The 254,531-nt window shown below is 42.9% G+C and overlaps 1 protein-coding gene across 7 annotated transcripts; it reads right to left on the reverse strand.

Annotated features, from left to right (window-relative positions):
• Window positions 1-18,382: 18,382 nt before the first annotated feature.
• sh3d19 (SH3 domain containing 19) lies at window positions 18,383-220,497 on the reverse strand. Of its 7 annotated transcripts, none has more exons than XM_041190047.1 (21): window positions 220,233-220,495; window positions 165,404-165,449; window positions 129,267-129,307; window positions 128,263-128,308; window positions 127,096-127,243; window positions 126,811-126,997; window positions 121,983-123,005; window positions 116,338-116,445; window positions 115,894-115,994; window positions 86,502-86,542; window positions 83,877-84,135; window positions 78,062-78,130; window positions 77,353-77,493; window positions 68,080-68,152; window positions 65,444-65,574; window positions 57,212-57,285; window positions 52,468-52,691; window positions 45,746-45,798; window positions 44,803-44,989; window positions 35,088-35,191; window positions 18,383-19,203 (listed from the first exon to the last, which is right to left on the reverse strand). In XM_041190047.1, exons 1-21 carry the CDS (start codon window positions 220,354-220,356, stop codon window positions 19,084-19,086), a joined length of 3,300 nt encoding a protein of 1,099 aa, XP_041045981.1. In that variant the 5' UTR covers window positions 220,357-220,495; the 3' UTR covers window positions 18,383-19,083. The 7 variants fall into 7 exon arrangements, with proteins under 7 accessions (XP_041045981.1, XP_041045999.1, XP_041045991.1 ...); XM_041190065.1 differs by having other exon boundaries at window positions 18,383-19,169; window positions 220,233-220,493; XM_041190057.1 differs by lacking the exon at window positions 220,233-220,495 and adding an exon at window positions 219,608-219,811.
• Window positions 220,498-254,531: the final 34,034 nt, after the last annotated feature.

A 254,531-nucleotide genomic window follows, 5' to 3' on the forward strand; every position in this document is an offset into this window, starting at 1 on the left:
GGAATTACAGGTTGATAATCAACCTGTTTGGTCAAGTTATGAAGCACCTTCCATGGCCATCAAGCCATGGGTTGGGACTTGAACCTGGAGCTTCTGGCTCAGAGATAGTGACGATATCCACTTGTGCCTCAAGACCTCCTGTCTGAGCATATTATGATTGCTGTTAAATGTTCATATACTGTTAGTTTGTTAAATAAATCTGGCTCATTACTAAATCTAATATGGTGTGCCTCCTTTTGATTCTAGGACATATTGTTGCAGAAACACAAGAAATTCTGACATCTGCTAGTCTTCTTATCCTAATCTATATGAAAGCTAAAGTCCATGATTAAAATCTGCCTTTGCTACATGCTTGTCTAATCTCTGGATTTTTACAATCTACAGCTGCTATGGGGTAGCCTATACTGTACACAACTACCAATACAATTTTAAATCCTTTTCTATTTCTTAATTATATGAATAAAGTCTCCCTGCCTTTCCTGTAGACCTTTTAATCTGGTATATTTAGTTCCCAGTCCTGACCACCTCTCAGCCATGTTTCAATAATAAAACAGGAGCATATTATTTAAATGGTGAGAGATTGCAGAGCTTTAAGATGCAGAGGGATCTGGGTGTCCTAGTGCATGAATTGCAAAAGGTTAGTATGCAGGTACAGCAAGTAATTAAGAAAGCTAATAGAATGTTATCATTTATTGTGAGGGGAAGTGATTACAAAAGTAGGGAGGTTATGCTTAATTCATACAGGGCATTGGTGAGTCCACATCTGGAGTACTTTTGTCATTATTCATTCATGGGATGTGCATCACTGCCTAGGTCAGCATTTATTGCCCTTCCCTAATTGCCCTTGAGAAGGTGGCGGCAAAATGCCTTCTTGAACCACTGCAGTCCATGTGGTGTAGATGCACATAGGGAGAATTTTGACCCAGTGACAGTGAAAGAATTCTGTAGAGTATTGGTCTCCTTATTTAAGGAAGGATGTAAATGCATTGGAAGCAGTTCAGAGCCTTACCAGATTAATACCTGGAATGGGTGGATTGTCTTATGAGGAAAGATTGGATAGGCCAGTGTTGTATCTGCTGGAATTTAGAAGAGTAAGAGGCAACTTGATTGAAACATATAAGATTCTGAGCGGTCTTGATGAGGCAGATGTGGAAAGGATGTTTCCCTTTGTGGGAGAATCTAGAACTAGGGGTCACTATTTAAAAGTAAGGGGTCATCCATTTAAGACAGAGATGAGAAGAAATTCTTTCTCTCAGAGGACCATAAGGCGTAGGAGCAGTAGGCCATTCAGCCCATTGAGTCTGTTCCGCCATTCAATGAGATCATGGCTGATCTGATAATCCTCAACTCCACTTTCCTGCCTTTTCCCCATAACCCTTGATTCCCTTAATGAGTTAAAATCTGTCTATCTCAAATTTGAATATACTTAACGACCCAACCTCTACAGCCCCCTGCGGTAAAGAATTCCATAGAAAGGTTCACATGTCTTTGGAACTCATTCTCAAAAGGCAACGGAAGCAGGGTCTTTAAATATTTTTTAAGGCAGAGCTAGATAGGTTCTTGATAAGCAAGGAAATGAAAGGTTGTCAAGGGTCGGTGTGAATTTGGAATTGAGGTTACAATCAGATCAGCCACGATCTTATTAAATGGTGGAGCAGGCTTGAAAGGTCAAGTGGCCTACTCCTGCTCTTTATTTGTATGTAATAATGGCTAGCATGTCAAAACCTCCAAGTTGCATTTGCAACTTGCAATTCATTCAATTTGTTCCTTATACTCCATGCGTTTGTATAAGAAATGCTTGTTTGGGCCATACACCCTAACCTGTCCTGTTTTAACAGTTTACTCATGTTATTTATTTCTCTAGTTTTTGCTTTGCCTGTTGTGCTTAAAGCACAATTTCTGACAGTTACTCTATTTTCTTCCCTTTCATTTGTTTTGGAACTATTACTTATATTATCTTATGTACCTGAGCTGTCACCCCCATTTATTGGTGTCATGAAGCTATTAATGTATATAATACTTGGGAAAATATTTTTCATTTAAAATAGAGTTTAGTCTGCGGGTATGTCTTAATTGGATTAACGCCAGCTGTTCTGGGTGCTTTGATATGTACTAGTTTTGATATGTAAGAGAAATAGCGTGCATTTGAATTTTTCAATTTTTTGAATAGAGCATTCAAGAAGTGGGGTGATGATTGACACCTTTCTAGCAGCTACCAAGCAATATGTTTATATTACTAATACAATTTGGTACAATGAATGGGGTTTCATTGTTAAAAGGTAAAGTTCAAAGAGGCTGGTAAGACAATGAGAATTTGAATTCAATCAGTGGTGGTAGGTATAACTTCAGTAGTTTTGAGGTGTGCAGGCAGAGGTAATGTAGGATCAAAAGGCAGCTGCAAGCCTCCAACTGGCTCCACAGTGCCAGACCTGCTGAGTTTTTCCAGGTATTTTTGTTTTTGTTTTGGATTTCCAGCATCCGCAGATTTTTGCTTTTACCACAGTGAAAAGAGCTTCATTTTGAATTCGTGAGGTGAAAATGCTTTGCCTGGTGTTTGGTTAAGTCTATGGGTTGCTGTTGCCTTAATGGAGATTAGTTTGGGAATTTGTTAAAAGTTATGATAGGAGTAATTTGTAGCCATGTGTATGTGTATATATATATATATATATATATATATGTTATAACCTGTGTAAATTAATAAAAAGTTTCAATTAATTTAATGTAAAACCTCAGCATGGTTTTGTTAAGGGGAGGTCGTGTCTAACCAATTTGATTGAATTTTTTGAAGAGGTGACCAGGTGTGTAGATGAGGGCAATGCATTTGACATAGTCTATTTGGGCTTCAACAAGGCTTTTGATAAGTTCCTGCATGGGAGACTGATAACGAAGGTAAGAGCCCATGGGATCCAAGGCAATTTGGCAAATTGGATCCAGAATTGGCTGAGTGGCAGGAAGCAGAGGGTGATGGTCAAGGGGTGTTTTTGGGACTGGATGCCTGTCCATTGGGGTTCCACAGGAATTGGTGTTGGGTCCCTTGCTGTTCATGGTATATATAAACGATTTAGACTTGAATGTAGGAGGGTTGATCAATAAGTTCGCGGTTGACACAAAAGTTGGTGGAGTGGTAAATATTAAGGAGGATAGCCTTAGATTACAGGAGGATATGGACGGGCTGGTCAGATGGGCTGATCAGTGGCAAATGGAATTTAATCTGGGTAAGTGTGAGGTGATGCACTTGGGCAGAACAAACAAGGCACGGGAATACACGATGAATGGTAGGGCCCTGGGAAGTACCGAGGCTCAGAGGCTCCTTGGTGTGCATGTCCACCAGTACCTTAAGGGAGTGGGACAGGTAGATAAGGTGGTTAAGAAGGTGTATGAGATACTTGTCTTTATTAGCTGAGGCATAGCATATAAAAGCAGGGAGGTTATGCTGGAACTGTATAAAACACTGGTTAGGCCACAGCTCGAGTATTGTGTGCAGTTCTGGAATCCGCATTATAGGAAGGATGTGATTGTACTAGAGAGAGTGCAGAGGAGATTTACCAGGATGTTGCCAGGGCTGGAGAGTTTTAGTTATGAGGAGAGATTGGATAGAGTGAGGTTATTTTCCCTGGAGCAGAGGAGATTGAGGGGGGACATGATAGAGTATATAAAATTATAGGGGCATAGATAGGATAGACAGGAAGGAACTTTTCCCCTTGGTGGAGGGATCATAACCAGGAGGCATAGATTTAAGGTAAGGGGCAGGAGGCTTAGAGGGGATGTGCGGAAGAATTTTTTCATCCAGCGGGTGGGGGGGAATTTGGGACTATGTCTGAAAGGGTGGTAGAGGCAGCAATCCTTGTAACATTTAAGAAGCATTTCGGTATGCACTTGCAATGCCATGGCATACAAGGCGGGCCTAGTGCTGGAAAATGGGATTAGAATTGTTAGGTTATTGTTTGACTGGCGTAGACTCAATGGGCTGAAGGGCCTTTTTCTGTGCTGTAGACCTCTGTGACTCTATGGCTCAAGAACTGATGGCCTGGCAATTGCTAAGACTTGTCTGGGAGTAGAAGAGATAACACTGAGTGGGTTGGAGAAAATAGCGAAAAGCAAGTTAACAGAGTTGCCGAATAAGTTACAGTTGGGGCTACCTGCAGGAGCTAGGAAATGTGATATAGTTAAATGTATAGCACAGCATTTACAGTTGGAAGTGTAACCTGACACTAGTGAGTCACAGCTGGAGGTAGTGAAGCTTCAGTTGCAAATGAAAAAGCTTGAATTTGAAGCAAAGGACAGAGAAATGGCTTTTAAAAGGAAATTAGAAATTGCAAAGATGGAGAAAGAGGAAAGAGAAAGAGAACTCCAACTGAAAGTGTTGGCAGTTAGAAAAGAAATGTCAGTAGGTGATGAAGGATTTATCTCTGGAGTAGAATCCGGTGGGAATATGTTTAAATTTGTACAAGCTCTTCCAAAGTTTGAGGAAACAGATATTGAAGCATTCTTTATTTCATTTGAGAAGTTAGCTAAACAGATGAAAAAGAGGAAAACTATACATTATTATTACAATATAAGTTATTAGGAAGGGGGCTTGAGGTATATGCTTCACTTTCAGAAGAAATGTCAGTGAATTATGATGTGGTGAAAAAAGCATTTTTGAGTGCATATGAGTTGGCAGAAATTTAGGAATATGAGAAAACAGCCTGGGCAAACTTATATTGAGTTTGAAAGAATAAAACAAAGTAATTTTGACCGGTGGATATGGGTGTTAAAAATAGAGACAACCTATGCAGCTCTTAGGGAAGTCATTATTTTGGAAGAATTTAAAGATTCAATCCCTTCAGTAGTGAGAACTCATGTGGAGGAACAGAGGGTTGATTCTGTAAGACAAACAGCAGAGATAGCTGATGATTATGAGTTAGTTCATAGAGCTAAACCTTTTTTCCCAGTCACCCTTTCAAATTGGAAAAGGATGAAAAGTGGGAAGGTGAAAGGAAGGCAGGTAGTTAGGAAACAGAAGGAATAGCTGGAAGTTCCCAGGAAGTTTTTTCTCAGATTAACAAGGAAGGTGCTGAACGTAGAAATGATATTCAAAAATTGTAATAAAGTGGGGCACACGAAGTCAGCGCAGGAAAAATCTGTAGGAATTATTGGGTTACAGAAAAGTTCTAGAAGCAAAAGTACTGTGGGTTCTGAGGTTCAGCCACAGGAGACACCAGTGGTTTGTGTACAGGTGAACCAGGAAGAATCAGTGAAAGGTAAAGAAGTGGGAATGTATTCATAGTTTACTCAAGAGAATTCTGGAGAGCAGGTCGAAGAAATGTTTAAGGACTTTGTATGTGAAGGGAAAGTCTTTCCATGTGTACAGGGTGGATTAGTCAAAAATGTTAAAATTTTAAGAGACACAGGGGCTAGTCAATCCTTAATGTTGTGGGATAGTGATATTTGTTGTTCAGAGGGAGTGTTGCAGGAGAAGGTAATAAGAAGTGGGATTAATGGAGATACTAAATCTATTCAGTTTTGGAAGGTAAATTTAGAGAGCAGTTGGAAGACAGGTGAAGTTATATTTGGAGTGGTGGAAAAATTGCCCACTGCAGGGGTTCAATTTATTCTGGGTAATGATATAGCTGGATCGTAAATGTAGGTGATGCCTGTGGTAGTTGAGCAGCTTGTAGAAGTGTTTCTAACAGAAGTGTTACAGAAGGAACATCCTGGATTGTTTTCTGATTGTGTTATAACAAGATCAAAAGCCCATAGGGAAGAATAAAATAAACAAGATAAGCAGGCATAAAAACAAAAAAACTGCGGATGCTGGAAATCCAAAACAAAAACAAAAACAAAAACAGAATTACCTGGAAAAACTCAGCAGGTCTGGCAGCATCGGCGGAGAAGAAAAGAGTTGACGTTTCGAGTCCTCATGACCCTTCGACAGAACTTGAGTTCGAGTCCAGGAAAGAGCTGAAATATAAGCTGGTTTAAGGTGTGTGTGTGGGGGGCGGAGAGATAGAGAGACAGAGAGGTGGAGGGGGTTGGTGTGGTTGTAGCGACAAACAAGCAGTGATAGAAGCAGATCATCAAAAGATGTCAACAACAATAGTACAATAGAACACATAGGTGTTAAAGTTAAAGTTGGTGATATTATCTAAACGAATGTGCTAATTAAGAATGGATGGTAGGGCACTCAAGGTATAGCTCTAGTGGGTTTTTTTTTATTTTATATAATGGAAATAGGTGGGAAAAGGAAAATCTTTATAATTTATTGGGAAAAAAAAAGAAGGGGGAAACAGAAAGGGGGTGGGGATGGGGGAGGGGACTCACGACCTAAAGTTGTTGAATTCAATATTCAGTCCGGAAGGCTGTAAAGTCCCTAGTCGGAAGATGAGGTGTTGTTCCTCCAGTTTGCGTTGGGCTTCACTGGAACAATGCAGCAAGCCAAGGACAGACATGTGGGCAAGAGAGCAGGGTGGAGTGTTAAAATGGCAAGCGATAGGGAGGTTTGGGTCATTCTTGCGGACAGACCGCAGGTGTTCTGCAAAGCGGTCGCCCAGTTTACGTTTGGTCTCTCCAATGTAGAGGAGACCACATTGGGAGCAACGAATGCAGTAGACTAAGTTGGGGGAAATGCAAGTGAAATGCTGCTTCACTTGAAAGGAGTGTTTGGGTCCTTGGACGATGAGGAGAGAGGAAGTGAAGGGGCAGGTGTTGCATCTTTTGCGTGGGCAAGGGGTTGTGCCATAGGAGGGGGTTGAGGAGTAGGGGGTGATGGAGGAGTGGACCAGGGTGTCCCGGAGGGAGCGATCCCTACGGAATGCCGATAAGGGGGGTGAAGGGAAGATGTGTTTGGTAGTGGCATCATGCTGGAGTTGGCGGAAATGGCGGAGGATGATCCTTTGAATGCGGAGGCTGGTGGGGTGATAAGTGAGGACAAGGGGGACCCTATCATGTTTCTGGGAGGGAGGAGAAGGAGTGAGGGCGGATGCGCGGGAGATGGGCCGGACACGGTTGAGGGCCCTGTCAACGACCGTGGGTGGAAAACCTCGGTTAAGGAAGAAGGAGGACATGTCAGAGGAACTGTTTTTGAATGTAGCATCATCGGAACAGATGCGACGGAGGCGAAGGAACTGAGAGAATGGGATGGAGTCCTTACAGGAAGTGGGGTGTGAGGAGCTGTAGTCGAGATAGCTGTGGGTGTCGGTGGGTTTGTAATGGATATTGGTGGACAGTCTATCACTAGAGATTGAGACAGAGAGGTCAAGGAAGGGAAGGGAAGTGTCAGAGATGGACCACGTGAAAATGATGGAGGGGTGGAGATTGGAAGCAAAATTAATAAATTTTTCCAAGTCCTGACGAGAGCATGAAGCAGCACCGAAATAATCATCGATGTACCGGAGAAAGAGTTCCACAACTCTTTCTCCGGTACATCGATGATTATTTCGGTGCTGCTTCATGCTCTCGTCAGGACTTGGAAAAAAAAAAAAATTTATTAATTTTGCTTCCAATCTCCACCCCTCCATCATTTTCACGTGGTCCATCTCTGACACTTCCCTTCCCTTCCTTGACCTCTCTGTCTCAATCTCTGGTGATAGACTGTCCACCAATATCCATTACAAACCCACCGACACCCACAGCTATCTCGACTACAGCTCCTCACACCCCACTTCCTGTAAGGACTCCATCCCATTCTCTCAGTTCCTTCGCCTCCGTCGCATCTGTTCCGATGATGCTACATTCAAAAACAGTTCCTCTGACATGTCCTCCTTCTTCCTTAACCGAGGTTTTCCACCCACGGTCGTTGACAGGGCCCTCAACCGTGTCCGGCCCATCTCCCGCGCATCCGCCCTCACTCCTTCTCCTCCCTCCCAGAAACATGATAGGGTCCCCCTTGTCCTCACTTATCACCCCACCAGCCTCCGCATTCAAAGGATCATCCTCCGCCATTTCCGCCAACTCCAGCATGATGCCACTACCAAACACATCTTCCCTTCACCCCCCTTATCGGCATTCCGTAGGGATCGCTCCCTCCGGGACACCCTGGTCCACTCCTCCATCACCCCCTACTCCTCAACCCCCTCCTATGGCACAACCCCTTGCCCATGCAAAAGATGCAACACCTGCCCCTTCACTTCCTCTCTCCTCACCGTCCAAGGACCCAAACACTCCTTTCAAGTGAAGCAGCATTTCACTTGCATTTCCCCCAACTTAGTCTACTGCATTCGTTGCTCCCAATGTGGTCTCCTCTACATTGGAGAGACCAAACGTAAACTGGGCGACCGCTTTGCAGAACACCTGCGGTCTGTCCGCAAGAATGACCCAAACCTCCCTGTCGCTTGCCATTTTAACACTCCACCCTGCTCTCTTGCCCACATGTCTGTCCTTGGCTTGCTGCATTGTTCCAGTGAAGCCCAACGCAAACTGGAGGAACAACACCTCATCTTCCGACTAGGGACTTTACAGCCTTCCGGACTGAATATTGAATTCAACAACTTTAGGTCGTGAGTCCCCTCCCCCATCCCCACCCCCTTTCTGTTTCCCCCTTCTTTTTTTTTTCCCAATAAATTATAAAGATTTTCCTTTTCCCACCTATTTCCATTATATAAAATAAAAAAAAAACCCACTAGAGCTATACCTTGAGTGCCCTACCATCCATTCTTAATTAGCACATTCGTTTAGATAATATCACCAACTTTAACTTTAACACCTATGTGTTCTATTGTACTATTGTTGTTGACATCTTTTGATGATCTGCTTCTATCACTGCTTGTTTGTCGCTACAACCACACCAACCCCCTCCACCTCTCTGTCTCTCTATCTCTCCGCCCCCCACACACACACCTTAAACCAGCTTATATTTCAGCTCTTTCCTGGACTCGAACTCAAGTTCTGTCGAAGGGTCATGAGGACTCGAAAAGATAAGCAGGCAGTTCAAAGGCAAGAAGATGTCAAAACCCAATTAGCTGGCAAAGTGTTTGATAACATTGTTCAGGAGGAAGGAATACAGAACAGTTCAGCTGAAGTGTTTAACTCAAAGAGGTTAGTGGAGTTACATAAAAATGATTTGCAATTAAAACATTTATATCAGAAAGCTTATTCAGAAACAGAAGCAAAATGTATTCCAGTATGTTATTATCTTCCAGGGACTATATTAATGAGAAAATGGCGGTCGGATCATGTCTCAGCAAATGAAAACTGGAGGGAGGTGCATCAGATTCTTATCCCATTCGGTTATAGAAATGAGATTCTGAGGATTACTCATGAAATTCCAATGGAGGGGATATTTAGGAATTAGGAAAACACAGGAAAAGATTTAGACTTTTAATATATCTGTTAGTAGATGGTGATAAAATGTTTCCCCTACAATTATTTCTTAATTTTTGGCCAGGATTGCATAGGGATGTAGTCAAATTTTGTAGAACCTGTCATATATGTCAAGTAACAGAAAAATCATAATCAGTTATTAAGCTGGCACATTTAATCCCAATACCAGCATTTGAAGAACCTTTTACCAGGGTCATGATTGATTGTGTAGGAACCCTCCCTAAAACTAAAAGTGGAAATCAGCATTTATTGACAATAATAGATGTGTCTACTTGGTTTCCTGCAGCGATACCTTTAAGAAATATTACAACTAAAAAGATTGTGTGGGGAGTTAATTAAACTGTTTACAAGATATGGTTGAGCTAAGTAAATACAATCAGATCAGGGGTCAAATTTCATGTCTCAGCTGTTTAAGGAAGTAATGAACAGTTTGGGGATAAAGCAGTTTAAGTTAACAGCTTATCATCCGGAGACACAAGGAGCTTTGGAAAGATGGCATCAAACTTTAAAAACTATGATGAAAACATACTGTTAGGATTATGCACAGGATTGGGATACAGGGATTCCATTTTTATTTGCTATTAGAGACAGTCCTAATGTATCGACTGGTTTTAGCCCTTTTGAATTAATTTATGGTCATGAGGTAATAGGACCACTGAAAGTGATTCATGAGAAATTGGTGGGTCAAAGTTCAGAAACTATTCTCCTGGATGATGTATCAAATTTCAGGGAAAGATTGAACAGAGCATGTGAGTTTGCTTGGGAACATTTAAAGACCTCACAGCAAGTGATGAAAGTGAAAACAGATAAGGTGGCTAAAATTCGCAGTTTTGTTTATGCAGAGAAAGTATTAATTTTGTTACCAGTACTAGGCGATTCATTAAATGCAAGATTTAGTGGGCCTTACAGGATTGAAAAGAAATCAAGTAAATTATTTAATAAATACTCCAGATAGAAAAAAGAGGGTGTGTCATGTAAATCTGCTTAAAAAGTACTTTGACAGGGGAGGAGGACAAAAAGTGTTAGTGATGGTGCATGATGAGAAAGAGGTGGAAGTGCAGGACTCTGAAATTGATTTTCCTCTATAATCAAATTGGATAATGAGGGGGCACTTGAAAATTTAAATTAAATATTTAGTTACCTTCCAAGCAAGTGTCAAAGTGATTTGGAAAAGCTATTGCAGTCACACAAATCTATTTGTGGAAATAAGTTGGGAAAGACACATTTAGCTTCACATGATGTATGTATAGAAATATCATCTTCAGTGAGGCAGCAACCTTATTGCTTAAGTCCGGCAATATTATCAAAAGTACAAAAAGAAATTGATTTCATGTTTCAAAATGATATTGAGTCTAGTTGCAGTACCTGGAGTTCACCTATTGTACTGGTACCGAAACTGGATGGAACACAAAACCTGTGTGTGGACTAGCAAAATGTGAATGCAGTGACAAAAATGGATTCATATCCCATACTGCGGTCGGAGGATTGCATTGAGAAAGTGGGTCAATCAAAATTTATCACAAAGATTGACTTGTAAAAAAGGATATTGACAGGTACCATTGTCGGAGAGAGCAAAGGAGATATCAGCTTTCGTAAGGTCAAGTGGGCTATATCAGTTTAAAGTCATGTCATTTGATATGAAGAATGACCTATGACATTTCAAAGACTGACAAACAAAGTAATTGTGAGTCTAAGCAATTGTACGGTTTATATTGATGATCTAGTTGTTTTCAGTCAAATGTGGGAGGAGCGTTTACAGCACCCGGAAGAATTATTTACTCAACTACAAGAAGCTAATTTGGTGATGAACTTGGCTAAAAGTGAGTTTGCAAAAGCACAAGTTACATATCTAGGCCATACCAGTGGACATGGTAAGGTGGCTCCAAGAGATGCGAAAGTCAAGGCTATCGTGGATTTCCCAGTGCCTACAACAAAATGAGAAGTTTTGAGATTTCTGGGTATGAGTGAGTTTTACTGGAAATTTGTGCCAAATGGTTGCTCCACTGACTGAACTATTAAAAAATAACAAGAAGTTTCAATGGGCACTAGGGTGTCAGAAGTCATTCGATTGTTTGAAAACTATTAACTATGACACCTGTGTTGGCAGTACCCAATTATGCCAAGCAATTCAAGTTGGCCATTGACGCAAGCGATATAGGCATTGGGGCTGTAATGTTACAAGATGATGACACTGGAAGTGAAAAACCGATAGGGTATTTTTCACGAAAACTGAACGTACAACAGAGAAGATATTCAATGATCGGAAAAGAGTCTTTGAGTTTGGTTTTAGCGTTGCAGCATTTTGAAATTTATGTTGCAAACAATTCATCAGAAACAATTGTTTATACAGACAATAATCCTTTGAAGTTTTTGGACAAATTTTGTGACAAAAGTGCAAAGCTTTTCAGATGGAGTCTGTTATTACAACCATTTAATGGTTGTATTATACATATTGCTGAAAGAGAAAATCTGTTTGCAGATGCATTATCAAGAGTTTGAAGTTTAAAGGAAAATAGGACATTTAAAAAAAAATCTGGACACTGAACTAGAGTGATTTCTGTTGATACCAAGGACTTGTGTATATATATTATGTTAATGCATGCACCTGGTAATGTAATAGAGTAATAAGTATAGGAGATAGTGTGAGATGGGTTACTAAAAATGAAGCAATCATGTAGAATTATGACGGTTTAGTTTTCAATAAGGGGATGTCACGAAGCTATTAATGTCCATATTTTGGAAAATACTTTTCTTTTAAAATAGAGGTTGAGTCTGCGGGTATGTCTCAATTGGATTAAAGCCAGCAAGTCTGGGTGCTTTGATATGTACTAGTTTTAATAAGTAGTAGAGATAGTGTGCATTTGCATTTTTTGAATAGAGCATTCAAGAAGCGGGGTGAAAATTGACACCTTTCTAGCAGCTATCAAGCAATATGTTTATATTATTAATAAAATTTGGTACAATGAATGGTGCTTCATTGTTAAAAAGTAAAGTTTAAAGAGACTGGTGAGACAATGAGAATTTAAATTCAATCAGTTGTGGTAGGTATAACTTCAGTAGTTTTTGGGTGTGCAGGCAGAGGCAATGTACGATCAAAAGGCAGCTGCAAGTGTCCAACAGGCTCCTCAGTGAAAAGAACCTCATTTTGAATTCGTAAGGTGAAAATGCTTTGCCTGGTATTTGGTTAAGTTTATAGGTTGCTATTGCCTTAATGGAGATTAGTTTGGGAATTGTTAAAAGTTATGATAGGAGTAATTTGTAGTCATGTGTATATATATCTTAACCTGTGTAACTTATAAAATGTTTCAATTAGTTTAATGTAAAACCCCAAGAACTGATGGTCTGATTCCTGAATTTAGAGTCACATCTCAACCATAACACTTAAAATTATAGGCTATGACAGTTGTTTAAAGTTTCCCTCTGGGATTTTTAAACAACTCCACCTTACCAACTGTATCTGTCATATCAATTGGTTTAAAGTCTTTGTGACTGCCCTATCTAACCTTTCCATGAGGATACTGGTCCCAGCCTGGTTCAGGTACAGCACAGAACTACCATAGAGTTCCTTTCTACCCTAATACTAATTCCATATCCTTTAGTCACATGTTCATTTCCAAAATGTGCTTATTTATATGCCAATTTGCACATGGTGTATTTAATAATCCAGAGATTACAACCCGAGGTCTTTTTTTTTTTGTGTCAGTTTACCTCCTAGTTCTTGGTACTCTCCAAACAGGACCTCTTGCCTGCTCTTCCCTACGTTGTTGGGTTCTGACATGGGCTACAGCAAATGAATCCCCTCCCTCTCCAATATCCTTTTAAATTGGCTCAAGGTGCCCCTCACCCTCTTCCAGGTCAGCACTATATCAAGTGAGACTCTTGATTCTGCTTACGAAGGATGCTATTGCTCCCCTATATTATTGAATCTTCTACAACTACCACATTTTGCTTCCCCTCCTCCTCTAAGGTATTATAATTCTTCTGATTGTCCTTCCAACAGCCTTTATTCCCTTCTCCTCACAGGTAGCAAGTATATTGCACTTGTTGGATAATGGTATACAGTCAGGAGGAAACCTCCTCCTCATTATCACCTACCTTACTCACTCAGCTAATGACATAGTACACATTTCCATGATGAACACTACTTGGAAGAAGCAGTGAAGATAAACAAAGGCACAGGATGTTCTTAAATTTGGGAAATGCTGTGGAGTTTTAAAAAATTCATTTATTGGATGTGGGCATCTCTGGGTAGGCCAGCATTTATTACCCATCCCTAATTGCCCTCGAGAAGGTGGTGATGAGCTACCTTCCTGAATTGCTGCCATCCATGTGGTGTAGGTACACCCACTGTGCTGTTAGGAGGGAGTTCCAGGATTTTGACCCATTGGCAGTGGAATAATGGCAATTTATTTCCAAGTCAGGATGGTGAGTGGCTTGGAGGGGTGGGTGGGGGGAGGAGCTTTCAGGTGGTGGTGTTCCCATGTATCTGCTACCTTGAAGTTTTGCTTTAATTGTATAAAGCTTGGTTAGACAGCACATGGAGTAGTGTATGCAGTTTTGGTCCCCTTAGGAAGGACATTATTGCCATAGAGGGAATGCAACTTGTTCCTGGGATGGCGGCACAGTCTTATGAAGAGAGATTGGGGAAACTGGGCTTGTATGCTCTAGAGTTTCGTACAATGAGAGGTGATCTCATTGAAACCTAAAAAATATTTAAGGAATAGGGTAAGACAGGGTAAGATGTAGTCCCTGGTGAGGGAGTCTAGAACCAGGGGACATAATTTCAAATTAAGGGGGAGGCCACTTAGGACAGAGATGAGGAGAAATTTCTTTATTCAAAGGGTTGTGAATCTTTGGAATTCTCTACCCCAGAGGGCCGTGGAAGCTCATTGAGTATATTTAAGGTAGAGATTGATATATTTCTGATTAACAATAGCATAAAGGGTTATGGGGATAGTGTGGGTAAAAGGCATTGAAGTGTTGGATCAGCCATGATCATATTGAATGGTGGAGCAGGCTCGATGGGCTGAATGGCCTTCTCTTGTTCATGTGTTCTTGAGTGTTGCACTCATCCAGGCAAGTGGGGAGTATTTCATCACACTCCTGACTTGTGCCTTGCAGATGGCGGACAGGCAAATTACTCGTCACATCATTCCTAGCCTCGGACCTGCTCTTGTTGCCATAGTATTTATATGGCTAGTTTAGTTCAGTTTCTGGTCAATGGTAACCCCCAGGATGTCAGGGATTCAGCCATGTTAATGCCATTGAATGTCAAAGGGTGATGGTAAACTAACATATTTTTGACAGCATAAAAACAAGATTTTTGGTTCAACATGTCCATGGTGGTGCATATGTCCCATTGGGGCCTTTGCCCACACTTCTTCATCCAACTCCATTATCATATCCATCCATTCATTTCTTCCTAGCATTTATTTAGCTTCCTCTTAAAATGCATCTATGCTAACTACCACAACTATTCCTTGGAGTAGTAAGTTGTACATTTGAATTACTCTTCCTTTATATTTATGCCCACCCCATACCCCTCTCCCCCCACAACTGGGTTCTGGTCTCCCCACGAGTGGATACATCTCCTCCATGTCTATCCAATCAAAACCTTTCACAATTTGAAGATCTCTATCAGGTCACTTCTTAAGATTTCTCTTTTCTCGAGAAAAGAGCCTAGCTAGTTTAATCTTTTCTGATGCATATGACCTTGCAGTTCTGGTATTATTCCGCACAGTCGTCGCAGAGATGAAGTCTCACCTTCACACTGAGGATACCCTCCATCGTGTTGTGTGGCACTGCCACTGTTCTAAATGGGATAGATTTTGAACAGATCTAGCAACTCAAGACTGGGCATCCATGAGGCACTGTGGGCCATCAACAGCAGCAGAATTGTACTCGAACACAATCTGTAACCTCATGACCCAGCATATCCCCCACACTGCCATTATCATCAAGCCATTACCATCAACGAAGAGTGCAGGAGGGTATGTCAGAAGCAGCACCAGGCATACCTAAAAATAAGTTGTAAACCTGGTGAAGCTATAACATGGGACAACTTGTGTGCCAAACAGCATAAGCAACAAGTGAAAGACAGAGCTAAGTAGTCCCACAACCAATGGATCAGAGCTAAGCTCTGCAGTCCTGTCACATCCAGTCGTGAATGGTGATGGGACAATTAAACAACTCACTGGAGGAGGAGGCTTCACAAATATCCCCATCTTCAATGATGGAGGAGCCCAGCACATCAGTGCAAAATATAAGGCTGAAGCATTTGCTACAATCTTCAGCCAGAAGTGCCGAGTGGCTGACCGATCTCGGCCTCCCCAAGAGGTCCCCAGCATCACAAATGCCAGTCTTCAGCCGACTCAATTCACTCCATGTGATATCAAGAAATGGCTGAAGGCACTGGATAGTGCAAAGGCTAAGGGCCCTGACAATATTCCAGCAATAGTACTGAAGACTTGTGCTCCAGAACTTGCCGCACCCCTAGCCAAGCTGTTCCAGTGCAATTGCAACACTGGCATCTACCCAGCTATGTGGAAAACTGCCCAGGTATGTCCTGTACACAAAAAGCAGGACAAATCCAACCCAGCCAATTACCGCCCTATCAGTCTACTCTCCATCATCAGTAATGGAAGGGGTCAACAATAGTGCTATCAAATGGCACTTGCTTAGCAATAACCTGCTCACTGACGCCCAGTTTGGGTTTCACCAGGGTCACTCAGCTCCTAAACTCATTACAGCCTTGGTTCAAACATGGACAAAAGAGCTGAGCTCCCGAGGTGAGGTGAGAGTGGCTGCCCTTGACACCAAGGCAGCATTTGACCAACTATGGCATCAAGAAGCCCGAGCAAAACTGGAGTCAATGGGAATCAGGGGGAAAACTCTCCACTGGTTGAACTCATACCTAGCACAAGGGAAGATGGTTGTGGTTGTTAGAGGTCAATCATCTCAGTTCCAGGACATCACTATAGGAGTTCCTCAGGGTAGTGTCCTAGGCCCAACCATCTTCAGCTGCTTCATCAATGACCTTCCTTCCATCATAAGGTCAGAAGTGGGATGTTCACTGATGATTGCACAATGTTCAGCACCATTCGTGACTCCTCAGATACTGAAGCAGTCCATGTCTGAATGCAGCAAGACCTGGACAATATCCAGGCTTGGGCTAACAAGTAGCAAATAGCATTCACACCACACAAGCGTCAGGCAATGATCATCTCCAACAGGAGAGAATCTAACCATCACTCCTTAATGTTCAATGGCATTACCATCACCGAATCCCTCACTTTCAACATCCCGGGGATTACCATTGACCAGAAACTGAACTGGACTAGCCATATAAATACTGTGGCTACAAGAGCAGGTCAGAGGCTAGGAATCCAGCATTGACTAACTTATCTTCTGACTCCCCAAAGCCTGTCCACCATCTACAAAGCACAAGTCAGGAGTGTGATGGAATACTCCCCATTTGCCTGGATGAGTGCAGCTCCCACAACACTCAAGAAGCTTGACACCATCCAGGACAAAGCAGTCCGCTTGATTGGCACCACATTCAAACATTCACTCCCTCCACCACCGACAGTAGCAGCAGTGTGTACCATCTACAAGATGCAATGCAGGAATTCACCATGGCTCCCTCAACAGCACCTTCCAAACCCACAACCAGTACCATCTAGAAGGACATGGGCAGCAGGTGGTTTGGGAACACCACCAACTGAAAGTTGCCCTTCAATTCACTCACCATCCTGACTTGGAAATATGTCACTGTTCCTTCACTGTCACTGGGTCAAAATCCTGAAACTCCCTTCCTAACAGCACTGTGGGTGTACCTACACTACATGGACTGCAGCGGTTTAAGAAGGCAGCTCACCACCGCCTTCTCAAGGGCGACCAGGGATGGGCAATAAATGCTGGCCCAGCCAGCGAAGCCCACATCCCATGAATGAATCAAAAAAAAATATAAAACCTTCTTGCACCTTATCCAGTGCCACTTTATCTTTTTTATAAATGAAAACCAGACCTGTCCGCAATAATCCAAGTGTGGTCTAACCAAGGTTCTATACAATTTTAAAATGACTTCTCTGCATTTCAATGCTATTGCTCTGGAAATGAACCCTAGTGCTTTGTTTGCTTTTTTTAATGACCTTATTAACCTTTTTCACTAGTTTTAGTGTTTTGTGTATTTGTACTACCAGTTTCCTCTGTTCCTCCACTCCACTTGGACATATTTTCCAAGGAATACGTGGCCCCCCTTATTATTCCTACTAATATGTACCACCTCACAATTATCTATGTTGAAGTTAATTTGTCAATTACATACCCATTCTTCAATGTATTGTCTTCCTGTACTTTGTTGCAGTCCTCCTCTGTATTTCCTGCACCTCAATTTGGAGTCACCTGCAAATTTTGTGAAATTTTACTTCTGATTCAGAGTCCAAACTGTTTGTGTTAAATGGTTAACACCAGTGGTTCCAGCCCTGATCTTTATGGAGCTCCATTAATCACATTTTACCTGTCTGAGCAACTAGCTTTAGCCCCTACTTTCTTTTCTTTTTCAGCCAGTATGTTATCCATTTTATTACTTGCCTCTGTACTCCACGTGTGCTGACTTCAATCATTAGTCCACTGTCAAAGAGCTTTTTAAAAATACTTTGGAGTAAGTATTTCTAGTGCATTCCACACACAACTGGGATGGAGTAAGTATTTCTAGTGCATTCCACACACAACTGGAATGGATAGGATTTCAAGCACATTTCTGTTATATTTCAGTGGCAGTTGCATTAGATAGAAATCAATTTTGCTTTTATCTTGGTAATCAAGGGTCTTGACCACCAGGTGGCAATATTTGCTGCTAAAGTCAACATTCACTGTGTTGCCAGAAAGTTGCATTTTGGTTATGCATTGAGCTAAAATACTGTATTGGATTAGTGTAATACACAATAATGCTGCATTTTATAAATTGATTTGCTAAGTTAAATATATAAATTGATTTGCTAAGTTAAATCATGCTAAGCAGTTGCCCAAAAATATTGAGCGCTAAATCGATTCTTTACAAACAAAAAAAGTTCTACATAAATTGAAATAAATACTTTTTATTGAAAAGTTTATCACAAAGCTCTGATACTTAAGAAATATTACCAGTGAGGAATCCACATCAGAATAATCTGTCACTGCCAATGCCCAGTTATTGCTAAAAAATACCACAGCAGTATTATGAAGCTCTGATGTTAAAAAAAAGTTTATTGTTTTTAAAACCATGTTGCCTTCAAAAAACAATGCAATCAAAAGATATGATATGTAACTATGCATTATTTATTGAGATTACATTAAAATTTATTTTGCAATTTGTACGCAAGTTAAAAGATGACAGCAAGAATGGGAAAACCAGCCCTTCTGATGTCAGTACCAGCTCATGCAGGCATTGATGGATTTAAAAAAAAATTATAATGTCTTGACTTTGTTCCTGATTCAATACTGGAATCTGTATTTTAACACTAACATATAAATGTCTTAAAGTAAAATTATAATCTGTAGGTTATTTAGTCAAAGTATGAACCCTGACCACTGACTCACCTACTGCTCCCAGGTGACTGCAGTGAGTCTTAGTTCACAGGTAATGGAACTCATTGATTAATTAGTTCTCCAAAAGCAATTAAATCTGTTTCAGTCTGTCATGATCTGCATAGTCCACATGTGCCTTGGTACATATTAATGATTGACAAAGTTCAAATTCTGCTCCATACTCCACACTGTTCCTCAGCCAAAGTATCAGGAATTTCACAATGGGTCTTGAAGAATCTGGACGAAGTTCCTGGGAAATATTCCCTCTTTCCCCTGCAGTTCTCCTTTCAGCCAGTCAGCATCTATGGATTCAAAGATGGTTATCATATCTCCAACCTTGGGGGAGGGGGAGGAGGGTCGGGGGGAGGGAGGGGGGAAAAAGTTGCAGATTTCTGTTAATATTTATACATATAGGAATGTTGCCGCAAGTTAATTATGCCCAAGCTTGCATTGCTACAATAGTATGGTTAGTCAATCTTGAAAAACAAGTTATTTTTGGCAACATTTTTATTTACTTAATTTTGCTTCTTAATCTGGAACGATGTATTTATTCATTCATGCGGTGCAGGCATTGGCGGCAGGGCCAGCATTTTTTAACCATCCCTAATTGACTCTTTGTTTGGAAAGAAGCAAGTTTTACATAAATTGGAATACTACTTCTTTAAAGTAATCCAGCAACACAGAACAGCAATACTTTTCCAAGTCAGTATGGTCTGTGACTTGAAGGGAAACTTGCAGGTGATGTTCCCATGTGCTTGCTGCACTTGTTCTTCTAGGTGGTAGAAGTTAGAGTTGATCGAAGCAGCTTTGGCAAGCTGATGCACTGCATCTTGTAGATGGTACACACTGCTGCTACAGTGCACCCATAGTTGAGGGCTTAAATATAAGGTGGGGGATGGTGTATTAATTAAGTGGGTGCCTTGTCCTGGATGTCATCAAGCTTCCTCAGCGTTGTTGGAGCTGCACTCACCCAGGCAAGAGGAGAGTATTCCATCAAGACTTGTGTCATGAAGATGGCAGACATACTTTGGGGAGTCAGGGAGGAGATACTTGCTGCAGAATTCCCAGCCTCTGACCTGCTCTTGTAGCCACATTATTTATATGGCTGGTCCACTTAAGTTTCTGGTCAATGATGACCCTGGGATGACGTTGGGAGTTTCAGTGATGGTAATGCCATTGAATGTCAAGGGGAGATGGTTAAGTTCTCTCCTGCTGGAGAATGTTATTGCCTGGCCATTTTGTGGCATAAATGTTACTTGCCACCTATCAGCCCATGCCTGAATGCTGCCCAGATTTTGCTGCATGTAGGCATGGACTGCTTCATTATCTGTTGTGAATGGAACTGAACACTGTGTACCAATCAGGCAGCTTCCCCACTTCTGACCTTACATTGGATGGAAAGTCATTGATGAAGCAGCTGGGCCGAGGACACTACCCTGAAGAACTCCTGCAGTGATGTCCTGGGGCGGAGATGATCAAACTCCACCAAACACACCCATCTTCCTTTGTGCTAGCTGTGACTTCAGCCAATGGAGAGTTTATGTCTCGATTCTCATTGACTTCAATTTTACTGAGGCTCCTTAATGCTACTCTTAGTCAAATACTGCCTTGATGTCAAGGGCAGTCACTAGTCACCTCACCTCTGGAATTCAACTCTTTTCTCCATGCTGAGGCCTAGGCAGTAATGAGGTCTGGAGCTGAGTGTTCCTGGCAGAACCCAAACTGAGCATCAGTGAACAAGTTATTGGTGAATGAATACCAACTGATAGCACCTGATAGTCCTACCAGTGTTGTAGCTGTACTGGAATAGATTGACTATAGGTGCGACTAGTTCTAGAGCATAAGTCTTCAGCATTACAGCCGAGGTGCTGTTGAGGCCCTTTGATGTATCCAGTGCCTTCAGTCTTTTCCTGATATCGTAAGAAAGTGAATCAAATTGGTTGAAGACTGCCATCAGTGATTGTAGAGACCTCAGAGATGAGTCACCCACTTGGCACTTCGGGCTGAAAATGGTTACAAATACTTCAGCCTCACCCTTTGCACACATGCTCATTGAGGATGGAGTGTTTGCCGAACTGCTTCCTCCCATTAGTTGTTTAATTGCCCACCATCATTCATGGCGGCATGTGGCAGAACTGCAGAGCTTTGATCTGTTGGCTGCGGGATTGTTAAACTCTTAATCGCATGCTGCTTCCACTGTTTGGCATGCAAGTAATCCTGTGTTGTAGCTTCACCAGGTTGACACCTCATTTATGCCTGGTGCTACTCCTGGCATGTTATCCGACACTCCTCATTGAACCAGGGTTGATCCCCTGGCTTGATGGTAATGGTAAAGTGAAGGATATGCCAGACCATGAAGTTACAGATTGTGGTAGAATTCAATTATACCTCCGCTCGTGGCCCATAGCACCTCAGATGTTTAGTTTTGGGTTGTGAGATCTGTTTGAAATCTATCCCATTTAGCATAGTGTTAGTGCCACACAACACGATAGAATATGTCCTCAAAGTGAAGATGGGAGTTCGTCTCCACAAGGATTGTGAGACAATCAGTCCTATGAACACTATCGCGAATAAATATATCTGCAACAGGTAAATTAGAGAGGATGAGTTCTGGTAGGTTTTAGTCTTGTATTGGTTCTATCAGCAGCTACTGAATGCCCAGTTTGGCATCTATGCCCTTCAGGACTCAGCCAGCTTGATCAGTAGCGGTACTACCAAACCATTCTTGGTAATGGACATTGAAGTATCCCAATAAGAGTACATTCTGTGATCTTGCTACTCTCAATGCTTCTTCCAAGTGGTGTTCAACATGGAGGAATATTGATTCAACAGTTGTAGGAATGTGGTAGGTGATAATCAGCAGCGGTTTCTTTGTCCATGCTTGGCTTTATGGCATAAGATTTCATGGGGCCTGCAGTCAATATTGAGGACTCCCTGGGTCACTTCTTCCCTACTGTATACCAATGTGCTCCCACCCCTGGTGGGTCAGGTTATATCTAAAAATGGTGATGGATGAGTCTGGAACATTGGCTGTGAGGTATCATTTGGTGAGAATAACAATGGCTGACTAGTCTGTGGGACAGATCTCTAGCAATGAGGACTTTGCGGAGGGTCTACTGGACTAGATGTGCCTTTGTTGCATCCAGTGACTGGAGTGGTCCATTTAATTAGACTTTTCTGTAGCACTTTGATGCAACTGAATGGCTTGCTAGGCTCTTTCAAAGGGCAGTTAAGAATCAACCACATTGCTGTGAGCCTGAAGGTCAGGGGTAAGGACAACAATAGAAACAGAAAATGCTGGGAAAACTCAGTAAGTCTGACAACATCTCTAGAGACAGAAACTGAGTTAATGTTTTGAGTCCATATGACTTCTTCAGAGTTGAGGGCAAGGACAGCAGGTTTCCTTCCTAAAGGGCATTAATGAACCAGATGAGTTTTTATGACAATCTGGTAGTTTCATCATCATCATCATCACTGGGACTAGCTTTTTATTCCAAGTTAATTAATTAACAATTTAAATTCCCCCAGGTCCTGTGGTGGGACTGAATTTGTGCCTCTGGAGCATTAGTCCAGGTCTCTGGGTTACTAACCCAGTAACATAATCACAATGCTACTGTTTCCTGCAGAAAGAATGCAGGTCAGGAGAACCTTTCCAAAGCACATAAAATATCAGAGTGTATCAATAGCATAAAGCAAAATGACTAACAGAAATTTGTGAGAAGCAAAATTTAGTAAGAAGTAGAATTTAGTACAGGTATCAGTGAATAGATTTCTATTCTGTGACAATTTATCAAGAAGTTAACAGGCAAAAGCATTGGAATTATTCAAAACCTAAACTAGGTTCCACAATAGTATCAAAATCATTGGATGATTAGGCTTTCTCTTGTACCTGACTTTTCAGATGTACTCAATGACAATATATTTCACAGCAGCGGATCTCAGACCCATTTATTCAAAAATATGTCTCCTACAATTTCATAAGTTAAGGCTGAGCCCGTTAAAGCTCAACACCTCCACCCCCTGCCCCCATTATTCTAAACTATGCAGAGCATTTCACTTGGTTCCAATGTCTTTGGAATGTGTGTTAGGTATATCTAACAATTTATAACAAAAGCAAAATATTTCAGATTTCCAGCATCTGCAGTAAGAACAGAAAATGCAGAAAATACTTAGCAGCTCAGGCAGCAGCTGTGGAGAGAGAGAGAGAGAGAGAGTGTTAACATTTCGGATCAATGATAACCCTTCATCAGAGCTGAAGAAATTCTTGAAGTTTTTGCATTTTGATGCAATTGACCACTGTGCTTCAGTTATGATCTGATCAGCAGAACTAGTTTGTTAAAGTAAAAGCACAAAATCTAAAGTGGGTGTGGGGAAGAAGAAAAGGCCTTAGACCTATAGATCATGCAAGTAAAATGAAATGAGCTTACAGCAGCTTTGGGAGAGAAAATACCCAACTTTGATGGGCTTGCCACTGAGAAGCAGGGCAAGTAAATAAATCTGCCATTTGTTTGTCTTTACAAACTATCCCTTTTGCAATCTAAATGCGTAGGCACCACACAGAAGATTTACGCAAATTAGCATGATAATACAAAGAGGAGGTGCTTGTTGCTTCTAAATGGCTATCTTTTCAAAATGAGCTTGATGTTACACAAACTAGTCAGGTGCCCATTATATCTGCATTAGTGAATCCTTATGAGAGAGAGACACACTGTTATTCAGAATCAAATTATTTTGCTGTCAGGATTAGAATTGCAAAGCTCAAGCAGGTGATTGGCCAATTTAAGTTTGATCTATTGTTTATTGCATTACGCTTCGAGCACTTTTTCATAGAATCAGGCAATGGTTACAGTACAGGAGGCCGCCACTCCATCTGTAGTGTCTGTACCAGCTCCCTGCAAGAGCAACTCAACTGGTTCCACTCCCCACCCCTTCCTTGTAACTTGAGTCAAAACCAAATAAACTAAATTAACAAATCAGGGGACTCTTTTGTTAATTATCCAATTCCATTACAGATTCTAACCACTCACTGTGTACAAAAGATTTTCCTCATGTTGCTTATTTTTTTGCTATTCACCTTAAATCGGTGCCCTGTTTCTAGACCCTTCTGCCAATGGGAACAGTTTCTCCCTATCTTCTCTGTCCAGACCTCTCATGATTTTGAACACCTCTATCAAATCTCTCAACTTTCTCTTCTCCAAGGAGATCAATGCCAGCTTCTCCAATCTATCAGTATTATTGGAGGCCTTGATCCTTGAAACCATTCTTGTAAATCTTTTCTGCAATCTCTCGGATACTACACCTGTCCTAAAGTGTGGTGCCCAGAATTGGATACAATACTCCAGTTGAGGCTGAAACAATGTTTTATAATGATTCACCATAATTTCCTTGCTTTTGTACTCCAGGCCCTATTTATTAACCATTTTCTCAACCTGCCCTGCCAACTTCGGTGATTTGCGCACAGAGAGGCCTCTGTTTGCTCCTGCACTCCATTTAGAATTGTACTCTTTAATTTATATTGCCTCTGCAGAAATGTATCACTTCAGATTACTTTGCATTAAATTTCATCTGCCATGCGTCTGCCCATTCCACCAACCTGTGTCCTCTTGAAGCCTATCACAATTCTCCTTATAGTTCACAATATGTTTTATATCATCCACCAACTTTGAAATTGTGCCCTTCACATCCAAGTCTCAGCCATTAATATAGATCAAGAGAAGCAGGAGTCCTAACACTGACCTCTCGGGAACCCCACATCATCCAGTCCAAGAAACAACTATTCACCAGTACTCTGTTTCCTGTCAATCAATCAACTTTGTATTCATCCTGCCACTGTCCTTTTACTCTATGGGCTTTAACTTTGCTAACAAGCTTATGATGTGACACTGTATCAAAAGCCTTTTGGGAGCCCATGTACACCACATCAAACATATTACCCTCATTGACCCTTTCTTATACCTCATCAGAAAGCTCAGTCATGTTAGTTAAAACACAATTTACCTTTAACAAATCTATGTTTGCTAATATTAATTAATCCACACCAATTAATTAATCTAAGTGACTGTTAATTTTGTCCTGGATTGTCATTTCTAAAAGCTTTCTCTCCACCAAGGTGTCTGTAGTTGCTGTACTTATCCTCAGTTGCTGGGTTTATCCTTACACCCTTCTTTGAAAAAGGGTGTAACATTTACAATTCTATAGTTCCTTGGCAATACCACCCCTGTATCTAAGGAGGATTGGAAAATTATGGCCAGTGCCTCTGCAATTTCCACCCTTAATTCCCTCAGTATCCTTGGATGCATCTTATCCGGTCCTCATGTCTTACCAACTTTGTGTAGTCAGCCTTTCTAATACCTCTTGTTTATCAATTGATAGCCCATTCAGTGCCTCAATTACATCCTCTTCACCATGACCTTGGCACCTTTTCCTTGGTAGACAGATGCAAAGTAGTTCATTAAGTCCTTCAGCCATGCTATATGCCTTAATGCAAAATCCCCTTTTCAATCCCTAATTGCATCACCCCTCTTTTTACTATTATATGCCTATAGAAGACTTTTGGTTCACCTTTCATGTTAGTTGCTAGTCTCTTCTCATACTTACTCTTTGTCTCTTTTTTTCTTTTTTCACTTCCCCTCTAAACTTTCCATATTCAGCTGTCATGCTCACCTTTTTTCTGCTTCATCTTACAGTCTCACACTTTTGTCATCCAGGGAGCTCTGGCTGTTTGTCCTACCTCTCCCCTTGAGAGAATATATCTTGACTTTACCTGAAAAAATTCTTCTTTAAGGGTAGCCCATTGTTGTGTTCCAGTTTTACCTGTCAATCTTTTGGTTCCAATTTACACGCACTGGATTCATTTTCACTTCACTGAAATTGACCCCGTCCCAGTTAATTATTTTTATTGTAGATTGCTCCTTGTCCTTTTTCATAGATAACCTAAACCTTATGACAGTATGATCACAGTCCTCCAAAATATTACCTACTGATACTTGATCCATTTGACATACTTCATTCCCTAGAACCAGATCCAGTAATGTCTCCTTCCTCATTGGGCTGGAAACATAAGGATCTAGGAAATTCTCCTGAACACGCTTCAGGAAAACATCCCTAGCTCTGCCCTTTACATTAATTATCCTAATATAGATTGGGAATGGTAATAAATTCTCCCATTATAACTACTCTATAGATTTTGCACCTCTCTAATTTCTTTGCAAATTTATTCCTCTACATCTTTTCTGCTAGTTGATGGCCTATAGAATACACCCAGTCATGTAATGGTATCTGTATTGTTTCTTAGCTCTAACCCCAGATTTTGTCCTTGGCCCCTCTAGGACATCCTCTCTCTCTCCAGCACTGTAATATTCCCCAAATAAATATTGCCACCTCTTTTTCCTTTCCTTCCCCATCTTTTCGGAACAGCCTGTATCCAAGAACATCTAGTATCCAGAGTAATCCTTTTTTCAGCAGGCTCTCTGTTATTGCCATGACTTCACATTCCCATGTGGCTATCTGTGCCTGCAGCTCTTTGGCATTATTTACCACATACCTTGAGTTCACATACATACACTGTAAACTTAATTTAGGCCTACTGAATTCCCTCTAACTTGACCCTACCTAATACCTTACTATTTTGCACAATAGTGCTAATCTCTCTCCCAATTCTTTGTGCACCTTGGCCCAGGCTTTTGTCTTTAAGACAGGTAACTGGAGTTGGGATATTTCCCAACTCGACAGACCCACCTTGGTAGCAAATGTACCGACACATCCAATTTTTGGTTCGCTTTGGAACTGGGGGTGGGGCGGGGTGGCTGGTAGTGGGTTGCTGGTGCTTGGCTGAGAGCACAGACTCCCATAAAAGGTTTTACTTTGTTGACACAGCTGGGGAGAAGAGAAAACTTTGCCTGATTGACAGCATTATGATGTTATAAAAAGCTACTTTGTGATCTGTATTGTTAACAGCTCAACGTTTACTTGCACAAGATAAAGAGGTGTCAAGTATTTATATTTTCTGTTACTGATACTTTAAAGGATCGATTGATTGACACATTTATAGGGTTGTAGCCACAGCAGTTTTTTTTAAAGAAAATTATGAATGGAGCGATTTTTTAAGCAGTTCCAAACATATCCTTGTTACTGCTGAAAAAAGAGACATGTTTAAGCTTTTCAGTGTGATGCTGGCCAAGTAGGCTGTACATCCCAAAGACTCATATCAAACAGCATGCTCCAGCCGCTGTTTGCAATGGGCAGGGTACAGGCTGGACCCAATCAGCCTGTCTGCAAAACAAGTGTCCAACATTCAATGTAATTCCGCGACTGGACAACATTTGCTGAATAATCCTCAGTGTGCTAAGAATTACACTGACAACCTATTTAAGATCGTCACTTGGGCTCGCAGTGCGGTGCATTTGCGTGTACTGGAAGCTACATATATTAATACACAGGGCCCTGTTTTTTGCAGACAGAAAAAACATGAAAATACATTGCGCCTGTTTCAGCTAAACAAAATAAGTGACAGCCATTCACTGACACATTCCTCAGGGCGATGCCTGGACCAATCAGGGTCAAGCTGCTAGTTTAAATTTCAAACAATGCTTGGCAGTTAACTGTCAGTTACCATTAGTGGTGCACTCTCCATGGCAACACCACTTGCCAACCAATCAGCACACTCTTCACGTACAGTATAAATTGTCTTCCCCTTATATTGGTATTCTTGCGAGTGTCCTAACGAGTGCAAGATGAGAAGCAAGACATGATGTCTCTTTTTTCAGCAATGCTCAAGTCCGGAACTACTAAATGACTATTCTTGTTACCATAGGTTCACTGGTTCTGTACAGAGAGTGTATATACTGGGTGAATGAGCATGAAAGTGCCAGAAGTTGGCATGGAGGGTATGAGGGGCCATTCGTCTGGTGGGGAGCATAAGTTGGCATTGAGGAGGAATAGGGGCATAGGTAAGGCCTTTTGACCTTACCTTTCAAAAGGTGCCCAAATCCAAACAACGGCTCAAGACTCGAGGGATGGGAATCCTGGAAACAGCTCTTATCTGCCATTTTTAAATCCCCTCGCCTCCATTCCAACTTGGTTGAAAACATGAAAATCCAGGAACTTACTTTCCTTTCCTAACGTTACATCCTGGTTCCCAGTTCCCCTGCCAAGTTAGTTTAAACTCTCCCCAATAGCACCACTGAACCTCCCTGCGAGGACATTGGTCCTGGCTCTGTTCGGGTACAACCTGTTCAGCCTGCATAGATCTCATGTCCTCCCGAGCTGGTCCAAGCCCTCCAGCCTGTACCATCTCTCCAGCCATGCATTCATTTGCTCTGACCTCCTATTTCTATAATCATTCGCAAATGACACCTAGAATAATATGGAGATTACCTTTGAGGCCCTGCTTGCTTGTCTCATTCTAAACTTCCTAAAATCTAAATTAAGGTCCTCATCCCTCTTTATACTTATGTAGTTAGTACTGATATGAACCATCATCTTCATGTTCACCACCCTCCCCCTTCAGAGTGCCCTGCAGCAACTCAGTGACATTGTTGACCATGGAACATGCTGGATTCATCTCTGCAGCTGTAGAAATGCGTGTCAGTTCCTTAACTATAAAAGCCCCTATTCAGTATTGCTTGTTCAATCTTCCTCCTATACAGCTGAGCCAGCCATGGTGCCTAAGGTTTGACACCAGAGGAACCATTGACCTCACTAGTATTCAGAACTGAATACTGGTTAGAGAGGGTGATGCACTCAGGGACACGTGCACTACCTGCTTGACCATCTGACAGTCACCCATTCCCTCTGCCTGCACACACACAGGCCTGAAGTTTACCCTTGGTGGGCACGGGTGATTGGCAGGTCCGGGATCGGTTGGGAAAAAGGCCCCGACCACAATTGGTCCACCGCTGTGATTTCATGTTGGCTGGCCAATTAAGGCCTGCCCAGTGTAAAACAGTCTGCTCAAATGGGAAGAGCCTGGCAGGGGCAGGGCCTGTCAGGCATTGGGTCCGATGGTGACCCAGTGGGCAGTTTAGAAACGGCACAGGCAGTCCCTTGAAGTTTGCCAGGGAAGAATCATATTCTGCGGCCTGGAGACTGAAGCTATGGCTTCAACAGTAGCTGAAGACTGAAGATGCCGGGCAAAGGGGGGCAGGGGGAGGTCCGGTGGGCACTCAGCCCCCCACCCTCCCGCTTGTTTTCAGACAAGTGCCTGGCTGCCCTCTTGGAGGAGGTGGCTGCCAGGAGACGCCAGAGATGGAAGGAGGCGGCCGCTGCACCAGACAAAAAGAGCTTGGAAGGAGGTGGCAGCTGAGGTCAGCAGCCACGACATCGTGCAGTGCACCTGAGTGCAGTGGCGCAAAACGTTCAATGCACTCGGGAAGGGTGAGTGCCGTGTTGGCATGGATCAGTGTGGTGAAGTATTAAGGGCTGGCGCCCCCCCCCTCCCCCCCCACAGCCGTGGAGCTCAGGGGTGTTAGAGTCTGAGTGCCAACTGGCAATGACACCAGAGCCAAGGGGATGAGCCCTGGCTGCTTGGAATGAGTGTCCTGTGGCTCGAGGGCCATGACTTGGATGTGCCCTGCAAGGTGCTCCTCAGGTGGGGTTGGCCAGGCTGCAATGACACTGCAGGTAGGGAGTGGACTAGTCAATGCTCCTCTGTCCTTTCAGTCTGATGCTGGCCAAGTAGGCTGTACATCCCAAAGACTCATATCAAACAGCATGCCCCAGCCACTGTTTGCAATGGGCAGGGTACAGGCTGTACCCATACAGCCTGTCTGCAAAACTCAAAACAAGTGTCCAACATTCAATGTAATTCCGCGACTGGACAATATTTGCTGAATAATCCTCTGGACAACATTTGCTGAATAATCCTCAGTGTGCTAAGAATTATGCTGACAACCAACTTAAGATGGTCAGTTGGGCTCGCGGTGTGGTGCATTTGCGTGTACTGGAAGCTACATATATTAATACACAGGGCCCTGTTCTTTGCAGACAGAAAAAAACATGTACATACATTGCGCCTGTTTCAGCTAAACAAAATAACAACATTGAGAGGACACGGACAGGTGGACGCCCCCCAAATCTCCTAATATTGACCAGATTTGAGCAGGATGCCCTGGAACTAAAGAGCCACCATGCTCCTCGTTCAGCCGATTGTGGAGAGGCCGGGGTGTCAGACAAAGAGTGCAGTGCACAGAGGTGAGAGCTTTGGATGACACAAACATTCTTGTGTAGTCTCTTCATTGATGGGAGCCTCAAAACTGGAGTCCCCATTGATTATTGAAAGACGATGGCACCATGATGCAGATCTCCATTGTCTCACCAGGATGCCTGGCATGCACAGAGACAGTGTGATGACTTAAACTAAGGACATGCCGTTGTTCTCCCTTAGATTCACCAGCATGCTCTCAATCGCAGGACCCCAAAGAGCCACCCCTGATGCCAGAGGACCAACAGGCTTCAGCTGCACCTGCATCACACCCACTCTCTGAACTAGGCACCAGCACCTCAGTGGGCATTAGATCATCTGCTAGAATGTCAGTGCACAGCGGTGAGGGCACTTCACACTTGCTTGTCTTGCAAGCGGAGGCAGAGAGTGCGCCCAGGGTGCCGGCAGTCGGAGGACCGCTGGGGACCACGATAATGCTGAATTAAAAGGCAGATGATGGGCTTCTGAAGTCGTCCATTAGGTGGCAGAATGTCCATCGGGATGTGCAGGGGCATCTGGCGGAGATCCATGAGGGTATGCATGCCATGGTATCTGCTGTGGAGGAATCCATGCTGAGCATGAGCAGTGCGTTGACCCTCATGGCCGAGCACACTGTTTCCTCCATTGAAAGAGTGGTTCCTCTCATGGAGAGGCTGCTCCAGGGGTTCCTGGGGTTGCACTCGGACCTGCAAGCCCTCACACAGGCAATGACCCCAGGTGGTCAGTATCAGTGTGGGAAATGAATGAGGCACCCAGTATCCCAGCTAGGTGTCCACCCATCAATGGCAAGCAAGGAGGTCCAGAGCAACCTCACGTTGGGCATGAACTGCCTGTCATATCCGCATGCTCCTCTCATGGCGTTCTGGATGATGATGGCAGCAGCTCCTCCGCCCCTCTGCCAGTGATTGTGGCATTTGATGAGGCTGTGATGACGGGGGAGATGCCAGCTGAAGCACTAGCCACTCCCACCCAGGTGGTGCCAGCGCATGCTCCACTGGCCAGAGGACTACAGCCAAGGTCATCAAGGCCAACAAGACAGCAGAGTCAGCAGGCTGTCTCCAATGCTGCTGCCAGCGAGGGAAGGGGCACCAAGATGCAGCACTCGTATGCGCAAGTTTAAGATGCCATGAGCACAAGAGGGACTGGTCATGGGTGATCTTCTGTTCTCTAATGCTTTATTTATATGTTTACTGGTGTGGAAATGAACACCAGAGATGGTAATGTTAATTTGTTTTGAGTGTGAAAATTACATAAATTTTGTTTTTGTCGTGGGCCTGAGTATGCTTCACCTTTTATTTTGGTGCAGGGTAAGCCAGTATGTAATGCTGGACATAGATGGCTGTAAACATTATTGCACAAGCACTGAGTGGACTTTGGATTCAAATGAAATGGTCAGACATCTTGGATGGAGGTGGCAGCCCTGGCATGAGGTGGAAGCAGGTCTTTAGCAGCCTAGCTGAAGGAGCATTGGATCAAGATGTCCCTGATGTCCCTGCTTCCCTAAAGGATCCAGAGGTCTGCCTCCACACCCTCAGTATTCTCCTCACTGTGCTCCTCTTCTGACTCACTGCTGGATTCATCCTCTGTGGCCTGTCAAGCTGCCTCAAGATCCTCTTCCTCCAGTGAGTCCTCCCTTGCCAATGCCAGATTGTGGAGAGCGCAGCATTCAACCACTATCAGTGACACCTGCTTTGGGGGGTATTGTGGTGCTCCCCTTGAACGGTCCAGGTGTCGGAAGTGCATCTTGAGAAGACCTATGGTCCTCTCTATCACTGCCCTTGTGGAGGCATGACTCCTATTATAACACTGCTCTGCCTCTGTCCTTGGGTGCCGGAGAGGCGTCATGAGCCACCTTTTCAACGGATAGGCCTGATCACCCAGCAGCCATTCATCCAGTTGGGCTGGAGCATCTGGGAGCATCTCAGGATTTGAGCATCATGGGAGCTGCCAAGGTACTTTGCACAGCCTTGCAGAATCTGCACCCTGTGGTCACACACTATCTGAATGTTTGAGTGGAACCCCTTCCTGTTGACGAAGGCATCTGACTGACCTGCTGGTGCCTTGATGGCCACATGTGTGCAGTCGATTGCACCCTGGGTGTGGGGGAACACAGCAATCACTGCAAACACCCTGGCTCACTCAGCCTGGTTGGCCTCATCTGTACGGAAATGAATCAATGTCATTAACATTCTGAGCAGAGTTTCTGTCACCAGGTTGACGCAACTTTGGACAGCTGATTGGGACACTCTGCAAAGATTTCCACTGACCCCTGGAAAGAGCCAGAGGCATAGAAGTTGAGGGCCACTGTGACTTTCAGAGCCACTGGCATGGGGCTTCCCACACAGTTGGAGGTATCTCAGGCCCAATCATCTCACAAATGGAGGTCACAGTCTCCCTGGAGAGGCGGAGCCTCCTTTGGCATTGCACCTCAGACATATTGAGGTAGATGTATCGCTGCCTGTAAACCCTGGCAGCAGGATAGTGGCGTCTTCTGCGGCCCCTTCTGCCTTGGGCTACCTGCTGGCTCTGCGCCCCTTGTGCCTGTGCCACTCTTCCCACAGGTCCCTCCCCTGGAAGCGAGATTGGAACACCTGGCCTCCTCTCCTTTCTGTCCCTCTCTTCTTCCTCAGAGGAGGTGCCGCCAGCAGAGAGCATAAACCTCATTACCATGGTCACAGAAGGCTGTCTGATACCTGGAAGGTTCCACATGGTCACAATCCTCTGGGGCTTTGGAGACACCAATGAGTCCTGAAATGAAGCCTAGAAATGCTAAGAATGAAGCTGTCAAGTTCAAATAAGCAACCAGCAGCAAACTATCTCCTAAACTCGTCACTACTCATAATGGCAATGCTGCTGACCCTTTTCATCCTGCCCTTGGATGAGGTTTTGCAAAATGTGGGCTGCCCGCCTGCCCGTGCGACAAGTGCGAAATCGCACGGACAACATAAAATCTGGATCAATTGGGTTTTTAATGGTCTTTTGATTGATGGCAGGTGCGGCTTAGACACCCACATGCGCCCGCCCACCTCAAGGTTGCGCATGTGTGGGATGATGTCGGGACGATTGCCCAATGTCCTCTTGCGCTATTTTACGCCTGATTGGATTCGGTGCATGCTTGCCCGCGAGGCATAAAATTCTGCCCTTAAGCCATGGGGTAACCACCTCTAGAAATGTGCCATCCATGAAATTCTCAGCCAGGAGGATGCATCACAGCAATGTCAGTTGTTGCTTGAGCTCCAAAACCTGACTGTCAGATCTGGTTAATTGTAAAGATAAAACCCCCGACAAAAATCTTCTTTTTGTTCCAACACAGTTCAAAGATAAAGGAATTAAAAACAAAGCTGGTGGCCACGTGGGCCAGTTCTCTTTTTTTTGTACTGATCTAGGGGAGGAAGCAAACTGGTTGTCTTTCCTACATAAAAGCTTTTCTTTATGAATGCATCATCAAAGGTTAAGAGAATATGTTTGATTCAGGATGTTTATTGGTTTGAAATATATAAATGAAGTATTGTAATCCAGCTAGATCTGCTCATATTAATGAACTTGAGCTATGCTATCCATCAATCATCACACTCCATCACCATGGCTAGTTATTGCCACATCTGCAATACTGTTCATTTCCACTTCTCCATCATTGCCACAGACAGCCATACACCTTGTTGGCCTCCCATTTCCTCCCCCCACCCCCAACACTCTATAAATTCCAACCTGCCAAACATCAACAGACTGTATCCTGTCCTATACTAACGTGTGTATATTCACTACTGATGTTTTCACTGCCCTCCATGAACTTCCTGAATGTACTGAATTTAATATTGCCATCTTTACATCCCTCAATATGTCCCACCCTATCTCCCCAGTCATAATCCTCTCCTACACCCAGTTCTTTGGTATATCTCTCCTTCATGCCAACCTTCTGATGTGTTTCTTTGTGCATGTAGTCACATTTCAGTTCATACTGCGTAAGGGCTTGACAATAGGAATCAACTTTCACAATAGAAAAAATATTGAGAAACAGCCCCAATTATTACTCCTCAGCCAAAAGGACCTTAGGAGAAGTGACTTCAATTCCTTAAGAACATTTTTGCAATGTATAAAGTTGAATGAGAAGGGTAATTGAGTACAAAAGCAAAATACTGCAGATGTTGGAAATCTGAAACGAAAACAGAAAATGCTGTAAATACTCAGCAGGTCAGGCAGCATCTATGGAGAAAGAAATGGAGATAATGTCAATGACACACAGCAAATGCTAGAAATTGGAAATAACAGAAAATGTTGGAAAAGTTAATGACCTTGCATCAGAACTTCCTAGGCATGATTACACACAGGTGTGGAGTTGGAACATTGAGAGTCCTAACATGTGGGAGTCCCAACAAGTTAGGAGTTAGTGTTCTGAATACCCAGTCTAAGTGCAGTCAACCATTCATAGAATATAAACAATAGCCTATTGGTTAACAAGTAAAAAGCTTTTTCTGAACAGACAGGTCATATTCTTGCCAAAGCATGATGCCAGGTCAGCATTCATGGACAGGACTGAGTTATTATATAGTGTTGAGATGGAAGGATGGTGTCTGCTTTATATTAGAAAACAAACAAACAGAAATCATCTAATCTCATGTTGTAGCCTGGATTGCACCAAAGATCAAAATGTTATCCTGCTGACCAAGGAGAATTGCGCTGTTAGGTATGTGCAGCAATATCGTAAACACAATCAGAAACACACAACCAGAGCAATTCCACCCACCTCTCCCAACACAGAACAACAACTTTCATTCCATCATAGCATATGTCATAATAAAATCCCCTTTTTGCTGTGCCTGTGAAGAATGATTCTTTATTTGGACTGAGCATGCTCAACTATCATATAATAGTAGATGGATACTCTAACCTCCATCAGAAGCCAATCTATAATCAATCAAAAAGATTACTGAAAACGTCCAGGTTATTTTTTTAAAGGTTTTAAGAGAGGTTTCTACAAGCCAATTAAAGAATTGAATAGATTTGATGCCACATTACATACCTTTAAATCAAGCTCATCTTTATTCTCCCCAACAAAGTCATACAGTGCCTTGGCTTTTCCTCTCTTATTCTCTGAGGGCTGTTGTTTTGCTGCACTTGCTTCTCCTGAAATAAAAATTGTTTTGTATAAAAATATTGAAGGTACAGCTTGGTAGAGGCATTCTCCACAACTCTACGTCAATATGAATATTATCTACAATATACTGCTATTTCAGATAAATTGTTGATACCCACACCTCAATCACAGCCGCCCATTGTTTTGGTTATCTCCATTTCCTGGAATTCACCAGGCTTCTGCAAAATAAATTTGCACAATCTACCCACAGCTATGATTTATGCTGCACCTGGTTTCAAATTTCAGCCAGTTATCTAGAATTGGCTGAAATTTGATTCACCCTTAGTATTTGAACAATGTGACCCATGTGGACCTGACTCTTTATACAGAATATAACAGGACATTATGGATTAAAGATATCACCCATTCTTAGTCACTAGGTGGAAAATGTAACCTCAGGTTGTCAAAATGAAAGACTAAAATATAGCCTGGGATTGAATATGGATAGACCAAGATCACCTATGAAAATACAGTTTTACAAAAAATCATATTTCAAATTGTTACTAGAAATCAATTTTAATTTCTCATTTTTCATTAAAGCCTCTATCAGTTACTGATGGATATAAACTGATGAAATCCAAATTAATAGCTTTCGTAAGAATTGTATAAGATGTCAATAATAAACTACTACAAACCAATTACAAAGTCCAATAGGCCCTAAATCAAAAAGCACATCTAAGATACAAGGAAATTATTTATCATCAATTTCAAGAAATCTAATTGACAGTTCCCCCCAGCTACAATGTGACTAGATAACTTATAACTTTATGAATACAGTCAACATTTAGTAGACAGCTGTAATTTGTGCTTCATTTCTAATTTGTACTTTCCCATTCGTTTCTTAATTTTCATACACATTACCTTCTCATTTTGTCCTCTGTCCATTTTTCTGCCCTATCTTGCCTTTCTACGACCCCATGTTCAATGACAGAGGATGGGCTGGCAATGTGCCCCCAAGCCTTTAAGGATTTCCATGCTTACACCAGGGAGGTCCAGACTAGTAAAAACTCTTCCCCTCGCCCACAACCCTTTCTGGTTCATTTTACTTTTTCTCTCTCTATCCTTCCTGGCTCCTCCATTTTATCATCAATGGTTAACATTTCAAGATGAAATAAAAATGTCATATCAAATGCCTTTTGTTTGATTCTCATGCATCACATTGGCTGTTTTTCCCAAATTCAATAAATATGCTACTCCAATAAGCCATTTTAATTATACTATGCATAAAATAATGAGCATTTACTTGGAACAGGAGTTGGCCATTTCCACAATTCAACTAGATCATGGTTGATCTGTATCTTAACTCTTTTTACCCACCTTGGTTCCATATCCCTTAAAAGCTCTACTTAATGAAGATCTATCCTAATGAAGAATTTTCAGCTGATATAGCTTCAGTAGCTTTTTGCCGAGGGCAGTAAAAGTGTTCCCCATTTCCTCACCAGAAGACATCCACCTTTTCAAATCCTTTAATCATTTTAAATACCTCATTCATATACCCTTAAGTTTTCTTTACTCAAGGGAATTTAAGTTTAGTCTATGCAACCTGTCCTCATAACTTAAGCTCTTTTATACCTGGCATCATCTGTTAAATCTGTGCTGCACCCCTGCCAAGGCCAACAGGGGATGCGATACCCAGAACAATCTGGTACTCAAGAAATAGTCTAACCAGAGCTTCACCTAACTATAGCAAAACATTTACGCATTTGAATTCCAGCCCTCTTGACATGAAACCTAACCTTTCACTAGCCTTTAATTTATTTTTTGTACCTGTTCACTAGGTTTTAGTGACTTATGCACATGGACTCCTAAATCTCTCTGCTCCTCTACAACTCCTAGCTTCTCATCATATAAGGAAATATAAGAAAGTCTTTTTCTATACGAAAACAGTATCTTGGTTCCAAAGTTATGAATTTACGGCATTAAAACTCAAAGAATACAACTTCCAGGAAAAATAGTCGTTTGGTAGTACAGAACTTGAGTATTGCTGAAAAAAGACATGTCAAAGCTTTTCATCTTGCACTCATCAGGACACTTCGCAAGAATACCAACAAACAACAATTTATACTGTATGTGAAGAGTGCTGATTGGTGGGCAAGTGGAGCTGCCATGGAGAATGCGCCACTGATGGTGACTGACAGTTAACTGGCAAGTATTGTTTGAAATTTAAACCAGGCAACTTGACCCTGATTACCCTGAGTCAGCGAAAGGTTAGCATTTATTTTGTTTAGCTATTCTTTGTCTGCAAAGAACCCTGTCTATTAATATATGTAGCTTCCAGCAAACGCAAATGTGCCACTGCGAGCCCATCTGACAATCTTAAATTGTTGTCAGCGTAATTCTTAGCACACTGAGGATTATTTAGCAAATTTGTCCAATTGTGGAATCACATCTAATGTTGGACACTATGTTTTGAGTTTTGCAAACACGGGCTGGTTCGTTACGCTCTGTACCCTGCCCATCACGAACAGTGGTTGGGACATGTTATTTGATATGATCTGCCAGTCTTTGGGACGTACAGCCTACATAACTAGCAGCACACTAGCACTGAAATTTATACACCACCTTACTCATTTGTGTGATAGACAGAACATCTTGGCTGGACAGCAGCATCCTGTTAGTGGCGAATGTCACGCTTGTTGCTACTGCATCATAGCTGCATGAAACAGCTAGCTTCACCTATTGCTCAAATTCTTGATGTACCTTGCCCTTCCAGGGTAATCTGAGACAAAAACAGAATTACCTGGAAAAACTCAGCAGGTCTGGCAGCATCGGCGGAGAAGAAAAGAGTTGACGTTTCGAGTCCTCATGACTCTTCAACAGAACTGAGTGAATATTAGGAGAGGGGTGAAATATAAACTGGTTTAAGGTGGTGGTGGTGGGGGGGGTTGTAGGGAGAAGCAAGCAGTGATAGGAGCAGATAATCAAAAGATGTCACAGACAAAAGTACAAAAGAACACAGAGGTGTTGAAGTTGGTGATATTATCTAAACGAATGTGCTAATTAAGAATGGATAGCAGGACACTCAAGGTACAGCTCTAGTGGGGGTGGGGTGGAAAGACTAACAGGGCATAAAAGATATAGATTTAAAAATAAAGAAATAGGTGGGAAAAGAAAAATCAATATAAATTATTGGAAAAAACAAAAGGAAGGGGGAAGAACCGGAAAGGGGGTGGGGATGGAGGAGGGAGTTCAAGATCTAAAGTTGTTGAATTCAATATTCAGTCCGGAAGGCTGTAAAGTCCCGAGTCGGAAGATGAGGTGCTGTTCCTCCAGTTTGCGTTGGGCTTCACTGGAACAATGCAGCAAGCCAAGGACAAACATGTGGGCAAGAGAGCAGGGTGGAGTGTTAAAATGGCAAGCGACAGGGAGGTTTGGGGCTTTCTTGCAGACAGACTGCAGGTGTTCTGCAAAGCGGTCGCCCAGTTTACGTTTGGTCTCTCCAATGTAGAGGAGACCGCATTGGGAGCAACGAATGTAGTAGATTAAGTTAGGGGAAATGCAAGTGAAATGCTGCTTCACTTGAAAAGAGTGTTTGGGCCCTTGGACATGAGGAGAGAGGAAATGAAGGGGCAGGTGTTGCATCTTTTGCGTGGGCATGGGGAGGTGCCATAGGTGGGGGTTGAGGAGTAGGGGGTGATGGTGGAGTGGACCAGGGTGTCCCGGAGGGAACGATCCCTACGGAATGCCGCTAGGGGGGGGTGAAGGGAAGATGTGTTTGGTGGTGGTATCACGCTGGAGTTGGTGGAAATGGTGGAGGATGATCCTTTGAATGCGGAGGCTGGTGGGGTGATAAGTGAGGACAAGGGGGACCCTATCATGTTTCTGGGAGGGAGGAGAAGGCGTGAGGGCAGATGCGCGGGAGATGGGGAGATGGGCTGGACACGGGTTGAGGGCCCTGTCAACCACCGCGGGTGGAAAACCTTGGTTAAGGAAGAAGGAGGACATATTAGAGGAATTGTTTTTGAAGGCAGCAGCATCAGAACAGATGCGACAGAGGTGCAGGAACTGAGAGAATAGGATGGAGTCCTTACAGGAAGTGGGGTATGAGGAGCTGTAGGCGAGGAAGCTGTGGGAGTCGGTAGGCTTGTAATGGATATTGGTGGACAGTCTATCACCAGAAATTGAGACAGAGAGGTCAAGGAAGGGAAGGGAAGTGTTAGAGATGGACCACGTGAAAATTATGGAGGGGTGGAGATTGGAAGCAAAATTAATAAATTTTTCCAGGTTCCGACGAGAGCATGAAGCAGCACTGAAGTAATCATCGATGTACCGGAGAAAGAGTTGTGGGAAGGAGTAGGACTGGAACAAGGAATGTTCCACATATCCCATAAAAAGACAGACATAGCTTTTATTTGGAGGAAATGAGAGGAGTTAAAGGAGAAATTGTTCAGTGTGAAAACAAGTTCAGCCAGACGGAGGAGAGTAGTGATGGATGGGGATTGTTCGGGCCTCTGTTCAAGGAAGAAGCTAAGGGCCTTCAGACCATCCTGGTGGGGGATGGAGGTATAGAGGGATTGGATGTCCATGATGAAGAGGAAGCGGTTGGGGCCAGGGAACTGGAAATTGTTGATGTGACTTAAGGTGTCAGAGGAATCAAGGATGAGGGTGGGAAGGGACTGGACAAGGGGAGAAAGAAGGGAGTCAAGATAACGAGAAATGAGTTCTGTGGGGCAGGAACAGGCTGACATGATCGGTCTGCCGGGACAGTTCTGTTTGTGGATTTTGGGTAGGAGGTAGAAGCGGGCCGTCCGAAGTTGGGTGACTATCAGGTTGGAAGCTGTGGGAGGAAGATCTCCAGAGGAGATGAGATCAATGACAGTCTTGGAAACAATGGCTTGATGTTCAGTGGTGGGGTCATGATCCAGGGAGAGGTAGGGGGAAGTGTCTGCGAGTTGATGCTCAGCCTCCGCGAGGTAGAGGTCAGTGCACCAGACAACAACAGCACCACCCTTGTCAGCGGGTTTGACGACAATGTTGGGGTTGGACCCGAGAGAACGGAGTGCAGTAAGGTCAGAGAGAGACAGATTAGAATGGGTGAGAGGAGCAGAGAATTTGAGACCCAACAGTTCTCAATGAAAAGATCAAGAGAAGGTAAGAATCCAGAGGGAGGGGTCCAGGTGGAGGGAGAATATTGTAGGTGGGTAAAAGGATCCGTTGAATGGGGAGAGGACTCCTGCCCAAAGAAGTGAGCATGGAGACGAAGACGGCGGAAGAACAGTTCAGCATCATGCCGAGCCTGAACTTCATTGAGATGAGGGTGTAAGGGTATGAAACTAAGTCATTTGTTGAGCACTGAACGTTCAGCGTCGGGGAGGGGAAGGTCAGGGGTAATAACGAATACATGGCCGGGGCTAGGATTGGAAGATGGGGTGGGGACGGAGGGACAGGCAGGGGTGGAGGGGCCTAGATGGGTGTTGGTGTTGATGAGCTGTTGGAGCCTGCGTTCCTTAGCACTTGGGAGAAAGAGAAAAAGTTTCTTGTTGAGGCATCGGATGAGACGAGGAATAAAATGAAACTGGGGGCACGCACAGCTTTGAAAAAGGGTGCGGCGGTGCTGCTGGAGGGCGAGGTCGAGTGTGTTCATTTGGCGGCACATGGCACTGAGTGTGGATCTCAGAATGCGACGGGAACAGCAGTCCGAGAAATGTTTTCTGTCCCGGAGATACCTGTAATCCTGGGTGGGTTCCAAACAAGAGGGATGGAATTTCAGTTGAAATCCAAGTGGGGTAAGTCGGAGACGGAGACAGTCACTGAGAAAGGAGATATGGCTGTGAAAGCAGCTTTTAGTAAACAGCAGGAGAGAAATGGAAAGCAATGAGGGTGAACAAGGCAAAAGAGAGATATGGAAATCTTGTCAGAGAGAGGAGCAGTACTTCTTCAAGGTAGGCATTTCTTGAAGAGGAGTGGCAGTCAATTAAACACAGAGATAAAAACAAAAAACTGCGGATGCTGGAAATCTAAAACAAAAACAGAATTACCTGGAAAAACTCAGCAGGTCTGGCAGCGTCTGCGGAGAATAAAAGAGTTGACGTTTCGAGTCCTTGTGACCCTTCAACAGAACTGAGTGAATATTAGGAGAGGGGTGAGATATAAGCTGGTTTAAGGTGGGGGCGGGGGAAGTGGGGTGGGGTGGGGGGGGGTGTGGTTGTGGGGAGAAGCAAGCAGTGATAGAAGCTGATAATCAAAAGATGTTACAGACAGAAGAACAAAGAAGTGTTGAAGGTGGTGATATTATCTAAACGAATGTGCTAATTAAGAATGGATGGCAGGACACTCAAGGTACAGCTCTAGTGGGGGTGGGGTGGAAAGACTAACAGGGCATAAAAGATATAGATTTAAAAATAATGGAAATAGGTGGGAAAAGAAAAATCTATATAAATTATTGGAAAAAACAAAAGGAAGGGGGAAGAAATGGAAAGGGGGTGGGGATGGAGGAGGGAGTTCAAGATCTAAAGTTGTTGAATTCAATATTCAGTCCGGAAGGCTGTAAAGTGCCTAGTCAGAAGATGAGGTGCTGTTCCTCCAGTTTGCGTTGGGCTTCACTGGAACAATGCAGCAAGCCAAGGATAGACATGTGGGCAAGAGAGCAGGGTGGAGTGTTAAAATGGCAAGCGACAGGGAGGTTTGGGGCTTTCTTGCAGACAGACTGCAGGTGTTCTGCAAAGCGGTCGCCCAGTTTACGTTTGGTCTCTCCAATGTAGAGGAGACCTCATTGGGAGCAACGAATGTAGTAGACTAAGTTAGTGCAAGTGAAATGCTGCTTCACTTGAAAGGAGGTATCTTAATCTGAGGTAGACTGGGCACTTTTCAGGGCTGAAAGTGACGGCTTTAGGCCTGTTCATGAGTTTGTGTGATATACAGCGCAAAATGATCTGATCAGGGTAAGTCATTATCCTGCACCGTATTTCAGCATCAAGCCTGCATGGTGAGCAAATGGCTTGGGCCCTATTTATGAAGTTGCCGATAAGACCAATCTTATAGCGTGTGGAACTTAAGAATCCCAATGTCTATATTGACCAGTGAAGGTGGGCTTATGGTAGACTCTGGTAGAGAAAATCTTGGCAAATTTCTCAACTAGTACATCAAGAAAGGGGAGTTCATTTGACTGTTCCATTTCAAAGGTGAATTTGAGCGCAGGATGTAGCCCATTAAGACATGTAAGGAAATTCGTTATGTAGCTGCAGATTTAAATTTAGCAAACGTATTGGAAATATGTGAGGGGTAGGAGGTAACGTGTCATTCCATTAAAAACACATTTTGCATATTAACCCAACAAAGGTGTTTGCGAAGGCTGGGCCGAGAGGGGATCCCATGGCAACACCATCTATTTCAGCACATTATTGCGCATGGTTTCAACTTTGATGTGCCTTCATCCCAAATCAAACAGGAACAGATAATTTGCTGAGTTCGAACTCTTCTACTCTCAACTACCCCGCCACAAACCAGCATCCACTGAAGACACTAAGCCCTTGAAAATACACCTAGCTGATCTAGCGCGCACGTACTGTGGGATTCCAAACGTTGTCTGTTCAACTTTCACATGCAACATAAATGTCGTACATGCGAGGCCTTAGGACCAACCTGGACATACGCATAGTAAACTTGACAAAGGGATGGGAATAGTTATCCTTAACAAGTGTGACTATGTCAACAAAATACATGCCATTCTTAACGACAGGTCCAAATTTGTATCCATTGGCTCAACATGACCAGACAGCCTTGTTTGAAAGTAAGATTAAAAAACGCTTGCTGGACTTGTGTAAAAGCGATGAGCTACCACGTGATATACATGATAGGGTTCGTCCTCAGTTCGCTACACCCACATAAGTTTGGGCTACTCTAGACGCACAAAAGTGAAGGCCCTTTACGTCCCATCTTATCTATGACCGGTTCTGCACAACATGAATTGGCCAAATAGTTGAGCAAATTGTTACAACCAGTTTTGACCAAGTTTTCCACAGACAGGGAGATGGATTCCTTCACATTAGCGAAGGCCCTGCTGGACTTGCATATCAATAGCAATGCTGTGTCCACACGCTCATTTGACATTGTCAGCCTATTCACAATGTTCCACTTCAGGGAGCCATTGATATTTGTGCTGCAGCACTTTGTCATGGCAATCTAGTCCTGCTACCAATGCGTGAATCAATATTCATTGAGCTTATGAATTCGGGAACTTTCGGAGTTGAGTTCGGTCTTAAAGACACAATGTATGTCCAAATAGATGGGGTTACCATGGGATCTCCTCTAGACCTAGCACTCACAAACATCTGTTGGGTTCCATGAGAAATGTGTCTTCGATGGAATGACACCTCACCTCATACCCATCACATATTTCCAATATGGGGATCACACATTTGCTATGTTTAAATCCACAGTTGCACATAACAATTTCCTTACATGTCTTAATGGGCTCCATCCTGCGCTCGAATTCACCTTTGAAATTCCCTTTCCTTGATGTACTAGTTGAGAAATCTGTCAAGGGGTTCTCTACCATGGTCTACTGCAAGTCTATCTTCACTGGTCAACATATGTGTTGGGACTCTTACAGTTCCACACGCTGTAAGATTGGTCTTATCAGCAACGTTGTAAATAGGGCCCTAGCCATTTGCTCACCCTGCAAACTTGATGCTGAAATAGGGCACATCAAAGGCATCCTGCAGAATAATGGCTACCATGATCAGATCATTTCGTGCTGTATATCATGCAAACTCATGAATGGCCCTGAAAAGTGCCCAGTCTACCTCAGATTATCCTGGAAGGACAAGGTATCTCAAAAGTTTGAGCAACAGGTGAAGCTAGCTGTTTCACGCTGCTACTATGCAATAGCAATGCATGTGGTATTTGCCACCAAGACGTTACCATCAAGCCAAAAAGATGTTCTGCCTACAGTGATGTAGCATATGAATTTCAGTGCTAGAGCAATGTTAGGTATGTAAGCCATGTGTCCCAAAGAGTGGCGGGTCATGTCAAACAGCATGTCTTAGCCGCCATTTGCAATGGGCAGGGTACATACCATACCCAACCAGTACTTGCTTGCAAAACTCAAAGTTCAATGTCCAACATTAGATGTGATTCCATGATTGAGGATTATTCAGCAAATGTTGTCCAATGTGCTAAGAATTATGCTGATAACCAATCAGTTGGGCTCGCAGTTTGGCACATTTGCGTGTGCTGGAAGCTACATATATTAATGCACAGCGCCTTGTTCTTGGCAGACAGAAAGAAAGTGTACACACGTTGCACCTGTTTCAGCTAAACAAAATAAATGCCAACCATTCGCTGGTTCATTCCTCAGGGAAATGCCTTGACCAATCGGGATCAAGCTGCCTGGTTTAAATTTCAAACAATGCTTGGCAGTTAACTGTCAGTCGCCATCAGCTGTGTATTCTCCGCAGCAACACCACTTGCCAACCAATCAGCACTCTCTTCACATTCATTATAAAGTGCTGTTTTCCCCTTATATTGGTATTCTTGTGAAGTGTCCGGATGAGTGCAAAAGCTTCGATATGTCTCTTTTTTCAGCAATGAACAAAAGATAAGTAAAAGACAATTTTGTCTACTTCAGTCTTGTGGATTCGTAGCTACACAGTGATCGTACCTGAGCACATTTGAACAAACACAGTTGGGAATGTCCCTTCACGCCCGTTCAGTTTCCCCTTGCACCACTCAGAGTCCAACTGCTCTGTGATAAGGATCCGATCCCCCCGTTTAAATGGCAAATCGTCAGCAGCTTCTGCTTTGAAATCATAAAGTGCTTCACACCACTGAGAGTTTGAGTTTCCAACCTACGGAGTTTGTTTCAGCAACGGCAGAAAAAAAAACCACACACACACATATAACTAATTAAAAAGAAGACTAGGGTAAATAGTAAATGTCTATCATGAGTAGTATGCATGAAAAGTTATTTTATTGAGTGTAGATAGAACAGGAAGCCCTGCGCTGCTAAAGGACTTGGATATTCTGATAACCACTGGTAAACTACTGCTCATGTGTCACCAAATGGGAGTGGTCAATACAAATATTCCCTTGTCTAGTTTTAGTAAATAAATAAATTAAACTATCCCTTTCATCACAGGTCACTCCTTGGGAGGACAAACAGGCGCCACTCTGACAATGCTGTTCTGTTAGCAACTGCTTTGAGTTATGCAAGACCGGCCCAGGCTGACTTCACATTTTGCCTTACTACCCTTGGACAAGTGTATTGGCATCTGCCACCATCAGCCCAGCGAACAAATCAACTACATACATTTAATACCTGTCAATATGCAACATAAAAACATGTTCTAAATAAGACACAAACTTAAAATAAACTTCTGAATATACAAAATTTATAAAAAGGGTGCAAAATTTTTTAGTTTTATTAAGTTAGTTACACTTTAGCGGAATAAATTTATGTTCACAGCTTCAGTTTAGTGGCAAATGTATAATCCTCAATTAGTAAGCATGAAAAAGTTGAGAGGGAACAACTCTCTGATATTTGTATGTATTTGCATATAATTGCATGCAAGATGGCTAAATTTTCATTGCAAAAGTAGTCCTACCTGACTACATGAGGTGGTGTCACCCGCTTTACCACCTGCTAATATGTCAGAACCTGAGGAAAGATTCAATACGTTTATTTTAACAAACTGATCATTTGTATTTCTAACTCATGTTTCCAAACCATAAAGTCACACCATTATTGACAAGTTACTCTATCGATAAGTACTAGATATACTTAATGATGTGATAAAAAACACATTCTGATTCAAATTGCCTTGGAATTGGCCTAAAGTTCTAGTTTACAGATGCGAAAGTGATAAAATCTGAGACACAATAGACAGCATTTCAGAGAAAAGTGCAACGAGTGTAATTGCTCAATGGTTTCGTGTCTGTACTTAATGATTCTATTTAAACTTTTATAATTCAATTTTACCAGGGATTCAGCTAAAGTTTTCAAATCTTAGTCAAACCTCTAGCATCACATAGGGCTCCTAATTCTCCCTTATTGGCGGAGAGACTCATGGAATAATGGTTTGGTCTCTGAGACCCTGCTGATAGCAACCGGACGGAAAAGGTTTTATGGTAAGAATATCAGTGAGGCTATCAGCACTCCCAGTGGCCTTGCTCCTCCATAAACATTTCCCTAACAGTATCGCAACGAGAGACTTGGCATTTAAGTGCATGCAGTGGCTTTATATTGTGGTACTTACCCGGTAGATACCGACTAAGAAACAAAAAAAGGTTTGGTTTGTTCATTGCAGTCTAAGTTGATTTTTTAATGGTACGATAAGATTTAATTACTACTATACAACCTCTCTGGCACTGTAAATTTACTTCTGAAGGTGTAGAGTCTCGTATCTTGAAATTTTAATTCTTGATGAGGTTTCAAAATATTAAAATAATGTAATTTTTTTCCATCTGTTTCATCTCCTCTTCATCCCAACTTTCTTTATTTTACTTTCTGTAAATTATTTGACATTGGAATATTTAATTCAATTTATACTTCCTGGTTTAGACTTTGTATCTCAGTAAGGATTCTTCAACTTTATTAATTAATGAGACATACCTTTGCTTGACCAGTTCATAAGGTCCCCTGTAGATGCTGCTGCACTGTTTTGGATTACTAACTACAAGGCATAGTACAAAACCCCACAGAAAGTCTGTGTGCAAGCAGCAAGTGTGTTCATTTGCTGCTGAAGCAAAATCTGGACATTTGTGGCTCACTTCTTCTGGGTCAGAGATGGGTCCAAACTGTGACCAAGGAATGTACAATATCAACCTTATTTTTAATTCAATTTATCAAATCTCTGTTCCAAACTGCCTTATTTGAAGTGATTCTGGGTCAGAATGGCAGATGTCCTTAACCAAAGCTGCACTCCATACCAGAATATGTTCATTCCATTTTAGCGGAAACTGGCACGCAATTGAAGATCATATTGTTATGATCCTCATAGAGACCTATCACTTTTAAAAAGAGATTTGAACCTACAGTTGATAGCTGAAAGAATGACAAATATTTCACATTTTAAAACTTTTACTGTAACAAATGACAAAGCATTATTGACTTTAGTCACCGGAGGGAAAAGGTTTTATGGTAAGAATATCAGTGAGGCTATCAGCACTCCCAGTGGCCTTGCTCCTCCATAAACATTAAAGCAATTTATGCTTTAAACTACAGAGAAGAACATTCCTTGTTTATATATATTACACATCACACACTCCACGGAAGTACAGTCCTTATATCAAACAGTTCACAGTTGCTCCCAGCGTCCAGTGGGGTCCTATATCCCTGCTTTGAGTGATGCCTTCAGATGATTTTCTCAGTGTTTGGAGAGTTTCCTAAATCCACCACCAGCAGAAAAGCCTGTTCAGATGATTCTTCCTCCCTATGGCCATGGCAAAATTGATCTCCTGGAATCCGTAGAAGATTGCAGCATGCATCTCCTCGACTCGAAACCATCTCCCTCTCACATCCGACTGTGGTAGCTTGCAAAGTCAAGCAGCCTTTCTTTTTGGTGGCCATGCAAAATATAGAACCTCTGCTATCTGTCTGTGATATTCACCGATTTGTAGGGAAGCCTGTAACCTGATCTGAAATATAGCTTCCTCTGCTCTATTTCCCAAGGCAACATGAAACACAGTAACCTTGTATGCAGGTAGGAAGGCTAATTAGCTATCCTTGATCCCAAACCCTTTTCATTTTGGAAGTAAATGAACCATTTACAGCACAACTGTTTACAACCTGGTACCTATAACCACCTCTCTGGGACTTTGGGAAACTTAGAATTTTCTCACTGCAAGCTCAAGAGACTGCTGCTATTGTCTCTAAGCTTAAATACCTTGCATCATCCTTAGTAAAACAATCTAATCGCTCCTTTGGTCTTTAACAATAAAATCACCCAGGCTTACTATCCGGCAGACTTCAGAATATGAGCTCCTTCATTTACCCTAAATTTAAAGCTACAATCCCAAAATATAATTTAAAAAACCTCATAATTATAACAATATGTGCAAGATATATGTACTTCAGCAATGCAGCAAGTATAGTAAGTCCTCATTTAACATTGTTTCACTTTAACGTCACTAATAAAGTAATGTCAGTGTTTCCGTATAACGTTGCCAGTTTCACTTTATCATCATTTCCCACTGTCAACCTCTTCCAAGGCCCGCCTGTTCACAATACCTTTCCCACGGCGCTTCCGCTGTCAGTCCCTCTTCCTCCTGGAGTCTTTCCCTGGCTTTGTCTCCCACCTTGCCTCCGTCCTGTCCTTGCCTCCTGGTGTTACTTTCCACTCTCACCTCCCGATCTTGCCTCCTGGCCTCTGTTCTTACCTTAGCCCCTGGCTCTGCTGCTGAACTCGTACTGCAGGTCCTAGGTTCCATGTGGTGACAGTAGTTCGTCGGTGCAGGTAGTCAGGATGTCACCTGCACCAACCAGCTTCTGTCACCAGATGGAGCTTGCGCAATCTAAAAGTACTGGTATGTAGGTGAGTGTTAAACATTTTGCACTGTACAATATTGTATATTGTCTTTCTTTTATATTTAGTGATGTATTTTATTTTGCAAGCTATTTCAGTTGGGAATGCAGAGTTCTGCACATGTGGTACAGTATTTCAACTTGTCTGTTGCATTATTCTGGGCAAGAAATATCTAAAGGAACACAAGTCTGGCTTTAATGTTAATTCCTATGAGAATCTATGGCCAGAAATTTACACTTCTCCCCGCAGGTTCTGAGGCAGTGGGGGGAGGGAAGTGTGAAATTGCTTAGACGAGATTCCCTCCAGGTTCCCGCCTGCTCCAATCTGGTCATGATTTTATGCTGGGGTGGGCAGGGCCTGGAGACGGGAAGCCCAACCTTGCCCCAATCAAATATCCTTAAGTGGCCATTTAAGAGCCTTTTTCTGCCCAGCCTCAATTTTTAGGCTGGCAGGCAATGACAGCTTTTTTTTTTTTGGGGGGGGGGGGGGGGGGGGGTGGCGGCGGCGGCGGTGGTGTGGCGCGGTGGTAGTCTGAACGTGCAATTAAAGTAAGTTCAATCTTGGGCAGAACTGAGGGTGAGGGCTGCAACTCCATCAGAAGCCCCTTCTTGACTGGGGGCGCCCTCCTGTTAAGGCCCGGTGACCTTCAGATTTCCCTTTCTTCCTCCCTGCAGCCTATCCCCCGAAACCCCAATTGGTCCCCTCATGACCCCTCCCAGGCCTTCCCTACCCTCCCGCCCTGGGACCCCTGCCACTTACCTGTCCTCCGGTTCCCGGGACTTAGCACCTGGCAGCTCCCTTCAGTATCTCCTCTGGCCGCTGCGGCACTGTGCCTGCAGGGACTGGAGAGCTGCCAGCCAATCAGATTGCTCCAAGGCAGGACCTCCTCCCTAGTGAGGGGTGGCCTTATGCCAATCAATGCTTGTTAGAGCCCCCGCCATCTTGAAAATTCAGCCCTATGACTCCTTAAAGTCATTTCACTTAGAGTCATGATTTTCAGGAACGCAACCATAACTTTAAGTGAGGACTTCCTGTAATTTCACAGACTTCCTATTACACAAGTATAAATGTATGAATGTGAATTGAGTGAGTTATTGTCCATTCAACAGCTACTCTATTGATAGAGAATAAGTAATTAATTGAAACACTATATATTAAAAAAATTAAATACACTGAATATAGTTGTTAGGATCTAATTCTGGGGTGAAAGTAGCAAGAAGCCAACAGCATTTTTGTGAAAATTGGATAGCAAAAATGGTGACTACACACGTGCAGTTAAGTGCAGAAATTCAGAAATCGCTGTCCAAGTCGCCCTGCTCCCCTAGATGCTTCCCAAACACTACATCTCACCACCTGACTCAATATTCAAATACACTGAGGAGCATGATGTTACTTTATGGATAGGGATTAAAATTATCAGAAAAAGTATTATTCTTTCAGAATTTAATAATTGTTGGAGATTTTAAAAAAGTACTTTTCTTCAAAAATTTTTCTTGCCTTTTTCTTTGTTCTTTTCCTTAATCCCATCTTTCTTTCTCTCTCTTGTTTCACCTACTGTATTGTATGTGATTTGACATTGAATTCACTATTGTCATTAACACTTCATGGTTCAGACTCAGTGTTGCTTGTTAATAATTCTTCAGCCTGATTGGTTAAAGAGATAGGCCATTGCTTGCGCTGTTCACATAAGCCCCAGGTGCACTGTCAAGGAAGCTGTGCTTTTTGGATGGTTGTCTGACAGGATCTTACCAAGCAAAAGCCCATAGAAAGTTTATGGACAAGTGAATGTCTAACAAACTGAGTGGCTCAGATCAAAACATGGGTCAATGCCATACGGAAAATGTTGCATTCAATAAAGAGAATATTAAAATTGTAAAGGAGCATTTAGATTTAGTCTTGGAAAATAGAGTTTTCTCCAAGCAATCACTAATTGTTGTAAACTGGCAGAGATTTAGGAAAGGTCAGATCTTAGCGCTATAACATCTGAACGTAAAACTTTTAGTGACTGCTGATGCCAAAGTGACTGCCTTTGTGAAAGAAACCCTCAAAAATTTTGAAAGAGCTGTTGTATAGAAATCCACTGGGCAATTTACCAGAATGTTTTCCACTTTAAGAAATGTGGTTGTTAATCTTGCCACTTTTATTTAATAATAACCAATACAAATGCTAACTTCGGTTTCTGTTGGGCGTGTTTGGTTTACACTAGACCATAGAATTTGTTCAGCCTCACCAGCAGAAATTTAGCCAATCAGAACTTATCTGCAATAACTTTGCACTTCTCAAGTGGTTTGACGACCACTTAATTATTAAAGTAATGATCAAGCCTGTGAATTTAGCTGTAAATATCAGGAAACTAAGCATAGCATTGAAAGTACATCGCTTGATTAACTGACAACACTTTCTCTGATTAAAGAAAGGCAATTTTATAATCTCAGGTGCTAGACCCCATGTACTTACTCTCATGCATAATCAACAGCTGAGTTTTGAAATCATAGACAAAGTTTAAACTACAATCAAGTTTTACAAATTGTATGCATAACCTACCTGGTAATGCAATTGTGGACTAATTATGCAATCACATTTGCAAACTATAAACAGATGTCACATGATCAGATCTCCAAGAATTCATCTAAACAAATTGGGAACCCTAATTACACCATCTGGCATGACAAGACGGTCCTAGGTTTGAGTGCTTTCAGTCAAATCAACCTGTTTCTTTGGACCAATTGGTGATTTCTTGGTTAGGTGGAGTGGTGCGAAGTTTTCCACCTGGCAGCTTGGAACGATTAATTTTGTCCAACTTTCCCTGCTTCCTGTTGCTGAGTCATAGTCTGGCATTAATGGAAGCCCCTCAGAGACCTCAGATATAGATTTACTAGCTGGTGATTTACAATGGGGAGGTGGTGGCATAGTGGTATTGTCACTGGACTAGTATTCCAGAGACCCAACCTAATGCTCTAGGGATCCTGGTTCAAATCCCACAATGGCAGATGGTGAAATATAAATTCAATAAAAATCTGGAATTAAAAGTCTGGTGCTGATGGCTGTCATTGTCGATTGAACCCATCTGGTTCACTAATGTCCTTTAGGGAAGGAAATCTGCTGCCCTTACCTGGTCTGGCCTACATGTGACTCCAGGTCCACAGCAATGTGATTGACTCTTAAATTCGGGATGGGCAATAAATGGTGGCCTAGCCAGCGATGCCCGCATCCCATGAATAAATAAATAAATAAATACAAGAAAAATGGGGAGTCAACAGACTTTCATCTCCTTTATTCAACAACTCAAACATTTACTTTCATTAAGATATTTATGGTAGAACCAAATTAGATAATGGAGTGGGTTATATTGAACTAGCCTTTGGGTTCCAACTCATGGTTAAATGTTAACCACTTGAGATAATGCAATTTTGAAGAGACAGAATCTTATTAAAACACAAAGCATCATCAAACCCCTTCTCTTCTACAATTATTTCCTACCTCTTATCTTCCCAGACCCTCTAAAGGCTCTCACATTATATTTAACTTCAGATGGGGTTAAGTGTGAAACCATGTACCTTATCAATAAAGCTCCAAGTGAATGTAGGAAACCAACCAATCAGAAATAACTGATAAGTTAGCTGCGAGTTACACTGGAGGATTGAAAATTCAGGTCAGGTAGCCCTTCATGGGACTGAATTCATAGTATTTGGATTTTGAAGTTTTTTTGTGTGTTATAACTTCACTGGCTCGGATCTTATATTTTGAAGACAAAACTGAAGATTCACAATTCTTACTCACTCAAAAGAATTTATTTTGCTCACCTGGAGACAGAGGTGAATTCTGTATCTGCTGCTGCTCAGAAGCTGGTAGGTCCTCAACAATCTCTACAAAATTTAGAGGGAAAATTCCAGAGCGGCCTTTTAGTTGTCCTCGAGCCCACTCCTCACTCACATACTCTTTCAATGCAATAACATCACCTTCATAGAAAGTGAGTTCATCAGCCTGGTCGCCTTCGAAGTCGAACCGAGCCACACATCGAGGCCCCCTGTATGACAAGTGATTGGTCAACATGTATTGATATCACACCATTCTACATTCAAATTTTATTTTGCAAATCCATTGACTACATAAGAAACACCAATTTAGGTTGCCTAATAACATTTCAATCAAGAACAAGAAATATTTAATGAAATATATGTTACATGCACAAATTGCTACCAATAATGTTAACAATTAGTATTTTTGATAAATCATCTGTGTACAACAGTTTTAGTAATATCCACATAATAGATGTAAAAATATTTAGGTATATTTTGTTTGGCATTAGGTTCAATTGAGTCCTGTCACCAATGGTGAGGCATTGATGCAGTGAGAATTGCATTGTGTTGACTACATATGATTTTCTGTGGTCAGTTCAGTTGCACAAAAATTATTCACAACCTGTAGTTGGGCATATTTTTAGCCCTTTACTAAGGCAGAATGGAAACATTGGGCAGAATATTGCCGTTGATGTGAGGGGGCGGGCCTGACATGCCGACGCATAAAATGATGCGAGATGACGTCAGGTGTGCGTCCCAATGTCATCGCACATCATTTCGATATTTCGTTCGGCAGGCATGCAGCTGTCTCCAGCGCATGCCCGCCGAACTGTCAATGGCTTATTAAGGCCAGTAAAAAGTAATTTAACTTATTAACAACACTGCTGGTCCAATCTTAAAGTTGGCGGGCAGGCGAAGAGCCGAAGCGGCCTTCGCGTTTTCCAGGAAACCTCATCCATGGGTGGAATGAGGTTTCCTGAAGATTTTATAAAATAATTAAATAAATTTTGCAAACTTCACAAACACGTGATACTGTCACATGAGGAAACATGTTTAAATAATTTTTTACTTTATTTTTAAAAAAGTATTATCTATTTAATCTCTGAGGCAGCTCTGTGCCTCAGGGAGATTGCTGCACTTTTTTGTGCATGTGCGTGAGAGAGCGCAGGCCCCAACTCTCCCTCCTTCCCCAGCCCACACAGGTAGCGCTGCACTACCAGCCACATGTAACGCTGGGCAGGCCTTAATTGGCCCGCCTGTGTAAAATGGCAGTGCACAGCCAATTGTGAGCGGCGATCAGCTCAGTGCCCGCCCCTGCCCAGCCTACTTGCCATAGAAAATATTCTCCCCATGGAAAAGTAATGCTTTCCAAAAGTAGAGAGAAAGGATACGCATTGTGGAGGCATGAGGGAGCGCTTGTTGGAAGTGATAATCCAGCCCAGCATCACACACTATGTTCTACGGCAGACAAAGTGGGCATTATGATGCAAGAGGTGGATGAGAGGAAGCTTGGACCATTTTGGTACCATGGACCATTCTCCCTATAGGATATTGGAGCAGCAGTCCCAGAACGAGCCACAGCCTTAAAGGAAAAGGTCTAAAGTGGCCTTCACATCCAATAGCGCTACCATGCTTCTAGTGGAATTTGGCTTTAAGTCAGATTAAAGCATGTAGGACAACTATGGCACTGTCTCTCTTGTCTCTGCTTGTTTTGAACTGGAAAGGCAACAGTGAATGTGCACAGTGCTGCTGTGGTCCAAAATCATCTGCCTCTTGTTTCTCCTGTTCTTCCAGGAAATTTGAACTCATCTAAAACTCAGCTGCCTGTATCCTAACTCACATCAAGTCCCGTTAACTCATCATGCTCACTTACTTTAATGGACTTCTGGTCAAGCAACAACTTGATCTTAAAATTCTCATACTTGCTATCAATTTCTTCCATGGCCCCATTCCTTCCAATCTTTGATCTCCTTGGCTTTACAATCCTCCATAATTGCTGCGTTCCTCCAATTCTGTTTTCTTGTACATCCTGATTTTTATCATACCACCATTGACAAAACCATCAGTTGCCTAGGCCAAAGGTCTGGAATTTGCTCCTTAAGCTTCTCTGTCTTTCTCTCTTCTTTTATGATGCAGTTTAAAACCTATCTTTTGACCAAATTTTTGGTAATCTGTATTAATATCTCCTTATGTGGATTGGTATCAAATTCTGCTTTGTAACACTCCTGTGAAGAACCCTATAATATTTTACTGTTAAAGATGGTATACGAACTCAAGTATTTGTTGAAATGACTAATACCCAATTTCCATGATCTCTTCAGCCTTAGTCAGGCTGAAAATGTGCCCCTTCCCCAACTGCAGGTGGCAAATAATCCTACAAATGAGCTGAGCGCAGAGGAGGGTTTGCAGTCAACACACTACATTTCTCACTGCATCTTTGGGAAACATTTTGTCCAAATTTCTGATAAGTTTCTCAACCCCATTCTCCTGCCTTCTCCCCGTAACCTTTGATCCCCTTACCAATCAAGGACCTATCTATCTCCGTCTTAAATACACTCAATGATCTGGCCTCCACAGCCTTCTGTGGCAATGAATTCCATAGATTCACCACTCTCTGGACAAAGAGGTTTCTCCTCATCTCTGTTCTAGAGGGCTGTGCCCTCGGGTCCTAGTCTCTCCTACTAATGGAAACATCTTCCCCACGTCCACTCTATCCAGGCCTTTCAGTATTCTGTAAGTTTCAATCAGATCCCCCCTCATCCTTCTAAAGTCCATCAAATATAGACCCAGGGTCCTCAAATGTTACTCATATATTAAGCCTTTCATTCCTGGGATCGTTCTCGTGAACATCCTCTGGACCCTCTCCAGGGCCAGAACATCCTTCCTGAGATACGGGGCCCAAAACTGCTCACAATATTCTAAATGTGGTCTGACCAGAGCCTTATAAAGCCTCAGCAGCACATCCCTGCTTTTATATTCTAGTTTCTCAAAATAAATGCCAACATTGCATTTGCCTTCCTAACTACCGACTCAACCTGCAAGTTAACCTTAAGAAAATCCTGGACGAGGACTCCCAAGTGCCTTTGCACTCCAGATTTCTGAATTCTCTCCCCATTTAGAAAATAGTCTATGCCTCTATTCTTCCTACCAAAGTGCATGACCTCACACTTCCCCACATTGTATTCCATTTGCTACTTCTTTGCCCATTCTCCTAACAATGCTTTGTCTTCCTCTGTCTCATTAAATCATCACTTCCACATTCATCACTGCCTGGCAATCCTGGATGCAGTTTTACATCTGTTTATTAATGGCCAAATCATATCCTGATTAAGTGGCCAAATTACATCCCTTTTGCCATTTTATGAGATGGTAAGGAAGTTACCAGGAATGTCCATCATGGGCAGAGTTTGAGTGCAAGTGATTCCTGCTCATATTTCTGATACTTGACACCCCAATTGCACACAAATAGCCCTAAATGAATTCAAAACAAAAACAAAAACAGAATTACTTGGAAAAACTCAGCAGGTCTGGCAGCATCGGCGGAGGAGAAAAGAGTTGACGTTTCGAGTCCTCATGACCCTTCGACAGAACTCCAAGTTCTGTCGAAGGGTCATGAGGACTCGAAACGTCAACTCTTTTCTTCTCCGCCGATGCTGCCAGACCTGCTGAGTTTTTCCAGGTAATTCTGTTTTTGTTTTTGTTTTGGATTTCCAGCATCCGCAGTTTTTTTGTTTTTACCTAAATGAATTCATTTTACTTTAAAACATAACTTGATATTGATGACAATGGGCAATTCGATTTTGCTTTCTTCACTGAGCATGGTGCCTAACACTGGGGTAAGGTATCATCATTGCCGCTATCCCTTCCGTGCCTCTGCAAAATAGCTGTTTGTTCATGTGTGTCTAGAAAGCTATTTAACTTTAGGGGTACCATATTTGAGCTCACAAGTGTCCTCACTAGAAAAGGTCACTGGATAATGCTTTGTACTAGGGGACACTGGTTGTTTTTGCCCTCCTTGGCTAAGGGGTGGTAATTCAACACAAATTAAGGATTAAATCTGGACCTGCTGGTGTACCACTCAGTACACCACCACATCATGGATTTACTCTCTGATAATGTATTCTGGGACATAAGTATAGATGGTGATTTATTTAAACCAATTTTGGTTCAATCTGACCTTGGAAATGAGGGACTTGGTACAAAATTACATGAATTTCAATGTGACAAGAGGTTGATTGAGTGGTATATTTATGGTTGCAAGATACATAATGTGGTAATTATGTGGTACATTGTAGTTGGACTACTCAACAGTAATACCGGTCTGCATTCACTAAATGTAGAGCAGCATTTTTCACTCAGTCTAGTCTCAGCAGTGCTAAAACTGACCCCAGTGTTGGCCGCATACTACGTGAAGGAGTCTCACTACTTTAACAAATGCAGCATTACTTGTGCATGCCTAGGGTGTATAAATAATATTAATGTTTTTACAAAATTGATTTAAAATTTAACTAAGTACTCTAACAAATAGTCTCATTAAACGCAAATAACCTAACAGATTGCTATGAATACAATAAATTGCACTTGGCTGAATGGAAAATAAAACACCAAGAAATACAGCATTTTCATATTAGGAAAATTTACTGCATCAGGAAATCAATCAATTCAAAGGGGAAAATATGATAAAAGTTCAGCTGAGGGACTGAATAACTAATTAATGCTTCAGGATTCCTGAAGCATTTAGACTTACCTGGCAAGTGAAGCTGATTTAAATGCAACTTTCTTCACACTGCTTTCCTGTGAATCGTCTATAGGTAAATCGACCTATCAAAAAGAAATCTGTCAGGTTACGACACAGTATTTATCAGTAGTCTCAAGAATAACATGTTACAGGACACATGACATATTAACAATGGGAATTTTACAACATGTAATAGCTTCTCTATTGTGGCATATTCATTTCAATAATCTTGTCATATGAGGAGTCCCAAACCTCAAGAAGACTATTCTGAACCCACTGAGTGGAATACTTTCCTAAAGGGAGGAAAAGAATATTGATGGAAAGTGGAACCAGTCTTCATTGCTGTTATACACACTCTCAATGCCAAACTCCTCTTGAATAATTTCCAGGTCACTGAAATATTACACGAGGTATATTTAAAAATAGCATACAATTTTTTACACTGAATCACACAAAGAGATCTCTGGTACAATCCATAGTTAACTGATCTCTAATGAAGCAGCTGGGCATTACAAGTGGCCTGTAACTTGGGCTCGGAAGGAGGGAAGGAAAAATGGGCAACATTTCCCATTAACTAGTGATCCCAGTTGGAAGTGCGTGCACCTGAGAGAGAAGAATATAGATCTGAGCTTGGCTGCGATGTCTCTAAAGTTTGAATATGCCAGCTCAGACTGGCATATTACAACTTTTTCCTTGAGAGGAAGAATCAAGCAAGACTCTCCATTCTGAGTGCTACCTAGTGGAAGGGAGAGGGATAAAGAAAAAGAGAGTAATCAAGAAAGGGAGAGAGATCAAGAAAAATAGGAAAATAGGCTGGAATCTTGTGCTCTCGCTAATGGTGAGCTCATTGACATTTACTTAGGTAGCATGAAGCCGCACCAGAAACCTGCCGCATTCCTTTCTAGACATGCATGAACGAACAGCTATTTTGCTGAGGCATGGAAGGGATGACAGCAATGATGATACCTTACCCCAGTGTTAGGCACTATGTTCAGTGAAGAAAGCAAATTCAAATTGCCCATTGTCATTAATATTAAGTTGTTATAAAGGAAAAGGAAATAAGTTCTGGGTGAGAAGGTCCATGGTTATCCTCAGAGATCAAAACAAAAAAACTGCGGATGCTGGAAATCCAAAACAAAAACAGAATTACCTGGAAAAACTCAGCAGGTCTGGCAGCATCGGGGGAGAAGAAAAGAGTTGACGTTTCGAGTCCACATGACCCTTCGACAGAACTAGTCATGAGGACTCGAAACGTCAACTCTTTTCTTCTCCGCTGATGCTGCCAGACCTGCTGAGTTTTTCCAGGTAATTCTGTTTTTGCCATGGTTATCCTTCCTGCCTCTCTGACAATTGAGGGCCTTAAGTGGTCAATTAATGACCACTTAAGGGCCTCATCCCACCATTGCTGGTATTAACCCAGCTGTAGATGGACCTGTTGCTATGCGACATACATGACAGGTAAAACTGTGCAGTCAGCTTGTCACCTCTGGGGGGTTGAGGGGCAGTGGGGGGGGTTTGTTGGTATGCCTCAATCAAAGACACTCAGTATTTGATCAAGGGACTGGACATCAGGATGTAGGTAGCTCAATGAGAGCCACCCTTCTGCCTTTGCTGCTGATGCCCCTGTGTCCTTCTCCCTGTGACCCCCAACCCATTATTTACCTGTGACTTGGGTCACTCCATGATCCTGGGACTCTAATGCCTGTTCTTCCAGCAGCAGCCACAGCCTCCCAGTGGCGCTGCTGAGTACAAGAGCTGCCAGCCTTGGGGTCTTGACTCCAGATAAAGGCCTGCCACTGGCCTTGCCACTGCCTGATTGGCATGAGGCTCAACAGGCCTTCCCAAAGTTTCCACCCATAGATAATGAAAGAGGTAAAGTCAAAAGACAAAGAGGAAAATAGAACAAAAGAGAGTCAGATGGAGAGAGAGCGAGAGAATGAGAAAGATAGAAAAAGTTGATGGCTTGGTTTTTTGGCCTGCTTGTGATTGAATAGTTAACTGAGACGCTGTACAGAACATTTTGACTTAGTCCCTGCCAGAATGGGGAAGCCATTTTCAGTTTGGGAACCTGATTTGGTGAGCTCAGCAGAGATTTGTTTCCAATGCCATGGTATTAGCATCTGCCCCCAGACTCCCTCACCAATTAGAGAGTGGGTAGGATGGCATACCAATTCTGTCAAAGGATGGATTTCTAATTAAAGGGATCATGACATGAGTTTGAAGGGCTCATCAGCAATCTGAGGTTGCTGCAACCAGGGGAATGGAGAGGAGAACTGGGAAGGCTGCTCCCTGGATCCCTCATTCTAACCTGGACATCTTACTGTGGGGTCTGAAGGACTGCAGTGACAGGGTCTTTCCCAAGGGTGGGAGGAAGAGGACAACATCTTGAACTAAAAAGCTTGGATGGAAGTGGATGACGAAGTCAGCAGCAAGTGTGTGACTGAGCACCAGGAAGGTCAAGAGAGTGGGAAAGGTGAATAGCATAACTCTTCCAGGTGTCAAGTCCTACACTCTGACTTTCGCAGTATTCTTCTGCACAGCATTCCTCAGAGCCACAGATTTCGCAGTTCCAATCATTCCTCTCTCCCCAGGCACCTCTCATCCCCATCCAAACAGCTAACACACACTCGCCCTCAACTTAGTACCCTCTCACTATACCTCATGTCACCCTCCACAAATGCTGTTCTTCCCTCCTCTGCACACAAGCCATTTTGAACACTTGTACCTCTATGCTTTCTCTCCTTGCGATAGAAGAGAGCACACAACTTGAGAGGGGCAGAAACCTGGCTGGGGTTGGATGGAATGGAGTGGTCCTTCAGTGACAAACTCCTTGATGACCACTGACAATGCCTGCCTACTTGGAGGAAGGTCTTGGTCCAGGAGGCTGGACCTGCCTCAGCAGCGACCTGCCGTGAAAGCCTGAGCCTTGAGGCACAGGTGCTCAATCATGTTGGTAGAGCTGATCCTCTGCTTGTAACATTGTGTTGGGGGTCTCACCTCCATCTAGCTGAATTTCAGTGCCACAGAATTATTTATGCACAGAAGGAGGCTTTTTGACTCATCAGGGCCAAGCTCGCACTCTGAAGAGAGATCTAGTCAGCCCCATGTTGCACTACCAATTTTATTTCAAGCAAATGCCTATCCAATTTCCATTTGAAATCATTGATTGTCTGTGCTTTCATCACTCTCAAGGGAAGTGATGATACCCACTGCCATTCACTGGGTAAGAAAGTTCTTCCTCACTCCCATCCCCCATCCCTCGTATCTTTTGCCCAAAACTTTAAAACTGTGTCTCGAAGTCCTTGTTATCATCAGCTAATGGGAACAAGTTTTCTTTGTCGACTTTTGTCATAATCGTGTTCACCTTTATCTGATCTCCCCATAACCTCCTATGTTCCAAGGGGAGCAACCCCTTCTTCTCCAACCTAACTTTGTAGCTAAATTCCCTCATCCCTGGAACCATTCTGGTAAATCTCCTCTCTACTCTCTCAAGGACCTTCACACCCTTCCTAAAGTGTGGTGACCAGAACTAAATCCTCTAGTAGCCCAACCAGAGATTTACAAGGGTTCAGCATAACTTCACTGCTTTTCAATACCTTTATTTATGAAGCCCATGGTCCCATATGCTTTGCTAACCACTCTCTTAATATGACCTATAACCGTCAAAGATCGAGGCACATGCACCCTTAAGTTCCTCTGTCCTGCACACTCTTTAGAACTGTGATAATTAAGTCTATATTGCCTCTCCCCTATCCCTTTTGCCAAAATGTATCTTCTTACACTTCTCTGTATTAAAAACCTCTGCCACTTGTCTGCCCATTCTGCTAGCCTATCTATTTCCTGTTGCAGTTTATTGGTACCATCTTCACTGTTTACCATGCCTCCAAGTTCACAATCATTGGCAAATTTTGAAATTTTACTCTGTATTCCAATATCCAAGTCACTGCGATAGTCCTCACATTGACTCTTGGGAAATTATCTGCCATCCTTGAGTTTGAAAAACAACCACTTAACATGATTTGCTTTTAAGCAATTTTTTTTACCTAAGCTGACAGTGACTCTCCTATTCCATAAACCTCAATTTTGTTAAACAGCCTTTCATGTGGCACTTAGTCAAACACTTTCTTAAAATCCATATAGACAACATCTATAACATTTCTTTCATCGACCTTCTCTGTTATAGCAAAAGATTTCAATTAGATGATTCAAACACAATTTGCCTTTTACAAATCCGTGCTAGCTCTTCTTAATCAAAACAAACATTTCCAAGTGTTTATTTTATTTCTGATTATTGTTTCTAGAACCTTACCCACCACAGATGTTAAACTGATTGAACTGTGGTTACTACAGTTACCTATAGTTTGACCTTACACCCTTTATGGAAGTAGGGTGACACATTTGCCACTCCCCAATCCTCTGACACCTCCCCCGTATCTAGGGAAGATTGGAAGGTTATGACAAGCTCTTCCACCATCTCTATCCCCACTTCCCTCAGCAACCAGGCATGCAAATCATTTGGAGCTGGTCACTTAGCCACTCCAAGAATAGCCTGCCTTTCCAGTACAATCTGCCTATTAATTTTCACTCCAGCCATTACTCTACCATCTCTGATTTTTCCGTTGTTTTGTCAACATCCAATTTGGCTAAACACCGATACAAAGTACTCATTACTTATTGTAGCTTTGCCCTTTGCCTCAAAACATATGGCACCTTCTCTGACCATAATAGGATCCACTTCACCTCTTACCACTCACTTACTATTAATCTGCCAGTAGAAGGTTTTTGGGTTCCCTTTTATATTAACTACCATTCTATTTTCATAGTCACCCTTTGCCGGTCTTATTTTTCTCTTCACTTCCCCTATCAACTTATTGTATTTGGTCAGGTTCACACTTGAAGAATTCACATGACACGTATCATACATCCTCTTTTTTTGCTTCATCATATTTCCTATCATGCTCATCATCTATTGAGTCCTCCTGGCTTTGGTTCCCCTGCCTTTCCCTCTTGTTGGAATGTACCTTTCCTGTATCTGAAACACCTCTTCCTTAAAGATCATCCAATATTCCGTTAGTTTTTCCTGTCAAACTTCAGTTCCATTTTACCCTGGCTAGATGCCCTCTCATCCCATTGAAGGTAGCTCTCTTCCAATTAGAAATTTCTACTTTAGATTGTTCCTTGCTCTTTTCCATTATAAATCTAAATCTTATGATATGGTGATCACCTTACTCAGGTGTTCTCCCACACACGCTTGGTTCATTCAGCCCACCTCATACCCCAGCACCAGATCCTGCAATGCCTCCACCCTAGTTGGACCAAGTATATACTGGTCAAGGAAGCTCTCCTGAACACATTTCAGAAATTCCTCCCCATTCCTTTTCCTTTATTCTAACATTATCCCAATTGATATTTGAGTAATTAAAGTCCCCAATATAGTTCTTACAAATCTCTGATTTCCCTGCAGATTTGCTCCTCTAACTCTCTCTATCATTATTTGGAGACCTATAGAATACCCCGTGGTAAGATCAGATCTTTCTTGCTTCTCAATTCTAACTAAATGGATTCTGTCCCTGCTTCCTCTAAGACAAGCTCTCTTTCCAAGGCTACAATGTCTTCCCTAATCAGTACCAGCACCCCTTATCCCTTTTGCCTTCCCTATCTTTTCTGAAAGAATTTTCATCCGTGAGTATAAAGTGCCCAGTTCTCACCATCTTAAAGCCACATTTCTGTTATTGTGATTCCTGACGTCAATCGACCACATTATGTTATGGCAGGTGGTATTTGCTGGACTGACCAAATCCCAAAAAGAAACTTGGTCAGACTATCACAACAGTTTTGCAATTTGTATTTATTATGAGAAGGCACGTGCACTGAAGTCAGAAGTAAAGATTCCACTATCACTTTTAGGGTTTTTAAAAGAAAACAAACACAAGATTACAGTTAGACAGTTAAATTTAGTTTTATAACATTTCCCAAAAGATTTCTACTTGGCCAGACTCTCAAATAAACACCCTTTTCCAGGCAACAGTCCCTACAGATTCTTAATCTATAGAACATCCAGTATTATTACCGCAAGGCGCCCACTTTGGCTATAAGGGAGTTTTTCACAAGCCTCTCTATCCCTTTTACTCGACAATGGAAATCCAAGGCTTGTAACAAAACCTTGCTTTCTGGAACACCTAGACATTTCTCTGCGGTGGCTGTAAGCTGCTTCCTTCACAGGTCTGTCTTCAAGATCACATGGCCACACACACCTTATACAGCTTTCAATCTTTCCTTTCATCTTTATCTATCGTTCTTAACTATCTTTTGAAAATTGCCTTTCCTAGAATCTAAAAATATTTCATGTTGTCTTTATGAACACCACTTTCAGGAAAAATAAACTTGATATCTTTACTTTATTTATTTATGATCTTTGCCAATTATAAAACTTCCCTTTATCTCTCTTTTTGAAATGAAATAGTTAAAAATTCACTTGTCATTTACCTTCTAATGCAAATTCCCATTCATGCTGTATCTAATAGTATCCCACCTTAGCTCATCCATTTCCAATTCAAAATAAATGCTTTACGCCTAACCCTTTGATGATTCAAACCTTGCAGTCTGACTGTCTTCAGTCTAATTAAATTAGTCACACACACACAACATACACACACCCCCACAAGCCTGCTTCACAGTATCCCACAGCAATATTGGAAAAAATTATATTCTCCCTACATCATGCACACTATGTCTGCCACTGCATGTGCAGTTTCTCCCACTGCTGACTTCATTGGTGTGCGCCTGTTTACCAGTGCTTCTCTGTGCCTGCATGTTGTGTCATTACTCATTGCTTACAGCTTTCCACTGCTGCCCCACTCCCTCTGCTGCCTCTCACCTGTCCCCTCTTCCAAGCCTTCACTAGCCCCCTCCTGAGCTGCAGTCCCCAAGTTCTCCTCCATTTACACTCATTCCCTGAGAGTTCCCAGAACTTGCTGTTGCTCCTGGAGTTTGCCACTTACACTACACTTTCCAACCTGGGTGAAACCAGGAACTGCTCACCCCTCGTTCCCTCTTTGTTTTGGCTGAGTTTGCAGCTGTCTTGGATGTCGCCAGCTTTGATGTCACAGACACTGCAACTGCATGTATGGGTAGTGCAGCTTCTGCAAAGGAAAGTCACCAACTCAGCCTTCCATTATTGCCACTACATCATATTCCCACTCGGCTATTTGCACTTGGAACTCACCAACCTTATTCATCACGCTGTTTACATACGTGCATTCTAAACATGCCTTTGTATTCTTTTAGTCCTTCTTAAATCAGCTCCATCTAACATGGTATTACTTCCTTCTCTAATACTATTCAACACTCCCACTCCTTCATGCATCTTAACCTTTTTTCTACTTCTTTATTCTGGTGCCCAACTCTTGCCAATTTAGGTTAAACCATTCGTAACCAGACTAGTGAACCTCCCCACAAGGATATTGTCCAATCCCTCTGCTTTTCAAAGGAGTATGAGGCTGAGGAGAAGACAGCTAGTTGTGCTGCTGGCAATGGTGCTGCTGCTTCTGCTCTTGCCACTCTTAAAAGGGCAAGGCTCCCATTGCCATGGTGAGGGCTAACAGTAGGGAAGTGCTGCTAAAGGTGAGTGAAGTGCCTTCCAAGAAGTTAGCAACCACCTGTCAATAATAGAATTCTCAGAAAAGAGGTGTTTTGAACAGCAGCTTCTCACCTGTCCATTTACTGATTAAAGGCTTCCCAGCCTGTCAAGTTTCAATGAAGAAGCTCTTCCTACTGTACACTCACCTCAGTGACCCTGGTGAGTTGCTGACAGATGTGGAAACAGGTGCCCAGTAAATCCAGGGTTAAATAAGCTCTTAATTGCCATTTTAATTGCTTTAATTAGTTTCCCGCCAGATCCAATGGAGTTTTCTATGGCCTCAGAATCTGAAAAAATCCAGTTAAATCAGGGGATTTAACTCCCATGATACACACAAACCCACTCCTTTTAGCTGGAAAAACTCCTCATATTTTCTGTTCTCACGCATGAAAATATAATTTGGGAAGATGGTAGGAGATGCAGAGTTTTGGTATGACTCATTGGCTTCAGATCAGGAAATGAAAACCAGGAAGGGATCAAAAGCCAGGGAAGAGAAATCAAGGAAGTAGATATATCAGAAAACCAAAAAAACTTGCCCAAACTTTTGGTATTAAATTAAGACTAGTATTTTTAATTGAGGAAAAAATTAACCAACAACTTACAATAACTTTGACAAAGTTGGCAGGAAAAATCCCAGTATGCCCCTTGCATTTCCCACTAAACCAATCTTTGTCCAATTTCTCCAGCAAGTACACAGTATCTCCTGACTTTAGATTCAGTTCATCATTTTGATCTGGAAAAAAAGAAATAACTGGTCTGATCATTGCTTCCTCAAGGAGCCATGTAACCACCTCCAGCTTACATCAAACACTGTCATACTAAAAAGAATAACTGACAGTTTGACACCCATTACACATAGATATCATTTTTGATTATGCATTCGTATAGGTACATTTAATTTACTTTATATACAAAGTTGAATTCTCATTAATCTACAATTAGCTTAAATTGAAATTAAAGTTTGGATCTGAACTTAATTGTGAGCGATCATGAATGTAACATTCCCCCCCTTAAACTGACAATAGGCAAGTGGAGAGGAAAAGGTAAAACAACACTGGGTCAGAATGTAAATTCCTAACAGGAAAGTAGCAGTGTGCAGATTTTTTAAAAAGTAAACCTCTTGGTTCATAGAGCAACATCAGTATATAAATGGGTGATCCCCCAAACCAATACTGCCCCTTGAATAAAGCTGAAGGTCAAGTACCCCCCTCCACTGGAGCAGGAAATAAGCAGCAGAAAACTAAAGGAGATGCTTTTGTGGCATCACTAGAAGTCACTATGGTGTATGGTGCAGGTCAATGCTTCACATCATCGCTCAACCATCGAAACCACAGTGATTGCAGAGGTGGTGGACAATCCGGAGCTCACTCGCAAAGCAAGGGAAATGTAGGTCAGTTGTTTACTCTGGCTCTTACCAGCTGTTATTATGTGCTTAAAGTCATAAGGCTGAACTCCAGAAATACAATCTTAATAGCAAGTTAAATAGCAAATCTCATTTACAATCCTCTTTTATTCTGACTACAAATACAAACAAAACTCCAAAAATGTTCAAACCTGAAAATTGATGAGTTCCCCTGCCCACAGGCAATCGTCTGTCCCTTGACTGACAGGGTCACATTGAGAGTAATTAGCCTGTAGTTTTATTAGTGAAGTTCTCATTCAGCTGAGTCATATAAAAGGTCTTTCCCTGTGCCACACATACTGGGGAGGATTTAGTCAACAGTGTGCCATTCCTGATGGAGGAACTGGAAGTGTGTGCCACTTCTGCTCTCTTGCATTTTCCAGTTTCCCCTGCGATTGCAGTTAAAGTTTTAAGTGCCAGTAGCGTGCACGGAAAACAAATGCGATTCAGCGGCTGGGGAAGCTTTTCAGTGGTGAAACCTGCCATCAGCTGACAGTGCTGCAGCAACGGGTGGGCTATAAAAGAGCCTCCTGGTCAAACAGGGAGGCTGTGCAACATGGCCAAAACTTTCCTATCTAACTACATTGCTATTACCATAAGATTTGAGGGCACAAAGGTGGCACAGGTGTTTTTCAAGACTTAATTTCACGTGTAAATATTTCACATTACATTGGTTTCACTTTATTCATGTGTGCATCATTATTTGTTGAGACTAGCTTAATCAGAAAGCTAAATGTACTGACACACCTCATGGTTGGCATGCATTGATGGTTACAGGGGAGTGAGGGACATTTACTTAATTGTAAAAGAAACAATGTTGCATTTTATTGTTCACTTTTTATTGAATGTTCATGTTAGTGTCCAGTGTTGTATTTGCTACTCTACGGGACATGGCTGAACTTGCAGGCTTAGCTGACCCTCCCTTCTATGCATTTAAAAGAGATTGTCCAAGATCACTCTAAGCTGGGATAATTGAAATGTTGTAGGTGAACTCAAAGCTTGCAAGGACTCCGTCAACCAACACCCTGAGGTGAACACACATTTGAACAGTACTGACATCATCCTATTGTCCCCTCTTTTCTTACCTTGACTGACTGTTCCCACAAACCCAGCCCCCCACAACCACACCCAGGATGCCAAGCCCTTCCCACTTCACTACTCCATGCCCCCAACCTACTCTCTATCCTCTCCTGGATCTTTCTTCCACAGATCCATGCCCCTGACCCAATCCACACACACACATCCCCCTACCCTGAACCACTGACTCACGCTTGCCGGTCCCAAGCCTCCATGCAAGCTGTCATTCCCCTGCTCCCCTCCCTCACGGAAAACTGCTGACTGGCACACGTTACTTCAAACAAATGTGAACCGGGTGCCACAGGATTCTCGTACACTGCTGACATTAGAATGTAATTTTAAAAGTTTTACGCTAATGGATGTTCATGGCATGCAAATATATTACAAGTATGAACCCTCCATGGGTTGTCATGAGGCTCAACATACTGTAAGCACACTGCTGACTTTATTGATTTCACATCCCACCACATGCCACATTTCCCACTCTTGCGGCCTCCATAAAATTTCCCTGACTGTGTTATTAAACCAATCACTGAAACTTATTCCCTCCCTAAACAATCACATCAACTTTAAAAGTATACAGGAGAATTTATCAACATAAGAACAAATATATGAAGCAGGCTTTTATTTAACAGCTTATTTTTAATGCCAGAGTCAATATAATAAAAGATGTATTACTGAACAGTGAATGATAGTTAAATAAAACATTTTGATGGAAGTACTGGATTTTCCCTTTCCCAGCACTGCAGAATCCCATACCTGCTGTGAAGTCATGCAGCACAATAGCATGGGGAGCACTGTTTTCTCCAAACTGTTCAGAAGTGAAGGGTTTCTAAGAAAACAGAACATGGGACAAAGAAAATGGAAATTTGTGACCAATGTGTGTTCCAATGTGAAGATAGAAAAAGAAAAAAATACCAAATACAAAGAAATCAAAACCAAATTATTACAATAACAAAAATGATGTAACTCAGAAGCACATGAAACAAGAAGCTTAATAGAATCATAGCATTGTACATCATAGCAGTAAATCTGTGTCAACACTTTTGAAGAGTAATCCAGTTCGTCCCATTCCCTCGCTCTTTCCTCATATTCCTGCAACTCTTTCTGCTTAAATTACTTATCCAATTCCTTTTCTCAGGCTACTATTGAACCTGCATCCACCGCCCTATCAGACTGTGCATTCCAAATCGCTAAATCCTAACCACTAGTTGTGCTTAAAATTTTCTCCTCATGTCACCTCTGGTTATTTTGCAATCACCTTAAATCTGTGCCCTCTCATTAACAACCCTTCAGCCACTGAAAGCAATATCTATTTGCTCCATCTGAATCCTTAATTAATGATCTTAAACAGCTCTACCAAATCACCCCTTAGTCTTCTCTGCTCTAAGGAAAACAACCTCAGCTTCTCAGTCTATCCATGTAATTGTAATCTCTCATCCCTGGAACAATTGTAATGAGTCTCTTATATACACTCTCCAAAACCTTCCCTTCCTTCCTAAAGTGTGGTGCACAGAATTGGACACAATATATCAGCTGGGGCCAAACTAATGATTTATATAAGTTCAGCATAACTTCCTGGCTTTTGTACTCTTATGCCTCAAATTATAAAGTGCAGGATCCCGTATGATTTGTTAATCTGTCCTTCAAAGATTTGTGTACAAACACCCCCAGATCCCTCTGTTCTTGCACCCCCTTTAAAATTATACCGTGTCACAAAACTATCATATTTTTCAAAATAGTATTGTGGGATATTGTAAGGTAGGGTTGTATATATGGGTGGCTGATTTAATTGGAGTTGGATAGACTGCAAGGGTGAAATTATCAAGAGTTAGGTGTAAAAAGGGTATTTGAAATGCTAATGAGTGAGCTAGGATAAAGTCATTAGATGGGGGTGAATGAAATTTGCATTTTAGGATAAATGGAGAGGTGTTTGGTTTTTCAAGAAACATGATAAACTTTTACAACTGATTGGATCAATAGGACAAGGTTATGTTATTTATTTTTCCCAAAAGGAAAAGGCCAAACTGACAGCATGAAAGATTTTTATATTATGGGAAAAGTAAATTCCAAAGACATATGGGAACAATGAGATTTATAGATTAAAGAGAGAGAAATATAGTTAACGAAGGATAGAAGGTTGTGAGGGGGTGGCTGTGTAAGATCTAAAATATACACCATGTGAAACAGACTTGGGGAAACAACCCTAGCCACTTTGTAGAAGTCTGCTACTCCAGTAATCAAAAGTTGTGTTAAAAAACCTTTGGAATTCCACTGTGGAGTGGGTGCCTGTGGTAACCTTGCTGGATTGCCTATCTAAATTTAAAATCTATTTTTGGACTGTTGCCTTAAAGGGGGTGTATAGTTGGGAGTCAGGTTAATTAGGTATGTTGGGATTTGTTATAATATTAACTAATAGTGTAACTGTAATCTTGTGCATGTGTTTTCATTTGTTTCTTTTGTTAAATGTTCTAATTTAATTTTTAAAATCTCAAAAGGTGTTAGTGGACTCACCACTTCTGAATTCAGTGTACAAATCTTCTTGTAATAAATAAAGTGCAAAACCGTTCTGATAACATGGCCAAGCTTCCCTTGTGGATTTGGTCAGCCTAGCAAAAGCCACCTGCCTTATCATAACAACCAATTATTATAACAAGTATTGTCTCTCCTCAGTCTTCCTAACAAAATGGTTCACTTGACACCTTTTAGGCTGAATTTCATCTGCACGTTTACCCATTTCACCAGCCTACCTACGTCCTCTCAAAGTATATCACTAGCTTCCTGTTTCCTACACTTCCAAGTTTCATGTCATCAGCAAATTTCAAAATACTGTCAACGTTTCGAATCCATATGACTCTTCATCAGAACTAAGGAAAATAGAAATGAAGTGAAATATAAGCTGTTTGAGGGGGGGTGGGACAAATAGAGCTGGATAGAAGGCCAGTGATAGGTGGAGGCAAGGTAAAGATTGCTAAAGATGCCATAGACAAAAGGACAAAGGGGTGTTGATGGTGGTGATATTAGCTAAGGAATGTGATAATGGTGACATTAAGGGTGGAAAGCAGGACGAGCAAGTTGACAGATAGCCCTCATGGGGGTGGGGTGGGGGGGAAGGGATCAAAATAGGCTAAAAGGTTGAGATAAAACAATGGATGGACCACCCATGGTGGTTGACAGGGCCCTCAACTGTGTCTGGCCCATCTCTCATCCTCACACCTTCCTCTCCCTCCCAGAACCATGATAGGGTCCCTCTTGTCCTCACTTATCACCCCACCAGCCTCCGCATTCAAAGGATCATCCTCTGTCATTTCCGCCAACTCCAGCATGATGCCACCACCAAACACACCATCCCTTCACCCCCCTCCCACCCTGTCAGCATTCCGTAGGGACTGTTCCCTCCAGGGCACCCTGGTCCACTCCTCCATCACCCCCTACACTTCAACCCCTCCCATGACACCTTCCCATGCAACCACAGAAAGTGTAACACCTGCCTCTTTACTTACCCCCTCTTCACCATCCAAGGACCCAAACACTCCTTTCAAGTGAAGCAGCACTTCACTTGCACTTCCCTCAATTTAGTCTACTGCATTCGTTGTTCCCAATGCGGTTTCCTCTACATTGGAGAGACCAAATGCAGACGGCGTGACCACTTTGCGGAATACCTTCGGTCTGTCCGCAAGGATGACCCAAACCTCTCTGTCACTTGCCATTTCAACACACCACCCTGCTCTTATGCCCATATGGCCTGCTGCAATGTTTCAGTGAAGCTCAATGCAAACTGGAGGAACAACACCTCCCACTTTGCAGCCTTCTAGGCTTAACATGAAGTTCAACAACTTCAGATCATGAACTCTCTCCTCCTTCCCCACCCCCTTTCCGATCCCCCTTTTTCCAATAGTTTATAATTTTAAAAACATTTTTTTAAATAATTTTTCTTTTCCCACCTATTTCTATTATTTTAAAATTTATTTCCATCCCTTAACCACTTAACTAATCTATTTTGCTACTGCTCCTTTTATCCCTGGGTTTAAATTTTCTAACAAGTCTATCATGTGGTAAACAAAAACAGAATTACCTGGAAAAACTCAGCAGGTCTGGCAGCATCGGCGGAGAAGTAAAGAGTTGACGTTTCGAGTCCTCATGACCCTTCGACAGAACTTGCGTTCGAGTCCAAGAAAGAGTTGAAATATAAGCTGGTTTAAGGTGTGTGTGTGGGGGGCGGAGAGATAGAGAGACAAAGAGGTGGAGGGGGGGTGGGGGTGTGTGGTTGTAGGGACAAACAAGCAATGATAGAAGCAGATCATCAAAAGATGTCAACGACAATAGTACAATAGAACACATAGATGTTAAAATTAAAGTTGGTGATATTATCTAAACGAATGTGCTAATTAAGAATGGATGGTAGGGCACTCAAGGTATAGCTCTAGTGGGTTTTTTTTTATTTTATATATAATGGAAATAGGTGGGAAAAAGAAAATCTTTATAATTTATTGGAAAAAAAAGGGGAGGGGGAAACAGAAAGGGGGTGGGGATGGGGGAGGGAGCTTACGATCTAAAGTTGTTGAATTCAATATTCAGTCCAGAAGGCTGTAAAGTCCCTAGTCGGAAGATGAGGTGTTGTTCCTCCAGTTTGCGCTGGGCTTCACTGGAACAATGCAGCAAGCCAAGGACAGACATGTGGGCAAGAGAGCAGGGTGGAGTGTTGAAATGGCAAGCGACAGGGAGGTTTGGGTCATGCTTGCGGACAGACCGCAGGTGTTCTGCAAAGCGGTCGCCCAGTTTACGTTTGGTCTCTCCAATGTAGAGGAGACCACATTGGGAGCAACGGATGCAGTAGACTAAGTTGGGGGAAATGCAAGTGAAATGCTGCTTCACTTGAAAGGAGTGTTTGGGTCCTTGGACGGTGAGGAGAGAGGAAGTGAAGGGGCAGGTGTTGCATTTTTTGCGTGGGCATGGGGTTGTGCCATAGGAGGGGGTTGAGGAGTAGGGGGTGATGGAGGAGTGGACCAGGGTGTCCCGGAGGGAGCGATCCCTACGGAATGCCGATAAGGGGGGTGAAGGGAAGATGTGTTTGGTGGTGGCATCATGCTGGAGTTGGCGGAAATGGCGGAGGATGATCCTTTGAATGCGGAGGCTGGTGGGGTGATAAGTGAGGACAAGGGGGACCCTATCATGTTTCTGGGAGGGAGGAGAAGGCGTGAGGGCGGATGCGCGGGAGATGGGCCGGACACGGTTGAGGGCCCTGTCAACGACCGTGGGTGGAAAACCTCGGTTAAGGAAGAAGGAGGACATGTCAGAGGAACTGTTTTTGAATGTAGCATCATCGGAACAGATGCGACGGAGGCGAAGGAACTGAGAGAATGGGATGGAGTCCTTACAGGAAGCAGGGTGTGAGGAGCTGTAGTCGAGATAGCTGTGGGAGTCGGTGGGTTTGTAATGGATATTGGTGGACAGTCTATCACCAGAGATTGAGACAGAGAGGTCAAGGAAGGGAAGGGAAGTGTCAGAGATGGACCACGTGAAAATGATGGAGGGGTGGAGATCGGAAGCAAAATTAATAAATTTTTCCAAGTCCTGACGAGAGCATGAAGCGGCACCAAAGTAATCATCGATGTACCGGAGAAAGAGTTGTGGAAGGGGGCCGGAGTAGGACTGCAACAAGGAATGTTCCACATACCCCATAAAGAGACAGGCATAGCTGGGGCCCATGCGGGTACCCATAGCCACACCTTTTATTTGGAGGAAGTGAGAGGAGTTGAAGGAGAAATTGTTCAGTGTGAGAACAAGTTCAGCCAGACGGAGGAGAGTAGTGGTGGATGGGGATTGTTCGGGCCTCTGTTCGAGGAAGAAGCTAAGGGCCCTCAGACCATCCTGGTGGGGGATGGAGGTGTAGAGGGATTGGACGTCCATGGTGAAGAGTAAGCGGTTGGGGCCAGGGAACTGGAAATTGTTGATGTGACGTAAGGTGTCAGAGAAATCACGGATGTAGGTGGGAAGGGACTGGACAAGGGGAGAGAGAAGGGAGTCAAGATAACGAGAAATGAGTTCTGTGGGGCAGGAGCAAGCTGAGACGATCGGTCTACCGGGGCAGTTCTGTTTGTGGATTTTGGGTAGGAGATAGAAGCGGGCCGTCCGAGGTTGGGCGACTATCAGGTTGGAAGCTGTGGGAGGGAGATCCCCAGAGGAGATGAGGTCAGTGACAGTCCTGTTTCCAGGACCCACGGTCGTTGACAGGGCCCTCAACCGTGTCCGGCCCATCTCCCGCGCATCCGCCCTCACGCCTTCTCCTCCCTCCCAGAAACATGATAGGGTCCCCCTTGTCCTCACTTATCACCCCACCAGCCTCCGCATTCAAAGGATCATCCTCCGCCATTTCCGCCAACTCCAGCATGATGCCACCACCAAACACATCTTCCCTTCACCCCCCTTATCGGCATTCCGTAGGGATCGCTCCCTCCGGGACACCCTGGTCCACTCCTCCATCACCCCCTACTCCTCAACCCCCTCCTATGGCACCACCCCATGCCCACGCAAAAAATGCAATACCTGCCCCTTCACTTCCTCTCTCCTCACCGTCCAAGGACCCAAACACTCCTTTCAAGTGAAGCTGCATTTCACTTGCATTTCCCCCAACTTAGTCTACTGCATCCGTTGCTCCCAATGTGGTCTCCTCTACATTGGAGAGACCAAACGTAAACTGGGCGACCGCTTTGCAGAACACCTGCGGTCTGTCCGCAAGAATGACCCAAACCTCCCTGTCGCTTGCCATTTCAACACTCCACCCTGCTCTCTTGCCCACATGTCTGTCCTTGGCTTGCTGCATTGTTCCAGTGAAGCCCAACGCAAACTGGAGGAACAACACCTCATCTTCCGACTAGGGACTTTACAGCCTTCTGGACTGAATATTGAATTCAACAACTTTAGGTCGTAAGCTCCCTCCCCCATCCCCACCCCCTTTCTGTTTCCCCCTCCCCTTTTTTTTCCAATAAATTATAAAGATTTTCCTTTTCCCACCTATTTCCATTATATATAAAATAAAAAAAAAACCCACTAGAGCTATACCTTGAGTGCCCTACCATCCATTCTTAATTAGCACATTCGTTTAGATAATATCACCAACTTTAATTTTAACACCTATGTGTTCTATTGTACTATTGTCGTTGATGATCTGCTTCTATCACTGCTTGTTTGTCCCTACAACCACACACCCCCACCCCCCCTCCACCTCTTTGTCTCTCTATCTCTCCGCCCCCCACACACACACCTTAAACCAGCTTATATTTCAACTCTTTCTTGGACTCGAACGCAAGTTCTGTCGAAGGGTCATGAGGACTCGAAACGTCAACTCTTTTCTTCTCCGCCGATGCTGCCAGACCTGCTGAGTTTTTCCAGGTAATTCTGTTTTTGTTTTGGATTTCCAGCATCCGCAGTTTTTTTGTTCCTATCATGTGGTACTTTGTCAAACATCTTTTGGAAGTCCATATATACATCATCAATAAAAATCTCAATCAAGTTAGCCAAACAGAATTTGCCCATAATAAATCCATGCTGGATTAATAAATTCATGTTTGTCTAAGTGGCTGTTAATTTTCTCTTTGTTTATTATTTCTAGAAGTTTCTATACCACAAACATTAAAATGACTGGCCTGTGGGCTGGTCCTCCTCCCCTTTATTTGATCAATTGTGTTAAATTAGAATTTTGTAACAAATTACTTGCTGTATTGTCATAATAATGTGATGTGTGCATGTGTGATATTAATCTTTAATTTCATTGGCTTGAACCATTTTAAAAAGACTTGTAAAAAAGCAAGCAAAGACACTGACTTAAGATGGCTGCCACAGGTCACCTGGCACATCTGGTATTACAAGTTGGCCAGTTTCTGGAAATTTCCAATGTGGATTACAATTAAGACATGCCAAAGCAACCTCCTATGGAACTTCACACCTGCTGATGATAAAAATTACTTCAAGGATGAACTGAGGCTGTACTGGTTCTCACCATTTGAATTTCTACAAAGCTACCTTTCAGGCAGTGACAGGAAGTCTACCAGGACAATGACTATATATGTGTTCTTCCTAGCTCATCGCAGGGAAGAATGGTCCATTCAGAAGAGATAAAGAAACTTATTACCTAGGCCATAAAACAATAGCACAGTCTGCCAGACATAAGCTAATCAATTACCTTCTGAAATCAACATGGGGAAAGAGGTCATGTGACCAGAATAGCTATTTTGAACTGTCTTTTATTACAACACCTAAGCTGTTAAAAAGTCTAGTAGAAATCTGCCAATGGAACAGTAACACCATCCCTCTCTCCCTTCCCTCTCAAGTTCAAGACCCTATCTCTGTTAGAATTTGGAATCCATCACAGAAATAGAGAATTTCCATTGAAAGGGACATCAGGTGCAATATCAGTAACTTTTGGAAAATGTTTTTTGATTATGTTTTGGATTATGTTTTTTTAAAAAAAAGAGACTGTCTCCAGAAATTGCAGTTTACAGTGACTTCAACACCACTTTCTAGACCACTATGGGAAAAATCTGCCTCAGCCATGAATACCAATGAAGGATTCAAACAGTGGACTCTCTATTTTATAAAATCTTTTAACACTGAATTTTAATTTGGTCAAAAAGTATCTTCCCATCGTATAACCTGTAATTTCACGTGTGTGTGTGTGTGTGTGTGTGTGTGTGTGTGTGTGTGTGTGTGTGTTGCAAAGATCAGGATGTGGGTTTATCTTTTTAAACGTCTTTATATCTTTACCTGGGTGGGTTTTTAGCTCTTTAACAACTAACCCCTTTGTGCTTAAACTCAAGAAAGCCTGTCAGATTCAGCCCTTTGCAATCAGCATGTAAACGGTTAAGGGCAGACACTGAATTAATACCTTTATCCTTATAAATTACAAAAAACTCGGTTATAATCAATCAAGGAGTGGGAAAGAAAGGTTGAATTGTGACACGTGTCCTCATTGGTCGTAACAGTATCAATATAAATCAACATGAATATCCTGTTATAAAGCAAATAAATCACGTTGACACAACTGGTATGCCTCTGAAACCCACCCAATTAATGGTTTGGCAATGAATCATTGTTTTAATTGGAAAACCTAGTTGAACAGCCAGGCACAATAGCACAGAACAACACCCCATAGATTTGTAAATACATTCAATATATGTGGAGCCAGGCAAAATAAGCCACACACAAGTGATCTGAAGAGTTCCAAACATGACAATGAAATCTGCAACATTTTCTATTCATACCCAGCCCACAAACTGCAGTAATTCCCTGGTCTACAGCAATGTCCAATGTAAATTGGCCAGCAGCCTGACGGGCTGCATCCACTAAGCTATGGAAAACTTATAGGATTCAACACATCAGCTGCAGAGTTGTATCATCCTGCTGCAAAGAAACTTGCAGCTACCATGCTGCATAGAGCTGGAATACCTAATGGTAGTAAATGATCAGTTTTAAATTTGAACTTGGCAATACCTTCTTCTAGGCATGCTGCAATCATAGACTAATGGGGATGATGGCATGGAATGGCACAGAGGGCAACCCTTCTCAAAATTACTTTATGCAGCACCATTTACAACAAATCCATCAAACAGGGGGTTAGGTGCTGATCTGTCCATTCAGAGACTTGAGACTCTTGTCTGTATCATGGGTTTCCTCCCTCTTCATTTTGGCTCATAATTCTTATTCTCCTCACTATAAATCTTGGCAAAGGCTGTTAATGAATTGAAATGCCTTTTGAGCTTTTCCAAAGCCCGTTGTGACATTCCCCTTTAAATATCTGATCCCTTTAAATTCCGCTTACATAAAACATTACATTCCTACCACTCGTGCACACAACTTCATCTACAGCTATGGTTAATTATAATTAGAATAATGAATTACCTTGGAAAATTTGGTGCAAATAGCATACTTTCCATTGCTATTCATAGTATTTCAAAACTGAATTTGACATGGCTATTCCAACTGCACCATTTTGTTTACACTAGATCAAACTGCAAATACATTGTCCACACTGACCTTGTTGGTCCCTTTCACCACTTCCTCATCAAGTGGAGTGATTATCTTCAAATGAGATGAAGGAACTTTGCCAGTATCAAACCCCTTTTGGCACTGTAAAGACTGGTCAGTCTGCTGCTGGAGAATCAGGACTTCACCTCGCTATTGAGGCAGTGAGAAAAAAAAAGACATAAAAATGCAAATTTATTATTAGTTTACATTTTACTGAGCTACTTTCCCCCTTCTCATGATCTCCCATCCTATTCCAATCCACAATCCGCTCTTTTACTGGATAGCCATAAGTCAAAAATATATCAATGCAACCTATTCTTTACAATGACACTAAAACAAGCTTGTCTTAGGCAATTCCAAAAAAATCAAAGGCAGAGAAAAAAAGAAACATCATTTGGAATGAGTCCAATACTGGTCCAGGTTTTTTTAAACACTTCCTCAAAAGGTTGTGTGACTGAATAGTTTCCCCATCACCAACAAAAATTCAATTGCTTTGTTACTTGAAGCAATTGTGTTCCGTAGGAGCGCCAAATGGAGGAATCATTCGAACCCCTAATCTTAGCATTTCCCATAGAGTAATTGTTTTTGCAAAATTTAAATTAGATGAAGAATCTCAAGGTGCTGCTACATGTGTGCTCACAACTAATTCAGAGAAATAGTGTCTTTGCTTCCAATACCTCTGTACAATATAGAATGTCTAAATGGAGGTCCATCTTACCTGGAATGACAGTTCTCCTGGGACCCTGGAGTTGACATCACATTTGGCAATTCCATGAGGCACAGGCAGCTGAAAATACATTGTTTTGAAAATTACAAAGCTGAGAGTTAGAAGGAAGAAAAACATCCACTCATAGGATTGTAGCTACATTGGAACAGGAGTAGACCACCTAGCCCCTTGAATCTGTTCTGCCATTGAGTGACATCATGGCTGATCTGCAACCTAACTGCAAATATCCACCTCCCAAGTCTGCAGAATATCCCCAAAGCCAATGATTTATTTTGAAGTGTTTAAACTGTTTTGTAGGTAAACAGCAGTGAGACGAATGACCAATTGTGCAGTGTTTGGTGATGTTGGTTGAATAGTGCTATAGGATCATTTATATCCACCTGAGGCGGTTGATGGGGCCTTATATGAATGATAGGTGGATGGACTGATAGAGCTTTGAGAGTTGGGGAGGGGGAATGAAGAGCTGTGAGAGCAGGGGGTTGGGGTAGTTGAGAGCAGTGAGAGTGGGAGTGCTATTTGAACTGCAAGGTTTTTAAATGATGAGTATCTATCTGACTTTCACTGGCTTTTTTGGAGCAGGATTCAAGCCTGAAAGATCAGTCAATTTGACCACACCCACCATTAAAAAAAAAAGTAAAAACAAAAAAACTGCGGATGCTGGAAATCCAAAACAAAAACAGAATTACCTGGAAAAACTCAGCAGGTCTGGCAGCATCGGCGGAGAAGAAAAGAGTTGAAGTTTCGAGTCCTCATGACCCTTCGACAGAACAGAGGGGGGGTTTGGGTGGGGGAAGAGGAGTGGAGGGGGTTGGTGTGGTTGTAGGGACAAACAAGCAGTGATAGAAGCAGATCATCAAAAGATGTCGTAGACAACAGAACAAAAGAACACATAGGTGTTAAAGTTGGTGATATTATCTAAACGAATGTGCTAATTAAGAATGGATGGTAGGGCACTCAAGGTATAGCTCTAGCGGGGGTGGGGGGAGCATAAAAGATTTTAAAATATTTAAAAGTAATGGAAATAGGTGGGAAAAGAAAAATCTATATAATTTATTGGAAAAAACAAAAGGAAGGGGAAGAAACAGAAAGGGGGTGGGGATGGAGGAGGGAGCTCAAGACCTAAAGTTGTTGAATTCAATATTCAGTCCGGAAGGCTGTAAAGTGCCTAGTCGAAGATGAGGTGTTGTTCCTCCAGTTTGCGTTGGGCTTCACTGGAACAATGCAGCAAGCCAAGGACAGACATGTGGGTAAGAGAGCAGGGTGGAGTGTTAAAATGGCAAGCGACAGGGAGGTTTGGGTCATTCTTGCGGACAGACCGCAGGTGTTTTGCAAAGCGGTCGCCCAGTTTACGTTTGGTCTCTCCAATGTAGAGGAGACCACATTGGGAGCAACGAATGCAGTAGACTAAGTTGGGGCAAATGCAAGTGAAATGCTGCTTCACTTGAAAGGAGTGTTTGGGTCCTTGGATGGTGAGGAGAAAGGAAGTGAAGGGGCAGGTGTTACATCTTTTGCGTGGGCATGGGGTGGTGCCATAGGAGAGGGTTGAGGAGTAGGGGGTGATGGAGGAGTGGACCAGGGTGTCCCGGAGGGAACGATCCCTATGGAATGCCGATGGGGGGGGGGTGAAGGGAAGATGTGTTTGGTGGTGGCATCATGCTGGAGATGGCGGAAATGGCGGAGGATGATCCTTTGAATGTGGAGGCTGGTGGGGTGATAAGTGAGGACAAGGGGGACCCTATCATGTTTCTGGGAGGGAGGAGAAGACGTGAGGGCGGATGCGCGGGAGATGGGCTGGACAAAGTTGAGGGCCCTGTCAACGACCTTGGGTGGAAAATCTCGGTTAAGGAAGGAGGAGGACATGTCAGAGAAACTGTTTTTGAAGGTAGCATCATTGGAACAGATGTGACGGAGGTGAAGGAACTGAGAGAATGGGATGGAGTCCTTACAGGAAGCGGGGTGTGAGGAGCTGTAGTCGAGGTAGCTGTGGGAGTCGGTGGGTTTGTAATGGACATTGGTGGACAGTCTATCACCAGAGATTGAGACAGAGAGGTCAAGGAAGGGAAGGGTAGTGTCAGAGATGGACCACGTGAAAATGATGGAGGGGTGGAGATTGGAAGCAAAATTAATAAATTTTTCCAAGTCCCGACGAGAGCATGAAGCAGCACCAAAGTAATCATCGATATACCGGAGAAAGAGTTGTGGAAGGGGGCCGGAGTAGGACTGCAACAAGGAATGTTCCACATACCCCATAAAGAGACAGGCATAGCTGGGGCCCATGCAGGTACCCATAGCCACACCTTTTATTTGGAGGAAGTGAGAGGAGTTGAAGGAGAAATTGTTCAGCGTGAGAACAAGTTCAGCCAGACGGAGGAGAGTAGTGGTGGATGGGGATTGTTCGGGCCTCTGTTCGAGGAAGAAGCTAAGGGCCCTCAGACCATCCTGGTGGGGGATGGAGGTGTAGACGGATTGGACGTCCATGGTGAAGAGGAAGCGGTTGGGGCCAGGGAACTGGAAATTGATGATGTGACGTAAGGTGTCGGAGGAATCACGGCTGTAGGTGGGAAGGGACTGGACAAGGGGAGAGAGAAGGGAGTCAAGGTAACGAGAAATGAGTTCTGTGGGGCAGGAGCAAGCTGAGACGATCGGTCTACCGGGACAGTTCTGTTTGTGGATTTTGGGTAGGAGGTAGAAGCGGGCCGTCCGAGGTTGGGCGACTATCAGGTTGGAAGCTGTGGGAGGAAGATCCCCAGAGGAGATGAGATCAGTGACAGTCCTGGAAACAATGGCTTGATGTTCAGTGGTGGGGTCATGATCCAGGGAGAGGTAGGAGGAAGTGTCTGCGAGTTGACACTCAGCCTCCGCGAGGTAGAAGTCAGTGCACCAGACAACAACAGCACCACCCTTGTCAGCGGGTTTGATGACAAGGTCAGGGTTGGACCTAAGAGAATGGAGTGCAGTTAGTTCAGAGAGAGAGAGATTAGAATGGGTGAGAGGAGCAGAGAAATTGAGATGACTAATGTCGCGCCGACAGTTCTCAATGAAAAGATCAAGAGAAGGTAAGAATCCAGAGGGAGGGGTCCAGGTGGAGGGAGAATATTGGAGGTGGGTGAAAGGATCCGTTGAACGGGGAGAGGACTCCTGCCCAAAGAAGTGAGCCCAGAGATGAAGACGGCGGAAGAAGTGTTCAGCATCATGCCGAGCCCGAAATTCATTGAGGTGAGGGCGTAAGGGTATGAAACTAAGTCCTTTGCTGAGCACTGAACGTTCAGCATTGGAGAGGGGAAGGTCAGGGGGTATAGTGAATACACGGCTGGGGCTGGGATTGGAAGATGGGGTGGGGACGGAGGGATAGGCAGGTGTGGAGGGTCCTCGATGAGTTGTTGGAGCTTGCGTTCCTTAGCACTTGAGAGAAAGAGAAAAGGTTTCTTGTTAAGGCGTCGGATGAGATGAAGAATAAAATGAAACTGGGGGCAGGCGCAGCTTTGAAAAAGGGAACGCAGCTTTAAAAAAAAAAAGGATTTAAAAAGGAGCCTCACAGCTGTTAACACTCGTTCGGAACTCTGGCAGCCATTGCTGCCTCGGAGCTCATGACCCCAAAATTTCTTTTCAGAACCCTATCCATATTTTAGGAGGCTCTGACGTAGATTATGGGGTCAAGTCCGAGAGTAGTGCTTTAACCCACAACCTTGGATTCAGAAGTGAGAATGCTGTCACTGGGTCAACGGTGAGACTCATAAACCCAGTATAATAAAACCTTCACATCACAAAGGTTCCGACAAGACAGCAAACTGCATGCTTTTTCCCACAACCACATAATTAGTATGCACATAAGTACAATGTTGCTTCTTGCAGCAAAATCATAAATCCAAATATGCACTATGTATTTCTAATTTTGCCACACATATCAAACGGGAAATCTCTTCCCCCAGACCCTCCATGATTGGATTTTAAGATCAAAGATACATTCTATCTTCAGCTGGCTTGGAGTTGCTACCTTCATTATTAAACATGTATCACCCATGGCAATGTGATTTGTTTATTAGGAAGAGGACTCGTGAACATTTTGCAAATTCCTGTTTAAATAAACTCACACTGAAATATCAAGATGTCAATTTTACAAGCACAATACCATAAAGACAGAAGATAAAACCAAGTCCCAAATGGATTCAGATTAAAAAGTGCAAATCTGAAATATTAACAATGTGCTAGAACTGCACAACAGATCGGTTAGTATGAAAAACTAAGGTAGGATCACCTTTCAGCTGCTGTGTGCATTTCTAACATTTTTCATCTTACAAGTTTACAATTAGATAGTGTTTTCTGGTTGTTCCGCATTTCTGGAACATGTAACAATGATTCTTGAAATTAAATTTCGGATAACATTACAAAAATTATAGTATTGAAAGGAAGCAGGGTAATTTTAACTGGGTGATAGCGTAAAATAGGCAATATTGACTCAGCCGCCTGCTATACATCTCTGCTGATTTTCATTCATGGAAATGAAAAATCTGAAGGGATGTATAGCAGGTGGCTGAATTGTATTGTCTATTCTACATATTATCCAAAGTCAAAATTGAGTTAAATTAAAATCTTGTTTAGTTGTGCAGGCTTTCATACTTGAATACACTTGGCTACATGTTCACCACTGGGAAACCAAAGACTACAGTGGTTCAAGAAAAGGATCCTCATTCTCAGGACAACCTGGAATGAGCAATACATATGACCTACCGGCATCACTCATTTCTCCACTTCCTTTCAATAGTAGAATTTTTGTAATGTTATCTTAGAATTAATTTCAAAAAGCACAGAATCTATTCCCAGCAAAGGCCTTATGGCAACCTGATAGTACAGTTGTGGATTCCCTGTCTGCCAAGTTCATCAACTTAGTTGGACTGATTGTGAAGTGCTTCCATATGCGAGGAAGTCAAATAAATGAATAAATGTCAGAGGACAAGTCATCCAAACAAAACATACAATATCCAGGGGGCTGATTTCAGGTCAGCAATCATGAAGGCAACCAGGAACTAATTTATTTTGACAGCATAATAATCTCAGGAAGGGTGGGGAGGAATCTGGAACTTCATTGGTTTGCCACTATGTTTTTTAAGAGGATAGGAAGGGGGACGCAGTGCAATGTTTGATCTCTGCCATTTGCAAAGAGACCTACTGCTCTTTAAGGCGAAGAATGGCACAGAGAAAATGGGGATGAACAAGAAAGTCTGTTTAAAAACACCACTAATTTCAATACAAGAAGAACAGTAGTGCTGGATCTTCGAGGAAATGATACTTTTTCTAATTTACCATTTTTAAAATAAAAATATTGCAGAGTGGACATTGCAAAGTCTATTTTTTTTAAAGAAAAAAACCAACACCTACAATCTAAACAAATATATAGACACAAAGCTTTATTTAGTCTCAGTTGCAATTGTTGCCAGCATTAAATCAGCACTGTAACAGTTTCTATTCATGGTCTGTGCTGAGTGGGTTGATATCAGCTAGAGATAGCAGGTGTAACTCCATGGGCCTCAGCCTAGTGAGGAGAGAAAAAAAGACGATTCATGTTCCTAATCACTATCCAGTTGATGTATGTAGACACTGGGCAGGATCAACCTGGCCTGTAATTACCCCCTTGGTCAAATAGTCTCCAACATTCCCTTTTGAGGTTCTGTCTATATTTTGGAATTGTACCTGAAACTTCATGAGAGAAAATGACATAAAGGAAGAACTTTTGCTAAAAGAACTTCATTCTGCACTTCCAGGCTGCTGACATTCTTAAAACTGACCAATGTCCCTGCCTTTTGATTACCATGTACTTATTGTAGAGTGGGTGTCCAGGAGCTGGTCGAGGTGGAAGTTCAGGTCGTTTTTTCTGAAACACTTGACTTTTTGGTCGGTTCTTGCTTTGGGCACGTGGGCTGCTTTTTCCTGCAGTGTTGTTTATTCCCAGTTCAGATGAAGAATGGCGGAGTTGGGTTGCTGAAGCAGAAATCTTTGGTGGAGGGGGCCGAGCTGGACCAGCTTTAGCCGGGGGAGGACGTGCAGGTGGGACTTTGCCTGGAACTGTCCTGGAATATAAATAAGCTGCAGTCACATGGTCTGAAAAGAATGCCTAGCGGCTGACTGAAGTTATACTACCTGGAACCCAATTGTAATTTTTGGTAACAAAGTTCTATATAAAGCTGAATGTTCATCAGAATTATGTCTCTCATTTCACTGAGATGTTGCTCAAATCAACTCAAATTTTCCATTAAAAACACCAACATAAAATGCTATAAACAGTTTTGAGAACAATGACCATTTATCATAGCTGGTAAAAATTGTATATTTTTTGAATATTGATCAAGAGCTCAATTTTAACTCTGCATGTGGGTAACTTTGAAAATCAAACTCAGGCCCCCATATCTACAAAAAATTTAAATGATAAATCAAAATGCCAATTTGTCAAAGTGATTTAGGAAAATCCTGCAAACTGCGTCGTTTGTTAATTAACTTCCCTGTTATTTTATTTAAATACTATTGCTGGATGGTAGGATCACATCATTGTTCATATAGTGCACGTACTATATTGTAAAAATTCACAAGTTCTGAGATAGTTTCTAGTTTAAAATTTGGATATAAATAAATGGATGTAAATAAATTCAGGAAGGAGACTGCAATTCAGTACAGAGGCACTGGTGGATTTGAAGGGGAGAATTTAAGTCTTACATTTGCACAACAAATATAGCTGAGACTGGTGGAACACACCAGATTATTCACCTCTCCTAAAGTGGTTGACTTTTTGCTGCAGCATGCGTGTACCATGCACCCTGAAGGTGGTGGGGATAGAGGGACTGGGGATAAAGGTGGGGGAGGGAGGGAAGGCAAGTATAGAGTGGGTACACGAGGTGGTGTGGGAGGGGCGGTGGGGGATGAGAGAACTGAGGGTGGGGCTCATGGGGTGGAGGGATATCGCAGGGCGGGTGAGTGAAGCCAGGACAATGGGAGAGGGGGGAGGCGGGTTGGGTCAGGTTGGGGGTGTGGTGGGGGGGTGGGGGGGCATAGGGCAGGGAGAAGTTGGTGGCATGGGGCAGGGGAGAGGTGGGTCAGGGAGGTGTGTGGCATGGGGGCAAGTGGCACAGGGTGGGGGTTGGCGGTTCGTGCAGAGTAACGGGAATGAGACTGTGCAAAGCAGAGGGAGGTATTGCAGGATGGGGCAACCTGCTGGACCTAGCAGCTTCCGACTTCCTTCAGCTATCAGGTTGTCTCAGTCCCATGAAACCTTGGCTGCAGCTGTTGAATTTAAATAACAGCAAAAGGCTAAAGAAGGCAGCCTCATTTGCATATTAAAATCTCTTATGTGCCTCTCCGTAGCGGGTTACTCATTTGACCCCAAACCCACCACAGTTAAACGGAAGGTAGGGCTTATTAATGGTAGGTTTGGCTTGGTTTCTATACTTACGCTGCACCCATTCAACTAGTTGGGATCAGCAAACATAGCATTGATCAGCATTGAAGCATGAAATCTTTCTGATCTGTATATCACAGCTACATACCTGATTGAACTCACTGGACAAATGGAATCCATCATCATTACTTAAACACAATCATAGAATTCCATTATACGGAAAGATTTGGACTGAGAATTCAATAACTGTTGACTTCAGAGTTTCATGGACAAATATACTAGAATATGACTGACTTGTTAAAAATATTGCAACATGTGATGTGGGATACAGAAAATACTTCACAATAACTTGACGTGTATGGAGGGATATCTAGGTTAGGTCACACATTTAGCATCTTCCAGTTCTAATGGGAGGGCATTGGCCTGTAATCTTAACTATGCATTTTTCTCTCCACAGTTGTGGCCGGACCTGATGTATGTTGAGTATTTGCTTTCCACGTTAGCAAACAGTAACACACTGGGCATTCACTCAAACAGTTTTGACCAAGTGTTGAATCCTTCTGTGGGAGTGAACATGTATGATACCTTATTGTAAGCAAAAATCAGATTAGACTTTCCAGCCCAGATTTTCACTACGATGGAGAGGAATTCTCCCATCTCTGCGCATCTGACCCGGGAGTGAAAAATCTGAGCCTTCATATTTGAACACACCAGTGTATTACTCAGAGCACGAGCCCAGAACAAGCCTGTTAAAGTTTGAGCTGGACACTTTGTCAGAACTCAATAAGGGCCCTGCCTGAATGGTGATCCATGCTTCTTCTGTACACATGCTGACTGGCCTGCTGTGTATTTTCTGCATTTTCTATTTTGTTTCAGATTTAACATTTATAGCTTCCCTTTCTACTTCTTATTTTCATCAGTTGGTCTCTACAGGCTGCCAAGGTAAACGGCTGTGCATAATTTCCATGGAGTGTGCAGGCTCATTTTTAGGGAGTTTAGTTTGTTGCATTTTGCACTATTATCTGCTTCAGAACCACAAATACTTACAAAGGCTGGCTTGCAACTGGTCGGGGCACATCACAAAGATCCTGAAAAAGTGAAAATAAAGAAAAAAACATAAATAAGAGATAAACAACCATAAATGTTCAGTAATTTAACAGAAATCTGAATTTGCCCTTATGGCTGTTGCCAATGGTTCTATGGCCAAGGCAAAAAATAGGGATGAAAATACACCTTGTAGTCCAAGTTGGAGGGGTTGGGCAGGGGAGTGCAAATAGGATGCATCTATTGTGGGAGGTTTTTTTAATTCATTTATGCTATGTGGGTGTTGTTGGCTAAGCCAGCATTCATTATCCGTCCCTAATTGCCTTTGAGAAGGTGGTGGTGAGCTGCCTTCTTGAATCACTGCAGTCCATGTGGTGTAGGTACATCCGCAGTGCTGTTCGGAAGGGAGTTCCAGGATTTTGACGCACCGACAGTGAAGGAACGGCAATATTTTTCCAAGTAAGGTTAGTGAGTGGCTTAGAGGAGAACTTCCAGGTGTTGGTTTACTCATGTGTCTGCTGCCCTTATCCTTCAAGATGGTAGTGGTGGGTTTGGAAAGTGCTGCCTAAGGAGGCTTGTTGAGTTCCTGCAGTGCAGTTGGGTAAAAACAGAATATTCTAATCCCTTTTTGAATCATCATCAAACACCATTCAAGCATGGAGAGAAAAAAATTTAGGGATTAAATGCCTTCTCTGCTTCCAAGGTAAGCGCAATTTAGTACCATTGCAAAGATGGAACACAAGCAGCCATTTGGTTTTATTCCTTGAATAGATACCGCCAAACAAAACTTGTTTAGTCTGCAAGAACATGTCTTGGAATTATGGGGGCATTTTCAACTTCGCTGCCTGGCAGTAACCTTGATGAATGGATTGCCAGCCTTTTATACTCTTTTGAGAATTAATGGCGACAAATAAACAAATGACCAACCCCTTTAAAAGGGAATTTTCAAATTATTGTTAACAAAACAAAAAACTACAAAGGAAACTTATCAAATTAAAACATTATTCTGAGTGTTGATGATGCACTTCAGCCCCTGTGGTATCCACAGGTTGCAGAAGGCCTCAAGTGTACTGATGGATGCAGCATGTTTCCTTTCCAGGGCAACTCAGGAAAGGACATAACTGCAGAAGAGAGGCAGTCGGGCTGAACGACCCCCTGCCTGGACCTGTTTAAGGCCACCCTGGCCAAGCCCAGGAGCAGACCAATGGAGGGGTCCTCCGATCTGCCCATGCCCCACCACTCCGGTTGGCCAAAGATCTACATGGGACTGAAGTGCAACCAAAACATGAGGGGCAGCTCCCTCAAATATTGAAAAGTGGGCTGTATCGCCAGCCCTTTATAGAACCTGATTGTCATTCCATTGAAATGAATGCGAATGGAACAAGAATCAGGCAGGTTCTCTAAAGAGTCATGCCCAGGCAATGAAGTTGAAATTACACCCAGTATGTCCAGATTGGATTTGTCTGGTATGTTATGGTCAATATTGGGCAGGAATGTGGTTGTGCAACAACAATTTGCATTTATATAGCACATGGCTGAATCGCTGCAATGTGGGGTTATGACTCTATTAGATGTTCTGCTTGTGGATGCATGCAAGAAGTTTTCTAGCTGATCATTTTACTCTGACAAATTGGGTGGTTTCTCTGCAACCATAGGTAGCAGATTTTCTAACTTCCTTCAGCCTAGAGTCCTTTTTGTGATATCTTATCTTTGTCTCTTGATTTCCAAATTCATCACTTTGTGCTCAAGATCACTTTGTCAACAGAACAACTTGAGGTTTTTGGCAAAGGTGTAGATGATTACAATGACCCATGATGACTGACTTAGAGGTCGTCCACGGAGAGCACTGGTAACATATTAGGTCCTTCATTCTCTGACTCATACTGAGCAAGCTCCACTCCCAGCTAAGTCAGGAATGCTGGGTCACGAAGAATGAGAAGGCTGAGGCACCAGTAGTGAAGTCAGGCTAGTCAGAGTGAAAAACCTTCTTTCATAGTTTGAGTAGAGGTTGGAAATTTGTATTTAAAGCCCAAAGGTCACGCAGTACAGTGGTATGTGTCATTTTCAGCTCTTCCTGATGGCTAAGTTTTGTTCTCAATAACTGTTCCAGCGCTTTCTAGCCCTGTGGCTACAGATCGCTAGGCTGCCTCCCTTCTAATGACTTGAAACAGAAAGGATAGATGTACTGAATTTAGCCATCTGAGGTATAATGTGCATAAGTAATTAGATACAAGAACTCAAGTGCTTATCAGGGAAATACTGGCAGTAACCCAAGCAAGAAAAAGCTGTAGACTGGGCTAACATTACAGGCAAGCAATAAATGAGAGAAAGTAACTGAAGAACTGTGTGGGAGTATTTAGACCAAATAAATTGTGTGTGTAGGGTGGGTGAATGTTGAGACACACATTTCAGAAGCTTTTGAACTCTACATTCCTATGACCCTGGTGTCTTGTGTATTCATCCCCAATTTTCCCTTCATTTGTAATTGTGCCTTCAGCCATCTAGGCCCCACACCAATGTTCAAAATAAATGGGCGAATTTGCCCTTGAAACCTCACAAGTAGCCTGCATAAAAATCAAAGACGGGGTCGAAAATTTCAAGAAAGGTTGCCCCCATACATATTATCTTACATCATGGCACTTTCATAGTCCAAATGGGGCTGAACAATTGCAGGCGCACTTGTCTTGTTGAGAGCAGGAAAATAATGCGAAGTTTCATTGGGGGACAAACAATCTGTGAGGAGCTCCTCCTCCAATCAGATTCTGTCTCACCCATGCACGCTACTCCAGCTCCACCAATCACAGATTCTGTCTCACTCATTCTCGCTGCTCCAGCTCCTCCAATCAGCTTCCACTCCACCTGCACTTGCTGCTTCCCCAGAGACAGAATCTATGATTGGAGGAGCAACTAGGGTGGGAGGAAGGGGGCCCGTGATTGGAGGAACTGGTGCTGCAAGCATGGGAGAATTATAATAAAAAAACTTTTCCACAAGTTGAAGTGAGAGAAAGAGCCGGAAACAATTTTGTTCAGATCAGATCCTGGGAGTCAATGAAAAGTTGACACATTTTTTCCTTCCCATTGGAATTTTTTTTGTTAAAATCCTTTTAGAGTTGTATGTTTTAATTGAGGGGGGGAAGGTAGAGAAGAGGCCGTTTCTGGCAGGTAAGGTTACACGGGGCTGAGTCTTTTTTCTAACTATTTATAAATAAACAGTCCGCACCTCCCCCGCCCAGTTTACAACAACCTTCCTATTTCAGTATAAAAGAAAAAGAGAATTGGAATCTCGGCATCACTATCAGTGAATCCAGAGGAGAAAGAGGCCAAGGTGGCAGCGGATCCAGTGCAGGTAAAAGCAGCTCCTGCTGTGCTTGAGAGAGGGGGCACGGGGGGTGGGGGGGAACAAGAGAGACGCAGACACTTAGGCAGGAGAGAGGACAGGGAGGAGGATGACGCTTCAGTGAGAGGGAGGGTATGGGCAACATTGCTTATTTTTCTGATTTATGTATATGATTTCACAACTCTTTTAAGTATGTCTTCATTTTTCCTTCTAAAACCGTCCTCCAGGGCTTGGCTTTCAAGTTTACAAACTGTCGGAATAACAATAGCCAAACAAAAAAAGAAAAAAAAGTTAAATCCTTCCCAATAGCTTTTTACTTTTTTATATTTGTCCAAAAAGTTACATTGTGAGTAAAGTTTAAGTAGAAGGAGATCTGAGCTTAAATTTTTCTGCTATGGAGGTGTCTGTCTGTATACAAGCTATTTGTTTTGGCTGTCATTGTGTTTTCTTTTGCTGAAAAAGTTTTTACTTGTAGAAAATGTTGAGAGTCCAGTAGATCCAGAAGAACCTGACCTTCCAGACCTTCAGTTTTCTGGAGGAAAACAAAGGGGGTGGGGGGTGGCGGAGGATGAAGGAAAACTGTTCATTTGTTGTTGAATTCTTGGCTGCCTGCCCAACACCATGTCTCTCATTTCTTTAATATCCTTTAATGGAGGCTCACAGCAAGTTTGCAAATTCCTGCTTTGAGAACAATTTGGTTTCCAACTTAAGCCTTTAAACCTGTTTTACCTTCAAGGAGCCTCTGAAAACCAAAAAGTAGTCCTCAAGAAAATCTCAAAAAGATCCCTCAAAAAAATTATTTTGACCCCTGCCCCAGATGATGAAATGCCCTGAACAAACCTATCCACCCGTTCCTGTTCCCTGTCCTCCTTTAAGATTCTCCTTAAAGGGGTCCCTGGGGAAAAACTTTCAATATGCTAATCCTGGTGTTGCTGGGATGAAATGAGGTGAACTGACACATTCGACTTAGAAGACTTCCTGCATCTAGAGATGCATGAGACAGTCAAAGCATATGCTTATGTTGGTTTTCTGTAGCTTGTTTTTCATGGAACATGTCAGCCTGAATCCAGAGGCTATAGCTTGGGCACCACTCCACATCAAGCATAGCTGGCCAGGAGTTTCTTCCGTTCTTGCAAGCTGCCATTGGTGTGTTGAAAGGACTTGCAGGTTGACAATCAACCTGTTTGGGTACGTTATGAAAGCACCTTCCATGGCCTTCAGGTCCTGGAATGGGACTCAAACCAGGAGTTTCTGGCACAGATATTGCCTACTGCGGCACAAGACCTCCATAACTACACATTACACTGATACTAGCCAAGCAATCACTCACATTTCCACTAGAGAGCTTCTTTATATAAAAATTAGCTTGTATTTGTATGATGTTTCAACACAGCTCTCAGAAATGGCCCAGTGCGCTTCACATAAAATTACTATTGAAGTTCAGTGCAAACATTTTGCATACACCAAGGTTCCACAAACAGAAATGACTGTCAGTGTTGTTTGGTATTATTGGTTGATGCACATTTTTGCAGCACACTGGGAGGACTCCCTGATCTCCCAACATTATAGTGGACCTTTAGCATCCATAGAATTGCAGCTTAATATTTCATTCAAAGGATTATACTTCTAATAATGCAGTACTCATTCAGTGTCAACCTAAATTATGTGCTCAAATTCTGGAGTGAGATGTAAACCCATGATCTTTTGAATCAGAGTGAGAGTGTTACTAACTGTTATCAAAACCATGGTGCATTAGCAGAGCTGACTTGGCCATAACCATTCCCAAACATATTACCTGGTAAGAAGAAGTTCACATTTGTGCTTTAACCAACTGACTCTGACCTAATTTTAAAACATTTCTATCCAAATTTTGATAAGATTTTTCCAAGCCGTATTTTTTTTTAAATAAATGGTTCTCAAAGCAGGTTTTGTGAAGACTGTGAAGCAGACTCCTCCTCTTCTCCAGAAATTAGCTGGAACTATCAATATACTACTGCTAGTTCTTCCTAATCCCTTCTTAATATGTCTTACACAGTATATCATTATATTCCTTCAAGATTAACTAGGTGCTAGGTCATATCTATAACCAAATCACATGATGCCACCCTCCCATTGTTGACGCACTTCCATCAATTCAACAATCCAAATATAGTAGCATTAAAATTAATTGGCATTTGAGCATAATTAGCATAGCCACCTTCTGCAGTAGAAAGAGATGGTTACCTCCCTCCCTCTCTGGTCCAGGTTTTCCGTTCTGCACACAACCGCTTCCAAAGAGTTGGGAGGCGAGGAGTCAGACTGAGCGTTGCTGAACAAATACTACCTGCTATCATCCACACACCCACAAACACCAAGAAATGTGTCAGGAAAGCAAACTGACAATCACAATTCAGTTAAAGAATGTTAATATTTAAACTTCAAATTTGGGAGGGAAGTGACATTAAAAAAGAGACTTTTAAAAGAAAAGCTCCTGTGTAGTAATGCTAGCTATAATTTTCAACTAGCAAACAGCATTAATTTACAAAGTGCTGTGCTGGTGGAAAAAAAATCCCTTTCATAGTACATCTATTCTGTGGCTTTGTAGGATCTTCCTCTCATCTTTGAAAAACAGCAGAATTCCACAAAGACTTTACCTTGTTTTAAGTAACAAACATAAAATACTGGAAACACACAGGTCAGTCAGCATCTGTGAATAGAACAGAAGGTAACGTTTCCTGTATGGACTCCACAAAATATTTTGAAGAAGTATCGGCATCCAAAACTTTAACTCATCTGCTCTGTCCACAAATAGTGTTTCCAGCATTTTATTATTTTGTTTCAAATTTCCAAGCATCTGCATTATTTTGACTTTTACCATTTTTTGAGCTTTAACTACCAAACAAATTTATTGAACAAAATAGGTGGTTGTGTGTATGATCCAGGAATGGCTTGAACTGAATTGTCCATTAAATAGACTGACCTGTGTTACATGGTCTTGTCCGATTGTTAACAAATTGTAGCTATAAAGTTGACACTCTTAGCAACAGAGGGAAGGCAAGGTCAGGAAAATAATAAATTCATTTTGTAAGCTGAATTTTACATTGATGTTATCCACAGCTGTTTCCCAGCAACTAGAGCAGTGTTTCCAAGTCTCTTCCTGCTGGGCCATTCATTTTTTTCCATCATTATTTGCATGTTTGCATTACGGTCTTGTCTGACTGCATACAAATTATTCTCAGTCTGTCAATAGTCTGAACAGTATACAGCTAAATAAAATCCACACTGCACAAATGTCCCTTCAACAAATGTAATGTACAAGGGTGGTGGTGATGGTGGGATGGGGTGGAAATTAAGTTGTCATCTTCTTCCAACCCCCAGGTGGAAGGAGGGGCAATGTACAGGAAGCCAGAGTTGAAAAATAAGAGGGCTGTCGGAAGTTGCAGTCCTAGGCAGATGTGGCCATGGAAATATTCCTAAACAAGGATAAGAATTTGGAATTCATTGTACCAGGGTATAGGAAACCAATGACGGTCTGATCAAGTAAAAGAATTTAGTGAGAGACAGGATGATGGGCAGAGAATTTGTACACAGTTTTTCTAATGTGAAGCTTGGGAAGCCTGTGAAAAGTGCAGATGTCAAACCTGAAGGTGATAGAAATGTGAACAAGAGCTTCAGTGGCAGTAGGGGGGTGGGTGGGGGGAAGAGGTGGTTGCTGAGAAAGAGCAAAGGAGGGGCATTTGTGTGGAGTTGGAAGTGAGCAGTCTTTATCATGGATACAATGTGCATTTCAAATTTTGCTTGGAGTCAAGTAGAACATCAAGTTTAAGTAACCTGATTCAGCCAAAGGAGCACCCAGACAACAAGGTCAAGCTTGGACCAAAGATATAGAGTAGAATGACCACATCTTGTATCTTTTATCTTCCCAATACTGAATGAATTAATCATCCAGACAGCTCCAAGAAATCTCCAGAGAGCAAAATGAAAACCCTCACTATGTCTTCATTGACCTAACAAAGGCTTTCAACACTGTCAGTAGAAAAGGTCTCTACAAACAATTCATTTGCGATTATCCAACAACTCCATAATGGCTTAGATTGAAGGAAGATCATCATTATAATTGATGTTAAGCAAGAATGTGCTCTTGCACAATAATTCTTCAGCATTTCATTTGCTGCCATGCTTCCTGTAGCTTTCAATCATCTCAAAATCGGAGTCAAGATTAGATTCAGCACAGATGGGCAGCTCTTTAGCCTCAGAAGAGGACAGGCTAAAACAAAGGCGTTGGATGAACTTGTCTGGGGATGTCTATTTGCCTTTGACTGAACTCTTGCCTCATTCCCAAAATAATATGCAAACAATCATTAACCACTGTACAATGCTTGTCTGCGATTTGGCATGGCTATCAGTCTTAAAAAGACAGTGGTACTCTTCCAGCCAGCCCCAGGCAAGGAAAACACTACTATCTGTGATTATATGTTTGAGATTATGGACAGATTCACTTACCTGGGCAGTATCCTATCTAGCAAAGTCCATTTGATACAGACACGTCCTGCAGATTTACCAAAATTGGCTAAGCTTTTGATAAACTCCATGAGTGCCTCTGGAACAATACAGGCACCAGTCTGCAGATCAAGCTCAAAGTATTTAGGGCATTCATTCTGACAGCCCTGCTTTATGTCTGAAATTTGGACAACATATGCAGATTACAGTTAAGAAATCACTGAATCACTTTCACCTAAGATGCCCGAGATGATTAATGAAGATCAGATGGCAAGACAAGATTTATGAATCCAAAGTTCTTAAAGCTAACATGCCAAGCATTGTTGTTCTGATAATGAAGATCCAGCTACGATTATAAGATCGTGTGTTGCAAATGTCTGATGAACAAATTCAGTGAAGATCTTCTATGGCACATTGACAACTGGCACAAACTCTTGTGGACAAAAGAGAAATAAAAATGGCTGAAAAATGGTCGAGTGAAAAATAGGAGTCCATAAATGTGAATAACTCGCACAACAAAGAGAAAAGCTATCCATGAAGCCACCTCATACTATCAGGCCTGTGAGATTTTTTTGACACTGGATGTAAACACTATCTGAGGAAGTCTCTCCTGAAAGATCCAGATCCCAACCTGGTGTAGCTGGTAGCCATTCTGCGGATGCTCATTCCTCGCTAAAAGGGCTCGCATCAGTCTTCAAAATATCATCACACCTTCTCTACTGAATTCCTTGATTATCTGCTTCGACGGTGAAGGACAAATAAATACTCAACTGGACAAAGTGCTGATCATGTATGAATTGATATTGGACTATGAATCTAGTAAAACATGAATTGTTGTGGAATCAAGGATGTTGGTGCAGCATTTGAGCTAATTGTTGCTAGCATGTACATAGAAACTGATCTCATTCTTATTGATTTCTTCATTTACATATTGTCTTTGAAGTTAAGGATGGAGTGTTGGGTTACCCTGAAGGTGACCTTACACGAAACCTTTTTAACCGTCTTCATCTAGAAGTGTCGAGTGGATGATAAATCTCGGCCGCTTCCCAAGGTCACCAACATCACAGATGCCAGTCTTCAGCCAATTTGATTCACTCCACGTGATATCAAGAAATGGTTGAAGGCACTGGATATGATAAAGGTTACGGGCCCTGAAAAATTCCCAGCAGTAATACTTAATGCTTGTGCTCCAGAACTAGCCCTAGCCAAGCTGTTCCAGTACAATTGTATCTCTGGCTCTACCTGACAATGTAAGATTTTCCAGGTATGTTTCATCCACAAAAAGGACAAATCCAATCCAGCCAATTATGTACCGCCAGTCAACGCTTGATCATCAGCAAAATGCTAAAAGATAATTGCATAGGGCTCAGTACTATTTGCAACTCCTTGGATACCAAACCGTCATGCTCACTTGCAACAAGACCTGGAAAACATTCAGGGCTGGGATAATAAAGTGGCAAGTAACATTTTTGTCACACAATTGCTTGACAATAACTACCTTCAACAAGAGAGAATCTAACCATCTCCCCTTGACATTCAATGCCATTACCATAACTGATTTACCCACCAGCAACAACCTGACCAGAAACTTAACTGGGCCAGCCACATAAATAATAGGCAGAATCATCCCAGATTTGCACTAAGTAGCGGGTGAGTGATGCTGGCCAGAATGGCAGCTTTTCATGCTGTGTTGTCCCAAACATGCCACATTAATTATGCATTCCTGGGACATACACCATTTCTATGACGGGTGGGCTCTCATTCGCCTGCCATACCATCACCTCGCTGCTTCCTCATGCCGGGTGCTATATTTAAAGTGCAGCCGCTCACACACCTCTCAGTGCTCCCAGCCCACAATTGCTGCAAAGACGACATGGCCCTGAAAGGCAAAAAGACTGCAACCCCCAGGTTCAATGACATGTTCCTTGAGTACCTTTTGGATGCTGTGGAGGCTCGCCGTGATGTCCTCTACCCCAAGCTTTGGCCACAGGGTGGGCAGCAGTGTGCCAACCAGGCTTGGGAGGTGGTGATAGTGGTGGTCAATGTCAACGCCCTTCAAAAGAGGACAGCCACCCAGTGCCATAAGAAGATGAATAATCTCCTCCGATCTGCCAGGGTAGGTCACTCATCTCATCACTCTCAACTCACTCTCAAACTCATCACACATCCACAGGACCCTCACTCACTGCTGGTTCAAGGGACATCACCATTCACTCTCTCACACACAGCTTCATTGTCCTCATTCCATCCATGGGTCCACTCTCCACCCACACATGCCAGGCATAATTATCATCTGGCCTGGCAGGCATCCTGCTTACACTCTCTCCATCTCTATCCATGAAGGACAAGCTGGCACATGAGAGATCACAGACCGCTGGATGAATGCTTGAAATCATGGTCCTCACAGATTTGAAAAGAGAGTCATCCAGCTGGAAGGCCATGATCTGGACCGGTCCTGTGCTGGCGGTGAGGATCCAGCAATGCGACATCCATTAGACAACCATGCCGTGACTGAGGTGTCCTGTTTCACTGGCCACCGCTGTGCACTAATTATCTCTCCTTGCTTTCGCAGGCACATTTGCCAAACAGCTGAGTCCATGACCCAGGGCCTCCAATCAAGCCCCGAAGAAACCTCTGAGGTATCTGGAAGCACCCTCCTTGAAGTTCCTTCACAGTGCTCACCCAAACCCTCCACCAGTGCAGAGACACACACCTCGATGTAACCAAGCTTTAGAATAGTCTCGGGATCACAATCTGGTGAGCACATTGTGCTGTCTGATCCACAGCAGGCTGTGGCAGGGACTTCCCAGTCTCTGTCTCCTGAAGGGGTCACTCGGAGGACTGCTGGAGGCCAGAAATTTGCTGAGTCTGAGTCAGATGATGAGCCTCTGGACTTGGTCATGTCACAGCTGCTAGGGCTACAAAGGCAAGCTCGGGAATATCAGGAAGGGGTGTCTGCTGCACTCCTCAGATTGCAAGTTGTAAGACATGATGGAGGAGTCCGTCCTCCTTCATGCTGAAGTGATAACGCTGGCATGTCAACGCACCGAGGTCAACACTGGTAGGATGGCAGCCACCATGGAGACCTTGATCCGGGACATTGCTCCTGCACTACGGTTGGCCTCAACAGTGTGTACGTGAGAAGGGTGTGGAGCAGCTTGATCTCACTCTAGCTACCCCTTCTCAAGGAGTCAGCCAGGGGACCTTGGGCACCCACAGGGAGGAGGATCAGCAGTTGGATCTCCCTCCCCCCGGGGCCATCCATCCAGGTGACTCTGGAAGTAACCGACCCATCCAAATCCCCTCTTCCTTTGACCTCAGCAGCTCCAGCTCCACCGGCCAAGGAGGGTGCCATTGCTACACAGCAGGACCCAAAAAGCAGGCTCTGGTCTTCCAGGCCTCAGCCCTACAGAGGACGCCTATCAAGGTCATCACAGACAGGCATAGCAATCAGCAGGCTGCCTCCACCTTTGATGGCTGGGGAGCACCAAGACATAGTGGCAAGGTTAGGAAAGATATGTAACTCTTTCTGAGTCAAAACAATTAAACTAAATTAACAAAATTGGGATAAATCAGGCACAGCCCCTAATTCAGGTCAGCTGTAAAACCAAGAACAAAGTTTAAAGGAACCTTACAAACTTTAAACCAAAATGTGATAAAAAGGGGTCAATAAAGCACCACAGTCCCCGCGGTGCCCTAGGAAAGATATGTAACTCTTTCGAGTACAAACACGTTTCCATCTGTTCCTTTTCAGATGAAGTTACATTGTTTCATAGTTTGCCATTGTGAGATTTGAACTCTTGATCTTGGAGTTACAAGCCCAGTACCATAACCACTTGGCTATTTAGGCCAAGCATCAGATGGGTTTTTATGACAATCAGCAAAGATTTCATAGTCATCATCAGAATTCAAACTTTACTACCTGCTGTGGTGGGATTTGAACCTGGGTCCCCAGCATACTAGCCCAGTAATGATACCACTATGCCACCACCTCACCAGGAAAGATATGTAACTCTTTCGAGTACAAACCCGTTTCCATCTGTTTCAGATGAAGTTACATTGTTTCATAGTTTGCCATTGTGAGATTTGAACTATTGATCTTGGGGTTACAAACCCAGTACCATAACCACTTGGCTATTTAGGCCAAGCAGATTAGAAGATGTAACTCTTTCGAGTACAAACCCGTTTCCATCTGTTTCAGATGAAGTTACATTGTTTCATAGTTTGCCATTGTGAGATTTGAACTCTTGATCTTGGGGTTACAAACCCAGTACCATAACCACTTGGCTATTTAGGCCAAGCCAGGAAAGATATGTAGTTGCACAGCCCAGACTTGGGTGTTAATCGCTTGTACATAATGTTCACTATTGTCAATAAACTCCCAAGAATGTCTCCCTACCTATGGCTCCTTGTTCTGATGAGCAGTGTTCGTGTCATTCAGACGTGAAACCTTTCTGCACAAGAGAAAAGCAGGTGTCTCAGTCCAGGACCTCTTCGCTGTGTTCTGTGCAGCCTTCAGACCAAAGTCATGGTCTGGCCTCACGCTCCTTGGGGACATTACTGATGCCTGCACCTCGAAGGTGCTTGTCATTGCTGCCCGAACGTTGTGGACAGTAATCACATGAGTTTCATCATTCGCTCTGTGTGCTCTCAGCACCTTTTAAAGTGGGGTTGGCCCACACCTCATCAGCATCTGTGACCAGTGATACAGTGCTCCTGAAGGGGTCAGGTGCTGCAAGCGGACAAAGGATCAGATGCGTTCAAGTTTCATTGCTGCATTTCTATGATATCACACTGATCAAAGAGCGCAAGCGAACTGCCCTTGTCCAGACAGGAGTCAGACGTTCTCAGAGGTGATGTGAAGATCTATGGAGTGTCCTCACTGTGTGTTGTCATCATCCTCCTGCAATCAAGCGACTCTTCAGGCCTCCACTGCGTCTCCATGACAGGAGCTTTATCACAGAGTGCGTGCACTACCATCAGCCAGGCAGGAGCCAAATGTTCACAGATGCAATGTGAGGATCTATGGTGTCTCCTCACTGCATGTCATCATCATCCCCCATGAATCTAGCAACTATGAGGGCCTCCTGGGCACACCTGCCTTGTTTGGCCAGTGCGAGAGCCTCATCCACATTGTCGTCACCTTCAAGGGCCTCCTCACCCTGTAATGTTAGTGTCCTCCCTATTGGAGGAGACATCCAGCTTCTTTATCTCCTCCTCCACCAGCTCCTCCCCATTGCAGCGCCAGGTTGTAAAGGGCGCAACAGGTGATGATGATGCATGACACCCTCTGTAGACTGTATTGCAGAGCTCCACCAAACTGGTCCAGGCACTGAAACCTCATTTTCAGCATCCCAATGGTCTGCTCCACCAAGTTGCGAGTTGCAGCACGAACCTCATTATATCTTTGCTCTGCTGCAGTCTAAGGCCGCCACATGGGTATCATCAGCCATGTCCTCTGCAGGTAGCCCTTTCCCCCGAGAAGCCAGGCCTGCAGCTTCTGTGGACTCTGGAAGATTTCAGGGATCTGTGACCTACTTAGAATGTAGGAGTTGTGCACACTCCCTGGAAACCACGTGCAGACCTGTAGGATGCTTTTGTGGTGGTTGCACACCAGTTGCACATTCAGTGAATACAATCCCTTACGGCTGACAAACTTGACCAGGTGTTGTGACAGAGATCTGAGCGCCATGCGAATGCAGTCGATGGCATCCTGCACCTGTGGGAAACTCAAGACCTGGGCAAATCCAATCATTCTTGCATCCTGGCCCTCCTGATCCCGGGCGAAATGCACAAAGTTTTGCGTCCTAAAGATGGCATCTGTGACCTCAGTAATGCACTTATGGGTGAAGTTTTGTGGTATCCCACAGAAATCATCTATTGAGCCTTGAAAGGAGCCACTGGCATAGAAATTGAGCGCCACTGTCACTTTCATGGTCATTGGCAGTGGATGACCTCCATGTCCCAGTGGCGCCAAATCCTGCAGTAGCTGGAAAATGTGACCAACCAATTCCCTGGACATGCAGTTTTGAGCAACACTGGCTCTCGGTCATCTGCAGGAATGAAAGGCAATCTACAGACCCTGGGTCTAACTAGGCGCTGACCAGCAACAGTTCGCTGTAGCTCTTTAGCAGCTTGTGCGGAGGTCCCAGCCGCCCCTTCTTCCGGGTGTGCTGCTCCTCCCAATGCACAGCCAGGTGCCTGAGTCACTCTCTTCTCCATCATCTTCGCTCTCTAAGCTTTGAGGCATACGGCTAGTTCACCAGGCTCCATGATCCTGATGTACTCCTGCTGCAGGATGAAAGAAAGACGCGTGGGTAGCATGGGTGTACGAAGAGCCTGTCTCAGTTAAGTCTGAAGACCCCTTAACGCATCCCAGAGAGTGTTGACTACCACTTGGATGGCCAAAGATTACTGCGCTGCATGGCTGCCCAAAACCTCACCCATCTCTGGCCTGCTGTACTTGACCATTGACGGCAGCTTTGCCCTTTGGATTGCAGGCTGTGCTCAGCTCAAGCGCAGGCATTCTCCTAACGGGCGCTGCAAGGCTGCACTGTTAACTTGAACCATGGGGGAGACTGGTCCAAACTGGGATGATGACACTGCATGGGGCTGTTCCATGGCCAGCTTTAGCAAGAAGATTGTACAACGTGCCCTGTCATCTAACTGTTCTGCAGTCTACTAAAACACTCATTAGTTTGCAGTCTGTGCCTGAGGGGTGAAAAGCTCTGGAGCACTTGGTGGCATTTTCATGCACCTGCATTGCTTGAGTGGGCAGAGAAGCTAGAGGCCCGACTACTGTCATATCAATGTGGCTGCGCCTGAACTTTCTCAGCTGCAGAGGAATGGTCACTTTATACAAGGTGTCCCTAATGTGTGGCGGCCCCCCCTCCACCACTTGCTACCTTCAACCGCAGGGCTGCCCTTTTCCCCCCCCACCCTCAACACACCCCAACTTTGAAATCCAACTGGCGACCCGGACGAGTGCTCCACAATGTTACCGTGCATTAATCTCAGAGTTCCCCTCAAAGTGCATGCCTTTTATAGGCTGTTGCAAAACACGTCAGTGTGCAATCACGCCAAAGTGGGCAGACAATCCAGCAGAGGGCGGGGGACGATTCTGGCTTTATAATGATATGCTGCATTACAATGAGGTTCCCGATGTCTGATGGGCGAGAAACATGGCCCATCATTGGTGGGCAGAGCAGACAATTGCAAACTGGTTTCACAACATTGTGAAACTGATTTTTGGCCTTCCCGCCATTTTGTCTGCTCACCAAACACGCTTATGCCAACAAGCACAGAAAATCTCACCCATGATAACTACAGCAGCAGATCAGAGATTAACTCACCTCCTGATTCCCCAAAGCTTGTTCTCCATCAACAAGGCATAAGTCAGGAGTGTGATGGAATACTTTCCAATTGCCTAGATAAGCACAACTCAAACAACACGCAAGAAGCTCAACATCACCCAAAACAAAGCAGCATGTGATCAGAACCCAATCCACCACCTTAAACATTTACTCCCTCCAACGTCGATGCATTGTGGCTGCAGTGTGTACCCATTTACAAATTGCACTGCAACAACTCATCAAACCTCCTTCAAGAGCACCTTCCAAAACTATGACCTCTACCACCTGGAATGATCATTCAGCAGACACATGGGAACATCACCACCTGCATGTTCCTCTCAAAGCCACGTACTATCCTGAACTATAATCGTTGTTCTTTCACTGTTGCTGGGTGAAAACCCTGGAAACCTTTCTCTAACAGACTATGGGTGTACCTGCACCAGATGGACAGTAGCAGTTCAAGAAGACAGCTCACCACTGCCTGGTCCTGCCAGTGGCAACCACATCCTCTAAACAAATTTTAAAGATGAATAGAAAAGGAAGGATAAATAATTGCTGGCTGCATCCAGATATGTAGGAATGGAACCAAGGCTACTCCGGAAAGCTGACATTCAAGAAAAGATATACCACCGAATCCAATGTACTAGCTCAGCCTGTGATAAATTACATACTGGATTTTTGAGAACTGTGGTATCAGACCCACACTAAACCACTCAAAGTGGTTCTTCCCACACACGTATGGTGCTGAAGATTGGACAACTTAAGAGATGTCATATCAAGGCCCTAGAACAAGGTGATCAATGCTGTCGTAGAAGGATCTTAGAAATCAAATGGGAGGAGAAAAGAACAAACATAGACATCCTCCAACACCAAGGCGTGCCAAGGATAGGAGCCTGGATAATCTCATATCAGCTGAGAAAGATGGAGCATGTCATCAGACCACCTGACTCGAGACTAAACAGGCACTCTACTTAGAGCTACTGCAGGGAGCTCATTCACAAGGGCCAATCTGAACATTTCAAAGACAGTCTTGAAGCCTCCATGAAAGGTCTACTCCACTATCAACACATTGGAGGTGGATGCTCAATCATGACCAATGGTGATTCACCTTTAAAAATGGTGTCAGAACTTTCCAATCAACAAAAGCAGCCACTGGGATAGAACGCGAGGGAGACGGAAAGAGAGAGCAGCTACTTGAGCCAGCCATCTACGACCACCTCTACTGGCCAACAACTGATGTCCACACTGTGGAGAGCCTGTATGCCTTAGACAGGGCTCGTAACTCATCTGCAAACCCAGGACCAACACTGATATCTCAGTTACCAGCATGGACGAATCATCCTTGACATGATTACTGATGATGGAACCAAGCAAATGGAGTGGACCACACAGGAGAAGTGAAACAACATGGAGTGGACCTGGAGGCTTAAAGGTGCGGGGTGCTGGGGGAGGGTTTCAGGTGGTGGGATTCAGGATGGACTGTCTGCATTCAGAGAAAATTAAGTGTGATGTCACAGGGAACCAGGTAAGTGATTGATTGTTAAGTATTTTGCTCATTTTGCCTGTTTATCTTTTAAGAACTAGTACAAATTATTGGTAACTGTAAGGTTTCATTAGTAGTAAGGTTTTGCAGTAACAGTAGCAAAACTTATTGGGAGTAGTAGGGTTTATTAATTAAGATTAATAACTTAATAAACATAATAAAGATGGCAGGACAGATGATGTGTTCTGACTGCAGAATGTGGGAGTTCCTGAACACTTGTGATTTAGAGCAAACTGATCTGCATTAAGTGTGAATGGCTTGAGGAGCTTCAACTCTGAATTGTTTAGCTGGAGACACTGCAATACATCAGGGAGGGGGAAAGTTACCTGGGTACTTTGTACCAGAAGGCGGTCACACAGGTTACACAGATCTTTAGAGTTGGTCACTGGTAAGGGACAGAAAGGTGTGACAGTGAGTCAGGCATGTAAGGGGATCCAGCAGGTAGTGATGGAGGAGCCTCAACCCCTGACTTTGGCCAATAGGTTTGATGTACTTGCTTCCTGTGTGGTTAAGGAGAGGGATTACAAGTTGGATGAACAGACTGACCATGGCACCGTGGTGAAGGATTCCATTCAAGTGGGGGGAGTGAAGAGGTATGTGGTAGTGATAGGACACAGTATAGTCAGGGGGATAGATACTGTTCTCTGCACCCATGACCAGGAGCTCCGAAGGTTGTGCTGTCTGCCCGGTGCCAGGTTTAAAGACACCTCCTCACGGCTGGAGAGGAACTTAAGAGTGGAAAGAAGAGAATTCAGTTTTCGTGGTCCACATGGGAACCAACAACAATAGAACAGCATTTCTGGTTCTACCTAAGAGAATTTGAGGAGTTCGGGTCCAAATGAAAGCGCAGCACATCAAAGGTAATAATCTCAGAATTGTTACCTTGCCATGTGCTAATTGGCACAGGGTCAAGGAGATTAGAAAAATAATCACATGGCTCAGTGTGGTTGGGGCAGCAGGAGTTACAATTCAAGGGGCACTGGCACCAGTGCTCGGGGAAGACTAAGCTATTCCATTGGGACGGACTACACTTGAACCAGTGGGTTCAGTGTCCTGGCCAATTGTATAAACTAGAGTTGTGGGCAGGACTTTAAACTAACAGAGGACAGGAGGAGGAAGGGAGGGTCTCAGTGAAGGCAGATTTAGAAGTCTAAAGAGAAAGGTCGAGGCATCGGAGGAGTTTAGCAATGTGGGTAAAGACAAGAAGAATGGGACAGGAAAGGACAGAGTTTAACAAAAATTGTACATCAATGAATAAGTCATTGCAGGGAATAGAAGAGAAAAAAAATGAAATTTAAAGTTCTTTATCTGGAAACATGAAGCATCTGCAATAAGACAGATGAACTAGTGGCACAAATAGAGGTAAATGATTTTGACCTAATCACCATTACAGAGACGTGATTACAAAGGTACACAATATTCCGGAAAGAGACAAAATGGTAAAGGAAGAGGGGTAGCCCTGATAATAAAGGGTGACATAAGGACATAAGAGAGAAAGGATCTCGCTTCAGAAGATGATGGAGTAGGATCAGAATGGGTGGAAATTAGAAATAGCAAGAGTCAGAAAACACTGGTGGGAGTTGTTTAATGCTCTGTCAATCGGTATAACTACCGTTAGAGGGTTTATAAACAATAAATCATTGGAGCTTGTAACAGAGGTAATGTAATAATTGTGGGGGGACATTAATCTTCATATAGACTGGGATAATCAAGTTGACAAGGGTGGTCTAGAAGATGAGTTTGTGGAATGTTTTTGAGACAGTTTCTTGGACCAATACGTTTTTGAACCAACTAGTGATGAAGCTATCTTAGATCAAATATTGTGTAATGAAACAGGGTTAATTAGTGATGGCACAGTAAAAGATCCACTGAGAAATAGTGATCATAATAATGTACCATTGAATTCTAGGTTAAATTTAAAAGTGACAAAACTCCAATCACAAACAAGAATCTTAAACTTAAAGGTAGTGTTAACAAGAGAACAAGTCAATACCGTTGTACTAAATGGAAATCCTGTTTAACAAGTTTATTAGAGCTTTATAAGGATGCAACGAGTAAGGTAGATAAAGGGGAGCCAGTAGATGTCGTATACCTGGATTTCCAAAATGCTTTCGATAAAGTGCCACACAAAAGGTTAATAGACAAGATAATGCCCATGGAGTTGGAGATAATATATTAGCATGGAAAGAGGATTGGTTCACAGATAGGAAGCAGAGTGGTACTTTAGCCAAATTGGCAGGTAGTGAAAATGGAGTACCACAAGGATCAGTGCTCAGGCCTCAGCCAATTACAATCTATATTAATGACTTAGATGAAAAGACAGAGAATAATGTATCTAAGCTCGTGGATGATACCAACAACATGGAAAGGAAAGCTGTGGGAAGGACACAGTGGCTACAAAAAGATATGGACAGGTTAAGTGAGTGAACAGCAAGGTGGCAGATGGATTATTATGTAGGGAAGTGTGATGTTATTCACTTTTGTTGAAAGAATAGAAAAGCTGAATAATTTTTAAAAGGTGAGAAACTTGTAAATGTTGATGTTCAAAAAGACGGGAGTGCTTGTACAAGGAACGTAAAAAGTTAACACACTGGTACAGCAAGCAACTAGGAAGATAAATGGCATGTTGGCCTTTATTGCAAGGGGTTTTAAGCACAAGAGTAAAGAATTCTTGCTAGAGCTGTACAGGGTTTTAGTGAGATCTGGAGTAGTGTGTGCAATTTTGGTTTCCACATTTAAGAAAATTTTCTGACCAACAGGGTTGTGAATGTTGCACCAATGAATACATTTAAGGCTGGGATAGACAGATTTTTGGTCTCTCAAGGAATTAAGGGATATGGGGAATGAGCAGAGAAGTGGAAGCCCAACCATAGTCATATTGAATGGCTCAATGAGCCATATGGTGTACTCCTCTTCCTATTTCTTACACTCATGTCTTATGAGCTGTGACTGTGCTAAATCCTGCAGAGAAATCCTGCAAGGAGCAATAACGTACTACAGTCACAACAGATGTCACAGCTGACTTCAACCAGAGACTTTGGAGCACTGCAAACAGGGCAGAAGCTAGACTGAAGGAATTCAAAGATGGGTAGATATGGGAAGGTAGTTAGACAGCACAGATAGGTGGGGTTTATATTTTTTCTATTTGTTCTGCTCTTGCTCTGGCCATTTTGGTTTCCATATTTAGATTCTCAAATGTGAACAGTAGCTCATTATGTCCTCAAGCACTTTCTTTGGCTCTGAAATCTAGGTAAGGTTTGGAACTATGACAAGCACAACAAACCTTGCTTTTCCTGCTGTCTCTAGTTTGTGCCTCTGCTCATCTTCATGAAGTAACTGAATGTGTAATAAAGAAAGGCTTACATTTATGTAATGCCTTTATCAGCCTCAGGAAGTCCAAAAGTACTTTACAGCCAAAAATTTTTGAAGTGTAGGCACTGATGTGAAGGAGGGAACTCAGCAGCCAATATATGCACAGCAAGCTCCCACAAACAAGAATGTGATAATGACCAAGTAATCTTTTTTAAAAACTGATGTTATCGAAGGATGAATATTGGACAGAACACCAGGGATAACTCCCCTGCTCTGCAAAAATATTGCCTTGGGATGTTTTAGGTTTGCTCAGAGGGCAGATGGGGCCTTGGTTGGACATCTCAGCTGAAAGATAGCACCCCTAGCAATGCAGCACTGCTTCAGTACTGAACTGTGGTGTCAGCCTAAATTTTTGAGATGTGAAGTAAATATGGTCCATGGCATGGGACAGTCCAGTTGTGATCAGGGTAGCCAAGCAGGGAATAGTTGTCTGCAGCTTCCATTGCCTTCATTCTTTCCATCTGCTAGGTCTTTAATGCTGTGCTCCTGAGGCTCTCACTCTCTTCTGTGTAATATTCCCCTTAGTTGCCTGCTTCCAATATCTTCAAGCGGTATAATGGTTGTCTTAACCAGATGATTTACCTGCTCTTCTTGTAGACTTAACAAAATCCCCATTCTTAAACAGGAATCATGAAGTAGCTTATCACAGAATCATAGACCTATGACGCAGAGGCCTATTGCACCTGCTCTTTGAAAGAGAGTATTCCAATTTGTCTCACTCCCCCACTCTTACCCCATAGCCCAGCAAATGTGTCCTTTTCATTCATTTATTCAATTCTTTTAAAAAGTTATTATTTAATTTGCTTCCACCAATCTTTCAGGCAGAGTGTTCCAGATGATCAGAACTTACTGCGTAAAACAAAATTATCTCCATTTCCCTTCTGGTTCTTTTGTCAATTATGTTAAATCTGTGCCCTCTGGTCACTGATCCACCTGCCAATGGAAACAGTTTCTCCTTACTGATTCTGTTTTAAAACCCCTCAAAATTTTGTACATGACTATTAAATTTCCCCTTAACCTTCCTGTTTTAAGGAAAACACTTAGCTTTGCTAGTCTCTCACATAACTGATATCCCTCACCTCTTTTGCTATAGTGTCAGCCACGTGTTGATAAGGGTACAATCCACCGCATGAAAGATAGTGGTTTGCTGTTGAGCAGGAGAAGTGGCATTGAAGGAGGAATGGGGAAACGACTGGTGGAAGAGCAGCAGCTACTCAAGAAATAGTAACTGGGGCAGCAGGAAACAGCAGTGGAACAGTAACTGGGCAGTGGTTCCCCAAGGTGACAGACATAGAATGTTTCAGTGAACTTTAGATGGAGTTTGAATCAGAGTGAAAAGAAACAATAGAAAATTTATGGCACAAAAGGAGGTAATGTGGCCTCCAGCACAAAACCTGTAGCCAAAGAGATTTGGAAAATTATGGTTAGAGCTTCTGCTATTTCTTCCCTTACTTTTCTTAGCAATCTGGAATATGTTTCATATGGGCCTGATGATTTCTCCACTTTCAAGGACACTAACTCCCTCATTCTTTCCTTCCTCTCTGCTTCCTCTTTAAGTACAATGTCTGCTCCATTCCCCTCTTTCATGAAAACAAATGCAAAGTATTCATTAAGAACCATACCCATGTCTTTCACCTCCACAAAAATTAACTTTTATGAACACTCATTGGCTCTCCAGGATCAAGTCTGTGCAGCCATTCTTTTTGTAGGAGTACTAACAGGATATTTGACCATGAGAGGCATTGCTATCAAGTTCAACAGTGTCATCTTCAATACAATACTGCATTTACATTTACCCACGAGGATTGGGAATTGGTTAGCAGACCAATTCCTACAAAGTAGGAATAAACAGGTCTTTTTCAGACTGGCAAACAGTGACTAGTGGGGTACCACAGGGATCTGTGCTTGGACCCAGCTATTCACAATATATATATCAATGATTTGAATGAGAGAACCAAATGTAATATTTCCAAGTTTGCTGACAACATGAAATTTGGTGGGAATGTGAGCGGTGAGAAGGGTTTTAAGAGGATTCAAGGCAATTTAGACAAGTGGATTGAGTGGGCAAATACATGGCAGATGCAGTATAATGTGGATAAGCGTAAAGTTATCCACTTCAGTAGGAAAAACAGAATGGCAGAGTATTATTAAAGTGGTGACAGATTGGGAAATGCTGATGTACAGAGGGACCTGGGTGCCCTTGTACACCAATCATTGAAAACAAGCATGCAGTGCAGAAAGCAGGTAAGGCAGCAAATAGTATGCTGGCCTTCATTGCGCGAGGACTTGACTACAGGAGCAAGGATGTCTTACTGCAGTTGTACAGGGCCTTGGTAAGACCACACCTGGAATATTGAGAGAGCTTTGGTCTCCATGCCTAAGAAAGCATATACTTGCCATAAAGGGAATGCAGTGAAGGATCACCAGACTGGTTCCTGGGATGGCTTTTCATACGAGGAGAGACTGGGCTGGCTAGGCCTGTATTCACTGAAATTTAGAAGAAAGGGAAGAGATCCCATTGAAACGTATAAAATTCTGACAGGGATGGACAGACTGGATGCAGGGAAGCTGTTTCCTCTGGCTGTAAGGTCTAGAACACGGGGTCACAGTGCCAGGATATGGGGTAAGGCATTTAGTGTCTTGTTTCTTGTCTCAATAATGCACATATGCTGTCAACATTGTAGCTGAGTAACTTTATTAATAACTCATTTTCCTAACAAACACATGTCTGCAGTAACTGAATTCTATCAAGATGGGCTCCAACATGTGCTATCTGACCTTCAATCCCTGGGTCAGGTGACTACCATATAATATCTAATAATGGTGTTCAGTACCACTATCATGACATTTCTCTTTCTTTAAAAAAAAACAAACTTTTATATAACTCAAGTACACAAAGTCTCTTATATTCTTTCTCATTCTGTCTTGTCTTTTACTCATCTCTGTATCTCTGGTTGTTTCACAATTCTTCCACTGGATATTCTGAATGGTGACAGAAGTAATTTTGAAGGACAAGGGGCCTTCTCCAGCTCTGTGTCACTATCGCCCCTTGGATATTTTTTGGGACTCTCAGGCTTTGTCTGGTTATCTGTTGCTTCACTGGTGCATTTCTGGTTTTTGATCTTCAGCTACACTTTCTGGTTCAGAGCAGGGTTGTGTTTCATTTGTTCTCCTTAAGAATTTCTGGTTTCTCCTGCACTGTTGTCCGTTTGGAGTCTGCACTATATAAGACCTTGGTTCTCTTGTGATTCCTGTGACAACAGCAGGATTCCAGATCCTTTCATGCTTAATCTTCACTGTCTCTCCCATGTTCAGGTCAGGCAGAGGTTAGGCACCTCAATCAAGTACTGTTTCTGCTATCTCAGCTTGAGCAGGTCCTGCATGCTGTAGCTCACTGGCTGTGGAAATAACAGTTGAGGTGCAGTTGGAAGCTTAGTTCTTAGTCTTTTCCCCATCAGGAGCTGTGCTGGAGATGATCCAATGCTCTCTTAATGCAACATTCCTGAAATCCAGCACAGCCAGTCTCTTCTGAATGCCTTTGCCTTCTTCAACAGGTGTTTTAAGGTCTGCACAGTACACTCCACCATTCCGTTGGATTGTGCATATTTGGGACTTGATGTAATGTGGCAAAACTCCCAGTCCTGCGCAAATTTGCGAAACTCAGTGCCTGAGAATTGTGGACCGTTATCTGAGATGAGCACTTCAGGTATGCTGTGGCAAGCAAAAATTGATTTTAAATAATTTATTACAGTGGTGCTCTTACTATCATTTCTCAGCAGCACAGACTCAAAAAAAACTTTGAGTAATGATACTATTCACTGTTGTCAAATGTGAACAAGTCCACTCCAATTTTCTGCCAAACTCTCTGGACACTGTTGTTGAAGTGGTTCTTTTTGTTGCGATTTACTGTACTTTTGGCACACTGCACACGTATTCACTATTTCCCCAATTTGTGCTTCCATTCCAGGCCAATACAGTACATCTCAGAGCTCTTCTCCTGCATGTTTCTATGCCGAGGTGACTTTCATGTATGCACTGTATTTCTTTCCTCAATGTTGCAGGAATTATGGTCTTTTCTCCCTTGAAAAGTATTACTTCTGCTACATGAAGTTCCTCACGAAAGCCCCAGTACTCTTGTACAGCACAAGGAGCTCCACTCTGATGTGTGGGCCAGCCAGTTTGCACAATCTGCTGCAGTTTTCTCAGGGTAGTGTCGTTTTTGGTTGCTTTCCTGATATCATCCAGTTTGGTTACAGGATCAGTGAAGTTGTCAGCATGTGAGCCTGTGCTTCCGTTTCTTTATCCTCTTCTCTGTGATAAGTAAGTATACATGTGATAGAGTGTCTGCGATGTACATTTCCTTGCCCAGTTTGTTTTTAACTCTGACCCGGTACTTCTGCAAACGCATTGGTAATCTTTGGGTTCTTGGTGGTGCACAGTTCAGGGACTTCTTAAGTGTAGCTTCCAAAGGCTTATGATCAGACTCTACCTCCATGTCTTTGACATAGACAAACTGATGGAAACGTTCTAGACCAAACAATTGCTAGCATTTCTTTCTCCATTTGGGCATACGGCTACTATGTTTCAGTCATTGCCTTTGAAGCGTATGCCATTGATGCCTCATTTTGCAAGAGGACAGCTCCCAGGCCATTCCTTGAAGCGTCCACTGAGATCTTGACTAGCTGACCGTCCACTGAGATCCTGAGTGGCTGACTGACATCGTAATACTCTAACACTGGTGCCTGGGTCAGTGTTCTCTTCAGACTGGTCAAAGCTTCCTGGTGATTTTGTTCCCAGTGCCATTCCACATCATTTTGTGGAAATTCTCCAAGAGGGGCCGTCAGGCCTCACATGCTCGGAATGAATTTCCCAAGATAGTTACCATTCCCAAGAACTTCTCCAAGTCTTTCTTACATTCTGGGGGGGTGGCATGTTCATGACTGCTTCGATTTTACTCGGGTCTGGCTTCAGTCCCTCACTTATTAGCATACGTCCCAAGTACCTGATTTCATGAAGACCCATTTTGCACTTTTCCTTCTTCAACTTGAGGCTCCTATCTCTAGCTCTGGCCAACACCTGCCTTGGTCTGTGGTCGTGTTCTTCTCGTGAGACTTCCCAGACCAGCACATCATCGATATAGGTTTCCATGCCCTCTGACCCTTCAACAGCTGCTTCACTGTTCTGTGGAACACTTCCGGAGCTGAATTAATACCAAAATGTAAGCGTAAAAACCTGTATCACCTGTATGGTTGAAGGTACAGAGATAGGAGCTGCGTTCATCCAGCTTGATCTGCCAGAAGCTTGAACTCACATCCAAGACTAAATAGTATTTAGCATCAGCTAGCTTACACGAGATCTCTTCTACTGCGAGCAGCTGGTAATGCTCTCTTTGTACTGCCTGATTTAGGTCTCTGGGATCCAGACAGACTCACAGATTCCCATCTGATTTTCCTACAATTACAATTTTGGATTAACCCACTTTGTCAGTTCTTCAATTTTCTTTATGATGTGAAATTTCTCCATTCTGTCCAATTCTGCTTTCAGTCGATCTCAACATTACTGGTATTTTCCTGGGCGGGTATATTTTGGGTGTCACAGTTTCGTCAGTCTTGATAGTGTGCTCTCCTTTTGGGCAACCAGTCCCTGGAACACATCTTTATACTCGCTCAGGATGTCATCAGTGGTGACAGTCATTATTCTCTTGATTAGCTTCAGATTTCCACAAGCTTTGATTCCAAGAATGGTTCTTACATCAGTTTTCACCACTATGAATGGAAGTGTTTGAGGCTGTTTTTTGTAGTTCACTAACTGTGCATTTGCCTTCTATAGCAATTTTTTCCACCTGTAGAAGTAGACAGTTTCCCTTTTGTTTCAACTAGCTGTTTTTCTTTGCTTATCGTACGATACAGGCTGATGGAAATGACATTTGCTTGTGCATCTGGGTCAAGCTTCTTAAAACTCACCATCATGTTGGCAATTTTTAGATCAACCTTCCATTCGTCTTCTTTGGAATTTGTTGTTACTGCACCAACAAAAAGTTCAGTTTCAATCGTGTCAATCTGTGCCACTTTCTTCGGTTTACACATCTTAGAGAAGTGATTTAGTTTATCACAGTTCTTACACTGCTTTCCGTAGACTGGACAACTATGTGGTAAATGCTCTGTTCCACATCAGCAGCATTTAAATGTTTTAATAGCAGTTTTGTTCTTCTTACTTTTAGACTGCCTATTTGTTCTTTCCCATGGCTGTTTCTGCTTAACTGCATCTAACTGCTTGACCATGTGCAGTTTATCATCTTCCGTCATCTGTTTAATCTGGCAGTTCATTGTCTCTGCTGCTCTGCAGATATTTATTGCCTTCTCCAGCACGAGGTGAACTTTTCTGAAAAGCCGTTCTCTCGAAGAGTCACTTGTGACTCAGCAAATTATTCTATCTTGGATAAGTGATTCTTCAAGCTTTCTAAAATCACACGATTTAGCTAATGTCCTCAGTTCAGTTACATACTGACTGATGCTGTCACTGCTTTGTGTGCATGTAAAAAAATCAGTATCTTTCATGCGTGATGTTTTTCTTAGAGTTACAAGTACGTTTCAAATTTTTCCATTATTCCTTTTAAGTCATTTTTTCCTCATCTCTCTTTCAAATGCGAATGCATTAAGCTTCTCAGGCTGCTTCCCCTGCCACATGAAGAAAGATGGAAGACAGTCCCCGAGGGTCTTTATTTTTAAACACTGCCCGTCGCTATGAAGTACAACACAAATCACTGCTGGAACCTCCTCCAGTTTTCGGCAAGACTACCCTCCAAACTGAGCTTTGTCGGTGGTTTTAGAAACTCCATTGTCGTGTTTAGTTTACTTCTGACACCATGTCTTGTTTTTTGTTTCAATGATGCACATAGGCTGTCGATATTGTAGCTGAGCTAACTTTATTGATAACACATTTTCTTAGCACAAACACATATCTACATTAACTGAATTCTATCGAGACAGGCTCCAACATGTGCTATCTGACCTTCAATCCCCAGGTAAGGTGACCCCCTATCTAGTATAGAGCACCGTATAGTATCTAATACTGGAGTCCACTACCATGATCAACTATTATCATGACATTTAGGACTGAGATGAGGAGAAACTTCTTCAATCAGAAGGTGGTGAACCTATGGAATTCTCTACCACAGAAGGCTGTGGAAGTCAAGTCACTGAATATATTTAAGAAGGAAAAAGATAGATTTCTGGACCCTAAAGGCATCAAGGGGTATGGACAGAGTGGAGTATGACATTGAGATAGAGGATGACCCATGATCATACTGAATGCTGGGGCAGGCATGAAGGGCTGAATGACCTACTCCTGATCCTATTTTCTTTTATTATAAGTGTTCACAGGTTTTGTTTTTAATCATTGTATCATCCATTTGCACTAATGACATTGGCCTGGAAAGTCATGAATAGTTGTTCTGTGGAAACCCCAGAAAAATGGCATAAATGGTTGTTTCAGCCATTTACGCCAGTTCTCCACAGATTCTACCTGTCTCTGATTGCAGTTACATGAGGAGACTTGGAGAATTCTCACGGATTTCGATGTCATCATCTGCAATCCAGTGATCCCTACTGGAGATAGGCAGATGGTCAGGCCAGAAAGGACAGTATTGAATGTGCAGTTACTCCACCAACATTGTCCACCGTGTCATGCCGAGAAGGCACGAAGGAAAAAAAATCTAAAAGAAGTTTGTTTCTCTTCCATATTCTTTTGTTTAAATTCTTTTTAAAAAAAAGACAATTGCTGAGTTGATAAAATGGCCACAGCTAGTCACATGCTGGTAGTTCTGAAAAATTCTGAGCAATTCCAATGGACAAAGGCTAACTCATCAACCTCCTGAAAGTTGACACCGCTTTGCATTGCATGAACACTCCAGCCAAGCCAACACGAAGGACTAGTTGATAAGACATCTGCCCCAGCCAGCTTGGACGAAGAAACAGATATTTGTGACTCATCTCCAACGTTGTGCTAATGGTTCCACAGTTACCTGCTCAAAATACAATGGATTTTAACAAGGGGCCTTGTTAGCTAAATGGCTTGATCCGAAACCACCCTGTCACATGATCAAAGCTTGAGCTGTTTGAATTGCTTTAACCATACAGCTTTTGGGTTCTATTGTCAATTAACCTCAGAAGAGAAAAACAGACTCCAGGCCAGCAGTCAGCCTCTTTTTGTCACCTTCCATCAGCCAAGCAGCAGCAGAACCAGAGCTCTGTCCAGGTTTATATTGCCTGGCCCCACAAACTGTTTTCTACTGGAATGTCTGAACTTTTGTACCAGTGCCTACTGGGAGACTAATTCATTGCTATGTGCTTCTCCCATTATGGAAGTCAGCATTACTGGAAAAGTGGATTACCCAGCATCAGATTCTATCTGCTAACCTCTGAAGGAATACACCATTGGAAGTCTGATTCTAGACTCATGAGACCAATAATTCTCATTTGTTTGTGGTCTTTGCCCTGTACCTCTTTCTTTCCCTTATCCCTTTTTTATTGTATGAATGTGCCAGGGTTATGTAGTGACACCCATTCCTTGCACTGTGTGTGTAAAATAAACTAACCCTCTGAATCTACCCTATCTTGAGTTTGCTGTGGAGTTAGTAATAGTGGATTGGATCACTCCAAAACTGAGGTGTTGGGGAAGTCAAAAATCCAAAAACACCTGTTTATGGACAGGTGGCAAGGGGAGAAATCAGCGCTCGTTAAATTAACCCCCTCTGTCTGTAACAGCTGACTGCTTCTTGAAAAGGAGGGTGGACACGATTGAGACACAGGGTTGGGGAGAGCTTTGATGCCCTACATGCCTGAGCAGGCTGTTCACACTTACTAACTGGGCTCTGAGTGAAGAGCAATGGCTCAGAGAGGCTGCAAGAAAGCAACTGGTGATCATGGAATTGTTCCAAGTTTCCAAAGAGTTAGGGATTTTTAAAGGTAAAAACTGGCAAAACACCAACTGTCCATAGTACTATTAGTACACAGATCAATTTAGATTATACTTATAATGCACATTTATAACTACCTATTATTTTATTGAATGAATGTATTTTCTTTGTACCATGTAGAGGATCAATGAGATACAAATTATTTTCCACTTTGGCAATAACCATAACTAGCTCAGAATTACTGGGTCAGCCCATTTCCACTGAATATCTTGAAGCTTCTCATGCTGTATAGAAAAATGATGGCTGTTTCAATGAACCACGAAAATGGTTAATTTTTATGACCATAAAAATATGTAGATTTTGAAAGGAAACTGTGTAGGAAATTTGTATCTTACTTCAACTGCAGTCTTGGGCACAATGTTGGGCCTCTGTGCAACAAAACTGCCAACAGGAGTCTCTACAGGGAGAGGGGGTGGGCTTTCAATGTCTTCTGATGCTGGTGAAAGGGACAAGAAAGGACAGTCAGCATATACTCCATGAAAAGTTATCTTTACATCACACACATCTTGCAAGCCAGGCTAAAATTTAAAGGATATAGACACATAAATGTTACTGAATTTCAGTTTATCCAAAATATCTAACAATATCCCATTTTCCCACTAAAATTATGTAACTCCCAATTCTTTTCAATGACTGGTATTCCTGATCATTGTTGTGCTACTTGGGATTTGGCAAAAGGAGGCAATCCTAAACTTCCTGCACAAAAATTTCTGGAGAGGAAGGGAACATAAAAAACTTTGAACATGTGAATAAACAAAACAAAGAATGCTTAATTTTACCTTGTTTGTTAGGTATGCGAATTACTGTTGGTTTACGCAGTAAAGGTGGCCGACTTGAAGTACTATCTGTGGGTGCCATCTGACCTCTAGGTAAAGTCTGAAAAGGATCTGTTAGGACCGAAAATAGAAGTCATAATGGTAAACATTTAGTACTGAATATGCCCTTTACCTGTCATCACTTTCTAAATCTCACAGTGCTGATCATGCACTTGTACAACTCGTAGTAAGTTTTTTTCAGCTGGAGATAGACTGGAATAATTCTAGGGCAAATACAGCAGTGGTCTTGTTGAATGATGGTTCGTTATAGAAGGAATGAAAGGAAGGAAGAAGAGAAAACACAAGTGAGCAAGAAAGAGAAAAGGGGAAGAAAAAGCAGGAGAAAGAAAAAGAGTGAAAGAAAGACAAGGGACAGTAAAAGAAAGAAATAATAGATTTATATCATGTCCTTCACATTCTTGTGATGTCTCAAAGTGCTTTACTATGAATGAATTACTTTTGCAAATGTAGTTAATTTTGTAACACAGGAAAATGCAACAGTCAACTTGCAGCAACCAAGGTCCCATAAACAGCAAAGGAACATCGGAAAAGGTGTAGGCCATCTAGCCCCTAAAGCCTGGTCCATCCTTCAATGAGATCATGATTGATCCGAGATCTACCTCCATATGCTTGTTTTTGCCACTTATACCTTAATTCTTTTGGTTAATTAAAACATATTGATCTTAAATTTGAAATTAACAACAGACCTCATATCGATAGCTTTGTGAGGAAGAATGTTCCAAAATACTCCCACACTTTGCATGTAGGAATGTTTCCTAACTTCACTCCTGAACAGCCTAGCTCTAAGCTTTAGACTATGCCCCCTTACCCTAGACTTAACAACCAGCAGTAATAGTTTCTTTGTATCGACCCTATCTGTTCACCTTAATATCCCAAAAACTTTGATCAAATCACCAATTAATCTTCTAATTCTAGGGAACATAACCCTAGTTTATAATTTGCTCCTCAATTTAATCCTTAGAGCCCAAGTTTCATTTTGATAAATCTACGCTGCTTCTCTCCAAGGACTGAAAAGTGTTATGTATAACCAGGATCAATACAGCATTCGAGTTACAAAACTACTGATTTAGTCCCTGTCTAATCAACACAAGTACTAAATACATCATTTTCTGCTTCAGATGTCAGATTCTTTCATTTGGCTGCACTCTCTCCTTTGAATCAAAAGCTTGTGCTTCCAGTTCCCCCACAGGTTTGAGCATGTAATCTCAACTGATGCCACAATGCAGTACTGAAGGAATGCTGCATTATTGGAAGTGCAGTTAAATTGAGGCCCAGGGCTGGATTTTCCCATCCCAGGAAAACCCAGCTGCATTCCAACTTGTAAGAAAGATACTGCAATAATCATAGGTGATTTGGATGAATCAAATTTGCCTAGAGGATGAGTTCACACAGAATATGCAAGACAGTTTCTTAGAACAATGTGTCTTGGAACCAACTGCAGAACAAGCTACTTTAGACCCAATAATGTGTAATGAGGCAGGATTAATTAATAATCTCTTAGTAAAGGGCACTTCAGGAAGAAGTGATCATGATATGATAGAATTTCAATTTGAGGGTGAGAAGTGTGGGTCCATAACTAGTGTCTTAAACTTAAATAAAGACAATTACAAGGGTATAAAGACAGAGTTAAAGTGGAATGGGCAAATAGGTTAAAAGGTAAGATGGTAGAGAAGCAATAGCCGACATTAAGGAGATATTTCATAACTATCAACCAAGACACATTCCAGTGAGAAAGAAAGACTCCAGGAGAAGGATGCACCGTCCATGGCTAACTAAGGAAGTTAAGGGTATCAAATTGAAAGAAAAGGTGTACAATGCTGCAAAAATTAGTGGCAGCCAGAATACTGGGGAAGTTTTAGAATCCAAGAAAGGATGATGAAAACAAAAAAAAAGGGAGAAATTGAAGTACCAGAGAGAACTAGCAAGAAATATGAAAACAGGCAGAAGTTGTTTCTACAAGTATATAAAAACAAAAAGAATAGCCAAAGTGAGTGTTGGTCTCCTGGGGAATTAACAATGGGAAACAAAGAAATGGCAGAGACTTGGAACAAGTATTTTGCATTTGTCTTTACAAGATACAAAAGGCATTCCCAGAATATCAGAAAAGCAGAGGGCAAAAGAGGAGGAACTTCAAACAATCACAATAACTAGAGTAAAAGTACTAGGAAAACAGAGAGCTGAGAGCCACTGAACCTGATAGCCAGCATCCTAGGGTCTTAAAAGAAGCAGTCGCAGAGATAGTGGATGCATTCGTTGTTGCCTTCCAAAATTGCTTAGGTCTTGGAAAGATCCCAGTAGATTAGAAACCTGGAAAATTCTCAAATGTAAAACCACTATACAAGAAAGGAGGGAGACAGAAAAAAGAAACTATAGGCTAGTTAGCTTAACATTTGTCATTGGGAATTGCACAGGACATTTAAAAATTCGTAATATAATCAAGCAGATTTAATATGGTTTTGTAAAAAGGAAGCGACGCCCTGACTTTAGCCCACCCCAACTCTGCGGAGTGAAAATATGGTGGGCGGGCAGAGCCATTCAGGAGGCCAGACTGTGACGTCAGGAAATGGCCCGATCCCGATCCCTGCCTCAAAGGATAAACTCTGGTACCTGCCTGCCAGATCAAGTTGGTGTAAAAAATGCAATTTTAGGAAGAGTAGTGGGTTGTTCTCCCAATGCCAAGGTTGATCTTCCTCTTCAATCAACACCAAAGGGAGATGAACTGGACATTCATCCATTTACTATTTGAGACACCTTTCTGCTCACAAATTGGCTACCATATTTTTCTACAAAGCGACAATGACTAGACTTCAAAAGTAATCCAGCAGTTGTAAAGTGCTTTGTGATATCCTGGTTTGTAAAGGATACTTTATATAAGCTTTCTTTCATTAACTAGACAGCAGATTTATCCTCCAAAAAGTGGAATTAAACAGAGGGACTGGCCATTATGGACTCAGGGGTGGTGCCAGAGGACTGGAGAATTGTAAATGTTACACCCTTGTTGAAAAAAGGGTGCAAAGATAAGCCCAGGAACTACAGGCCAGTCAGTTTAACCTCAGTGGTGGGGTAGCTTCTAGAAACAATAATGACTATTAATTTTGTCCAGAGTTTTGATAAATGTGGGTTAATTAAGGAAAGCCAGCATGGTTTTTTTTAATGGCAAATCATGTTTAACTAACTTGCCTTAGCTTTTTGAAGAGGGTGATGCGGTTGATGTGTACACGGACTTCCAGAAGGTATTTGATAAAGTACAGCACAACGGACTTGTAAACAAAGTTATAGCTCATGGAATTAAGGACAGTAAAAACATGGATACAAAATTGGCAGAATGACAGGAAACAGAGATTGGTGGTTAATTGATGTTTTTTTCTCACTGGAGGAAGGTTTGTGGTTGACATCCCCAGGGGTCAGTGTTGGGACCCATGCTCTGATGGATATTAATGATTTAGATCTTTGTGAACAGGGCAAAATTTGCGGATGATAGAAAATCTGGAAGCATTGTGAACTATGGGGATAGTGTAGAACTTCAAAAGGACAAAGGTAGGTTCGTGGAATAGACAAACAAGTGCTGATGCAATTTAATGCAGAGAAGTGTGTAGGGATTAATTTTGGTAGGAAGAATGTGAAGAGACAATATAAAGCAAAGGGTACAATTCTAAATGGGGTGCAGGAGCCGGTGCAGAGGGATCTGGGTGTATAATTGTATAAATTATTGAAGGTGGCAGGACAGGTTGAGAAAGTGGTTAATAAAGCAGGCACCATCCGAAGCTTTATTAACTGGGACACAGAGCATAAAAGCAAGGAAGTTAAGTTAAACCTAAATAAGACTGGATTGGCCTCAACTATAGTATTGCATCCAGTTCTGGATGCCACACTTTAGGAAGATGTGAAGACATTTGAGGGAGTGCAGAAAAGATTCATAAGAATGTTCCCAGGGATGAGGAACTTCAGTTATGTAGACAGATTGGAGAAATTGGGACTGTTTTCCTTGGAGAGTAGAAGGTTGAGAGGAGATTTGATAGAGCTATTCAAAATCATTGGAGGCCTGGACAAAGTAGGTAGGGAGAAACTGTTCCCCCGGTGGAAGAATCGAGAACAAGGGGTGACATATTTCAGCTAATCGGCAAAAGAAGCAATGGGGACATGAGGAAAATCTTTTTAATGTAGCGAGTGATTGGGATCAGGAATGTATTGCCTGAATGTGGTGGAGGCAGGTTCAATCGAGAAAATCCAGAGGGAAATGGATTGTTATCTGAAAAGGAAGAATGTGCAGGGCTACAGGAGTGGCACGCGGTGAATTGCTCTGTCGGAGAACCGGTGCAGGCATGATGGGCGGAATGGCGTCCTTCTGTGCTGTTACAATTTTTCGACACTGCGAATGAGAAATCTCATCAATTGGAATGATGGAGAAATAAACAGCCTTAATGAACAGACTTCTCTTTGCAATTGAACATGTACAGTTGACAGGGTCAGACTCTACAAATATTATTTAATGCCTTGAGAGTAGTACAGAAACTCTGGGACTTCTCACTGCCAACAGAACAAAATCTCCAGGATATAAAATTTGACCTCATTGATTAAACTAAGGTCCGTTCATACTCCACTCTTTGTGTCCAAATGTCCCCATTTCATCAAAGATCCCTCCCATCATGGAGTGAAGGTGGTAACTGGACACAATTAGAGAAAGAGACCAGATGATTCCTTTAGAGGAAGGATCATCTGTACAGAATAGGTGCAAAAAGAAAGATTCAATACCATTCTCTATTATATTTTGGAATTATAATCATTAAGTCTCAGGTATTGGGTCTCCCAGGGGTCTTGAAGGTACAGGCATTATCCACCAGAGTAGAATGAAACAGACCAAAAAGTCCCAGATTTGTTTCTCAGCCTGTGCTGACTTAACTGATCTCAGGTGAACCATCAATTTGAGTGCTGTAGCATCCTAAGCTAGGCTAGGGGGAAAAAAGGAAAATCAGCTATCCAGCTAAAAAGTGCTTGTGTGTGAACAGAAGTGGAGGACAGCGTGATAGCCCACAGTCATATATCCTGTAAATAATTAGGCAATCAGCAAAGCTTCCCTTTAAAGTAACTTAATAAGCTGTTCAGTGGTTTAGCGGATTAAGATATGATTAGTTGAGGTATGTAATCCAGAAAGCTGGTCTGTATTATGTTAGCTGGGGAAGCATTATGGATGCTACAATTGATCTTTAGGGCTCTTAGGGAGGGGGTAGGAGTTGAGGCAAAAAAAACCCAAAAAGAATTTGGTTGGGGTTCTTGATCCTAACTGCTACTGAACAAACCTTGTCAGACATGTTCAAATGTTGATGTTGGGTGAGGAGAGGACTGGCCTTCACTGTAATGCCCTCCATGGTCAAATAACTTTCTAGTGCCCATTGGCTGGTCTCACATGATGATTTGCATAAGATACCAGAGGGCTGCTGGAATCTAAGTGATAATCAGCCATTTTAGAAGAAATGGGCAGAAAATTTAGAATAAAATAATTCTTAGTGTTCAAATACTACCTCCTCTTTGTGTCACCAGGGAGTACACATAATGAAGTTTAGAAAAAAACAAAGCTAACATTTCATTACCTACTGTCACTAGGGAGGTCACATTATCTCCTGTTGGAATAGCAGGTACAACATCATCATCATCAAAACTTATCAGATCTTGCAAGTTTGAGATCTTATCTGGAGAAGCTGCATATTTGTTGCTTGAAGATTCTTCAACCTGCATCATGGAAGTCTTTGTTAAGGGTAATACTGAAGGTCTAGAAGCAGGAGGTTTAAATGCTGTAGAAGATGGATCACGATTTTCAGAAATGGTCCTTTTTGCCACAGTAGGCCTTGGTGCTGGAACAGGAACTTGATTCCTCTTATCAGTAGGTCTTTCTCTTGGAGTGACAGTAGCTGAAAGTGCTTTCTCTCCAGCATCTAAAGTACTGTTACTTCCATTGCTCTGTTTTGACTCTGCGGAGATACTGGGTTTTGGTTTCTTGGGTGGCTCTGGCTTGGGTCTAGCAGCTGCAGGCATTTTTTGTGGTTTTGGAAGGGGGATTGGCCCCTGCCTCTCTGCTGCTACAGGTTTTGTTTCAACCACCTTATCAGATCCTCCTGAATTCTTGTCAGCCACGGAAGGTTTGGGTGCTACAGTTGGTTTCCCGTGTACTACCGCAGGCTTTGGCCCGAAAGATCTTGGAGCAACTTCTGGTCTTTTTGATGGCCGTGTGTTACCAGCAGAATTTTCAGAATCGGTTTGTGTTTCAAATGCCTTTATCCTGGCAAGGAAGCTGTGTCCACTGTTATCTCCCATTGTTTCCTGGTTGGCAAAATTATCTTCTGTCAATGGATTTTGGCACAATGTTAGCCCACGTAAAACACCACTTTCTTCACCTTCTCCCTCAGAAGTCTCACTTTGCAGTTCTTCAAAAAGTATCTTGAAGTTACCTAAGGACCTGGGCCTTGGTATGGGTCGCTCCACAACATTAGTGTTTGTTTGGACACTTTGTTCCCTACTGGAATTACTTTCTATTGAAATCAAAGGTTCTTCACTTTCCTCAGGTCTAATAGGAATGAGGCACACAGCTGGTCTGGAAGGTTTCACTGGTCTCTGAACTAGAACAAAACAGGCACAGGATAAGTTGAAAACATGCTATGTAAGGAATAGACAAACATATAAATCATTTAAGGAAAGTCACTTTTTGGATTTGGATGTCATTGGCAAGGCTGGCATCTATTGCCCATTCCTAGTAGCCCTTTAGGTAGTGAACCGCCTTCTTATACAGCTGCAGCCTGTGCCTTAAAGTTACTCCCACAATTCCATTAGTTAGGGAGTTCCAGGATTTTGAAGGGACAATGATATATGGCTAAGTAGGTTGGTGTGCTGCTTGGAGAGGACCTCTGAGGTGATGGTGTTCCCATGCACCTGCTGTCCTGGTCCTTCTTGTTGGTGGAGATCACAGGAGGATGCTGCCAAAAAAATCTTGGATAGTTGCTATAGATCGTGCATACTGCAGCCAAGTTATGCTGAAATGACTAATGGGTGAGAAATTAAAAATCATAAAAACATATTAAAGACATCAAAAGAAAGTGGATTACAATTTGATTGACATGTATTATGATCTTGGCACCCAATAATGATGCTCAAGTGGTTTGTTTAGATTCTCAACTCTGATCCTCTGCCATGCATGAATATTTTACAATGGTCTTCATTTAGCAGTAAATAAATGGTGAGGCTATCAATGCTCATTGTTGTTATAACTAGGAGCAGGAGTGGGCAATTCAGCCTTTTGAGCCTGCCCCACCATTCATACGATCATGGCTGATCTCATTTTGGCCTCAACTCCAATTTCCCACCCTCTCCCCATAACCTTTCAACCCATTATAATTAAAAATCTGTCTATCTCCTCCTTAGATTTTTTCAGCGTCCTGGCATCCACTGCACTCTGAAGTAGTGAATTACACAGATTCACGACGCTTTGAGAAAAATAATTCCTCCGTATCTCTGATTTAAATCTACCCCCCTGTAGCCTAAAACTATGGGGTCTCATTCTAGAATGCTCCAGAAGGGGAAGCATCTGCTCCACGTCTACTTTGTCTATCCCCTTTAGCATCTAATATACCTCAATTAGATCTCCTCTCATCCTTCTAAACTCTCACGAGTATAGGCCTAAACTTGTTATGGAGTAGATCGGGCAGCAACTTCTGGCACCCGCACAGTTAAACGTGGAAATCCGGAAGTTGCTGTCTGATGCCCTGTCCTTCCATAAGCTTATATACATCAGTATTCTCATTGATAGATTCAGCACTAAAACACACAAAGAGCATAAAGTTGCAATACTTACTCACAAGTTACTCATTACAAACCAGAAAAAAGTTAGGGTTGGTGCATTCAGGAATAAACACATTTTTAAGATCATGATGGGTCTTAATTACTGCCAAACAATCTCACTGACTCTGAAAACCAAGCTGGCCCAAGAGCGAGTCTCATTCTTTCAAAATTTAAACATTGTTGAAGATTACAAAAAAAATTAATAGAATTTTAAAAAAATTTCTTTGTCTCATGTATCTTTCTCTTTTTTAAATCCTATCTTTCTTTCCCTCTTATACCACTTTCTGTACATGATTTTACATTTGATGAAATATTTTAATTTATCCCTCCTGGTTTAGACTTAAATTGAACAATCCCCAGAAATAGGTGCAAGGATCATGATTGTGCAGGGTTGCAACTTTGTGCTGCCTGCTCATTTCTATGATTGCTGAATGCAGCCAATACGTCCTGTGTTCTTCATTGGCTACACACATTAGTGGTGACCAAATATTTTAGTGTCTAGCACTACTTAAAGTTAGACTGCACCTCCTAAAAGGTAGTGCATTGGGGCTGTTCATGGCATTGAGATCATTCTAAGTATTATGCTGCAGAAGACTCAATAGTGGATGACCATCAGAGAGAGTGTACACCGAGGATTTCATATGGTACACTAGAGGTCTTAATGGAAAAGGTAAAAATGAGAGATGCCCTGTATCCTTAAGGATCCAATGCCCTCCAGACACATACCCTGAAGGCAGTGGCAAGAGATAACGGCAGAGTTCAGTGCCAGGAATTTAGCCCCAAGGAACTGGATGCAGAGCAGGAAGAAGTTTAATGACTTCACATAAGTTGTCATGGTCAGTGAACACATCTTCAAATGCTCTTGCCTATCAAAGTTTCATCCACAGATCAATTCACTACATCCCCATTATTCACCTACCTACAATCACTATCAGTGAAGTCTCATAAGAAATAGGGGGAGTAGGCTATTCACCCCATCCACACCTGTTTATTACTCCCAATCCCTTGTGTTCTAATTTTATTTACTATCCTCCTGTGTGGGACCTTATTGAAAATCTTCTGAAAATCCAAATACACCATCATCCATCGGTTCTCCTTTATCTATGATATGAGTAACATCCTCAAAAAACTTCACTGGTTTGCCAAACATGATTTCCCTTTCACAGATCCATGCTGCCTTTGCTCAATCATATCATTTTTTCAATTGTCTAGTTATCACATTCTTCATAATAGATTCTAACATTGTCCCTGCTACTGCTGTCAAATTAACAGGTCTGTAGTTCTCAGTTTTCTCTCTCTCCCTTCTTAAATAGTGGGGTTAAATTTGCTACTTTCCAGTCTGCAGGAACCTTTCCAGAATCTATAAAATTTTGAAAGACAACCACCAATGCATCCACTCTCCCTATAGCCACCTCCTTCAACAGCCTGGGATGCAGTTCATCTGGTCCAGGGGATTTATCAACCTTCAATCTAATTAATGTTTAGACTACTACCTCTTTTTAATATTAATTTATTTTAAAGCATAGTCTGAAGTACAGTATCATGGGTGAAAAGATGCAGGATTGGTCTCTCATTCAACTGAATTCCTAAACTTATTTGGGTTGCTATACAGAGACACCAAAAGTACATCTAAGGATGAGGTAAAAAAAAGATGAGAGAAAGAGAATGAGTTCCCTGTGGTCACATGTGTCCTAGTGGTTAGCTGGGGGTGGCATTGGAGATGATCTGGTAACAGGCCATCTGCCATCTTGGCTACTGAAACATGGCACTGGATGAAGAATCAAAGGAAAAAAACCCAGGCTTTAAAAAACCCAAAATAAGTCACAACCTGAAATAAAAATAGTGCTCTCTTTCAATGAATTTTAAAAAAACAACTCAGTGTAGTACTGAGTGCAGATCAAGGATTGCGCTTTCAATGCTCCCTATGGCCAAGGCAATATATCTTAGACAGCGGATTTGCTGCACTTGACGTGTGTGTTCTTGGCTTGGATTCAGAATTGGTTCAAATTCCACTTCTGGTAGCCATTGACGCCCTTGTTGTAAGTGCGTGTAAGCACATGTCCAGTGAAAATATGATTGAACCCAGTTGTTATTAGCTCCCAGTGTCTAACACTGACAGCCCAGGGACATGCTAATGGGGAAAGTCTAACTTTAAGTAGTGCTAGACACTAAAATATTTGGTCACCACTTATGTGTGTAGCCAATGAAGAACACAGGACGTATTGGCTGCATTCGGCAATCATAGAAATGAGCAGGCAGCACAAAGTTGCAACCCTGTGCAATCATGAACCTTGCACCAATTTCTGGGGATTGTTCAATTTAAGTCTGATCCAATTCAGTTGCATTCAGAATGATCTGGGTGCTCAAAACCGAAATAGGTAGCTATAATCAAAAATCCAAGGTTCTGAAAAGGGGATCAAACATCCCTAGCCATATTGACAAGTTTAAGTTTAACTCTCATGTGCTACATTGTGTTGCTAAATTTGCTACTACTATGCCATTAATTATAAATACTGATTTTGCTAATACTAAGCCATTAATTAAAGGTAATGACTTGCCTATGCTATTATGAATAAGGTGCTTCCCTACCTGTCACAGGAGTGTTTCCTCTCAAACTTGTAAAATCAGCATCAGCGCTCCTTGTCTCTATATTCTCAGTATCCTGGTCAAATTCAGTCTGTGTTGATGTAGTAGTTGTTGAACGCCTTGAGGGATGTTGTCTGGGCACAGGATGCTGATTGATTTCTCTGATCACCTGCTCATAGGATGGTGGAGGCTGCAACCAAAGTTCAGAAGAGGAACATCCCATCAACATAATCTCTGCAAAAGTAATTCTCAAATAAAATCAACCTCTTTTACAAAAGAATTTCTTACTTCTGCTGCAACAGGTTCGTCAATTCTCCAGAGAGTCCGAGGATATGAAAGTCCTAGTCCAGCAGACGTTGCACAGTTTCCTGGTGAACCAGGATACCAAGGGCTTGGTCCTATGGGCTCCGCAGCAATGACTGTAATGTCTGGGCGACTGAGGGAAGATGGAAACATTCTTTCAGTGACCTAGAAATGTAGCACTGAAGGTACATACTTCTCGATACACAAACTGAGGTCATATTTAGTGGAATTTAAAGTTGCATAGGTGTTTACAAAAATTGAAATAGTTGGACTAATCAATGTGCCAATCTTAAAATTCACAGTTATGTTGTCTGAGCTCAATTAATTAATCTCACCCAGGAAAGCATCAGTTATAATAATTAGTATCTCTTCCCCGAGACTGAAGGAAAAAAAAGCAACTTAAATTCCCACTCCTAATCCAGCAAACTCTGCTGTAAAGTGGAAGTCTGGTCAATAGACACCACGGACAGAACTACCGGTAGTTTGGTTAATAGCACTTTTGGTCAAGTGACTATCGCATTTCATATGTTGAATAAATTCTGTATCCTACACACTTGAGCTAAAACTTATGTGCTGTTATTGGCCACATATATTCTATTCAAATGTAAGATATATTAAAAAATTATCAAGTTACTTTTCAATATTGATTAGATGTCTGAATGATCAAGGCTGGAAAAACATGCATCCAATTAAAATCTGACCATCACTGAACAAAGGAAACAGACAAACTAATTCAGTACTTTGCTCAACATTCAGCGAAGTGCATACTGCATTCAGTGAAGTGCATACTGCATTCAGTTCATTACAGAGAGATGCACCACAGTCTTTAAAACAAAACTGAGACACTTTGGGCCATGCTTTCAAACAGTAAAGGACATTTGGTAGGAAGTAGGTTTGATCCTACCTGAATACCCAATCTTAGCCACAATGCTATGGAGAAGCACTTGGCTTCTGCTCATGGAATAGAAAACTGGAAGGAATCCTACTCTTTCCATTACTCCTAGTTGGCTGTAATGTTGCCAGAGTATGGGTACATATTCAACCGCCTGTCCTCTGAGCCATAGTAAGTGTATGAGGGAGATTAGAGGGGTGGAAGATGAAAGAAAATAAGGGGCAATCTCAATTTTAAAGAGTCAAAAATGAGCTTCATACCTTCTTTCTCTCCGCGGTTCACTCTGCGATGATGTACGAATTGATGCTAAACAACAGAATCAGGAGAAAACAAATAATCTGAACAGAACTGATAAAGTACTAATTTGCTGCTACAGCAGGGAACTGTTAATGGGAACATTCATTCAATAAACATTATCTATTGAGCAGGAACAAATGGACCCAGTGATTTTTTTTTGGCAGGACAGTGATGTACTTACAAATTAGCATCTTGGGCATTGATTTTCATCAGATTTCCAGAGTTACTGTGGCTCGCATGCAATTCCGATCAGTGGGTCAGTGAAAATGAGTTAGCCCTCAGTACTAGAAATGCACACTGATAGTTGCTGCATCTTTACAACGCTTGCTCACCACTGTTTTCTCAAATTCAAACAATTTAAGAAGGGCTCAATCTATTTAACCCATTGAGGATTGCAGTAATATTGATGCACTAAAATACCAACAGTGCAAATTGTGACTGGATGCTGCTATGATTATCATACTACTCTTATCTCTGCATTAAAATTTAATGATACTCATTTGGACTGAAAGTGTCTTCTATTTGTTGACTGTAAGGGTCCATTATGAATTAGTTAGGGGTAATATCAGCCAGTTCTCAAGAGTACAAAACTGGAACAAAATCCCAACATTTGGAGGCCATGTTCAAAGGCTAGGAAGGTGGCAGATGAAAATGGAAACATCACCTTGGTGCAGTTTGAGGTACCTTAAGGTTCAAATTAAACTACAGTGCCTGAGAATTTGCCCTTTTAAGTCAAAAAGTGAAAGGGCAGAGTTTGTCCTCTGCTACATCAGAGATTGCTGAATCAATTCGGCTGTTGAAAGCCTCTGGACACTCCTCCTTGGCATCACATTAAAGTGTTTTGCAAACTGTTTTGAACTGCCAATAACTACCAGTTTAATGGGATCTCTGACCTCACCAGAGACCCCTCCAGTTGCACTCTGTTGTCATGCAACCTATAATATATTAAAAGGTGCTGCTTACTTACTTCTCTTGATAGCTGCCCTTATGGTAGATAATGGTCCGTGGCTGTTTAAATAAAACACAAATGTTCAGTCATTTGGAAATACATCTGCATCGCATTGTTACTCTTACGCAAGTTACTTCTATAAAATTGAACATTCCATTTTCTATTTCAATTTAAGGTAATAAAAAACAATATACAGCTGCACATTTATCAATGAATGAAAGACAGAGTAAAAGAAAATGCAGAATTTTACTGACCCAGTGGTGATTGATCTAATTTACTAAAGTTCTGTGATATGCAACGGTTGGATAGGGCCTCATAAATGCAACACTCCTTTTTGTTGGTCCCCACCCAAGTAGAATTTTTTCTGTGCCTCCTACTCTTGTAATAATTATGTGGCATGGGGGAAAAATAAAATGAAGAGGAGGTGAATTAATCACTTAAAAGAAACTGTGGTTTATTTAAACATGGTTTATTATTGAGCCATTGGGCATACTATACTATGTAGTGTGGGACACTACAACATAGAAGGGTTCAAGTTTGACTCTCCTGGTTTGTGCTAACTGGTCATGGCCAAATGGGGTGGATCACTAAAATTTGCTTCACTGTTCCCTGAGCTATTTAGTGATCCCTGATGGAAAAATCAGCATGTTGATATTGGAATGCATTTGCCCTATTGAGTCATTAAGACATTTGCAGCTTTACCCAACCTATGCGCCTTTCCCAGAGCAGAAGCTCACCACAAAAACTCAAGGACTCCCACTGCACGACACAATGGGTAAAATTTCCCCCAAGGATTCCTGATCACTCTTTGTAATTTTGGTGAAAATGCCAGGCAAGTGGTTTTTACCAATCCTTTGCCAAAGTTACGGCAGGAGATTGGAGGAATCCCCGGAAATACCAGGCGAGTGTGTCATAATGCCAATACAATGTACTTGCTTACTATTCTGTGCACTAATATGTGATAAAATGGAACATGTAATCTGGTGTGATATTTCACTTTGCTTCAGTATATGCCCTTAAACAAGGGTTAACGGTTTTAATAATGCACAGTAACCAATAGCAATAAAAGGAAAACAAGGAGCATTTAAGGACAAACCAGTTTATTTTAAAAAACACCAATACTTCACAGGTGGTTTGGACAGATTCTGCTGCTCATCTGAGAATTAATACTGTCCCACTTTAACCTATAACACTTTGATACTTTTCCAAGTGAAAAGTTGTAGAAATTCTGCAATAGCCCAGAATATTGTATCTGAATGGAAGACCACTTTCACACTTGGACATTTACAGCTTGTTTTTGGTTAGTATACCAAGATTGCCTTATCCAGGGCAGAGTTATTGCTGCCCTGATTCCAAATTATTGATCAGAATGTCGTCATTCCATATACTTTTCTAATTGCCTTCTCAACTTGCTTACTCTCCCTGCCAAAGAACAAATCCCATTTGAATAACCAATCTAAATAGCCCGGTTTTCCATCAGTACACTCCTCTTGGCACACGATTAGTTCTGAATTCTGGAACAGAATGACACTCATAAAATAGCAAAACAGCTGCAGAAGGATACAAATGCTGGCAGTAACTCAGAACAGGGAGAATGCTGTCCTGCTAGTCAGGGGTTCCAACAAACTATGAGGGCAGCACTCTTTTGTGACAAACGTGTGGAATTTCCCCACAGTTTGCTGTGACTTATTAAACACAGGTATGAGTCCTGAGGCAGTAGCATCATAGAAGAAGAATGCCCTTCCCTGAATGTCACTTAGCAATGGCAGACTTTGAGGCACTCAAGCAAAGGAGGTTTGGAACTCTCTCTCTCACACACAAGTTTACTACTTGATATGCTGTACTTATATATCATATAAAACACTAAAAGGAAGGAAACTGCTCATGGGTGCAACTTAAGGCTACAGCATGTACTCCTATGGTTTATGACATTGCCTGTTTAAGTGTTAGGTATTCAGACCATACACATGGCATGAAGTACAATTGTTCATCCTTCTTTCTGCACAATTTTCACTGTCTTAGCATAAACCTGGTGTTGCTGCAGAACAAGACACACTTGCACCATATCTCAAAACACATTTCACCCAAGTATCAGCCTAGCTATCTTCATCTCATCACTCTACTTTGCAATTTTATCTACTTGTTGCTTTCTACAATATTCCAACTAGTTAGCTGACCTTTGTTTTGGTTTTCCAGCTGAGCAGTTGGCCACTTGCTCTCCTTACCATTCTCCTTCTTAGTTTGACCTCTTCCCTCTCCAAGCCTGGCCTACTGTCTCCAGCTCTGATCTTCACAAGTGCTCTCAACTGTCAATGATGGCAGCACTCTTCCAAAATATATAAACCTCCCATTTGCAGCAGAGTAGACTTAAATTCTCCACATCCCACTGAACTTTTGTTTCTCATTCTTGCCAAGCTCCAAACACACATCCTCCTACAATGCTCTTGCTCCTCCCTCTATCCTGCCTATTAGACCCATCCCACAATCTCCGGTTCTAACTAATTCTCAGAGCACTAGAATTTCTTACTTCCTTTAGTCTTTCCTTCTTAATTTTTTTGCAGGCTTTTAAAACCCAAGCTTAGTGCCACATAATCATCACTACTTCCTAATTCACCTCATCTGTGTTTTTATTTTCTTCAACCTTGGTGGTGTTCCACACTCTGGATTTTGGCTCTTCACCTAGATATCCAAGCCCAAGTAACCACTAGTGAACAATTAAAAAATTATTCCTTCACCTCATGTGATTTAGTCCAGATTAGCTACCTATTGCATTCAACTAGTACAGGTAGAGGATCCAAATCAAAATCATTTTAGGCACCGTACAGTAATACACCATCCAAATCGTATTGTGTAATGGTGACCCAGCATTAATGATTTAGAAGATGAGACAAAGAGTGAAATACATGGTAACAGGGCAGGCGAGACAGATGATGGAATAACCAATACAATGTTATGTTTTTGTTAAGTCAGGGTTCAGACATGTACATAAATTTAAAAAGCACAAAAAATATAGAAAACTTGGCACATTGACTCTTTTGCATGTATCTGGGCTCTTCCAGCCTCTGCATGTTATATCTCTACCCCAAATTAACATTGGGGCTTATATTTTAATGGCAGAAATCCAATATAAATGAACCAAGCGAGGAAAATAATTCAATTTAAGTTCTTCAAATGCTGGTGGATGCACATATCACCAACATTACAAAGCCAGCTTTGAAATTGAAAGAAACTCATTAAATTTCAGTTTGAGTGTTTTGTAAAAAATTCTCCACTTATTCCCACTGCATTTCATAACTGCCCCACCTATTAAAACTGTAGAAAAGTTTCAGCAAGATGCTTCAATTGGGCATCCCCCAATCTAACCACTGTCCAACAATAGCTCTGCTAAATAAAGTTAAAGACAAATAAAGGCTGCTACCCGAATCCTAAGCACAACCGAAACTATTAACTGTTTAAACAATAGCTTTCATTTATATAGCACATTTAATGCAATCAAATGTCCCAAGACACTTCACAGGAACATTGCAAAATTTGATTGAACCACATAAGGGGATATGAGGGAAGATGACCAAAAGCTTGGTCAAAGAGGTAGCTTTTAAGGAGTCTGAAAAGAGGAAAGGGGGTTGAAGAGGTTTAGGGAGGAAATTCCAGAACCAAGGGCCAAAGCAGTTGAAGCATGACCACCAATGGTAGAATGATTAAAATCAGAAATGTGCACAAGGCCAGAATTAGAGGAGTGCAGATAGCTTGGAGGGCTGGAGAAGACTGGCCAGGAGTGCTTTGGAATAATCAGGTCTAGAGGTAAAAAAAAAAGCATGAGGGTTCCAGCAGCAAATAAACTGAGCCAGGGGCAAAGTCAGGTGATATTACGAAGGTGTTTTATGTGGTACAGCCAGATCCGGCAATGAATGGCTAAATCAGTTGTCCATCAGGTCCATTTAGGTCTGCATCTCTTGGGCTTAAGGGAGTAGAGATGAGGGTCTTACTAGGGAAAAATAGGGTTTTTTATGGGGACACGGTATCAAAGAAGGTGAGAGTTTAGTTTTGCAGATTGATAGCTGTAAAAATATTCTGCTGGATGGAGGGCCAAAGGTAGGCAGTTAGAATCTTGCAAGTTTAGTTGTTAGTCAATTGGAAGAACTTTTTTCCAGGGTCGGACACAAAGAGATAGAAGGGTTAGGAAAGGAAAAATGGATTTGAATTAAGAGTGACACAAGGAAGTGATTTAAGATGATCTTACCTATGATGATACAATTGGAATGACAGGGTCACATGAGCCAGCAAGGTCACAGGGGTGGCTGTGAATATATTTATACAGACACAGAGAGATTAAGGGAGGATAGAAAGGCAGTGAACTCATGAGTGACCATAGAGATAAAAACAAAAAAACTGCGGATGCTGGAAATTCAAAACAAAAACAAAAACAGAATTACCTGGAAAAACTCAGCAGGTCTGGCAGCATCGGCGGAGAAGAAAAGAGTTGACGTTTCGAGTCCTCATGACCCTTCGACAGAACTTGAGTTCGAGTCCAAGAAAGAGTTGAAATATAAGCTGGTTTAAGGTGTGTTTGTGGGGGGCGGAGAGAGAGAGAGAGAGAGAGAGAGAGAGAGAGAAGTGGAGTGGGGGTGTGGTTGTAGGGACAAACAAGCAGTGATAGAAGCAGATCATCAAAAGATGTCAACAACAATAGAACAAAAGAACACATAGGTGTTAAAGTTAAAGTTGGTGATATTATCTAAACGAATGTGCTAATTAAGAATGGATGGTAGGGCACTCAAGGTATAGCTCTAGTGGGGGTAGGGAGAGCATAAAAGATTTAAAAAAAATTTTTTTTAAAAATAATGGAAATAGGTGGGAAAAGGAAAATCTATATAATTTATTGGAAAAAAAAAGGAAGGGGGAAAACAGAAAGGGGGTGGGGATGGGGGAAGGAGCTCACGACCTAAAGTTGTTGAATTCAATATTCAGTCCGGAAGGCTGTAAAATCCCTAGTCGGAAGATGAGGTGTTGTTCCTCCAGTTTGCGTTGGGCTTCACTGGAACAATGCAGCAAGCCAAGGACAGACATGTGGGTAAGAGAGCAGGGTGGAGTGTTAAAATGGCAAGCGACAGGGAGGTTTGGGTCATTCTTGCGGACAGACCGCAGGTGTTCTGCAAAGCGGTCGCCCAGTTTACGTTTGGTCTCTCCAATGTAGAGGAGATCACATTGGGAGCAACGAATGCAGTAGACTAAGTTGGGGGAAATGCAAGTGAAATGCTGCTTCACTTGAAAGGAGTGTTTGGGTCCTTGGACGGTGAGGAGAGAGGAAGTGAAGGGGCAGGTGTTGCATCTTTTGCGTGGGCATGGGGTGGTGCCATAGGAGGGGGTTGAGGAGTAGGGAGTGATGGAGGAGTGGACCAGGGTGTCCCGGAGGGAGCGATCCCTACGGAATGCCAATGGGGGGGGGTGAAGGGAAGATGTGTTTGGTGGTGGCATCATGCTGGAGTTGGCAGAAATGGTGGAGGATGATCCTTTGAATGCGGAGGCTGGTGGGGTGATAAGTGAGGACAAGGGGGATCCTATCATGTTTCTGGGAGGGAGGAGAAGGCGTGAGGACGGATATGCGGGAGATGGGCTGGACACGGTTGAGGGCCTTGTCAACCACCGTGGGTGGAAAACCTCGGTTAAGGAAGAAGGAGGACATGTCAGAGGAACTGTTTTTGAAGGTAGCATCATCGGAACAGATGCGATGGAGGCGAAGGAACTGAGAGAATGGGATGGAGTCCTTACAGGAAGCGGGGTGTGAAGAGCTGTAGTCGAGATAGCTGTGGGAGTCGGTGGGTTTGTAATGGATATTGGTGGACAGTCTATCACCAGAGATTGAGACAGAGAGGTCAAGGAAGGGAAGGGAAGTGTCAGAGATGGACCACGTGAAAATGATGGAGGGGTGGAGATTGGAAGCAAAATTAATAAATTTTTCCAAGTCCCGACGAGAGCATGAAGCGGCACCGAAGTAATCATCGATGTACCGGAGAAAGAGTTGTGGAAGGGGGCCGGAGTAGGACTGGAACAAGGAATGTTCCACATACCCCATAAAGAGATAGGCATAGCTGGGGCCCATGCGGGTACCCATAGCCACATCTTTTATTTGGAGGAAGTGAGAGGAGTTGAAGGAGAAATTGTTTAGCGTGAGAACAAGTTCAGCCAGACGGAGGAGAGTAGTGGTGGATGGGGATTGTTCGGGCCTCTGTTCGAGGAAGAAGCTAAGGGCCCTCAGACCATCCTGGTGGGGGATGGAGGTGTAGAGGGATTGGACGTCCATGGTGAAGAGGAAGCGGTTGGGGCCAGGGAACTGGAAATTGTTGATGTGACGTAAGGTGTCAGAGGAATCACGGATGTAGGTGGGGAGGGACTGGACAAGGGGAGAGAGAAGGGAGTCAAGATAACGAGAAATGAGTTCTTTGGGGCAGCAGCAAGCTGAGACGATCGGTCTACCGGGGCAGTTCTGTTTGTGGATTTTGGGTAGGAGATAGAAGCCAGCCGTCCGAGGTTGGGCGACTATCAGGTTGGAAGCTGTGGGAGGGAGATCCCCAGAGAAGATGAGGTCAGTGACAGTCCTGGAAACAATGGCTTGATGTTCAGTGGTGGGGTCATGGTCCAGGGAGAGGTAGGAGGAAGTGTCTGCGAGTTGACGCTCAGCCTCCGCGAGGTAGAGGTCAGTGCGCCAGACAACAACAGCACCACCCTTGTCAGCGGGTTTGATGACAATGTCAGGGTCCCCACCCAATCTTCCAATCCCAACCCCAGCCGTGTATTCACTATACCCCCTGACCTTCCCCTCTCCGATGCTGAACGTTCAGTTCTCAGCAACGGACTTTTCATACCATTACGCCCTCACCTCAATGAATTTCGGGCTCGGATGATGCTGAAATCTTCTTCCGCCGTCTTCGTCTCCGGGCTCACTTCTTTGGGCAGGAGTCCTCTCCCCGTTCAACGGATCCTTTTACCCATCTCCAATATTCTCCCTTCACCTGGACCCCTCCCTCTGGATTCTTAACTTCTCTTGATCTTTTCATTGAGAACTGTCGGCGCGACATTAGTCGTCTCAATTTCTCTGCTCCTCTCACCCATTCTAACCTGTCTCTCTCTGAACTTACTGCACTCCATTCTCTCAGTCCAACCCTGACATTGTCATCACACTCGCTGACAAGGGTGGTGCTGTTGTTGTCTGGAGCACTGACCTCTACCTCGCGGATGCTGAGCGTCAACTCGCAGACACTTCCTCCTATCTCTCCCTGGACCATGACCCCACCACTGAACATCAAGGCATTGTTTCCAGGACTGTCACTGACCTCATCTCCTCTGGGGATCTCCCTCCCACAGCTTCCAACCTGATAGTCGCCCAACCTCGGACGGCCCGCTTCTATCTCCTACCCAAAATCCACAAACAGAACTGCCCCGGTAGACCGATCGTCTCAGCTTGCTCCTGCCCCAAAGAACTCATTTCTCGTTATCTTGACTCCCTTCTCTCTCCCCTTGTCCAGTCCCTCCCCACCTACATCCGTGATTCCTCTGACACCTTACGTCACATCAACAATTTCCAGTTCCCTGGCCCCAACCGCTTCCTCTTCACCATGGACGTCCAATCCCTCTACACCTCCATCCCCCACCAGGATGGTCTGAGGGCCCTTAGCTTCTTCCTCGAACAGAGGCCCGAACAATCCCCATCCACCACTACTCTCCTCCGTCTGGCTGAACTTGTTCTCACGCTAAACAATTTCTCCTTCAACTCCTCTCACTTCCTCCAAATAAAAGGTGTGGCTATGGGTACCCGCATGGGCCCCAGCTATGCCTGTCTCTTTATGGGGTATGTGGAACATTCCTTGTTCCAGTCCTACTCCGGCCCCCTTCCACAACTCTTTCTCCGGTACATCGATGATTACTTCGGTGCCGCTTCATGCTCTCGTCGGGACTTGGAAAAATTTATTAATTTTGCTTCCAATCTCCACCCCTCCATCATTTTCACGTGGTCCATCTCTGACACTTCCCTTCCCTTCCTTGACCTCTCTGTCTCAATCTCTGGTGATAGACTGTCCACCAATATCCATTACAAACCCACCGACTCCCACAGCTGTCTCGACTACAGCTCTTCACACCCCGCTTCCTGTAAGGACTCCATCCCATTCTCTCAGTTCCTTCGCCTCCATCGCATCTGTTCCGATGATGCTACCTTCAAAAGCAGTTCCTCTGACATGTCCTCCTTCTTCCTTAACCGAGGTTTTCCACCCACGGTCGTTGACAGGGCCCTCAACCGTGTCCAGCCCATTTCCCGCGCATCCGCCCTCACGCCTTCTCCTCCCTCCCAGAAACATGATAGGATCCCCCTTGTCCTCACTTATCAGCCCACCAGCCTCCGCATTCAAAGGATCATCCTCCGCCATTGCCGCCAACTCCAGCATGATGCCACCACCAAACACATCTTCCCTTCACCCCCCCCATCGGCATTCCGTAGGGATCGCTCCCTCCGGGACACCCTGGTCCACTCCTCCATCACCCCCTACTCCTCAACCCCCTCCTATGGCACCACCCCATGCCCACGCAAAAGATGCAACACCTGCCCCTTCACTTCCTCTCTCCTCACCGTCCAAGGACCCAAACACTCCTTTCAAGTGAAGCAGCATTTCACTTGCATTTCCCCCAACTTAGTCTACTGCATTCGTTGCTCCCAATGTGATCTCCTCTACATTGGAGAGACCAAACGTAAACTGGGCGACCGCTTTGCAGAACACCTGCGGTCTGTCCGCAAGAATGACCCAAACCTCCCTGTCGCTTGCCATTTTAACACTCCACCCTGCTCTCTTACCCACATGTCTGTCCTTGGCTTGCTGCATTGTTCCAGTGAAGCCCAACGCAAACTGGAGGAACAACACCTCATCTTCCGACTAGGCACTTTACAGCCTTCCGGACTGAATATTGAATTCAACAACTTTAGGTCATGAGCTCCTTCCCCCATCCCCACCCCCTTTCTGTTTTCCCCCTTCCTTTTTTTTTTCCAATAAATTATATAGATTTTGCTTTTCCCACCTATTTCCATTATTTTTTAAAAAAAAATTTTTTTAAATCTTTTATGCTCTCCCCACCCCCACTAGAGCTATACCTTGAGTGCCCTACCATCCATTCTTAATTAGCACATTCGTTTAGATAATATCACCAACTTTAACTTTAACACCTATGTGTTCTTTTGTTCTATTGTTGTTGACATCTTTTGATGATCTGCTTCTATCACTGCTTGTTTGTCCCTACAACCACACCCCCACTCCACTTCTCTCTCTCTCTCTCTCTCTCTCTCTCTCTCTCTCTCCGCCCCCCACAAACACACCTTAAACCAGCTTATATTTCAGCTCTTTCTTGGACTCGAACTCAAGTTCTGTCGAAGGGTCATGAGGACTCGAAACATCAACTCTTTTCTTCTCCGCCAATGCTGCCAGACCTGCTGAGTTTTTCCAGGTAATTCTGTTTTTGTCATGAGTGACCATGTTGAGTTGGATTGTAGATTTAAACCAGCGAGGATCAGGAGTTGCTCAGTGCAGAGGATGCAAGAGGAAAGCAGTGAAGATATCTTGTTGAGAAAATTGGCATGGTACATGCATGAGTGGGAGAGTATAACAATATATTGGAATATCTGAGATACTGGCATTGGAGAAGCCATAGTTACATATCATGATAGAAAACACATACATACACTAGAATATAATGATAGACTTATGTTAATTTTCCACAAAATAAACCCAACAGAATAAAAAGGGCAAGATCAATAAAACCACAAATGGGAGTTTGACATCAGCAAGATTCATGGAATACTTTTAAAGTAACAAGATGATAATCATATTTACCTTTTACTTTCAATTCAATAATTATTATATGTTTAAACCATATGTGGAATCTCAGGTGCAAATCTAAATTTGATAAGATTTCATCAACAATCCAGAAGCAAATTAGTTAAATTGACAAACAAAAACACAGCAACCAAAACATTATAGTGTTTCAAAACAAAAACAAAAACAGAATTACCTGGAAAAACTCAGCAGGTCTGGCAGCATCGGCGGAGAAGAAAAGAGTTGACGTTTCGAGTCCTCATGACCCTTCGACAGAACTGACTACAGTTCTGTCGAAGGGTCATGAGGACTCGAAACGTCAACTCTTTTCTTCTCCGCCGATGCTGCCAGACCTGCTGAGTTTTTCCAGGTAATTCTGTTTTTGTTTTGGATTTCCAGCATCCGCAGTTTTTTTGTTTTTATCATAGTGTTTCAAAAGGTCAGCTGAAAATCATTAACACTGTGATTTTATATGACCAGATATCCTACCCTATTGTTGCAGCAAGAGTTGTTCAAATCCCTCAGAAAACAAATGCTAGTTTTGCAGGACATTATGTTCAGGTCACTGATTGAACAATTGGTTCATCCAGCGAACAGTGAGAGAAACCCCAGGATTTTCATGGCTACATAAATTAAACAGTCTTTTACACAGACCAAGCTTCTGTCTTTCCTCTATATTCTGGTTATAAATTTGGGGTCTGCTGTTGTTACCTTCTTGGGTTCAATTTTGTCAGTTGCTCTTGTGTGCAGATCCCACATCATTTTGGAGTTGAGTGCCACTGCCTGAAATCTATTTGGACAATAGCATAACCAAGGATTGTAAAGCCATACCTTCTTGTGATATGTACTCAATGGTGAAGTCTATCACATGCCTCCCCATGCTTTTCCAATCTTTTTGGAGGCAAAGTGAGAAAACACTTGGTAAGATAAGGCCTAATACCAATCTTTAAGCTGCTTTATTTCACAGTAAGTGAACATACTGAGCAACAGATATTATCAGACTCACTTAATTCAAACCGGCACAGCTGATCCTTGTGCTATAAAATATTGAACACGCTACATTTCCCCACATTGGTGCTTCGTCTTGCTTGATGTAAGCAAATAACTAACCTCCTGCATTCTGCTTGAGAACCTTTTGTCCAAAGTTTCCCACAAACTTTCTGGCTAAAAAATAGTGCCCATTTTATCCCGTGTGTTAATGCTGCAAATGCTGTGACAATTGAATGCATGGTCTAGTAGTGATTAAAAGCAGCTGATTCTAATTGCGGAAAGGTTAGGGCACATAAATAAGCACCAGTTTCCACCCACGTGAGACAACTATATGGAAGGGAAAAGTAGCCTGCACTTATCTTATACTCAGTTTCGTGAATAAACCGATGTTGAAAACAGACCGACTACAGCTTTTTCCTTTGACAGATGGATATTCACTGGATTAACACTGTGCACAGGCAGAAGGGAAGGCCTGCAAGACAAATTGCTGCTGAGCCCCAGGGATCAAAGACATCATAGTACGGTGGGCATGAGGTGTTTCTTGATTACAAGTGATATGCTAACAAACTGCAATCTTTTAGGGGCAACATCTTACTTCTCTAGCCTAATAGCATATTAAATATGTTGTCTGTTTTTTTCAGAACTTGGGTAAATAAATTTTGCTTTCAAAACCCAACACTTAAAATCTACTCCCCACACCCCAAACTTCTGTGGAAAACAGAATTCTGTCTATAAATACCAAGCCTATTGCAGCTTAAATACTTTTCCATAGCTTATTGCATTTGCAACTTGCAATAATTCTAAATATCTGTAATATCTTATACTCCAGCTGGTGCTTCTCTTTTCTACACTAAAATTCTTTTATGTCCATTTTAGGTTAAACTCGATCATTCCTCCCCTGTCCCATGCTTTGCTATCAAACTATTGGAGAAGGAGAGGAATAATAGGTGTGGATGTGTGGGGAGAATCTGGCTGTAGTGTTTAAAATAATATTATGTAATTGCGTATTTATCTAACAGATGGAATTTAGTTGATTCTATCCTGCATTCAGTTAAGTTCCTCGCTGAGGAGTAAAAGATCAACGAGTTGAAACCTACACTTCTTACAAGAGACATCTGAGCAAAGGCATTTACAGTGATTTAATAAAAGTAGTAGTTTCACCTCAATTTACTGAAACCTAGCTTCACACAAACACAGACAACTGGCTGCCACAGACAGATTTCAAATGGTGTGCAAAATAACCTAGAAAATTTACAGACATTGAACGAGTGCTTTCGGGAAGCTGACAACTTTAAAAAAGCCCCGAATATAGGTATCTGATATACAGTTAGATGAAAGTGGGGAACAGGCTGGCCAAGGCTTAAGCTTCAGGTGTACTCAAAAATACCAGTTCTTGTATACACAGAAAGTTGCAGCAAAAATTGCATGGAGTTTCCCTTATTTTTATCTGATATCACCGTGCTCCAGAAACCCTGTTGCATGCTGCAAATGGGAATTCCTGATCTTGCAAGGCCGATCTCAAGTATTTCCATCCAGTCTGCAGTATGCGTCCCACACTTCAGAATGGTGGCAACATCAGTGGAGTGGTGGAAGCTACAGCTAGGGGTGGAGCCTGGAGTCTACATGTGGATTTTCAGCTGTCACTGACTGTTCATGGGCAATTGACATATAACAAATCCAAGCAACTTGGGATATTCATAATAACATATTCGCCAGAATGTGGAGACAAGTGCAACCTAATTTTTCAATAAGGTATAATGTTACAAATGTAGCCTGGTCCTGGAGAGCAGTTTCACAACCTTATCTCATCAACAAGGGAGTGGCAACAGGGTGCAGCCTTCTTTCTACCCTCAGGAGCTCTTATTAGCTTTACCATTACCATAGGCTTCCACTGCATAAATCTGTACATTGTCAGTACCTATTCCTTAGGTGCCTTCACGGCATTCATTGGGACCCACCCCACTCTAGCACATTCGCATGGTCCACCTCTGCCCAAAACTTGCACTTTGCAACAATCCAAGACAAACTGGTCTTTCAAGGTATGAAGGGCCACTCCCTGACAATGAACAATGCATCATCCTGTGGAACTAAAAATAGAACTTTTGGTGCACTTCACCACTCAGCTACTTTTTAAAAAGATTATAATGGAAACATTTAGGGGTTCGTTTGCAGCATAAATTTAGTGGTGTATAGATTACCATTTATCTGCTAATTTATTTATTCCTGTTTTTGACTCTGCACAGCAGTTTTGCTGAAAGTGGTGAACCGCACATGTACAAATTCACATAATGGCAAATCATGGCATTAACAGTATGGCCTGAATTGTCACACATGGGCAGTTAATTCTGTGGATCCAACAGGGGGGGAATATCAGTACAGGCTAGTTAATGTAAAAAGCCTATAGCTAGACTCAAAGTGGCAAACCAATGTCACATGATACCAGCAGCACTATCGGTCACCCTATGTATAGAGAAACTTGTGCTGGTGGGGATAAGTTATCTTTAATGGCATAAGTGTTAAGTATTTTATATCAAGGGGTTGCTTCAAACATCAGGGCCCACAGAAGCTCAGAAAGGAAGCTCATCCTCCAACACGGATGCTGGTTTGGGATAATCACATGCACAGGACACAATGACAGATCAGGGGGACCAACCATCCCTTATTTTACAGGACCGTCCTGTATCTGAGTCCACTGTCTCATGTTCCAAGATGCCAGGACAGTGTCCTGTAATTCGAACCTTTAAAGTCTGTGAATGTGCACTAACTGCCCTCCTCCTGTTTGCATGTTTTCACAGCTCTGCAACATTACCAACCCAACCCACCATTCCCCCTTGTTCTCACAGCTCTGGCAACAACTCCACATCCCCATATGCTGTCATTGATCTGACAGAACACCCCACCCCAACAGCTCCAACAAACGTGCACCACTCTCCACCTGCTCTCATAGCTCTGGCAGCAACCCCCCTACCTCTGCCAGCTCTCATAGCACTGGCAGAACAACCACACCATAGACCATCTACTTTAAAAAAAAACACTTGCTGGAGCACATTTAATTCAGGTTCCGATAGACCAGTCCCAATGTGTTGACTTCTTGGCCAAGATTTTTAGGATGGTGGGTTTTCCCTTCCCTTTACCTAAAGAGTTGGTGGCCAATGCATCACTGCCAAATTAATTTTCCAAGGAGATTAATTGGCTGAAGATGGGACTTGCGCTCCTCAGTCCAAAGGAAGTCCTGCCTCAGAGGGCTGCCGGCCAATCTGATTGACTGGCAGCTCTCTAGTCCCTGCAACGCCAAAAGCTGCAGTGGACAGGACTGGGACTGCAAGCAGTCCCCAGAGTCAAAGTTCCAGAAGTCCAGGCCCAGCTAAGTGTGGGGGTCTCAGGTGGGGAGAGATGGTGAGACCCTTCGGGGGTGGGGGGGTGGGGGGGGGGGGGGGGTGAGATGGTGGTGGTGGTGGCTGGGCAGAGAAGGTTGGGGTTGTTGTTGAGAGGCCATGTGGGAGGTGAATGGGAAAAGAGCACCCACAAAGGCCACACCTTGTTGCCGGGGTGGGTGGGGGGGGCATGTGCGTGGCGGCACCTGAAGTCGAAAGGTGTTGATCATGGAGATGCCCCTCCCCTTCCCGGGAATGTAGAAATTGCTCTAATGTGTAACGTCATGTAGGTGTGGCTCATCATCCAGCAGGATTTGATATAATGTCCCAGTTCCAAAGAAAAGTGTGGCACAGCAATTCAGCATTGCTGATACACTGTTCTCTGAAATGACTAAAATGCAGCTAAGTTGCGAAAAATTTTGTGGTTTGTAGTTTCTTCTATTGTCTGAAAATTGCTCATTCAAGGTGTTGCAGTGGCTCACTGTAGCAGACTAGATGCATTCGCGTACTCCTGCAATTGACTTAACAAAATACTGGGTCATCAGTGATAGCTCAAAGAGTGACAACAAATTGCTGACCCTTTTACACCACACCTTATTTTCTTTCCAATTCAAGTGGACAATGGGCTATCAGTCTTGTCATTCCTCCAAGAATGCCCCTTTTATCACTCACTGCAATAAACAGAATCAACCTGCTTTTCTGTCCCTTTTTTCATCATGTTAGAAACTTTCTCGGTATGGTCTTCGTGCTAAAACACCCATGGAGTTTGTCAAGTTCATTTGAAAGAAATAATTTCACACACAACCTGTTGCATTTGCCTAGAATCTCAAAGTCTCCAGATTTAAGTCTGAATTGCACCTTAGTTCAGTCACCAAATCTTGTTCCCATGCTGCAAATTGGGATTTCCAATTTTTGTCAGGGAAAAGCTGTTGAGATTGGCACTTACCATCTTATCACTAAACCAATAATGAAACCAAAGATATCAGTACAGGTGTTCATGACAAACAACAGCATTAATCCACAGTGAAAAGACTGTGAGGAAAGTAAACAGGGATTGCACAAGAAAAAGATGATGATAAGAAGCAACATTTAAAACATATTTAGGGAGGGGATTTTTAACCCAGCCAGCCTGGTGGAATGAGATGGGGTGGCCTTTAAGATGGACCATCAAACCTCAACACCCTGTTCCCATTGGAACTCCACTGCTTTCCAATTTAACTTGTCATTGCAGTTCAATGGCTGAGACACTGGCTAGAAACCTCTTTCGAGTACAAACACATTTCCATCTGTTTCAGATGAACTTACATTGTTTCATAGTTTGCCATGTGAGATTTGAACTCTTGATCTTGGGGTTACAAACCCAGTACCATAACCACTTGGCTATTTAGGCCAAGCCAAGCTGTAACTCTTTCGAGTACAAACCCGTTTCCATCTGTTCCTATTCAGATGAAGTTACATTGTTTCATAGTTTGCCATTGTGAGATTTGAACTCTTGATAATCTTTTAAATTAATCAATTTAGAAGTGTCTTCAACCAATTTCAGCTCAAGTAATTGAAACGGTAACATTGTTTCATAGTTTGCCATTGTGAGATTTGAACTCTTGGTCTTGGGGTTACAAACCCAGTACCATAACCACTTGGCTATCTTGTAACTCTTTCGAGTACAAACCCGTTTCCATCTGTTTCAGATGAAGTTACATTGTTTCATAGTTTGCCATTGTGAGATTTGAACTCTTGATAATCTTTTAAATCAAAGCTGACATTCCAGTTCAGTACTTGAGAGAGTGCTGCACTGTCCAATCTGTTTCAGATGAAGTTACATTGTTTCATAGTTTGCCATTGTGAGATTTGAACTCTTGATACTCTTTTGAGTAAACCTGTTTCCATCTGTTTCAGATGAAGTTACATTGTTTCATAGTTTGCCATTGTGAGATTTGAACTCTTGATCTTGGGGTTACAAACCCAGTACCATAACCACTTGGCTATTTAGGCCAAGCTCTTGTAATTCTTTTGAGTACAAACCCATTTCCATCAGTTTATTCAGTTGAAGTTACATTTTTTCATAGTTTGCCATTGTGAGATTTGAACTCTTGATACTCTTTTTTTTTGAATAAACCTGTTTCCATCTGTTTCAGATGAAGTTACATTGTTTCATAGTTTGCCATTGTGAGATTTGAACTCTTGATCTTGGGGTTACAAACCCAGTATCATAACACTTGGCTATTTAGGCCAAGCCGACACTGGCTAGAAACATGCAGATCCCTCAAAATTATACTAATTAGATCATTAGAACCCCAATCAGGTTTTAATTCAGACCTGAGTGGGTGAGCCATCATGATTTTCCCACCAGCCAAAAGTAGCTCAGCATGTACTGGGTGGGCCAAGTTATTTGAATTTCTTCATTTGTGCGATTTCGATAAGGAGTGCTTCTCAAAGTCTCACAAGGAAAGTCCCCATCTCTTCTGCCTCTAACTTCCATTTTCTACTTCCGAAGCCCCTTCCCCACAACTTACCGAGTAGCCAGTGAACTTGCCTTTGCTGACGGCCAGCAGTCCCTGGCAGCCTGAACCTCTTCTCCTGCCCGCTGGCCAGCTGCTGTTTCCCTCACATTTCAGACATGGAGCTGATCAGTGACATGCAGATAAAGCCCCAGAAATAAAAGCCCCAGAATTAAAATACCTCGGGCCTGAAGTCTGAGCCAGTGAGTTTATATCCTGTCACCTACAACACTCTCAGAGCTAGACAGGCAGAAAGACACATGCGCAAAGGAAGATGCTTGTGGTTGTTGGAGGTCAGTCATCTCAGCTCCAGTATATCACTGCAGGAGTTCCTCAGGGTAGTGTCCTTGGTCCAATCATTTTCAGCTGCTTCATCAATGACGTTCCTTCCATCCTAAGGTCAGAAGTAGGGATGTTTGCTGATGATTGCATGACATTTAGCACCATACGTGACTCCTCAGATACTGAAGCAGTCCATGTCCAAGCAAGCAAGACCTGGACAATATCCAGGCTTGGGCTGACAAGTGGCAAGTAAGATTCGTGCTACACAAGTGTCAGGCAATGGCCATCTCCAGCAAGAGAGAATCCAACCATCACCCTTTGATGTTCAATAGCATTACCATCACTGAATCCCCCACGATCAACATCCTGGGGGGTTACCATTGAGCAGAAACTGAACTGGACTAGTTATATAAATACTATGGCTACAAGAGCAGGTCAGAGGGTAGGAATCCTGCGACGAGCAATTCATCTCCTGACTCCCCAAAGCCTGTCCACAATCTACAAGGCACAAGTCAGGAGTGTGATAGAATACACCCCACTTGCCTGGATGAGTGCAGTTCCAACTACACTCAAGAAGCTTGACACCATCCAGAACAAAGCAGCCCAGTTGATTGGCACCCCAGCCACAAACATTCACTACCTCCACCACCAATAAACAGCAGCAGCTGTGTGTACCATCTACAAGATGCCCTGCAGGGATTCACCAACGCTTCTGAGACAGCACCTTCCAAATCCATGACTGCTATCATCTAGGACAAGGGCAGCAGACAGATGGGAACACCACCACCTGGAAGTTCCCCTCCAAGTCACTCAGCATCCTGACTTGGAAATATATCGCCATTCCTTCACTGTCACTGGGTCAAAATCCTGGAAATCCCTCCCTAACAGCACTGTGAGTGTACCTACACGACAGTGACTGCATTGGTTCAAGAAAGCAGCTCACCACCACCTTCTCAAGGGCAACTAGGGATGGGCAATAAATGCTGGCCCAGGCAGCGAAGCCCACATCCCATGAATGAATAAAAAAAAGCACGCACACAAATACTCTCAAGTGTAGCACTTCTGAGAATAGTTAACGTAGCACAAGTCAGGAATCAAACCCCAGATCTTTCTAGTCCTTATTGCTCAGCCACTCAGAGTCATTGATACAGCTGCACAATGTAATTCCTTATGTTCTCGTTCAATGGAAAAGAGGTGTTACAGTTTATAACATCTAACTAGTGAACTGAAATACATCTTTTCCACCACCACTTCTGTTTTGACACTATGGGCCGTAATTTTCAAGCTCCAGGGTGTTGTATCTGGAGGTATCCCAAAAAAGCGCTGGGAAGCCTCCCACCTGAAGCTCCCAGGTAAAGGTTGCATGGCAATTGCCTAGGAAGTGCAAACTTCTGATAGGCAATTGCCCTGCGCTGGGCACCATCCGAAAATTGTGATTTAAATCACAAACTTTGGATGGTTCCAACTGTGTTATATCAATAGTTCCCTAGAAAAAATTAGAATTAAAACCACTTGTAGCTTCTGAGTAACTATTGTACAGACCTACACTAACCACCACCGCCGCCCCCCCCCCCCCCCAAACTCAAAAGGCCCGGCCAACCGATCCCCCCCATCCCCAAGGCACAGCCAACTCTTCCTCTGCCCTGCAAGGCCAAGCCTTCAACTTGATAACCCTCAATGCTAGGCCCCAGAGACATGCTGCAGTGCCAGATCTCACCAGGTGTTATGGCAGGTGGATGATAAATGCCAAGCTGCCCAAATCCCAGAGGGAAACTTGAAGCAGCTGCCACAACTATTTGTAATTTGTACTTATTTTGAGGTGTGGGCTTCAAATTCAGTAGTAATAAAGCCAGAGTCTCATAGGTTTCTTACAAAACTAAATTAAACCTTTATTAATAGATGAAATGATTTTAAGCACATACATAGATCTACAAATTACTATTATGATAGCTTCTAAATCCCCTAATTAATCTAAACCCCAGTTACACCTCGGTTAAGACAACAGTTAAGACACACAGCTTTTAAAAGACTCAGGCTAAGTAATACACAATACCCTGAATAGTCAAATCTCAAGTGAGTTTTTCTCAGCTACAGTTCCTTGAGGCTGCAGGCTTTTCATACTTGTGTTAGATCTTAGAATGTCTTCTCTTGCACACAACCTTCTCTCCTTTATACATATTTTCCCCTTTGAATGCAAATTCCTACTGTTTCACTTTGTCTTTGGACTTCTCCTCTAATAATAAAATCTATCATAGTACTAATCTTACCAGTAATCTTTGGGAAAAATAAACACACTGTTTCTTAATTTCTTCTGGCTAGGTGTAACATTTCACTCCCTCTTTTGAATTCAAGCTAGTCTGGAATATTTAAAAATGCAAATGTTTCCTTTACACCTCACATTCTAAAACTTCCCCCATGTTTACCTACTTAATATTTCAAACGTAGCTTGTCTACTGATACAATCAAAGCCTTCAGACCAGCTGCCTTTAATTCAATTAAGTCACATACACACCTATAGACACAGGCCCCACTTTTATTACTCTACTTTACAATAAATTCCAATAACACTATGAAAATTATTATACCTGTCTGACACCCAGCATGAGTCGTAAGGTCAGGCGAGCTAGGATTGGCTGGAGTTTTAGGTAATAACTTTTAAGCGGAGTCATAATCCGTCTCAATTGCCACTCCATCAGAAGTTACGGCTCTATGTGGTGTTCATTTCATTCACATAAATTAGTCGAAAATTTCCTTTTTTGGAGTTGAGTAAGGGGAAGGAGAAAAGTGGGTAAGTTATTCATAAAACATCAGCTGTGATCAAAGATTCTGCCCATTTTTCTAATCTGACCATGGAACATTTAAAGTTAAAAATGGGCAGATGTGTTGAAATCTGACAAATTAGTTACTGTATTCTAAAAGCTGTAAAAAGACTCAAAAATATGATCAAGGTTTAATAACCTATATAGCTTTTATTTATTGAAAAATATAGGCAAAGGACCAAGGCCTCTAGTACAGGAGGAGGTTAATAATATGAAAAGAAAATTAAGTATGTTAGTGAAGCTAACAGTACAGTTACATGTCATTTGAATACAAATAGTCTCTTCCAAAGACAGCAACCCAAGTACAAACTGAACACATGCATGCATGTGTTAAAATCTGAGGCGCCCATTGTAACAATTATATAGATGTGAAATGAAACATCTACTTTAATTAAAATTTTCCAGCAGCAATTTTCGTTAGGAACAGCAACGTTGCTCTTGCAGTACGTCCATGCTGTTAGTGCAATGTTCAATTGGCCTGATGTGAGAAGCATGTGGTGCAGCTGCTCTAGTATAGGGTGGAGATGTTTCAGAAAAAAACTAACCATCAACAGCTGAAATATGTACTTACTCTGTCAAACAAAAAAGAAACTACCTTCAGTTTCAGCACAGTCATCGTGACTGCTCTAAGCATGCCTTTAAATGATTTGCATTCCCAATTTAAGTATCTAGGCAACAATGTATTTTAACATAAACATAGCATTGTTTTCAATGAGCGCAGAGAAAGATGCTTCCTCTTCATTTTTCCCCTATAACTTTCTTCCCTCCTTTACACAAAGCATCGACTCTTGCTAGGCTATGGTTCAATAAGCACCAGGCATTTCCAGTAGTTTGGTCAAGTGATCATTATTAATGCATGACCTTTGGCATAGTATTAGTGGACTATTTGACCTTGGGGAGCATTGCACCCCACTTAATACCCACGTACATGCACTTCTAGCAGATGTAACCACAGAGATCAGTTATAGAAACCCAAAGTGAATTACAAGCAAAAAATGCTGGAAATCCTCAGCAGGTCAGGCAGCATCTGTGGAGAAACAAAGGTAGAGTTAACATTTCAGGTCAATGACCTTTTATCAGAATTGGAAGATGTTATAGATTATAGAAGTGGTTTTTAGAAGAACAGAACCTGGGAAAAGGGTATTGAGAGAGTAAAAGAGAATGGTCTGTGATTGGGTAGAAGTCAAGAGATGATTGAATGACACAAAATATGGTTGCGTAAGACAAAAGGAAGCAATAATTTCAGAAATTACTGGAACAAAAGATGTATGAGAGACACAGGGGATGTCACAAGAGAAAATTCCCTGTTCAGAAAGCTGAAAGAGGATGGAAGATCTGTTCGGTGCTGAGATTGTGTTCCAAGTGGCAAAAATGGATGACCCATCAAATGCACAGGCAGGAAGGTGAACATTAGCGAGTCCCTATCATGGAGAATTTTCTCCTCCCAAGCCCAAGAGTTCAGATGACAATTTTTTTTTATCTTCATTTTGCAAATATGAGCATCCTTAGCAAGGGTAGTATTTAAAGCCCAATTTTCTATGCCCATGAGAAGCTGGGCCTTCTTCTTGAACCATTGCAGTTCATTTGGTGAAAGTTCTCCCAGCAATGCTGTTAGGTAGGGAGTTCCTTCATTTTACTGGTGATGATATATCTCCAAATCAGGACTGTACGTACTAGGAGGGGAACTTGTGATGTGCTGTTGAAGATAACTTGCTGCAGTGCATCCACAATGCAGTGACAAATGGAACAAATAAGTAAAGTGGTGGTGGGCTGCTGATTAAGTAGACTGTCTTGTCCTGGATGTTGTAGTTCTTCTGAAGTGTTGTTGGAGCTGCATCCATCCAGGGAAGTAAAAAGCATTCCGTCACACTTTTGACATGGTCTTCCGGAGTGTGGAAAGGACTTGAGATGTCAGGAGGCAAGCCACTTACTGCAGAATAACCAAACTTTGACATGTAGTAGCAAACGTATTTTAATAGCTGGTCCAGTTGAGTTTCTGGTCAAATGGTGAACCTCCCCATGTTAATGGTGGGGGATTTAGTAACGGAACTGCAACTGAATGTCAAGAGGAAGATAGACGCTTGTTGAGATGTCCATTGCCTGACAGTGGTACTAATGTTACTTGCCACTTAGCAACCCAAGCCTGGATGTTGTCCAGGTGGGCATGGACTGCTTCATTGAATTGAAAATGGAATTGCCAGGGTAGATTTTAATGCCATTCCCGGAAACAACTTTGGAGGTGTGGGTGGAGACACCACTGCCATCCCACCGCTAGCACAATTAATTCAGGGGGTGGGAAGTCATGTGGACAACCTTCCAACCCTGCCACCAATTGAGGCCCTTAGGTGGGCAATTAATGCCCACTTAAGTGCCTAATCCCTCCACCATTGCTATTCAACAGGGCAGCAGCCAAATAAGCAGTCTGAAAAGCAAGCCCCAACATGTTTGCTTGCGGGCACCTGGGTGCGGCAGGGAGGGGGCAGCCCCTCGTTCGAGGCCATGCAGTACCTGATTGAGGCAGCCTGCATTGGGAAGGTGATTGGGGGGGTGGTGATACTGGAAGCCACCTCCCTGCTGGCCTAGTCTCTGAACCCCTCCTCACCCTCTCTCACAACCCCCTGGTTGGTGCAGCAGTTGCATCCACACCCCTGGTGATGCTGCCTGCAATAATGAGCTGCTGCTTTTAAAAAATTCTCTCACAGGACATGAGCATTGCTGGCGAGGCCCATACCGAATTGCCATTGAAAAGGTAGTGGGGAGCCACATTCTTGAACTGCTGCAGCCCATGCAGTGTAGGTACACCCACAGTGCTGTTACGGAGGGAGATCCAGGATTTGGCACATTGGAGTGGCGGAATACAATTCAATTGCTTCGGGTAGCCCACAGCATCTCATGTATGCCCTGGTTTGCTCTTAGTCTGTTCCATCTAGCAGAGTGATAATGCAACACAACATGATAAAAGGTGTCCTCCCTTATCAGGTGAGAACTGGCTCCCATAAGAATTGTGTGGTGGTAACTTCTACGTATGTCATGGACTGACTCATGTGCACCATGTTGACTGGTGACAATATAGTCAAGTAAGCTATTCTGTTGTGTTGGTATCCCACCACCCGCTGCAAGCCCAGTCTGATAGCTATGTCCTTCAGGACCCAACTAGCTTGGTCAGTAGTGGCACTGTTGAGTCAGTCTTGGTGGTGGACACTGAAAATCCCACCTAGAGTATACTTTGAACTCTTGCTACCCTCAGGTACCGTTCAACATGGAGAAGTATTGATTCATCGGCTGAGGGAGATTATAATCAGCAGAAGGCTTCCTTGTCAGTTGCTACCTGATGCCATGAGACTTCATGGAATCCAAAGTCAATATTGGTGAGTCTGTCCTGCTAGAAACATGAAATACACAGGGATGGTGATGGAGGAGTCTGGGATGTTGAAAGATAGTGATACCCACAGAATCATTTTTATGTCAGGCTTGGTTGGTCTGAGACACCTTTCCAAACTTCCAAGTCACTAGATGATTATTTCGAGCACCATACTAACTAAGATAAGTTGACTTGGTGCAAATCAGAATGAAACCTGCAGCCTTCTGGCTAAACCAGTCAAACCATTCAGGACCAAAACTTCCTTCTGCAGTACTTGCACTACTGCAAACTAACGATGTAACCACGGGTTCAATGTGTTTCCAAACCAGACGCATCGCACACCATTAAAAGCATGGTTTACAATAGGCACACAAGAGCAGGTCTGGCCGCATCGGCGGAGAAGAAAAGAGTTGACGTTTCGAGTCCTCATGACCCTTCGACAGAACTAAGTAGAAATAGGAAAGGGGTGAAATATAAGCTTGTTTAAGGGGTGTGTGTGTGTGCGTACCGGGGGGTGGGGGTGGGGGGAGTGTTTTTGTTTTGGATTTCCAGTATCCGCAGTTTTTTGTTTTTAACACAAGAGCAGGCACTGGCTCAGACATCAACAGACCACAAAGTAAAATAAACTGCACAATGACCAGTGTGCACTGCTGAGTAACTCAGGACAATCCCTCCTTTTCCATTTTGCCCATCTCTTTGAAAGGTCATGTATCCTGCATCATTTAATTCCCAACCTTGATCACTCTGCAACTATGTTTTTGTAATGGCTATCAGATCAAATTCATTAAATCGTATTTGTGCTTTAATTATCCTATCTGGTTGTTAATATTTCACATATTGAAATATAGTGTCTTTAGCTATGATATTTTTCTATTCTTCCCTGATGTAATTACTAACCAATGCCCAATTTCCTTTGTCCCTTCCTGACCCAATCTATTGATTTTTTCCCCCAAATCGCTTTGTTCTACAGCCTCAATATTTCTCTTACTTTTTCTGAATTTACTGTTTCCTGAACTTTCCCAACCCGCTGCTTTCGTTTAAAGTGCCCTCTATTTCCCTTGTTATTCAATTCATTAGGACATTGTTCTCAGCCTGGTTTATGTTAGAGGGAATGGTATAAGCCAAGTTTGGAAATGGGATTACTACAGATAGGTCCAAAATAGGCATGGTTATCAAACAACCTCATTCTGCCTTGAAATTCCTATTGTTATGATCTCAGAGGCCAGTTTTTTTTTTTAAATCTGAAAACCCAGGCATTCACTAAAAGAATGAAGCCATAAGGTTCACTGTTGGAAACGAAAGAATTTTACTACACAAAAGTCAAAACATGAACACACTGTCTTAACTAATCAGTCACCTTACAGATACTAAAAGTACAATAAACATTTATACTCGAAATCAAATTGCTTAACTCAAATTTTCTTCTACACCTTTTTGACTTTCACCCAAAACCACAAGTCAGATATTTAACAGAAATTGGAAGATTAACTACTTGTTCTGAGTAATGTTTCAGAGATTTGTATAAGGGTTTCTTGGCCCTTCCACTTGCTTCCGGTAAAGTTGTCCCTGTAAACCTCCTTCAACCATGCCTTGGTTGTAGACTCCCACTTCAACACAGGGACGACTAGCATCTCAAGCTTAGACACCTAGGAACTCTCTCTTTTCTCAGCTTGGCTATTCCAGAAGTTCAACTCACTGTTAATAAAGCTCTTTGGTTATCAAGGCTTTTTTTTCAGCACACAGAATTTCAAATGAGCACTGTTTAAATGAGAAATTCCTTCCAACTAACTTGTTCTAAACTAAACTGCTCGAAAACAGAACTGCACATAGGAATCTACTCCCTCCTGTAATTAACTGTTTGTTTAACCTTTTGCTTTACTATTGCTCATCTCCCAGGCAGCTTGATCACATGATCAGTTACTGGAAGCAAGTTGTTTTTATTTGCAAGAAATCATCTTCCAGAGAAACCTGGTTCTAAAAGGGCCGGTCACCCTGACATAAAACATAGTTTTTTTTCCCCCAAAAGCAGACGCTGTTGCACTACAATTCTACAAATATACCATTAGCTCTCGATTGAACTTGTCCAAATGATGTGGGTGATAGTCTGCGCCTCAAAAACTAACAATCTGCCAGAAGATGCTCAGTTCAAATGTCAGTTTGAGCACCATCAGCTGATCAAAGTTGGGATAGCAATGTGTGCGCTGTAATTAGCCCTAGAGTTCCTGGGATGGCGGCAGGGGAGGGCATGGGGAACATCAGCCAGGATTCTTAATTTTTAAAAAAAATACTGACTGGTAAAGTCAAGATTGGGCTCGCCTGTGTTATAGTTCATTATCGAACAGCCTTGGCTGCAGTACTAAAGAGCTGCTGGACTAATGGGATCAAATTAGACAAGACTCTGCATCTTCAGGAGAATACTGGTAAATAAAATAATTCAACAAATGCTATAAATGTAGCCCTGAGAGTACCAGTTCTACAACTGTTGCAGTGTTTGCATTTGCAAGTTGCTCATGACTTAAGAGCAGTTGCCATGTCGTTTTACTTTTACTTATTTTATTTGTGATTTTTTAACTGTAGACTGAACTGTAGAATGTGGCTTGAGTTTGAACACACCCTAAATGAGTATTCAAGCATAACTGCCCACTACAAATGACTCTGGACCATTTTCAATGGTTATGTGTCATCAACATCCACCTCCTTTCAACTGATATCTGGTTCAACATTGACAACAGCTGCAGAGAAATCAGTGACAAAAAACATCCCACTTCCCCATCTCAAATGAAGGAACAAAGAGCCCATAAAATGAGGGTTAAATAATTCAAATAAATGTGGTTATTTTCCTTTGTGTTTCCTCTACCATGGGATCTCATTCTCTAGAAGGTTTCTTCAGCTGCTGGATTTGTGGGGAGGAAAGAGGGCAAATGGAAGGACACTGATAATCTCCATAGGTTTCTGGGAAAGAGTATCGTATGTCAGGCTTTACCAGAGATTGCAAATTTGTTTTTTTTTTCCTTCCACCCATGTGTTGGGAACAGGACAAATGTGAACTACTACTCAAATTTCTAATCTTTCCATCTATCCATGCATGTGATACATAAAATTGCCAAGATTGAGTTTTGTTATAAACTTATAGCAATTAAGTGATTCAGGCAATCTGCAAAAAAATCTCATTTTAAGTGGTACATCAGTTTTTTTGGCTTTGTGCTTTATGAATCATTGTTTGCATGCTTCAAACATCTGTTACACATAGAAAACCTTACTGGACTATAAATTTATGACTTATCTGTTGCTCACTATCCAAGAACCATTAACTCTTAAACTTCCCTCAAAGATTACTATTGTGCATTTAAAAGGCTAAAGGAAATGGAAGTATATAGGACAGAGCTCTCAAATAGTTCAATATATAAACATGTCAAGCAATGAGACATTGCGTCATACAGGTCATTAAGGTCCAGGTTCAACCTTTGATCTGACATGGTTCAGTACAGAGGCCTAAGCATTCACAAGGACTCCTAAAAGCTGGTGCAGCATTGATGACAATGGAAGAGTTTGAGATTAAAAAGACACAGTTGGACTGTCAACCCATAATTCTTTTGGCTGCTGTAACTTTATTTTTACTGTTGTCATTACTGAACATGGTGCAAGTTAACTTCACGTCATAGGTTTTGACTTCTGTTGCTGAGCTTGAGAAATCCAGCACAGTTTCTTTTTTAAAAAAGTGATGCATGGGTAGACAGAACCTCTGTTACATTAATTCAGAACAAAAACAGAATTACCTGGAAAAACTCAGCAGGTCTGGCAGCATCGGCGGAGAAGAAAAAAGTTGACGCTTCGAGTCCTCATGACCCTTCAACAGAACTAGGTGAATCCAAGGAAGGGGTGAATACAAGCTGGTTTAAGGTTTTGGAGGGGGGTGGTGTTGGTTGTCGGGACAAGCAAGCAGTGATAGAAGCAGATCACCAAAAGATGTCACAGACAAAAGAACAAAAGAACACATAGGTGTTGAAGTTGGTGATATTATCTAAACAAATGTGCTAATTAAGAATGGATGGTAGGGCACTCAAGGTATAGCTCTAGTAGGGGTGGGGGGAGCATAAAAGATTTTAAAATATTGAAAATAATGGAAATAGGTGGGAAAGGAAAAATCTATATAATTTATTGGAAAAAACAAAAGGAAGGGGGAAGAAACAGAAAGGGGGTGGGGATGGAGGAGGGAGTTCAAGAACTAAAGTTGTTGAATTCAATATTCAGTCCGGAAGGCTGTAAAGTGCCTAGTCGGAAGATGAGGTGTTGTTCCTCCAGTTTGCGTTGGGCTTCACTGGAACAATGCAGCAAGCCAAGGACAGACATGTGGGCAAGAGAGCAGGGTGGAGTGTTAAAATGGCAAGCGACAGGGAGGTTTGGGTCATTCTTGCGGACAGACCACAGGTGTTCTGCAAAGCGGTCGCCCAGTTTACGTTTGGCCTCTCCAATGTAGAGGAGACCGCATTGGGAGCAACGAATACAATAGACTAAGTTGGGGGAAATGCAAGTGAAATGCTGCTTCACTTGAAAGAAGTGTTTGGGCCCTTGGACAGTGAGGAGAGAGGAAGTGAAGGGGCAGGTGTTACATCTTTTGCGTGGGCATGGGGAGGTGCCATAGGAGGGGGTTGAGGAGTAGGGGGTGATGGAGGAGTGGACCAGGGTGTCCCGGAGGGAACGATCCCTACAGAATGCCAACAGGGGGGTGAAGGGAAGATGTGTTTGGAGGTGGCATCATGCTGGAGTTGGCGGAAATGGCGGAGAATGATCCTTTGAATGAGGAGGCTGGTGGGGTGATAAGTGAGGACAAGGGGGATCCTATCATGTTTCTGGGAGGGAGGAGAAGGCGTGAGGGCGGATGCGCGGGAGATGGGCTGGACACGGTTGAGGGCCTTGTCAACCACCGTGGGTGGAAAACCTCGGTTAAGGAAGAAGGAGGACATGTCAGAGGAACTGTTTTTGAAGGTAGCATCATCAGAACAGATGCGACGGAGGTGAAGGAACTGAGAGAATGGGATGGAGTCCTTACAGGAAGCGGGGTGTGAGCAGCTGTAGTCGAGGTAGCTGTGGGAGTCGGTAGGCTTGTAATGGATATTGGTGGACAGTCTATCACCAGAGATTGAGACAGAGAGGTCAAGGAAGGGAAGGGAAGTGTCAGAGATGGACCACGTGAAAATGATGGAGGGGTGGAGATTGGAAGCAAAATTAATAAATTTTTCCAAGTCCCGACGAGAGCATGAAGCAGCACCGAAGTAATCATCGATGTACCAGAGAAAGAGTTGTGGAAGGAGGCCGGAGTAGGACTGGAACAAGGAATGTTCCACATACCCCATAAAGAGACAGGCATAGCTGGGGCCCATGCGGGTACCCATAGCCACACCTTTTATTTGGAGGAAGTGAGAGGAGTTGAAGGAGAAATTGTTCAGCGTGAGAACAAGTTCAGCCAGACGGAGGAGAGTAGTGGTGGATGGGGATTGTTCGGGCCTCTGTACGAGGAAGAAGCTAAGGGCCCTCAGACCATCCTGGTGGGGGATGGAGGTGTAGAGGGATTGGACGTCCATGGTGAAGAGGAAGCGGTTGGGGCCAGGGAACTGGAAATTGTTGATGTGACGTAAGGTGTCAGAGGAATCACGGATGTAGGTGGGGAGGGACTGGACAAGGGGAGAGAGAAGGGAGTCAAGATAACGAGAAATGAGTTCTTTGGGGCAGGAGCAAGCTGGCACGATCGGTCTACCGGGACAGTTGTTTGTGGATTTTGGGGAGGAGGTAGAAGAGGACCATCCGAGGTTGGGCCACTATCAGGTTGGAAGCTGTGGGAGGAAGATCCCCAGAGGAGATGAGGTCAGTGACAGTTCTGGAAACAATGGCTTGATGTTCGGTGGTGGGGTCATGGTCCAGGGAGAGGTAGGAGGAAGTGTCTGCGAGTTGACGCTCAGCCTCCGCGAGGTAGAGATCAGTGCGCCAGACAACAACAGCACCACCCTTGTCAGCGGGTTTGATGACAATGTCAGGGTTGGACCTGAGAGAACGGAGTGCAGTAAGTTCAGAGAGAGAGAGATTAGAATGGGTGAGAGGAGCAGAGAAATTGAGATGACTAATGTCGCGCCGACAGTTTTCAATGAAAAGATCGAGAGAAGGTAAGAATCCAGAGGGAGGGATCCAGGTGGAGGGAGAATATTGGAAGTGGGTAAAAGGATCCGTTGAACGGGGAGAGGACTCCTGCCCAAAGAAGTGAGCCCGGAGACGAAGACAGCGGAAGAAGAGTTCAGCATCGTGCCAAGCCCGAAATTCATTGAGGTGAGGGTGTAAGGGTATGAAACTAAGTCCTTTGCTGAGCACAATGTTCAGCATCGGAGAGGGGAAGATCAGGGGGTATAGTGAATACACGGCTGGGGCTAGGATTGGACGATGGAGTGGGGACGGAGGGACAGGCAGGGGTGGAGGGTCCTAGATGGGTGTTGGTGTCGATGAATTGTTGGAACTTGCATTCCTTAGCACTTGAGAGAAAGAGAAAAAGTTTCTTGTTGAGGCATCGGATGAGACGAAGAATAAAATGAAACTAGGGGCACGCACAGCTTTGAAAAAGGGTACGGCGGTGCTGCTGGCGGGAGAGGTCGAGTGTGTTCATATGGCGGCACATGGCACTGAGTGTGGATCTCAGGATGTGACGGGAACAGCAGTCTGAGAAACGTTTTATGTCCCGGAGATACCTGTAATCCTGGGTGGGTTCGAAACATGAGGGGTAGAATTTCAGTTGAAATCCACGTGGGGCAAGTCGGAGACGGAGACAGTCACTGAGAAAGGAGATAGGGCTGTGAAAACGGGTTTTAGTAAACACCTTGTCAAACACCAGGAGAGAAATGGAAAGCAATGAGGGTGAACAAGGCAAAAGAGAGATGGGGAAATCTTGTCGCAGAGACGAACAGAACTTCTTCAAGGTAGGCATTTCTTGAAGAGCACCAGCAGTCAATTAAACACAGATAAAAATAAAAACTCAGTGTGCCATGCGCCGCCATATGAACACACTCGACCTCTCCCTCCAGCAGCACCGCCGTACCCTTTTTCAAAGCTGCGCGTGCCCCCAGTTTCATTTTATTCTTCGTCTCATCCGACGCCTCAACAAGAAACTTTTTCTCTCAAGTGCTAAGGAACGCAAGCTCCAACAACTCATCAACACCAACACCCATCTAGAACCCTCCACCCCTGCCTGTCCCTCCGTCCCCACCCCATCTTCCAATCCCAGCCCCAGCCGTGTATTCACTATACCCCCTGACCTTCCCCTTTCCGATGCTGAACGTTCAGTGCTCAGCAAAGGACTTACATTAATTCAGGTTTTGTTTGTGACCATAGCCAATAGGGAGGTATCTCCATGTAGGAGCCTAGTAAACCATGTGCAGAAAGTATTTCCATTGGCAGGCAGTATTGCAAGTTAATTTGAATACTGGCCCTTCAGTAGCGACAACAAAATATAAAGCATCTTCTAGACTCAGCACCAAGATGGTGGGGACTCAAGTCTTTATATAAAAGCTTATTCCAAAACAGATTATATTTTTCCCCTTTGCTTGCATAATATCAATCTAAAAAAAACTGACGAAGTGGCCAAGGAAGCTGGAAGATCCAAAGCAGTACTGAATATTGGCCTTAAGACATCTGAAAAAAAGATTGAAATTGCAGCAGGACCCAGACTCATCATAAGTTTCAGATATAGTAAACATTCTGTCACTGCTATTTAAGGAGCACAAAAAAGACTTGAGAACACAAAAGTGCAGTTTGCAATGACGGTGGATTTAGAAATTATATGTAAATGTGCGTGCGAAAGGCTCGACATTCATTTTATAGTGAAACTTGGGATTTTTCTCCTTAAATTCCCACCTCACCGCTTACAAACATATTTTTGGCATGATTTTGTGAATTTTCTGGCATTTTAGAGCCAACTTTAATTCAGAGATAGGCAACAAATGTCACTCGTCAGCTCAGCCCACACAGCATTATCTTTTGAAAGAATTAATGCTGCTTTTAAAGCCAAAAATAGTTCCCTAGAACAATTAGACTTTTAAAATACTAAAATGGGAGTCATTTTAAGGACTTCAATGTAATTTTATATGGGTAATTTTCATTTATTGCAGTTCTAATCTGAAATACGTCATGATAACAAGAACTGAACCTCCTGAAAGTTACAACCACAATAACAGTAAAGGGTGCAAACCTTACATTCAGAGGACAAAACTAGCCAACTATTCAAACTGTTCCATTCTCATGGCAGCCAAGTGTCAGATGAGGGATTACCCTAATTGAGGGCATATTGATTTAACTTTTTAAAGAATGAAGGAATGTAGCGACCTAAGAAACTCAGGATATCTCCAAGTACTTTACAGTCAATTAATTTCAAACTATTTTTAATTTTAATTAGCTTCAGGAGAGACAACACAAGTCACCACTATTGAAACAGACTTTCAGACTTTAGAACTAAGCACTGCTAAGATAACAACAATTTGTATTTATACTGCACCTCCCATGTAATAAAATGCTCCAGATTGCTGTGCAGGAGTGTTACAAAGCAAAATTTGACACCAAGCCATATAAGGAGACAGCAGGGCGGATGACCAAAATCTTGGTCAAACAGGTGGGTTTTAAAGGTGCATTTTAAAAGAGAATAATGGTGGATTAATTAAAATCTGGGAAGCCAGAATTAGAGGAGTACAGATATCTCAATGGGATGTGGGAACTGAAAGAAATTACAGAGCTAAGTGCTGTGACAATGGAAGGATTTGAAATCAAGGTTGGGATTTTATGCCCATCCCTGCCCCCAGCTATCCTTTTCTGGTGGGAACTGGAACAGGATAGCGGTTTGGGGGTGGGGGGGGGGGGGGGGGGGTCCTTTTCGACTCCCTTTTGTCCATGGGAGGCCACCCCAAGGTATTCTCACACCTTTACGCTTCCCCCCCCGCCAAGTCTGCCCACTTCAGCTCCCATCCTGGGGCCTGCCAGTCTGGCGAGATCCTGGACTTGCCTTCATCTGGGCTTCATCGCAGATCACTTCCCTCTGGGACTTGCTGCAGTCCCAGCAGTGACCACCACTCCCGGTTGTGCTGCTGGGAAATGGGAACTGCTGGACATTTGATTGACTGGCAACTCTTGGAGGCAGGCACCTGATTCCCAGTGTAAAATTCAGTTCGAAGAGTGAGTGTTTTAAAATTGAGGCAAGGCAGATCACTAAGTACAAGCATGAAAGGTTGAGAGTTAGGACTCAAGCAGCAGAGTTGGATGAGCTCAAGTTTATGGAGGATATGAAGTTGGAGGTCAGCCATGATTGGACTGGAATAGTAAAATTTAGTGATAATAAAGGCATGATGAGGTATCAGCGCCAGGTAAGCTGAGGCAGGGAAAGAGTCGGGCAATGTTACAGAGGTAAAGATTGGCGATAGTGCAGATTTGTGGTCAGAAGCTCATCATGAGGATCAAACATAATACCAAAGTTGTGAACTGTCTGGCTCAGCCTCTGAGTTGTCAGGCAGAGGGATGGAGTCAGTGGCTAGGGATAGGAGTTTGGAGAGAGGACTGAAAACGATGGCTTTGGTCTTCCCAATGTTTCATTGGAGGAAATTGCTGTTCATCCAACACTATTTGTCAGACAAGTAGCCTGACGATAGAGAGTGCAAAGGTTGAGAGAGTAGGTCTAAGATGTTTTCAGTGTTTATGTGGAAACTGATGCTGTGATTTTGGATGATGTCACCTAGGAGCAGCATGTAGATGGAGAACTGTAAGATTGACAAGGATAGGCGTTTGGAGGACACCAGAGTAACAGTATGGAAGTGAGCAGATAAGCCAATGCAGGTGATTCAATGGCTAAAACTAGATAATATTAGATAGAATGAAACAAGGCAAGTGCAGTCCCACCTAACTGGATGATGGTGGTGAGGCATTTGAGGAGGTTGGTGTGATCAACCCTATCAAAGGCAGCAGACAGGTCTAGAAGGATGAGAAGAGATTATTTACCTTCATCGCGAGCACATAGTATATCACTTATGACTTTGACATGAACCATTTTGGCCCTGTTGTACTGTTGCATAAACCTGATTAGAGGCATTCAAGTATGAAGTTCTGGGAAAGATGACATGAATTTGGGAGGTAACAACATGTTCAAGGACTTTGGAGATGAAAGGGAGGTCGTTTTTTTAAAAAAATATTCATTCATGGGATGTAGGTGTCACTGGCTAGGCCAGCATTTATTGCCCATCCCTAATTGTCCTTGTTCAAAGGGCACTTAAGAGTTAACCACATTGCTGTGGGTCTGAAGTCACATGTAGACCAAACCAGGTAAGGAAAGCAGATTTCCTTCCCTAAAAGGACATTAGTGAACCAGATGGGTTTTTACAATAATCGGCAATGGTTTCATTATCAGACATTTAATTCTAAATTTTCATTGAATTCAAATTTCATCATCTGCCATGGTGGGATTTGAACCCGGGTCCCCCCCAGAGCATTACCCTGGGTATCTGGAATACTAGCCAGTGACAATACCACTATGCTTGAACAAAGAGGTCAAGGATTGTTTTTTTGAGGAGATAGGGGATGCCTACAGATTTGAAAGAGAGGAAAAGAACTGGAGGAGAGAACACCATTAACAATATTAGCTAGTACAGGCACCAGGAAGGGAAGTTGGGTGGTCAGCTGTTTAGTGGTAATAGATTGAGGGAGTAGGAGATGGGTCTCATTGACAAGATGAGCTCAAAGAAGGCATGAGGGGGATAGATAAGAAACTAGAAAACAATGAGAGTTCAGGGTTAGGGCAGGGGGAATATTAGAAGAAGTTTGGCCCATTGGGCTAGATGAAGAAAGGGAAGTGGTAGAGGCAGCTGATGGGATGATCTCAATCTTATTGACAAAGAAATCTATGAGCTCTTCGTAATTCTTGTTGGTGGTGAGAGTGGAGGAATATACCAACAGATTAACCTGTTTTTTTAAATCTTATTTCAGATGCTGATCAGTTTGCTGTGCAGTTCAAATTTTACTGTTCTTAAAAATCTTAAGAAATAAGACTCGGACATGGTAACCTGGTATGTACCAGGTTCTTCTGCCACTGAAGTTTGTTCTAGTTTATGTTTCCCTTTATATATGCCTACTGCCCATTGCTTTAGTTATTCACCTATTCTGTATTCATATAGATCTTTTAGTTCTATGATTTCTTTCATTGCACCTCCTATTGAATCTTGTTGATATTAAGCCTACTATTTAATCATTTCCAATTCTTCACCTAGCTCTTTACAGGTCACACCTTTTATTTTCTGATATGTGTAGATCTGTTGCATTTCTTCTCCATTCCCCTTTTGTTATTTTTTTTCAAAAGCCGTTCATCTGTAATAACTTCAAGTTCTGGGGAATGAGGAATGCCTGAAATATCTTATCTGCCCTCTCCACCGATGCTGCTGAACCTACCAAGCCTTTCCAATAACTTCTGTTTTTGCAACACCGAAGGAAATAATTTCAGTCCGACTTCATACCTCCATCCCCTCCCTCCAACAAATTTGATTGATTGATACAGACATCTTCTAACCCCAGTAAAAAATAATCATGAGTTCAAACATCATCAACTTAGAACTCAGACAATTAGCGTTTGCATGTCGACACTTTTTCAATTTTTCCCTGGAATAAAGGCTCCTAGCATGCATGGAAAGAAAGAGAAACTTACATTTACAAATCGCCTTTCACAAACACTGAACACCTCAAAGCGCTTTGCAGCTAGTGAAGTACTTTTGAAGTGTAATCACTACTGTAATGTAGAAAATGCTGCAGCTAAATTGTGTACAACAAACTCCCACAAACAGCAATGTGATAATGACCAGATAATCTGTTTTTGTGATGTTATTTGAGGGATAAATATTGACACTATCGTACAAGCAAATCAAGTTTCCATGGAAACAAATGAGGACAGAATTGGCATCCAGTAAAATCATAAGTGCTAAATTAACATTTAATATATGCACAATAAAATTGAGCAGAGGCATCCTCACCAGCCCACCCCCACACAAAGAGGCTAAAGTTAGGTGAAATGCAGTTACCCTGTGTATACTTCCTACAAATACAGTCTAAACAGCATACTACAACAGCATGTTTCATTAAATGACCACAACAAATGGCTTCTAACTGGCAATTCAGTTATAACAAGGACAATGTGAGATGATCTAACTTGAGGTACAATTGATCAGGACCATAATGAGTAGAAGAATCTACACTTTTAATAATCTCTCTTCCAGTTCCGTCACAGAGTAACACCCTGCTCTGCTCCATCTTATCATTTTGAAGGGAGGTAAGTCAAGAAATTTAGTCACCTGAGCCTAAGATCAGTTTGGGTTGTTTTACCTTTTTGCAAAGTTCAAATGCTTGATAGGACAATGGGTGAGATTAATGCTCAAGCTGTATGCTGCTGATGAAAATTTACTGAAGTCCTTATTAACTAATGTCTCTGCATCATAATAGACCAGTGGAAAATAAATTTCATTTAAAGTATGGTATCTGGCTTACAGTTTAGAAAATTCCAGGCTGTCCTGTTTAAAATCAAATTAACTGGCCTGAAACAAGGTCTGATTCACAACTGAATCTGTAGCAATCATAGTTTGATTCCACTTGGCTCATTATATAAGCTTTGGGATAATTCTAACTGAAATAATCTTCACTGCACATCATGTTTTACTTTGCAAAATAAATATACAGTAGATACTATAAACAAGTCAGGAAACATTTGTTCTAAATTGACCTCTACTGTACTGTAACAAATAATAATTCAAAACAGAATCTAATTCAGTAAATGTTTTTGTTTAAACTAGTTCCTTTGTGAAGACACGGTATCATACAATGCTATCAGTTACCATATTGCTTTCTCTGTCTAACACACTTCAAGGGATTAGTGGAAAAAAATAATAACATTTTCCATACATTTAGCTCATTCTTTCCCTTACCTAGAGTTGCGGGATGACTGGTCTGGTTTATTTCTATCGGAGCGACCTGTAACAACACACAAAAAAAGGATCATTTTGGATTCATGTAATTTACATTTTTCAATTCAAACAGATTATTCCATATGATGAACTGTGGGATTCAGCATGCACACAAGTGGTTAAATACCAAATAAATATCTTGTTAATTAGTCGATTTTACTAGAAGGTGCACCATAAAAACCCATTATTGTCAGATTCAAGCAGTTGGTTTAACAACTTTCCAAGAAACCTCTGCAACTTTTAAATTTGATTTTTTGCCCATTAGTTTCTGGGTGGAAAATGGGTGAAATAGGGTCTAATTTCTCCCTTAATGCGCAGTTCACTCACTTGCTATCTCCTGATAATGGTGAGTCTCATTAGATTGTTTACATTTTCCATCATCAGCATAATGTAGGTGATAATTATAAGATTTCTGTTTGCATTCAAAATTCATCTTTTGTTTTTTTTAAACCATTACTAAAATTAAGATGTGGAAATACACTGTATTTTACTCTCTCCAGTTTAGAGAATGTCCAGAGTCCAAACATCAACCAAAGCTACAACAGGTTTGTGCTCCGTATATTCTATTTTAAAAAAACTATTTCTGTCTGCCTCACTCATACATGTGCACACACAATGTTTTAAATAACAATCAATAAAACCTTTGGAAATTTGTCCTCCAGCTTTTCTTCAAATAATTTTGAAACACAATCACTTCAGTTTTGTCATACAAAAGCATTCCATCATTTACTAGCTTAAAAGTTACTGATGCACCATGGGAAATCGTACACCATTGAACATACTCAGACTACCTTCAGCTTAAAGAGTCGCTGTTACGAGCTTTGGGAGAAGCTGAGGCCTTTAACTAAAACCTTTGATGAAGGTTATAAAAGACAAAAACATTTCAATTGATAAATATACATCGGGTTACTGCAAAATGTATAATTTTTCAGTTCTTTTGTTTGTCAAAGTCTGACTTTGAGGTTTGTTACTAAGAAAATTGTATCACGTGATTCAACTGATTCACCAACAAACTATGATGGTGAAATGTTTACATATAATTCTTCTATTATAAAGTGCATGCAGCAACCTACTGTAAATATATACATAAAATTTCCAGCATAGTTAGTTACAGGAACTGCACAGTGCGTAAAACATTTAAAAAATATAGTTGACTACATTGGTACATCGATTGTAGAATATTATAGTGGCATCATGGTGAACTACAACTGTTTCCACTTATGATCTCCAGGGATTATGGAAAAATTTACTGGAATAATGCCATTATGTATGGTTTATAAAATTCCTTATGTCCAGAATAATTCAGTTTCAACTTAGAATATGAATAAGTTAATTCTTATTAAAGAAGAAATAACTTGCATAATGGCAATTTTTATGAACTGACATAAATAAAATTGTGAACAAACTGAAAAATCTTAGTAATTTCAACTGTAAATTTACCAGTGATGTGATAAAAGCCAATGACTAGGCTAGCACTCAATACAGTTTACAAGATTCTCGCATCATTTGGCTTCTGTTGTATATTCGCTTACTTCCATGCATTTCCCACCTTTGATCCAACATCATAAATGAAGCATAACTGCCATAAATCAATGCAAAACAAGGGGATTGAAATACACTTTCAAACACATTTAAACTGCACCAGTGAACAAAATTACTTCATCTTTTTCCCTTTTGCTTTAGATTCTTGCTGCCAATTTTCTCTCTTCCTTCCTGAAGTCATGGATCCCTTGCTAGACAATAGGGTAAGCCTAAACAGTGAGAGTTGGCATTCTATTTGATCATCACCAAGCCTCATCTCTATCCAAAACCACACTTGCACACCTATTAAGGATTGCTGAATAGTGAAGAGAAATGTTAATATCGGACAATGATCCCCTGCCTAACTTGCAGGCTATCATGTCAGGTCAACTGTAGTACCTTTGTCACCCTGGCAGAAATTCATGAACTCAGTATAGACTTCGGCCCTCTTGGTCTACCCGTTTTCTTAACCAGCCAATCTATCAGAGGGGCACTTGTCTCCCTTCAACCTAGTTGAAAAGTAAAGTTTGCAGAGTGGTTTCTGAAGATCTTCAATATTTCTGTCCTGCTACTAGTTTACTCTTCAGGTATTTTGCAGGACATTGCCACACTGTGCCTCCCATCAACATGGCCGATTCCAGTAGTTTCATCTAGACTAGCCTCTCTCTCAACTGCCATTATGGATTTGATCATCACAACAGCAGCAGGGGACTGGTGATAATGTTGGCTAAACATTAACTGCTTCTCTCAGGGATGAATTCAAATCCAGTCCATTGAAAGACTCCACAGTCTGTTGACTGTAATGAGTCTAATGTTCAGATGTATTATATTGTACCAAATGTACCATATTGTAGGCAATCAGCAAGATTGTAAGCACATGTGGATTCAAACCAATCACATTCCTCCAATTTGACAGTACCTCATATGAAAAAGAAAGTCTACAATGAAAAGCAGCAATTAATTCATCAATTTTAGAATCCATCTCATGAGAAATCTCAACCAAAATAACTATTTATCTTTAGTTCTTATTTTTGAGTGAGCACAATAACAAAAAGTGTAACCATGTTACATGGCATGTTATTGGTGTGATATTGTTAATACTTTTAGGGGCACTATAATCGGCTTGTGTTCCTGGGCTGCAAAGATTGGGGCAGAGATCAAACTTACCTAAGTCCAAAGCTCAAATATTGTAGTCCCTGAGCCTACAATAACTTTTTTGATCCAGAATCACTAGAGCTTTAAGTAGGTCAAAAGGGCTTGCTTGTCAAATGTTAATCTGATGAGGTCATTTGGAGCTGTGACAACATTTGACCCGGAAGCAGTACAGTAAGCAAAATTTGTAATTACTTTAAAATGTCTGTGCAGTCTCTGTTTTTAAGACTGTATGAAAAGGACTTTTGAGAGTTTGCAGTAATTGTAAAGGAATCAACTGTAATTTTCTTCGATAAGAAGAAATACTGGTCCATGTGACCTAGCAACCCTTGATCAGAAGCAGTACCAATAGGAAGGAAGTTAAGACCAAAAGCCATGTGGCCAGAAACAAAAAGAGGAGAGCTGCAGACAAAGGAGAGCTGTAGCAGAAGGGAGAACACACAAGGTACTTCTACAAGGAACAGCAAGTGTTATACAGTTAAACAGGATGGAAAGACAAAGACAGAGTTATAGCAGGGATTACGAATTGGACAATTTTGCTGCAGCTGAGTTTTCCCTGAGCTGATCAGGATTTTTAACGAGGTTAATTAAAGATTTGGAATAAAGGAGTCTCTGGAGAATCTGTGCCATCAAGCCCGTCATGAACCTAGCTAAGGAGGTTCTATAGGAGTGTGCCAATCTGATGACGACTGTCTCTGGGGCCCTCAGTTAGAAAACGGCTGCCAATGAATGTGACTCGAGGGCCAAATCGATTGAGTAGGAAAGTGAGAGATCTTACATACCAGAGGCTGAGTTAGAGAACTTTAGAATTGCAAGTAGTGTCAGATGACTGTGGGGAGTGATGCAAGAGCTTCTGGTTATGTGAGGCATATCTTTATTGTATTGTCTATTTAAAGTGAAATTCACCTTTTTGTTTGAAGTATCATTTGCCTGTTATTTCATGTTTAATTTGGATTGGCTCTGATTTATGTTAAAGTAAAAGCTACCAAAAATGGAATCTTGTTGGCAATTTCTTCATTTGCGAGGAGGATGGGGATGAGGGTTCCCACATGGGGATTAGAACAGAAGCTAACAACCATTGTGAAATTGGACAGTTCTGTGATTTTTTTAAAAATTGCTTTCTCTTCCAATAATCCAGTAAATAGCAACTTTGAAATTTAACGTTGTCCTTTTTGACAAGAAACTGTACCTTGTCTTTATTCTTCTCTTGCTGAGGTCAGCAAGAGAAAACAGAGTTTGGAATGCTGCTACCTTTTGAATTGGTAGTTTTAGAGACTAAAGTAACTAGTAGATTTATTGACAAATAGTATATCAGACACAAAGAATAACTGTTATAATGGTTTACTTACCCTTAAAAATTTGGGACAGGATCTTCTGCATTCTCCGGTAGCTAGGCTGGAGGCAGGAAGTGCATGTAATTCAGCAGGATGGTGGCATACTGGAATTCTGTCTTCCCGCTGTCACTAGAATTAAGTGTTGGGTGGGAAGGCCCATGGTTGACCTTCCTGCCTATTGAGGTCCTTATGGGCCTCATCTCACCCTTGGTGGTATTAACCCGGTGGCAAGTGGGCCTGTTGACATGCCTGACAAGTTAAACTATGTGGCCAGCTTGTCACCTGTGTGTGTGTGTGTGTTGGGGGGGGGGGGGGTTGTTCCTTTGATCAAAGACACTCGAGCCTGATTGAGGGACTCGACATCGGGAAGGGGGGAACTGCAAAGACCCATTCCCCTGTCCTTGCTGCCAATCCCCCCTACACCCTTCTCCCCACAACCACCACCCTGTGAAAGTTCCTTCCCCACATTACTTACCTGTGGCTTTGGTCACTGTGATCTTAGGATTCCAGTAGGTGTTTTCCCTGCACCAGCCACCACCTCTCCTATGATGCTGCTGAACACAACAGCTTCCAGCCTCTGATTGACTGCAGCTCTCAGTAGGTGAGACTTCTGGCCCCCGGGTCTGCAGGGGAAGGCCCACTGCTGGCCTCACCACTGCCTGGTTAGCTTGTGGTTCAGCGGCCTTCTCGACAGGAGGCAGTGGGGGTTCTCTCGCCGGCTTTCCAGCCAGCAGGCAAAGACACCAGACGCCCCAACAAGATTCTACCCTATGTCTTTTGATTTTTAGTTTGAACGTTGCCATCAAATTTATGGAGAGATAATTAGATTACAAACCCAGACTCTTCTCAACCATTGTGTTCCAACACCTAGCTGGCCAGAAAGACAGTTTTGAAAGGACACTCAAGTTTCCTTTTTTAAATTTCTATTGCGTCAAAGCTAACTCTGGGGATTCTCAGATATTCATTTAAGAATCCCTCTTGCATACAACTTTCTAATTAAGAAAGCAATGGTTTCCAGATAAAATCAAACACTCCCCATGCAAATTTCCAAATAAAGATAGCGTAGACAATGTTAAAATGTCAAATACAGAAAATTCTATAAATAGATAACATACCATATTGTATGACAGAGCTAAGTCAAGATTGCAGGTAGAAACGAGGTGAGCTCCTTCACAGGCTGACTAAACTAAACAGGGAAAAGTCTGTGTCAAATATATCAAACGATAATGGGAATACCTCATCATACAGAAGGCCCTTGGGTATGCAACCATCTACCATCCTGCAGACATGCTTGATCCACCGAATCGGCCTCTGTTTGATTAGTGTCAATATACTCGGGAGCTTGGCCTTTGAGAGGACTGTTGCATGTGATTTTGACTTGCCAGGTGTTGTGCCCAGTAAAGGCATGTCATTTTTTTATAACTTTTGAGTAAAGTTCATATTTTAAATTAGAACATTTTGGAATTGACTTTTTTCAAATGGATACCATGTGCTGCAAAGAGAGCTACTGAAGGTCATCTGACCTGATCTGTGAATTCAAAATCTGCCACCTTGTCTTACAAGGATAAAAGGATACACTCCAGACTAATAGGTGTCAACTACCCATACCCTGAGACCAGCCAACATACATTCCTAAGTTGAATGGGTTTTTCTAAAACAAAAGATAGTGATTGCCTCAACCTCCTTCAAGATGATGTCTTCAAACAATAAACCAGTTTGTAGCTAATCAACCTAAGACCAATGCAATATTTGGAAAAGAGAACTGTGAAAAATCATATGTTAGGCATGTTGATCGCCCTTTTAATCTTTAAGTGCTGTTTGCAGCAAGACAGCAACAGCAGCATAAAGGGCAGTAACATCTATGCCTTAAGGATCAGAGGCTGAAATATCACAAGGTCTCCTAGCCTGTTCCTTTTTGGGTCCACCAATACAGCAAATTGACCACCTGGTAATAAAACTACAAGCAACTAACTTTGTGACCTGCAGAGAGTCCATCTCTGACAGAATCCCAAAAACCACATTAGCACACGACTCCAGTTGTTGAAATTACGTAAACTGCACTTCAGGAATAAAGACGTCTTTTCCATCAGGCCTGTAACACATGTTTTCCCCAGCAGGACAATCACGTGAATTTTGAACTCTTATTTATAACTTGTAAACGTGTACTATTCTCTTTATCCTAGACTGTGTTTGTGTCTGTGACTACATGAGCAAATGTTAGATTTGGGGTGAGCATGTGGATAAACAATCCTCTTTACTTAAACCCACAAAAAGCTTGCTGCCAGTTGTTCAATTGTCCACATACTCAGGGATTAAGAAACACATGTCTTCCTTTCAAATGTTAACTGATTATGGAGAATAGGGAAGGGAACAGGGATTTCAGTAATTCTCTCTCTCACTGTTCGTAACATAGGAGATATCCATAATGTGCCACAGACAGCAATGATGGAAATTAATGAGCTTCTTTTCCTAGTAGCTGTAAGTCACCCATGTTTTACAATCACACAACAAAGTGCTGAGGACACAGGCCTTATAAACCTTCAGCTTGGTCCTAAGGGGCAGCTTAGTGTTATCCCATAAGCGTTTCATGAGTCAGCCAAATGGGACACCTTCTGTAGACAGGCGTGCACTACCACGACAACCATTAGCTACAGCAGATTGGCAACCGGTGCCAACGTCAAAAACAACAAAAGAATAAAAGCAAATGACTGCAGATGCTGGAAATCTGAAATAAAAACAGAAAATGCTGGAAACACTCAGCAGGTCTGGCAGCATCTGTGGAAAGAGAAACACAACAGTCATACAGACTCAAAACGCTAACTTTGTTTCTCTTTCCATAGATGCTGCCAGGCCTGAGTGTTTCCAGCATTTTTTGTTTTTATTTTAATAACAACAACCCACAACATCACTCAGCAGCTTCACTTGCAGTGCTTGTGGCAGGAGCTCTCCCTCTCTCTCTCCCTCTCTCTCAAGGATTGGCCTTCACAGCCATCAGCAAAGATGCACCAAATGAAAACACCCCATCTAAATGGTTTATTTGCTGCGTGTCCACCATCTCTCATAGATGGCAGGACGCCAATGGCAACAACATTGTCAAATAATAATGGGTTTGATGCTAATAGGCCTGTCATTTCCATTTCCTGTTTTTTTAAATTCAGAAATTCAGCATGTGTAGCTCTTCATTTTGTTATAATATGCAATTCTGACCAATAAAAGACAAAATCAATTTCTAAGTACTGTATAAATCAAATGGGTTTTATCAGTAAATCTGATACAATGTTTGTTTAATGATGAATACAAGCTGTGTCACAGGAGGCCCCTATTAATTAAAATTCAATGAGGCCAGCTGCTATTAGCTTACATTTGAACTATGGAGGTTAGATAGAACTTTTCTTAAACTCACTTCTTTCTATAATGTAACAGGATGGCTGAATTCAGAATTACTTATATTGTCTGGCTTTTGTGAAAGACATTTAAGACACAGGAATAGATTTTGAAACCAAATGAAAATAAAAGTTTGTCGGGGGGGGGGGGGGGGGGCGGGGGGTGGTGTTAAAAAGAGCAGCCAATTCACTATCACCTGGTTCAGATCATTGCCCAAAGTCAGAATCTATCCCAGTCATTCCACAATTTAAACACAAAATGCATCTTAAGAAAATCAAAATTAAAATCAATATTATACTTTATAACTGCATGGAAATTACAATGCTTAGGACTGAACAAATCACTTTTCCTCTGCTGTAACAGAATCATATCGTTCAGAACTTTCAATCATTATTCAGAAACATTAGCTACTATTTCACTTTAAACTTATTCAGTAACTTTTTCAGTTTACACAGCTGTAACAAATTTTGAAATCATTTTGTTCCATATCAAATAACCTAAGTGTAAAAGCCATGGACAGACTGTGAAGACATTCCTCTATCTTGTTAATTCTTCCCACTTCAATTGGAACCCATTAAAAGAGTAGATTTCAATTTTGTTATGCAAGTGCTGTTCATTTAAGGATCTTAATTGGAGGAAATTTTAAATGATTTCTGAATAGAATTCACAATTTGTGACAATTAAATCACTTTCTAGTAAATATTTCAATGATTTTAACTGAACCAGACTTGAAAGATTCTCAGTTTGACCTTTGACCTAATTTGATCGTGGACAAGGGGGGACCATAATTAATCTCAGCTTTCTTGGTTAGGTTCTCATTCCAATCATCGAAAAATAGCCCCTGTGGGAATGTATCTGTGTGGCGATTGCGTTCAGACAAAATCAGGTTTAGTGTGCTGTCACTTGTGGAGAAATGGCCCACTAACACTCAACATCTAAAGACCCAATTAACTGAGTTACCATAGACACAAGAGCCCTGATATCCCAGGAAGGAAACCGGGAAGTAAAAGATTTCTGGATATCCTACTGAAATTAATAGTAGAATGTCTTAAACATTTTCTGCAGGTTTCCTGCCTGATAGTTAGCCTGATTGACAGGTTAAAATTATCCCCAAGGTGTCCATGAAGTAGTAATCCAGAAAGTTTTAACAAAACTTAATGAAAAAATACATTACACATAAATCATACCATAAAATATTTAATACACCCAACCACACACCTAATTAATTTTGTATTTAAATGAAAATAAACGTAAATGTCAGACTTACCTCAATACCACCAGCCACATTTAATTTGTCACACTGCTCGTCAGACATCCAGTATAGCTTCCAAGTAATTATTGGAAAGACCAAAATTATTTTAATATTACAAACTGTGTTCCCTATCAGCTAACTCCATCGCTTTACCTGGCCACTATATGAAGCTGAACTACTTCCTCAGCGTTCACAACCTCAGCATCTCACTTAATCCTGAGCAGAGCTTTTAACCCCACGTATTTTCCATCACCAAGGTTTCTTACCTCCACCTCCATAACACCACCACCAGTTCCTTCCCTGGCCTAGGCTCGTCTGTTGCTAACACTCTTGAATCTTTTTTTAATTCATTTATGGGATGTGGGTGTTGTTGGCTAGGCCAGCATATATTGCCTTTGAAACAGTGGTGGTGAGCTGCCTTCTTGAACCACTGCAGTCCCTGTATTCACTAACTTACATTGGTTCCTGGTCCAGCAATGCTTCAATTTTAAAATTCTCATCCTTATATTCATATTGCTCCAGTCTCACACTCCTCCTGGTCTCTGAAACCTCCTCCAGCTCTTCAACCCTCAGATTTCTTCACTTGTCCAATTTTGCCAATTTTAATTATTCCACTATTGGCCATCGTGCCTCCAGCCCTAAACTCCAGAATTTGACATTTGTACTCACCAGCTCAGATACTGGTACTGCACACACCTTGGATGTTAATTGTGTGATTGGAAGCCCATATAGAATTGGGATCAGCACATGGTGAGTACCAAACAAAAGTGAACTGCAAGTAGGTCAGTGGTAAAGAATAGTTCATTTGTCAACTCACCAGAGAGTGAAGTGGCAGACAAGTACTGCTGCAGAGGTCTCAGATGAGAACTTCCATAGCGTGGCATTCAGAGAAAGACCAACAGTCAGGCATATTGAGTGACTCCTGTCACTGTCGTGGAGCACAGAAGAGCTCACCTCCAACTTGGCTGAGAGCATGGCATAGAGCTTGCTCTCCTAGCAACCTCTGCTCCATCTCTCTGTCATACTATAGACCCAGAGACACCATCATTGCTAACTCCATACCTGTTGCAGCCTGTGTGTGAACAGTGTGAAGATGGATATTATTATTTTAATATCTTGGGAATATGGTGGTATTCTATAAAGGACGATGTGTGCATGCGTGAAGGTTTTATCCCCATGATTAATTAAACTGGGAGTAGGTTAGTAAAATCAGCTTGTCTGTGGGAACTGGGAGATGAAAGATAAAGTTGTTAGATACATACATTTGTAATGAGAGGCTATGGTGAAGTTGAAGGTACGAGTACATAGATTGGGTTTTTAAAATTTGCATTAGGTGATAGGTAGGGACTTGACTTTTCAGCTGTTAAATTTCAAAGGGAAGTTTAGAAGTTACAAGGGACTTTTGCAACTTATAGAGAGTTCAAGAGAAAGTTATTAAATTTTATTTGACCTGAAAGTGGAGGTAATAGGAAAACATGAAAGATTTTTATATTTTGGGAAAGTGCAGTTCAAAGAGATGCTTAGGACAATGGAATCTAAGATGAAAGGGGAAAAGGATATTTAAGGAAAGATGTTGAGCTGAATTGTGGTGGCTGTGTGGGTGAGATGTCCTGAAACCAGATCTGAGCTGAGAAAACGTGTGAAATCTGAAACAGCCATCCAGTGGGACCAGAAAAGTTTTTGTCTCAAAAAGCAGTTTGTTTTCTGAACTTTCTTGGATTTCCACAGGAGAGTGGAAGAGAGAAAGAGAGAAATTATGTGATATACCTTTTATTAAAGTGACAGGAGTTTTTGCCTTGTGTAGTAGTACTGAAATTTTATGGTTAAAAATCTAAGGGAGCTGTTGCCAAGTCGTTTGCTGGTATGTTCTGACAAGCGGGTTTTTTTGAGGGGATGTTTTATAAAACTGCTTTACCTGTGTAACTTTAATCTTGTGTGCTTAAGTTTTGTTTCTTCTTAATAAATCGTTTGACTTTAAAATCTTAGAAGTGTTACTGGGATCAGTAGTTTTCCCCTCATTTCCAAAATACAAAAAAAGAGTTATGATCAGTGAGACAAGTTTCCCTCTGAGGTTTGGCTTGCTCAGCAAACAACATCAGCTTTGATCATAACAGGTCACTCATTCCTCTGCCATCCCTATGAGGATATAGCAACACTATGGCAAACGGAATAAAACACCTCCAAAAACAATCCCAAGCACCTTTAGACACTTTCCAATAGAAAAAAATTCATTAACTTTACTACAGAATCACAGAATTGTGATGATACAGGAGGCCATTCAGCCTACCGTGTCTGCACCAGCTCTCCAAATGAGCATTATGACTTAGTGCCATTCTCCTGCCTTTTTCCTGTAACCCTGCACATTGTTTTATTTAAATAATCACTTAATACCCTCTTGAATGCCTCGATTGAATCTGCCTCCACCACACTTCACGGCAGTGCATTCCAGACCCAAACCACCTGCTGTGTGGAAAAGTTTTTCTCACATCGCATTTGCTTCTTTTGCAAAACACTTGAAATCTGTGCCCTCTCGTTCTCGACCCCTTGGTGAATGGGAACAGTTTCTCCCTATCTACTCTATCTAGCCCCCTCTTTTGCAAACCTCTATCAAATCTTCTCTTAGCCTTCTCCTCTCCAAGGAGAACAACCTCTCCAAACTATCTTCGTAACTCAAGTTTCTTATCCCTGGAACAATCTTCTGCACACTCTCCAATGCGTTCACATCCTTCCTATAGTGTGGCATCCAGAACTGTACACAATACTCCAGCTGAGGTCTAACTAATGTCTTATATAAGCTCATCATAACCTCCCTGCCCTTGTACTCTATGCCCCTATTAATAAAGCCCAGGATACCATATGCTTTATTAACTGCTCTCTCTACCTTCAATGCTCTATGCACATATACATCCAGGTCAGTCTCCTCTTGCACACCCTTAAGAATTGTACCTCTTACTTTATATTGCCTCTCCACATTCTCCTACCAAAATGCATCACCTCATACTTCTCTGCATTGAATTTCATCTGCCACCTATTTGCCCACCTCACCAACTTGTCCATGTCCTTTTGAAGTTCTACACTATCCTCCTCACAGTTTACAATGCTTCCAAGTTTCATATCATCCGCAAACTTTGAAATTGTTCCCTGCACATCAAGATCTAGGTCATTAATATACATCAGGTAAAACAAAGTATCTCAATGCCAACCCTTGGGGAACTCCACTACAAACCTTCCAGAAAAATATCCCCTCTGTTTCCTATTACTCAGCCAATTTTGCATTCACGTTTCTATTGTCCCTCTTATTCCATAAGCTATAACTTTTCTCACAAGTCTGTTGTGTGGCATTGTATCGAACACCTTTTGAAAGTCCATGTACACCACAACAACAGCATTACCCTCATCAACCCTCTCTGTTACCTCTCAAAAAACTCCAGCAAGTTAGTTAAACATGATTTCCCCATCAGAAATCCATGCTGGCTTTTCCTAATCAACCTACATTTTTCCATGTGACTACTAGCTCTATCCCAAATAATTGCCCCTAGAATCTTGCCCACCACTGAAGTTAAACTGACTGGTCTATAATTGCTGGGCTTATCCTTACAAATTTTTTTGAACAAGAGTGTAACGTTTGCAATTCTCCAGTCCTCTAGCACCTCCCTGAGTCTAGGAAAAACTGCAAGATTATGGCCAGTGCCCCTGCAATTTCCACTCTTATTTCCTTCAAAATCTAATCTGCAACCATGGTGTATGGCCATTTAAATAACCCTACAGCAGGACCCATCTTGCTTCACACTTCTCTTTTCAGGAGTGGACAATGCAGGCGATGCTAGGATTTCTGATGACCAAATTTGGAATCCTGACATTACATCAGTTGATTAGGTCAAGTGATGTCAGGTTAGTGCCAATCAACATGTTCGTGCACATGTGGGGGATGCAGCTGCACGTCCATATTAACAAAGCACGGCAAGTGGGCCACGTAGGTAGTGACCAGCAGCACTGCCTGGCCCTGGAGGAAGCAATATAGGCCTGCATGGTGCAGCTAGAAGTGGCGCTATGTGAATGAATTTCATGGTCAAAAACGTCAAGATGGTTAAAGTTGGATCACAGGTTCAATCATGTGCATTCTTGGTGCATTTTTCCTATTCGGCATAGGCTGCTGATGCTGAAGTATCTCTATCCCAGAAGATGGAAAGAGTTTTCAGAAAATGTGTCTCAGGAACACACTGGATTAAAAGAAAGAACTGAATTTCAAAGTATCTTTCACAACCTGAGGATGTCCCAATGCACTCTCTCACCAATGAAGTATTTTGGATATGTAATCATTGTCACAACATCAGAAAACTCAATAGCCAATTTTCAAACAGCCATGAGATAATGACTGGATAATTTGGTTCAGTGATGTTGTTAGAGGGTAACTATTGGCCAGGACACTGGGAGAACTTCCCCACTCTTCTTTAAATAGTGGGGTGGGATCTTTTATATGGAGTTTAATATCTCCTTTGAATGTGTCAGCCTAGATTATGAGCTCGAGTCTCTGGAGAGGGCCTTGAACCCAATACTTTCTGACCAAGATACGGGAATGTTACCACTGAGCCAAAGATTGCAACCAAAAACAAGTACATTGTTTAATAAGTACTAAGGGTTTTAAAGGGTGGGATGGGGCAGGGGCTCAGGAGATACTCCCAAGCTCCTTATGGGCAGCTCTTGATATTACCTCAATCCCTCTTGATAGCTCACACACTGCTGGGGGTATTTTAAATGAATGCTCTGCTGTGGACAAAAGTATTATTTGAAATCATAAGTTACAAGATTCAGAAGATTCCAACAGTAAGATAATGTTGCACATCCACCCAGTTTCATTTTTTGCTGCAATTAGGTCATTCACCAATAGTAAAGATAGATAGTTTTGGCAACCGTGTTACATATTCTTCTAACTACAAAGAAGGGTTTAATGTTTTGAACAGGGATCTTTATGCAAGGATATTGTCTATACATGTAACATTACAAAGGAACTGAAACAACGCAACAAGTCTCACACCACAATCAGTCTCTCCATGTAATATGCTTCTGACCTTAGCTAGGTAAAACGCCAATTGGACAGTAGGCACTTGCCCATAGAAAAGAGGGTGATAGTTTTAAATTAATTTTCAAATCACTTCTGTTAGCATTTCGACATCTCTGTTGCACAGAGGGCTGCGGGCCTACCTACTAATTTAGCTACAAAATGATGCATAGCACAAAAGAAGCTAAAAGAGATGGGAAACCAGGAGAAGTAAAAGCAAAATGAGAAGATGAGCCTGGAAGTTCCACAATTCCCACCAAGGCAACTTAAACTGGGCAGAACCAAGTCAAATAGCATGAAAGGTCATGGAAATTTAAGCACAAGTCAGTCAGACCCATAACTATATTACCGCCAAATATCCACAATCTTTTGAGTCTGTCAATTGAACTCTTCCTCTGAGCCAGTCACCGCCCAAAAGACCTCTCCATCGCCTCTAAATTATCAGACTGCTTGTCCAACCTTGGTGTCATATTGGGACCAAAGACAAGTTTCTGACCACGTACAGTGCCTTCACTAAGATCTCTTTCAACCTCCCTAACTCCCAATTTCCTTGCCTCAGCTCATCTGCTAAAAACCCTTTGTCATTTCTAGACTTATCTCTTCCAATTATTTCCTGGCCAGCTTCTCACATCCTGTCCTCTATAAACTTGAGGTCATCCAAAGTTCTTTTTTTTATTCGTTCATGGGCTGTGGGCATCACAGACAAGGCCAACATTTGTTGCCCATCCCTAATTGCTCTTGAGAAGGTCATGATAAAGGGGAAATGTCAAGGGGAAGATGGTTAGATTATCTCTTTTGGAGATGGTCATTGCTTGCTATTGTGTGGCACAAATGTTACTTGCCACTTACCAGGCCAAGCTCGAATGTCACCCAGGTCTTGCTGCATCTGGACATGGACTGCTTCGGTATCTTAGCAGTACAGAACATTGCGCAGTCATCAGTGAATATCCCCACATCTGACCTTATGATGGGGGGCTGGGGGGGGAAGAAGGTCACTGATGAAACAGCTGAAGATGGTTGGGCCTAGGAGGCTACCCGGAGAAACTCCGGCAGCAATGTCCTGAGTCTGAGATGAGTAACCTCCAACAACCACCGCCATCTTCATATGTACTAGATATAACTCCAACCATTGGGAGAGTTTTCCCTGATTCCCATTGACTTCAAGTTTACTAGTGCTCCTTGATGCCACACTCTGTCAAATGCTGCTTTGGCATCAAAGGCAGTCACTCTCAACTCATCTCTGGATTTCAACTTTTTTGTTCATGTTTGAACCAAGGCTGTAATGAGGTCTGGATCCAAGTTTCTCTGGTGCAAGCTAAACTGAGCATTGGTGCTGAGTAAGCACCACTTGAAAGCATTATCGATGATACCTTCCGAAGCAGGGAAATTTGTGCTGTCTCTCCAATTTCTGTATGACGTTTCTGCAAAGGGGAGGTTGTGGGAGTTGACTCAGATACTGGGTCCTGTGGTTGCCATGGCGGCTGTTGGCCGGGTCCAGTGTGGCCCCACTGGACGGTGGCATTGAAGAGCACAGGGTTGGAATTTTCTGCGCTTAGGGTTCCTTCGGGATTTGGAGTGTCTTAGGCGGGCTCAAGTGGGGCAGTAGGTGGTAATCAGCAGGAAGTTTCCTTGCCCATGTTTGACCTAATGCCTTGTGACTTCATGGTATCCAGCATCAATGTAGAGGTGTATTCTGCTGTCCATGTCCTAACTTACATCAATTCTCGTTCATCTATCACTTGAGCTTGATGTCCTACATTGGCTCCTGGTTAAGCAATGCCTCCATTTTAAATTTCCACTCTTGTTTTCATATCCCACTAAATCCTCCATGACGTTGCTCCTTCCTATCGCTATAATTTTCAACAGCCCTACAATCCTTCCAGATACCTGTGCTCCACTAATTCTGGTCTCTTGAGCATCCCAATATTAATCCATCCACCATTGGTGGTTGTGCCTTCAGCTGCCAAGGCCCCAAGCTCTAGAATTCTCTCCTGAAATCTCTCCACCTATCTTTATTCCTTTAATACCATCTTTAAAACCTACCTCATTAATCTGCCCTAATGAGAGACTCAGAGCCAAATCCTGTTTGATAACACTCCTGTGAAGCGCCTTGGACATTTTGCAATGTTTGGGGTGCAACATAAATACAAGTTGTTGTTTATTCATCTAACCAACACTGACCAGTCAATTGAAGCCCCAGGCCTGCACAACTGTAGTTACAAAAATAATGGGCCATAACTTCCTTGGAGTGGCAATCAGCATCACATTGTGACTCTGTGCCCAATTACCTTCACGGATTTTCTTCCATGCCTGTCTCACCCGACCTTCCAACTCAAGCTAGGTAAGAATCAGGCATTGCAGCTTAGGCCTGAGGCTCAGCGCCAAAGTGCAGCTTCGTCAAAGTGAAGGAGGGTACGACCCCTTTATACAGCACTAGCTGCCATAAACCAGGTAAGTTAAAGGTCCCATTGAAATTGAGAGGCCAGGGAGAAGGTAATTGCCTAAGGTAAGTGGATAGGATTTGGGGAGTGAGAGCATCAGAGGCCAGGGGTGTTTTGGGTAGGGGGGTGGGGTTGGAGGGGCAGTTCAGAGGTCCCAGGGGTGGGGGGGGGGGTAAGAATCCAGTGTGGGTGGGGGGAAATCCCAAGGGCGGTTAGTCAGTGGGGGGTTGGGGAGAGTCCCATGGGGAGTCGGGGGTGCATGGGGAGTCCTGTGGAAGGGGTGGCCTGAGTCATTACAATCATGACCCAGAAGTTAGAAGAGGTTTGAATTCTAACTTTTTTCTGAGTAACTATTGGTGTAATCCTGTCAGGACCATCCAAAGTTTGCGATTTAAATCACATTTTTGGATAGTTCCCAGTGCAAGGCAATTACCCAGAGGAAGTTTGCGCTCTGGGCAATTGCCATGCAAACGCTCACTTGTGAATCTCTGAGAGGGATTCCCCAGCGCAACTTTGGATACCCCCTCCTTGTAACTCTTTCGAGTACAAACCCGTTTCCATCTGTTTCAGATGAAGTTACATAGTTTCATAGTTTGCCATTGTGAGATTTGAACTCTTGATCTTGGGGTTACAAACCCAGTACCATAACCACTTGGCTATTCAGGCCAAGCCTACCCCCTCCTTGTAATCAGATGCTGGGGAGCTTGGAAGTTACGGCCCAATCAAATCGGCAATTAGTGATCAATTTACTATTTAAAACTTTTAGAAGTTTTACTGACAGAAATAAATGCAGCTCACCTTGAGGTCTCCAGCCTCATTGAGAAAGGGAACTTTTCTTCTCGCCCTTTATACTATCCCATCCTTTGCACCTCGAGTTAGGGCCCTATTCCAGTCACAAACTGCTTGTAACTGATTATGCTGCTTGATTGAGCAGCTTCATGGCAGATTTCTTGTTTGTGCTTATGCTAATGGCTGTGCGGAAACTTGGGCACAGTTTCATCCTGGCCAAACAGGCGCATTTTAAGCACAATTTGCCAATTGTGCAGAAACTCCGTGCCAAGAACTTAGACAGACTCAGAGCACACGCGCTTGCAAAGATAAGCCACATCATATCCTTCATGTTAATAGTTCAAAGAAGGATCACTGCAGCATTTCTTTATTCTGTATTCACCCCTCTCCCAAATTAAGTCTCACAGAGATCAGCTAAAATAAATAAAAGGATTACAGTTGTCAGTGCCCTAGGTTACCATTAGAGAAGCAACCTTTCATTATTAATAGCCAGAAAATCATCCACAACATGGTATTGAATTTATGTTATGCATTCCTGGTAGCCAAGCTCCCTCCCTGAAGTGTAAAGTTGGATATTTACAATATTAAAGTTCACCTGAATATTGCAGCCTTTGCATGTTTGCAGATATAACTCACATGAGCAAAAAGATTTTTTAAAAAGATACAATCTATACCAGTTTATTTCTTGTCCAAATTCAGAATCTAACGAGGTAGATATTCACCGTACCATACAGTTTCAATGGCACCTTGTGCAACTTTCAACTGCTAACTTATCCATTGTCAAATACCAGCATAAATAGACTGGAAACTGGTCTTTCCTCATTCTTTTAACATCTCTCAAAACCGGAAGCAATTCTACCTAACATATTTAGAAAATACCTTTACAAGCTTCAAGACAGAGATAGAAAACCATTTTTCCTACCTGAGTAAACATGGAGTCTGTGGCAAGTCCCTGTTTCTTCACTGGTGCAATATTACAGAAAGTAAAAACAAAGTATACAAATCAGCCAACAACAATAGTCCTAACGCAGCTTCCTTTTCAACAACAGCTATTGTGTCCAACAGGAATGCTGTGTTGCAGGAAGTGAAACAAATGCCTTTCACAGTTTCTTGTCCATGCAGGATGTTTCTCTCTATTTTAAGCCTGATAGAGGTTGGGCCAGTTTGTAGCAAATAGATAGATGACGGAAAACAAAAGGAGAGGAGGGGCAAGCAGCAAATAGTTAAACACAGTTTGTTCTGTTCATTCCAAACAAGGATTAAAGTTCCATTTGCTGAACATGCTGATGACAGCAATTGGATTCAGAACAATTCATTACTTTTGTCACACTCTACAGAAAAACAGTTAGATTTATTTCCCGAGGATAAGATGATTTCCTAAATTTTCTGCCCCTGAAATTTTTTTTGTGTTAAAGGAATCACTTATGGAGGTGCTTCTTCTGAACTTCTTGGCAGTTTTAATCGATCACACAGGAAGCTTCAAAATTCAATTAAAAGCAGACATTGTCTCAAAATAACATTACACCACCAATTGATTTTTATTGCTGTTCCCGACAATTTTCTCCTCTTCCTTCCTCTTTTTCTGACAACATTGGCTCCTACATGCTACTAGGCAGCTCTGTTGGACCCCTGAACTCCTGGGCTCATGGTTGACTGCACAGGATAACCTTCAGCAGTGTATCCACTTATTGAGCAACTTCTGGATTCAATTTCTTTCCACTATTCTCTCCAAATTTTGACCCTGGCTCATCAATGCTGCAAGCTGACTCAATCTGGTCTCCCAAGTCTATTTCATCCTAAAGAAACCTCCGACTTTAACTCGAGCCTTACCTATATTGTTCCTTCCTGTTTTCTGTTTGCAGCCAGGACATCCCTCTTCTAACCTCTGCCATGCCTCCGTAAACTGAATTCCCTCCGTGTCAATTCGCATGCAATTTTGGCTGCTACTCTGGACACAAGTCAATTACTTATTTATCCCTTTTTTTTCTCTTATCACTCTCAGGCTCTCCTCCTCTGTTTCCAGGCTTCATGTCAGTCAGTCATGTCACTGCCTCAGGTACTTGGTCCCTCCACCTGATCCCCACTGTCCCTAATCTCATTCTTTTGACTTTCCTGATGCTGTCCCAGACTTACATCTCGTCTCTGAGTCAGAAGGTCATGTACTCAACACCCACTTCAAAGACTTCACATAATTGAGGCAGACACTCCAGTGTTGTATGGGGGGAGTGATGCACTAACAGAGATACCATTGATTTAATAAGATATTAAAAATGGTTCATCTCATTTGCAATATCTTCTCAGATGGACATAAAAGATCAAAGAAAAGCAGAGTAGATCATGATGTCCAAGCCCATTTTTATCCTTCAATCAACACCTAAAACAGATGATTTGGGTATTTATTCCATTGCTGCTTGTGGTACCTCTCTACACAAGCTGACTGCCACATTTCCACCATTAAAACAGTGACAACACCTCAAAAGTTCTTCATTGGATGTAAAATGCTTTGGGATGTTCTAAGGTTGTGAAAGGGGCTATATACACGCAAGTTCTTTCTTTCCCTTCTCTAATCCATGTGCTATGGCTGATCGCAGCACCCATATCACAACTGGAGGAAAACAAGTGACAGTTCAGACTGAGGACTGAATCTGGTCCTCTCCGTTCTATATGGCTAAGAGGTGGCAACTTTTCCTCAGCTATTAAAGGAATCCCATCCATTTCTAATGAGTGATGAAAATGTGCAATCTAGAAAGCAACAGAATTTACATTCATATTGCACCTTACAACATCCTTAGAATGTCCCAAAACATTTTGTGATGAAGTGCTTTTTGAAGTCGAGTCACTTATAATATTACAACCACAACAGTCAATTTAACTGCAACAAGGACTCATATGGCAAATGCGACAAACTATTTTTAATTAAGAGATAGATGCAGGCCAAAACAATGGGAGTCCTCCATTTGCTTCCAAAAAATAGCCAGATCATCTTTTGCATCCATCTGAAAAGGCAACTGGGCTTCCGCTTAATCTCTCATCCGAATGACAATACCTCCAACAAATGCAGTTCTTCCATGCTACTGCACTGAAATATAACCCAGTCTATATGCTCAAATCCTGATGTTATAATTCTTTACCTGAGAGGGGAATTTAAATCCTTTGTTCAAGGAGCCAAAAGTACAGGGAGACATCCTATTTTCAAGCCACCCTCCTTGAAGATCATGAAGCACTCTCCAGTACTCATGTGATAGAAGCCCAACAAAAACTATTCCTCTCAGTTTCTGTTCAGTCTGTGGCGGAGGCTGGGAACACATCAGAGAGAAATCGAATCTACATTCCGTCATTCCATAGCACTGTGCAAGTTACAGCTCTTAATCATTCACAAGTCCTTCAGCCCTTTTCACTGTGCATAAACAATAAGTTATTAAATAATTCATCTCTTTTCCCTAACGGATAGTTTCTCAGGTTTACTCGGCACACACACGAACTAATTACAGTGACTTTAATATTTATTGAGTTGTGCATTGCCTAAGTGTTGCCAAGCCAGTTGATATGAAAGCTAGTTTTGGGTACTAGCTGTTTAAAGTGCACACATCAAATGTTTGTCAGCCAAAGACAATGCTCACTAATGTAATCAAGCATGAAGCTCTGCTGCATGTCTCATCAGTTGAGTTTTAATCCTGTTTTTATGTTACATTTATTTACCCTACAGCACTTTCACCACCACTAAGGTAAATCTAGTGTTTCTGTCAGTTTTACACAGAATTTACAGTACAGAAACAGGTTGTTCAGTCCAACAGGTGTTGGCTTTTATGCTCCACCCAAGTCTCCTTCCATTTTACTTCAACAACCCTATTAGCATATCCTTCTGTTTCCTGCTCCCTCCTTTACTTACCTAGCTTTCCCTTAAGTACTCCTATGCAGTTTGCCTCAACTATTCCTTGTAATAAGAAGTTCCACATTCTAACCACACTCTCAGGGTAAAGAAGTTTCTCCTGAATTCGCTATAAAATAATAAATCTAATATTTAATATTTTAGATTACTCCACAAGTGGAAATATCTTCTTTACATCTACCCCATCAAACCCCCACAATTTTAAAACCGCTTATTCGGTCACCTTTCAGTCTTCTCTAGAGAAAGGAGCTCCAGCCTGTTCAGTCTTTGCTGACAGCTAGAACCTCTCAGTTCTGATATTAACCTTGTAAAGGGAAAGTTGAAAAGGACTGTAGTGTGGTGCTTTCTCCACACCCTTCAAGAACTCCTGGAAAAAAATCAGAAACAGAAGAGCTGGTACACAAATGTTGGCCCTTGGCAAAAGGGTGCCCACCAGAAATTAAAACAGTAAATTGGATCTTCAAACAAGTCCAGATGCACAAGCTTGATTGGTGTTGCCAGCAGCCCTTTATAGTCCATTCTATAGTGTGAATAGAATGGGACCACTGAACTGGAAGTCAGGATGAAGTGAACTGTTACTATTTGAAGAGTTTCCTTTAATTAAAGTGACTATAAACATTATGCTTCATTTTTCTCTCCTGCAACATTCCTTTCATGCTTGTGCCATGAAATTGGTGACATCGGGCAGAATCTTCTGTGGAGTGGCAATCATTGCAGATTGCCACTCCATTCCTATTTTCTTACCTCGGACTGGAGCTCAACATTTCTTGCCCGGACTTCCAACCTGCTGAGAAACATGGAGCTTGGCTGCTCCTGGAAGCCTTCAGTGCAGTGCAGAAGCATTGGAACCCACACCCTCTTTTTATAACACAAGCTGCCATATTTAGGTATGTTTAAATGCCCCTTTGAAAAGCTAGGAGAGGAGGTAAGCATGTAAGGTAAGGGAGTGAGGGGCTAGGATGGGTACTCCCACCCACACTATGTGATCGGCAGGCGGGAGGGGGCATCAGGTGTTCGCAGGGGATAAGGGGATAAGTCGGTAGGGTTGTCAGGGGGTTGGGTGTGGGGGTCATTACTATAGTTACCCAGGAGTTAGAACAGGTTGTAATTCTTCTAACTTTTCCTGGGAAACTGTTCTGCTAAGAGAATCAGAACCATCCAAAGTCTCTGACTTGAAATCAGAGTTTCAGAGGGTTCCAGACGGAGGGTCATTGCCCAACAGAAATTGAAGCTTCCTGGGCAATTTCCATGTAGTCCTTGCATGGCGACTTGCAAAAGCCCCCACCGGTGCATTTTCCAGGGTACCTCTAGGGTACCGACCCTCTGGGGAATGGAAGATCTGGGCTATGCTGAGAATGGCTCTTTTGCCAGAAGCGACCCTTTGGTGCCTTATCTAAGTGGCTATTTTTCATATGTAAGCTCAACAGGGAATGCCAAAGGGCATTTTGGCCGTAATAACCATGTCTGATTGAAGTCTGCACATATGAAATTTCACCATGGACCACTAGATAACAACTAAGAGCTAGAGTCCTTTATAATTTCCTCTTTCACAGCCTGGGGATGTTAACAATTTTAATGCTACTGCTGAGATTGGCTAACTGGACCCTCAGAATTTAACCACACAGGCCAAGGATTAGACTTGGGACTTTACATATCCGTACACCTCAATTCCACATCAACTGGCTCATTTACCACTTAGAAATTAAACAGGCTTCATATGTATGTATTTCATTCATCTTCTTTGTAGGTGTCTGGCATACACATCTTGGACTTTGGCTGAAAAGATTAATAACCATAATTACTTAGCACAAATCTCACTCTGTGGCTTTCTAGCCATTAATGAGTGCTGAAGTATTACCCTAGTGGGAACTCTAGATGATTTTCTCTAATCTTCTTCCTATTACTATATCACTATCACTCTGCACTACACTGGATTCAAATACTCAACTGGGATTGGGGGAGCGCAATTTAGAACTGGAGATTGCACTGGAACTTGGGCCTCCGTGATCTTTTTCCACACCAAAGTACCACCAGGTTGTCACTCCTTTAAATAAAATAAAAATGAATGTACTTCACATACATACCCCCTTCTATTTCATATCTACATGCTGTCCCCTGGCAACGTCATTCGAAGGTACAGTACCAGTTTTTACATGTACACTATCATCCAGCTCTACTTCACCAAGACTTCTTTCCATGCCTCCAATGTTGCTAAATTATCAGTCTTATCTGACATCTGATACCGGACAAGCAAAAATTTCCTCCAATTAAATATTGTGAAGGCTGAAACCATCATTTTCAGTCCCCACTCCAAACTCTGTTCCCCAGCTACTGACTCCATCCCTCTCCCTGGCAACAGACTGAGGTTAAACTAGTCTGTTCGCAACCTTAGTGCTCCATTTGACCACAAATGAGCTTCTGATCTCGTATTCACACCATCACTAAGACTACCCATTCCAACTCCATAACATCGCCGACTTCACCTGTCAGCTTATCTGCTGCTGGAATCCTCAGTCATGCCTCCATTACTTCTAGACTTGACTATTCCAGTGCACTCCTGGCTGGTCTTCCACATTCTACCCTCTGTAAACTTGAGATCATCCAAAACTCTGATGTCTCTGTCTTAACTCTAGTCCTGTTCACCAATCACTCCTTGTGCTCATTGACCTACATTGGCTCTGCTCAAGCAACACCTTGATTTTAAAATTCTCATCCTCATCCTTGTTTTCAAATCCCTCCATGGCCTTACCCGTCTATCTCTGTAATCTCCTCTGGCCCCATAACTCTCTAAGATAGAGGCACTCCTCTAATTCTGGCCTGCTGAGAATTCCCAGTTTTAATCAATCCACCATCATTGGCTGTACCTTCAGTTGTCTAGGCCCTATGGTCTGGAATCCCCTTCCTACAAGACTCCAACACTCTACCTCCCTTTCCTCCTTTAAAGACACACCTAAAAACCTAATCTTTGACCAGCTTTTGGTCAACTGACCTAATCTTTTCTTATATGGCTCAGTGTCATACTTTGTTTTATAATATTCCTGTGAAATGCCTTGGGATGTTGTTTTATTACATTAAAAGGTGCAATATAAATATCAGTTGCTGTTGGGTACAGCAAACTCACTGTTAAAAAAAAATCCTTCAGGCTTTCAAAGATCAACAAGTTGATGCTTCCCCCAGTTGCCATCGCCGACAGAAAAGTAAGTAGATCCCATCCTTTTGTGGAAGCAGATCAGTCACCCTGACTCTGGGCTTGTTCTCAGTTATTTATCAGGTTGCCTCTTCCTCATCTGGTTCCCTCATGCTGTTTTTGACAAATTCCTAAAATGAATCAAGTTCTGGATTGGAAGAACATCACTGTTTTGACACAAAGAAAATTAATCTGCTTCTGAACCACAGCAATGTATCGAGTAATCTTTAATTTGCTGTCATCCAAGCAGACAACCAATTGGTAAATAGTTAGATCCATAGAAATTAACTACAAAAAGAAGCCATTTGGTCCACTATTCTTTTGGATCCAACTTCTCTATTCCCCTGCCCTTTCCCGTATCCTTTTGTATTCTTCCTTGTCAACTACTTTCCCAATTTATTTTCAAATATTATTCTGGTCTGTCCCTCAATGACTCTTTGCAGTAAAGCATTTCACATCCTGTGTGGAAAAACTTCTAACCTTTCTTTCCATCTTTCTAATGCAAACAATGAGTCTATGCCTCCCTTGTTACCAATTCAACAAGTAGTGGAAACAATACTTCACTACCTACCCTCTTCAAAATCTTTCGTAACCTTGAAAATGACTTAACCTACCCTGTTCCAACTATAACAAACGTCAAAATGTTTTAAAGCCATTCTTCATAACCACCATCTCCCATTCTTGATACAATTTTAGTGAATCTTCACTGTAGCCTTTCCATGGCTCCAATATCCTTCATTGCATGACTAGAACCGCATTCAATTACAACTTCTAGTCAGTTGTATGTAACATTTAACACAATTTTTTTGCATTTCAGGGTTGTGTCTTAAGCCCATCCATCTTCAGCTGCTTCATCAATGGCTTTCCTTCCATCATAAAGTCAGAAGTGGGGATGTTCGCTATGATTGCACAATGTTCTGCACCATTTACAACTCCTCAGATACTGAAGTACTCCGTATCCATATGCAACAAGACCTATCTCACGGGATAGAAAGATCAAATGGCACCTGAGCAAAGTGGAATGATTAAACAACAGAGGTCTTCAACAGAGGTCAGTGAGAAACATTGGAGCACTCAGGTATCCAAACCCCCCAACCCTGTCTGGACCTGGAAAAATGTATTAATTTTGCTTCCAATTTCCATCATGTTCACATGGTCCATCTCTGACACTTCCCTTCCCTTCCTTGACGTCTCAGTCTCAATTTCTGGTGAGACTGTCCACCAATATCCATTACAAGCCTACCGACTCCCACAGCTACCTCGACTACAGCTCCTCACACCCCGTTCCTGTAAGGACTCTATCCCATTCTCTCAGCTCCTTCGCCTCCGTTGCATTTGTTCTGATGATGCTGTTTTCAAAAGCAGTTCCTCTGACATGTCTTCCTTCTTCCTTAACTGAGGTTTTCCACCCACGGTGGTTGACAGGGCCCTCAACTGTGTCCGGCCCACCTCCCGCGCATCCGCCCTCACACCTTCCTCTCCCTCCCAGAAACATGATAGGGTGCCCCTTGTCCTCACTTATCACCCCACCAGCCTCCACATTCAAAGGATTATCATCCGCCAACCAGCATGATACCACCCCCCCCACCCCGGTGACATTCCACAGGGATCGTTCCCTCTGGGATACTCTGGTCCACTCCTGCATCACCCCCCACACCTCAACCCCCTCCCACGGCACCTTCCCATGCAACTGCAGAAGGTGTAACACCTGCCCCTTTACTTCCCCCTCTCCTCACCGTCCAAGGGCCCAAACACTCCTTTCAAGTGAAGCACCATTTCACTTACACTTCCCTCAATTTAGTCTACTGCATTCGTTGCTCCCAAAGTGGTTTCCTCTAAATTGGAGAGGCCAAACGCAGACTGACTGACCGCTTTGCAGAATACCTTCAGTCTGTCCGCAAGCATTACCCAGACCTCCCTGTCGCTTGCCACTTCAACACTCCATCCTGCACTCATGCCCACATGTCCGTCTTTGGCCTGCTGCATTGTTCCAGTGAAGCTCAATGCAAACTGGAGGAATAGCACCTCATCTTCTGACCAGGCACTTTACAGCCTTCCGGTCTGAATATTGAGTTCAACAATTTTAGATCATGAACTCTCTCCTCCATCCCCACCCCCTTTCTGATTCTCCCCACCCCCAACTTTTTTTTCTAATAATTTATATAGATTTTTCTTTTCCCACCTATTTCCATTATTTTTAAATGTATTACCATCCATTGTTTTATCTCTACCTTTTAGCCTTTTTTGATTCCTTCACCCCAGCCTACCCCCACTAGGGCTATCTGCACCTTGCTTGTCCTGCTTTCTACTCTTAAATTAGCACATTCCTTAGATAATATCATCACCTTCAACACCTCTTTGTCCTTTTGTCTGTGACATCTTTTGGCAATCTCCACCTATCACTGGCCATTTATCCAGCTGTACTTGTCCCAACCCCCCCACCACCCCACCCCCCACCAACGCCCACCCCCAACCCCCACACCCCCCCACCAACCCCCCACCTCCCACCCATCCCACTCCCCCCCACCCCCCCCCCCACCCATCCCACCCCCCCAACCCATCCCACCCCCCCCCCCAACACCCACCCATCCCACCCATCCCACCCCCCCCCCAACACCCACCCATCCCATCCCCCACCCCCCTCATATTTCACCTCTTCTATTTTCACTTAGTTCTGTTGAAGGGTCATTCGGACTCGAAACATTAACTGTGCTCCTCTCCGCAGATGCTGCCAGACCTGCTGTGTTTTTCTGGATATTTTTGTTTTTGTTCTGCATCCTTCCTTGTTGGACATGTAGCAGACTGATAAAGGAAACTGTACTGGATGCATTTGAGAATCCCCTCATCCCCTCCATTTTCAGCACGTTTTTATTTTACCTGAGAACCTTAGGACGCCACATAATTCCCATTATTACATCTGCTACTGCTGTAAAAGTAAATTTCCTACAAACTTCATCGATGATTTACTTCTCACTATTTGGAGGTTCAAAATACATTTCCAGTATGTTAACAAACCCTTATATAAGTAATCAATAAAAACATAACTTTTGTGTCTGTCATAGGTCAAGTGGAGAATGTTACATTTGGGGAGCATCTCAGGAATACTGATCAGTGTTGTAAGTCTAGATTAACTTGAAGAAGGACAAGCAGCAATCTACAATAAAAATACTTAACTGGAGGAGGGATAATTTCAGCAAGGTGAGGAGGGATCTGATCCAGGTAAACTGGAGTCAAAGACCACCAGGCAAAAATTTAATAGAACAAAGGCAACCTTTAAAGGGGTAGATGGTTCAGGATTAGATATATTGTAAGGAACATATCTTTTTATTTCTGTAGGACTGTTGTAAAGAACATGTCTTTTTATTTCCTGGTGGACTGTGGATTAGAATTACAATGGCTGCAGGTTGAAAGACATGTCCAGTGGAACAGGATAAGATATAGAAACAACGTTGCATCCTGGAACAGTGTGCTATGAAAGACAGGATGGTGCCAGAAAGGAGTCCTGGACCAAGGGAGCTGCCTGACAACAGCATTTTAATTGGCTCCTGACCAGGTGACCAGGTTATGTGTCGGGGAGTGCAGCTGAATAGTTCCTAGCTGCAAGGAACAAGACATAAAATCTCTTTTTCTTTTGTGTAGAAGATTCCAGTAATTCCACAGCAGATGAAAGCTCCTGGCCTGCAAACAGAAAACATCTAAAATCTCTCCTCCTCATATCTCTATAAACTGCTCTCTCTCTGAAAACCCACCAAGAGGCAAAAGGGAAAATCACTGTTAGAGACATTGAAAGGCAAGTGTTCAACCAGTGAACTAAATACTGAAATGCTGGAACACCACCTCGTGTCATCAACAAGAACTGAAAGGAACTTGGAAGACATTGATCAAAATCAACTCATTGAATCCTGTACTCCAGATTTGTGCTATTGAACTGTTTTATCCCACCCTTAAAATCCATGTTTTTGTGTGTTTTATGTGTCTTGTATGTATGCGTATACAGATTTAAGAAGGGGGTAGAGTTTAAGTTATAGTATTAGAAGTTAGTATTTCATATTTCTTTCTTTTGCCACTAGTTAATGACAATTTGTTCAATAAACAGTGATTCACTTAAGTTTAAAAACCTGGTGCTTGTATTAGTTAACCTAAATTAACTAGTTAGGTAGAATTGGGGCAATCTGGTAGTTTGGTCAAACTTTTCACATTTGTCGTGGCTCAGGGAACAGTGGGGCTTGATATTACAGTGCATTATCCCCAGGGCATCGTGATAACATTCCTTAAAAGGCCAAAAGGGACGGCAAAACAGCTAGAGTTCATTGGATAACAAAGGAGTTAGAGATTAGGATGACAATGAAATAGGAGACGTTTGACAGATGTCTGTCATCTTGATAATACAAGGGAGAATCAAGCTTTATAAAGAAGGTGAAAAAGGAAGTAAGAGGGGCAAATAGACAATGCAGGAATAGATTGATGGCAAACATGAAAAGGAATCCAAAGGTCTACTATAATTCTTCATTAGTGAAAGGGTTATCATACGAGTGATGGGGCCAATTAGGGACCAAAAAGGATAACTACTGGAGGAGCAGAAGGCATGACAGAGATACCAATTGAGTATTTCACACCAATGTTGACCAAGAGGACATTGCCAAAGCTATGGTAAATAAGGTGGTTGCTGGGAATCTGGATGAAATAAAAATAGAGCAAAGGTACTAGAAAGGCTGGTGGCACTTCAATTGTAAAATCACCCTCTCTGAATGGGATGTATCTCAGGCAGCTGAGGGAAGAAAGAGTATAAACTTCAGAGGTGCTGGTCATAATCTTCCAATCCTCCTTGGTTAAAGAGGTGATGTCAAAGGTCTGGATGACTTCACACCTTATAACCTTGTTCCAAAAAAAGGGGAGAGGGATAAACCTGGCAATAACAGGCCAGTCAATTTAATGTCAGTGGTGGGGACTCTTTGAAAAACAATAATTCGGGAGAAAACTAACAGCCGCTTGGGTGAGCATGGACTAACAAACACGAGTTAACATAGATTTCTTAAGTGAAGTGCCTGTTTGACTAACTTGATTGAATTTTTTGATGAGGTATGAGAGGGTAGATGAGGGCAACGCAGTTGATGTTGAGTATGCTGACTTGCAAAAAGTGCATGATAAAGTACCACGTACTAGGCTTTTTGGCAAAATTGAAGCCTGTGGGACAAAAGGAGCAGTTGCAGCATGGATACACAATTGGCTAAGGAAAAGAAAGCAGACTAGAAGGAGATGGGCAATAACGTTCCCCAAGGCTCAGTACTGGGACCATTGCTATTTTTGATATAGATTAATGACTTGGGCTTGTGGATACAGGGCACAATTTTGAAATTTGCAGATGACACAAAACTTGGAAATTAGGAAACCCTGAGGAAAGTAGTAATGACTTCAAGAGGACGGAGACTGGTTGGTGCAATGAGCGAGCAAGTGGTAGATGAGATTCAACGCAAAAATGTGAGATGCAATACATTTTGGTAAGAAGATGTTGAGTGCCTATACATACCTAATGGTATAATTTTAGAGGGGACTTAAGAACAGAGACACCTAGGGGTCTTTGTGCACAAATCTTTGAAGGTGACAGGACAGGTTAATAAAGCAGTTCATAAAGAGTATAGGAAGGATCCTTGGCTTTAAATTGATGCATAGAGTTCAAAAGCCAGGAAGTTATGTTAAAACCCAATAAAACACTAGTTTGGTCCCAGCTCGAGTACTGTGTCCAATTCTAGGCAACACGCTTTAGGAAGGGCATGACGGTTTTGGAGAGTATGAAAAAGAGACTTACTGGAATGGTAAGGAATGGAATTAAGCATTACTGTTATAAGGATAGACTGAGAACCTGGGGTTATTCTCCTTAGAGGAGAAAAGACTAAGGGAGATTTGACAGGTGTTTAGAATCATGAAGGGTTTAGATAGAATAAATAAAGAGAACTAAAAAAAAACATAAGGAAAAACATTTTTATGCAACAAGTGGTTGGAATTTGGAATGCACTGCCCATTATGGTGGTGGATTGGATTCAATAGTGGCCTCAAAAGGAAATTGGATAAATACTTGGAGACGACAAAACTGCAGGGATATGGAGAAAGACTGGTCAAGTGGAACTGACTAGGCTGCACTTTGAAAGACCTGGAACAGGCTCAATGGGCTGAATCGCCTCCCTTTGTGCTGTACTACTCTATAATATTGACTCTTAATTAGTAAGGCCACACTACATTCATTTTCATTCTTGCTGTGGTGCAAGTTTTACAGTTGTGGATATTTAGGTTTTTTTATTAATTCATGGGATGCGGGCATCATTGGCTAGGCCAACATTTATTGCCCATCCCTAATTGTCCTGGAGATGATGATGGTGAGCTGCCTTTTTGAGCCGCTGCAGTCCTTATGGTTTAGGTACACCCATGGTGCTGTTAGGGAAGGAGTTCCAGGATCTTGATGCAACGACAGTGAAGGAACGGCAATATATTTCCAAGTCAGGATGGTGAGTGACTTGGAGGGGAACTTCCAGGTAGTGGTGCTCCCATGCGTCTGCTGCCCTTATTCTTCTGGATGGTAGCGGTCGTGTGTTTCGAAAGTGCTATCTAAGGAGCCTTGGTAAGTTTCTGCAGTGCATCTTGTAGATGGTACACACTGCTGCCACTGTGCATCAGTGGTGGAGGGAGTGAATGTTTGTGGATGGGGTGCCAATCAAGCAGGCTATTTTGTCCTGGATGGAGTCAAGCTTCTTGAGTGTTGTGGGAGCTGCACTCATCCAGGCAAGTGGACAGTGTTCCATCACACCTCTGACTTGTACCTTGTAGATGGTGAACAGGCTTTGGGGAGTCAGGTGGTGAGTTGCTCACCGCAGGATTCCTAGCCTCGAGCCTGCTCTTGTAGCCATAGTATTCATATGGCTAGTCCAGTTTATTTTCTGGTCAATGGTAACCCACAGGATGTTGACAGTGGAGATTCAGCAGTGGTAATGACATAGAATGTCAATGGGCGATGGTTAGATTCTCTTTTGTTGGAGATGGACACTGCCTAGCACTTGTGTGGTGCTTATGTTACTTGCCACTTGTCAGCCCATGCCTATGTATTGTCCAGGTCTTGCTGCATTTGGACAGTATCTGAGGAGTCATGTATGATGACAAATGTGCAATCATCAGCGAACATCCCCACTTCAGACATTATGATGGAAGGATGGTCACTGATGAAGCAGCTGAAGATGCTTGGGCCTAGGACACTGCCCACAGGAACTCCTGAAGTGATGTCCTGGAACTGAGATGGCTGACCTCCAATAACCACAACCATCATGCTTTGTGCTAGCTATGACTCCAACCAGTGGAGAGTTCCCCCCGATTGCCATTGATTCCAGTTTTGCTAGGGCTCCTCGCTGCCACACTTAGTCAAATGTGGCCTTGATGTCAAGGGCAGTCACTCTCACCTCACCTCTGGAGCTCAGCTCTTTTGTCCATGTTTGAACCAAGGCTGTAATGAGGTCAGGAGCTGAGTGACCCTGGCAGAACCCAAAATGAGCATCCGTATCAGGTTATTGCTAAGCAAGTGCCACTTGATAGCACTGTTGATGACCACTTTGATCACTTTACTGATGAGAGCAGACCGATGGGGCAGTAATTGGCTGGGTTGGATTTGTCTTTCCACATTGCCAGGTGAATTCCAGTTTTGTAGCTTTGCTGAACAGCTTGGCTAGGGGCGCAGCAAGTTCTGGAGCACAAGTATTCAGTTTTATTGCTGGAATATTGTCAAGGCCCATAGCCTTTGCAGTACCCAATGCCTTCAACCATTTTTCACGTGGGGTGAATCGAATTGGCTGATGACTGGCATCTGTGATGCTGGGGACCTTTGGGGGAGCCCGAGATGGATCATCCACTCGGCCCTTCTGGCTGAAGATTGTTGAAAAGGCTTCATCCTTATCTTTTGCACAGAGGTGCTTGGGCTCCCCCATCATGAAAGATGGGGATACTTGTGGAGCCTCCTTCTCCAGTGAGTTGTTGAATTATCCACCACCACCATTCACGACTGGATGTAGGATTGCAGAGCTTAGATCTGATCCCAGTCTTGACAACCAATTAAAACCACATTTCCACTAAAAGGTTAAACATCATATCCTCCATTTTATTTGTTGCCATGAGCTCTGGGACTTGATGTCTAAAGCTTTTCACATAAATAACAACTGTGACACTTTCCTATGCCTCAGTGCTCATTTTTCATTCATTTTATTATTCATTCTCCTTAAATATTTTACTATTTGACCTAAGGTATATCTCCACACCAACCTCCCTAGGTTCATTTATTTGGACTGATTTGAATAATCATAGTAATCATTCTACAGTGCAGTGACTCATGGACAGCTGCACTGAAGGTGTTAGCTTTGGAATGAGACTAAGCTTGCACTCCACCTGCCTGGTAGGTGGTGTCAAAGATCTCAGCTTCCTCTTTGAATCTCCAATCTTCTACAGCTTTTCAAATTGGGCAGAATACAATTATATGACAAAATATGAAATCTTTGGTTAGCCAAACCTGTAGTATTGAATTCCTTAACAGTGCATGCAACCTTATTGTATTGCACTCCTTTACATGTCAGATTTACCATGCATTAAAAGGGAATATTTACTTCCCCAAACAAAGTCACCCTTGTGGCTGATTGTGAACAAGTATGTGTGGGAACAACCTGATAAAGGCCTAGTGTGACAGTGATGTCTTTCAAGATTCAGCTTGGCAAGTGGTGGTACTGACATGCCACATGCTTTCTGGTGAATATTGTGGTCTTGACCCAGATTACCCTCTGTGCCCTGGATCCCTTCAGAGCTTCATCAAAATGATGTCTGCATGGAGGAGTAGGTTCATCATTTGGGGGTGGGGGGGGCAGTTGAAGTGGATGAACAGGAGGTTTGTTCACGTGAAGCCATAAGTCATGGTATGTATGGAATCCCAGAGCCACCATTTTGGTGGCACAGGATATAGCCACTATGGTGATAGATGAGACTGGGATGCTGCTTGATATATTTGACTTGGAGTACAACAAAATCAGTTGTTGCTTGGTTTGTCTTTGTAAAAGTGTTCCCAACATTGACACCAATTACCAAATATTAGTGAAGAGACCTTTGCAAGACTGGCTTGGCTGAGTGCTCAATTCTTGCCCAAATAGGATACTTGGGTCATTGCTGATAAGTTTAAAAAAGAGAAAAAAAATCAGCTGGACCCAAGTGATTGTTTACTTCAAATGAAATTAAGAGTTGACTATATCTCATGGCACCAGGATCAGCATGGGTAAGCTAGCAGGCTCCCTCATCTGAAAGAGATTAATGGTCCAGTTGGGTTGCAGCTTTGATCACTATTTTCCGGTCCTAATCCTTGAGTTACCAGAGATAACTTTCTAATGAGTTAGCAAGTGATGAACCTCCCCACACACCACCAAAAATTTACTAAGTAAAGGTATTACCTGGTCCACTGCCAGGCAAGTAAGACTAGGCAGTTATATGCTCAATTGTGCATTAATTTAGCTGAGCTCAGCAGTGACACCAGCTGGGTTAATCGTTCATCTGAAGCTTTGTACCTGTTGACTAGATCATTATCAGATTTACTCCAGTGAAGCCTTAATTCCAAGGTTCTCACCCATGATCATTATCCAGTAACTCCTGCTGGAAGATGCATGAAAATTGGTTGAGAACAGGAATTAGTTCAGCTGTGACAGCCTCCATCTGAGCTGACTGCCAATATTAAGCTTTGAGGCTCACACATAAAGGTAGCAGAGGGCTATTGCTTCTCATGCAGTTGTAGACCAGGAAGAGCTTGCACCTTCAGGAGAGGAAAGGGAAAACAAAATTGAGCAATTTACTATTGTGCAAAGGATGGCAGAGCTTCACTGAAGTAAACATGAGCACAGCTGTTTACGATCTAGTCTGTATTACGGGCCTCAGCTTGATCATTCAGGCCCTACTGCCTTCACATACTGTGCTGGAGCGACAGCATGCAATGTGTGGAGAAATAATGTTTATATTGGTATGCTGCAAACAAGCTAATCTGCAATAAAAGGTCAACATTTCCTTCATAAACTTTTGGATTTGTCTAAATTCATGCACCATAGGTTTCATGCCAGATGTGGTTTCATGCACAAATACCTTCATTCCAATCTTCTGACTAGATTAACAGCAAGAACTTGTAAATCCATTCCAAGTGTATAAAATGTTTCGATGAGAACATCCACTGCAAGGTAATGCAGTATCTTTTTTTTTTTAAAAAAGCGCTCTGTTTTTTGAAATTATAACAATCAGGAATTCATAGCTTCCCAAATAGAAACACCTGCTTTAAACAATTTTTCCACTCAGCACTTTCCAATGTGGTGGGGCCTCAGTCCACCACAAAGTTTTTAACCAGAGAAGAATTCGAACAATGCAATTTCATACTGGTTTTGTGTTTCTGTTTAACCAAATTGTTGCAATCCCCACGGGCAAACCATAAACCAAAATAGTCAGTTTTGCCAAATGACTCCCGAATGAAGAAATTACCAACGAGATTTCACTTCTTGTAGCTTTTACTTCAGTACAAACCAGAACCAATGCAAATTAAACCTGAATTAACAAGCAAATGATACTTCAAATAAAAAAGTAACTTTAACTTTATATAGTCAATACTACAAGCATACTGCTTACACAATCACAAGCATTCCCTTTCAGCACATACAGCATTACATAGTTACATAGTTCCACATTATGCTGTTGTTTATTCATGCAGAGTAGGTTATGCGTCCTATCCAACAACAGCTTTCACCACCAAGTTTTACGGGTATGATTATCATCAGCAAGGTATACTCCACAAACCCTCTCTCCCTCAGGTCATGACAGTCTTGGTGGTGTAGTTTTCCAGGGTACCTTTTCAACCAACAAACAACATCTCGGTTCATGGTTTGGCCACTTCTGGAAAAACACCTAGCTCAGCTATTTACACAGCTTTCCAGGTTTTAGAACTTTTTAGCCAGCTCACAGTGCCTCCAGAGCTCCTGTCTCATCTGCCAAACAGAAAAACTGGTGTCTGCCCGAGAGAGATTTGCTTCTTTGCCTCAAAAATTCTGTGTTCCTCTTTCTGCCAGCTTTCTTTGTGTCTGCATCCATGCCTTCACTTTCCTCTGCTTGTAGCTCTCCTTTGTATTTGGCCACACAGCTTCTGTCTCAACTTCCTTCCTGTTGGTACTGTTTCCAGGTCATGGGTCAAATGGACCAATATTATCCAAGAAAATTACAAGTGATTCCTTTACAATCAATGTAAGCTCTTAAAAAGTCCTTCTCAAACATTTTTTAAAAAAACTACAGATTCCACAGTCATTTTAAAGAAATAACTAATTTTCCTTATTATACTACTTCCAGGTCAATGGCTGTGACAATATACCAAGGATCATTTTTAGTATAGCCCTTCACAAGGCTCAAAATACAAGAGTGGAGCAATTACAGAGAACATTTTCCAAGCTTGTACTGAATGTACATGAGAGAAATAGCAAGATGGATTAAAGCATTAAATACGGAAATAAAAGCAGAAAATGCATGGAAAACAAAACAGGGTCATCAGCTTAATGGACTCTATGGCTGGTTGTAACTTCCACACCACAATGCCCATAAACAATAATCTTGGCACTGACCAGGAACTGAACTTGGGATCTTCCTAATCTGCATTACATACCCATTGAGCTACTATGGGATCCTTTAGCTGCTAATATATTTTTATGTATTTTTTCATATGGTTTACTGGATAGTCAATCACTGAAAACATAAGCCACTTCAAGACAATTTTAGATAATGTCTGAAAATACTAAACATTTATTCTTGGCATGGACCATATGGAGTGTATCAGCTCTGCAAATTGTCTGTTAATACTATCCAAGGTATAGTGATATAGTAGCACATCAGTGGTAGTTTGTTAGTCATGTTACAGACAAATACCACTGTTTGCCTTCTCATTCCTCGTTCCTTCTATTGCCTCATTTCAAATATCATTATTGAATGAAGAATTTATCATTTCTGTAATCCTTGGCTTCACTTATCCATGAAAGGTAACTGGGAAACTGTAGTTTTCTTCTGCACTATTCTGGTTGAACAAACCTTTCAAGTTCTGACTATGCTATATTCTGCATCTGCATAATGCTAACATCAGACAATGAAATATTACAGAAACAAACAGCAACCAAAGAAAAAGCTGAAAGTAACTATCTTTAATCCAAGAGTTGTCATAATGTTAACGAACCACAGCAATATAAAATGGGACAAATGAGGAAATGCCATTCACACAATAAGTCTTAGCCCTTCCCTCCCCAATAATAGAAACATAAAATCTTGACAGCAAACTCAGTTTGACCCTTTATTTGTCGTTTAATTCCAAGAAAACACCAAGCCTTTGCCATATGTTTTGGTTGCCTGCAGATGCATCTGTCCATGATAATAATGGTAAGAGTGACCATCGCACAGTTCTTGTGGAGACAAAGTCACGTCTTCACATTGAGGATACCTTCCACTGTTATGTGGCACTACCACCGCATTAAATGGGATAGATTTAGCAACTAAATAATTCACCTTTTGTTCCATGTTGTTCTTTCACAGAGTGCTGACTCTTGTTCTGCTATTAACACGTTCTGCTTTCTTACCTTTATGCAACTATCAGCACCTTCTTTAGCCCTTACCACTACCATTAACACTCCCTTTGTCTTTTTGTCCATGACATCTTTGTTCACCTCTCCTTAGCCCCCACCTATCGCTGGCCTTCTATCCAGCTTCACCTGCTCCACCCCCCAAAACAGTATAAATTTCATCACATTTCTACTTCTCTTTAGCTCTGAAGGGTCATACAACTCAAAACATTAACTCTGTTTCTCTCTCCACAGATGCTGTCAGGCCTAAGTTTCTCCAGTATTTTCTGTTTCTATTTAAAATATGGAACATTTTTTCTAAAAAAACATATAGCAAGTTCCAAAAGTCTTAAGAGAAGACAATGATTTGCCAATCACAGCAGTTATTTGCTCTTTTCCATCACTATTTTGGCCAGTTAACGGAAGAACTTCAATTAGAAGACCAAAACTGTTAGACACCATATGGTTGATACAATGCCAGCAGCCTCCATGAGTCACGCACCATTTTCTGTAACAACATTTTTTTTGCAGTTGCTCAGACACCAAAACTAATTCATACTATTGCCAGGAGAGTACCCAAGTTTATGCAATGCTGCTGGAAAATACTGTTGTAAGGGGAGACAGTGGCATAGTGGTAATGTCATCAGACAATTAATCTAGAGGCTGAGGTTAATGCTCTGTGGACATGGGACCAAATCCCACCATGGCAGATTTAAATTCAATTAATAAATCTGGAATGATAAGCTAGTCTCAGTAATGGTGATCATGAAACCATTGTAAGAAGCCATCTGGTTCAGTCATATCCTTTAGGGAAGGAAATCTGTCATCCATACTTGTTCTGGCTACATGTGACTCCAGACCCACAGCAATGTTTGACTCGTAAAGGCCCTCTAAAATGGCCCAGCAAGCCACTCAGTTGTATCAAACAGCTATGAAGTCTAATAAAAGGAATGAAACTAGACAGGCCATCCAGCACTGACCTGGGCACCAGAAACAACAATGGTACACCAAATCCTATCGATCCTGCAAAGCACTCCTTACAAACATCTGGGGGCTTGTGCCAAAACTGAGCACGCTGTCCCACAAGCTAGTCAAGCAACAGCCTGACATTGTCTGCAAGATATGATTCCATGAGTATGACCATGACCCAGACACCACATTCACTATCTCTGGGGATGTCCTGTTCCACAGCAGTACAGGCTCACCAGAGGTGACAGCAAAGTGGTATACGAACATCTGGGTGCTTGTGTCAAAATTAAGAAAGCTGTCTCACAGACTAGTCAAGCAACAGCCTGACATAGTCACACTCATGGAATCATATCTTGCAGACAATGTCCCAGACACCATCAACATCCCTAGATATATCCTCTCCTACTGACAGCAGAGGTGGCGACACAGTGGTATACAGTCAGGAAGGAGTTGCCCTCAAAATTGACTCTGGACCCCTTGAAGTCTCATGGCATCAGGTCAAACATGAGCAAGAAAACCGCCTGCTGATTACGTACCACCCTCCCTTAGCTGATGAATCAGTGCTTTCAAGTGGTGTTCAACATGGGTGGCAAGGGTGAAGAATGTACTCTGGGTGGGGGGTTCAATGTCCATCACCAAGAGTGGCTCAGTAGCACCATCACAGGCCAAGCTGTTCAAGTCCTAAATGACATAGCTGCTAGACTGGGTCTGCAGCAAGTGGTGATGGAACCAAGAAGGAAAAACATACTTGACCTCATCCTCACCAACCTGCCTGCTGCAGATGCATCTGTCCATGATAATATTGGTAGGAGTGACCATCGCACAGTTCTTGTGGAGATAAAGTCACGTCTTCACATTGAGGATACCCTCCACTGTGTTATGTGGCACTACCACCGCACTAAATGGGATAGATTTAGCAACTAAATAATTCACCTCTAGCAACTCAAGACTAGGCATCCATGAGTAGCTGTGGGCCATCAGAAGCAGAATTGCATTCAATCACAATCTGTAACCTCATGGTTCAGCATATACCCAACTCTACCCTCATCATCAAGCCAGGAGATCAACCCTGGTTTATTGAAAAGTGCAGAAGGGCACACCGGGCCCAGCACTAGGCATACCTAAAAATGAGGTGTCAACCTGGTTAAGGTACAACACAGGACTACTTGCATGCCAAACAGCGTAAGCAGCAAGTGATAGACAGAGCTAAGCAATTCCACAGCCTATGAATCAGATCTAAGCTCTGCAGTCCTGCCACATCCAGTCATGAATGGTGGTGGACAATTAAACAACTCACTGGAGGAGCAGGCTCCACAAATATCCTCATCCTCAGTAATGGGTGAGCCCAGCACACCAGTGCAAAAGATAAGGCTTAAGCGTGCACAACAATCTTCAGCCAGAAAAGCAGATCGGATGATCCATCACAGCCTCCTCAGCATCGCAGATGCCAGTCTTCAAACAAATCACTTCACTCCATGTGTGATCAAGAAACAGCTGAAGGCACTGGATACTGCAAAGGCTGTGGGCCCTGACCATATTCCCGCAATAGTACTGAAGCCTTGTGCTTCAGAATTTCCACACCCCTAGCCAAGCTGTTCCAGTACAGCTACAACACTGGCATCTACAAGGCAAAGTGGAAAATTGCCCAGATGTATCCCATCCACAAAAAGCAGGACAAATCCAACCCAGCAATTACTGCCCAATCAGTCTACTCTCAATCATCAGTAAAGTGATGTAGGGGGTCATCAACAGTGCTATCAAGCTGCACTTGCTTAGCAATAACCTGCTCACTGACGTCCAGTTTGGGTTCGACAGGGTTACTCAGCTCCTGACCTCATTACAGCCTTGGTTCAAACATGGACAAAACAGCTGAACTCCAGGGGTGAGGTGAGAGGGACTGCCCTTGTCATTAAGGCTACATTTGACAGAGTGTGGTATCAAGGAGTACAATAGGGCTTGGCCTAAATAGCCAAGTGGTTATGGTACTGGGTTTGTAACCCCAAGATCAAGAGTTCAAATCTCACAATGGCAAACTGTGAAACATGTAACTTCATCTGAAACAGATGGAAACAGGTTTGTACTCGAAAGAGTATCAAGGAGTACAAGCAAAACTGGAGTCAATGGGAATCAGGAGAAAAACTCTCCGCTGGTTGGAGTCATACCTAGCACAAAGGAAGATGGTCGTGGTTATTGGAGATCAGTCATCTCAGATCCAGGACATCACTTCAGGACTTCCTCAGGGTAGTGCCCTAGGCCAAACATCTTCAGTTACTTTATCAATTACCTTCCTTCCACCATAAGGTCAGAAGTGAGGATGTTCGCTGATGATTGTACAATGTCCAGCACCATTCACAACTCCTCAGATACTGAAGCAGTCCATGTTCTAATGCAGCAATATCTGGACAATATCTAGGCTTGGGCTGACAAGTGGAAGTAAAATTAGTGCCACACAAGTGCCAGGAAATGACCTCCAATAAGAGAGAATCTAACCATTGCCCCGTGACATTCAATGGCATTACTATGACTGAATCCCCCACTATCAACGTACTGGGGTTACCATTGACCAGAAACTGAACTGGAGTAGCCATATAAATACTGTGGCTACATAAAGCAGGTCAGAGGCTAGGAATCCTGTGGTGAGTAATTCACCTCCTGACTCCCCAAAGACTGTTCACCATCTGCAAGCGCAAGTCAGGAGTTTGATGGAATACTCTCCACCTGCCTGAATGAGTGCAGCTCCCACAACACTCAAGAAGCTTTACACCATCCAGGACAAAGCAGCCTGCTTAATTGGCATCCCATCCATCACCAACACACAGTGGCAGCAGTGTGTACCATCTACAAGAGGCACTGCAGCAACTCACCCAAGGCTCCTTCAAGAGCACTTTCCACACCTGTGACCTTTACCAGCCAGAAGGACAAGGGCAGCAGATGCATGGGAACACCACCATCTGCATGTTCCCCTCCAAGCCACACACCATCCTGCCTTGGAAATATATCGTCATTCCTTCACTGCTGGGTCAAAATCATGGAACTCTCAAAGCACTGTGGGTGTACCTACACCACATGGACTACAGTGGTTCAACAAAGTGGCTTATGACCATCTTCTCAAGGGCGATCAGAGATGGGCAATAAATGCTGGCCTAGCCAGCAACACCCACACCCCGCGAAAGAACAAATAAGTTGCAATTTTAACAAATCAATCACTAATCTTTTTCTTGGTGTCAAAAACTTATAAATTTACATGCATCCTTATTTTTATCCTTACGTTTCCTCATTTTTTTCAGATTGATTTTAGTAAGAGTGGAATCAAAAGGAACTCTCAGCAATTGGACGTACAATACTATGCTAATTCCTTTTGATCAAACAATCTCATTTATATTGTAAATGTGTTTCACCAGCTGGAGAAAATACCTCCAATACCAGCCTCAACACTGGTTCTATCCTCCATTGTGAACTATCCTTGTCTAAGTTCAACCTCCTCCTGGGGTTTCAAGTCAGACTGACAGTAATGGGAACCTTAGTTTTTAACCCAAAGATGCTGACCCTGCTGGGCTGCGGTTTTGTTACCAGTGAACTCTCACCCCTCACACACATTCATCATGTCAACAAATGCCAACAGGCTATTCAACCACAAGAATATTATAACAAAACCCAATTCTGACCTCAGCTAATATTCACATGCATACTTTTGCAATAGGAATGAATGAACAACAATTAGAAGCAGGAACCTTATTTACTTTCTCACCCCCTAGGCTGAGAACATACACAAAGTATTCATCCACCACAATTGTCACAATGGAAGCAACCTTAGGAGACACATATTAGCAGTCTGCTTATCATTGGGGCCATCAGTCATTCGGGGAATTAGGGAGCTCGGTGAAATGTAGTTAAGGCGCGGTCATTCTGAACTTTTATCTTTTTAGTAATGCTCTTCTAACAAAATACTATTCTACCTGTCCCATGATACACAATGGAATGTAACTTCAAAATAATTATCGATACTGGTTTAAAGAAAAAAAAACTTTATTTCGTAAGATATATTTGGAAGTGAGTCACCAAGTACAAAGATCACAATGTGTCCTTCAATTGATTGTTTTTCACTGACAAAGCCATCAGTGAGGGATCTTGCTGACATTCAGAATCACCTTGAGTTTCACTCTCACTATCTTGTTGGATTTCTCATGGTCAATTTGAAGTATCAAATCCTTGATGCAGTGTGGTTTCACTGGCATGGCTATCATGTAGCAACTCGTCCACGTGGCCATTGTTGATTTACTGGTTCTAGCAAGCTATATGATCATAGGTGGCACTATAGCAAAGCTGGATCCTGTCCTTGCCTGTCTTCTCCATACTCCCATTGCCAGCAGAAATCAATAGATGCAAATAGTGGCCCCAGCTGATTTTTCACCCCCTAGCCCATGTTCAGTAAAGTAAGTTGAGGCAATACTACCCTAGCCTGGATCAATGAACTCAGCACAGGTCATAGACCTCAAACTTGGAATCTTCCAGACTGTATGATTCAGCAATTCATTGGATAATCTCACTGAGCCATTATGATTAGTAAGCTCAACAGCATTATATGAACAATAGATAATTACAGGTGAGCTATAATACAGTAGTTCAATTAAGCGATATCACATAGGCTATGACAGCATTAAAAGCAAAATACTGCAGATGCTGAAAATCTGAAATGAAAACAGAAAATGCTGGGAAAACTCAGCAGGTCTGGCAGCATCTGTGGAGACAGAAACAGAGTTAATGTTTCAAGTTTAATATGAATCTTCACCAGAACTGGGGAGATAGTAATGTGATCTGTTTTATGCTGTTGAAAAGTTGGGGGGGGGGGGGGGGGGGGGGAGAGAGTGGGCGGGCAGTAGAGCAAGATAGGCAGTCAGGGAAGGATAGGTTGGATGTCAGGAGAGATTAAATGACAAAGATGTCATAGAACACAGGACAAAGGAAGTGGTAATGATAGTATTAAAGATTAAAGCAGATGTTAGTATGTTAATAGTGGAATAAAGGTCAGCACTGTCTGAAAGCAAAATAGCAGAATGTGTTAACATGATGTGTTAATATGGCCATGACAACAAAGCTGGATCAACTTAAAAACATCATTTCATCTGACATTGTGCCCTGAATTTTCACTCCTGGTTTGGAAGCACAGTCGGGACATTTCCCAACTCTGCAAACCTGAACTGGTAGAAAAAGTGCCCCAGAAGTTGGGACTTTCTTTCCAGGGTGGTGGGGTTTACAGTATGGCTAAACTTCATTACGGACGTCATTTTAAAACAAAAAACTTCTCATTCATAAAAACCCACTCATTATATTAACATTCCTTCCGCTATATAATCCCTTATAAGAACACACATTTCATCCAAGTGCTTAATCTCCTATAAAAACAAGCACCGGAAACATTGGAATTCATAGTCCCACTTCAAAGAGTCTATAACCGCTTGGTCAAACAAACTGAACAGGAAGACACCCCACTGTGATAAAGTTAGTTTGTGAAATCAATCATGTACCACAAATCCAGTAATGATAGCCCCCAGGCTTTATGTCAACAGATAGATCAAAATGGCATTTTTTCAAACAGTTTTTTCAAAGATTTAATGGGCAGGAGTTTTAAGTGTAACAAGTCCCACATCTACAATGTTCCCGACAGTAACTTCTAGTTTTAGCCATATTGTCAAGGGAACACCATGCTTGCTGGTTCTAATAGGGCAGGTGTGAGATAACCTAGAATTAGGAATTAGTTTCATCTCTTACAATTACCCTTTATTTATAAATGGCTTATGAATTTGGACTGTGGACACAAACAAATGGAGGGAAAGAAGGGAGGGAGGAAGAAAGAGAGAGAGAAAAGAGTTGAGGCAGCTAATCTCTCTTGTTCACCATGAAGAATGTGGGTGAGAGCTCGCGCTCAGGTGAAGAGACCAAATTCATAAGGATTTAAATAGGGCAAGATGATGTGCATAGCTTTGGCTCAAGCAGGCCTGTCCAACCTCTTTGCATGGTCAGGGGTGGGGGGCACACATTTCAAATTTTCTCTCACTCAGTGGGGTCGAAATGGAGCTTTGGGAAGAAAAGGAAACAGAATCAGAGGAATGGAAATTTATCATGCTATCACTCCAAACAACAAATCTGCACCTCTATGAACAAGATTCAGATGAATCTTCTTGCCTTCTCCATACCATATTGCTCAAATCTCCCATGTGTTTCTCCAGGGACCCTGCTGAGCCATCTACGCTCCTGCCTGCTCCCCAAAACATGTTTCTCCAGCCTTGGTGGGTCTGGCTCCCAACCCCAGCCCAACCCATGCCCAGCTCCTGACCACGTCTCCCGACCCTGGCTCCCCCTCTTATTTTTAATTCATCCATGGGATCTGGGCTTTGCTGGCTGAGCCAGCAATTATTGCCCATTCCTAGTTGCCCTAGAGAAGGTAGTGATGAGCTGCCTTCTTGTGCCACTGCAATCCATGTGGTGCAGGTACTCCCACAGTGTTGTTAGGAAGGGAGTTCCAGGATTTTGACCCAGCGACAGTGAAGGGAACGGCGGTATATTTCCCAAGTCAGGATGGTGAGTGGCTTGGGGGAAGAACTTCCAGGTGGTATTCCCACCTATCTGCTGCCCTTGTCCTTGATGGCAGTGGTTGAGAGTTTGGAGCCTTGGTGAATTCCTGCAGTGCATCTTGTAAATGGTACACACTGCTGCTACTGTGCATTGGTGGCGAAGGGAGTAAATGTTTGTGGATGTCGTGCCAATCAGGCGGACTTTATCCTGGATGGTGTCAAGCTTGAGTGTTGTAGGATCTGCACTAATCCAGGCAAGTGGGGAGTATTCCATCATACCTCTGACTTGTGCCTTGTAGGTGGTGGACAGGCTTTGGGAAGTGAGGAGGTGAGATACTCATGACACGATTCCTAGCCTCTGACCTGCCCTTGCAGCCACAGTATTTATATGGCTAGTCCAGTTCAGTTTATGGTTACTGGTAATGTCCAGCATGTTGATAGTGGGGGCTTCAGTGATGGTAATGCTTTTGAGGATCAAGGGGTGATGGTTGAATTCTCTCTTGTTGGAGACGGTCATTGCCTGACACTTGTGTGGTGCAAATATTACTTGCCATTTGTCAGCCCAAGCCTGTGTGTTGTCCAGGTCTTGCTGCATTTGTACATGGACTGCTTCAGTATTTGAGGAGTCGCAAATGGTGTGGAACATGTTTGTCCCCACTTCTGACCTTATGATAGAAGGAAGGACATTGATGAAGCAGCTGAAGATGGTTGGGCTGAGGATGCTACCCTGAGGAACTCCTGCAATGATGTCCTGGAGCTGAGATGACTGACCTCCAACAACCACAACCATCTTCCTTTGTGCTTGGTACGACTCTAACCAATGGAGAGTTTTCCCCCCGATTCCCATTGACTCCAGTTTTGCTAGGGCTCCTTGATGCCATACTTGGTCAAATGTTGCCTTGATGTCAAGGGCAGTCGCTCTCACCTCACCTTGAGAGTTCAGCTTTGTCCATATTTGAACCAAGGCTATAATGAGGTCAGAAGCTGAGTGACCCTGATGCAACCCAAACTGAGCATCAGTGAGCAGGTTATTGCTAAGCAAGCGCCACTTGATAGCACGCTTGATGACCCCTTCCATCACTTTATTGATGATTGAGAGCGGACTGCTGGGGCGGTAATTGGCCGGGTTGGATTCATCTTGCTTTTTGTGTTCCTGGTCCCAACCATGGCTCCTGGCCCGCTCCAGCTCCCGGCCCCACAGCCGGCCTGCTCCTGACTCCCAACCGTATCTCCCGAACCACACCTGGATCCCCCTCACAACCCAGCTTCAAGCCCACTCTGGCTTCCAACCTCGCACTCGGCTGCCCACCTGGCTCTTCCCCCCCACCCTCCCACCTATGCTAGTGAGCTTATGAGCAGCAAAATACAGGAAGAAACCAGCATGTGATTGGATAAGCAGCTTTACAGCATCTTTCAAATTCAAGTCTGCTACATTGTGGACAATGCTTGGCAGGCTGAATAGAGAGGTGTTGTGGGTCTGATTCTAGCCCATGGACTGCCTGTTGGACTGGTCTGGGCTAGAGACAGGAATTTCCAGGATATCCTTCATTGTGGAAGTCAGTTTGGGGATTACAAATCCCCTGACTGGAAAAGCAAAAAGGAAGCAAGCCATCAAGAGCTATGAATGGTTTTGGATTGGTTCCTAGGGAATGAAGTGTCCACTTAAGAGCAAAATATAACCATGGAGGGAGATTTTCCGTCATTTTAAAAGTTAAATGGGGGAACTCTTTTCTAATTTAGAGTATAAGTTGCCTCCTGAATAGTGTTTAAATAGTGTTACTTTTAGTTTGTTTTTAAATTGAAAGTCTTAAAATCTGAAATCGAATCGTGTCATCCTTCCAGTCACTGGAAATTCAAATAGCTTTTTCCAAGTTATTGGTCTCAAATTTCTCTGGATGTCTCCAGCACAAAAGACATTGCGTGTGTTTAGACTTGGTCAGACACTTGAAAAGATTTACATTGGAACCATATTTGGTGTCATATTTGAATATTCTTACAAAGGGAGCAAGAGAAGGAAAACATAAATCTCCGTAACTTGCATTTCTAGAGCACTCATCTTCTGTAGAAAATGTTGCAAGGCATTTTAAGTTGAGAAACGGTTAAAAGGGGAAGCTGACCAGGTGAGAAAGGGAGGCAGGGAGGGTTACAATATGTTGTGACTAAAAGGACAGGAGGAGACATATTTTGAGCAAATTTTTGAAAGCAGCATTTTATCTATGGAAGAGTTCCAGACAACAAAAGTGCAGTAACTGAACAAGCAACCACCAATATTGAATGGAGACATGGAGTAGCTCTGTGTTAAATAAATGTTAAAGGGGCGTAACAAGGTTGTAAGCCCTTTAGGACTCTGCTTACTTCTACACTCCTAAGTAGGATAGTCGTTAGTTGGCTATTAAACTAAGGTGTATAGAAAGTACCAGGATGTTTTCAAGCAGCACGGTAGCACACAACTCATCATAAAAGGTTCAAGTATGAGCATACACCATACCCCAATGAACTGCCATTACACCAGTTGTTGGTATAGGACTTTAACAGAATCTGCTTGCCTCTCCATAGCCCAGTCACGGTAGCACTCATCTACTGTACAGGTCCTTCCACAGCAATGAATTCAAAATCCTTGATCTTATCCACAAATTCATCCATGGCATCAGTCCTCCCTTTGCAACATCTTCTAGCTCTATGTTCCCAGTCCTTGTCCTTCAGTCTTCTGACTCCGGCCCTATTGAGCATTTCTCCTCTTAATCCCAACACAGCAGGAGTATGTTCAAACAGCTTTGCCCTATTCTTTAGAACTTCCTCCAAACCTCTCTGCTTTGCTAACCTCCTCAAAATGTGTGTCTCACCATGTTTTTGATAATCTCAGGTAACTAGTTTTTCCATTACTCTGCTGTGCAATGCATCAGGATATTTACTATATTCTAGAAGCAATAGAAATGCAAGGCGTTGCTATTGAAGAAAATGTTCCATTATACAGCCTATGTTTTCAGCAAGAGAGCAGCACATAAAAGATGAAGTGGAGGAGATTAACGATGGAGCCTATTTCAGGTGCAGGTTCAATAAAGAGTGCAGGAGAGCATGCCAGGGGCAGCACCAGGCATATCTAAAAATAAGGCAACAACCTGGTAAAGCTACAACACAGGACTACTTGCATTCCATACCGTTGGCACAGCATACAATAGACAAAGCTCAGAGATCCCACAATCAACTAATCAAATCCAAGCTCTGCAGTCCTGCCACATCAAGTTGTGAATGGGGTGGACAATTAAACAACTCACTGGAGTAGGTGGCTTCACAAATATCCCCATCCCCAATGATGGGAGGGCCCAGACCATCAATGCAAAAGACAAGGCTGAAGCACTTGCAACCATCTTAAGGCAAAAGTGCCAGGTCAAAGATCCATCTCGGCCTCCTCCTGAGGTTGCCAACATCGCAGATGCCAGTCTTCAGCCAATTCAATTCACTCCATGCAATATCAAGAAACGTCTGAAGGCACTGGATACTGCAAAGGCTATGGGTCCTGTCAACATTCTGGCAACAGTACTGAAGGTTTGTGCTCTAGAACCAGCTACACTATTCCAGTCCAGTCCTGGCTTCTACCCAGAAAAGTGGAAAATTGTCCAAGTACGTCCTGTCTACTAAAACCAAGACAAATCCGACCCAGACAATTACTGCCCCGTCAATCTACCTTCAATCATGAGCAAAGTAATGGCTGTAGTTGTTGGAGGGCAATCACCTCAGTCCCAGGACATCACAGGAGTTCCTCAGGGTAGTGTCTTCAGCTGCTTCATCAACGGCCTTTAATTCATCATAAGGTCAGATGTTCACTGATGATTGCACAATGTTCAGCACCATTCACAACTCCTCAGATACCGAGGAGTCCGTGTCCATATGCAGCAAGGCCTGGACAACATTCAGGTTTGGGCTGACAAGTGGCAAGTAACATTCATGCTGCACAAGTGTCAGGCGAAGTCCATCTCCAGCAAGAGAGAATCCACCCATTTCCCCTTCACATTCAATATCATTACAATTGCTAAATCCACAACTATTAACATCTGGAGATTTCCATTGACCAAAAATTGAACTGGACCAGCCATATGAATACTGTGGCTACAAGGGCAGTTCAAAGGCTAGGAATTCTGCGATGAGTAACTCATCTCCTGACTCCCCAAAGCCTGTCCACCAATACAAGGCACAAATCAGGAGTGTGATAGAATACTCGCCACTTGCCTAGATGACTGCAGCTCCAACAACACTCAAGAAGCTTGACACTATCCAGGACAAAGCAGCCTGCTTGACTGGCATCTCATCTGCCACTTTAAACATTCACTCCCACCACCATCAAAGCACAGTGGCAGCAGTATATAACACCTACAAGGTGCAGTGCAGCAATTCAGCATCGCCCAACAACCACCTGCAAGTTCTCCTCCAAGCCACACACCAAACCTGATTTAAAACTATTGCCATTCCTTCACCGTCACTGGGTCACAATCCTGGCACTCCCTTCCTACAACATATGGGCAATAGTGGTTCAAGAAAAGTGGTTCACCACTACCTTCTCAAGGGCAATTAAGGATGAGCAATAAATGCTGGTCTAGCCAGCAATGCCCACATTCTGTAAACAATTTTTTAAAATGTGATGGTATAGGCAAAGAAGTAGTAATTAATGGAGGTAATATGCTGTATAATGTTTACATTACAAAAGGTATGAGCTGAACTAAGAAGCAAGAAAGTTACAATAAAAAGCTGGTCCAAGAGGGGAATTTGAAAAGTTGAAGAAGGTATGTTACATACCTTACAAACCATGGACTGAAACTCTTTAGCTGCTAAATGACACAAGGCTGTATGACACATGTTAAAGGGTAATAAAGTCAACAGTGATGCAGGATTTAAGCACATGGTACCATGTGGTAGATATGACCCATGTTTCACCTGGGGAGTGGGTAACTAGGATATATATATATATACATATATATATATATATATATATATATATATATACACATATATATATATATATATATATATATATATATATATATACACATATATATATATATATATATATATATACATATATATATTGCACATTGTATAATATACAGAAGTATTGAATCTGAAAAGCAGTATATATTATTTCAAAGTAAATTCCTCACTTCCTATTACACCCTCCTTACTAATGTAAAACATTTGATTCTGCTGCCATGTGATATACGGCAAAACTTGTCATCCTTATCACCGTGAGAGTTATGGCAAACACAGGCTATAATGGCAAACGTTCAAGGGAGGAATTAAGAAACTGAAGTCTGTCTTAGAAATAAATTATATGGAATGGGCATGATGACATAAACTGCTTGAGTTTCACTCTCATGACTTAATGTGCTTCAAACATCATTTATCCTCAATCCAAAATAAATATATCAAGGTGCACGTCAAGGATTGGTAATTTACACAAAATAATCTTACTGGCACCAGCTTCCTTATAACTCAATTGGTAAATGCGGTGAGTCAAAGAGACCAGAATGATCAGAAGCAAGATACTACAAAATGCTACAAAAACAGAAAATGCTGAAAATGTGATGAAAGGTGAAACCTGAAATGTTAACTATGTTCCTCTCTCCACAGGACAAAAGAAAAATCAGTAAAACTGAAAGGTGCAGAACAACCTAAGCATTAACAACCATTCAATTTACAAGATCTACAGGTGTAATTATATTATGATAATCACAATTGGTACATTTTGTGTTATGTGTTGATCCTTTCTTTTTATTCTGTTAATACAGCACACTAAAAAGGGTTTATTCAAAAGTAACATCTTTCAACTTATTTTTTGTCCACTTTGATAGGCCTTGTTAGGGAGACACAAATGAGAGATTATAAAGAAAGATTGTCTGTGGTATCATCAGGTTTAAACATGTATTTCAGTTGGGTGACAAAACCGGAGGAGCTGGACTACAGAAAGGTTCATAAAATTCTGCCAATATTGATTCTATTTTTCTCTTTTTGTGGGAAGACACAAACACACATTCAATAACAAAATGAAGGGATTGGAGTATAGGAGTGAAGAAGTTACACTGCAATTATATAGGGTCTTGGTGAGAACACATCTGGAGTACTGTGTACAGTTTTGGTCTCCTTACCTAATGAAGGATATACTTGCCTTACAGGAGATCCAATGAAGGCTCACTAGACCAGTTCCTGGAATGAGGAAAGGATGAGAAATATCACGAAGTTTGTGGATGACACAAAAATAGGTGGGACAGCAAATGATGAGGATGACAAAAATGGTCTACAGGCAGGTTAAGAGAGTGGTCAAAAATGTGGCAGATGGAATATAATGTGGGAAAGTGTGAGATTATGCACTTTGGCAGGAAGAATAGAGGAGCTGAATATTATTTAAATGGAGAAAGACTGAAGAGACTTGCATCTCAGAGATTTTGGGGGGGGGGGGGGGTCCTCATGCATGAATCCTAAAAAGCTAGCATACAAGTTCAGCAGATAATAGATAAGGCATATGGAATGTTGGCCTTTATTTCAAAGGGAAAGGAGTATTTGTTTTTTATTCATCCATGGGAAGTGGGCTTCACTGGTTGGACCAACAATTATTGCCCATCCTTAGTTTGCCTTGAGAAGGTGGTGGTGAGCTAGCTGCCTTCTTGAACTGCTGCAGTCTATGTGGTGTAGGAACACCCACACTACTGTTAGGAAGGGAGTTCTAGGATTTTGACCCAGCGACAGTGAAGGAACGGTGATATATTTCCAAGTCAGGATGGTGAGTGACTTGGAGGGGATCTTCCAAGTGGTGGTGTTCCCATCTATCTGCTGCCCTTGTCCTTCCAGATGGTAGAGGTCATGGGTTTGGAAGGGGCTGTCGAAGGAGCCTGGGTGAATTCCTGCAATTCATCTTGTAGATGGTACACACTGCTACTACTTGCATCGGTGGTGGAGGGAGTGAATGTTTGTGGATGTGGTGCCAATCAAGTGGGCTTTGTCCTGGACGGTGTCAAGCTTTGAGTGTTGTGGGAGCTGCACTCATCCAGGTAAGTGGGAAGTATTCCATCACACTCCTGACTTGTGCCTTGTAGATGGTGGACAGGCTTTGGGGAGTCAGGAGGTGAGTTACTCATCACATGATTCCTAGCCTCTGACCTCTCCTTGTAGTCCCAGTATTTATATGGCTAGTCCAGTTCAGTTTATGGTCAATGGTAACCCCCAGAATGTTGATAGTGAGGGATTCAGCGAATGTAATGGGAAGTCTTGCTAAAACCACACAAGGCACTAATTAGACCACACTTAGAATACTTATCCAAGGGGATATATACTGGCATTGGAGGCAGTCCAGAGAAGGTTCACTAGGTTGATCGCAGGGATGGAGAGATTTTCTTATGAGAAGTTGAGTGGGTTGGGCCTGTACTCATTGGAGTTTAGAAGGATGAGAGCTGACCTTATTGAAACATATAAGATTTGTTGGCAGCTTGACAGGGTAGATGCTGAGAGGTTGTTTCTCCTTGTGGGACTATCTAGGACCAGAGGGCATAATCTCAGAGTAAGGGGGCACCCACTTAAAACAGAGATAAGGAGGAATCTCTTCTCTGAGGGGCATGGAATTCTTTGGTGCAGAGGCTGGGTCATTAAGTATATTTAACACTGAGATAGGCAGGTTTTTAAATCAGTAAGGGAATCAAGGGTACTGGGGAAAAGGCAGGAAAGTGGTGTTGAGGGTTATCAGATCAGCCATGATCTCATTGAATGGTGGTGCAGACTCAATGGGCCAAATGGCTCCTAAGTCTTATGGTCTTATGAGGGGATTGTCCTGAGGAGAAATTAAGGAGCCTAAACCTATACTCCCTGGAGTTTATAAGAATGAGAGGCAATCTCACTTAAAACATGTAAAATTCTTAAGGGATCTGACAGGGAGGATGTTTCCCATGGCTGGGCAGACTAGAAATAAGGGTCACAATATCAGAATAAGAGGTCGGTCACTTAGAACCGAGATTTGGAGAAATTTCCTCAAAAGGATTATAAATCTTCAGAATTCTCTATTCTAGGTGATTGTGGATGCTCAGGCATTGAACATATTCAGGACAGAAACTGATAAATTTCTGGATACTAAGGGAATCAAGTATTGGGCATAGGACTGGAAAGTAGAACAGAGGTAGAATCTTATTGAATGCTACAACTGTCTTGAGGGGCCTAATGGCCTACTCCTGCTCCTATTCCTTATGTTATTAAAAGGATAACAAATAGATTCTTTTGGGGAGCTCCTCTGATGATCTGAAAGTAAGCAAAAAGTACTGAGCTATAAAGACCTAGAGCTGTTGATGTGAGTTCCTGTATTTACTAAAGGTTATGACTTTGTGTGGCCAGCAGATGGGAGTGCTACAATTGGATGATGTCACTGGACTAAGGAAGGATAGAAATCAGCCAAGATTCCTTTTCCTAATCTCTACAAAATGACCTGTATAGGATGTATGCCTAGTGTGCAGGTAGGTTAAGGAGAAGATTGAGTTTTGAGTCTTGCCTGTCTGACCAAATAGCGGCTGACACAAACTGTCCAGATTTACATTTGAAGAGTGGTCAGTTACAAGATGGACCAGAGGTATGCAGGTGACCAAAGAATCGTATTCCAGTAACACACAGGAAAGTTGGAATGGAGCAAATTACATTCTAATAAAGTAAAATACTGCAGATGCAAGGTAAAAACAGAAAGCACATTGAAAGACACAACCCCAATCTTCTGGTCGCTTACCATTTCAATTCACCATCTTGCTCTCATGGTCACGTTTCAGTCCTCAGCCAGCTATAACGTTCCAGTGAAGACCAACACAAGCTGGAGGAACAGCACCTCACCTTCTGAATGGACACTTTACAGCCTTCTAGACTCAACATGGAGTTCAGTAACTTCAAACCATGAGCTCTGTTCTCCATTTTGATTTTTTTTTTAATTAAGTGCCAGTCTGTATCTTGTTCTTGATTTCAGACTGAGCTGGCCTTTACTCTGCTATTAACACTTACTCTGGACCTATGCTTTGTTTTTCACTATAACCATTACCACTCCCTTTGCCTTTCATTCCATTACATCTTTGGTATTTAATCTCCCCTGGCCTCTAACCCATCCTTGACCTTCCTTTTTGTTCCACCTGACTCCCCCATTTTCAACAGCACAAAAATGAACACCATTTTACCTCACTACAGTTCTAAAGAGTCATATTGGATTTGAGACATTATCTCTGTTTCTCTCCACAGATGCTGCCAGACCTGCTGTGTTTTTCCAGCACTTTGTTTTTATTACATCTGAAGAAGATTGTTCAAGGTAAGAGGTGCAAACCACAATTTAAACTCAATGTGCATTAAGCAACGTGCAGACTTTCCTTGATTAGCTGAGGAGTAAATTCACTGCCTAGTGTGGTATAGAACTGAATTTTCACTCCTAGGGAGGTTTTATGAGGGTGAAGGCAATTGCTGCAGTGAGGTGCAGCCAAGGTTGCTGGGATTCAGGAGTTGTTTTTGGTCCCTAGAAGGATCCCTTCATTTTTTTCTATTCAATGCTGAGCTTAGTAATTACTTTTTGGAATGAGGTAAATGTGTGTTTCCGAAAAATTGTTGAGTACAGTTATGAAGGTGAATTGGAATCTTGATAAAGACCCAATCAAACTGTGCTGAGTTGGCTGACGGCTATCCAACAATTCCCGTTGAAAACTATACATGTACTGACAAGACTGTGCTCACCGATGTTTTATCTCCCTGCCTGTTGTCCAGACTAAAAGAATAGTAACTTAACGGACACATCACACGTGAAAATAAGTCAGGATCTTGAGAAAAATTGGAGTAACTGGGGTGGGGAGGTGGGAAGATAGACGCATGCACTGGCTGGACTATTTCCTTGGAATTAATAGCACATATCCACTGGATAAACCTACAATAAATCTCTCGCAATTGTTAGTTCTACCGCTATTATCACCACATGTATCAATGACAGAAACTTACCGTAGCCACTAAAGAGCCTAAATTCTGTTAAAAACATCCAATCAACCAAGGTACTGACGCATAAGATAATGAGCAGGCGCGCACAACTTGGAGAGTGAGGAGGCGGAATCTGAACCCCACTTTCAAAGGCGAGTTGGAAACTGTTAAAGCGTCACCTTTGATCTTGGTGCTGTTTTCCCAATGACTCAATTAGTTTTACAGCCTTGGAGCCCCTCCACACAACACTGCCAGAGCCACGAGCTGCCCGCCGCTTGTCAGCGGGGCCGCAGCTGCCGGCGTGGGGAACTGCACCCAGAAACAACAAGTTAGTCAGTCTAAGATCTCCTGAAAAAAAAACACATCTATTGGGGATTTGATGTAGTCGGCGCATTTAAAAAAAAACATATTGCGAAACACGCCATCCCGTTTAGTTAAAAAAGAACAATGCTCTTATTAATCTAACCCTTAAATTTGAATGGAATTATCAGACCTGAAGAAAAAAGTGACAGGACTTTTAACCAGCCAACAAAAAATAAAACAACTCAGTCACTGATGCCTCACATCTGGTAAAACTATTCTTTCCCAATGACCTGAAGAGAATGAGGGGACACGCCGGGAAAGTCGCTTCGCCGTCGCCACCTTTTACCTGCTGAGACGACGCTGAGCCGCCCGGCAGCCGAAGGGTTGTGTCTGGAGCCGGGGTCCCTGTCGATCGCCCCTCGCACCTCCTCCTCCTCTTCCTCCTCAAACCAGGCTTCCGCCATCATCATACGGAATATATTAGCGCACAGAGCAGAGGCAGCACTGCCAACACAACCCAATGAGAGCAGCAGCGAGTCCGCCCAACACTCACACTCAGTCAGGCAGCGACGACAACCTCCACCTCCTTCACTCCTACCTCAACACTACACCGGAGGAAGTGGCCACCTTTCACCAACTTCCGAAATATTTCACTGCCAACAGGAAACTCGGGAGCTAAACCAAAACAAAAGGTGGCGGTAGCGTTTGGAGCCAATTTTCAACCAGCCCGGAACGTGACAATCAACTGAGGAACTTCTCTAGATCGTTGGCAGAGATTTATCTTTGATTCTGACTTTAACGTACAAAAACAAAATCACAACGTATTTCTCTGTGAAGTAACACATTTGTGGTCACAAGGACTCAGAACTAGTTGTATTGTGTAAAACCTTTGTAGGAATAAACTGCGTTTCCTGCAGCCGGTAAACGGCCCTCTTGAACATTTTCAGCCTGCTCTCCTGGTGCCAACCAGAGTTTGTGGGGTCAGTGTGATGGCAGACGCACGAGGAGGGATGCAACTCAATTGCCTCAGCCATGTAAGCAAGAAATCTGGGGAGGGGAGGCGGGAGGAAGAGAAGTTGCCCAGGCCGCTCTAATCTTGGCCAAAGTATAAATGAATTCCCCCAGCCCCCACACTTGGCTGATTTCCATGATCTAGACTACCAGTCGTGGCATGGTTGGTGTAGGTAGAGAGGCGAGGAGGTTTGGGTTGGAATCCTGGAGCTTCGTGCGTAAGAAACTGAGAGCACAACTGCTAATGATGGAGCAATGCGTTTCGGGTGTGCAAGAGGCCAGAATTGGAAGATGATAGGTACATTGGTAATCAGTCATAATTACTTCTGAACAACCTCTTTAAACCTGAAAACTTAACTTTCTAAGGTGAAATCTCATTCCTTTAGAATTTAATTAATGTTGCAGTTTTTTAAAAATTAATTTTTAAAACTTTTTCAGTCTCTCTTTTATCCCCCTCTGTTTATTGCATCCTTTTTTCCCAATCTTTATTTTGCTTTCTGTACATGTCTTAAATCTAATTTATATTTCCTGGTTTAGTCCCTGCATGGCTCGGTGATGATTCAATCTCATAGGTTAAAGAGCCTCCCTGTTTATTGCCCTGCTCACACATGTCAAAGATCCATGATAGAGGGCTGGCTCAGTTGCCTGATGACAGCAAGCCTGAACCCACAAAAACACTGTGGACAGCTCTCAGCGCAGTGAACAGTGAATGCTGTTCCTTCACTACTGACTGCGAAATCCAGGCCAATATTTTGTTCTCTAAAGAAAAACTATGTAAACATTTTGTTACACTGATGGCAGTGATGGTGGTGTTGTTGCATTTTGTGTTCACATGGAAGCAAAAACATTTTTGCCACTTTAAATGAACATTGTGGGTTTATAAACAAACTTTTATTAAGTTCATAACAACATCTTGGACTTAGAATATAATAAAGTATCCAACAAGTCACACGTAACTGAAAATAAGCATTGTGAGAGAAACATAAGTGGTGATGAATGATTCAAGAAATTGGTTTTAAAGGAGAAGGCTCAGGGAGAACACTTCAGAGTCTGAGGCAAAGATGGATGAAGACCTAGCACGAAAGGCTGGATGAGGAGACAAGTGGGGGTGACATGCAAGGGAAGGCAGAGCTGGGAGAGCAACTGGCACAGGCAGGACCATAGTGTTGAAAGAGTTTGCAGAGACAGGGAGGGTCAAGACCCTGGATAGATTCATAGGACACAAAATATGTGTTCAGGGGCAAAGTAGTGCAGATGCTGAAAATCTGAAATAAAAACAAAAAATGCTGTAAATATTTCAGCAGTCCGACAACACCAGTTGAAAGAGAAACAATGTGTTTCAGGTTGATGAACTTTCATCAAAAAATTGTGAAATATCATCAACCTGAAAAGTTAACATTATGTATTAGTTGATAGGGTGCCAATAATGGTTGGCAAGAATGGGACTGGAGATCGGACTTAGGCAAGATATTTTGTTGCAATTTGTGAAGGTCAGTACCTAGAATTCCAGCAGAAGAACTTTGGAACGATCAAGGCTGGAGGTGACAAAGGCACGAATCAGGAATTTGTCAATATAGGGTGAGGTTGGGCTGGAGGAAGGAAATGCTGTAAAAACATGCTTTAAACAGAAGTGGCGACATCTGTGTCCCAGATCAATCAGATTGATCAGGAAGGAAATTTCAGAAGCATTGACAATCATTATGAGGGAGCCAAGAGTAAATTAGAAACAGGCTAATATTTTGGCCATATTCAAAAAGGGCAGCAAAAGGGCATATAATCAGCAGTAGGCTTACTTCAATCCTGTGTAAAATAATTAACTGATTATGTGAACATGAGGATTGACTGTACAACAACAACCTAGTAAATAACATTTTAAAATGTCTTTAGAAAGGAGATATCCTATCTGACAAAGTTCCTTGATTTCTTTTAGGAAATGTCAACACAAGTGGACAGTGACATTGGGGTTGATAGTAATTAAAAATTATGAATACAGCCCTAACCCACCCCGTACTCCCCTGTTGCCACTTTCACAGTGACAGGTTGTGTGTTGAGCCTATATCCTGTCTTGGAGAGGCTGTACACTTCATCACGATATTTAAACCAGGCTCTCACAGTGCAGTCGGAAACCTGGTTTAAATTTAAACAGTCGCCAGGCCTGAGAAACCCAGCAGCTAAATGGAGGCAGGAGCTGCTGTTTGCAGAAAACCTATGCTTTTTAGAGGACTGCTTGTGAGGAAGGAAAGACAGGAGTGCTGCCCCAAGCCACTCAATAACTGCGTCAATCATGTTCTTTCCTTGTTGCCCTGATCACCCTTGTGCATTCCTTTAGTGCCTGTCTTCCATGTACTTTTGCCTATCCTAGTGCTTCTGGGAAGTGCTTCATCACTGGGTGCAGCCTGACTGATAGAAGGCTGCTGACCTTCAGTTGAAGAGACTGCAGATGGCCTTCAAGGACAACCGGGAGCAGCTCTGTGCCGAGAAGTTCCATCTTCAGACTGCACTATCTCAGTCTGGAGCTATGGGAGCCTGGGCTGGCTGGTTGATGGATAATCGCAAGGGTGTTGGCCGTGTGACAGAAGTAGGAGCAGGAATGCTGTTTTCCTGAGAAAGGACACCAAGTTCGTTTTCCATGGAGCTGCTGCCATTCTCCTGAGGTAGTGCCTCAGCAATCTACTGATCTGTTGGAGAACAGATCATTGGACTGCTCTGACACCCTGGAAACCCTTTTTAACAATGGCATCTAGCACCAGGATGATAACAGTCTAAGGCTCCATTTGCAGCGCTCAGACCTTTGATGGAAGCTGTGACACCAGCCTAGAAAATAATGTAAGAACATAAGAAATAGGAGAGGAGCAGACCATAAGTTCCCTCAAGCCTGCTCCGCCAATCAATAATAATCATGGCTAATCTTCAGCCTCAACTTCACTTTCCTGCCTGCTCCTCCTATCCCTCGATTCCCTGAGAGACCTATCTCAGTCTTAAATATATTCATTGATGGAGCATCCACAACCCTCCGGGGTAGAGAATTCCAAAGATTCGCAACACTTTGAGTGAAGAAATTTCTCCTCACCTCAGTCCCAAATGATCAGTCCTTATCCTGAGATTGTTCCCCCGTGTTCTAGGTTCCTCAGCCAGGGGAATCAACCTCTCAGCCCTGTCAAGTCCTTTCAGAACCTTGTATGTTTCAATGAGATCGCCTATCATTCTTCTAAACTTCAGAGAGCATAAGCCCAAGTTACTCATCCTGTTATTGTAAGACAGCCCTCTCATCTGAGGAAACAATCTAGTAAACACTCCCTATACTGCCTCCAATGCAAGTATATCCACCCTTAAATCTGGAGACCAAAACTGCGCACAGTACTCTAGGTGTGGTCTCACCAAAACCTGTACAATTGTAGCAAGACTTACTTATTCTCATACCCCAATCCCCTTGAAATAAAGGCCAACATTCTATTTGTCTTCCTAATTTCATGCTGTAGCTGCAAACTAACTTGTATGAGTACACCCAAGTTGCTCTGAACATCAATGCTTTCAAAAAATATTCTGCTTTTCTATTCTTACGAGCAAAGTGAATAACTTCACACTTCCCTACATTATACTCCACGTGCCACCTTGCTACTTACTCAATTAACCTGTCTATATCTCTCTGCAACCTTTTTGTATCCTTCTCACATCTTAAATTCCCACCTAACTTTGTATTGTCAGCAAATTAGGTACATTACTCTCTGCCTCTTCAACTAACTTATTAATATAGATTGTAAATAGCTGAGGCCTCAGTACTGATCCATGCGGCACTCCACTAGTCACAGCCTGCCAACTTGAAAATGCCCCGTTTACCCCTACTCTGCTTTCTGTCAGTTAACCAATCCTCTATCCATGCTAATATATTACCCCAACACCACGAGCCTTATCTTTTTTATGGCACTTTATCAAATGCCTTTCAGAAATCCAAGTACACTATATCTACTGGTTCCCCTTTGTCTATCCTACTAGTAACATCCTCAAAAACTCTAATAAATTTGTCAAACATGATTCACCTTTCATAAAGCCATGTTGACTTTGTCTGATCACAGAATGATTTTCTAACTACATTGCTAAGACTTCCTTAATAATAGGTTCCAGCAACTGATGTCAGGCTAACTGGCCTACTGTCCCCTGTTTTCTCTTGCCCTCCTTTCTTGAACGGTGGTATTTATAAAGTTCCCTTGATTCTGGTCTCATCAAACACTCCCTGATCATGTAAAGCATAGTTTAGATACAGAGTAAAACTCCCTACATTGTCCTAACAAAAATTCCCATGTATCATTTACAGTACAGGTAAAATACTGAATAAAGATCATTCTGCACAGTGCCATTAAATCTCCTGGGCAGGTAAAGCATGAGTTAAATAGAGAGTAAAAATCCACCTGTGTTGTCTCATCAGACTCTCCCAGGGCAGGTGCTGTACTGGAATAGTTTGGGTTGGGACACGACTAGTTCTGGAGCACAAGTCTTCAACACTAAAGCCAGGATGTTCCGCAGTCCCAGACACCTGAGTTAGTCCCGCACCCATTCCAATGCCCAGAGGTACCTTTCCAATCCAAGTCAAGCAGAGCAGGCGAGACTTTTTTTTCCTGTTTACCCCAGCTGACAGGTGGATACATAAATCACCGTCCAAAATCATAGCAGCAATCAGAATGAAAGACATTGTATCAATCTTAAAATTGTGCAACCTTCACTACAAATTAAATACAAGAAAATAATTGAAAGAGCTGGATAGAGGGCCAGTGATAGGTGGGGGCAGATAAGAGATTGCCAAAGATGTCATAGACAAAAGGACAAAGGGGTGTTGACGGTGGTGATATTAGCTGAGGAATGTGCTAATGATGACATTAAGGGTAGAAAGCAGGATGAACAAGTGACAGAAAGCCCTAGTGGGGGTGGAGTGGGGGGAAGGGATCGAAATAGGCTAAAAGGAGAAAACAATTGATGGAAATACATTTAAAAATAATGGAAATAGGTGGGAAAAGAAATATATATACAAAAAAAATCAAGAATTATAAATTATTGGAAAAAGGGGGATCGGAAAGAGGGTGGGGATAGACGAGAGAGTTCATGATCTAAAGTTGTTGAACTCAATATTAAGTCCGGAAGGCTGTAAAGTGCCTAGTCAGAAGATGAGGTGCTGTTCCTCCAATTTGCGTTGAGCTTCACTGGAACATTGCAGCAGGTAAAGGACGGACATGTGGGCATGAGAGCAGGGTGGTGTGTTGAGATGGCAAGCGACAGGGAGGTCTGGGTCATGCTTGTGGACAGACAGAAGGTGTTCCGCAAAGCGGTCACCCAGTCTGCGTTTGGTCTCTCCAATGTAGCATTGGGAGCAGTGAATGGAGTAGACTAAATTGAGGGAAGTGCAAGTGAACTGCTGCTTCACTTGAAAGGAGCGTTTGGGCCCTTGGACGGTGAGGAGGGGGTAAGTAAAGGGGCAGGTGTTGCACCTTCTGTGGTTGCATGGGAAGGTGCCGTGGGAGGGGGTTGAAGTGTAGGGGGTGATGGAGGAATGGACCAGGGTGTGCCAGATGATTGAGAGTAGAGTAACAAGCCAGTAATTGGCCAGGTTGGATTTGTCCTGCTTTTTGTGTACAGGACGTACCTGGGTAATTTTCCACATAGCTGGGTGGATGCCAGTGTTGTAGCTGTACTGGGACAGCTTGGCTAGGGGCGCGGCAAGTTCTGGAGCACAAGTCTTCAGTACTATTGCCAGTATATTGTCAGGGCCCATAGCCTTTGCAGTATCCACTGCCTTCAATTGTTTCTTGATATCCTGTGCAGTGAATCGAATTGGCTGAAGGCTGGCATCTGTGATGCTGGGGATCACCAGAGAAGGCCGAGATGGATCATCCACTCAGCACATCTGGCTGAAGATTGTAGCAAATGCTTCAGCTTTATCTTTTGCACTGATGTGCTGGGCTCCTCCATCATTGAGGATGGTGATATTTGTGGAGTCTCCTCCTCCAGTGAGTTGTTTAATTGTCCATTATCAATCACAACTGGATGTGGCAGGATTGCAGAGCTTAGGTCAGATCCATTGGTTGTGGGAACGCTTAACCCTGTCCATCACTTGCTGCTTATGCTGTTTGGCACGCAAGTAGCCCTGTGTTATAGCTTCACCATGTTGACACCTCATTATCATTTTTAGCCTTTCCTGGTGCTGCTCCTGACATGCCCTCCTGCACTCTTCATCGAACCAGGGTTGATCCCCTGGCTTGATGGTAATGGTCAAGTGAGGGATATGCGGGGTTACAGATTGTGTTCAAGTACAGTTCTGCTGCTGCTGATGGCCTTCAGTGCCTCATAGATGCCCAATCTTGAGTTGTTAGATCTGTTCAAAGTCTATCCCATTTAGCACGTTGGTAGTGCCGCATAACACAATCAAGGGTATCCTTGATGTGAAGCTGGGACTTCGTCTACACAGCGACTGCGCGGTGGTCACTCCTATCAATACTGTTATGGACAGATGCATCTGCAGCATGTAGGTTGGTGAAGTTGAGGTCAAGTATATTTTTCCCTCTTTTTGGCTCCCTCACCACATGCCGCAGCCCCAGTCGAGCAGCTATGTCCTTTAGGCCTCAGCCAGCTCGGTCAGTTGTGGTGCTACCGAGCCAATCTTGGTGATGGACGTTGAAGTCCCCCACCCAGAGTACATTCTGCTCCCTTGCCACCCTTAGTTGTTCCTCCAAGTGGTGTTCAATATGGAGGAGCTCTGATTCATCAGCTGAGGGAGGGAGGTACGTAGTAATCAGCAGGAGGTTTCCTTGTCCATGTTTGATCTGATGCCATGAGACCTCATGGGGTCTGGAGTCAATGTTGAGGACTCCCAGAGCAACTCGCTCCTGACCGTATACCTCTGCTGGGCCTGTCCTGCCAGTGGGACAGGACATACCCAGGGATGGTGATGGTGGTGTCTGGGCCATTATCTGTAAGGTATGATTCCGTGAGGATGACTATGACAGGCTGTTGCTTGACTAGTCTGTGAGAGAGCTCTACCAATTTTGGCATTAGCCCCCAGGTGTTAGTCAGGAGGACTTTGCAGGGTCGACAGGGCTGAGTTTGCTGGTGCCTAGGTCAATGTCGGGTGGTCCGTCTGGTTTCATTCCTTTTTTTTGGTGACTTTGTAGCGGTTTGTTACAACTGAGTGGCTTGCTAGGCCATTTCAGGGGGCATTTAAGAGCCATCCACATTGCTGTGGGGGGTCTGGAGTCACGTGTAGGTCAGGATGACAGATTCCTTCCCTAAAGGGCATTAGTGGGTTTTTACAATAATCAACAATGGTTTCATGGTCATCATTAGACTTCTAATTCCAGGTTTTTATTGAATTCAAATTCCACCATATGCCATAGAGGTATTCTAACCCGGGTCCCTGAAGCATTACCCTGGGCCTCTGGTTCACCAGTCCAGCGACGATACCACTACACCATCACCTCCTGAATCTCTTTTTTGAAAGTTGTCAATCTTTATGGAGATGATGGCACATTAGCAGTGAGTGTTGGACAGCAGGGTATTTTTGTAATATATCATAGTTGAATTGGCAATATTTTATATTGGAGTACACTGAAACAAACAAGAAACTTTCTGCCAATGGATTTTATTTTTCAGAGTAACTCCTGTCCCCAAACCAAAATACAATTTGCAGTCCAAGCTATGTCTTCAGAAAATAGTTTGCAGATTTAGCCTTCATTTTGTGACTGTTAAATTTAAGAACAGTCCTGAAACACACACAAAAGGAAATGGAAATCATAACATTTTACTTATGAAACTTGACCAAACAGTGAACAGTTTAAATTTGTCCATGGTGTTTCAACAGTTGCAAACACAATTATGTAGCTCCAAGTGCTGCTGATTCACACTTTCCATACTAGGAAGACAGTGTCACCCTTGGTGCACCCTTCATAGTCTAATGCCATCCAGCAAAACTCCTTTGCCATTGGAGAAGGTTTCATGGTTGGTTCTACATGAGATAGATGTGGAGTTAGCATGCTTAAGACCAAGACATCCTGCGGCTGTAAGTTACACTTGGCCATGACCCCATTAGGGTTATTTCCCACACAACACTTAGGCTGCACAATGTGACTCACTAATGCCAGTAGTTTCTGCCACAGGCCAGCTGACAGGCAACAGCAACAGCACTAACTAAGTGGCAGTGATGGGACCAGGAATGTTGTCAACCTGAGGGAGGAGAGCAGATTCAGGTGTCACAGAACCACTGCCACTCCTCTGAAGTGTTACCTCAGAAATCCTGTATAATCTACTGGCTGAAAAATTGCTAGATTTCTGTGAAACCTTTGAAAGTGCTTTTAAGTACTGGTATCTGCAACCATGATGTGAACAGTCTGAGCCTTCTTGGCAACAAACTGAGATTTCATAACAGCCTAAGCTTCCACTGCAGTACTTGGTTGGGTGGCTTCTGCTTGCACTGCAATGGAAGCTGAGATATCAGCCATCAGACGCTGCATCATTGTTGGCACTGCAAGTGTTCCCATAAATTTGGCTACCATTTCCATGCTAGAAAGGATTGGCTCCAAGGCCTTTTCAAAGTCCTGTGCCAAGTTGGAGTCAGGTTCCAGGCTCTTTGACAATGACAGTGATATTTAACTAAGTTGATTTGTATTTATAGGTGTTAGGAATGAGTTTTAGCTTTAAAGTTTAAGTTTGATTTGTATTCCTGTATCTGTGTGTTATTAAGAGGTCAAGTTGAGTTTTAGTTTCACTTTAAAAGGTGCCTGCATTTCTAAAGAATTTTATGACTCATAAAGAGAAGTTAAGTAAACACAAGAGTAGAAAAAACAGTGCTGTTTCCTAGCAACAGGAGTCCTGAGAGGCAGGACACCACCCCAACACATAGAAAAACTAAAGAAACAGCAGTTTTGAGTTCAGTTTGAAGCCAGGACTCCAGACACATTGGACACTGGGAGAGGGAACTGCAGAATGAGAGCAAATTTTCCAAAAGAACCAAAAGGTCCCAAGGCCAAAGGAGTGAGACAGAATAAGGGGAAAGCCCCAAACAGACCTTCTAGTCACAGAGAGGACAGGAACCTGGAAAAGGTCCTGTTAATGAAGTTAACAGTGAGAGGCAGAGAGAAAGGCTCCAAGCTTCAGATTTAAAGACACAAAAGCTGCAGAAAGCAGGTTTAAAGCGAGAACAGCTTGCAAGAGGCAAGAAGGTCCAAAGAGACAGCTGAAGGCCTGTAACTCTTTGCAATGGGCATTGAAGCAGTGGTGTACTGTTGATAGTTGAGTTGGTGAGAGTGTGTGGAAGGCAACTTGAATGCATGTGGTGACCCAGGGGTGCCGAACAGGGTTCTAAACCCTGGAGATGAACTCTTGTGGAAATTGTCCGTGAGAAAGCTTCAGTTTGGGAGAAGATTCCAAAGTGAGTTCTTCGAAAGTGGAAATTGGAAATCCTCGTGTGAAAGACAGAATTCAGTGAGATTGGTTGGCTCACAGTGTGACAAGCGTCTGGGGGAAGTTGATGAGAGATCCATAGCATCTGATTGAGGTCACATCTGTTGCATGGTTTCAGAGTATGGTGTGTCTGATGACAGGGTGCCTATTGGTTTACATGAACTGTGTACTTACTGTCAACATTAGGGTATAAGAGAGCTTTTGTAACTTGTGTTATCCTTACAAATCAGTATATATCTATAAAGGTATAGTTGTGCATAAAGGAGTATTGTAATATAGTTCATCTTGTTTAATAAATGTTTTATGCTTTTGTTAAAAGTTCATCAGCTGACTCCAGTTACTCTGTTCAGTGACCCCTCTCCACGTATCTATACAAAGATAAAAGTTAGGATCCATCAAGTTGGGTTCCACCCTGGGATCAGGCTTGTCCAGTGGTAACCTTAACTAGGGATCATAACAATGTGCAGATCGCACTCTCTACTACCTTCTAAAGTACATGCAACACCAGTACCTGAGCTGGTAGCTGTACGTGTCAGGTAGAGGGATTGTTTTTCTTCATCATCAATGCCTTCTCTCCCACAACTAACTGGCCAGGCTACAATTATTGACTGTTTGAAATCATCAAGGCATAAGGGCGGGTCTTGGGGATGAGGTAAGTGTCTGGGAAGCAAGAAGTGCATAGTTATATCATATGTAGATCATAAATCATAATGAATTGCAGGATGACAGTGATGAGGAACCTGCATGGATGGATTAGACAAAAATACACCTTCATCCTCAGTGGTTTCAGACCCACTGTTGGCCACTGTCTCATTGATGTGGTTGAGTACATGCTCCCACCACCAGTTAATTGCTGTTACTGCCTGTTAGGGTCAGGTTATCCTTCAAGAGAGGGTGAAGTTTTTCAGTGAGTATGGTGCAACGTGTTTGAGTGATGGGTCTGCCAAAGTTGAATAGCTTCATTATTAAAAATTGAACTTAACATTCTGTAAACATTAGCAACTCTCCCTATTTCTGACCTTGTGATGGAGAGAAGATCATTGATGAAGCAACTGAAAATGGTTGAGCCTAGAACACTACCCTATGGAACTGCTACAGTGATGCTGTATGATTGAGATGGTTGACCTTCCTTTATGTAGAGACGATTCCAGCCACCGGAGATTTTCCCTCCAGTTCCCACTGACTTCAATTTTACTAGAGTTCCTTGGTGCCACACTTGGTAAAATACCATCCAGATGCCAAGGGTTGTTACTGTCACCTCACCTCTGAAATTTATCTTTTTTATCCATGTTTAGATAGTAATGGGGTCAGGAGGCAAGTGGTTCTAGTGGAACTTAAATTGAGTATCAGTGAGCAGGTGAGTAAATGCCACTTGAAAGCACTGTCAGTAACACCTTCCATCATTAGGGGGCTGCCAACCCTCCAGGACTGGCCTGGAGTCCCCAGGAATTGAAGATCAATCTCCAAGATGCTGCTGTGTGCAACCCTGGAGAAAAATCATCAGGGCATTAAAAAGATTGGTTATTTTTGTAACTTTCTTTGTGGCTTTCTTCAGGTTCAGGTGATGCCGGACACCTGTGTCTGTCCAAGAGACTGGGTCAGGTTAATCATTGGCTTATTGCATCACTTGCCCTTCTTAACAGAAACACTTTATTCTAAATTGTGGCATTAAACTTTCATTGGATGAGTTTGATGTATGACTCCATTAAAGAAATACAATTAACTCCAATTAACAATAAGTATTGTTTAAAGTAGTTTGCCATTGGTCTAGTTAGTTAACACAGTGAATAGCTGAACAATCCAGGCCAAATTCAATACTTGATATGTACTGAGTTACCTGAGTTCAGCTGGGGTGATGTGTGGAATGCAGCACTTTGCTCAACACCCCTTGGTTATAGAGGTGAAAATCAGCCACAGTTCCTGCTCTTAGTTGCCTCAATGGGTGATGGTAAAAATTATCAGCAAGCTGGATAAAAATTGTTTCATTGTGTCTATATTAGAACATTTCATGCCTGTCTATGAGAAAGACATTTATAACAACAAGAACAATTGTATTAACACAGCACCTTTAACATAGAGAAATGTCCTAAGGCACATCTCAAAAATGTAATTAAAACAATTTATGCAGAACCAAAGGAGGAGGTATTAGGAGAGGTGACCACAAACTCGCCAAGATTTAAGGCGAGCTATAAAGTTAGAGAGGGAGTTGGAGAGACAGAGGAGATTACGGATGGAATTCCAAGGTATGACACCTAGCAATTGAAGGATAAACAGTTAGAATGTGGAATATAGAATTTAGAATCAGCATTATTGGTGCAAGGCTATCAGGAGATTCAGCTGGATACAATTTGTCTTCTGACAAGGTTATCTAGTCTGATAAACTCTGTCCTAGCTGATAAATTGCAAAAATATCAAACTTGAGCTTTCAAATAGTTGTCTTGTAATACAGAATTTGAATATTGCTGAAAAAGGAACCATTTTTTTGTCAAAGTTTTTTGTCTTGCATTCACCAGGACAATTCGCAAGAAAATACCTATGCCAGGGGAACAACATATTTATACTGCATGAGAAGAGAGTGCTGATTGGTTGGCAAGTGGACTCTGATCGGTAGAGGCGTTGCCATGGAGTATGCACCAGTTAATGGTGACTGACAGTTAATTGCCAAGTGTTTTTTTAAATTTAAACCAGGCAGCTTGACTCTGATTGGTCAAGACCTTGCCCCGAGGATTGAACCAGCAAATGGATGTCACTTACTTTGTTTAGCTGAAACAGGCAAAATGTGTGTACATGTTCTTTCTGCCTGCAAAGAATAGGTCCCTGTGCATTAATGTATGTAGTTTTATGGACAGGTGGGGAATTAATTTGAACAGCCCTGATTTCTCCCCTCACTACCCATCCGAAAACAGAAAGGTATTTTTGATTTCTCCCCTTCAAAATTGGTGGCACGTTTTCCCCAACCCTTCAGTTCTGGAGTGATCCAATTGTCTATTAATAACCCCACAGCAAACTCCAGTTAAGTTAAAATAGGAGGGTTGGCTTATCTTACACACAAAAAAAAACGCAGGAAAGGGGCTTTGCAATGTCCGCCCCTTTCTGTACTCATACAATAAAAGATGAATAAGGGAAAGGAAGGGATACAGGGCAAGGCCATGAAGAAATTAAGAGTTATGGTTTCACATGAGTCCAGGGTCCAAAATCAAAAGTTCGAGAGAGGTAAGAATGTGAAGTATCCAGAGTGTCTAAATCTTTCTCTGAAGGTTTACTATCTTTGAATAATTAATTGATGCAAAAGAACCTCATTCATTAACAAATGGCATTTTCCCACACCCATTCTGGTTCTTTCCTTGTTGCAGGACTCCCATTAATATTGCTGGAACTGGTTGCCTGTTAGTTGTGAGTTTAAAAGTTTGTGTCACTGTGGCCATCATTAGCAGCCAGCTCTGCAGTGTTCATCTATACAGTTGTTGGGATGAGAAAGGTCACTTTTCAATTACTTTTTATCTGTTGCAACTTTTCTAGCCTTTTTTCCCCCTTCCTGTCTTGATAAATGTTGGCTCCAGTAGGGACACTTGGCTCAGTTGGTAATGCTTTCACCTCTGACTTAGAAGGCTGTAACTATTGCTGAAACTAAAATACATCATCTAGGCTGACACTCCAATGCAGTGCTGACGGAGAGCCACACTGCCTGACATGCTGTCCTTTGGATGAGATCTTAAATCCAGGCCCTGTTTGTCCTTTAAGAAGGGTTCCATGGCACTATTCAAAGAGGAAAATGTTCCCAATATCATGGCCAATATTTACCCCTCAAACAACATCACTAAAACTTATACATTGCTATGTACAAATTGACTGCTGTCCTTCCCTACATTACAGTAGTGACTACATTTCAAAAGTGCTTAAAAAGCACAACATCTTGAGGCCATGAAAGGCACTGCATAAATGTGAGCCCTCTCTTTTCTTTATTTTTTTGACCTGAGACGGTAAGTGTCAGTAAACAATTTGACCATGGAGCAATAACGCCAAACTCAATCCTGTTCTCACTCATTATTCTTGGACGGGTACTTCCAACAGGAGTGACTGCATAGCAATCAGAACAGGAACAGTTTCCCCTCCCTTACTCAAAATCAATTCTTGCATCTCTACCTTCCATCCCCCAGCTGGGATCAGCTAACTCAGCATCAAGCTGGTATTGAATTGAACATGAGGCGTTCTGTTCTGTACGATTCATTTGTGTGATGTCGTCAGCAACTGAGCAACTTTCTTAGTTCTGAATATGTTTTCCTTTTCACTGGGGTGTGGCTGCACAAGGATGGCATCCACTCTGCTACTTGGTACAGGCGGCTGTTGTTCATGTGTGAGCTTGGGCAATGGGTGTAATGTTTACTTTTGGATTTGGCTTAAAACAGGCAACATTGGATTGGTTGCCTATTGTACACCCGACCACAACTTTCCATTTCCATTGACTTCAATACAAAGGAAAATCAGGTAGGGTGTATAAGAAGCTGTCAATCCTATATTGCCTGTTTTACATCACCCCCAAAAGTTCAAATTACTACCGGTGACTAGTGAAAGACTATTCAATTGCAGGGAACAACATGGTTAAGCCTGAGCCTGCTCTTATCCAATGTCAACACACATGGATAGTGATGATTAGGAGATAAGTACAACAATAGCATTCCCACCATCCTGGCTCAGTTCAATTCAGATTCCCAAATTGTGGGAATCAAATTTGGAAATTAAACCACTGAAGCATTAAATAAACCTCTGTGGAAACAACCATGCAGATTTTCTTTCTATTTGAAGTTCGGCATGCCCATTCCACAGGCTCACATGGAAATCAATTTTCCTGTAACTTTCAGAGACCAGTGTTACATTTGGAGTAACAGCTGAACAACAACAGAAGGTGGCGAAAAGCTTCATGTGACTCTTATGTTATTAGAGCTCCCCCCTGTGACTCTAATGATTATTGCTACCCTAGGAGGCAGCTCTCCCAATCAGGTATTAGTGGGGTGAGGGAGAAAATGCTGGCCAGACCCATCAAGTGGCATTTCAGAAATCAATATTTCACCTTCATTATGACCCAACCTTATATGTCAAACTTTGTTGCCATGAGCTGTTTCTAAATCTGCTTTAGATTATAATAAATGGAATTTAGAAAATCAGTATTTGTAATTTTCATGACTTATTAAATGCATAGTATAAGATTTTTTAAAACTTATTTAATTGAAAATACAAAGGTACCGAGTGAATTCAGGCAGTGACTGAAAATATAAACTCCTGCGTCTATATTACTATTGTGGATTCACAGGGTAGAATCATTTCCAAATAGACTTGGTAGCCTTTATCGGGTTTTGTCACATAAGAAGTTATCTTATGTTCTTAAACCGCAACTTTGATGCTGCTGGTGTTACCTAAACTGAATTTGGGATAGTTTGGCTAAAGGAATGACCATTTCTGAACACAAAAAAAAAACTTTTTTAATGCAATGTTTTTACTAAAAACCTGTGATGGTGGAGTGTCTTGAGCTTTTTTTTAGTGAAAGGTGATTCTCATATGCATATGCTGTGTATGTTTTTAATTTGCAGGTATCATATTTATTTCTATCCAATCTCCTAAACCAAACTCAAATGTTTCTTGTGGTACAAATACAAATGTTAAGTGTTTTTCTTAGATGAACAGGACAATTTTTTGAAATGAAGAAATGATCAACTGCCACAGAAAAACGATCTGCTGATTCTCATGTTCAATTTTCAAGTTCCCAGCGATGGACCAGAAAAAGCATTGTTCCCAAATTAAAATATGTTAACTACGCTACAACAAATGAACACCCAGTAAGTAAGGGGAATGCATCACCAGAGCTCAACTTTAATAATTCTTTGTTTAAAGCAATTCCCTTTGGGTCTTACGGAACTAATCCTATGAAATTAACAATATTTGGTGCAAATAAAGACTTTGAGAGATTTTGGTTATTCTTAATAGCTTTGAATTATTTTGTTTTGCAAAAGAGTATTGAATGGTTGCAGGAAAGCTTGGCCTCAAGAACCTATTACAAAAATAAATGACTCATTACCACAATAATTTCAAAATCTGTGTCAAAACCTCGAATTCTCAGCTCTAACTGCACGAATATCATGCAAAGTTGCATTGTGCAAATGGTCAAGATTATGCTGAGTCCACACATGGGGGCTGTGATCTATTCAGTAAATTAAAGTGGACCGAGCTATATAAGGTAATTGCAATAATATTTGCAAACTGTGGCAAGTGTCACATGATCAAATGTCATGTGATCAAAACACCCCTCTCCTCCAAGGAATATGTTCAACCAACATTGATAATCCTAACTGGCTAATATCAGTGGAAGTGTATGCCAGCATGAACTAAGGGCCATCGGTAGTGGAGTGGTGCGTGTGTGTAATAATAAAAGGATATACTATGAAAGCAGTGTAAGAATGTCCATAATAAGGCATGGATCTCTACAGAGACAATATCGGAAGTAAGATTTTGGAATTCCAACCAGGTGTCACGTCCAGTACCGGTATGTCCTATTCTGAACTTCAAACCAAATTTTATATTTTAAAACTGGACACAAAAAGCTGAAAAGCTGGCCACCACAGAGCCACTTGATTTATTTTATGGATTGAAACCACACCCCTTTCTCAAGAGGGAACAAAATTAACATTCCAGACTGATGTAAGTAAATGCCCTTTCCTGAAATCAATCTAAAAGGATATTATCAAATTGAATGCATCATTAAAAAACAAAGACACTGACTGTCTCAAACCCTCCATTAAACCACAACACGGGATTTGGAATCAACATGAATACCACCTTTATTTGGAAAAGAACTTGGACTTTTAGAATGTCACATGATGAGACAACCATGTTTGTCTTTTTTTAAAAGTCAGGCCAAGCTGTTTGCAGCTAGTTCTACCAAAGCCATCAAATTAGCTGCAAGTAATTCAAGCAACTATGGTAATTAATAGCAATATCTTGTAAGCTGGGGATCCCAACAGAGAGAGGACTCCCCTATCCTGTTCCAACTTCAAGTTCACCTGGGAAACAACCTCCTGGAAATTCATCTACAGGAAATCTCATAGCCTGCTGAGAATCCTTTGTTTTCAAGTCCCTCGCTTTAACTTGAAATCATCAATTTTTTTCAAGAAACCCAGGCTGCCAATGCCATCCTTGGTAGGGCCACCAGTGGGTGCAAGGTCATGGGAGGTGCCAGACCAAGTGGGGTCCAAAAAATCTACAACAGCAAAGTAGGCAAAAGAAGATTACGCCTCACCAGCTGCAAAGATGGAGGCTGCAGCAGCAAGGTGGTCTTGTTCATCACGATTTGACACGTCACCAAAACCTGCCCACAAATCCGTCAAGATTGTGTGGACAATGATGCACCCCAAGGTCCCCACATTAAATGAAGTCATGCACAGGCTTCTATCAGGGCTCATCTGCCAATTTCTGTGGTGATGGAGTATTGGCAATCGGGACAGGGCAGTGAACCTGGGAGCCCACAGGCATTGGTACCTCCTGAATTATGTCATTTCTCGGGTCAAAAATCTAATTGATGTCTGTATCACTCGATCAATGTGGAGATTGGTGCCTCCTGGTCAGATCATCGACTTGTTCAATCAATGATGAATCTAACACTAAGATATTGCAAGGCCCAAAAGTCTAAGAGGAAGAAGATCAATGTCTCAGCCTTAAAACAGCCTGACCAAAGGGAGGAATTCCAAGTGCAGCTCATCAAGTAATCTGGAAAATCTTCATGGATCCAAATCAATTTGGAATAGTGGGATCAAATAAAGTCAGCTGTACCTGGCTCCCATGCTCGGACCATTGAGTTTGAGCATTGTTGTCACCAGGACTTGTTCAATGAAAACAATGCTGAAATATGTGAACTCCTGGAACAAAAACAGGCAGCCTTCATTGCCTGGCAGAACAGTCCAAGGTCTCAAGTCAGGAAAGTAGCATACCAATAGCTCAATGCTGACACCCAAAGACAAATCTGGAAGATAAAGGATATGTGGTGGGAAAAGAAAGCCCATAAGATTCAACAGAATGCTGATCATCGTGACATGCAAAACTTTTTTGAAGGGCCATCAATAGACTGAGGTCAAATGGACAAAATCCTTTACATTCACAGGATAGTGTTTCTCTTCTTAAGGATGTACAATGCTATTTGTCAAGTTGATACGTTAAAGGTTGGGTCCATATTGACCCCATGCCGCAAATTGGAGCTAGCCTGTATGATTCCATACTTTAGAGCTATGTTTCTTTCTGAAATGGCTGAAGCCAAACAGGACCTGACAAAGATTAAAGATTTTGGAAAGAACATTTTGAACAACTCCTGAGCTGTGAATCCACAGTGGCAGCTGATATCCTCTTGGCTATCCCCCGCCAGTACCTTGTGGTAGAATCCTTGGATGGAGGAGCTGCAACAAGCAATCAAACAAATGAAAAACACCAAAGCGTGTGGCCCTGATGGATTCCATCTTCAAAGCTGGTAGACTTTTGCTCAAATTAAGAATCCATGCACTCGCCCTATGGATTTGCGAGGAAAAGAAACTCCCCCCAAATTCAAGAATGTGACAATTGTAACTATCATCAAGAAGGGAGGTTATTTAATATTGTTGAAACTATTGAGGTATTTCCCTTGCGTCCATAGAAGGGAATATCTTGACAGGCATTCTCCTGAATTGCCTACTTCCTGTGGCTGAGGAAATCCTCCCAGAGACACAGTGTGACTTTAGACCTTCTAGAGGAACCTCTGACATTGTCTTTTTTCCAGACAAATCCAAGAAAAATGTCAAGAACCACACCAGGAACTCTTCATTCATCAACCCAACCAAATGATTTGACTCAGTAAGTTGTAAGTCTTTTTGGATTGTGCTCCAATGAGTTGATTGTCTAAGAAGCTTCATCATAATCCTGCAATTGCTTCATGATAATATGACTGCAACTGCCTCGAGTGGGCGATCTCAAACAGATGCCTTCTAAATCTGGAATTGGGTCAAGCAAGGCAGTCTGATAGACCCCATACTACTCACAATCTACCTCTCAGTGATTATTCACCTCATCAAAGATCAACTGCCTTCTGATGTCAGTATTAAATACCGTCTAGATGGAAAACTCTTTAATCTCGGTCGCCTCCATGCCAAAACTACCTTGACCACTGTAGATATACATGAACTACAGTTTGCGATTGACTGTGTTGTTGTTATCCACTCTGCACCAGATTTGCAGGCTACTCTTGGGGCAGAATTTTGCCATCGGCGGGCAGGGGGTGGGGCCTGCTCACCGTTGCATAAAATGAGGCGGGATTACGTCGGGCGGAACCCCCAATGTCATCCCGCCCCATTTAAATTTTCAGGAAGGCAGGCCCACAGCAAAATCAGCTGTGCGCCCACCAACCTGTCAATGGCCAATTGACGCCATTGACAGGATCATTTAAACAATTAAAGGACCTGCCCGTCCAACCTTAAGGTTGTCGGGCAGGCCAGGAGCCCCAGCGGCAAATAGAGAAAACATGAAACCTCATCCACCAGTGAGATGAGGTTTCATGTGGTGGGTTAAAAATTTTAATAAAGTTAATCTGTAAATTATGAACATGTCCCAATCATGTGACATTGTCACATGAGGGGGACATATTAGGGAATTTTTTTTTCTCTATTTTTAATATTTTTCAAAGTGGAAGCGATCTCCCTGAGGCTGCACTCTCGCTTTTAGGGAATCCCCCCCTGCTCGCATAGGAATCGCATAGCGCTTCCAGCCAGATGTGACGCTGGGAGGGCCTTAATTGCACACACCCCCCCCCCCCCCCCCCGCCCAATGTAAAATAATGGTGTGGCCCGCTTCTCTGGCTGGGGATCGGCTCCCCGCCCGCCGGAGATTGGGTCGGGCCTGCCCACCCAACAGGCAGAAAATTCTGCCCTTGATCTCTTTAATTCTTCATACAAGAAACTCAGCCTGTCTTTAAATGTTGCCAAAACAAAATTCGTATAACAACCAATACCTGGTCAGCCAAATATTTCACCTCCCATACATGTAGAAGGAGAGACTCTGGAATAGGTTGAGCACTTCCCATATCTCAACAGTTGCCTCTCTCCAAAGGCCACATTTAACAAGGAAATTCAATATGGATTATCTGCGCCAGTTCAGCCTTCTACAATTTATGGCAATGGGCGTTTGACAACAAAGTCTTAGGGCGGAATTGTCTCAGATTTGCACTAAGTACAGTAGCGGGCAGGAAAAAGAATGTTTTACCTACTGGTCGCAATGGCAGCTTTTCACAGCGTGTCGTTCCAATCCTGCCCCATTAATCATGATTCCCCAGGAAACATGCCGGATTGCTGGTGGGACGTCCTCTCATTCGTCCATCCCGCTGTCATATCAGGCCGTCAGTGAACCAGGCATCATATTTAAAGGCCATTCCTGCAAAGAGTTAGGACTTTTCAAGGGATAGGAAGCTGTTGCATAGCCATGGCTGCCAAGGAGAGGAAATGTGCTGCCCCCAGATTTAGCGACATATCCCTCAAGCAATTTCTGGATACAATGGAGACCCTGACTCTGGATAAAGACCAGCAAGCAAGATCATTGATCCAGCATGGGAGGCGGTGGCCAGCACATTTGCCCTGCAAAAGAGGACAGCCACTCAATGCCGAAAGAGGATGAATGATCTCCTCCATTCTGCCAGGGTAAGTCATTCTTCTCATCACTCTCAACTCACACACTTCCAAACTCATCACAGGGATCTCATACCTCAAGGGACAACCCCACTAACTCTCACACACACCCTCACATCTCCACCAGGCTCATATCCTCTCGAGCTCCCGTCCTCATCCCATCCATGTCTGTGCTCACCACACAAACATCCCACACAGTGCCATGTGTCCTGCTCACACTCTCTCCATCTGTTTTCATGCAGGAGATGCTGGCTCACATCAGCAGGGAGAGGTCCCAGACTGGGGATCGTGTGGCTCATATTAGGCCCCTCACTCAGCTTGAGGAGCATACCATTGCACTGACTTGTAAGGATGTGGACCATGTCTGCGGAGATGGTGAGGTCAGCGGCAAACCCTCACCTGAGCATCCTATCATACTTATCATGCCTTTTACAACGCAACTGTGAGTGCTGTCTCTTTCTGGCTTTTGAATTTGCTGTCATGCACTAATTATCTCTACTTTGGTTCACAGGGAGCTCTGCCAAGTGACCGACACCCTCAGCCAGCCTGTCCCTCAGCTCCATCCAGGCCCTCACCTCCAGCCAAGTGGACACCTCCTCCATTGAAAAGCTGGAGATAAGCAGCCTGGAAGATCCGTCACAGCGCTTACCCACACCCTCCACCAGCACAGAGACACACACCATGGTGGGACCTAGGTCTAGAGCAGGTGGTCACCGCACGTACACTTGTCCACAGCAGGAGGAGGCAGGTTCAGCCGAGCTCCCCAGCACTTGGAGTACTGCTAGGGAAGAGGCATCTGTGAGGTCCGAGTCAGATGACGAGCCTCTGGATTTGGCCTTCCAACTCATCCTGGAGAGTTAGCAGAAGGTGGGGGATCATCACACAGAGCTGTTGGAAGCCCTCAACAGAGTGGCATGTGAGTCAGAGGAGTGCGTCCGCCTGTTCTCCGATGAGGTGGTGCCCACTTGTATGTGTATGGAGGTCTCCATGGGGAGGATGGTGGACACCATGGAGTCCCTGGTCCAGCAGAATGTGGATATGCATGCAGACCTGCGCTCCATCGTGGTAGCCATGGGTGAGCTCCTGCAATGACACCTTGATGACCTCCTAGGTGCTCCTTCTCCTCAAGGAGACAAGCCTGGACCCCCAAGCACCCAAAGGGAGGAGGAACGGAAGCTGGACACCCCTGGGTCATCCATTTAGGAATCTCAGAGGCTGTCCTCTCCCTCCCAGTCCCCTTTGCATGTGACCCCCTCAACCTCATCCTCTGTCATCGCAAAGGGAGCAGCTGGCCCACAGATTGAAAACCGCTAAATCAAGCTGGGGTCCTCAAAGCCTCAGCTCTCCCTGGGACACATGCCGAAGTCTTCAGAGGCAACAGGGCCAACCATTGCCCAGGCTGTCTCCACCCCTGCTCTGGATATCAGGGCAGCACCTAGAAGGGGTGGGCCTAGAAAAGTTAAAGAATTCTGATCACAAGTTGTTGCATGGGTGAACACAGTTTGTCACTTTATAATCTGAAAATATAGTCACTTTCACTAAATAATGTGTAATGGTGTCTTTCAGCTTCATTGAGGCTTTGCAAGTCCTTCCAATGCATCCCCCCCCCCCCCCCCCCCCCCCCACCACCCCCCACTCCTCATTAGCAGTTAGCTGCATGCAGCCAGACCACGAGGGATTCTGGAGGGAGAAGTGTGAGAAGTGTGTGTTTGGCAGAGCCTTTTGGACCCTCCTGCAAGTGCTCTCCCACGCACAGGAATCCTTCCCGTATCACGCTCATCTCAATTTCCTGAGCATTTTCAATGCTGCCTGTGTTTAGTTTCCCATCTGAGCTGACCTGCATCTCCGCCCACCCACTCCCAAGCGGCACCTGTTCCCATCCAACATGACTGTCCTTTCACTTTTGGTTTTAGAAGCATGGAAGCATGGTGCTGGTGAAATTTGTCTTCAACGCCCCCATCTTTTCCTCTGCCCCAGTCACCCATGTCTTTTCCCCCTTGACTGTTGATCCCCCTGGCATCACTTTCAACCTCCCCGTCACCTACCAGCCAGAACCCTTTTCTTTCAGGGATGTCAAGGTGAACTTGGTCAGGTGATGTACCCTGTGCCTTTAAGAGAATGCAAGTGTACTGATCATGTGACAGCACTGATGAATCACTGTACAGTTTGGGCAACTGGGAACTGTAAGTCTAGCTCTGGAAGTTTCTGAGTGAGCACGTATGTTCTGGTGCTCTGCCCTATGTCTCAATAAACCATCACTGTTTATTCTTACATCAGTCTCCCCATTATTGATTGCAAGCAGCAATTGAGGAGAGCATAGGAAGGTGTGCACTAGAGTTCGGTTGGCCAACAAATTCATTTACCCAAGACATAAAATCCCAACAGTCAATAGCTGACTAAACATTCCCTCATTTGGTTCACAAGTGTGTGTACAACTGAGATATCAGAAAACTGCAACAACGGTGGAACTGCATTGCATGGACTTGGATTATCTTCAAGAGAGTAAGGGTAAGAAGAGAAATTGGAGTGGGAGATTAAATCTTTTTATTTTTATAATCTTGAACATGATTTCTGTAATTGCTCTTCAATATCTAAACAGTGGTGAGACCTGGGTATTGTAACATGGAACCCTTACTCCATGGACGAGCGACTGAAATATGACATTTGCTTCTTTAGAGCAGGTGGACTGAAATAGTATTTTACTGAGACCAGCACAGTTTCAGGCTATCAACGTGTTTATTTATATAGAAAACAGGAATGAGCAGTGTACAATTTTCACAGTGAGAGCAATCAATTCCCTGTGCTCCTCAGTTATGAAATACAATAAAGATGCAACTTAGTAACTCACTGGCCTTAGACCTTCCATCTCTAGCTAGCTTTGCAATACTAAATTGATTCACTTTTAAAATAAAGACAGCGTTTTGCTGCTGCTGTAAATCACAGACAACTACAACTCAGAGGGAAAGAGATTCTCTGTAAAGTTAATGAAGTAGAAACTCAGTCCACTAAGCTACTGATCAGTAACTACTCTAGGGTGAACCTTTACCTTTTGATGTGTGAGTCAGAAAATCACCATTGCTTGTGGGGATATTTTCTCTCTTGTCAAAATCAAATGAAATGACATCCTGGATCATTGGGTGTTGCAAAGATGATTTTCATATAGAGGCACAAACTGTTTGAGGTAAGCAACTCTACCGCTATAATAAAAACAGAAAATGCTGGAAATACTCAACAAAAGATCAGGCAACATCTTTGGAGAGAGAAATAAGAGTTAATGGGTGGAATTTTCCATGCTCGCTGGCATCGGGCGTCTTTGGTGGCAAGAGCAGACAATATGGCAAGAAGACCAAAAATCGGTTTCACCAAGTTATGAAACCAGTTTGCAATTCTCCGCCCTGCCCATCAATGGCGGGCCATATTTCCTGCCATCGGACGTCGGGAATCTCATTGTAATACATCTGCATATCATTGTAAGGCCAGCCGGCCGGGATCATGCCCCCCATACTGGATCATTGGAGTACATCAGCGTGCTTTCACAACAGCATATATAAGGCGTGCTACATTTTTAGGGGAACTCGGAGGTGAGTGCACAGTAACGTTGTGCAGCGTTCATGAGGGTCACCCATTGGACTTCAAGGTTGAGGCACTGCACAGAGACCCCACCCACCACCGCCCCATCCACCTGACCAACTGGCAGCAGCTTTGCCCTTTGGACTGCACGCTGTGTTCTCATCTCAAGCACATACATTCTCCTAACCCACACTGTAAGGCTGCACTGTTCGCTCGAACCATGGGGGAGGCTGGTCCAACCCTGAATGATGACATTTCAAGGGGCTGTGAGTGCCTCCACCAGTCGCTGCTCCATGGCCAGGAGGGCACAGGCAAGTCACTTTTTCCCAGCTGGCTAACAATGTGGTGCTGGGGAAAGGGCTGCACTGCGGTTGAGGTGACCTGGGGGGGCAGTAAGGGCTTCCCTGCAGTTGAGGTGACTTGAGTGGGGGCAAGAGTTGCACTGTGGTTGATGGTAGTGCGCAGGCATGCACGGGGTCAGTGGGAGGGAAGTGGCCAACTTTGTATAAAGTGTCCATTTCTTCGCAGCTGAGACAATTCAGATGCAGCCACTTGGCGTGCTTGGAGTTGGGTCTCTAGCTTATCTGCCCACTCAAGCAACGCAGAGGCATGAAATTGCCACCAAACGCTCCAGAGCTTTTCACCCCTTGGACATAGACTGCAAACTAATAAGCATTTTAGTAGACTGCAGAACAGTTGGATGACTGGGCACATAGTACAATCTCCTCGCTAAACCTGGCCATGGAGCAGCAACTGGTGGAGGCACTCATAGCCCCTTGAAATGTCATCATTCAGGGTTGGACCAGCCTCCCCCATGGTTCAAGCTAACAGTGCAGCCTTACAGTGTGGGTTAGGAGAATGTCTGTGCTTGAGCTGAGAACACAGCGTGCAGTCCAATGGGCAAAGCTGCTGCCAGTTGGTCAGGTGGGTGGGGTCTCGGGCAGCCATGCAGCGCACTAAACTCTGGCAAACCAAGTGTTGGCCAGCTTTCTCTGGAATGCGTTAAGGGGCCTTCAGACTTAAACAAGAGAGCTTCTTAGAACACCCAAGCTAACCCACATGTGTCTCTCATCCTGCAGGAGGAGTACATCAGAAGCACGGAGCCTAGTGACTTAGCTATATGCCTCGTGGTGTACAGAGAGTGAAGATGAAGGAGAAGAGAGGGACAGAGGCGCTTGGCTGGGCAGAGGGAAGAGCAGCACCCTCAGGAAGAAGGGGTGACTGGGGCTCCCGCACACACCGCTGAAGAGCCACAGAGAGCCATTGCTGGTCGGTGCCTAGCTAGAGCCAGGATCTATAGACGCCGCCTTTCATTCCTGTAGATGACCAACAACCAGTGTTGCTGAGGACTGCGCAAGTCTTTGGAGCTCGTCGTTCACATCTGCCAGCTGCTGCAGGATTTGGCGTCATGGGGACATGGAGGGCATCCATTGCCCATGGCCGTGAAAGTGACTGCGGAGCTCATTTTTTATGCCAGTGGCTCCTTTCAGGGCTTTACAGGTGACCTCTGTGGGATATTGAAGCCTCCACCCACAAATGCATCCACAAGGTCACAGACGTCATCTTTATGAGGGCACACAAGTTTGTGCATTTTGCCCGGGACCAGGAAAGCCAGGATGCAAGAGCGATTGGATTTGCCCACACCTCAAGTTTCCCGCAGGTGCAGGATTCCATCGACTGCACTCACATGGCACTCAGATCTCCATCGCAACAAGCGGTCAACTATGCCATTCGCTGAATGTGCAGCTGGTGTGCAACCACCACAAACGCATCCTGCAGACCTGTGTACAATTCCCAGGGAGTTTTCATGATTCCTATATTCTCAATCAGTCACAGATCCCTATCGTCTTCCAGGGTCCACAGAGGCTGCAAGGATGACTCTTTGGGGACAAGGGCTACCTGCAGAGAACGTGGCTGATGACACCCGTGCAGCGGCCCCGGACTGCAGCATAGCAAAGGTATAATGAGGCTGATGCTGCAACTTGCACCTTGGTAGAGCAAACCATCAGGATGCTTAACATGAGGTTCCAGTGCCTGGACCAGTCTGTTGGAGTCCTGCAATATAGTCCACAGAGGGTGTCATGCATCGTTGTCGTCTGTGCGCCTTTTACAACCTGGAACTGCAACAGGAGAGGGGCCAGCTGAGGAGGAGATGGAGAAGCTGGAGGTGTCCTCCGATCAGGAGGATGTCATCGGGGATGAGGGTGAGGAGCGATGATGACAATGATGAGGCCATTGCACTGGCCAGATGAGGCAGGCACGCTCAGGAGGCCCTTATAGCTGCTAGATTTGTGGAGGATGATGACGACATGCAGTAAGGAGACTCCATAAGATCCTACGAACAAATTAATTCAGAACAAGAGTAAGTCACTGGGCTCCTCAAGCCTGCTCCATCATTCAATAAGCTCATGGCTGACCTGAATGTAACCTCAAGCCCATATTCCTGCCTACCCCGATAACCTTTCACCTCCTTGTTAATCAAGAATCTACCTAGCTCTGCATTAGAAATATTCAAAGACTCTGCTTCCACCTTCTTTTGAGGAAAAGAGTTCCAAAGACTCACAACCCTCTGAGAGAAAAAATTTCTCCTCATCTCCGCCTTAAATGAGTGACCCCTTATTTTTAAAGAGTAACCCCTAGTTCTAGATTCTGCCACAAGTTGAAAACATCGTCTCCACACCCACCCTGTCACGATCCCTCAGGATCTTAAAGATTTCAATTAAGTTGCCTCTTACTGTTCGAAATTCCAGTGGATACAAGCCTAGCCTGTCCAACCTTTCCTCATAAGGCAACCCGCCCATTCCTGGTATTAGTCTAGTAAACCTTCTCGGAACTGTTTCTAACACATTTACAACTTTCTTTAAATAAGGAGATCAGTACTGTACACAATCCTCCAGATGTGGTCTCAGCATTGCCTCCCTACTTTTGTAATCAATTCCCCTCACAAAAAATGATAACATTCTATTAGCTTTCCAAATTACCTGCTATGCCTGCATACTAACCTTCTGTGATTCATGCATTAGGACATCCACTACCCTCTGCAATCTCTCACCATTTAGATAATATGCTTCTTTTATATTCTTCCAGCCAAAATGAACAATTTCACATTTGCCCACATTATACTCCTTTTGCCAGATCTTTGCCCACTCACTTAACCTATCCAAGTCACTTTGTAGCCTCCTTACGTCCTCTTCACAATTTACTTTCCTACCCAACTTTGTGTCATCAACAAATTTAGCAACCATACCTTTGGTCTCTTCATCCAAGTCATTTATATAAATTGTAAGACGTTGACACCCCAGCACTGACCCATGTGGCACACCACTTGTCACATCCTGTCAACCAGAATAAGATGCATTTATGCCAACTCTCTGCTTCTGTAAATGTTTGACTCCATTCTGGCTTATGGCAGTGCACATACCCTCTGTGATGACGTTCCTGTCGTGAAGACACAGCGGAGGCCCTAATCATCACTCTATTCCAGGAGAATGATGACGACATGCAGTGAGGACACTCCATTGATCTTCACATAGCCTCGGTGAATCTCTGACTCCTGTCTGGCCAAGGGCAGCTCGCTTGCGCTTTGTGATCAGAGTTATATCATAGAGATGCAGCGGTGAAACTTTAAATGTGCCTGATCATTTTCCAGCCTTCAGCACCTGAGCACTTCAGGAGCACAGCGTCATTGGTCACAGATGATGAAGAGATGGGGGCCAGCCCCAGCTGAAAAGTGCTGAAAGCACACAGAGAATGATAGAACCCTGTGATGCCTGCACACGACATTCTGGCAGCAATGGCTGCGCTGGTGGTGGGTATGGATGAGTGCTGTGATGGGTCTTCAATGAAGGTGCTTTCAGATTCTTCTTCAGAGCTTTCTTCAGGGCTTGATTGGAGGCCCTGGGTCATGGGCTCTGTTGGCTGTTTCCCAGATGTGCCTGCAAAAACAAGGAGAGATAATTAGTGCATGGCAGGGTATTGTGGAACAGGACACAACTCACAGCATGGTTGTCTGATGGATGTTGCACAGCTGGATCCTCACTTGGTAGAGCACCGACAACCTCACCACCAGCACAGGAACAGTCCAGATCCTTGCCAGCCAGCTGGATGACTCTATTTTCAAAGTCCATCAGGACCTTGATTTCAGGCATTCCTCCACTAGTCTGGAACCTCTCCCTGTTGTTGTGTGCCAGCTTGTTCTACATGAATAGAGATGGAGATACTGTAAACAGGATGCCTACCAGGCCAGATGATAAGTATGCCTGGCATGTGTAGGTGATGAGTGGTGCCATGGATGGGGGAGGACAATGAAAGTGTGTTGAGAGAGTGAATCATGATTTCTCTTGAACTGGCAGTGATCAAGATCCCTGTGGATGTGTGATGGGTTTGTGAGTGTGAGTTGAGCGTGATGAGAAGAGTGACTTACCTTAGAGGAACGGAGGAGATCATTCATCCTTTTTTGGCACTGGGTGTGCCTTGAATATATAATAATTTTCATATTATTGTGATTTATTGTTGGATTGGTTTGTGTGTGTGTGATTTAATTGAATTGGAGACAGCTGGTCTGGAGGCTCTGAGTTATCAACAAGAAGCTAGATACGAAATGCTAAATATGTAAACATGGCTTAAGTTTTAAAATGTGATGTGAAAGGAACATTTGCATTTTTAGATAAATTTAGTTTGAATTTCAAAGAAATGGCAAGATGTTTTACCTAGCCAGAAGAAGCTAAGCCAAACAGTGTGTTTATTTTTCCCAAAGGTTGCTGATAAAATTAGCACAATGAAAAGATTTATATTATGAGAAAGGTAAAGTTGCAAAGACATATTGGAACAAAGGAATTTGCATTAAAAAGGGAGAAACGTGTATAAAGGAGATGAGGCTATGTGTAAGAGGAAAAGGAATTCTAAGATCTAACACAAGTGTGAAAAGCCTCCAGCCTCTGTGCATCAAGTTGCTATCTACAGGAACCAAAGCTGAGAAAACTCACTTTGGAACTCACTGTCCAGGGTATTGTGTGCTTTGTCTGTTTAAATCTATTTGTTTTTACAGTTGCCTTAATGGAGGTGTAACTGGGAGCCAGATTAATTAAGGGTTTTAGGAGTTATTATAATAGTAATTTGTAGACCTATGTATGTGCTTGAAATTTTTTTTTGTTAATAAATGTTTATTTAGTTTCCTAAAAACCTCTGAAGTTGTGGTAGTCTTGTTACATCTGAATTCAGGGCACACATCTAGAAATAAAATACAAATTGCAAAACAGTTGTGACCACATGATCAAGTTTCCCTCATGGATTTGATCAGCCTGGCACACATCATCCACCATGTCATAACTGGTAGCTGTCCTCTTTTGCAGGGCGTTAACACTGACCACCACTGCCGCTACCTCCCGTGCTTTATTGATGATGTTGCTGCCCCTCCTGTGGCCAAAGCAGGGCTAGAGGACATCACGCCAGGCCTCCACTATGTCCAAAAGGCTCTTGAGGGATGCTCCATTAAACAGGTGAGGAGGGGTGCTGCAGTGTTCTTACCTTTTGGGACCATGTCTTCCACGAAGCAGTCCTGGGCTGGAAGCACTGAGAGCTGTGTGTATGGCTGCACTTTAAATATGGTGCCCGACGTGATGAAGAAATGGCATGTTTCCCGGGAATGGATTATTAATGAGGCAGGATTGAGATGATATGACTTGAAAAGCCACCATTACGGCTAGCGGGTAAAAAGTTATTTTTCTCGCCTCCTACTGCACTTAATGCAAATCTAGGATGATTCTGCCCAATGGGCTGAATTTTCCCAGAATTGCACTAAGCACCGTAGCGGGCGGGTAAAATGGAGTCCTGCCTGCTGATGAAAATGGTGGGTTTTCACGCTGTATCTTCTTGAGCCCGCCTCATTATCTAGTCACTCCCGTGAAACACGCCGTTTTCCATGGTGGGCGGGCTCTCATTCGCCCGCTAGCCATCACTCTGCTGTTGCATCCCGCTGTCTGCCATCTTTAAAAGGCAGCTGCCAGCAAAGCGCGCATTGCCACCAGCTCACCACCGCTGCCTGGGAGACATGGCCAGCAAGGCAAAAAGTCTGCAGGTCCCCGCCTCAACAAAGGGTCCTTTGAATGACTGCTGGATGCTGAGGAGGCCCGCTGGGATGTGCTCTACCCCGGATCTGGCTGCAGGATGGACAGCAATGTCACCGTCCCGGCTTGGGAGGCGGTGGTCCTCCATTCCACCAGGGTAAGTCACTCTTTTCATCACTTCCAACTCACACACTCACAAACCCATCACACACCCTCAGGGCCCTCACTTACTGCCAGTGCAAGGGGCATCACCATTCAATTTCATGCAGACCATCACTGTCCTCATCCCTTCCATGAGACCACTCACCACCCACACAGGCCAGGCATACTTATCATCTGGCTGGGAAGACATCCTGATACACTCTCCCTATCTCTATCCATGCTGGACAAACTGGCTCACACCAGGAGGGAAAGGTCGCAGGCAGGTGGAGGGATGCCGGAATTCAAAGTTCTGACAGAATTCGAAAACAGAGCCATCCAGCTGGCCGGCAATGACCGGGACCAGTCCTGTTCTGACAATGAGGTCGGCGCTGCTCTATCAAGTGAGGATTGCCTGATTTATCCCAATCTTGTTGGTTTGGTTTTCATTTAAAAGATTATCAAGTGAGGATCCAGCAATGCAACATCCATCAGACAACCACGCTGTGAGTGATGTGTCCTGTTTCACAGGCCACTGCCATGCACTAATTATCCCCCCTTGCTTTCGCAGGCACATCTGCCAAACAGCCAACAGACTCCATGACCCAGGGCCTCCAATCAAGCCCTGAAGAAAGCTCTGAAGAGGAATCTGAAGGCACCCTCCCTGAAGTTCCGTCACAGCGTCACCCAAACTCTCCACTAGCGCAGAGACACACACCTCGGTGGGACCTAGCTTTAGAGTAGCCTCGGAGTCACAATCTGGTGAGCACATCGCACTGTCTGATCCACAGTAGGTGGCGCCAGGGACTTCCCAGGTCCCCAGCACTCAGGGGATTGCTGGAGGCCAGAACATTGCTGAGTCTGAATCAGATGATGAGTCTCTGGACTCAGTCATGTCACAGTTGCTGGAGCTGCAAAGGCAAGCTAGTGAAGGGATGTCCTCTGCACTCCTCAGATTGCAAGGCATGATGGAGGAGTATGTCTGTCTTTAGGCTGAGGTGATAGTGCCGGCATTGCAACTCACTAAGGTCAACACTGGCAAGATGGTGGTCGCCATGGAGACCTTGGTCCAGGACGTCACTCCTGGACTGCTGTGTGGGCTTAACTCCATCACTGAAGCCATAGTTGACCTTCAATAGTGTGTACGTGAGAGGGGTGCTAGGCAGCTCGATCTCACTCCAGCTATCCCTTCTGCTCACAGAGTCAGCCAGGGCCCTTGGGCACCCTTGGGAGGAGGATCAGCAGGTGCAGGCTCCGGGGCCATCCACCCTGGTGACTCTGGGAGTGACTGGCCCAACTGACTCCCCTCTTCCTGTGACCTCCACGGATCCAGTTTCACAGGCCGAGGAGGGTGCCACTGCCACACAGCAGGACCCTGAAAGCAGGCCGGGGCCCTCCAAGTTTCGGCCCTCCAGAGGATGCCCACCAAAGTCATCTCAGACAGGACGTCACAGTAAGCAGGCTGCCTCCATCTCTGCTGTAGATGTCTGGGGAGCACCAAGATGTAGCGGCAGGGTTAGGAAAGTTAGGTAAAAGTAGTTGCACAGCCTGGCCACGGGTGTTGATCACTTGTACATGCTTTTCATTTGTCAATAAACTCCTAAGAAGGTCACGCTGCTTGTGGCTCCTTGTTCTGATGAGCAGTGTTCATGTCACTCAGATGTGAAACCTTCCTGCACAAGATAAAGGCAGGTGTATCAGTTCAGGGCCCCTTCCTTGTGCTCTCTGCAGCCTTCAGACCACAGTGATAGTCCAGCCTCACACTCCCTGGAAACATTACTGATGTCTGCATTCTCTCTGTGTGCTCTCAGCACCTTTAAAGGTGGGGCTGGCCCCGATCACAGCAGCATCTGGGACCAGTGATGCTGTGCACTAGTTCCTGAAGGGCTGAGGTGCTGAAGGCGGACACAACATCAGATGCATCTAAAGTTTCATGGCTATGTCTCTGAGATGACCCTGATCATGAAGCGCAAGCAAGCTGCCCTAGGCTAGACAGGAGTCAGACATTCTCAGAGGCAATGTGAAGATCTATGGAGTGTCCTCACCACATGTTGTCATTATCCTCCTACAATCGAGTGACTATTAGGGCCTCCACTGCATCTCCATGACAGGAGCATTATCACAGTCAAACGTTCACAACTGCGATGTGAGGATCTATGGGGCATGTCGTCATCACGCTCCACAAATCTGGCAGCTATGAGGGCCTCCCGAGTGTGCCTGCCTCGTCTGGCCAGAGCGAGAGCCTTATCCCTATTGTCATCACAATCGAGGACACTCTCACCCTCATCCCCATCCACACCCTCCTCATGTGCAGCTCCTCCATTTCCTCCTCTGCCAGCTCCTCTCCCCCCTGCAGCGCCAGGTTGTAAAGTGTGCAGCAGACGACGACGATGCATGACACCCTCTGTGGACTGTATTGCAGGGCTCCACCAGACTGGTCCAGGTACCGGAACTGCATCTTCAGCATCCCAATGGTCTGCTCCGCCAAGTTGCGAGCTGCTGCATGAGCCTCATTATAATATCGCTCTGCTGCAGCCTGAGGCCGCCGCACGGGTATCATCAGCCACGGCCTCTGTGGGTAGCCCTTGTCCCCAAGGAGCCATCCCTGCAACCTCTGTGGACCCTGAAAGACTGCAGGGATCTGCGAATGACTCAGGATGTGGGCGTCATGCACACACCCTGGAAACCATGTGCATTCCTGCAGGATGTGTTTCTGGTGGTCGCATACCAGCTGTACGTTCAGTGAATGGAAGCCCTTGTGTTTGATGAAGTCCACTAAGTGTAGCGACGAAGACCTAAGCACCACATGAATGCAGTCAATCACACCCTACACCTGTGGGAATCCCGAAATCAAGGTGAATCCAATGGCCCTTGCATCCCAGCTGTCCTGGTCCCAGGTGAAGTGCACTAAGTTGTCTGCAAAGGAGAAGATGGCATCCGTGACCTCATGGATGCATTTCTGGGTGGTGGATTGTGAAATCCCAGAGATGTCACCTGTGGAGTCCTGAAAGGAGCCATTGGCATAGAAATTAAGCACCGTGGTCACTTTCACAGCCGCCGGCAGTGGATGCCCTCCATGTCCCCTTGGTGCCAGGTCCTGCAGTAAGTGGCAGATGTGAGCCACCAGGTCCCTAGACATGCACAGCCTTCGGTGAGACTGGTTCTCAGTCATCTGCAGGAATGGTAGGCGGCGTCTATGGACCCTGGATGTTACTAGGCGCCGACCAGCCACGGCTCCCTGTTGCTCCTGAGCAGCATGTGCGGGAGCCCCTGCTGCCCCTTCTTCATGAGGTTGCTGCCCCTGCCTTTGCACAGCCAGACGCCTCAGTCACTCTCTCTCCTCCGTCTTCTACGGTCTCTATAGGCCGTCAGACATACTGCTAGGCCACCAGGATCCATGATCCTGATGTGGTCCTCCTGCAGCATGAAAGAGAGAGAGAGACGTGGTTATCATGGGTGTACTTAGCACCTTTCCTGGCCCTGTGTGACTGCCCCTTAACACTTCCCGGAGAGTGCTGGTCACCCCTCGGATGGCCAGAGATGAGTGTGCTGCGTGGCTGCCCTGTCAGTCTGCGACACAGGGGACACTGGTCTAAACCAGGATGCTGAGATTGCAAGGGGCTGTGAGCGCCTCCAGCAGTGACTACTATATGGCCAGCATTGGCGAGGAGATTGTACAACATGTGCAGTCCAATTGCTCCACAGTCCAATAAAGTGGTGGCGGATGCAAAATCA

The sequence above is a fragment of the Carcharodon carcharias genome, chromosome 1 (assembly GCF_017639515.1).
Source record: "Carcharodon carcharias isolate sCarCar2 chromosome 1, sCarCar2.pri, whole genome shotgun sequence".
Taxonomy (NCBI): Eukaryota; Metazoa; Chordata; class Chondrichthyes; order Lamniformes; family Lamnidae; genus Carcharodon; species Carcharodon carcharias.

Excerpts from the sequence above, each read along its gene's own strand:
- sh3d19 (XM_041190047.1), bottom strand. The coding sequence starts at position 220,356 with ATGATGATGGCGGAAGCCTGGTTTGAGGAGGAAGAGGAGGAGGAGGTG. Across the intron at positions 128,309-129,266 it reads AAGGGCAGCTATCAAGAGAA|CATCAATTCGTACATCATCG; the intron begins GTAAGTAAGCAG and ends TCTGTTGTTTAG. Across the intron at positions 126,998-127,095 it reads ACGAACCTGTTGCAGCAGAA|CCTCCACCATCCTATGAGCA; the intron begins GTAAGAAATTCT and ends CTTTGGTTGCAG.